General features: G+C 50.3%; 3 protein-coding genes and 1 pseudogene across 12 annotated transcripts; 1 reads left to right on the top strand and 3 right to left on the bottom strand.

Moving 5' to 3' along the window:
- Window positions 1-109708: 109708 nt before the first annotated feature.
- On the top strand, window positions 109709-231270 carry NFIC (nuclear factor I C). Of its 8 annotated transcripts, none has more exons than XM_029052746.2 (12): window positions 114594-114775; window positions 142762-143293; window positions 189035-189106; window positions 193007-193081; window positions 194463-194586; window positions 194996-195120; window positions 204256-204384; window positions 204704-204888; window positions 205425-205584; window positions 207325-207410; window positions 221541-221598; window positions 223716-231270. In XM_029052746.2, exons 1-11 carry the CDS (start codon window positions 114746-114748, stop codon window positions 221550-221552), a joined length of 1530 nt encoding a protein of 509 aa, XP_028908579.1. In that variant the 5' UTR covers window positions 114594-114745; the 3' UTR covers window positions 221553-221598; window positions 223716-231270. The 8 variants fall into 8 exon arrangements, 6 of the variants coding, with proteins under 6 accessions (XP_028908580.1, XP_028908579.1, XP_028908578.1 ...); XM_029052745.2 differs by having other exon boundaries at window positions 221538-221598; XR_005659560.1 differs by lacking the exon at window positions 205425-205584.
- A 15678-nt stretch (window positions 231271-246948) lies between these two features.
- On the bottom strand, window positions 246949-249061 carry SMIM24 (small integral membrane protein 24). 2 transcript variants are annotated; one of them, XM_029053186.1, is made up of 5 exons: window positions 248999-249061; window positions 248348-248428; window positions 247926-248043; window positions 247500-247547; window positions 246949-247244 (listed from the first exon to the last, which is right to left on the bottom strand). In XM_029053186.1, exons 2-5 carry the CDS (start codon window positions 248412-248414, stop codon window positions 247151-247153), a joined length of 327 nt encoding a protein of 108 aa, XP_028909019.1. In that variant the 5' UTR covers window positions 248415-248428; window positions 248999-249061; the 3' UTR covers window positions 246949-247150. The 2 variants fall into 2 exon arrangements, with proteins under 2 accessions (XP_028909019.1, XP_028909018.1); XM_029053185.1 differs by lacking the exon at window positions 248999-249061 and having other exon boundaries at window positions 248348-248493.
- Window positions 249062-250686: 1625 nt separating this feature from the next.
- DOHH (deoxyhypusine hydroxylase) lies at window positions 250687-262742 on the bottom strand. Of its 2 annotated transcripts, XM_029053285.1 has the most exons (6): window positions 262507-262742; window positions 258463-258800; window positions 257159-257235; window positions 256498-256735; window positions 255694-255815; window positions 250687-252538 (listed from the first exon to the last, which is right to left on the bottom strand). In XM_029053285.1, exons 2-6 carry the CDS (start codon window positions 258734-258736, stop codon window positions 252482-252484), a joined length of 768 nt encoding a protein of 255 aa, XP_028909118.1. In that variant the 5' UTR covers window positions 258737-258800; window positions 262507-262742; the 3' UTR covers window positions 250687-252481. The 2 variants fall into 2 exon arrangements, with proteins under 2 accessions (XP_028909118.1, XP_028909117.1); XM_029053284.2 differs by lacking the exon at window positions 250687-252538 and having other exon boundaries at window positions 255255-255815.
- Window positions 262743-263679: 937 nt separating this feature from the next.
- Window positions 263680-263798, bottom strand: LOC114807469 (annotated as a pseudogene).
- Window positions 263799-285016: the final 21218 nt, after the last annotated feature.

Raw genomic sequence — 285016 nt, 5'->3', positions numbered from 1 at the left:
GGGCATCTCTGGAGGCTTTAGCCCTCCCTCTTCCCCAGGGCAACTCGACATAATGGGCGGGGAGTGGAGAGGGGTCACTTCATCTTCCCCTGTCCCACACTTTAAAAATTTTTGTAGACATTTTCTGCCATGGCTGGGGTCTAGCCCCCAAAGGAACAACGGAGATTCGTGGGGAACAGGATGGGGAGGGGGGAGAGTAGGGGAAAGAATGCTCACTCATCTCCCTGAGTCACCAAAACTGGGTAGAGATATGAAATTTCATTTTCGGAAGCACTTCGAGCTTCTTAATTGAGAAGGTGTTATCTGATCATTAGTGCATGACCGCAACTCTTCTCTTGGGGAGGCACTAGTATAGCCTGTTGCTCTCGCACAAGATTCTCTTCTCCAACTAGGCCTGAGCTTAACTGAAAGAAAGCAGATTGGAATTGAGCTAATGTCTAATGCCCATTGCCCTTGCCAGTTGCTTCAGACATTTAACTGCCTCCTCAAACCCCCTGTCTCCCCCAACCCCTGAGGCCACATACTTTATTGATAAAATTGAAACCATCAGATGTGATCTCCCTAAAATCTCCTCTCCTCTTTGCCAGTCCCTCCCTCTTCCTGCCCCCTTCTTCTACTCTCCCATCTTCCTCAGCAGTAACTCAAGAGATCTCCCATGCCCTCTCAAAATCAATCCCCTTCACTGGCACCTCCGAGCCCAACCCTTCGCACCTTATCATAACACTTGCCACTATTCCTCTGCTCCCTTCTTCCTTCCCTGACCACCATCTTCAACTCTTTTTTATGGTATTCGTTAAGCACTTACTATGTTCCATACACTGTACTAAGCGCTGGTGTACATATAAGCACATCAGGTTGGACACAGTCCCTGTCCCACATGGGGCTCGCAATCTTCATCCCCATTTTACAGATGAGGTAACTGAGGCACAGAGAAGTTAAGTGACTTGCCCAAGGTCACACAGCAGACAAGTGTTAGAGCCAGGATTAGAACCCAGGTCCTCCTGACTCCCAGGCCCATGCTCTATACATTAAGCCACTCCACCACTTTCAAACATGTTCATGTATCCCCTATCCTAAAAACACCCTCCCTTGACCCCATGGTTCCCTCCAGTTATCACTCCATCTCCCTCCTACCATTCCTCTCCAAACTCCTTGAGTGAGTTATCTCTACTACCTCTCCTCCAATCATTCCGTTGAACCTCTTCAATTTGGCTTCCATCTCCTTCACTCCAAGAAAACTGCTCTCAAAGGTCACCAATCCAAATCCAACGGCCTCTACTCCATCCTAATCTTCCTTGACCTCTCAGCTGCCTTTGACACTGTGGATCCTGCTTCTGGAAACACTATCCTACCTTGGCTTCACTGACACCGTCCTCTCCCGATTCTCCTCCCTGACTCTCTGGCTGCTCCTTTTCAGTGTCTCTCTTGGATTCTTCCTCTGTCTCCCACTCCCTAATTGTGGGAGTTCCTCCAGGCTCAGTTCTGGGTCCCCTTCTTAGAGACTTAGATCTCCATCTATACCCACTCCCTTGGAGAACACATTTGCTCCCATGGCTTCAACTACTATTTCTATGTGGATGATTTCCAAATCTACAACTCTAGCCCTGATCTCTCTCTCTCTCTCTCTCTCTCTCTCTCTCTCTCTCTCTCTCTCTCTCGTGCGCTCGCGCGCTCTCCCTCCAGTCTCAAATTTCCTTCTGCCTTCAGGACATCTCTGATTGGGTGTCCCACCGACACTCCAAACTTAACATGTCCTAAACAGAACTCTTTATCTTCCCACCCAAACTCTGTCCTCCCAATGACTTTCCCATCACTGTAGAAAGCACCACCATCACCCCGTCTCACAAGTCTGTAACTTTGGCATTATCCTCGATTCATCTCTCTCATTCAACCCACATATGCAGTCTGTCACCAAATCCTGTAGGTTTTACCTGCTAGAATTCACCCTTTCCTCTCCAACCAAACTGCTACCACAATGATCCAAGCTTTTAATCCTATCCTACCTCTATTTCCCTGCTGATCTTCCTGCCTCCTGTCTCTCCCCACTCCAGTTCATACTTTACTCTGCTGCCCTGATTGTTTTTCTAAAAAAAATTCAGTCCACATCTCTCCACTCCTTACAAACTTCCAGTCGTTGCCCATCCACCTCTGCATCCAACAGAAACTCCTTACCATCAAACACTCAATTGCCTTGCTCCCTCCTATCATACCTCGCTGATTTTCTTCTACAACTCAGCATGTTTACTTTCCTCAAATACTACTACTACTACTAATAATATTTGTTAAGTGTTTTGTATGTGTTAGATACTGTTCTAAGCACTGGGATAGATACAAGTTAATCAAGTCAGACACAGTGCCTGTCCCATATGGGATTCACAGTCTAAGTAGGAGGGAGATCCCCTTTTTATATTTGAGAAAATGGAGGCACAGAGAAGTTAAGTGACTTGCCTAAGGTCACACAGCAGGCAAGTGGGGGAGCTGGGACTAGAACCCAAATCCTCTGACTTCCAGGTCTGTGCTCTTTCCACTAGGCCACAATGATCACTTCTCAGAAAACTCCAGTGGTTGCCCATCCACCTCTGCATCAAACAAAAACTCTTCACCATTGGCTTTAAAGCCTTCAATCACCTTGCTTCCTCCTACCTCACCTACTCTCCTACTTCAACCCAGCCCACATACTTCACTCCTCTAATTCTAACCTTCTCACTGTGCCTCGATCTTGTCTATCTCACCGCCGACCCCTCGCTCACATCCTAACACTGGCCTGGAACTCCCTCCCTCCTCAAATTTGACAGACAATTACTTTCCCCCCCTCAAATCCTTACTGAAGGCACATCTCCTCCAGGAGGCCTTCCCTGACTAAGCTTCCCCCTTTGTCTTCTCCCACTCCCTTCTGCGTTGCCCTGACTTTCTCCCTTTGTTCTTCCCCCCTCCCAGTCTCATGGAACCTATGTACGTATCTGTAATTTATTTATATTAATGTCTGTGTCCCTCCTCTAGACTGTAAGATCACTGTGGGTAGAGAATGTGTCTATTGTTGTACTGTACTCTCCCCAGTGCTTAGTGCAGTGCTCTGTACATAGTAATCAATAACTACAATTGAATGAATGAATGAATGAATGAATAAATGAACTTATTCACTGCTTCTCAGACTCGTCTGTCTCACTACCTACCCTGCTCCAAGTCCCACTTCTAGCCTGGAACTCCCTCCTCCTTAATATACAACAGATGATCACTCTCCCCTCTTTCAAAGCCTTATTAAAATCACCTTCCTCCAAGAGGCCTTCTCTGACTAAGCCCTCATTTCCCCTATTCCCTCTCCCTTCTGTGTTGCCGTTGCACCTGAATCCGTCCCCTTTAAGCACTTGATATTCACCCACCCTCACCCCCAAAGCACTTATGTACATATCCATAATTTATTTTCATGTCTGTCTCCCCCTCTATACTGTAAGCTCCCTGTAGACAGGGAACATGCATACCAACTCTGTTATAATGTACTCTCCCAAGCACTTAGTTCAGGGCTCTGCAAATAGTAAGTGCTCAATAAACACAATTGATAGATTAATAATAATAATGATGGTATTTGTCAAACGCTTATTATGTGCCAAGCACTGGGGTAGATACAAGGTAATGAGATTGTTCATTCATTCAATAGTATTTATTGAGCGCTTACTATATGCAGAGCACTGTACTAAGTGCTTGGAACGTACAATTTGGCAACAGATAGAGACAATCCCTGCCCAATGACGGGCTTACAGTCTAAATGGGGGAGACAGACAGCAAAGCAAAACAGAACAAAACAAGACAACATCATCAAGATAAATAGAATCAAGGAGACATACACCTCATTAACAAAATAAATAGGGTAATAATATATACAAATGAGCACAGTGCTGAGGGAAGGGGAAGGGGGGGAAGAGCAGAGGGTGGGGCAGAGGGAAGGTGGGGCTCAGTCTGGGAAGGCCTCCTAGAGGAGGTGAGCTCTCAGTAGGGCTTTGAAGAGGGGAAGAGAGTTAGTTTGGCAGATGTGAGGAGGGAGGGCATTCCAGGACAGCGGTAGGACGTGGGCCAGTGGTCGATGGTGGAATAGACGTGAACGAGAGACAGTGAGCAGGTGAGCAGCAGAGGACCGGAGTGTACAGAGTGGGCAGTAGAAAGAGAGAAGGGAGGTGAGGTAGGAGGGGGGCAAGGTGATGGAGAGCTTTGAAGCCAAGAGTGAGGAGTTTTGTTTCTTGTGAAGGTTGATAGGCAACCACTGGAGGTTTTTGAGGAGGGGAGTGACATGCCCAGAGCATTTCTGTAGGAAGATGATCCAGGCAGTGGAATGAAGAATAGACTGGAGTGGGGAGAGACGGGAGGAAGGGAGATCAGAGAAGAGGCTGACACAATAATCCAGTGGGGATATTATGAGAGCTTGTACCAGCACGATAGCAGTTTGGATGGAGAGGAAAGGGCAGATCTTGGCGATATTGTGAAGGTGAGACCGGCAGGTGTTGGTGATGGATTGGAGGTGGGGTGAATGAGAGAGCTGAGTCAAGGACGACACCAAGGTTGCGGGCCTGTGAGATGGGAAGGATGGTAATACCGTCCACAGTGACAGGGAAGTCAGGGAGAGAATGGGGTTGTGGAGGGAAGATAAGGAGCTCAGTTTTAGACATGTTGAGTTTCAGGTGGCGGGCAGACATCCAGGTGGAGGCGTCCTGAAGGCAGGAGGAGATACGAGCCTGGAGGGAGGAGGAGAGGAGATGTAGATTTGGGTGTCATCTGCGTAGAGATGATAGTTGAAGCCGTGGGAGCAAATGAGTTCACCAAGGGAGTGAGTACAGGGCCAAGAACTGATCCTTGAGGAACCCCTACAGTTAGTGGATGGGAGGGGGAGAAGGAGCCAGCGAAGGAGACCGAGAATGAACAGCCAGAAAGATAAGAGGAGAACCAGGAGAGGAAGGAGTCCGTGAAGCCAAGGTGAGATAAAGTGTGGAGGAGAAGGAGGTGGTTGACAATGTCAAAGGCAGCTGAGAGGTCGAGGAGGATTAGGATAGAGTAGGAGCCATTGGATTTGGCAAGAAGGAGATCATGGGTAACCTTTGAGAGGGCAGTTTCGGTGGAGTGGAGCGGATGGAAGCCAGATTGGAGGGGGTCCAAGAGAGTTGGAGTTGAGGAATTCAAGGCAGCGAGTGTAGATGACTCGTTTGGGGCTCACAATCTTAATCTCCATTTTACAGATGAGATAACTGAGGCACAGAGAAGTTAAAAGTGACTTTCCCAAAGTCACACAGCTGACAGGTGGGGGAGCTGGAATTAAAACCCACGACCTCTGACTCCCAAGCCCGTGCTCTTTCCACTAAGCCACACTGCTTCTCAATGACTATGATTGATGGCTATCACCTGAATGCTCACCACCTGTCTCTATAAAAATCTAAATTGGGGGTGGGTGGAGACACTGCCATGAGAAGCTGCATGACAAAATTACTCCAATAATATGCACCTTCCCTCACCTTCTTCTGGAGCTGCTTGGTTCTGAGGACTCTTAGCCTGTCATTGGGCAAGGAATAACTCTATTGTACATTCCAAGCACTTAGTACAGTGCTCTGCACATAGTAAGTGCTCGATAAATACTATTGAATGAATGAATGAATGAATATGGGACTCACAGTCTAAATAGAAGGGAGCATAGGTATTGAACCCCCATTCTGCAGATGAGGAATTGAGACACAGAGAAGCTAAGTGACTTGCTCGAGGTCATACAGCAGGCAAGTGGCAGAGCCAGGATTAAAACCCAGGTCCTCCTTCCACTAGGCTGAGCTGCTTCCCACAATTAAATGCTAGAAAAAAATATCAAGGGTAGAATTAGACCATTCCCTGATCCTCTTTTTCTCTAGGTGGGTGGGAATCCAGGAGAAATTCAGGGTGGAGTAGACAAGTCAGATTTCTCGTTCATTTGATGTTTATGGCCTCTTTCCTCCAAATAATCCTCTGCCCTCTCTGAGTGATGTAAATTAAATCTGACAAGGTAGGGGGGGATGTATTGGTGGACCTGCACTCTAATTCCAGCTCTACCTCTTGTCTGCTTTGTTACCTTGGGCAAGTCACTTAACTTCTCTGTTACTTCATCTGTAAAATGGGGATTAAGCATGTGAGCCCCATGTGGGACATGGACTATGTCCAACCTAATTAGTTTGAATGTACCCCAGTGCATAGTGCCTGGTGCTTTGTCTTGTCTTATGTTGTCGAGTCGACTCCGACCCATAGCGATGCCATGGACACACCCCTCCCAGAACGCCCTACCTCCATCTTCAATCGTTTTGGTAGTGTATCCATAGAGGTTTTCTACGGATGTGGTTTACCACTACCTCCTTCCACACAGTAAACCTGACTCTCTGCTCTCGACTCTTTCCCATGCCACTGCTGCCCAGCACAGGTGAGTTTTGACTTGTAGAAGATTGCCTTCCACTCTCTAGCCACTGGCCAATCTAGGAATGGACTGGATATGCCTCTGCTTGACTTGACTCTCCCTCCCATGGTAGAGACTGGTAGAGTCCTGGAAATTCTCCAGGTGTGACCCTGAGAGGAGGGCCTGGTGTATAGTAGGTGCTTAACAAATACCATAAGAAAAAAATAGACAGCACCAGAAAGGGAAAGGATCTGAAATAGATTTTTAAAAAGCATGGTACAATCACACCTGGAAATTCTACATGCAATCTAGGAAGGTCTGAATAGAGCTGGAGAAAGGACAGAGAAACAGGCAACGAAAATGATCGACAGATGAAGAAGCTTCTGCGTGAGGAGAGACTGAAAGGGTTATAGAACTCTTCAGGCTGGAAGGACAAAGGTCGAGAGGCAGCAGTGGAAAGACCATGATCTGGAACTGAGAATACCTGCATTCTAGCCCCAACCCTGTCACTGGGCAGCCATTTAACCTTCTTTTCACCTGTAAAGTGCCTTTTCCCTACCTTGGAGGGATGTTGTGAGAACAAAATGCAGTAAAGGATGTGAAAGTGTTTTGGAAAAGAAAGAGTGCTGTATCAATTCAAATTTGAAGTGCTTTTTGGTTTATTTTGGTTTATTCAGGGCACCTTAGCTACAGAAACTTCTCACCATTGGCTTTAAAGCTTTCAGTCACATTGCCCCCTCCTAACTCACCTTGTTTCTCTCCTACTACAACCCAGTCCACACACTTTGCTCCTTTAATGCTAACCTTCTCATGGTACCTTGACCTCTCACCCACTTCCTCCCTGTGGCCTAGAACACTCTCCTTCCTCAATATCTGACAGACAATGACTCCCCCTCTTCAAAGTCTTATTGAAGGCACAACTCCTCCAAGGGGCCTTACCTGACTAAGCCCTCCTTTCCTCTTCTCCCACTCCCTTCTGCATCACCCTGACTAGCTCCCTTTATTTATCCCCCTCCCAGCCCCACAGTACTTATGTATATATCTGTAATTTTTGTATTTATATTAATGTCTCTCTCCCTCTCTAGGCACTAAGCTCGTTGTGGGCAGAGAATGTATCTATTTACTCTTATATTGTCCTCTCTCAAGTGCTTACTTAGTACAGTGCTCTGTGCACAGTAAACAATAAATATGATTGACTGACTGATAGAAATGAAGGGTCAGTAATGTCTGGTTGGACTCAGGTCTGCACGTTAACAGGGCCAAGCACCTGGGTCTTATAGAACAGTGGCATCTAAATTAGCTCCAAACTCGCAACTCTTCCTTTCAGATGGGTACAGGTACATTCACAAATATTTAAGACTCTGAGTCCCGTTTAGGGCAAGGACTGTATCTGACCTGATTAACTTGTATCTACCCCAGCACTTAGAAGAGTTCTTGACACATAGTAAGTGCTTAACAAACACTATAATAATTCAGAAGTGTTAGAATTGGCTGATGGGTTTATATATGGCTTAAAATGCTGGGAGATATAATCGGGGAAGGCTTGTTAGAAGAAGTTGGATTTTTAAGAGGACTTTGAATTTTGGGGAGAGCAGTGGTCTCTCTTGGAAGAGACTTCCAAGCTAAGGAAACAGCAAGCGCAAAGAAATGGAAGTGGGAGAGAAGAGAGCAAGGTACAGTTAGAAGGTTGGCTTGGGAGGAAAGAAGAGAGTGAGTTGAGAAATAGCGGGTGAAGAGAGCAGGTATGTAAGGTGGGGTGAGTTGGTGGTGAGCCCGGAAACTGAATGTGAGGAGTTTTTGTTTGAAGTAGAGAGACAGTGGAAGTCAGTGGAAGGTTTTGAGGAGAGTCAGTTGGTCAGTCAATCATATTTCTGCAGAGCACTGTACTAAGCGCTTAGGTGAGCACAATATAACAATAAACAGACATATTCTCTGCCCACAATGAGTTTATAGAGGGGTGGGGAGACAGACATTAATATAAGTAAATAAATTACAGATATGTACATAAGTGCTGTGAGGTTGGGAGGGGAGGATAATAATTATGGTACTTGTTAAGCAAAGCAGCATGGCATAGTGGATGGAGTACAGCTGGGAGTCAGAAGGTCATGGGTTCTAATCCCAGCTCCTCCACTTATCTGCTGTGTGAACTTGGGCAAGCCACTTTCTTCTCTGTGCCTCAGTTATCTAATCTGTAAAATGGGTATTGATAGTGTGCCCAATCCACCCCAGCGTTTAGTACAAGCCTGGCACATATTACCATTATTAATATTATTATTATAATTAAATGCTTACTTTGTGCCAAGCACTATACCCCCAACAAGTGTTGGGGTAGATACAGGTTAATCAGGTTGGACACTGTCCCTGCTCCATATGGGGCTCATACTCTTAATCACCAGTTTAACTAATTTAGCTAAATTAGTTGCTAATTTAGTCAATTAGAGTTAATTTAGATGCCAATGTTCTATAAGGCCCAGGTGTCTGGTCCTGTTAACATGCAGACCTGAGCCCAACCAGACATTACCGACCCTTCATTTCTATCAGTCTGTCATTCAATCATATTTATTCAGTGCTTACTATGTGCAGAGCACTGTATTATGTGCTTGGGAGAGTACAACGTAACAATAAACAGACACAGATGAGGTAACTGAGGCCCAGAGAAGTTAAGTAACTTGCCCAAGGTCACACAGCAGACATGTGATGGAGCAGGAATTAAAACCTAGGTCCTTCTGACTCCCAAGCCCGTGCCCTATCCACTAAGCCATGCTGCTTCAGTGAATAAAGGGAGCAAGTCAAGGTGGTGAAGAAGGGAGTGGGAGAAGAGGAAAGGAGGGTTAAGCCAGGGAAGCCCTCTTGGAGGAGATGTGTCTTCAGTAAGGGTTTGAAGAGGGAGAGAGTCATTGTCAGATTTGAAGAGGGAGGCCAGAGACAAGATGCGCGTGAGGGGTCAGCAGTGAAATGGATGAGATCGAGACACAATGAGAAGGCACACAGGCTTTGAGGGCTGGGTTGTAGTAGGAAAGTAGCGAAGTGAGGTAGGAGGCGACAAGGTGATTGAGTGCTTTAAAGCCAGTGGTGTGGAGTTTCTGTTTGGCAGAGGTGGATGGGCTACCGCTGGAGGTTCTTGAGAAGTGGGGAAATGTGGCCTGATCATTTTTGTAGAAAAATGATCCAGGCAGCAGAATGAAGTATGGATTGGAGTGGGGAGGGATAGGAGGTAGGAAGGTCAGTAAGGAGGCTGATTCAGTAATCAAGGCAGGATTGGATTAATGAGGTAGCAGTTTGGATGGAGAGGAAAGGGAGGATTTTAGCCATGTTGTGAAGGTCGAACCGACAGGATTTAGGGTAGTTTGAATATGTGGGTTGAATGAGAGAGGGGAGTCAAGGATTAAGCCAAGTTCACAGATAAGACAAGAAGGATGGTGGTGCTGTCTACCGTCATGGGAAAGTCACAGGGAGGACAGGTTTTGGGTGGGAAGAGAAGAAGTTCTGTTTTAGACATGTTAGGTTTGAGGTGATGGGAGGACATTCAGGTAAAGATGTCTTGAAGGCAGGATGAAATGTGAGACTGCAGAGAGGGAGAGAGATTAGAGCTGAAGATGTAGATTTGGGTATCATCTGCCTAGAAGTGGTAGTTGAAGCCATGTGAGCAAATGCATTCTCTATGGGAGTGAGTGAAGATGGAGAATAGAAGGGGTCCCAGAACTGACCCTTGAGGGACACCCACAGTTAGGAGATGGGAGGTAGAGGATGAGCCCGCAAAAGAGACTGAAAATAAGAAGCCAGGGAGATAGGAGAAGAATCAGGAGAGGACAATATTGGTGAAACCAAGATAAAATCATGTTTCCAGGAGAAGGGGGTGGTCAATGGTGTCTAGGGCAGGACAGGTTGAGGAGGATTAGGCTGGAGTAGAGACCATTAGAGTTGGCAAGAAGATCATTGGTGACCTTTGAGAGGGAGGTTTCTGTGGAGTGAAAGGGATGGAAGTCAGATTGGAGGGGGTCAAGGAGAGAATTGGAGGGGAAGAACTTGAGACAGAGAGTGAAGACATCTCGCTTAAGGAGTTTGAAGAGGAATGGTAGAAGGGAGATGAAGTGATAACTGCAGAGTGCCGTGGGGTCATGGGAGGGTTTTTTTTTTTAAGATGGAGAGACATGGACGTGTTCACAATCAGTGGGGAAGAAGCCATTGGAGAGCAAACAGTTGAATATGGCTGTTAGGAAGGAAAGAAGGGAGGGGGCAAGTATTTTGATAAAGTGTGAAGGAATGGGGTCAGATGCATAGGTGGAAAGGGTGAATTTTGAGAGAAGGAAGGAGATCTTCTCTAGAGATCCTGCTGGGAAAGATGGGAGAGTTGAAGAAGGGGCAGGAGGGGTGAGGGACTGGGGTGGGGCAGCGGACATTTTAGGGAGATCATGCCTGATAGTGTCAATTTTCTCAATAAAGTAGGTGGTCAGGTCATTAGGAGCCAGGGATAGGGGAGACGGGGGGACAGGATGTTTGAGGAGGGAGTTTAATGTCTGGAACAACCGGCTAGGGCAATGGGCATGGGTGTCAATAAAGATGGAGAAATAATTTTGGCTGGCAGAGGAGAGGCCAGAGTTAAAACATGCAAGGATAAATTTGAAGTGGACGAAGTTGTCCTGATATCCTGATTTCCACCAGCAGTACTCTGCCGCTCATGCACAAGAGTAAAATAGGCAGACTGTGGCGGTTTCCAGGGCTGTGAATTAGTGGTACAAGACTGATGAAGCGATAGGGAATCGAGTGAGATGAGTTCAGTAGAGAGCGTGGTGTTGAAAGCATCAATTTGGTCATCAAGGGAAGGTAGTTTGGGTGTGGAGGTTAAGTGGGGCATGATGACTTGAGAAAATTGGATGGTGTCAAAAGCTCCGAAGTCTCTGCTGGTGAAAAGCACAGATTTGTGGGGAGGAAGTGTGTAGAAGGCAGGTGAGGAGGTTGTGGTCAGAAAGAGAGATTTCAGAGTTGGTGAGGGTCGAGACTGTGCAGTGGCTAGAGTTTATGAAATCAAATGTGTGTCCAGGTTGGTGAGTGGGTGAGGTCGGGTGGAGCAGGAGGTCAGTGGAGTTGAGGAGTGCTAGAAAGTGGGCAGCAGAAGGGTCATCAGGAACATCTGTGTGGATACTAGTGTTCCCAAGGATCAATGTAGGGAAAGAGAAAGAGAGAAGGAATGTGAGAAAAGGATCAGAATTGTTAAAAGAAGGTTGGCGGTGGGACCTCGGGGGCGGAAGATGACCATTACTAGAATCTGGAGTGGGTGGTAGAAGTGGATGATAGGTTTCAGTGATGGTGAGGAGGAGGATTGGCTGGGTCAGGAACAGGTCAAGGATGAAGGGAAGCTTTCCTATGATGGAGTGGGGGTTCCATAGGCTGTACTTAGTTGAGGCTGAGGAGGGGGGAGATTCTGGGGGAGGGGATGGCATGAGGGGTGGATGGGAGTGAGTTGATGGGGCCCAGAGGAGGGGGAGGAGGATGAGGGGTGACACAGGACAGGATGACAGGGATAGGGTGGGGGAGGGGTGGAGATGGCACAAGGGGTGGGGAGGGTTTGGGGTGTTGGGTGGAAAGCAGTGAGGTCTAGTGGATAGAGCAAGGGCCTGGGAGTCAGAAGGACCTGGGTTCTAATTCTCTGCCACTTGTCTGCTGTGTGGCCTTGGGCAAGTCACTTCACTTCTCTGTGCCTCAGTTCCCTCATCTGAAAATGGGAATTAGACTGTGAGCACCAAGTGGGACAGAGAGTGTGTCCAACCCAATTAGCTTGTATCTACCCCAGTGCTTAGTACAATGCCTGGCACACAGTAAGTGCTTAACAAATACCATTTTAAAAAATAGGAGGGGGAGGTGTTTGGGGAGGGGAAAACTGGGATTGGCTGACTGGATGGCTGGGGTTGAGGAGTCATGGTGGGGTCAGTGAAATTTAAGGGTTGTAGGTAAGGTAACCCACAGCAATAACTACATAATCTGATGATACCCTGAGGAGATGGTTGAATTATGTGCAGATCCTTGGGTCCTTGAGAGTGAAGAGGCCAGGGTTTAGGAGAAAATAGCGGCTGGGTTGGCATGAAGGCAGGAGAAAACAGCAGCTGGGTTTGTGTGAAGGCAGGCAGCGGTTGATATGTAAAAATGTAAAAATGTGGGTCTTTGTCAGCTGGGGGTTAGGCTGCCAAACCTTGATCTGTGTTCTCCACTGAGGAATCAGGCCCTACTGGAGAGAAAGGGGGAAGATGAAGAAATGGCCGCTTCTCAGCCTCAGGAGATAGGAAACGGAATGTCACAGTCCTAGAGGGAAGGCAGATGGTAGGCAGTGGCTCTGATGGCCGATGATCTGGTTCGGCTGAGGCCGCTCGGTGGAGAGATCTGTGTCCTCGGGCAGGTCTCTGTCCCAAAAGGTAGTCTGTCAGTCATTCATATTTATTGAGTGCTTACTGTGTGTACAACACAGTACTAAGCACCTGGGAGAGGACATTATAACAGTAAATGGATACATTCCCTGCCCACAATGAGCTTACAGTCTAGAGGGGGAGGCAGACATTAATGTAAATAAATAAATTACAGATATGTACACAAGTGCTGTGGGGCTGGGATGGGGATAAATAAAGGGAACAAGTCAGGGCAATGCAGAAGGGAGTGGAACAAGAGGAAAGGAGGGCTTAGTATGTGTGGGGGACCTGCTGGTTCTCAGGAGTTCCCTTCCCCCACCGCAAATGATTTCTGGAGCCAAGGTGCCAATGCCATAGCTTCCCAATAATATCATTATTATTATTAGGAAAAGGAGGAAGAGGAGGAAGGAGAGGAGGAGGAGGAGTGGATTTAGGCATATTGAATTTGAGGTGCCAGTGGGACAACCAAGTGGCAATGTCTTGGAGGCAAGAGGAGATTTAGGAATAGATGAGAAATCAGGGCTGGAGAGGTAGATATGGGAGTCATCCACATAGAGGTGGTTGCTGAACCCACGTGAGAGTATGGTCTCTCTGAGAGAATGAGAAGAGTAGGGGACCCAGGATAGAATCTTGGGGGATGCCCCTAGTTAAAGAATGAGAGGCAGAGGGGAATCCAGCAAATAAACCTGAGAAGGAGCGATCAATGAGGTAACAGGAATACCCCTAAAACTGAGTCTTGAGAGTGTTTCAAGGAGAAAGGGTGATCCACAGAGTCAAACACAGCTGAGCGGTTGTGGAGAATTAGGACAGAGTAGAGACCTTTGCTCATGGCTACGACAGGTCATTGGTGACCTTAGAGACTGGTTTTCTTGGAGTCAAAAGCCAGACTGCAGTAGGTCGAGAAGAGAGAGTTGATGGAGAGGAAATTAAGGCAGTAGATGTATATGGTGTGTTTTAGATAGGAGTGGGGGAATCGGGCAATTGCTGGAAGGGACTGGGTGGGGGTTGGGCTAAGAGGTTGAAGAGGACCAAGGACAGGAGAACAACTCCTCCCCATTTCCCTGTGAGATGGGAGAGGGGGAGAGGATGAAGACGCCTGGAGAGAAAGCAGCAGGAGAAACAGTGAGTGTTATCACATGAGACCGAAGTCTCAGGGATGGTGAGCAGGAGGAGTGAGCAGGCCAGGGACCAGTCAAGAGAGAAAGAGGATTTGCCTAAAGACCACAGTGGTATCGAGTTGAGGGAGGGATGTGTTGGGGGGTGCTGGAGGAGTGAAGGTCAGAATCAAGAGGCAGGAGTGAGTTTCAGGGAGGGCACTGAGAGAGAAGGGGGGCTAGTCGGGACAGCAGGAGAGAGTAACAGGGATGCAGTTCTAATCCCAACTCTGTCACTGGCCTGTTTTGTGGCCATGAGCAAGTCACTTGTTGGGGATAACAGCACCTGCTCCCACTCCCTCTTAGACTGTGTGCCCCCTATGGGAAATGGAGGGTGTCTGAGCTGATGATCTTGAATCCAGCACAGTGCCTGGTACATAGTGAGGGATGGAGAGTCCCATCATGAATGATAGGTGGGCTGAGAATCTGCAAGTAGGCAGGCGGAGCTGGAGCACATTGTGAAGTGCATGTGCAGGCTGACTCTGCCTCTAGTCTGATGTGTGACCTTGGACAAGTCACTTTACTTCTCTGTGCCTCAGTTACCTCATCTGTCAAATGGGACTTAAGACTGTGAACCCCATGGTAGTCAGCTCTAGCCAGAACTGGGACTAGAACCCAGGTCGACTTAAGACTGTGAACCCCATGGTAGTCAGCTCTAGCCAGAACTGGGACTAGAACCCAGGTCTCCTGCTTTCCAGAAAAAGTATTCTTTCCACTGGACCAACAGCAGGGCTCTGGCACTTAGCAAGGACTAAATAAGTATTATTATTCAAATTTTAAAGCTGCATTGCCAGTCACCACACACCATTTGGATGATCTATAACTTATTACGAGCTGTATTGATCCTGCACTCCTGGAAGATCAGGTGGGAGAAAGTCAAAAGTATTGTGAATTTTTAATTTCTTTGTATTCACCCCAGCAGGGGGTGGAAAAAGAAGCAGGGCCCCAAGAGGATCATTTATTCAAATCATTGAAAATTAGCTGGGGGAAAGGCTGGGCAAATTTAAGTTTAGTTTGGAGTGTTGACCTCTCTACATAGTTAAGCGGTGAGGATCAGCATGGACTAGTGGATAGAGCACAGACCTAGGAGTCAGAAGGACCTGGGTTCTAATCCTCCCTCTGCCTCTAGTCTGCTGTGTAACCTTTGGCAAGTCACTTCACTTCTGTGAGTCCCATGTGGGACAGGGACTTTGCCCAATCTGATAAGCTTGTATCTACCCCAGCTCTTAAAACAGTGCCTGGCACATAATAAGTGCTTAAAAACCATTTGAAAAAAACAAGCCTATGCCTTTTGTATCTTCCTCATGTTGCACTTCATTCCTCCTTTCCCTTTCCATTTTGCTCTGCTTTGGGCCAGCTCCTTTTTCTAGAAAGTGGAAAGAATTTTATTGACATATTCACACTCATTTGTTGGCATGGAGACCCAACCCAGGTTACCTAAGAAAAGTGAGGACATTAAGTAAGGCCCCAGTCTACAAAAATCTAGCCTATTCAGAGCTATGACTGTCTCTACTTGTAAACCCCAGAACCACTTGGATCAAAAATCATCAGCAAGAATAATAATAATGGAAACTGTGGTACTTACTATGTGCCAAGCATTGTACTAAACACTGGGGTAGATACAAGATCATCAGGTCAGACATAGCCCCTGTCTCACATGGGGCTCACTCTCTAAGTCAGAGGGAGAACAGGTATTGAATCCCCATTTTTGCATAAGAGGAAACTGTGGCACAGAGAAGTCAAATGAATTCCCTAAGGTCACACAGCAGGCAAGTGGCAGAGTCGGGCTTAGAGCTCGGGCCCTCTGATTCCCAGATCTGTGCTCTTTCCACCAGGCCACACTGTTTCTTTTTCTTTTTCTTATTATTATTCCCACTTGTAAACACCAGATCCAGTGGATCTATTTATCATCAGCGAGAATCAGTCTGTTAATGACATTTCTGAATCTATAACGTGGTCAGGATCCAGGTGATCCAGATATTTGCCCGAAGTTCCAGATTTTTTCCTTAATGTAGACCTTCACCTTTATGGAGGAGGGCAGGCTGGTAGAAAATGGAGGTGGGCTGGTAAATTTCTGTCCTTATTTACAAGGGGACTTTAGATCGGTTCTCTCTACCATGGCAGAGTGAGGACAAGCAGCATCATGAAGCCGGGCCCCCTGGAAGACACCTGCAGGCACCGTTCTCCCTTAACATTGAGCCCCATCCCATTCACTCCACTGCAGCACCATGAGGCCTTCCAAACTTTTAGAAGGATGGGATTGAGGTGATTGTGAGTGACTGGACCGTGAGGAGCATGAAGCAACTCCTTCGGCCACTATGTCCTGGAGCTTCTATGACATTTATATTTGTTTTTGTCTTTACCTGTTTTTCTGTTTTTTGCTGTTTCCTAACATGTCTATCACCAACTCTCCCATGCTTATTCTCTGATTGTGAGCCCCTTGCAGACCAGGTCCCAAGTCTAATTTTTACCTTATTATTATATTATCATTACTACTAATAATTGTCATATTTGTTAATAATAGTATAATAATGATGGTATTTGTTAAGCTGTTAATATGTGCCAAGCACTGTTCTAAGTACTGGGGTAGGTAATAAAGTCATCAGGTTATCCCACGTGGGGCTCACAATCTTAATCCCCATTTTACAGATGAGGTATCTGAGGCACAGAGAAATGAAGTGACTTGCCCCAAGTCACACATCTGATAAGTGGTGGAGCTGGGATTAGAACCCACGACCTCTGACTCCTGAGCCTTTGTTCTTTCCACTAAGCCATATGTGCCCGGTAATTTACTAAGCGCTGGAGTGGGTACAAGCAAAGCAGATTGGACACAGTCCATGTCCCACATGGGGCTCACAGACTTAATCCCCATCTTACATATAACTGAGGCACAGAGAAGTGAAGTGACTTACCCAACTTTCCCAGCTCTTGGTAGAGTGCTTTGCCCAACACTGGTCCCTAACAACTACTGTTACTTCCAGTACAACTACTACTAGGAGTTTAATTCCTGAAAGTTTTCAGCCACCAAAAGTACCACTCTCCTACCTCCACTCTCTCCCACTATACTTCAGTCTGTTCAATCCAGACAGCCAAAGTGCTATAGCCACCTTCTTTCTTGCTGTCCTGTCACATAGGCTTGAATCATCATCTCGTTGGTGACTTACGCCTGACTCAACTGTCCTATTTTGTTCTTCAAAAGATCCTTCCTACCCCCCACCCCAAACAAACCTCTTTTTCCTTTTGAAAAGGAGATATATTTTTTGATGCTTCCTCTCAATATTATGGAAGTGGCTCTCTGTCAGGCCTGATGGAACCAGCTCAGATGTGCTCTGCATTTTCCTGGGAGAGAGAGAGAGAAGCACTCCAAATCAATGGCAGTTCAATTCCCAAACCTGCCAGGCTGTTTGTTATAATTTCATTAAGTGTTCCCTGTGAGGGTATAAAACAAGACATCAAACCGAGAGCTTTCTCTCCCCGCTCCCCCCTTCCCCCCAACACCCCCCCCCCCTTTCCCACCAACATAAGGCCAGCCAAGATGCAATTTCAGCAGAGAACAGAACATGGCGTGTATGAGCTTCGATGGGCTGTAATTTTCATTTCAAAGGCTGTGAGGTCTGGGAAAACAGGAAACTGAAGGTTGAAAGCATTCCTGTCCTCTGCACACACACTGCCCTCTAAAGCAATGCTTTCTACCTACTGCAGTGGGGCTTTAGAGAACAACACACAATGTTGGGGTTCTGTTCCTGGCTCTGCCACTGACTGGGAGACCTTGGACAGGTCGGTTCCGCTCTTTGCCCCACTAGAAAATTGGATTCTTGTCTCTCAGGGTGGTAACAGCCAGTGGCACAATGCCCAGAAAGCCCTCAAGGCCCTGGTCAAGAGCAACAAATGTGGGCCGAGGGGTCGGGGAGGGGGAGGGAAATTTGAAAATGAAAATCATTTCTAATAATGTTGGTTTTTGTTGAGCGCTTACTATGTGCAGAGCACTGTTCTAAGCGCTGGGGTAGATACAGGGTAATCAGGTTGCCCCACGTGAGGCTCACAGTCTTAATCCCCATTTTACAGATGAGGTAACTGAGGCACAGAGAAGTTAAGTGACTTGCCCACAGTCACACAGCTGACAAGTGGTCATGAGTTCGAATCCCGGCTCTACCACTTGTCAGCTGTGTGACTTTGGGCAAGTCACTTAACTTCTCTGTGCCTCAGTTACCTCATCTGTAAAATGGGGATTAACTGTGAGCCTCACGTGGGACAACCTGATTACCCTGTATCTACCCCAGCGCTTAGAACAGTGCTCTGCACATAGTAAGCGCTTAACAAATACCGACATTATTAAGTGGCAGAGCCGGGATTCAAACCCATGATCTCTAACTCCCAAGCCCGGGCTTTTTCCACTGAGCCAAGCTGCTTCTAATAATACAACAAATTATCCATATTCATTTTCTCCAATTGCACTTTGCTCTGTATGAACACGTTATAATAGGAATTATGGTCTGTATTAAGCACTTACTCTGTGCCAAGCACTGATCTAGGTGTGGGGGAAGATACAAGATCATCAAGTTGGACGCAGTCCCTGCCCCACATGGGGCTCACAGTTCAAGTAAGAGGGAGAGCAGATGGGGAAACTGTGGCCCAGAGAAGTTAAGTGAATTGCCCAAGGACACACAGCAGGCATGTGGTGGAGCCAGGATTAGAACTCATGTCTACTGATTCCCATGCTTGTGCTCTTTACAACTAGGCCATGCTGCTTCTTACTGATAGGGCAATTTGTAACACTGTCCCAGCAACTGGATGGAAATGAGAGTCCCTATTTAAGTAATGAGTGGATGGAGGAAATGGTTGACTGGAGCTTAGCAAAAAAATGAGCTGAAGTCCAAAGTGTTGGAAAAAGAGGGGTTGTCAGAATCATCATCATTCATCTCCTACAGTGCTGTCAGTTTCTTCGCTGCTAGGAAGAGGAAACATTGTGGTATATGAATTTCAGAGTAAGTTCGCAATGGAATTAATACCTATAGTACTATATAGTAGAACAATACTCTATTATTGAACATAATGCTATATGACTATATGTTATTAATTATAATACTTCTACCTAATTATTAATTAGGGATATTAATATTATATTAGTAGAAAGAAAATGGGCATTTCCAAGTTCCACTTGTTACTCTTTCCTAGTGGAAAGAGCACAGGCCTGGGAGTCATAGGACCTCGGTTTTAATCCCAGCTACATCACTTGTCTGCTGTGTGACCCTGGGCAAGTCACTTAACTTCTCTGGGCCTAGGCTTCCTCAACTTAGACTGTGAGCTCCATGTGGGACACATAGTTAAGCTACCACAATTATCATTATTACTACTTAGATGGCGAGCTCCTCAAAAATCAAGAACCGTGTCTGACCTAATGATCTTGTATCTCCAGCACTTAGTACAGGGCTTCCCCAGCTTCTAGACTGTTCTAGAAAGTTCTCCCCCCTTCTAGACTGTGAGCCCGTTGTTGGGTAGGGATTGTCTCTATTTGTTGCCTATTGTACTTTTCAAGTGCTTAGTACAGTGCTCTGCACAGAGTTAGCGCTCAATAAATATGATTGATTGAATGAATGAATGAATGAATGAATGCTTTGTACCTAGTAAGCACTGAATAAATGCCACCACTGTTATCATGCTCTCCACTGCTCAGCTCAGATTGTTCAGAGAACAAGAGATCAAGGGTCACAACAGTCACAACCACAGTCAGCCCAACCCCTAATGTTTTTAAAGTTTGGGAGGCAAAGAATACATTGGTTGTCCCAGCTTGAAGCATTTATTCATCTAGAACAGCATAGGCAAGGCATTGGGAAGAGATGTATGTTGAAGGGAATCAAACAATTCTACCTATTGAGTGCTTACTGTGTGCAGAGCACTGTACTAAACACATGGCAGAGTACAGTATAACAGAGTTGGTAGACACGTTCCCTGCCCACAAGGAGCTCGCAGTCTAGAGTGGGAGACAGGCCTTAATATAAAAAAATGCATTTACAGATATGCATCTAAGTGCTGTGAGGCTGAGGGTGAGGTGAATAAAGGGTACAAATCCAAATGCAAAGTGGACACAGATGGGAGAGGGAGAAGAGGAAATGAGGGCTTAGTCAGGAAAGGTTTCTAGGAGATGTAATTCAATAAGGCTTTGAAGGTGGAGAGAGTGATGATCTGTCAGATATGAAGGGGGAGAGAGTTCCAGGCTAGAGGTAGGACTCGGGTGAGACGTTGGCAGCCAGGTAGACAAGATCAAAGTACGAGTAAATGGTTGGCATAGGAGGAGTGAAGTGAGTGTGCTGAATTGTAGTAGGAAATCGCAAGGTAAGATAGGAGGGGGGAAGGTGATTGAGTGCTTCAAAACCAATGGTGTGGCATTTCTGTATGATATGGAGGTGGATGGGCAACCACTGAAGGTTTTCGGGGAGTGAGGGAACGTGGACTGAATGGGTTTTTTTTGTTTGTTTTTTTCCAGAAAAATGATCCGGGCAGCAGAGTGAAGTATGGACCGGAGTGGGGAAGAGACAGGAGTCAGGGAGGTCAATAAGGGGGCTGATGTAGTAATCAACGTGGGATAGAATAAGTGCTTAGATCAACGTTGTTTGGATGGAGAGGAAAGGGTGGATTTTAGCAATGTTGGGAAGGTAGAACCGACAGTATTTGGTGACTAATTGATCATATGGGTTGAATGAGAGAGATGTGTCAAGGATAACACCAAGGTTATAGCCTTGTGAGACAAGGAAGATGGTGGTGCTGTCTTCAGAGATGGGAAAGTGCCAGGGAGAACAGGGTTTGTGTGGGAAGATGATGAGTTCTGTTTTGAACTGGTTAAGTTCGAGGTGTTAGCTGGACATACAGATAGCAATGTCTTGAAGACAGGGAAAAATAGAAGACTGTGAAATAAAGAAAGAGATCAGGGCTGGAGATACAGCTTTGGGGAATCTTCCAGGTAGTCAAAACCATGGGAGCGAATGAGTTCTCCAAGGGAGTGGGCATAGATGGAGAATAGAAGGGGATCCAGAACAGAGCCCTGAGGGACTTCCACAGTTAGAGGGTGAGAGGCAGAAGAGGAGCCTGAGAAAGAGACTTAGCAGAGGAGAACCAAAGAGGACAGAGTCAGTGACACCAAGGTAAGATAGTGTTTCCAGGAACGGGGGTGGTCGACAGTGTCAAAGGCACCTGAAGAGGATTAGGATGGAGTAGAGGCTGTTGGATTTGGTAAGAAGGAGATCACTGGTGACATTAGAGAGGGCAGTTTCCATGCAGTGAAGGGGAGAGAAACCAGATTGGAGGGACTCGAGGAGAGGAACTGGAGACAGTGGGTGTAGACAACTCACTCCAAGGAGTTTGGTAGAAGGGAGATGGGACGATAACTGGAGAGAGTCGTGGTCAAGGGAGGGTTTTTTTAGGATGGGGAGACATGAGCTTGTGGAACCTGCATCACGACTCTCCTTGATTGTCTCCCTTCTGTTCTCTGCCCACAGAATACCCCTTTAGTCCAGGCACCAATCATCATTTCACTAAAACGTTCCATCTGGAGATAATGGAAAGGGAATTGGGCTGGAAGTCTCAGGACCAAGTCTTAGCTGTCCTTCTCTACAGGAGACTCGATTATAAACATCATCATTATCATCCTGACTGGGTTTATCCGTGTGCTCATGTCTATATGCGTATCTCATATCAGTTTGTAGGGGTGAATTCTTATGAGTGTGTGAATTTATAGGTATGGGAGTGCAGGTGTATTTGTGTGTTTATATTGGTGTGCCTGTTCTTGTGACTGTGTACATGCCTGCCTGTGGATGCCTAATGCTTGTGTGCTAAATATGGTTGTGTTAGGTGTGCATGTGTGTAGGGGTAGAGCTTTCCAAGAGAGTGAACTGGTAGAGGAAGATGGTGCTTCTGGGACCTGAGGCATCTGCTACCACTCTCCCAGATGTGGCAGATGTCTAGCTGGACCTGCTTCTCTGCCCAGCTGGAATTCTAAGAGGGTTACAGCCAATAGAAAAGTCAGGACCACAGAGCAGTTCCTGCAAGAGGGGATGCCAAAGGGGATAGGAATTTTCAGCCTGAAAGAGCCAGGCTGAGCAGGTAGGTGCTTGGTTGACATTTACAAAATTGCTGTTCCTCCAACCCCACATCACTACCAGCATGGAAGCTGGAAGCTGACAAGCTCAAAACAAACAAAGCTCATCAGTCAATGGGAGGCAAGCAAATGGAACTCATTCCCTCCCGAAGTTGGAGAGGTTGAAACTATCAATATGTTCAGGAAAGGTTTGGATGGGCAGTCCACAGCCAGGCCATGGGAAGCAGCATGGTGTAGTGGATCGAGCATGGGCCTGGAAGTCAGAAGGTCATTCAATAGTATTTATTGAGCGCTTACTATGGGCAGAGCACTGTACTAATCACTCGGAATGAACAAGTTGGCAACAGATAGAGACAGTCCCTGCCGTTTGACGGGCTTACAGTCTAATTGGGGGAGACGGACAGACAAGAACAATGGCAATAAATAGAGTCAAGGGGAAGAACATCTCGTAAAAACAATGGCAACTAAATAGAATCAAGGCGATGTACATTTCATTAACAAAATAAATAGGGTAATGAAAATATATACAGTTGAGCGGACGAGCATAGTGCTGAGGGGATGGGAAGGGAGAGGGGGAGGAGCAGAGGGAAATGGGGGAAAAGAGGGTTAAGCTGTGGAGAGGTGAAGGGGGGTGGATCATGGGTTCTAATCCTGGTTTTATCACTTTGCTGTGTGGCCTGGGGCAAGTCACTTCACTTCTCTGTGCCTCAGTTACCTCATCTGTAAAATGGGGATGAAGACTGTGAGTCTTATGCAGGACAGGGACTATGTCCAACCTGATAAACTTGTATCCATCCCAGCGCTTATTACAGTGCCTGGCACACAGTAAGCACTTAACAAATACCACTATTATTATTACTACAGCAAGTTATTAGAGGGACAGGAAGGGGTTTGAGATAGGCCCATCCCTAATTGTGAGGATGGTCATCTAATAAATCAGTAGTATTTATTGAGCACCTACTTTTTCCAGTGCATTAAATGCTTGGGAAGGCACAGTGGAATTAGTAGATACGATCCCTGCCCTAAAGGAGCTTGTAATCTAGTGGGGGTCAGAAACTGAAATAAATTACACCTAGGGGAAAGCAATAGAGTATAACTATATGTACATAAAATGCAGAGGGGTGGGGTGAGACTACCCATGTGTTTGAGGAGGAAGCATTGAAGAGGCAGAAGAGAAGGAAATGGGTGGGAAGATGAGACATTAATCAGGGAAGATTAATCCGGGAAGATATTCAATTTCAGAAGGCTTTGAAGATGGAGCAAGAGCAGTGGGAAGGGAGAGAGAATTTGAGGCAGAAGAGATGGAAGGAGCAATAGGTTAAAAATGGGAGTGATAATGACAAGACACAGTGAGTAGATTGAAGAGTGTGAGCTGGGGGGTAGTGAGAGAAAAACGATGATCTGAAGTGCAGAGAGAGCTGATAGAGTGCCTTAAAGCTGGTGGTCAGGAGATTCTCCTTGATGTAAAGAGGAATGGGCAACCATTGGAGGTATTGGATAAATAGGGAGAGATGCACAGAATGAGATTTTAGAAAAATGATCTGGGCATCAGACTGAAGTATGGGCTGGAGAAAGGAGAGGTTGGAGGAAGGGAGGTCAGTGATGGGGCTGATGACAACTGTGAGCCCCTCACTGGGCAGGGATTGTCTCTATCTGTTGCTGAATTGTACATTCCAAGCACTTAGTACAGTGCTCTGCACATAGTAAGCGCTCAATAAATACTATTGAATGAATGGTCAAGTCAGGATACTAATAATAATAATAATGGTATTTGTTAAGTGCTTACTAATATGCCAAGCTCTGTTCTAAGCGCTGGGGCAGATACAAGTTAATCAGGGTGTCCCACGTGGGGCTTGCAGTCTTAATCCCCATTTTACAGATGAGGTAACTGAGGCACAGAGAAGTTAAGTGACTGGTCCAAAGTCACATAGCTGATAAATGGCAGAGCTGGGATTAGAACCCATGACCTCTGACTCCCAAGCCCATGCTCTTGCCCTAAGGATATGACAAGCGCTAAGCGCTTGAGAGAGTACAATATGACATAGTTGGCAGACATTGTTCCCTGCCCACAAGGAGTTTACATTCTAAAGGGAAGCCCTGTGGTCTAGTGGAAAGAGCCCAGGTCTTGGAGTCAGAGGACCTGGGTTCACTCCCTGTTCTGCCACTTGCCCTTAGTACAGTGCTCTGCACATAGTAAGTGCTCAATAAATACTATTGAATGAACTTGCCCAACACAGAATTCCTTATCTTTCCACTCAAACCCTGTCTGCTCCCAATTTACCTGTCTCTGTAGACAGCGCCACCACCCTTTCTTTCACACAAGCCCGTAACCTTGGCGTTATCCTCCACTCCTCTCTCTCATTCAACCCCCATATTCAATCTATCAGTAAATCCTGTCAGTTCAACCTTCAAAGCATCACTAAAATCCACCCTTTCCTCTCCATCCAAACTGTTACCATGTTAATCCAACCAGTTATACAATCCCATCTTGATTATCATCAGCCTTCTTGCTGACCTCCCTGTCTCCTGTCTCTGTCCATTCTGGTCCATACTTCATTCTGCTGCCCGGATCATTTTTCTACGGAAAGATTCAGCCCACGTTTCCCCACTCCTCAAGAACCTCCAATGGTTGCCCATCCACCCCTGCATCAAACAGAAACTCTTTGCCATCTATTTTAAAGCACTCAATCACCTTGCCTCCTCCTACCTTACCTCGCTGTTTTCCTACTACAACCCAGCCCACACACTTCTCTCCTCTAGCGCCAACCTACTCACTACCTTGATCTCACCTATCTTGCCACCAACCCCTTGACCACGTCCTGCCTCTGGCCCGGAACGACCTCCCCCTTCACATCCGACAATCGACAATCACTCTCCCTACCTTCAAAGACTTTTCGAAGGCTCATCTCCTTCAAAAGCCCTTCCCCAACTAACCCCTCATTTCTTCTTCTCCCAGTCTCTTCTGCATCACCCTTGAAGTTGGATTTGAACCCTTTAGTCACCCCTTCTTCAGCCCCACAGCACTTATGTACATAGCCTTAATTAATTTATATTAATGTCTGTCTCCCCTCTAGATTGTAAGCTCACTGTGGGCAGGGAATGTGTCTACCAACTCTGCTATACAGTACTCTCCGAAACTCTTAATTCACCCTGTGTTTTACTTAGTATGCTCTGCGTGAGTATGCTCCGCACACAGTCAATGCTCAGTAAAAATGATTGATTGCTGTGTGACCTTGGACAAGTCCTACCTTCTCTGTGCCTCAGTTTCCTCACCTGTATAATGGGAATTCAGTCCTCTCTCCTATCTAGGCTGTGAACCCCTAGTGGGACAGGGACTGTGTCCAACCTGATTATCTTGCTTCTCGTATCTACCTCAGCGCTTAGTACAGTGCTTGGCACATAGTAAGAAATAGCGTGCCCTAGTGGATGTAGCATGGGCCTGGGAGTCAGAAGCAACTGGGTTCTAATTCCAGCTCTGCTAATTGTCTGCTGTGTGATCTTGGGCAAGTCATTTCATTTCTCTGTGCCTTGGTTACCTCATCTACAAAATGGGAATTAAGGCAATGAGCCCCGTGTGGGACAGAGGCTGTGTCCAACTTGAATTGTTTGTATCTACCCCAGTGCTTAGTACAGTGCCTGGCACATAATAAGTGCTTAACAAATACTCTCATTATTATAAGTGTTATTATTATTTTCATTATGGTTGGTGCTTAACAAATACCATAATTATTATTATTAGAGGGGGAGACAGACAAAATAAACTATGAATATGTACTTCAGTGCTATGGGGCTGAAGGTGGGGAGAATAAAGAGTACAAATCCAATTGCAAGGGTGCCACAGAAGGGAGAGGAAGTAGGGGAAATGAGGGCTCAGTCGGGGAAGGCCCCTTGGAGGAGATGTGAGTCTAACAAGGCTTTGAAAGTGGGGAAAGTAGTGATCTGTCAGATATGAAGGAGGATGGAGTTCCAAGCCAGAAGTAGGATGTGGACGAGGGGTCGTAGGCGAGATAGACGAGGTCGAGGTACAGTGAGTAGGTTGACGTTAGAGGAGCGAAGTAAGGATGCTGGATGGTAGGAGGAAATCAGCAAGGTAAGATAGGCGGGGACAAGGTGATTGAATGTTTTAAAGCCAATGGTAAGGAGTTTCTACTTGGTGTAGAGGTGGATGGACAACCTCTGGAGGTTCGTGAGGAGTCAGAAGACGTGGACTGAATGATTTCTTTAGAAAAACGATCCGGACAGGAGAGTGAAGTATGGACTGGAGTGGGAAGAGACAGGAGGCAGGGAGGTCGGCAAGGAGCCTGATGCAGTAGTCAAGGTGGAATAGTGTAAGTTCAATGTGGTAGCAGTTTGGATGGAGAGGAAAGGGTGGATTTTAGTGATATGTGGAGGTAAAATCTACAGGATTTGGTGACGCGCTACATGTGTGAATAGAATGAGAGAGATGAGTCGAGGATCACGTTGAGGCTATGGGTTTGTGAGACAGGGATGATGTTGGTGCTGTCCACAATGATGGGAAAGTCGGGGGAGGACAGGGTTCGTGTGGGAGGATGAGAAGTGTTGTCTCTCTCAACTTTCTCTTGTCTTTCCCTTCCTTCCTGTTCTTGGACCGTTGGCTCCGCCTTCCAGTAGCCCACCCCCTGTCCCACTTGGAACTCCAGAAAATAGGGTCTAGAGAAGGGAGCTGGTTGGAGGGTGGTGGGAGGCAGATGGGAATGGAATGGAGGTCAGGAGGGTTGCCACGGACTTATCTCGTTGATCTGGCGACAAGAACTGAGATGCCCGGTTAGGGCTGCCATGCCAGGCCCGGTTCTCATTATCTGGGGCGAGAGCTCCCTCCCTTGTCCACTAAAATGAACTACTTGCTGGAAAGACTTTCCCATTCGTTTTTTTTTTTTTGAAATGGTACTTATTAAGTGCTTACTATGTGCCAGGCACTGTACTAAGCATTGGGGGTGGACACAAGCAAATCAGGTTGGACACAGTCTCTGTCCCACATGGGGGTCAAAGTCTTAATTCCCATTTTGTAGATGAGGTAACTGAGGCACAGAGAAGTGAAGTGATTTGCCCAAGGTCATGCCGCAGACAAGTAGTGGAGCCAGGATTAGACCCCAGGTCCCACTGACTCCCAGGCCTGTCTCTGATCCTCAGGGGGACCGATGTCCCAGGCAGAGGACAGAAGGGTGTTTGGCACAGCCCTCATAAAATGAGTGCTCAGGACTGCCTTTGGGCTCCTTCCCATTCCTAGCCCAGAGCCTCAGAGAGGAACGTTGCCAGACATGGAAGAAGAAAGTTGACTTTAACTGATTTCTCCTTCTGCCGCCGAGCCCTGGGGCCAGCAGCGGTGGCTCTGACCTGAGCGGGGGCCCAGCCCAGAGCAGAGACCCCCACAAGGCCCCAAGCATCCTGTGCCAGTGTTCCAGAGTTCAGCTGGAGCCAGAGTGGGTATGGGGGGGGGGGGGGAGACAAGGGCGGGGCAACTGGCCCTCAGCTTTGATGCCTGGACTCAAGCTGGCTAGATACCAATCTCAAAAATGCCCACCATTCAAGGGGGAGATTGTTGAGAGTGTAGTCGTCTGGGAGTAGATTGGCTACGCTCCTCACATGGAGTTCCCAGTGACCCCCTGCCCTCCAACCAGCTCAACACCCCGTCCTCCCCTCACTTGGCTTAGGTCTCTGACTTCCTTCTCTCTGGTCGGGATTTCCTCTGCCTACGGCCTGGGACAACTTCTCAGGGAAGGGCCAGGGGAGGGGTGGGAGGCCATCTTTGACTGAACAGCTGAGCCAAACGGGGCCGGGGGCTGGGGGGAGGGGAGTCAAATTCAGAGCCGCTTCTGCTGATTTTCCAGACCCGGCCTGGCCACCCTAGCCCATCCCAGCCTGGCCTGCAGCCCTCCACCACACCTCCAGTCCTCTCCCACTCACTTCCTTCCCTGGTTTTGAAAATGCCCGCAGCACGGAACCAACACAAGCCAGGGAGAAGGAAGTGAGCAGGAGGCCCCAGGTCTTCCTTCCACCTCCACAGCAGATGCAGCGGTCTGGCAGAACCAGGCAGAGGACAGACTCCGCTGGACCCCGCTGGGTAGGAGGTGGGCCCTCAACCCAGAAGGAGCCAGTCCTCTCTTTGTCACAGAGCTAAGCACTGCAGCAAGCTTTTCACATTTCAAGCAGTGTGGTCTAGAGAAAAGAACCTGGGCCTGGAGTCAGAGGTCCTGGGTTTGAATTGTGCCTCTGCCACTTCCTGCTGTGACTTTTTTTTTAATGGTATTTGTTAAGTGCTTACTATGTGCCAGCACTGTCCTAAGCGCTGGGGTAGATACAAGATAGGTTGGACCCAATCTATGTCCCACATGGGACTCAGAGTCTTGAGAAGCGGCATGGTTTAGTGGATAGAGCACAAGCCTGGGAGTCAGAATGGCATGGGTTCTAATCCTGGCTCCGCCACTTGTCTGCATTGTGACCTTATGCAAGTCATTTCACTTTTCTGTGTCTCAGTTACCTCATCTGTAAAATGGGGATTGAGACTGTGAGCCTCACTTGGGACAGGGACTGTGTCCAACCCAATTTGCTTGTACCCACTCCAGCACTTAGTACAGTGCCTGGCACATAGTAAGTGCTTAACAAATACCATAATAATAGTAACAATAATAATAATTATTATTAATAAACCCCCTTTTACAGAGCGAAGTGTAGTGACTTATCCAAGGTCATACAGCAGACAAGTGGCAGAGCCAGGATTTAAGATCCAGGTCCTTCTGACTCCCAGGCCTGTGCTCTATCCACTAGGCCACATTGCTTCTCGAGCAAGTCACTTAACTTCTCAGTGCCTCAGTTACCTCATCTGTAAAATGGGGATTAAGACTGTGAGCCCCATGTGGGACATGGACTGTGTCCAACCCTATTAGCTTGTATCTCCCCCAGCGCCTAGTCCAGTGACTGGCAGAGTAAGAACTTAACAAATATCATTTTTAAAAAAATCTCAAAGTAGATCTGGTCCATGAAGCACAAGGGTTACGTGGCATGGCCGGGGGGCCCCCATCACCATGGAGGAGATGTAAGCTAGACTGTAGAGCTAGCCTGAAGATCATTATGGGCAGGGAACCTGTCTGCTAATTCTGTTGTATTGTTCTCTCCCAAGCGCTTAGCACAGTGGTCTGCACATAGTAAATGTTTAATAAATACCATCAAAGGATTGATTTGGAGGGAAGGTTCAGAGTGGGACACCAGGAGGCACAGAATATCATTGTTTCTGACTTTTCATCGAGTTTCATTTTTATTCAGTGGGTCTGTCCTCCCCGCTGTCTTTAGTGTGTGAATTCCCTATAGTTCAGGAACTGGGTTGGAATCCATGTCCTCAGGCTCTTCCCCAACCTGAGTACTATCGTACACTGCTTCATACAAGGGAACCACTTAGTCAAGGCCATGACTGGTTGACAGATTAATTGGTTGGGAGACTGACTGGCTGGTTGATTGAGCTGGTAGGACTTCTGGAGAGATAGGGTCACGGGGTGAAGAGCTGACTCAAGCCTATCAAATACATACCTAATAACAACAAACAACAACCACATTAATAATAATAACTATCTTCACTGAGTACTTACTATGTGCCAAGCATTGTACTTAAAGCTAGGGTAGATACAAGGTAATCAAGTCAGACACAGTCCCTGTCCCACTTGGAGCTCACAGTCTAAATAGGAGGGAAAACAAGTATTGAATCCCCATTTTACAGATGAGAAAACCTAGGGACTGAGAGGTCAAGTGATTTGCCCAAGGTCACACAGCAGGAAAGTGGCAGACCTGGGATTAGAACCCAGTTCCTCTGACTCCCAGGCTCAGGCCCTTTCCACTAGGCCATGCTGCTTCTCATGAGCAGTTTCAGATACCTATGCAGCACAAACACAAGCACACACACACATGCCTGCATTCTCTCTCTCTCTGTAATTTCTCTGCTGACATACTTTTACAGACTGAGGCCCTTGTTCCTAAACTATTTCTCCCCTCACCAGAGTTTCCCCCTGGTCCGGGGAGAGGAGAGGGGAGCACTGGGGGCAGGAGAACATCAGCTCTGGGATCAGAAAGGGCTTGGGAAGAAATCCAAGGTTTCCTAATAATTGTGGTATTTGTTAAGTGCTTACTTTGTGCCAAGCACTGAATTAAGCTCTGGGGCAGAGACAAGTTAATCAGGGCAGACAGAGTCCCCATTCCACGTAGTGCTCACAGTCTAAGAGGGAGGGAGAAGAGTTATTGCATCCCCATTTAACAGATGAGGAGACTGAGGTGACTTGCCCAAAGTCACAAAGCAGACAAGTGGTGGAGCCAGAGATAATAATAATAATAATAATAATTATGGTATTTGTTAAGCACTTACTATGTGCAGAGCAGTGTTCTAAGCACTGGGGTAGATACAGAGTAATCAAATTGTCCCATGTGGGGCTCACATTTTTTAATCCCCATTTTTACAGATGAGGTAACTGAGGCCCAGAGAAGTTAAGTGACTTACCCAAGATCACACAGCAGACAAGTGGTGGAGTTGGGATTAGAACCCACAACCTCTGACTCCCAAGCCTGTGCTCTTTCCACTAAGCCACGCTGCTTCTCTATAGAACCTAGGTCCTCTGACTTCCAGGTCCGTGCTCTTTCCACTAGGCCTTGCTGCTGCACACTGTTTCTTCCGAGACTCCTGTCCATTCCCCATCACGGAGCTGCCCTGCTCCCACATTGAAACCTATCGGTCTGAGATCCTGAACCCCTGAACCCCTCTGAACCCCTCGGGCCTCCGACCTCTTTTTCCGAATCTTCCAATGATATTATCCCACTTCTTGGAGCTGATCCTACCCCATAAACTGCTTTCTAAATGCCGCAGGCTTTTCCTAGTAATGGGTTCAGCTGAGACTCTTTCATGTGCACAGAGAGAGAGAGAGAGAGAGATAAAAGGGGGAAAGGAAAGTGGACATGAGAGGATTTGTTAAAAGGAGATGGGGATTAGGAAATGTCAGAGGGGCAGAAGGAAGGAGTCTGGGATCAGCATGGTCCTGGGAGTCAGAGGTCCTGAGCTTTAATCCCCACTCCACCAATTGCTTGCTGTATGACCTTGGGTAAGTCACTTCACTTCTCTGGGCCTCAGTTTCCTTATCTTAACAAAGGTATTCAATATCTGTTCTACCTCCTACTTAGGCTGTGAGCCCCATGTGGGACAGGGCCTGTGTCCAACTTGAATAACTTGTATCATCTACCCCAACACTTAGAACAGTGCTTGACACATATTAAACACTTAACAAATATGATGAAAGTGTGCTGGGAGGTGGGGAAAGGAGCAAGTTGCTCTTGGTACAAGTGGTTCAAAGCTGTTCGCTTCCCCTCCACTTCTGGGGCTTTTTGTAGCCCAAGGAACCAAGGAAGGAGGGAACAGCCTCCTAATTCTCTATTTGGGCAATTAAAGCAATTGGAAAATCACAGCAGTCAGCAAGAAAACAGAGCTTCCCACCCAATGTGACCATCTCCCTGTGTGAAGCAGAGAGTGGGGGTGGCAGAAGGGGAGGGGTGTCCTGTCTTAGGGCCAATTCCTCTCCAGGAGATCCTTTCCACCCATGCTGAACACACACACACACACACACACACACACACACACACACAGACCTACTCCCAGGGATGGAATAGAGGCTATTGGATTTGGCAAAAAGGAGATCGTTGGTGACCTCAGAGAGGACAGTTTCTGTGGAGTGAAGGAGGTGGAAGCCAGATTGGAGGAGGTCATAGATAGAAATGGAGGAGAGGAAGTAGAAGCAATGGATGGAAAAACTTGCTTGAGGAGTTTGGAAAAGAATGGTAGGAGGGAGATGAGCCAATAACTGGAGAGTGCCATTGGGTCAAAGGAGGGTTTTTAAGAATAGGGGATACACGAGTATGTTTGAAAGTAGCGGGGAAGGAGCCATTGGAAAGTGAGCAGTTGAAGATGGGTTCGAGAAAGGCAGAAGGGAGAGGCAATGGTTTTAATAAGGTTCGAAGGGCTGGGGTCAGAGGTGCAGGTGGAGGGGGTTTGATTTTGAGAGGCCAACTCTTATAGCGTACTCTCTCAAGTGTACAGTGTAGACTGCTCTGTACACAGTAAGCACTCAATAAATATGATTGATTGAGACCAAATGGGGCATGATGACTTGGGATAATTTGAGGGGAAAAGATAGCAGATGGCTCCATGAGGGAACAAAACAGTTTTGTGGGGACGAGCATGGTGGATGTTTGGATGAAGGAGCAGGAGTGGATTTGGGAGAAGTTGTTGAGGAAGAACCAACAGAACTTGGCACCAGATTAAATATGGGATTCCTGAACCTGAGATTCCTGAGGATTGGGGCTAATTCAGATGTTACTGGATTTGGGTGGGGAGCCCATCCAGCAGACCCTCTGGTGGGAGAGGGAGGTGGGGTCAGCACAGATGGGACAGGGGAAGTATGAAGGGGACAGAGCAGAAGGGAAGGGGACCATGGAGGAACACTGAGCTAAGGAGTAAAAGGCTCATCATGAGAAACAGCGTGATCTAGTGGATAGAGCACGGGCCTGGGAGTCAGAAGGACCTGGGTTCTAATCCTGGCCCTGCCACTTGTCTGCTCTGTGATCTTGGGCAAGACACTTCACTTCTCTGTGCCTCAGTGACCTCATCTGTAAGATGGGGATTAAGAGTGTGAGCCCCATGTGGGACAGGGACTGTGTCCAACCTGATTACCGGAACTTAGAACAGTGCTTGGTACATAGTAAGTGCTTAACAAATACCATAATAATAATAAGTATTATTATTATCATCTGTAAAATAGGGATTAAGACTGGGAGCCCTATGTGGGACAGGGACTGTGTCCAATATGATTAGCTTGTAGGTACCCCAATGCTTAGTACAGTGTCTGGAACTGAATGCTTAACAAATATCTTAAAAAAAAACAAATAAAACCCAAAGCCCTTGGGAGTTTTATATAGAAAGGAGGTAACTCCAGTCCAGGTCAAAGCCACCTCCAGGCAGCCAGTCCTGGAGTGGGAGTGTCTATTTTCTCAGGTCAATTTGTCATGTGCAGCATGGGCTAGCCATGTTCCCCACGAAAGCCTAGCCTGGTGATCAGTGGCCAAAGAGCAATTCCAAGCACACACACAAGGGGTAATTTCTTCACCACCACAAGGTACCACGATAAATGCTAATTACTGGGAAGAGTAATATTAAGAGTTCACATGTCTGGACATTTTGGAAACTGACAAGGCCTGGTCTGGAGCTGAGACTGAGATCCAGTAACAAGCTGAAAACTAACAGTGAGTTGGATGGAATCACAGTGAGATATTTTCAGAGGCCAGGTTGGCCGGAGAGCAGGGGATGGGGGAATGGATGCTGTAGTTTACTACTACTGAAGCCTATTCGGACCTGAGTTGGTCGAGAGGCAGATTTATTTTTTGGGGGGCTGTGTAGGAGCAGTTAGCACTTACTATGTGTCAAGCACCGTTCTAAGCGCTGGGGTTAATCAGACTGGATACAGTCCCTGTCACGCATGGGGTTCACGGCCTAAATAGGAGGGAGAACGGATTTGAATCCCCATTTTGCAGTTGAGGAAAGTGAGGCACAGAGAAGTTAAATGACTTGCCCAAGGTCACACAGCAGACAAGTGGTAGAACCAGCATTAGAACTCAGGTCCTCTGACCCCCAGGCCCGGTTTCTTTCCACAGGGTCAAGCTACTTCCCCTGATGTAGAATCTAGGAGCCCAGGGGTGGCTGGACGGGGCGGGTGTGGGACTGGGGGGTCCATTAGGAAATATTTATCCTTGTCATCTTCAACAGGGAGGATGTGTCACTCAGGCCTCCCAGGACTCTGAAAATGAACTGGATAATAAACACCAAATGATCCCCTGCTATAGTTTAGAAGAACTATAGGAAGTCAGATGTTCCAGTCAGATTCATGCTGAAAAGAGCCAGGATAAAAAGCCATTCTCCCCCCACCCCCAGAACAGATAGGCTGATGTGAAAGGAGCTGTGGTATTTATTGAGCACTAGAGCACAAGCCTGGAAGTCAGAAGGTCATGGGTTCTAATCTCGGCTCCACCACTTGTCTGCTGTGTGACCTTGGGCAAGTCACTTTACTTCTCTGTGCCTCAGTTACCTCATCTGTAAAAAAATGGGGATTAAGAGTGTGAGCCCAGTGTGGGACAGGGACTGTGTCCAACCTGTTTCACTTGTATCTACCCCAGCGCTTAGAACAGTGCTTCACACTAGTAAGTGCTTAACAAGTACCATAGCTGTTATTATTACTAAACACTTGGGTGAGTACAAAGGAGTTGGTAGACATAATCCCTGTCCACCAGGAGTTTACATCTAAAAGATGAGCCAGACATTAAAATGAATTGCAAGTGGGAGAACCAATAGGGCATAGGGCTATGTACAGACGTGCTGTGGGGGTAGTGGGGAGTACCTAAATGCTTAAAAGGTACAGACCCAAGTGCAGAGGTGACATGGGGAGGGCAAGCAAATAGGGCGGGGAGAGGTTAGTCAGGAAAGTCTCCCTGGAGGAGATCTGATTTTAGTAGGGCTCTGAAGATGAGGAGGGTGGTGGCTTGTTGGATTTGAAGGGGGAGGAAATTCTAAGCAGGAGGGAGTGCATGAGCACAGGATGGACAGCGAGAGAGGCAAGGGGGAGGTACAGTAAGAAGGTTAACAAATACCATAATTATGATTATTATTATTATTGTTATTAGAAGAGCAAAGTGTGTGGGCTGGGTTTTAGTGAGAGTGGAGCAAAGCTAGGTAGGAAGGGGAGATTAGATTGAGGGCCTTAAAGCTGATGTTGAAGAATTTCTGTTTGATGCCCAGATGGATGGGCAACCAGTGGAGGTTTTTGAGTGGGGAGTTGTGCACAAAACTATATAGAACTATACTGTATAGAAATAATCCAGGAAGCACAGTGAAGTATGGACAGGAAAGAGGAGAGGCCGAAGACAGGAGGGTCAGCGAGGAGACTAATGAAATAGTTGAAGCAGGATGTGACAAGTGCTGGACCAGCGTGTGGAAGCTGGATGAGTAATGAGGGTCAGATTTTAGAAATGTTTTGTGATGGTGGAACTGAAAAGTGACTGATGAAATATGCAGGTGGAGGAGAGAGATGAGTCGAGGACAATACCAACGTTGTGGGCAAGTGAGACCAGGAGGATGGTGGTGCTATAATAATAATTGTTAAGCACGTACTATGTTAATATTTGTTAAGCACATACTATGTGCCAGGCACTCTACTAAGCACTGGGGTAGATAGAAGCAAATCAGGTTGGACACAATTCCTGTCCCACATGGGGCTCACAGTCTTAATCCCTATTATACAGATGAGGGAACTGAGGCACAGAGAAGTTAGGTGACTTGCTCATGACCACATAGCAGATAAGTAGAGGAGCCAGGATTAGAACCCAGGGCCTTCTGACTCCCGGGCCTGTGGCCTATCTATTAGGCCATGCTGATTCTCTACATTATCTATGGTTATCTGCAGCAATGGGAAATTCAGGGAAAGGAGAGAGTTGGGGTGGGAAGATAAGGAGCTCTGTTTTGGATATATTATGTTTGAGGTGTCAGCGGGCCATCCAGGTAGAGATGTCCTGAAGGTAGGGGGAAATAAGAGATTGCAGAGATGGAGAGAGGTCAGGACTGGAAAGGGGGATTTGGGAATCATCCTCATAGAGATGATATTTGAAGGTATGGAATTGGATGAATTCTTCTAGGGAATGGTTGTAGATGAAGAATAGAAGGGAACCCAGAGCTGAGTTTTGAGGGACACCCAGTTACAGGGTGGGGGGCAGAGAAGGAGCCCACGAGAAAGCCTGAGAGTGAGTAGCCAGAGAGGAGGAGAACCAGGAAAGGACAGTGTCAGTGGAGCTAAGGTAGGATAGTGGTTCCAGGAAAAGGGGGTGGTCCATAGGATCAAAGTCTGCTGAGAGGTCTAGGAGGACTAGGATGGATAAGAGGCTTTTTTTTTCTTTTTTAATGGTATTTGTTAAATGCATGCTATGTGCCAGGCACTATACTAAATGCTGGGGTAGATACAAGCTAATCGGGCTGGACACATGGGGTTTACAAACTTAATTCCCATTTTACATATGAGATATCTGAGGCATAGAGAGTTGAAGTGACTTGCCCAAGGTCACACAGCAGACAAGCAGTAGAGACGGTATTAGAACACGGATCCTTCTGACTCCCAGGCCTGTGTCTTATCCACTAGGCCATAGGGCATTGGATTTGTTCCCCAAACTTATCCTTCTCAGGATCTGAAACAATCTCTCAGAGTTGCTATTTTGTCTTGGCAAGTTTAGTTTACTCCAATTTGGTGATGTTATTGGAAAAACTCACTTTGGTTAGACAACAAGGACCCGTACTGAATGAGGAGTCCGAGAAGGAGCTAATTCAATTCTCTCCTTCACCTACTGGCATGTAGACCCCTCACTCTCTGCCCCAATCAATCAATCAAGAATAACTATTGAGCGCTTACCATGTGCAGAGCACTGCACTAAGCACTTGGGAGAATATAATGCAACGGGGTTGGTAGATACACCCCTCATCCACAATGAGCTTACAGTGTAGAGTGGGAGACAGACATTAACATAAATTAATAATTTATAACATCAAATTTACAGATATGTATATAAGTTCTGTAGGGCTGAGGGTTGGGTGAATACCAAATGCCCAAAGGTCACAGATCCAGATCCTAACTGAATTTCTTTCTGTTAGTTTCTAACGACTTCTCCAGCATGTCAAGGTAAATTTGAACTGTAATCCTATTCTTCAAGATGCCAGCCTCCATACCCCTCTACACACCCCCACCCCAACAGATGTACAAGGGCAAAACATAGGTGCTCTATGAGATTCTTGGACAGAAAGTCAAACAGAAAGGCAGAGCGAGTCAAGAGTAGGTCCCCCTGCTTCCATTATTTGTAAATCATGCCTGACTGGCTATCTCCCCTTGAGGGAAGGGGGTGCACTCTCCTAAAGGCTTAAATCAGTGACTCTGCACATGGTAAGTGCTCAGTAAATACTGTTGCTTGCTTGTTTGTTTGGTTGACTGTAAGACCCCAGATTTCTCAGCCCATAAACTCCCACCCCTCTCTTCCCATTGGAGAAGGAATAAAATTAATGGAATCTTCTTCAAGTGGGGCAAGTGAGTGAGCCACATTTCTGGCCATTGGCCCTTACTCATTTCCTCTTGCAGTTCTTTTTTAGGACTAATAATAATAATGTTGGTATTTGTTAAGCGCTTACTATGTGCAGAGCACTGTTCTAAGCGCTGGGGTAGGCACAGGGGAATCAGGCTGTCCCACGTGGGGCTCACAGTCTTAATCCCCATTTTACAGATGAGGTAACTGAGGCACAGAGAAGTTAAGTGACTTGCCCATAGTCACACAGCTGACAAGTGGAAGAGCTGGGATAACAGAAGCCGGGTAAATGTACTCAATAAAGCTCGATATGTCTCCTAGTCAAGGGACTCTCGGATGCTAGCCTGAAAGCAGAGGGACAATCCTCTCTCTCAATCAAGTCCAGGTTACCGCGGATAACATCATCTTCATGTTCCTGACAGCTTGGATTAAAAATTTCCCCCAGTGCCATCCACATGGGTGTGTAAAAGGAACTCGTATGTGAGTGTACAGGAGGGAGGGAGGGACTTCTATTTTTAACCACTCAATCTCCAATGGCTCCTTCCCCGCTGCCTTCAAACATGCCCACGTCTCCCCCATCCTAAAAAAACCCGCTCTTGACCCCACTTCCCCCTCCAGTTATCGCCCTATCTCCCTACTACCCTTCCTTTCCAAAATCCTAGAACGAGTCGTCTACAATCGATGCTTAGAATTCCTTAACTCCCATTCTCTCCTAGACCCCCTCCGATCTGGCTTCCGTCCCCTCCACTCTACCGAGACTGCTCTCTCTAAGGTCACCCATGACCTCCTTCTTGCCAAATCCAATGGCTCCTACTCCATTCTAATCCTCCTTGACCTCTCTGCTGCCTTTGACACTGTCGACCATCCCCTCCTCCTCCGTACCTTATCTCACCTTGGCTTCATGGACTCTGTCCTCTCCTGGTTCTCCTCTTACCTCTCTGGCCGGTCATTCTCGGTCTCCTTCGCTGGAGCCTCCTCCCCCTCCCATCCTTTAACTGTTGGAGTTCCTCAAGGGTCAGTTCTTGGCCCTCTTCTGTTCTCCATTTACACTCACTCCCTCGGTGAACTCATTCGGTCTCACGGCTTTGACTACCATCTCTACGCAGATGACACGCAGATCTACATCTCCGCCCCTGTCCTCTCCCCCTGCCTTCAGGCTCACATCTCCTCCTGCCTCCAGGACGTCTCCACCTGGATGTCTGCCCGCCACCTAAAACTCAACATGAGCAAGACTGAGCTCCTCATCTTCCCTCCCAAACCCGGTGCTCTCCCAGACTTCTCTATCACCGTGGATGGCACGACCATCCTTCCCGTCTCTCAGGCCCGCAATCTCGGTGTCATCCTTGACTCGTCTCTCTCGTTCACCCCACACATCCTATCCGTTACCGAGACCTGCCGGTTTCACCTCTACAATATCACCAAGATCCGCCCTTTCCTCTCCACCCAAACGGCTACCTTACTGTTACAGGCTCTCGTTATATCCCGGCTAGACTACTGTGTCAGCCTTCTCTCTGACCTCCCTTCCTCCTCTCTCGCCCCGCTCCAGTCTATTCTTCACTCCGCTGCCCGGCTCATCTTCCTGCAGAAACGATCTGGGCATGTCACTCCCCTTCTTAAACAACTCCAGTGGTTACCTATCGACCTCCGCTCCAAACAAAAACTCCTCACTCTAGGCTTCAAGGCTCTACATCACCTTGCCCCTTCCTACCTCTCCTCCCTTCTCTCTTTCTACCACCCACCCCGCACGCTCCGCTCCTCTGCCACCCACCTCCTCACCGTCCCTCGGTCTCGCCTATCCCGCCGTCGACTCCTGGGCCATGTCCTCCCGCGGTCCTGGAATGCCCTCCCTCCTCACCTCTGCCAAACTGATTCTCTTTCCCTCTTCAAAACCCTACTTAAAACTCACCTCCTCCAAGAGGCCTTCCCAGACTGAGCTCCTCTTCTCCCTCTACTCCCTCTGCCACCCCCCCTTACCTCTCCGCAGCTAAACCCCCTTTTTCCCCTTTTCCCTCTGCTCCTCCACCTCTCCCTTTCCATCCCCACAGCACTGTACTCGTCCGCTCAACTGTATATATTTTCATTACCCTATTTATTTTGTTAATGAATTGTACATCGCCTTGATTCTATTTAGTTGCCATTGTTTTTACGAGATGTTCTTCCCCTTGACTCTATTTATTACCATTGTTCTTGTCTGTCCATCTCCCCCGATTAGACTGTAAGCCTGTCAAACAGCAGGGACTGTCTCTAGCTGTTGCCGACTTGTTCATCCCAAGCGCTTAGTACAGTGCTCTGCACATAGTAAGCGCTCAATAAATACTATTGAATGAAATGAATGAATGAATTATCATGATCTATCCTAGGGCTCAGTGACTGCCCCTGCAAGAATATGTGTTTGTTTCAGGTTGTACTTGCATCTCTATGTGTTTGAGTCTTAGGGCTGAGTTTATGTATGCAGTGTGTGTGTGTGTGTGTGTGTGTGTGTGTGTGTGTTTTGGTGTGTGCATGGGTATTCAGGTTTACATGGTTTTAAGCATGCATGTCTGGGCAGATGGGAGAGGTCTGTGTGTTTGAGTATGGGTTTGTATGCATGAGCATTTGGGGGGTACTTATGTAAGTGCATATATGTATTTGGGAGTGCATGTGTATGTGTGTTTGGGTGTGGGTGCGCATGTGTGCATGTCTATGCAGGTTTGGGGATGTGCAGGAATGTGGATGCATATGTGTATATGCATGTGTGTATGGTGGTTGGGTATGTACCTTCCTGTGTGTGTGTGCTTATCTATGTTTGAATAGGTGCATGGATGTTTGTACATATGGATGTATGGATGTGTCTGTGCATATTTGAATGTCTGCATATTTGTGTGTCTATGTTTGGGTATGCATATGTGTTCACATGTATTTGGGGGCACATGTGTATGAATTTTTTGTGTGTATGTATATGTACGTATATAAATATATATGTATCTATACATGAATTGGATGTGTGCGTATCTAGGCATGCCTGGTAATGTGTGTGTTCATGCTTATATGTGTTTGGGGGTGGGTGAGTCCATATTTGTGTGTGCATATGTACTTTAGTGTGTGTATTTGTGCATGTGTGTTTGTGATTATGTGGTCATCTATGTGTATTGGGTCAGGTGTGGATATGTGTTTGTATGTGTGGGTGCTCGTGCATGTGTGTTTGTGTGTGTAATTGTGTTTATGTGTGTGTATATGTGTTCATTGATATAAGTGTATGTGCTCCTTTTCAGAATTTACATGACCTCCATGAGGCAGAAAAGGAAAAAAATGAAAAGTAACCGAATATGTTAAAAAAAAAAAGCCACAAACCTTCCCAACCACAAAACCACGACAACGGAGTGTACTCTCCATTCATCTCCCCAGCCCACCCGTCATTCATAAATCTGCTTATTGCTCTGATTATTTTAGAGGGGAGCAATAGCCACCGAAAAACAGAACCTCATCCTGTAGATTGCATCACACACGCACACACACACACACATGCACATGCACACACACATACATAGTGCAGTTCCTTAAGGACAGCCTCTCTGGAACTGTGGGTGGCCAGTTGCTCCAGACTGGACTGGAGTGTCTCAGATTAACACATCCATCCCTGATTTCTCCATCTCCCTCCGTCCCTCCCTCCTTGCTATCCCTCCCTCTCCCTCTTCCTCTCCTACTCTCTCTCTCTCTCTCTTTGGGACCAAGATGAAGGGGCATGCGCTTGGGCTTGGAGTCCTGTAGCTGAACTGCCATGTTCTAGCAGCTGGTTTTGTTTTCTCTGCTCTGTGGCTGCACATTTAGGGTGAGTGCTTGACCTGGCAACTTTGCTCCCCTCTCCTGATGATGCCTAATGCCCAGGAACCGTGGCTGGTGCTCAGGCCGTGCCACTGCAGTGGGCATCAGTCGGAATAACCAGCTCAACCCGGCTCATCCCTGCTGGCATGGAGGTCCCTGGCGCGCCTGTGGCTGGCAAGGCGGCGGAGAGCTCCGTGAAATGGCAGCTATGCTATGACATGACGGCCAAGACCTGGTGGATGGTGAGTGGGCTGACGGGCAGAAAAGCGGCTTCCAAAAGAGGCCAGAGCAACTGGGGAAAAAGTCCTCGGGGTTTCTAAAGAGCGGCTGGGGCTGAGCCTTAAGTGGAGACAAAATGTCTGGGGGGCACCTTGGGGGCTTGGAGTGGCCAGTTCTGTGGTAGCCTCTCTGCGGAGCCTCTAGCTTGGGGTCCTGTCTCTGTACTGGTATTTGCTTCCAGGTTGGGTAGTGGTAAAGTTTTCATTTTGAAGATTCTGTGGGTTCAGAAAAAGAAGGCGATCAGAAGAGTGGAATTCATTCAATATTCATTCAATAGTATTTATTGAGCACTTACTATGTGCAGAGCACTGTACTAAGCGCTTGGAATAAGAGTAGCCCTTCTACAAAGAGTTTCCGTTACCTGGATCTCTGAGAAACAAACATCAGATGATAAGCAGACAATACTGGTGATGTGTTTGTCCTCACAGAGATACAGAAATAGTGGGGTAAATAATAAGGCCAGAGTTTACACACACACACTCACAATCCCTCCCACCTCCTCATAGAGACTAAAAGCCTTCAGTTTTATTTCTGGGTGTGCCACTCAGTCCTGCATAAATTTTTTGAGCAAGCTATTCACATTTTATGTTCTAGGACAGAATAGGTTAATACCATAATTTCCATGTTTTGGGCAGTTAGGCTCTTAGATCTATCTAGCTGCTTCACTGGATTTTCAGAGATTCATTGAAATTTGATGTGTTGGTAGGAGAGGGTGTCTATGTTCTAGAGTGGAGGTGGGGGTCCTAGTTCTGGGAGGCACAGGGGAGTGAGAATGTAACATTAATTGGGGACGCTGGTGGTAGCAGAAACTTCTGCAGTCAAATCCAATTTGCCAGGGCTTGGCCTTGGAGATTGCTCTCTTCTCGGCTTACCCCATCTTTTGGATTGAATCTCCCGGTTTTCTTTCACGTTAAGTTCCATGCGTGGGGTTCGAAGGAGTGGGAGCTGAAGCTCTCCTGGTCCCACGGACAGAGGTGAAACCCTGCAGTTTTTGGATGGGCTAGGATGAAATCACTGAGTCTGGGAGGCTGGGCAAGATTCTAGATGAGTCTGTGGGAAATTTATCCCCATTTTAGGGGCAAGGATGTTGGGGTCTCTGGAGAGCCCTTGGCCATTTTGGGGTCTGACCTGTTGCTTCTGGTTTTTCCAAGTTATTTTAAGCAAAATAAAATCCAATCAACATGATCGCTTCTGGGGACCAGAATGCCAAGATCTTTGGTAGTTTTCCACGGGAGAACAAAACATATCTACTGTCGCTCAGGTTGAGAGAGAGAGATTGGGCAGGGGGTGTGGGGGAGGTTGTCCGGGGACCATTGAATGTTGTCCTTCTTGAAAGTTATAGGATGGATGTAGAACAGGCCAAGAGCCATCCAACCGGTGGTTGGGAATCGAATGAAAGAAACTCAGTGCAATTGGAACGGGATTTGTGCCTGAGAGTCTAATTGCTCCGCCACCTTCCTTCAGCCCTTTCTCCCACCTCGACCCCCACATCATTCTCTACAGTGGACACTTCTCCCGGAAACACTGAGTAACTTTGGTTTTACTGACACAGTTCACTTCTGGTTCTCATGTTTTCATGTGGGTGTGTTTGGAGGGCTGTCGGGTCTTTGTCGGAGATGCTGGGGGATGGGTATAGTGGGGCCTCTACCTCACCGTGCTTTGAATATTTTATTTTGGGGGGCTGACTACATGACCTCTGCTCTGATCACTGGTGCAGACCGGTTGACTCAGACAGCTCTGATCGGCAAGTCTGCATTTTTTTCTATGTAACTTTAGTTAAAAGCCAACAGTGACAAGGCGCCCGAGACTCATCCCTGAAACGGTTCCGAGAACTGGAGTGTTGGTGCGAGACCAAAGTGTTCAAGCCCCAGCTTCCCCACACAGCAGGGAGGGAAGAGAGAGAGTATCTCTTCATCCCATTCCAAGCAGTCCTGCCCCACAGACATTTCTACTCACCCAACAAGATCCTTGCGGGCAGGGAATGGATCTACCAACTCTATTATATTTTACTCTCCCAAGCACTTAGTACAGTTCTCTGTGACCAGTAAGTGCTCAGTAAATACCAGTGACTGATTGATTCATATGATTCCTGACCAGAGATCCTACGAGATTCCTAGTAGCCCTGCTCCTACCCACTGGTTTGCTCCCCTAAGTCTGACCCGGGAACTGTGAAGTTCTGGTTGTCTGCAGGTCCACAACACTACCATCATCACCACCATCATCATCATTTATCGAGAGATTCTGGGTGCAGAACACTGTGCTGAGTGCCTACTGTTTGCAGAGCACTGTACTGGCTGTGCACTGAGTGTAGAGTCCTCTACTGATTTCACAGTAGATGGTTGAGCTAGCTGCCCCACTCTTATTACCAATTTTTTTGTATAATCTTGGTATTTATCAATTAGACATTAAATAGATTTGAGTAGTGTTTTTCTACCTGGGAGTTGGAGAAGAGTTCTGATGAGGTGGCAGACATTAGAGCTGCTATTTTTTCCCATATGAACTCCAGAAAGACATTTCTACCCCTCCTCTTGCCCCCTCTACCTCTCACCCCCATCTTTTCCCTACCCTCAAATAAAACTCCCAGACACTTGGCTGATTGTTAAAGAATGCTGATTTAGGTGATTTGTTTCTCTAGGAGGGAGAGAGGGTAGGTCACTCCGGGCAGTTTAGCGGTTAAAAAAAAAAATCCAGGCACCCCCTTCCCACCCCCCTGCCCCTACCCCAAGCTTCCACCTGATCTCTAAACTAGCCTATGGCATCTTTCTGCTGCAATATCTGGCAGTGGGGCTGTTTAGCCACTGGGTGAACTGACTGTTATTGGTAGAAATTCAGGCACTGAGCTGACTTTGCCTGCTTCAAATTCATCTTTACTAGTCATAACCCTTCCTCTCTTCTGCTCAACAACATTACTTCTCCCTCATTAACCCCCATGCCCATTGCTCCCATAGGTTATTCCAGAACTTCAGCTCCCTCTTGAAGCCCCAACCTCCTTCCTTTCTTACCCCTGATAATTTTGATGATTACTTTGTTGATGAGACTGAAACCATCAGATGGGAGCTCCCCTTCACCTCCCCTTCACCTTCCCTTCACCTCCCCAGCTTACAACCAGCCACCTCTATATCCACTCCCCGTGCCCCGCCCCAACTGTTTCTCAAAAGGAGGACTCAAAATTGACCTTTTCCAGCTGTGCCTCTGACCCCATTACTTCTCACCATCTAAAAACACTTGTGCCTGCTCTTCCTTCCCTGACCGCTATTTTCAATGATTCACTCTTTGATAGCTTTTCCCCTCTGCCTTCAAACATGCCCACATCTCCCCTAGCCTAAAAAAATACTGTTTCTGGAACCCACAGAATTAACCAGTTTTCACCCCATCTCCCTCCTGCCATTCCTGTCTAAACTCTTCAGTAGCTGCCTCCACTTCCTCTCCTCCAAACCCTTTCTTGACGCTCGGCAATCTTGTTTCCATTCTCTTCACTCCAATGAGACCACTCTTTCCAAGGTGACCCATGGATCTCTTTGCCGAGTCTAATGAACCTCTACTCTGGCCTAATCTTCTTCAATTTCTTGGCTGCCTTCAGCACTGTGGACCACTCCCTTCTGGAAACACTATCTAACCTTGGTTTTGCTGACACAGTCCTCTTCTGGTTCTTCTTTTACTTCTCCGTCTCTTTCGTCGGCACTTCTGCTTTTCACTCTCTAACTGTGAGTGCCCCCCAGGGTTCTGTTCTGGGTCTTCTCCTCTTATCAGTTTACACTCATTCCCTTGTAGTGTAAGGGAAGTTCATCTGCTTCCAAGGCTTCAACTACCACCCCTATGTGGATGACTCCCTAATTAACATTGCTCCATCTCCCAGAATCTCTCCTCCATCTAACTTTCTCATCACAGATGACAGCACCACCACCTCCCCATCCTTGAAGCCCACAACCTTGGCATTATGCTTGATTCCTCCCATGCTATGAATCCTCCTATTCAGTCTGTTGCAAATCCTGTCAGTTCCAGAATCTCCCCATTCCTTTCCATACGAATGACTACCACACTGGTCTAGGCACTCGGCATATCCCGGATTGACTACTGAATCAGCCTCCTCACTGATCTCCTCACTTCCAGTCTCTCCCATCATAAGTTCATACTTGACTCTGCCACCTGGGTCACTTTTTTAAATGTCATTCTGCACCCATCTCCCCACTCCTCAAAAACCTTCATACTTGTCCGTTCTTCTACACCTCAAGCAGAAACTCCTCAGCGATGGCCTTAAAGCAAGCAAACAGCTCTCTCTCCTCTACTTATCCACTTTCTTCACTCACTACACCCCAGTTTGCATCTTCATTCCTCTCAAGCTAACCTACTCAGCATGACTCATTTTTGTCTCTCCCACTACCGACTTCTTGCTCCCTCCTTCCTTCCTTCCCTTCATGTCCAACAAACCACAGCTCTCCCCATCGTCAAAGCCCTTCTGAACTCACATCTCCGTAGGGAGTCCCTCCCCTAATTGATTTTTAATCTTCCTACCTTATATCCCCTGACTGCCATTTCAGCACTTAAGAACTCACAACCCTCTCCACAACACTGGAGCACTTATGTACACATCTTTACATTCTATTGCTTCCTCTTCAACTTATTTTAGTGCCTGTCTCCACTGCTGGATTGTAAACTGCTTGATAGCAGGGATCAGATCTACTTACCCTCAGATACTCTCCCAAGCGCTTAGGTCAGTGTTCTGCACCCAGTAAGCATTCAGTAGATACTATTGATTAATTGGGCACTGGACCAGAACACGCAGTCCTAAGGGAAGTAGCTGCTCCTTCCTCCACTGCAGTTTCTGGACCCAGATGAAAACATCCTCAGGAGCCTGGTGGGGAAGGGATGTGTTCCTAAGAGGGTGGGGAAAGGGTGAAGCTTGACCCGGGAGCCCCTCTAAGTTCCACTGCACAGGGATCACTGGAGCATTCAGCTGGCCTTGCCTGGTGAGGCACAGAAGCAGGAAAGCAGTGGGACACGTGTTTCTCATTTCTAGCCCTGCAGATCACCTCCATTGGCCTCCCAGTCTCCCATGCCCAGCAAAACCCCAAAGGAAACTGGATCTGAGAGTCTGTGAAAACTCCAGCACCCTCAACCCTGCCCCTTTGAAGCCTTGATTGAGGTGATGCAGCCCATCTATTGGCAGGTATCCTAAATATCCAGAATTCCATCTTCTAGATCGTCTTATTAATAATAAGAATTATGGTATTTGTTAAGTGTTTACTATATTCCCGGCACTGTACTAAGCGCTGTGGTGGATACAAGCAAATTGGGTTGGACACAGTCCCTGTCCCACAAGGGGCTCACAGTCTCAATCCCCATTTTACAGATGAGGGAACTGAAGCACAGAGAAGTGAAATGATTTGCCCAAGGCCACACAGCAGAAAAGTGACAGAGCTAGGATTAGAACTCATGACCTTCTGACTCTCAGACCCGTGCTCTACCCACTAGGTTACGCTGCTTCTCAGCAGGAGTTCCAATCCAGAAGAAAAGTCTTGACTGCTCCAGATAAAAGTCAACTCCCCCTAAGAGAGGGTGCCTTGGAGTCTCTAGTAGTCCTCTGTGGACTGAGGAGCCTGTTGCCTTCAGCTTGCTGGGTAGATGGGGATAAGTTCCCCATGGCTCTCTGTCCAATTCCCTAGAAGAACTGCTCTAGGGTGAAGGGAGATATGAGAAACTCCCCCCATTTCAAAGGCTCTCATTTTTGTCCTATACCTCACTCATCACCCAAGAGAAAGTTAGGCCCAAGAAATGCTGTGTTATTTATAGTAAAGGCTGAGAGAAAGGAAGAAGTGATGGAGGTGTGATGGAGGTCACAGGAAGGTTTTGAAGCCAGTTTGGGGAGGGTACTTATCTGCAGTGGGGAAGTGTTAGAGGTGTGAAGTTATGGTAAAAGGAGAGGGACTCAGAATTCTCATTTTCCCTTCAACACCCCACCTCTTTCCTCCCTGACTCCCAGCTTGTTTCATCCACCATTATGGGGTGGCGAAGCAATAGGAAATGAGGAGTTCCTCCCCAGCACAGGTTGCATCTCAGTGTCCCGCCCACACTCACCACATCCAAATTTAAAGGAGTCACACAGTCTGGTTCAAACCACAGAATGTTGGGGTGGGAATAAGAGGAAAAGAGAGAAGAGGAGAGAAGAGGAGAGGAGAGGAAAGAAGGAGAGGAGAGAAGAAGAGGAGAGAAAAAGAGGAGAGGAGAGAAGAAGCGAGGAGAGGAGAAGAAGAGAGGAGAGGAGAGAAGAAGAGAGGAGAGGAGAGGAGAGGAGAGGAGAGGAGAGGAGAGGAGAGGAGAGGAGAGGAGAGGAGAGGAGAGGAGAGGAGAGGAGAGGAGAGGAGTCTTGGCTGAGAGGCAGGGGAGGAGGGAAAAGTCAAGTTTGATTATTGAAAAAGGATCCCAAGATGGAGTCTGAGTTAGAACCTGGGAACTAGAGCCACAAGGTCTGAGTTCTGCACAGGTCTACTTTAACTCCTGGGCAAAAGGGACAAGCAATCAATCATTGGTATTTATTGAGTACTTACTGTGTGTGGAACACTGTACTGAATGCTTGGGAGAGGAGACATGCTTCTTGCCCACAGGTGCTTACAGCCAAGAGTGGGCGGACAGACATTAATATAAATAAATTAGAGATGTGTATGTAAGTGCTGTGGGGCTGAGGATGAGGTGAATATCAAGTGCTTAAAGGACATAAACAAAGCCTCTTTCCCAGCTTCCTTGATTTGATTATAAGAACCTCCCAGGCTGGAAATGTGTTTTGTTCTTCAGTACTCGATCAATCAATTAATTAATCAATCAATCCTATTTATTGAGTGCTTACAGTGTGCAGAGTACATTACTAAGCACTTGAGAAAATACAATATAACAGATTTGGTAGACACGTTTCCTGTCCACAAGGAGCTTTCAGCCTAGAGGGGGAGACAGACATTAGCGTGGCTCAGTGGAAAGAGCACGGGCTTGGGAGTCAGAGGTCATGGGTTCCAATCCCGGCTCTGCCACTTGTCAGCTGTGTGACTGTGGGCAAGTCACTTAACTTCTCTGTGCCTCAGTTACCTCATCTGTAAAATGGGGATTAAGACTGTGAGCCTCCTGTGGGACAATCTGATTACCCTGTACCTACCCCAGCACTTAGAACAGTGTTCTGCATATAGTAAGCACTTAACAAATACCAACATTATTATTATTAATATAACTAAATTATAGACATAAGTGCTGTGGGGCTGAGGGTGGGTGACTGAAGGGTGCCAACCCAATTGCAAGGGTGACACAGAAGGGAGTGGGAGAAAAGGAAATGAGGGCTTAGTCGGGGAAGACCTCTTGGAGGAGATGAACTTTTAATAAGGCTTTGAAGGTCGGGAGAGTGATCATCTGTTGGATTTGAAGTGGGAGGGAGTTTCAAGCCAGAGGGTGAGGGGTTGGCGGTGAGATAGATGAGATCAAGGTGCAGTGAACAGGTTGGTGTTAGAGGAGTGAAATGTGCTGGCCGGGTGGTAGTAGGAAATCAGAGAGGTAAGATAGGAAGGAGCAAAATGATTGAGTGCTTTAAAGCCAACGATAAGGAGTTTCTGTTTCTCTAATCAGCGCCTCATTCACTGCTCTGTATATGTAGTGGGCAGTAAGTCAATTTGGTTGACTCGTGTGATCTGCTGTGTGGTCTTAGACAAATCACATGCCTTCTCTGGGCCTTTAAAGTTTGCCAGTCTGTGAAACTGGAAAAATAATCGTGGTCTGTCATGCCCCAGGGACAAGTGCAATTAAACTCTAAGGAACAGAGCCATTTGCTCTTTGGTATCTGGGGAATAATTGTTTATAACAACAACAATAATAAAATAATAATAATAATAATACATAACAATAATATGCTGTCTATGTTAAGTGTCAAGCACTTGATGATGCAGGATCATCAAGTTGGACACAGTCCCTGTTCCATATGAGGCTCACAGTTTGAGAAGGAGAGAGAACAGTTATCTAGCACCAATAAGATGAAAATTTTCACATAAGAAAATAAGACCTGGGGCATGGCCATTACTGGGTCTGACCAAATGTCCCAAGATAAGGATGAGCCAACAAATGCCACTGACATTTCCCTCTGCAACCCTAACTTTCCCTCTAGGAACCATTCATCCATGAATCCATCCAAAGGCCTGCCTTCCTGAACTCCTTCCTCTTTCACAGCCCTCCAAATGTACCTAGAACATGCACATATACCATCCTTCATGTCCCTCACTGAGAATGCTCTTAAATCAGGAAAGCCTGAATCATCTGTTCATCTCCCAGCATTTTTGTGGGGCTTTCAGAACTAGAAAATGCTCCTGGGAGGAGGGGGATCAGAGACTAGAGGAAGGGGAAAGGGCCCAGGGCTAGAGGGGAAAGAGAGGATTTGGGGGATAGAGTTGGTGGGGAGGAGATGTAGATGACTGACTTCCTCTCCTACTACCCTGGGGCAGGGGGAGCTGCAGGAAATCCCAAAGGTAGGGCAAATGGGGGCTATTGCCCTGGGCCCGCCCCTCCCCACACAAACCACAGAGCCACTCAGTGACGCATCTCTTCCAGGTGGCCTTCTCTGATTCATCTCTCAACTCTCCACCCTATTCCCCATCCCCTACTTCCACTTCAGCACTTCTTTGTCACCTAGGCACTTGGGCACTGGCACCTCCCCAGTGACATGGGTATTCTGTCTGCATTTATTTCAGTGTCTGTCTCCTCCACAAGACTGTCAGTCCCTTGAGGGCAGGGATCATGTCTACTAACTCTATTGTCAACTCCCCAGGGCTTAATACAGTGCTCTGCACACAGTAGATTCTCAATAAATGCTATTGATGGACCAAGGAAAATCGATGTGGGACCAAATTGCCTTTGGAACTAAAGTTTCGCAGGTTCAGTTTGATAAGAGGTGTTTAAAGAACAGAACTATTACACCGGCAAATAGGCCCGCCCTACAAATGCCACCTCTCTTCTCCCTTTATGAAAGCGGGGCCTTCTGCCAGGTGGGCATAATCAGGACCCTCCAGGAGTATACAAGCATTGGGGCGTGGCCTTGCCTTGCCTAGGCCTAGCGATTCTGTGAGCTCACGAAACCCCTGCTGGAGGGCAGGAGAGAAATGGAAACTGGAGGATGGACCTGAAAAAGGGAGCCTGCACTGACTTCTGAGACCAAAGGGAACCAAGATAGGAAGTGCTGAGCAGGCCAGATGCAGAGAGTGGGATAAAGTCATTCTCCCACCTCTCACTCTACCACTCCCAAATTGCCCTGCTGGGATTCCTCAGTTTCCTTCCATCACTCATTCCATTGTAGAGCCCAGGCCTGGGAATCAGAGGACCTGGGTTCTAATTCTGGCTCTGCCACTTACCTGTTGTGAGAGTGACCTTGGACAAGTTACTTCACTTCTCTGTCCCTCAGTTTCCACCTCTGTAAAATGGGGATTCAATATCTGTTCTCCCTTCCCTGAAGACTGTGATCCCCGAGTGGGATAGAGACAGTGTTTCACCTGATTATCGTGTATCTACCCCAGCACTTAGCCCTGTGCATGGCACATAGCAAGCACTTAACAAATATCAATCAGTGGTATTTCAATCAATTTTTTTATTGAGCCCTTACCGTGTGCAGAACGCTGTACTAAGTGTTTGGAAGAGTACTTTACAACAGAATTGGTAGACACATTCCCTACCCACAGCAAGCCTACAGGCTATAATAATAAGAACAGTAATAATCACCGTTATCATCAGTAGTCAGAAAATTTCCCCTTAGTCTACTGGCACACTTCTCCAATAGAAATGAAAGCTCTTCCAGAATATAAAAGTCTGCAGGAAATTGTGCGCAGAGGAAGCTTTTGGTCACATGGTTTGCTCCCTGGGCTTCCCGTGAGACTCTCAAATGAGTGAATTGATGAAGTTAGAATCAGTCAGTGAATGGTACTTATTGGGCACTTTCTGCGTGCAGAGCACTGTACTAAGCACTTGGGAAAGTACAATACCACAGAGTTGATAGAAGCGATATCTGCCCACAAGGAGCAGATTTCCTTTCCCGGAGTTCAGACCCGGAGGCAGGAGGATGAATGAGATGGATGCTCTTCAACTGCTTCTCTTACCAGCCCAAGTGGTTGTTTCTTGTGAGAGACCCAGCGCGTTGTGTGTGCTTGCATGCAAACCTTCATGAGAGCGCACGCGTGAGATGCCAGCTTTGTCCCTCCTGCCATCCCCGGGAAACCCCAAGGGTTGTTTCCCGCCGAGCCTGCACACTCCCATCTCTCTGAGATTCCTGAGCTCCTGGAGAGGTGGTGATTGTGGCTCAGAAAATGAAAGGTTTTCCTGTTACTTTCTTGAGCGTTGGTCTTCAGAACTTGACATTACAGCAGCAGACTCTGGGGTGGGGGAAGGGTGTAATGACCATCATCAGAACTCCAAAAAAACTGTGTAAAAAGTCAGTGGCCAGCCCAACGTCTTACTAGCCACCATTTGCTTGTTCAGGGAGTCAACAGAAGAAAGCTCTTGCCCTCTAATAGTGTCTGGCTTCTAAGTGGAAGGACCCAGGGATGCTGAGGGAGGTTACAAGGCCATAGGAGGAGAGGGTGGGTGCAGATGGGAAGAGGTGAGGCAGAGGGGAGCTGGGAGACTTAGGGAGAGAGGAAAAACATTATTGATTGATTGATTGAGTTGCTCCAGGAGATCCAGCATTATTAAGGTGAAAGAAAAAGGTCAAATTGGCAGAGCTTGGGTTCTAAGGCATCTCTTACTCAGGACAGGGTTTAAACAAGGAAACATTTCAAACTCACAGAAGATTTTAAATGGGAGAGAGAAAGAGAGAGAGAGAATATTCTGCAAGGAAATGCCAGAATTCACTGAAACTCAAGCCACAACCACCTTGGAGGGGGTGGGGATGGGAGGATAAGGCTAGAGGGTACCCAAACAGAAGAGTGGCCCAACTAGGGCCAGTCCAGTCACATGAGGCCAGGCACACTCCTCACACTCCACTCTAGTCTCACAGATAAGCCACAGTGGCAGGCAACAGCCAGGGAGAAGATGATGGGCAGGAGCCAGTTTAACCCTACTCAATTTTGATCAAAACATCAGTTTTGATCCTCACCCATCCAGTTCATTCCAAGGCCCAGGATGCACACAACACTTCAGTTGGACACATACATTCAAATTCACAATTAGTGAGTGAGTAGAGATGGGATGTTAAGGATAGGCTACCATCTTTTCCGACTGGCACAGCTTCATGGAAGGGGAGGCCTGCAAATTTGGCCTTAAGGGAAATGTAATAATGTTCAATCAATCGGTGGAACTTACTGAGTACTTACTATGTGCAGAGCACTTGTGGTATTGTGTTATTTGTTAAATGCTTACTTAGGTGCCTAGAACTATGCTAAGCACTGGGGTAGATAGATACAAGATGATCAGGTCAGACACAGTCCCTGGTCCACGTGGGGCTCCTGCTCTAAGTAGGAGGGAGAGCAGGTGGTTCATCTCCATTTTACAGATGAGGAAACTGAGGAGGTCCAGGAAGTGAAGTGGTCTTGCCACCAGTGTGCCCAAAATGATTTTATACTACAAAAGGGCCCCATGTGGGGAAGAGGGCCAGGGGAACCATCTGAACTACTCCCCACAGATCACCCCTTCTAAGGGGGGGGGCGGTTTTCCATCCCAGAACCTTCCTACTTGCTCATCAGTCCCCTCCCAGCTGTACCTTTCTCCCATTCCTACTCCCTAGGGCTAGATCAGACTCAAGTTAGCCCAGCTGGGAACCTCTGGTCTTTGTCCTAGAGTCCCCTACTCCCACAGAGAAGGGTTCCTCCCTCCATCCCCAACTCCCCCAGCAAACTGGTCAAACACTTCCTAGTTCCCCTTCTTGTCCACCTTTCTCTTTGTTTCCTTTCCTTTAGAAAAGCCACAGGAGTCAGCTCTGGCTCCTTGCCCAATCCTGGGCACTGGGAGCTAGCAGCAGCCTCCCCCAGTGCTGACTTTGGGGCTGACCACATTCCTGTGTATTTTTGCCAGCCTCTCATTTGGGCTAATGGCACCGGAGCCCAGAATCCCTCTCCCTCCCCCCTGGTGTCTCTCCCCGGCCCCCTCAGTAGGAGGGAGTGTAGTGATTGTGGGGGCCCAACCGCAGACGAATAATCAACAGGACGAATCCTGTGGAAAATTTAAATATTGCTTGTCTGCTTATTATCAGTCAGTCCTCAGCTAGGCTGCTAATTGCCCCCTTTTCAGGGGAATTGCTAACAGCTGGAGCTGGGGGCAGGCACAAAGGCAACCTATCAGAGGAGAGGGAGAGGAGGGGGTCTGGAAACATTAGTAGGATTCAGGTTACTGGAGAGCTAGCTAAGAGGCCGGAGAAATGGAGAAAGGAAGGGGAAGAAGCCAGAGAAGGACGAAATTAGAAGAGAGAAACAAAATCCCCTGCGGAGAAGGGATCCTAGGGAGGTCATCTGGGTTAGTACCCTGTCTCAAGTAAGGTTGTCCTTAGCTTATCCTACATTGGACTTTAGCCTGTTTTTAGAGTTTTCCAAGGTGAGAGACTCTGTCACCCTCCCCCCTCCCCTTTCAGGACTCTTACCCATTACTGGAAATTTTTCTGTTTTCTGGCATTGAAGGCCAGTTTCACTTTTCTTCCTCCCTTGCATCTTTGCTCTGGGACACTTGGGCCCTCCAGGAAGGATGAGGGACTAGAAGTCTCAATCCTCAAACCTCTAGGCAGGAATAAGCTGACTTCTATTCCAACAGTTGGACTCTATTGTTACCCACCGAGTGAGTCCCATTCCAGGAACCCATCTACCAACTCCCATGGGTCCTCACAAGTTGCCCCCAACTCCTCATTTTTCCCCATTCCCCCAGCCCATTCACTGGCATCAGGGACCAAGTATAAGTGTCAACTCCACGTGGGAGCAAAGTGAAGAGACCACCACCCCCCACCACCCCCCACCACCCCAGGAGGATCTTTCTGACCCATTAGCTTTTTAAAGCCTGCCTGCTGTTATATAATAATTATATTTGCTAAGCTCTTACTAAGTACCAAGAGGTCATGGGTTCTAATCCCAGCTCCACTGCTTCTCAGCTGTGTGACTTTGGACAAGTCACTTAACTTCTCTGTGCCTCAGTTACCTCATCTGTAAAATGGGGATTAAAACTGAGGCCCACGCGGGACAACCCGATCACCTTATATCCCCCCAGTGCTTAGTAAGTGCTTTGCACATAGTAAGCACTTAACAAATACCACCATTATTATTATCCTAAACACTGGGGCAGATACAGGATAGTCAGGTTGGACACAGTCCATGTCCAGCTTGGAGCTCAGTCTAAGGGGGTGGGAGAACAGGTCCCGAATTCCCCTTTTACAGATGAGGGAACTGAGGAAGCACAGAGAAGTTAAGTGACTTGCCCAAGGTCACACAGCAGGCAAGTGGCAGAGCTGGGATTAGAAGCCAGGTCCCCTGACTCCCGGGCCATGCTGTTTCTCCTTGTTCTTCCCACCAACAAGTCATTCCCCTCAGCACCCCTACTTCCACTATTTAGAGTCTTTATTAAGCACCTAGTATGTGTCAAGAGTTCAAGTAGCTACAAGATAATCACATCAGACACAGTCCCTGTCAGTCCCACATGGGGCTCACAGTCTAAGAGATAAGGTGACTGTGAGCCCCATAAGGGACAGGAACTATGTCTGACTTAACTTGTATCTACCCCAACACTTAATACAGTGCTTGACACATAATAAATGCTTAACAAATGCCACTATTATTATTGGGTATATAATCCCATTTTATAGAAGAGGAAACCGAGGCGCAGAGAGGTTACGGGGCAGAGCTGGGACTAAAACCCAGGTCTCTTGACTCCCAGGCCCCTGCTCTTTCTCTTAGGCTCTCCCAGTCAGGGTCGTCCAGCTTCTGGCCTTCAAGTGGCAGATTCTTCCACTGCCATGTTGCCTCCCTCTAGACTGTAAGCTCACTGTGGATGGGGAATGTATCTACCAAGTCTGTTGTATTATACTTAGTACAGTGCTCTGCACACAGTAAGTGCACAATAAATACCGTTGATGGATTGATTGACTTGAGACTATGCTTCACTCTGTCTTACAAATGTTCATTTTGCCCTCCCAATAGTAATAATAATATTAATGGTGGTACTTATCAAATGCTTTCTCTGTACCAAGCACTGTTCTAACTACAAGTTAATCAGGTCAGACACAGCTGGTGTGTGCCCTCTTTCAGTTTACCATACAGTATTTATTAATAAAATAAGTAAATGATGGTATTTGTTAAGCGTTTACTATGTGCAAAGCACTGTTCTAAGCGCCGAGGTTGATACACGGTCATCAGGTTGTCCCACGTGGGGCTCACAGTCTTCATCCCCATTTTACAGATGAGAGAATTGAGGCACAGAGAAGTTAAGTGACTTGCCCAAAGTCACACAACTGATAAGTCGCAGAGCCGGGACCAAGACCTGCCCATAACATCATCTTTGGAAACAAAAAAACAGAACTAATAACAGCATTTTTCTGTAGAGCTGGGTTCCCTTGCTCTACATCTCTCTTAAAAGGGGTGGAGGAATTCACCCTGATGTTGAAAGGGAGGCAGCATACTTGGGTGGAAAGAGTAGGGGCCTGGGAGTCAGGAAGACCTGGTTCTAGTCCCAGTTCTTCCCCTGGCCTGCAAGCCCTGTATCCCCTGTGGATCCTGATTGGTTTTCTCATCTGTAAAATGGGGGTAGGATCACAGCTTTCTCTTTCTCTCTCTCTCTGCCTCTCCTCCACATGGGACAGGGACTCTGTCCAAACTGATCATCTATTTACCCCAGCTCTTAGGCCAGATTAAACACTGAATGGTTACCATAAAAAGGAAGGGAGAGGAAGGTTAGCAGGGGAGTTATGGGACATGATGGAGTGCAGAGGGAAATGCTAAAGATGGGAGGGGACAAAGGGGGTATCCACGACATGTGCAAAGGGATCGGTCATTCTTTGAATGCTGGCACCTCCTGCTCCCTTTGCCTGAGCGAAACTCAAGGACTGAGAGCATTAAGGGCAGGACAATTGGCGCTGGCTCCACCTCCAACTTTTGCAGACCACTTTCTCTGGACCAGCCCTCCCCACAGGTTCCCAGGCTTAAGATCTGATTCTCCTCTTTCACCGAAGAGGTCGATAGGAAGGGGTGGAGGTCAAGGCTGCAATACAGCCGGCAACCGGTAGAGGGTAGCATAGGAGCGTGTAATGCTGCTCCTCCTTCACCATTCAGAGCCGGTGAGGAGCTGGGCCCTGCTTTTGGGGAGCCGTCGGTCTAAGTGGGCTTATCATCTTCATCATCATCATCAGTGGTATTTATTAAGTATTTACAGTGTCCAAAGCACTACGCTAAGCCCTTGGGAAAGTACAACAGAGTTGGCAGACACGTTCCCTGCCTACAAGCAGCTTACAGTCTAGACGGGGATCGGTGGATAGACTGACACAGGAGACGTGTCCATCCTGCTGGACACAGACAACAGGGATCTTTCACCCAGCATCCCTGCCCCACTCAACTCCCTTTTGTTTTTATGGTATTTATGGTTATTATGTAACAGGCACTGTACTAAGCACTGGGGTAGACACTATCATATTGGGTTGGACACAGTCCCTGTCCCATATAAGGCTCGCAGTCTTAATCCCCATTTGATAGATGAAGTAACTGAGGCAGAGTGAAGTGAAATGACTTGCCCAAGGTCACCCAGCAGATAAACGGTGGAGCCGGAATTAGAACCCAGGTCCTTCTGATTCCCAGGCCTGTGCTCTACCCACTAGGCTATGCTGCCTCTCTAATCAGGTTGGACAGTCCCTGTCCCACATCGGGCTCACAGTCTCAATCCCCATTTGATAGATGAAGTAACTGAGGCATAGAGAAGTGGAGTGACTTGCTCAATATCACCCAGCAGACAAGAGATGGAGCGGGAATTAGGACCCAGGCCCTCTGACTCCCAGGCCTCTGACTCCTCTGACTCCTCTTTCCATTAGGCAGCACCCTCTTTCTCTCCAGATCCACTTCCCAGTCCCAACCGTTCCCTTCCACCTGCCCAGAGGTGCAGGGGGCCCTTCCAATAGGTTTTAGATTGTCTTTGTCTGTTCTTTTTTTCAAGCATAGGGAGTCGGTGCCAGTGAGCAGATGGTAGTGTTAGAAGGACAAGGAGCTGTGTGCGAGCATGGCATAGTGGAAAGATCTCTGACCTGGAAGTCAGAGGACCTGGGTTCTAATCCTGGCTCTGCCTCTTGCCCACTATGTGACCTTGGGCAAGTCACTTCACTTCTCTGGGCCCCCTCAGTTTCCTTATCTGTAAAAGGGGGATGAACCACCTGCTCTCCCTCCTCTTTAGATGTGAGCCCCAAGTGTGACAGGAATTCATTCATTCAATAGTATTTATTAAGCGCTTACTATGTATAGAACACTGTACTAAACCCTTGGGAAAGTATAATACAACAAGAAAGAGTGGCATTCCCTGTATACCTATGTGCTGTCGGGCTGGGAGTGGGGGAAGAGCAAAGGGAGCAAGTCAAAGTGATGTAGAGGGGAGTGGAAGATGAGGAAAAGTGGGGCTTAGCCTGGGAAGGCCTCTTGGATGAGATGTGCTTTCAGTGAGGCTTTGAAGGCAGGGGGAGAATAATTGTCAGATTTGAGGAGAGAGAGCATGCCAGGCCAGAGGCAGGATGTGGGCCAGGTGTTGGCAGTGAGACAGGCAAGATCGGGGCACATCAAGAAGGTTAGCACTGGAGGAGTCAAGTATGTCGACTGGGTTGTAGCTCTTCTTCTAGCAAGGTGAGGTTGGAGGGGGCAAGGTGATGGAGTGCTTTAAAGCCAGTGGTGAGGAGTTTTTGTTTGATATGGAGGTGGATGGGCAACCACTGGAGATTTTTGAGGAGGGGGGTGACATGTCCTAAACGTTTTTGTAGAAAGATGATCTGGGCAGCGGAGCGAAGTATGGACTGGAGTGGGGAGAGATAGGAGGTTGGAAGGTCAGCAAGGAGGCTGATGCAGTAATCTAGGCGGGATAGGATGAGTGATTGTATTAATGTGGCAGCGGTTTGGATGGAGTGGAAAGGGCGGATTTTAGCAATGTTGTGAAGGTGGGAACGACAGGATTTGGTGAAGGATCGAATATGTGGGTTGAATGAGAGAGAGGAGTCAAGGATAACGCCAAGGTGTTTTGACCTGATGATCTCATATCTACCCCAGCACTTAGTACTGTGCTTTGCACGTAGTAAGTGCTTAAAAAATACTACGATTATTATTAATCAGCAAAGGCTTCCTAGAGAAGTTTAATTGGAGAGAGAAGAAGGGAGTCGGGTATTGGGGGAACAGAGTTTCCGAATGGCCTAGTCCACGTTGATTCACCCTAGAGAAATGAGTGGGCTGAGAATGGGTCTGATCCCTTCTCTTTGGGAAAGTTATCATCCGGTGACCCCCATCTCACCCCACCGGGAAAACACTTCCGGAGGCCCAAGGCTGTTCCTCTCCAAAAGCCCCAACGCCTAGAGGGAGAACCCCAAACCCGCGAAGAGACGGTGAAATGTGAGTCGATGGGGACAGAGCCGCCACCCCTGGGGTAAGGCCAGTCAGGCCAGTGGCTCTGGATCCTGCCTGGAGAGCGGGATTCCGAGGAGCTGCTGCCAGCCAGGACAGGAGAGGTTGCCCTCCTGAACCTGAGTCGCCAAGCCCCACTGCTCCCCTCCTGGATCGAGAAGGATAAGAAATGATCCAGAGCAAGGCAGTCTGGGATAGTATCCAAGTGCCCTGATTCTCCAATCCAAAGCATGGACAATAGGGCAAGGGGTGGAATCTGTCTGCTCGCTGTGCTGTTATTACTCTCCATCCCCACTCTGCATCATGTAGGGTCCCAGGCTGTCCAGCCCATTCCCCTAGCTGTTCCTGCTTCCCTTCAGGGAAGTGGGCATTCACCAGGGGGCAGCAAGGGGATCCACATGGAAGGGACCACTCTCTCTCCGCCTCTCTCACTCCCTCTGCCTTTCTCTCTCTCACTCTTACCTTCTGTCTCTCTCACTATTTCTCTCTCTCTCTCCCCCTTCTCTCTCCCCCTTCTCTCTCTTTGGAGAGGTGCGGGCTGCTGTTTTGGGGGGCTAAAGGGGAGTTGGGGAGGTGGAGAAATCAGAATCCAGAAATGTTTATACTTATCGAGGACTGATCCGCGCCTCCGGGAAATGAACTTTCCCCTATATACCAGAGCTGAGTAATAGGAACAGGAAAAAATAACTCATCCAGCTGGGCATGGAGCCGTCTCCCCATCCAGTTCGCTGGCGCCCTGGACTGCCCTCCCCTTCCCTTCCGCAGACCCCCTTCTCAGCCCCAGCCCCTCCCTCCCATCCGCCTGTTCTTTTCCCAAACTCCATGCTCCCCACCGCTTCCCAGGATCAGGCTTGCTGACGAGCTCGCTCGGCCCCAAGCCTAGATTCCCTTTGGCTCTCTCTAATTAGGGGCAGCCTGCTTCAGCTTTCCCGCCTCCCACTGCCCCTGGAGTTCTCCTCTGCCTAGGTGCATGTGGGGCCCTGCAGGATTGCAACACAATCCTCTCAGGTCGGGGAAGGATGCCAACTTGGCAACCGAAGAGGACAAAGTCCCCCGTTTCTCCCCAGGCGTGGGCACCACCCCAGCGGCACTGGTGCCAACATCCTCTGCCCACCTCCTGCCAATTTGCCACCCTGGTGGGAGACTTGGAGTGGAGTTCAGGCCCCAGGCTCGCTTGGTGTTTTCTGAGAGGACTCCAGAGGAGGCTCAGGCCCGAGTCTCTCCGTCCCCCCACCAACCCCTCCAGACCCATGGCCCTCCAGACCCATGGACGCTCCCTTTGCCAGCAGCATGTGGCCTGGGGCTGGGTGGCCAGCTGTCCCCTGACAGAGAAGTCGGCCCCATCTCACCTTGGCTGGCCCCAGAGCCTCTTAGTCATCCCGGCCCCAGAAACACTGCGGGGTCAAAAGCTGTAATAACATGTTGCACTCCAATTGCCCTTTTCATCTGTTGATCTCCAAGCACTCGACAACCATTCATTAAACCTCTCCATCTCTCTGGGAGGTCGGAAAGGCAGGGCCGACCTCGATTGTCCCTGCTGGGGAAACTGAGGCACCGAGGGGCAGTGGCCTACAACCTGCCGTCATCCCCAGGGGAGCCGGGGCAGCTCTGGGAAGGGAACTCAGGGGTCTTGGCTCCGAGCTCCTGCCCTCTGCGGCCCGACCCTCTTCCCTTGCCCATTTTCCAAAGGAATGGAGAGAAGAGGTTCTATAGTTTCCTTCTAAGCTACGGCCCCCAGGTGATGGTGCCCGCCCCCTGACTGTCTGTCATGCTGGGCTGGAGAGCGTGGAGCAGGGGCGGGGGGGTGGGGGCCCAACGGGGACTGCCACGTGGAGCTTTCCCTGGTGCTCCACCCCCTCTCGGGCCTGCCAAAAGACAGAAATTGCCCCTGTCCATCAGCCTAGGCTCAGCCCATGGGGGCAGCACACATGGAGGCTGACAGAGAGGTGGCACTGGAGAGCCGAATGATGGAGCCTGGCTGTGGGGGCAGGGCCCCAGGCCGCCTGGTTAATGACCTGTGCTGAATGCCAGCATTCTAATCCGTGCAGAGTTTAGAACAAACTGTACCCGTGATTATATAAACCAACTTTCCTCTTTTGTTTATTTAATTCTTTCTCTCCCTCTTTTTTTTCTTTAATGATCTGTCCAGCCAATGGCAATCGGGGGAGGGGTTGGGAGGCGGGGGCAAAGCCCTCGGTTGTTTGCACCCTCCCCTCCTTCCACCTCTAGGAAACTGGGTTAGGGGAAGGGAATTGGGGTGCGTGTGTGTGTGGGCGGGTGGGGGGGGGTGTTGGGGGGGTTCCTCCCAACCCAGCATTCCCAGAATCCTCACACCACTCTTTCCCTCCTCCCCTCCCCCTCCCCTTTCCCTTCCCAGTGGCCCCCTCTGTCCCTTTTTCTCTTCCCCTCTCCCCGCCTCCCGCCCCTGACCTTTTGTGACTCTGGCCGACAAACTCAATAGGCGCCAGACTGAAGTTCTCTGGGTCAGGTGAGGGGGCCCAGGATCATTGGCTGGGACGGGTTGGGAGGGGTGAGGGGGGACACCTCTAAGGCTGGATTGAGATGAATCCAACCAGAAAGGGCCCATCCAAGGGGGGATGAAAACTGAAGGGGAAAACTGAACAGGGAGAAAGTCTGGCCCAGGGCCTCTACCAACTAGAGATATCTCACAGCTTGAGATCCCCAGCTATCCCTCCCATTTGGGAATGGCTCCCGAGAAGGAGCTGAGGCGGGGAGAGGGAGTTGGTACATTTCAAATTCCTACCGCTTTCCCCCCACTGCCCCTCCCCACATCATGCTCCCTGGATTTCCCCACTCTCCCTGATCAGCTCCAAGCCCCGACCTCTCCCTCGGTGCTGACAGCCAGTGCCAGCTCCCTCCCCCCACCCGCCCTTACATAACCCTGTTGCTATTGCCGGAAATTAAAGGAGCAAACGTATCACTAGAATTTATAACTGACTTCCTGTGGTTACCGATCCACCTTTAGTGTAAGGGTAGAACGTGCTTTGTCTTTCCCACCTTCCCCCTCTCTTGTCCCCCTACCCCCACCCCCACAGATGGGCAATTGCTGGTCGCAGGTACAAATGGGACCGACACAACTTATTGGAAGAAGTTTCTCACTCTTGTTAGCTCCCTGGAACTTTAGCGCCCCAGTGCTACCATCCTCCCTCCAGGCCGAGGGCTTCTGTTGATACAAAGAATTCATATGTCTGCCAGTGCCAGCTTTGTCTGCTGCCAGGCCAAGTTTCTTTCCCCACCTCTTCACCCCCCCACCCATCTCCCCCCCCAAAACACACACACATCTACTTGCCTCCCTCATCTTCCTCTTACTTCCCATCCCCAGGTGGGACACGGGCACCTTGCCACCGGGGATTAGAGCGAGAAGCATCAACCCCTGCAGCCCAATCCACCCCACCAAATATACTGGGGTAGCTCCAGTACATTCTGGTCACCTGCGCCCTGGTGGACTTTGAACTGGTAGTCCACACTCCTCTCTCCCAGGAGCTGCTATCATCTCCCTGGGTGGCCTAAACCCGTTACTCACCTCTCTGAGGCCTCAGGCTACAACCTGTAAAATGGGGGTGATGCCACTTGAACCTCCCTGCCCCTTGTGGGTGGTGCCAGGATGAAAGGGATCCCTGGCAGCAGGAAGCCTGTGTGAACAGAGCCACCTGGCTCTGTAATTAGGGTCCCCGTCCCCTCGGGCAGCTCCAATCCCAGGGCAGAAGAGAGCTCTCTGAGTTTGGTCTAACAGCTCCAGGCAGGATATATAAGTATACACATATAACATGCACGCACGCACATACGCACACACACACACACATGCCCTTCATGTTTGAAGACAATGCCTCTGATGGGAGCAATCACCTATGGTTGCAAGTGTGGCTAAAAGGTCAAGGCGAGACCCACAGCCCTGACCTCCCTGTTGTGCCTTCATATCTGTTGTTCGTAGAGCTTGGGGCCGCTTTCGTTATTCTTCCTTGTCTCATAGTCCTCTGGAAGCTCCTACTTCAAAAGAGCTGCTCCTCTTTGGACGGCAGTGAACCATGCTGATCTGTCCTCGGCAATTGACCCCCAGTTTTCGGTTGGGATGGAACATTGTCTGAGGCCTCGTCTTACTGTGTCCTTAAAAGGTTTCCTCTGCCCTCCTGACATTTGGTTTCCCAGTTTCAGCTCTCCATACAGCAGTTGTTTGGGTATCTCGCTGTCATTATCTCCTAACATGTCCCACCCAGTGAAGTTGTGTTGAGGTGAGCAAAGTCTCAATGCTAGCAGACTGATTTGGTTCCAGGACTTCAAAGTTTGTGATCTATACTCAATATCAAATGAAAATGGAATACAAACAGTGAAGCCCTGGAACAGAATCAGTCTCTCTGGGCAGGATAGCCTTGGCCAGACCTCTCTACTGACAATGCTCCATAAACCATCTTGTTTTCTCCACATAGCAGTGTGGCCTAATAGATATACACGGGCCTGGGAGTCAGAAGGACCTGGGTTCCAGTCCTGGCTCTGCCATTTGTCTGTTCCGTGACCTTGGGTGAGTCACTTCACTTCTCTGGGCCTCAGTTACCTCATCTGTAAAATGGTGATTGAGAGTGTGAGCCCTATGTGGGTCAGGGACTGTGTCCAACCTGATTAGCTTGCATCTACCCCAGTGCTTAATACAGTGCCTGGCACATAGTAAGTACTTAACAAATACCATAAAAAATACCTAATCCCTAACATTTGACCCCGCACCTGTGGACTGTAGGCTAAAGGTCTCAGATCAAATAATTCTACTTTCTCTTTTCTGGGGAACCCCATAGAAAACTACCAATTCTCTGAGTGGCCCAAGTCCTTTCAGTCAGTCAATCGTATTTATTGAATGCTTACTGAGTGCAGAGCACTGTACTGAGCGCTTGGCAGAGTACAAATTAACAATATAACAGACACATTCGCCGCCCACAGTGAGCTGAGTCTAGAGAGGGAGACATTAATATAAATAAATAAAATTACAGATATGGACATAAATTCTCTGGGACTGGGAAGGGGAATGAATAAAGGGAGCAAGTCAAGGTTGCGCAGAAGGGAGTGGGAGAAGAGGAAAGGAGGGCTTAGTCAGGGAAGACCTCTTGAAATAGATGTGCCTTCAATAAGGCTTTGAAGAGGGGGAGAGTCACTGTCTATCAGATATGAAGGGGGAGGGCATTCCAGGGCAGGGGCAGGACTTGGGAGAGAGGTCAGCAGTGAGATAAATGGGATCGAGGTACAGTGAGAAGGTTGGCATTAGAGGAGTGAAGTGTGCGGGCTGGGTTGTAGTTAGGAGAGTAGCGAGGTTAGTTGGAAGGGGGGGAGGTGATTGAGTGCTTTAAAGTCAATGGTGAGGAGTTTCTGTTTGATGCAGAAGTGGATGGGCAACCACTAGAGGTTCTTGAGGAGTGGGGAAACATGTCCTGAAAGTTTTTGTAGAAAAATAATCTGGGCCACAGAGTGAAGTATGGACTGGAGTGGGGAGAGACAGGAGGCAGGAAGGTCAGCCAGGAGGCTGATACAGTAATCAAGGTGGGATAGAATAAGTGCTTGGATTAACATGGTAGCAGTTTGGATGGAGAGGAGAGGGCAGATTTTAGCGATGTTGTGAAGGTCGAATAGAAAGGATTTAGTGATGGATTCATTCATTCAGTCAATCATATTTATTGAGCGTTTACTGTGTGCAAAGCACTGTACTAAGCACTTGAGAGGGTACACTACAACAACAAACAGACACATTCCCTGCCCAAAACAAGCTCACAGTCTAGAGAGGGAGGCAGACATTAATATAAATAAATAAATAAATAAATAAATAAATAAATAAATAAATAAATAAATAAATAACAGATACATACATAGCTGTGAGGGGATGAGAGAGAAGATGAAGGAAGGAAGCAATTCAGGGTGACACAGAAGGGAGTGGGAGAAGAAGAGAGGAGGGCTTAGTCAGGGAAGGCTTCTTGGAGGATGTGCCTTCAATAAGGCTTTGAAGTGGGGGAGAGCAATTATCTGTCTGATAGGAGGAGGGAGGCTGTTCCAGCCCAGTGGTAGGATGTGGGTGAGAGGTCGGTGTCAAGATAGACGAGATCAAGGTACAGTGAGAAGCTTAATATTAGAGGAACAAAGTGTGCGGGCTGGGTTGTAGTAGGAGAGAAGCAAGATGAAGCAGGAGGGGCAAGATGATGGTGATGGACTGAATGGGTTAAATGAGAGAGAAGAGTCAAGGATAACACCAACGTTATGGGCTAGGGAGGATAGGAAGGATGGTGGTGCCATCTACAGTGATGGGAAAGTCAGGGGAAGGACAGGGTTTGGGAGGGAAGAAAAGGAGTTTTGTTTTAGACATATTAAGTTTGAGGTGATGGTGGGACATCCAAGTAGAAATGTCTTGAAGGCAGGAGGAAATGCGAGACTGCAGAGAGAAGGAGAGCTTAGGACTGGAGATGTATAGTTGGGTATCAGCCACATGGAGGTGGTAGCTGAAGCCATGTCAGCAAATGGGTTCTCCAAGGGAGTGGGTGTAGATGGAGAATAGAAGGGGACCCAGAACTGAATCTTGAGGGACACCCACAGTTAGGGGGTGGGAGGCAGAGGAGGATCCCATGAAAGAGACTGAGAATGAAGCCCCAGAGAGATAGGAAGAGAACCAGGAGAGGAAGGTGTCAGTGAAGCCAATATCATCTGGATATCGTTTCCAGGACTTTTTCCCCATTCTGGGACAGATCCACCCAGATGGACAGACCTGCACACTTGGTAGTAGTAATAGTAATCAATCAATCAAACAATCAGTCAATGGTATTTATTGAACACTTACTATGGGTAGAGCACTGTACTAAGCGGTTGGAAGAGTACAATACAACAGAATTAGCAGACACATTCCCTGCCCATAATGAGTTTACAGCCTAGAGGGGGACACAGACATTAATACGAATGCATAAGTAATTAATAATATATGAAGGTGTACATAAGTGCTGTGGGGTTAGGGGTGGGGAGAATAGCAAGTGGTATTAGTCGTAGTAATAATAATTAAAATTTTTAAGCTTCTGTGTGAGAGCACTGTACTAAAGACTGGGGAAAAAAATACACAAGTGGGAATTGGCCATGGTCCCTGGCCTTCCAGTGGCTCACAATCTAAGCATAAGGTGGGGAAGTGTTTGATGACAGCCACGGTAGAAAGGAAAAAATGATATAAATAAGAAAACAATCCCAAAGACAAAACTCAGAGCCCAGTGAGTTCAGTGGAAAAGGGAATCAGTAAGCACCTCAGGGTGCGGCCACTCAGGTCATTGAGGGTCTAGGCACCACCCACACTTCCCTTCATGCTAAATTCCCTACAGCCCCACATGCACAGGGCACGTTGGCATGGCGTGGTGGGAAGGTGGCAGGGGTGGTTTTGCTCACCAGTCCGGTGATCAGGCCAGATGGTCAGACCCTGCACACTTAGCATGGGGATCAGTGGGAGAGCCTCTGGCTTAGTCCAGTTAAACAAATTACCAGGGCCTTCAAGAAATCAGATGATTGGTAAAAGAAATCAGGCTGACAAATAAGGATTTGAATGCCAGTTGAAACCCCAACCCACAGCACCAGTACAGCATTCTTTAGAATGTCAGTTGCATTTTCTCTAGCAGTGGTCAGTGGGGGAGGGATTAGAGGCGATGCTGCTGCAGGTGGATAAAGACTATAATCAGTTTGATTCTTCCCTTCCAGTTGGAGATAGACCGCCAAGGGAGCCACCTCCCCTGTTGCGGGTCCCCAGGGAGCCTGTGAGCATGCCTGGGAGTGGGGTGGAGTGGTGGCGGAGGGGAGAGGGGAAGAAAGTATGTTTGCTGGTGTCCCTCCCTCCTCTCCAATTTCCCAGGCTTTGAGGCCAAGGTTACTCTTTACCCTGGGCTCCTAAATCAATGTCATCATTCTCCCCCACTGTCCCTTAACTTTCCCCATCCTCCAGATTAATCCTTGCAATTCTGTAAGATTTTTAGTCATATGCCTTTGAAATGAAACACAGTCACATAAATCATTTCATTTTTTTCCCCTCACTTCATCCCTGGGAGACGAAAAGGGAATCTTCCATTTTACAGAGCCGGAAACTGAGGACCAGAGAATTCAAAGGACTCACCCAAGGTTACGTGGTGATGCCAAAGATAGGAGTAGCACCTTGGGCTCCTGACTCTCTGCCAGACCAAGCTGCTGGTGGTAGTTTTCTGAACCTATTTACAGGGTCGGTGAGTGGCAAGGAAAAACCCCATTATTATTATCAATCAATCATATTTATTGAGCACCTACTGTGTGCAGAGCACTGTACTAAGTGCTTGGGAGAGTACAATACAACAGTATAACAGACACATTCCCTGCCCGCAATGAGCTTATAGACTAGAGGAGCCCCATGCGGAGGGAAGATCTCCCGTGGAATTACTCCACAGTGGCCCCACCTCCAGACCAGTCTGTCATACCCATTCTCCTCCCTGGGGGCTATCGGCTCAATCAGGCCCTCGTGCAGCCAGAAGGAAAATGGCCATGGGGCAGCAGGCTGCGGGCACCCACTCAAAAGTCAGGGTTGCTGGGAGGAAGACACAAACCCACTTTTCCAGCCTCACGCCCCTTTGGGACTGCCCAGCTGCCTTCCTAACCCTAACCCTACCTCTCACCCTTCCCATACTCTACCCTTCCCTAAACTCCCCTACACCTTCTTATGGCATTGATTCTTGATGGTGGATGGGTGTTGGGGGCCTGGGGGCCTAGAGCAAGGGGAGTTCATTTGGGAACTAGCCCTGGAGATCAGTCTGAATAAGGGAAACTCCGCCGTTCCACTCTCCCGCCCCCCATATAGCTCTGAAATGGTGAAAATGCAATACTGCGCGGAGATGGGAAATGGATAAGATGATCTCTGGAGATCATATCCTGATGACTGGATTAGTACTCAGCTAGGCTAGGACTGGTGCCCACAGGCACTCCTGCTCTGCCCTCTGAGCCTAGTGAAGCAGGTGAGTGACAGACTGGAGGCCTCCACGGTGCTGGAAGCTGCCCGAGGGTATGTCACCCAAGTTGCTTTTTAGGTCCTGAGGGAGGGGGCTTATGCAGGAGTCACGAGAGACTAAAAGCGCTGTGCTGTTTCTTCTGAAGCTCCCTGGGAGGTAGCCCTGGCACACAGCTCTTAGGTCGTCCATCTTGGAAGGCAGGCTGCCCGGGTGGAAGGGTGCAGTGTGCTTCAGTAGAACCACCCACCGGAGCATGTGCAGGCAGGACTGGACCCAGGGGGGCACATGCAGGGTGGTGCCGTCAGAGAATTCTGGAGGAAACCCAGTGGTGCCAGGTGACGTGCTCGGGGAGATTCCTAGCTCTTAGAATTCTTGCCTGGGAGCATGGGGCCGACTCGCCAAGGAGAGAGGGCAAAAGGGAGGGAGATGTTGGCCAGAGGGAGAAGAAAATAGAATTTCAGGTGAACGCCCACCCTTCTTTACCACATTCCCAAAGCTCATTCTTTGAACCCCACATCCAGAAGATCTCTGCAGGTACATAGGGTGGGAGATGTGAGAGCTGACTCTTCTGTTGCCGCCCTTCTTCAGGCTGGGACCATTTCCCTGGCAGAGTTTTCGCCTTTCCCCTCCACCTCCTTCCCTAGCTTGTAGAAAGCGATCTTACCCACCGCCTGTCTGGGCTGGGGTGGACTGGCAGGTATTGGCAAGGCACAGTATTGGCACTCAGGCTCCCAGGTGGCAAGAGCCAATTGGCTGCAAGCTGGATTTCTCAGGGATCCCTACCTACCAGCTATGTCTGCTCAGATGCAGACGCATGGTATGTGTCTGATAAATGAGCACACCAGGAAGGGGGAGGTGCCCAGCGTGTTGGCAGGACAGTTTCCCTGGAATCTCAGAGTTGAGACATTGCCCCTGTTGGCTCTCACCTCCTCTCTGGATGGAGGGAATGTGCTGCCTTTGCAGAGAGCTGGCCTTCTCCCCAAGGACCTGCTTCTCGGTAGAGCAGGGAGAGAAGAAACCGAAGCCCTGATCAGCCTGAAGTTGGGAGAGGAGATGGGGGTAGAACCTAGAGTCCTAATTATAGTTGTGGTATTTGTTAAGCAGTTAGTAGGTGCCGTGCACTTGAGGTAGATACAAGGTGATGAGGTCGGATGCTGTCCCTGTCCCAGGTGAGGCTCATGGTCTAAATGGGAGGGAGAACGGGTATTTCTGCCCCTTTTTACAGATGAGGAAACTGAGGCCCAGAGAAGCAAAATGACTTGCCCAAAGTCACACAGCAGGCAAGTAGCGGAGCTGGGATTAGAACCCACGTCCTCTGACTCCCAGTCCCATGTTCTTTCCACCAGGCCCTGCACCCTCAGCCTCCTACCTAATACTTCAGAACCCTGTCAGTTGAGAGGTTTTTCAGTATATCTAAATTCCTTCGGCTGCAATTTGACCCCATTTCCTCTTGTTTTGTCTTCTGTGGACAAAAAAGCTGGTCAGCAACCTTTAAAGGAACTCTTCAAGGGCTCAGTGATGCTGAAATGCCCCTAATGTTATTCTATCACTCCCTGGGGGAATCTGTCAAGCCTCATAACCCAATCTGGTGGGGCGGGGGTTGTGATCCCAGAAGAATTCAGGGACTCCCCCTCAGAGCCGGGAGTGGGACCCAGGCATCAGGCTTCTCTGTCTTGCGCTCTGACTCCTCTGCCTGCACTTCACCTTCATGCACCCCTCTCCCTGGGACAGGCAGACACTGGCAGAGGAGAGAGGGGAGAGAAGCGGGGGAGAGGAGCTTGAACTGGCCAAAACCAAGCAAGCACTCACCCTGGCAGGAGGCAGGTAAACATGGAGAAAGAGTCAGAGAGCAAGGACTTGCTGGTCTCTCTCTCAAAGGAGAGCCAGGACCAGCCCCCTCTCCCATTGCAGCACTCAGAAAGGCTGCAGCGGTGAAAGTCTTACCTAGAGGAGTATGTGGGGGCTGCAGCTCCTGGCTGGGATCGATGGAAGAGCTGGACTGCTGAGCCTGCAGAAACCCCAGTGCGGCTGCAGATATCAGTCAGTGGTTATTAATCTCATGCCGCAAATGCACCTGGTCTGGGTGTGTGAGGGGTGAGTGTGTGTGTGGGTGTGTGGGTGTGTTGTTCACACATAGGGCTGTCTTACTGATGGTCTCGGGGGAGCTGAGGGCATCAGGTCTGCAGGGCTGGTTGGGGGCGGGGGAGGAGAGAGAGAGGGAGAGAAGAGAGAGAGAGATAATATGAATAGACTGCACTCAAGGCCTTCCTCTGTCAGGACAGGGAGACTGAATGACTGAACCTATCAGCTCCAAATCTGTGGTGGCCTTGACTTGAGTGGAGGCTGATCTATTGAAGTGGGTGGGATTGGGGGTGAGGATGACTCTTAGATCCTTTTGAGCCTTCTCTTCCTCCCCACCTCCAGAGATTTCAGGGAAAACCTGTTTAATGATAAAGTTAGGTCTCAACTTGCCAAGCCTGTCACCGTAGGGCAGGAGAATAGAGGGGTTAAATGGGAAGGTGCCTTCCTGGCCACCTAGAATCAGGAGTCTGGGATATAAACTGGACTGTCCTGGAGTTCCTGCTCTGGAGTCCGTGGGACCAAGTGCTCCTAATTTGGAGATGCGACCTCTTCCTCTTCCCCTCCAGCCCAGGGTCTGGAACCAAGAAGCAGGCAGGGAGGTGGGCGAGGAGGTGAGCAGGAGTCTGTGACTTTGGGCCCAGGAAGAACTCAGTGCTTGACTAGAAGAATCCTCAGCTGGGGCCCAAGGGAGCAGGGGGAAAAACAAAAAATATTGCCTGTATGTCAGTGGCATCACACACGTTAGGTGGGCATGAATCTCATCATGGACTGGCGGGGATTAAAGCAGGGGTAAAAATTAAAATGGGAGAGAAGGTGCTGCAGGTGGGAGCCAGATAACCCAGACCTTCCCCAGCTTCCAACCTATCAGATAGGAGACAGAAACCTCCCCACACTTGTCATCTGCCCCCCCCACCCCCCCACGCTGAGGAAGCTCTCCTATCTCCTACTCCCTGGAACACCCTTAGCTCCTGCCCAGAGCCCTCAAAAGGTGGTGGTAAGAGGGATGGAGAAAGGGGGAAGAGAGATTCATTCATTCAATTGTATTTATTAAGTGCTTACTGTCTGCAAAGCACTGTACTAAGCGCTTGGGAGAGTACAATATAACAACAAACACTAACAAATAGTGTAACAAATAAAAACCAATATAACAACAAATTGCATGCCCACAACGAGCTCGCAGTCTAGAGGGGGAAACAGAGGTTAATATACATAAATAAACCACAGATATATGTAGATATATATATATATGTGCTGTGGGGATGGGAATGGAGAAAGAATGAAGGGAGCAAGTCAGGGCAACGCAGAAGGGAGTGGGAAAAGAGGAGAGGAAGGCTTAGTCAGGGAAGGCTTCTTAGAGGAGATGTGCCTTCAATAAGGCTTTGAAGTAGAGGAGAGCAATTACCCATCTGATATGAGAAGGGAGGGCATTCCAGGCCAGAGGTAGGATGTGGGCGAGAGGTTGGCGGCAAGATAGAGGAGATCGAGGTATAACGAGAAACAGCGTTAGAGGAACGAAGTGTGCAGGCTGGGTTGTAGTAGGAAATTAGGGAGGTAAGATAGGAGGGGGCAAGGTGCTTTAAAGCCATGAGAGTGCAGACCACTGTCATCTCCATCATTCCAGAAACAGGATCGCCGGCTTGGGATGGACCAAGCTCAGTACCCAAGTGGCTGGGTGGACAGTGAGGGGCAGTGAAACTGGGGTCTGTGTTGGAAGGGGTCACCCAGCACAACCCTGCACTCCTCAAACAGCCCTACCTCCAGGCTATACTTCCCCCCAGCAATGTTCACTCCCCTCAAGGCCCTCTGAAGAGGCACACCACCCTCTGTCTCCTATGCACGCTCCCTTTCCTCCCACCCCACACCTCACCGGCAGCCAGGCTGCCAGTAAAAGAATAATAATTGTGGCAGTTGTTAAGAGCTTACTATGTGTTTAGCACTGTACTCAGTGCTGGGATAGAGACAAGATAATCAGGGCGGACACAGTCCCTGTCTCACACGGGCTGCACAGTCCAAGATGGAGGGAGAACAAGGATTTTATCCCCATTTTACAGCTGAGTTAACTGAGGCACTTAGAAGTGAAGTGACTCATCCAAGGTCACCCAGTAGGCAAGTGGCAGAGCTGGGATGAGAACCCAGCTCCTCTTATTCCCAGGTCTGGGCTCTTTCCACAAGACCATGCCACTTCTTCGAGGAGAGGGTGGTGCGAGGACAGAACAGGGCCTGCCCTACCCATTGGCACTCTGCGTTCCCCTCCCAGGTCAGTGTGAAGTCTGGGGCGACCGCAGTCAAGCACGGTTCGGCACTTTCAAAGAATTCACACTGGAACACCCTTCTCCGCTCTTATTCCCTGGCCGGACCCCTGTTCCAGCAAGTTCCAGTTTACTTTCCCCACTGCAAAGGAGTTTTCACCAGCCATCAGGATCCAATCAGTGGCCTGGAGCCTGCCAAGATCCAGAGCCAAAAGAGAAAAGGAGCCTGGGGCTGGGGAACGGGAACCGGAGAGAGGAGGGAGAGGGGAAGAGAGATTGAACAGCGTGCAGAAGGTAGGGGGAAGTAGGAAAGAGTAGGAAGAGAAGAGAGGGAAACAGGAAAGGAGAAATGAAATCCATTATGAAAACATTTGGCCCCTCCTCTCCCTCCACTTCCCTCTCCTCACTTCTCTCCCCTTCTCTCTGGTCTTCCCCTCCCCTCCCCCTCCTCTTCCCTATTCTTCCCCTCCCCACCACATGCCTCTTCTCATATGGCTCTTTCCTCTGACTCCAGCCCAAGGAACAGAAAGGGGCCAGACGGAAGATTGACGAGAGTAAAAAGAATCAGTCAAATCTCTCCAACTGGGCAGAGACATTCTGGAATTCACCCAATGGAGGAAGCAGGCCCAACTCCCCTGCCCCTGCAGCCTGCAGGGACTTTCCAGGCCCAGCTTTCTGCAGTCATTTACTGGGATCTGCTTAACCCAGCACGGGGGCTGTTTGTTGTCTTCACGTCGGACCCTGAAAGGCCTTCAGCCTTTGGTCATGTCTGGTCCTCCTGCCAGGGAGCGCTCGACTGATTCTTGTCCTCATGTACGTTTCATGTTCGTGTCACGTGTGATTTTTCTCTACCTGTCTGTTGTCTACTTGTGTTTAGAGAAGCAGCGTGGCTTAGTAGAAAGTGCATGCACCCGCTTGGGAGTCAGAGGATGTAGATTCTAATCCCGGCTCTGCCACTTGTCTGCTGTGTGACCTTGGGCAAGCCATTTCACTTCTCTGTGCCTCAGCTATCTCATCTGTAAATTGGGGATTAAGACTGTGAGCCCCACGTGGGACAACCCGATTACCTTGTATCTACCCCAGCGCTTAGAACAGTGCTTGGCACATAGTAAGTGCTTAAAAATACCATCATCATTATTATTATCATTATCTTGGGGCCCCTCATTAGTTTGGGAACAATCTGCAGACAGGGATTGTGTCCTGTTTCCCCTCTGTAATTCCCAGCAGAAGCTCTGGCCAAGGAGACTTTCCCATAGAGTCCAAGATGAGAACTCTTTAATCTGTTAACCCTTCCCCTGCCCTAGAGGTCCTGCTACCCCCCATTTCTTCCCAAATCTGTATTCCTTCCCCCTTAGACTCTGAGCTCCATGGGGAGAGGGACTGTGTCCAACCTGTTCCTTCAGCCTCAGATCCACCATAGTACCGCTTGAGCTAGTGGGGGCTGGCAATGAGTTGTTCTTTCCGTGGGGCTATGTAGTCTAGGAAGAACCTCTAGGCGGGGAGTCAGGAGACTTGACTTCTATTGATTCAGGCCCCCACTTGATGTGTGACTTCAGGCAATTCACTTTCCTTCTCTGGGCCTCACTTTTCCCATCTATAAAATGGGAGTGATAATATCTGCGTGTGTCCTCTAGCCCCCTCCCCACCTACCACCCGCCACCCACCCAACTCAAATTTTTCATGCTCCTCAAGATCATAATCACAAAAATCTTGGAGCTGCCCAGGAGAGGAGTTATTAAAATTCAAGCTGAAATAGTAGCATCACTGTAAAGTAGTAGAACACTGTAAAGAACTGACAGTGTCTCTCAGGGGTCTTCAAGTCAGCCCCCAACTGTCTCAATTCAAGCAGGTGGGAAACCAATCCTAGTCAAAAAGATCTCCAAAGGAACCCTGTCTCCCACTGTCAACAACTTTCCAGGCAGGAAGAGCTTCTGTAGAGTTTAAAAATACCTTCTCTCAGGAATTACATCTAGGCAAGGAACTGCATGAGAAGCAGAGTGGCCTAGTGGAAAGAGCCTGAGCCCGGGTTTCAGTGACCTGGGTTCTAATCCCAACTCCGCCCCTTGCCTGTTGTGTGACCTCAGGCAAGTCACTTAACTTCCCTGGGCCTGAGTTTCCTTATCTATAAAATGGGAAAAAAGACCAGTTCTCCCTCCCCCTTAGATGGAGAGCCCTCTGTGGGACAGGGACTGTGGACAACCTGCTCATGTTATATCTAACTCAGAGCTTGGCACAAATTCCACAATTATTATTAGGTGGATAGTCATCCAGTTTTCAGCTGTCTGGTCCCCTGCCCAGTGTAGATGTTTTTAGGCCCAGTTTTTTTTTTATTTTTATTTTTGGCACTGAGCCTCCCTCTACCACGGTTCCTGCTACCATATTTTACAGGTCAGATGCTGCGCCAGACATCACACTGGCCTGGGAGGGAAGCGCAAAGTCTCTGAAGCAAGTGGGGAATTCAGGGTCCCCCCAGAGAAGTGCTCCCGGATTGTGTAAAATGAGATTCTTTTTGGAAAAGGATGCCTGGAGGTGTCGTCATGTTATGTGGCGTAACTGGCGTCAAGCACACCATCTCATGTGCCTCTCCTTGTCCTGACTACGGGATGGTAGTCTGAGGATCATTCTACATCTAAACAGTGCCCATTGGGCTTCCCGGAGCCCTAATGTAGCGTGGTCACCACTTGCCCTTCACACCAGCCACCACAGATATCCCCAAATGGGCAACAGCCCGGCCACCCCAGCTCCTCCTCGGGGATTTGGGCCAGGGAGCGGTGCTAGCTATGAAAAAGGAAAAGACACAGCCAATTACCTGCCTCTGTCAAGGTCAAAGTCCTGTCAGCTGCTTGATTCCAATCCCTCTTCCCAGTTTTTCCAAGAAATGTGTGGTGAAGCCTGAGTTCACCGACTACATTCACATCTCATTACATGCTAATACAAAGCCTTGTTGCACAATCTGCCGTGTGCTTCTGGCAAGTCTGTGCAATATGCTGTTCCTTATTCAATAAGTCGCTCAGGGAAAAATAACAAACACTGGGAAGAGCAGAAGACAGTGGGAGGAGACAGAATATATCTTAGGGGTTTGATGTGCAACATGTTGTCAATCAGGGAGGGCCTTTGATTCACCAATCAAAAGTTAACTTGTTACAGTTTGGATGAAAGGGAGATGCCAGAGTCAGTCTCTCATTGGCCTGGTGGCCAGGTAGTACACTTTCCCTGGTTAGTTCTTGTCGGAATCAGGGTGGAAGGTCAGGCTGGGTTGGGCCCATTTGGAAATGGCAGGTTTGGACTAGGTTGCCAACTAGGAGTCTCCTTCCTCACGCTGGGACTTAAAAAAGAACGATCCTATGCCCAGCACTGCCTCTGACTCTTCGGGAAACTTCTTTGGGTCTAGGTTTTCTTAACTGTGACCCTGGGCTGTTGGGAAGATAAGTGAAATAGGGCATGAGAAAGCATTTTGAATTCTTAGGAAGACAGGCTCTAGGTAAGTGCAAGGAATTATGGCTGATGTCGTTGTTGATAACCATAATAAACATATCGGAAGAAGTGGATACTTTGGTCAGAGCTGGGAAAACAGACTGATGAGTTCTGGAAAACAAGCCAGTTGTTGACCTAGCATTCACCCCATACATAGGGGAGATGTTGGGCTGGGTAAATGTGTGGGGTCATCCCTCCTTGCATTTCATTGAGTTGGAAACAGTTCCCCCTGGCCCCGGCATGTTGTGCAAGGATGCTAAGCAACACCTCTGCAATAATGGGGTGGGATGGGGCAGGCTGGCTACTGGGTCCTGGGTGATCCAGCTGGCCAGACAGTAACACCAGGACCCTCTTTCTGCTCCCTCAACCACATAACTTTGCAGGGGCCAGACCCACACTAACTTCAATGCAGATTTAAGTGTGGTGAGGTGGGGGACAGGGCTTGGTTGCCAGAGGGAGCAGGGTATGGTCCCCTGCAGCTCCAGCTGCACCTCTGAGAACTCCAGACATAGAGTTAAGCTCAACCAATTTGTCATTTTAGTACATTTTTTATGGCATTTGTTAAGTGCTTTCTATGTGCCAGGCACTGTACTAGGCACTGGGGTAGATACAAGCTAATCAAGTTGGACACAGTCCATGTCCCACATGGGGCTCACAGTCTTAATCCCCATTTGACAGGTGAAGGAACTGAGGCCCAGAGAAGTGAAGTGACTTGCCCAAGGTCACCCAGTAGACAAGTGGAGGAGCTGGGATTAAAAACCAGGTCTTTCTGACTCCCTAGCTCATGCTGTATCCACTAGACTACCCTGCTTCCCAGTGGAGCTTTACTAATATTGCTGTTTCCAGTAAGCAGAACTAGTCCAAGAACATTCCAAGGGAAGATAGGTGGGTCTGGTAGAGGAACTGAAGCAAACAAGGAGGTTACCGGTCAGGTACCCAGAAGACTTTTCCAGTCTACTGGATTAACCTAGGAAAGGTTTCGGTTGGTTCGCAGAAACTCCTGTGCAATTATGGAGTTCTTCACCAATCAACATCCTGCAGCAAAACAGTCAGGGAGAAAGTTGGCTAAAGGGAAGAAGGGGGAGGCTGGCCCTCTTCCCTTCCTCCCCTCAAGCTTCCCTGTGCTGGCTTGCTCTGGCCACGGCTGTTATTGCCCTCGCTGTGGTTTCCCCAACTGCCATGACCCCTGACACTCTGCCTTCTCCCTATTCCCGCTATCATCCTCTTCTGCCTCTGGACAGATCCTTTCAGAAGTTACTTGAGCAGAACAAGCGCTCAGCACAGTGCTCTGCACAAAGCGCTCAATAAATATGATTGAATGAATGAATGTGGCTCTAGCACCCTGATGTGGTACTTGGTGGAGACCAGAATAATTCAAGAAATAAAAATATAACAACAACAATAATAATAATGGTATTTGTTAAGCACCTACTATATGCCAAGCACCACACACTGAGCACTGGAGCTTATAGGATAATAAGATATAATAATATCTTATAATAATTATAAGATAATCAGGTCCCACATGGGACTCACGCTTTAAGTAAGAAGGAGGATAGGTATTGAATCCCTATTTTGCAGGTGAGGGAACTGAGGCACAGAGAAGTGAAATGACTTGCCCAAGGTCACCCAGCAGGTATGTGGCAGAGCTGGGATTAGGACCCAGGTCCTCTGAGCCCCAGGCCCATGCTCTTTCCACTAGGGCATGATGCTTCTCAAAAATAGTAACAACAAGTTAAATTGGGCCAAATCCTCACCTAGCCAGGCTCCAGATTAGAACCTAAGTATCATCTTTCAGCCCTCACCTTCAGGCAACTTCTGAACTGTACAGGTACTTCCTTCCTAATCCTCCCCTTTCTCTCCACTCCAACAGCTACCACCCTGGTACAGGCTCTGGTCATAGCACGGTTAGACTACTGCATCAGCCTCCTTGCTGATCTCCCTGCCTCCAGTCTCTCCCCTCTTCAGTCCAGACTTCGTGCTGCTGCATGAATCATCTTCAGCACACATCTCTCCCCTACTCAGAATTCCCTAATGGTTACCAGTTCCCTTTGTGTCAAGCAGACACTCCCATCCAATGGCTTCAAGGCTCTCCACCAGCTTTCTCCATCTTACACCCACTGCTCCCCAGCTTGCACTCTTCCCTCCTCCCAAGCTCACTTTCCTATTGTACCTCATGCTTAACTCTCCCACCTCCGACACCTAACTCATGCTGTTTTCCCAGCTTGGGAATCCTCTTCTCCTCCAGATCCACCAGGCCACAGCTTTCCCCATCTTTTAAGTACTCTTAAAACTCCCACCTCTTCCAGGAGACCTTTCCTGATTAACTCACCACACCCCAGTTACATCATCAGACCAACACCCACCCCTTGGCACTTGGGTACTTTGATCCTGTCTTCGACATGCTTAAACTTATGGATATTTTTATTTTGTATCTAAATATGACTTCCATAAATATCTATAAAAGTTTGTTCAGCTGTTTGTTTCAGTTTTCTGCTTTATACTTACTCATATTCCAACTTTCACTATCTGTAAATAATTTTGGTCGGTCTTCCTCATGAGACTGTAAGCCACTTAAGGGCAGGGAATGTGTCTTACTATTAATGTATTTTTCCAAGTGTTTACCATGGTGCCTCCCACTCAGAAGGGTTCAGCGAATGCTTTTGATCGATTATTAATTGATTGATTGGTTGATTGAATTCCTGATGGAGAAACAGCATGGCCTAGTGGAAAGAGCATGGGACCGGGTGTCAGAGGACCTGGGTTCTAATCCCAGCTCTGCCAGTTGTCTGTGATGTGACCTTGGGCAAGTCATTTAACTGCTCTGTGCCTCAGTTTCCTCATCTGTAAAATGAGAAGTAAGTAATTCTTCTCCTTCCTACTTAGTCAGTGAGCCCTGGGTGGGACAGAGACTCAGTCTGACCCCATTAGCTTGCACCCAGTGCTTAGAACAGTGCTTGACACAGACTAAGACTGAGCAAATACCATAAAAAACCCCAAAACCCAAAACCTCAAAACTACCACTGAAACATACCATCAAAATCTGGGTGAAGACTTTCTGGTGAAAACTGCTTTTCTGTCCCAGCTCTACCGTAGTCAGCAGAGCAGTTGTGGGCTCCATGGGTGAAGGAGCCTGGCTCTGGATATAGGGTTATCTTATTTATTCCCCAACTAGAAGTCATCAACTTCCCCAGCTTCCCAGTTCGATTCTGCTCTTGTTTAGATCTCCAGCCTACTGCAGTTGGGTGGACCTCTTTCACCTATTTCGATGTGATTACCTTGTTGTCCGTCTCAGGATAAGGAAGGATAGCATGCACTCTGCTGCCCAGATCATCTTTCTAAAGTGTCATACTGTACACATCTACCTATCCCAATGGTTCCCCATTACTTGCTACATCAAGCAGAAACACCTGTCGATTGGCTTTAAGGCACTAAATCAGTTCTCTCCCTCCAACTAATCCACTCTCTTCTCCCACTACACCCCAACTCAATCTCTTCATTCCTTTCAAACTAACTTACTCACTGTGCCTCATTTTCATTTCTCCCACCAGCAACCCCTTGCTCACACCCTACCCTCTGTTAGGAACTTCCTCTCCCTTCACATCTGACAGGCCACAACTCTCCCCATCTTCAAAGCCCTTCTAAAATCACATCTCCTCCAGGAAGCCTTCCCCAGTCAACCTCTAATCTCCCCACTTGATATTCCCCCAAATGCCACTTCAGGCCTTCTGTACCACCTAAGCACGTTACCACAACCCCTGTAGCATGGTATGTCCATATCTTATATTCTCCATTGGTCCCCTATCTGTAATTGCTTTATTTAAGTGTCTGTCTCCTCTCCCCTGCAGCAAGAGTGGAAAATCCCAGTGGGTAGGGATTATGCCTTGTAACTCTTTTTTACTCTCTCTAGTGCTTAGTAGAGTGTTCTGCACATAGTAAGTGCTCTATAAATGTTATGGATGCTATTGGAGAGGGCATGTGACTGGGAGTCGAAGACTTGGGTTCTAATCCAGGCTCTGTGGATGGCCTGCTGTGTGACTCCGGATAAATCATTTAGCCTCTCTGTGCCTCCGTTTCCTCATCTATAAAATGGGGCTAAGTGTCTGCTCTCCCTACCTCTTAGACGCTGAGCCGGTGTGGGACAGGGATTGTGTCTGATCTGACTGTACCCCGGTGTTTGGCACTTGATAAGCACTGTACAGTTATTATTATTATTACTTTTATTATGAGGGAGGGCAAGAACAGGAGGTTGGCTTGAGAGGAACAAATCTCATGAGCCGTGGCAGAGTGGGGGCAGAGAGTGGATAAGAAGTGGAGAGAGAGCTGAAAGTGCCTTAACGCCAATGGTGAGGAGTTCTGCTTGATTTGGTGAAATATGAGTAACCATGGAGGTTTCTGAGGAGTGGAGACATGAGAAAAGAACACCATTTTTGAAAAAATTGATCCAGAGTGAAGTATGGACTGGAGAGGGGAGAGACTGGAAGCAGGGAGGTCAGTGAGGAGGCTGGTGCAATCATTTCAGCCCCTAGTGTCTCCACCTCAGACAACAGGGGTGCCAGAAAGAGTCCAGTAGTCTCCTGAAGGAGCAGCCTGGGTGGCAGGTGGGTAACTGTGGTCCCAAATGGTGGCTGCTGAGAGAGATCTGGCTTGCCCACATCACCCACATCCCTCCTTGGTCTGGCACAGTTGTAAAAAAACATTGCTGATGCCTGGTCTAACAACAGCCCTTGCCTCAGACCCAGTTGGCTTGGATCGGGATTGTTTTTTGAACGTGTGATGGCATGAAGGTTTCCGTTTTCTCTGGGGCGATTTGGAACCAGATGCACTGTTTGCTGGAGTGATGTCGGCAGAATAAGACCAGGGGTTTCTCATTAGTGCCCACCACCTTGCTGATTGGTTGGGCACCCTATCCAGAGCAACTTGCGAATAAGAAGCCAAGCCCACCAACCCACAAGCATTTTTCACCAGCCTGCTCTCCCCTCGACAATCCACAGTAGGTAGCAAATGAAATCGGTACTCCTTAGCCAATCATCTAAGCTGAATTGCTACTTGCCATGGGTGAGTAGGTAAGTAACTCTTTACATGGCCTTGGTCCTTTGCAATGGAGCGCAATAATGAAGTTCTAGCTCTGCCTAAGCAAAACTCTGCCTCCCACATTACTCTACTGTAGGAACCAATTTGCTGGCTGTTGCCTGCCATGCTCGCCCAGTTAACCAACTGACCGGGAAGGTGAACCCAAATCGGCCTTCTGATCTAGCCAGGCTGAAAGCACTTGCCCAAGCTGGGATCACATCTCAAGAATCTGCCACATCAGGCTGTGGGAGTTTTTTTCAGAGACCCACCTTCATGAACTCTCACTTGCTCACCTGAAGGAAGACAATCCCCTAGGAAAGAAAATAATTGGAATAAAAGACCTTTCTCTTTTGGGGACTTGGCCTTTCCCCTATCTCTGGGACCCAAGCCTACAACTAACACTCCTGCTCAGAGTCAGGCTGTCTTCAGTCACGGGGGTGGGAGGAGAGAGATAGATGGAGCTGCTCTAGTCCTTATTTTTATGGAATGGTTGATACTTAACACCCGCTGCCATCTGGCAGCAAGGGCTCTGAACTGGATAGGATAGGAAACCTTCCCCTCTCCACTATGGTTTGGAAACCTAACCTTACTTTGTTTATTTGCATGTGCATGTAGTTGTATTCAAGTGTGTGTGTGTGTGTGTAGATGTTTGTACCTGTCTATAGTTTGCTGGGATAGCTGGTTTTAATGCTAGGAGGGACTTTTGGTCTGGTTTGGATTTCATTTTGAAAAGGGAAAATATTTGGTGTCTTGGCAGAAACTGTTCAGCAAAATGTGCAGGGCCAATGGAGATCAGATGAGGAGGGTGAATCTGGGCTCAATAGGAGAGAAAGCTGGAGCAATCAGTAGACTGACAGGGGCTGGAAGGAGGTAGCTGGCATCTGCTGAATGAGAGGTCCTCTCTGCCAAACTTGTTCTTTCAGAGGAACTCGCCCCGTGCATCTGCTTTCCTTTTTAACCCTTAAAGGCTGGATTCCTTGTTTGGGTGCTACTGGCTTTTCAGGAGGCCTGGGAGGAGGCAGGCCCTGGAGAGGGAGCAGTGACAGTGCAACAAGCCTTTCTCTCCCACCCAGCCCACCCTCAGAATCCTCCTGAGTAACCCTCAGCACCATAATGGGAAGGGCAGGATCATGCCCATTGTACAGATGGGGAAGATGGAGTCCCAGCTGATGAGAGTCCCTGTGGAGTGTGGGGTCCCACTCAAGACCTTGAATAGTTGTTTTAGCCTAAGTCAAAGATACATAAAACAAACAGAGAAGCTGATGATGTCAAGACGATGTCAAAAGTGGTTTTTCTCGCTTCTGGTCTGCTTCCATCCCCAAACCAGCCCCTATTCTTCTTGGGAAGTACAAATCAGGCCATTGACATATTCCCTGCCCAAAAGGAATTTACATGCTAATTGGAGGGACAAACATAAAAATATTTACCAGAATTATCAATATAAAACATTGAATACACAACTGAATAAATGTATATACACAAGTGCTGAGGATGGACATACATAAGTACAAAAGTGCTAGAGATGGTTGATGTGCTTCTGTGGCTTGTAGGTTTGGAATTCCTCAGGGAAGACATGTTGGAGGGGGTGGGCTTTGAATCTGGGGAGGGCTGGGAGGGCTGTCACATTTGGGGAGGAAAGGAGGCCCAAGCTGGGGGAGCACTCTGAGTGTAGGGACGGAGTGGGAGAGCCGAAAGCGAGGTACAGGAAGGAGGTTGGCTTGGGAGAAATTGCAGAGAGCAGGATGGGAAACAGCAGGTGAAGACAGCACACAGATGTGTAGGATGGGGTGAGTTGTTGGAGAGACTTGAATCCAATTATGAGGTGTTTATTCTTACTGGTGGAGGGACATGGAGAATCAGTGGAGGGCTTGGGGATTGGCGAAATATGTGCCAAGTGAAACTTTAACAACATGTAGTGTAGATTGGAGAGGGGAGAGGCTGGAGGAGGGGAAACCGGACACAGTCAGAGTTTGTACCAGAGTGGCTGCTGTTTGGATGGAGAGGAAGGAGAAGATAAGGGAGATGTTGACTAGGAAGAGCCGATAGGATTTGGCAGTAGATTGAATGTGAGAGTTTAAGGAGAGTGAAGAGTTGAGGGTGACACTGAAGTTGTGGGTTTCTGGGACAAGGAGGATGGTGAGGTTAATAACTGAGATAGGGAAAGCTAGGTGGAGGGGTAGATTCAGGAAGGAAGATGAATTGTTGAGTTTTAGACAAGTTACTCTCGAGGTGCCAGTGGGACATCCGAATGGAGATGTCCTGGAGGCAAGAGAAGATGTGGGATTGCAGGTTAGATGACAGGTCCAGGGCTAGGGAGGTAAAATAGAGAATTCTCTAGCCTGTAAGCTCATTGTGGGCAGGGAACTTGTCTACCAACTCTGTTATATTGTACTCTCCCAAGCACTTAGTACAGTGCTCTGCACACAGTAAGTGGTCAGTAAATACAATTGATTGATTTGATTGATAGAGATAACTGTAGTCATATAAGGGGATGAAGTCTCTGAGAGAGTTGATGTAGCGCAAGAAGAGTAGGGGACCCAGAACAATCAATTAATCAATCAGTCAACCAATCAGTTTTGAGTGCTTGCTTTGTGCAAGGCACTCTATTAAGCACTTGAGAGACAACAGTGGAATTAGTAATAATAATGATGATGGTATTTAAGTGCTTACTACATTCCAGGCACTCTGCTAAACGCTGGAGTGGACACGGCAAATCAGGTTGGACACAGTCCCTGCCCCACGTGAGGCTCACAGTCTCAATCCCCATTTTACAGATGAGGTAACTGAGGCACAGAGAAGTGAAATGACTTGCAGACAAGTTGTGGAGTCGGAATTAGAACCCATGACCTTCTGGGAGACATGACCTCTGCCCTCAAGGAGCTTACATTTTAGCAAGGGAGGCAAACTCGAAAATAAATTACAGGTAGGGGCAGCCACAGTGCTTAAAGGTATGTACCTAAGTGTTACAGTGGGCAGGAAGGAGAATGAAGCCCTGTGGAATGCCCATAGTTAAGGGATGAAGGATGGAAGAGGAGCCAGTGAATGAGACAGAGAAGGAGCAGTCAGAGAGGTAGGAGGAGAGCCTGGGTAGTACCTTGTCAGAAAGACCTAGGCCTGACAGTGTTTCAGGGAGGTCAAGTGGTCCACAGTGTCAGAGGTAACCAAGAGGTCGAGAGGGAGGAGGATTAGGACTGATCTGGCTTATAAGGAGGCTATTGGTGACCTTAGAGGGTGCAGGCTAAGTGGAGCAGACGGGTTGAAAGAAGAGAGTTGGGGGAGAGGAAGGTAAGGCAGCAGGTGGAAATGACCCATTCCAGGAGTTTGGACTGGGTATTGGACTTTCCCAAGCACTTAGTACAGTGTTCTGCACACAGTCAGTGCTCAATAAATACAGTTGAATGAATGAATGAGTGGGAGCAGGGAGATGGGGTAATAGCCGAAGCGGGCTGAGGGATCGAGAGAAGGCTTTTTAAATATAGGGGAGACTTGGGCGTGTTTGAAGGTAGAAAGGAAGGAGCCAACACAAGGCAAATCCATGAGAACAAGATCTCCCTGGCAGATCTGAGCCTGTTATTGGGGAGTTAACCCTTTCCTGAGCTTGACACGCCCCAGTGTCTCCCCAGGCAGGGGCGGGGGGTGGTGAGGGGAGAATCTCTGCTTCCCACCCCACCCCATGACAGAGCAAAAAGAAGAACAGCAGCTAAAGTGGTAGTGCTCAACCTCCTGGAGGCCTCAGAACAGCAGAAGGCAGCAAAAGTTCCCCAGGACTCAGGAGAGAAGCGTTTGTCCTTTCACAGAGTGTGGTGCTCAAGGCCACCCTGTCCCTCTTAGTGGGATGCAAAGCATTTAACAGGGGGAGACCTCGACAGCTAAGTGGGCTCTGATGGCAACTGACTCCATCTCTGATTTCATCGTTTGTCCCCAGGTTCCTGTAACCTAAGCCTTGTGGTCCATGTGCCTTGCAGTCCATACTCAGATGTCACTTGTGCTCAATCTATGTAAATGCGAAGGTCAGGTGCTCTCCTCCCCAGTAGGCTGTTGCAAGGGAAAGATCTCTGGAGAATCCTGCAGCGCCTCCCCCCCAACCTGAGAAGTTCACAGATTCCATTCATCATTCCAGTTGCTGTGGAGATCCGTTCTTGTCCTCCCCTCACCCCTCCTTGGTCTCCCTCCCTGCTCTGCTTATCCAGAAGCCTCCCCGCAGATCTCCAGGGGTCACCACGAAGGCAGTGATATGTCCAACAAGAGGGGTGCTGTGGGTGCCCCCTCAAAACCAAAACCATCACGGGGGGTGGGCTTCTCCCAAACAGCCACATGAGGTTTTTCAAAGGGACTAATCGGCTCTGGAAAGAAGCCCAGTTCCAAGTGAGAACAACACAGATTTGATCCAACCAGCCTACTGCTGTGCCCATGTAATGGACGACTCAGGACCAGATCTCGCCTACTGTCCACACCCCCAAGACTACTCCCTGACAAAATGTTGCCTGTGGCCATGGTTTCTATCGGTGTAGGAGGAATACGGAAGCCAGAAATTTTGCTAGAAAATGTCCCAGTCACCCAAATTAGGTTGCTGAGCTGCTATCACTGGCACCCCCAAAGTGTGTGGTGGTTTAGGGAACTTAGGCGTGCCACAGGCAAGCTCAAATCATTTCCATCCAGTAGGTCAAGCAAATTCCTCCGTTAGATTGTATACTCCTCAAAGGCAAGAAGAGTAATAGCAAGTGCTTAACAAATACCACAAGTATGTGCCAGGCACTCTACTAATCACTGGGGTGGATATAAGCAAATTGGGTTGGACACAGTCCCTGTCCCACATGAGGTTCACAGTCTTAATTCCCATTTTACAGGTGAGGTAACCCGCACACAAAGAAGTGAAGTGACTTGCCCAAGGTCACACAGCAGACAAATGGCAGAGCTGGGATCAGAACCCAGGTCGTTCTGAATCCCAGGCCCGTGCTCTATCCATCAGGCCATGTTGCTTCTCCTTTTCCTGTACTTCCCCAAGAGCCTAGCTCAGTGCTCTACTCCCAGTAGGTGATCGAGATACTTAAATGCCTTGCCTGTGTGACCATTAGTATTCATCGAGTGCCTTCTGTGTGCAGAGCATTGTACTAAGTGTTTGGAAGAATGCAAAAAAGTTAGAAGAAATGATTCCTGCCCTCCAGATTTTACAATCCAGTGTGGAGAGGCATACACTTAAATAAATTACAGATCCATTTCAGATACATTAATAGAGAATATAAGATATTTACATTAATGCTAGGGGGACAGTGGTAACTTAAGTGCTTAGGTGGTGCAGAAGGACTGAAGTGGCAGTTAGGGGATATAAAGTAGGAAGAAGAGAGATAAACCAGGGAAGGCTTCCTGGAAGACATGTAATTTCAGGGGCTTTGAAGGTCTGCTGGATGTGAAGAGAGAGGAAGTTCCAGGCAGGAGGGGAAGATATGAGCAAGGGGTAGGCAGCAGGAGACCAGAACAAGGCACTGTGAGCAGAAATGAAGGGTGTGAGCTGGGGTGTATTGGGAGAAGAGAATGGATAGGTAGGAGGGAAAGAGCTGATTGAGTGCTTTAAGGTAGATGGTTAATCAATCAGTGGTATTTATTGAGTGTTTACCGTGTGCAGAGCTCTGTACTAAGCGCTTTGGAGAGTACAACAGAGTCAGTAAACTCACAAGGAGCTTACGGTCTGGAGGGGGAGGCAAATTAATATAAATAAATAATTTACAGATCTGTTCAGAAGTGCTTTGGAGCTGAGGGTGGGGTGAATACCAAATGCCCAAAGGGTACAGTTGTTCAGGAGTTTCTGCTTGCTGTGGAGAGGAATGAGCAACCATTGAAAGTTTGGGAGGCATGGGGAGGCAGGTGCAGCACAACACTGATCCAGGCAGCAGAGTGAAGGGTGGCCTAGAAAGGAAAGAGAATGGAGACAGGGAGATCGGTGAGGAGACTGATGCAGTTGTCAAGCCAGTTGTCAAACAGAAACTCCTTACCATTGGCTTTAAAGCACTCAGCTACCTTATCTTACTGATCTCCTACTACAACCCAGCCCACACACTTCGCTCCTCTATTGCCTGCTTGCTCAGTGCCCCAGTCTCTTCTATCTCACCTTCAACCAATCAGTCACATTTATTGAGCCTTACTGGGTGCAGAGAGTTCAATATAACAGAGTTAGTAGTCATGTTACCTGCCCACAACAAGCTTACAATTTCGAGAAGCAGCCTGGCTTGATGGAAAGAGCCTGGGCTTGGGAGTCAGAGGACTTGGGTTCTAATCCCAGCTCCACCACTTGTCTGCTGTGTGGCCTTGGGCAAGCCACTTAATGTCTCTGTGCCTCAGTTACCTCATCTGTAAAATGGGGATTAAGACTGTGAGCCCCAACCGGCACAATCTGATTACCCTGTATCTACCCCAGTCCTTAGAACAGTGTTTGGCACATAGTAAGCACTCAACAAATACCATAATAATAATTATTATTATTATTTAGAGGGGACCCCTCGCCCACATCCTGCCTCTGGCCAGGAACTCCCTTCCCCTCCATATCTGACAGACCACCATTCACCCCACCCTCAAAGTCTAATTAAGGTTACATCTCTTCCAAGGGGCCTTCCTTGATTAAGCCCTCTTTCCCAGACTCCCTCTCGCTACTACATCATCTTTGCACTTGACTCTGTGCCCTTTAGTCACTTGGTATTCACCCCTCCCTCAGCCCCACAGCAGTTAGGTACATATCTATGAATTATATGACATAAGTTGTTTAATTACATTAATGTCTGTCTCCCTCTCTAGACTGTAAACTCCTTCTGGGCAGGGAGGAGTCAGACATTAATGTAAATTAATAATTTACAATATACAATAATTGATATATAATTTGTAATATATAGTAGGATTAGAACTGGGGTCCTTCTGGCTCCCAGGTACATGTGCTATCCACTAGACCACACTGCTTTTATTTATACATAAGTGCTGTGGGGCTGAGGGAGGGGTGAATACCAACTGAGAAACAGCATGGCTTAGTGGAAAGATCAAGGGCCTGGGAGTCAAAGGATTTGGGTTCAAATTCCAGCTCTGCCACTCGTTTGCTGTGTGACCTTGGGCAAGTCACTTCACTTCCTCTGTGCCTCAGCTACCTTATCTGCAAAATGGGAATTGAGACTCTGAGCCCCTTGTGGGATAGGACCTGTGTCCAACATGATTTGCTATGTCCACCACAGTGCTTAGCACCGTACCTGGCACATAGCACTTAACAAATACCATTATTATTATTATTACATTGTATCTACCCTAGAACTTAGTTCAGTGCCTGGGACATAGTAAGTGCTTAACAAATACCATTAAAACTCCCAAAAAACTCTATTATACTGATTTATTGAGAGCACTGCACTACATGCTTGGGAGAGTACAGTACAACAGAGTCAGTAGACAAGTTCCCTGCCCACAATGAGCCAACAGTCTAGAGGATTGATTGATGACCAGGGCCTGGACCAATGTAGTGTTTGTTTGGATGGAGAGAAAAGAAAGGATTCTGAAGAGGTTGTGAAGATACAGTTGACAGGATTAGGTAGTAGACTGAATATAGGAGCTAAAATAGAGAAAGAGAGGCAAGGATAATGCCAAGATTATGGGTTTGAGAGAATGGGAGGATGGGGGATTGTTAACTACGATAGGAAAGTTAGGTGGGAGAAAGGGTTTAGGGGAAAAGATGAGGTGTTCAGTTTGGGATATGTTGACCTTGAAGTGTCAGGGGGGCATTTGTGTAGAAACGTCCTGAAGGCAGGAGGAAATGTGAGATTACAGAGAGCAATCAGTGCTAGGAAAGTAGATTTAGAAGGTATTTGTTAAGCGCTTACTATGTGCCGAGCACTGTTCTAAGCACTGGGGTAGATACAGGGTAATCAGGTTGTCCCATGTGAGGCTCACAGTCTTAATCCCCATTTTACAGATGAGGTAACTGAGGCCCAGAGAAGTTAAGTGACTTGCCCACAGTCACACAGCCGACAAGTGGCATAGCCGGGATTCGAACCCATGACCTCTGACTCCTAAGCCCGTGCTCTTTCCACTGAGCCACGCTGCTTCTATCCACAGGTATCCACATCGAGGTAGTACTTGAAGCCAGGGGAGCTGATGAGCAGTTCCCCCTCCCCGCAAAAGGGAGTTAAGTGCAGATTGAGGAGAGAAGGGGATACAGAAGAGACCCTTGAGGGAGTCCACAGTTAGGAGGTGGGAGGCAGAAGAAGAGCCAGGAAGAGAAACTGAGAAGATTAAATGGAGAACCAGGAAAGGATGGTGTTCATAAAACCAAGATTAGATAGCGTTTCCAGGAGAAGGTGATGGTCCACTGCGTCAAAGGCAGCCAAAAGGTCCAAGCTGATTTCGCTGGAGTGGAGTCCGTTAGATTTAGCAAGGGGGAGGTCATCGGTGACCCTGCAGTCTCAGTAAAGTGAAAGGGCAATGGTAAACATTGATCTAGTCCATCCCAAACACAGGAGAATTTCTCTTTTTAAGGACGTTTAGAAAAGGAGAGTCCTACCCTTTCTCTGTCATGCATTTCAATATCACTACCCTCACGGTAGAGAAGCTTTTCCTGTCTAATCTTAATCCTTCACCTGCAGGTTAAACTCCTCCTGTTTTGCCTCCGAAGAGATAGAGAACAGGTGCTCACAGAGAACTGCAAGTTCCCTTATCTTGGTGAATGAGAAAGGTTAAAAGGCCGCAGCAAACGTTCCGTTCTGCAAATGTCCATTGTCTCCTAGCAAGAGACCAAACGCTTGGGCCAGGAGGAGGAAGCAGGAAGGTATTTAAAGATTAACCTCTCCTCTCTTTCCTTGCCCTCCTCAGCCCCCAACCTGCTAAGACCACCAGACTTCTACAGAGAATCTCAGATCTATGTGAGAAGCAGTGAGGCATAAGTGGAAAAATCACAGATCTGGAAGTTAGTTTCCTCCACTGTAAAATAAGGTATTCAATACCCATTCTCCTTTCTACTTTAGATTGTGAGCCCCAAGTGGAAGAGGGTCCAACCTGATTAACTTGTATCTGCCCAACACTTGGAAGTGTTTGACACATAGTAAGCACTTACTGAATGCCATTATTATTATCATCTAGTCTCAGGACCAGCATTATCAAGGAATCTTGGTTTTCCTTTTGGGCTTCTCCTCTCCCTCTCAAACACCTGGGGTCTGAACCTGAACTTGCACAGTTCCAGATTTTTCTTTTTTGGGGGGGGGGGGGGGTAGAAAAAAAGTCTTGTTAAAGACTGTTAATAAATTGCCCCTCAGACAATCAGTGGTATGTATTGAGTGCTTTTCATGTGCAGAGCACTCTACCACTTTCCATTTCCACAATGAGCTTACAGTCTAGAGGTAGTTTATTCTCAGCCTTTTCTTCTCTAGACTGAACAATCCCAGTTCCTTTAACTTCTCTCAGCGACCAATGTTGATAGAAAACAGTGACCTGATAGAAAACAGTGACCTGAGCGAAAGGAGAAACCTGATTCAGTCAAGCATTTGAAGCTGGGGGTTGCCTAAGAGAAATTGAATTAAGTAGGGGAATCCCTGCAATTAGATCCAGGCCCCTGGATTCTGGATTCAGGCCCTGTCCCAAACCTGTAACACCTTTGCCTTGCCTTGCCTCAGCTTCCCTATCTAGCACTTCTCCCTCTGCATTATCCATAACCCTACCAATTTCCAAGTTGGGCTGAAAGTGACTAAGGGAGGGCTGGTTAAGAAGTTCTGTGAAGAGAAAGCAGAGTGACCTAGTGGAAAGAGCACGGATCTGGGAGTCAGGGGACCTGGGTTCTAGTCCTGGGTCTGCCACTTATCTGCTGTGCGACCTTGAACAAATCACTTCTCTGTGTCTCAGTTTCCTCATCAGTCAGTCAATTATATTTATTGAGTGCTTACTGGGTGCAGAACACTGTACTAAGCTCTTGGGAGAGTTCAATATGACAATATATTGGACACATTCCCTGCCCACAGCGAGCTTACAGTCTAGAGGGGGAGACAGACAATATAAAAAAAATTACAGATATGTACATAAGTGCTGTGGGGCTGGGAGGGGGGATGAATAAAGGGAGCAAGTTAGGGTGACACAAAAGGGAGTGGGAGAAGAGGAAAGGAGGGCTTAGTCAGGGAAGGACTCTTGGAGGAGATGGGCCTTCAATAAGACTTTGAAGAACGGGAGTAATTTGTCATATATGAAGAGGGAGGGAGTTTCCGGCCAGAGGCAGGTTGTGGGCAAGAGGCCGGCAGCAAGATAGATGAGATCGAGGTAAAATGGGAAGGTTAGCAATAGAGGAGTGACACGAGCGAGCTGGGTTGTAGTACAAGAGTAGCGAGGTGAAGTAGGAGGGGGCAAGGTGATTGAGTGCCTTAAAGCCAATGGTAAGGAGTTTCTAGTTGATGTGGAGGTGGAGTAACCACTGGAGGTTCTTGAGGAGAAGTGAAACATGGCCTGAATGTTTTTGTAGAAAAATGATCCAGGCAGCAGTGTGGACTGGAGTGGGGAGAGACAGGAGGCAGGGAGGTCAGCAAGGAGACTGATAGAGTAATCAAGGCGGGACAGGATAAGGGATTGGATTAACATGGTAGCGGTTTGGATGGAGAGGAAAGGATGTATTTTAGCAATGTTGTGAAGGTGGAACTAATAGGATTTAGTGATGGATTGAATATGTGGGTTGAATGAGAGAGAGGAGTCAGGATAACACCAAGGTTACAGGCCTGCGAGACAAAAAGGATAGTGGTACCATCTACAGTGATGAGAAAGTCAGGGGAAGGACAGGGTTAGGGTGGGAAGATAAGGAATTCTGTTTTAGACATGTTAAGTTTGAGGTGATGAAAGGACATCCACCTAGAGATGTCTTGAAGGCAAAAGGAAATGTGAGACTTCAGAGGGAGAAAGAGATCAGGGTGGAGATGTAGATTTGAGTATCATCTGCATAGAGGTGGTAGTTGAAGCCATGTGAACGAGTGAGTTCTCCAAGGCAGAGGGTGTAGATGGAGAATAGAAGGGGACCCAAAACTGAATCTTGAGGGACACCCACAGTTAAGGGGGTCAGAAGCAGAGGAGGAGCCTGTGAAAGAGACTGAGAATGAGCAGCCAAAGAGAAAGAAGGACAACAGAGAGGACAGTGTCAGTGAAGCCAAGGTTCAATAATGTTTCCAGAAGGGGGTGGTCGACAGTGTCGAAGGCAGCTGAGATGTCGAGGAGGATTAGGATGGAGTAGAGCCCATTGGATTGGGCAAGGAGATCTTTGGTGACCTTTGAGAGGGTGGTTTCTGAGGAGTGAAGGGAACTGAAGCCAGAGTGGAGGGGGTCAAGGAAAGAACTGGACCGGAACTTGAGACATAGGGCGTAGACAACCCACTGTAGACAACATCTGTAAAATGGGGATTCAATATCTGTTCTCCCTCCCCACTTGGGCTGTGAGCCCCATGTGCAAAGGGGACTGTTTTGGACCTGATTGTCTTGTATCTATCCCAGCTCTAAAGACAGTGCTTGGCACATAGTGAATACTAACCTACCATGAATATTATTATTATTAGATGTTCTGTTTTCTTTGTTTCTGCCCAGGCCAGACGATGCTCCTGGCAATAACTCGGCTCTACCTCCCCAACCCCTTTCCCTGGCCACTTCCCACGCAGAGGCGGAAGAGACCTTGTGTGACCTTGGGGCAAGTCGCTTCACTTCTCTGTGCCTCCGTTACCTCATCTGTAAAATGAGGATTAAACCTGTGAGCCCCACATGGGTCAGAGTCTGTGTCCAACTTGATTAGCTCATATCTACCCAATGCTTAGTACTGTGTCTGGCATATCATATGTGCTTAACAAATACCATAAAAAAAGAGACGAGGGTGCCTACGAAAGCAGTGTAGGACTAAACCCTTATTGGAAAGGGACCCTGCCTTCCCAGCCAGGTCACAACCCCACTGCTTCTGTCACTGTCAAGTTCCATCTCTCTGCATCCTAGGGAAAATGCGTTTGATCCCTCTCAATGCCCCGTTCTCCTCATTGTATATATCGGTGTCAATCAATCAACCGGTGTCTTACTGAGCATTTACTGTGTGCAGACCACTGTACTAAGCGCTTGGGAGAATACAATAGAACAATAGTAGCAGCGTGGCTTAGTGGACAGAGCACAGGCTTGAGAGTCAGAGGTCGTGGGTTCTAATCCCGGCTCCGCCGCTTGTCAGCTGTGTGACTTTGGGCAAGTCGCTTAACTTCTCTGTGCTTCAGTTACCTCATCTGTAAAATGGGGATTAAGACTGTGAGCCCCACGTGGAGCAACCTGATTACCTTGTATCTACCCCAGTGCTTAGAACAGTTCTTGGCACATAGTAAGCACTTAACAAATACCATCATCGTTATTATTATTAATAAAGACACATTCCCTGACCACAGTGAGCTTACAGTCTAGAGGACTGTCCCTCACTCAACCTGTGCAGGAGGGGCCAGTGAGCAGAGTCAATGAGAAGGGAAATGGAAAGGAGGGAGGAAGAGGGAGGCTTGGATACTCAGAAGATGGATTGTTGGTCCCTGTAATGGAGCTGCAAAGAGAGGATTTACTGGGGAGAGGGGAGGAAGGAGGAGGAAAAGGACATTGTCTGGGGAATCAAGGAGCCTGGGGTCACTCCTTTCTGGAACCTAGCTAAGAGCACTGTCTGGGCCAGGTTAAGCACAATCCTGGTTGGAGGCAGGTTGAATTGGCCATCACCCTCAGCAGGGTTGCCAACCATCCTTAAATTCACACAGCTACTGCCAAAAGTGCTGGAGGAGTGACACACTGAAAACAGCCACTTGCTGCAGTATTTATGGATACGGAAATATTTTTTATGGGCTTTACAGACATAATCAATTTTCAGAGAAGCAGCATGGCCTAGTGGAAAGAACATGGACCCAGGAGTCAGAGAACCTGGGTTCTAATCCCGTCACTGCCACCTACCCGCCGTGGGACCTGGCAAGTCTCTTCACTTGTCAGGGCCTCAGTTCCCTTATCTCTAAACTGAAGACTTGATACCTGTTCTCCCTCCCCCTTAGGTTGTGAGCCCCCTGTGGGACGGGAACTGTGTCTGACCTGATTACCCTGTATTGACCCTAATGCTTAGTTATAGCACTTGATGCCTAGTAAGCTCTTAAAAAATACCACAATTATTAACAACTCATTTTCAGGTACTGCCGATGAATTTACAGACAGTTGGTAACCTTGTTCTCTCAGGGAGGCCTCTCAAGAAGTGCTTGATTCTCTGCAGTTGCACAAAGTCAGTCAATCAGTGGTACTTACTGAACGCTTACTGTGTGCAGCACACTGTACAAAGCGCTTGGAAGAGTACAGTGCAACAGAGTTGGTAGTCACATTCCTTGCCCACAAGGGGCTTGCAGTCTAGTCGGGGAGGCAGACATTAAAATGAATTACGGATCTGTACGTAAGTGCTGTAGGGCTGAGGGTGGGGTGAATATCAAGTGCTTATTGAAAAAATACTCAAAGCAAAAAGCTTAAGCCTAAAGACCTTCCATTCTAGAGAGACAAAATGGACAAACAGGTTTCTGTTTGGTCTGATGTGGAGTTTGTTTAGGATTGGTTGATTCATTGCTTTAGGTTTCTTTACCCATTCTTTTGTTTGCCAGAAAAAGTGGGGCTGCTCCAGGCAGATTCAGCTCTGAATGGGAATAAAATCTGCTTGCATTATGTGAGGACATCTGGGGGTGAGGGGATTGGGAGGCAGGTGTTTTCTCACAACCTCCTAACCTGAGTTGGCTTCCTGGAAGAGGTGAGGGTTAGAGGAGTATCTCGCCTGACCTGCAGGACATGTGGCAGGTCTTCCATCAGTCTTGGGAGGGCCAGAAAGGGCCAGGGGACCAGCTGGGAAGAAGCAGGGGAAGAGGAAGAGACTTTGACCCTTCCCTTACCAGGTTTAGCTTCTAGGGGACTGGGGCTCAGGGCATGTTCCAGTGGGAGCGAATGCCAGTGGGGTCCGGTAGAGTCCCAAGCGCTTAGTACAGTTCTCTGCATATAGTAGGTGCTCAATAAATATGGTTGAATGAACGAATGGAGTCAGACAAAGATTAACCTTGAGGAACTGGAGCTCTGCCCCCCTGGAATGTAAGCTCCTTGTAGGAGGGCGGAGAATGCGTCTGTTGTAGTGGACTCTCCCAAGCGCTGCTCTGCACGCAGTAAATACTCGATAAGTACCCTCGGTTGATTGCCCTCTACTGAGCCCTGCCTACTGGGTGTGCAGAAAAGTGTCCAAGTCAACAACCAACTCAGAGAAGCAGCATAGCCTCGTGGAAAGAACCCGGGCCTGGGAGTCAGGTGACCTGAGTTCTCAGCACAGCTCTGCCACTGGCCTGCTGTGGGGCCTTGGGCAATTCCTTAACTTCTCTGTGCCTCAGTTTCCCTAAGTGAAAAATGGGGATTCAATACCTCCGCTTTAGACTGTGAACCCTACCACCACCACGGTACTTGGCACAAAGTAAACACATAATAAATATTATTATTACTATTGTTATTATTATTATTATTATTGCTACCTCTCCCCAGGGGAAACTAAAGCACCTGAAGGCATTTGGGAGTTTAGGGCAAACAAGCACAATTGTGGAGGTGTTCAGCTAGAGTCTAGAGTATGGACCTGAGTCAGGAGATTTGGATTTTTGTCTCAGCTCTGCCACTGGCCTGCTGTGTGGCCTCAGAAAAGACTTTGGACTTCTCTGTGCCTCTCCTTACTCTTCTGTAAATCAGGGATAATAATACCTGTTTCTCCCTACCTCACAGAACTAAGATAATTAGTGTGAAAATGAGATCATTAAAGTGAAAACACTGTGGACATTTTAAAGTGCTCTACAAATTCAAGGTACTATCATTATTATTATAATTATTGTTAAGATGAATATCATTAGTAAGGGGAGGGAGGGAGAGGGGACTCTGGAAGTTAGAAGAAAGAAAGCCAATGACATGGCCCATGTTTTGAGTCAGTGTTGGGGTCCCCTGAGGTGGGTACAGGTACAGTTCAGTAGCCCAGAAATCTGTCTGCCAGTTTGCTGTCTCGTTGAAGGGGATGTGGGGAGGGGAGGGACCCTCTCAGAATCTTGTACACTATCCTTCCCGGTTTGCCAAGATCCCAGATGGGCATTGTCTTCAATGCCTCTGGCTCATCCCTGGGCTTACCCAGGAGTCCCAGAGACCTAGCCTGCCAACCAGGAAAGGGCTGTGGAGGTAAACAATAGGTCGCTAGGTCTTGGGGGATAAGCAAAACACCCTCTAAAAACTCCTATGAATCCATGTTTAATTAGTCTCCTGGGAAGTCAGTAAAGAGATAGAGAAGAAAATGCCAGAAAACCGAATTTTCTCCACTGTCTGCTTTCCTCTTGGATCCAGGTGGGACCCCCGCTGGCCGGTAAATGTGAGGCTCTTGTTTGAAAGGCTGGAGAAGAGGCACTTCTCCAAACAAGAACCTCAAATGTGCCAGTGATTGCTTCCCTAACTGATCTGCCCCCAAGAGGTATAGGGATAGTCAAGTTAAGGGAATTAACATTCTTCACAGAACACACCCGGCACCCTTACCCTGAACAAGTCGATAAGGAACAAGTTTCCTACAGGTACACTTCCACTCTTCAATCACTCCATCAAACTGAGGTGGCTGGGTCCTTTCAATTACCCTAGAGTAGCTGTATGGAAAGGCGGGGTGCAGAAGGCTGCTATGGACTCCCCTTTGGGGCCAGGTGATTGGTGGGACACAACAGAAACCCTCAGACTTTGATGTTAGGCTGCTTCAGGATGGCAACCTCCCCAGCAAAATGGGGGATTCTAAAGGATGAAGCCATTCCGTCCCCCAGACGGGAACAGGGGAAGCCGAGAAGAGAGAGGGCAAGTGGCACTGTGCAAACTGCAAGCTCTAGGATCGATTCCTTCACCCAGGTTCTCGGTCCTGAAACCTTAGGATCGAGGCTCATCTGTTGGTCTGGATGGGAGGCTTCACCGGCTGGACTAAGCACTAGGATTGGAAGCAGAAGGGGTTCAAAGAAGGGGTGAGGGGCCTAGAGGGAAAAGGGAGGAAAAAATCAGCAATTAAAAATGAGAATTAAGTGATTCAGAATCTGAAAAGAGTTCAGATGGAGTCACGACCATCAATTAATCATTTAATGAGCACTTGCTAGGCAGAGCACACTGTACTAAGCACTTGGGGGAATACAATAGATTTTGTAAACCAGATCCCAGCTCTCAAGGAGCTCACAGTCTAAGTCTTTGCACAAGGGTTGGGGGTTTTGTTCCCAATTTGTTCCTTATGTGAGTCTCTGAGGTTGGGTGGGGCATTTTCCCAGTGACAAAATTGAAACAAAGAAGTGAAGGATCATAGCTGAGCACATCAATGCTAACCCCCTTCCCCTGGGCCCCCACCCCTACCCGATCCCAACAAACAACAGCCCAGGCCACTGCCCCTCAATTTAAACCTCAGACCCGGCCTGTTCCTTGAAAGTCATCTCCTGCTCTGGCATTTGTTAAATAATGTACAGGCTTGGAGACATCCAGCCAAGGGCTTTCAAGTTACAATTACCACTTTAATGAGCCCGTGGACTCCTTCCAGAGAAGGTTTAGGACTTGAGAGACTCTCCTGGATGTTATGATTTTCATGCTCTTCTTCAGGCTGTTCTGTCCACAAACCTGGAGGGAGAAGGAGTTGAGGAGGAGAGGAAAGGTATAGATTTCTAGAGAGCTGAAGGGTGCTGGTCCAGCAGCAAAGTGGCACTGGAAGAGTTAACTACCTGTGGTGTTAAATGAGGCCAGCACCTGGGAAAGAGCCCAGCTGACAACCCTGGAGACTTCTCTCCAGTTTTGGGAGCGGCAGAGCTAGAGATTGGTGATTAGAAACAGGAACCTGGCAAGGAGGAGGGAATAACTTCAGCAGTGCCTTCAGCTCACTCTGCTCACCTGGCCCAACAGCTCTGCCTCAGGTTAGTCACCTGGGCAGGAACCAGGAGCAGATCAAAGCAGGTATGGCCCTGCAGCCTCACTAGAGTCAGAGCTGATTGGGCAACTCCATAATCCTCCCAGAATTCTTCTTGCCTTCCTGGACCCTCTAGGTCCTCCAAGGACCCTCCCCATATCTCTGTTTCTTTCCTCCTCTGTGTGCATGTCTCCATTTGTGTATGTGTTGGTCTTTGTCACTCCTTATCTGCAAGTGTCAATGTCTGTCACTTGGGGGGGTGGGGGTCAACAGAGATAGATTTTCCTGAAATGGCATCCAGTCCACATCTATAGGCCAGAGGCATACTTGGATTTCTCTCTCTCCCTGGGACAAATTTCACAAACAGCCCCTGCTTTATATAACCAGATTGAAAACAGCTAGGATCAGCTGGAACTCTTAGCTGCTTTCTGCACTCTGCTTCATGTCTGAAGGTGTGATAGCCAATCCACAATCAACCCAATAGCCTCCCTTAGCACTTATGCCATCATACCCACCTTCAATGCTTTTGTGAATAAATATATAAATGTATTTTCAATTGCCAATGCAACTTGTTGATATTTTATTCTGTTGTATTTGCTCCACTCTCTACCTGAGGCTTGTTCTTCCTATTTTTTTTTAAATGGTATTTGTTAAGTGCTTACTAAGTGCCAGGCACTGTACTAAGTGGTGGGGTAGATCCAAGATAATCAGGTTGGACACAGCCCCTGTTTCACTTGGAGCTCACAGTCCCACCTTAGATTGTAAGATCTTTTTGGGCAAGGAATGGGCTGTTTAGCTTCCGTTGTACTTACCTACATGCTTAATACAATGTGTCGCACTCAGTAGATACTCAGTAAATACCAATGATTGATTGGTAGGAAGCCTGGCCAAACAGATGCTTCCTGCTAGTTCCAGGTGTCTGTCCCCTGGGCAGAAGATTAGTGGATGGGGAGTGAGAGAGGACAAGTGGGTGAGAGAGGACTCTTCTGGGACCTGGAATGTCTGAGCACAGACGACCCACCCCCTCGGAATCCCGGCTCCACCGCCTGTCAGCTGTGTGACTTTGGGCAAGTCGCTTAACTTCTCTGTGCCTCAGGTACCTCGCCTGTAAAATGGGGATGAAGAATGTGAGCTAACCTGATAACCTTGTATCTACCCCAGAGCTTAGAACAGTGCTTGGCACAAAGTAAGCGCTTAACAAATACCATCATTATTATTAAAGCACTAACGGGTCAACTGCACCGCCGAATATTCCCAATCTCTCCTGCAGCCCAACAAACCATGGTGACCTCTGTTCCAATCGAACCAGCTGGCTCAGAGGTTATTCATTTGGACCATGAAGAACAGGCAAGTGGCCCTACGTTCATGCTTTTTTTTTTTTGTTTGCCTCTTTTCGCACTCCCTCAATGGCTGCCCTTAGGGATTTATTGGGAGCCCAACGATCTGGTGGGTCGACCGCCATTCCCACTCCCCTTCCTGTTTATCCTTTGTTTTTCTACCTTCAGGACTGAGGGAATTCCTGCGAGCCCCTTGTTCTTCTCACCTCTGCTGCAACAGTCTCCCCAAAATAGAGCTGCCTGACTTGGCTGGGTCGATCAAGAGAATGTGCTGATGTCAGCATGCCTGGGGCAGGCTCAGAGGCAGTGCAGCCCGTGGCCAATGGTTGGAGCGTGAAGGCAATCCACCCACAGTGAGTGTGCGAGAGTCACTGAGGGTGGGGCATGGCACGATTCTCCTCTGACCACACTTGCCCAGTGTAGGCATGCTGCCAAGCCACTTCCAAGCCACAGTAGCAAAGGGAAGTGGAGAACTGAAGCACGGGTCCAAGAATCACTCAGGCCAAAAAAAAACAAAAACAAAACCAAAACAAAAAAACCTTCTATTGTGGTCAGATCTGAATAATCCAGATTATCCACCCAGCACATATTCATCTGATAATTGCTCAGACCTCCCCTTCACTTACTCTAGGAAGGCCCCAGGTTCCATTTAGCTCAATTTTTCTCTGTCCAGGATTGAGAGGATTGAAACTGTGTTTTCTAACTGGCCAAACCCCACTCTTGCTTGATTAACCTCCATGAGTGGGGGAAAGGCCAGTTAGGAGCCTGGATACCTCCCCCACGAGCTCCCATCCCTCAGTTTGCCAAAGGTTCATAACACCTTCCACTTGGTGTTATGCAAACCCAGCATGAGACCAGATTGAATCTAGTAACTCATATCATGCAGAGGTTACCCGAAGTGGGAATGGCCAGGTGCCCCTGTGAGCTGGGTCAGAACCAAAGGAGTGATAAAGGAAAGTTCCAAATTTCCTAGGAATAATGAAGAAGAAGAAGAAGAAGAAGGAGAAGCTACACACTATAAAACCCACAACTGTCTCTCTCAAGGTTTTCTGGCTCAGAATTGTGGTAATTAAAAAACGTTTCACCCAGGAAAAAAAAAAAGACTCAAACAAATCCAAGTCAACACATTTGTTACGTTGTAATTTAGAAGCTGGGGAAAAAAAGTTTAATACAGTCTTAACGACAAATGAATGCAGTTACAATTGTATAATTTTTAATTATGATCCCATTTTCATTGCCCTTATTACTTATAGTACCTTCTGTGTCGGAGCCATTTTTCTCTCTCGTAAAAAAAGAAGGGAGGAACAAAAAAGGCCCTTTGTGTTTATAGAAAGGTTTGCAAGGCATTTACTCATGCCAATTTGTCTGCAGTAATTGGATTTAGCAGCAGCAATACACCAGCAATTGATTACGGAAGTCTGTTATGTTGGCCTCTCAGTTAAATTTCTTCCCTTGATGTATATTTTTTTAATAAGAAAGTTTGTGATGGGGGTCTGTACTTTTTCACTCTCCATCAGAAACCCAGTTGTGCTCATTTTGGGAAACAAGGCTCTCTGCATATTTTTCTGGCAACAGATTCTCTTGTGCTAATTCCAAAGAATTTTAAAATTAAACTTCAGGTTCCAAGATTTTCAATTATGACCAGATGGTTGATCAGAGTCCTTGGGATGGCCACGAGTCAGCTGATTCTGGGGGACCTCAAATCCCACAGCCCACCCCCAGGGCCTTCTTTTCCAGATGGGGAAACTGAGGCAGAGAGGCTCCCCAAGGATGAGGGTGGAGCCAGGAAAAGCACCTGGGTCCACGTTTGGTCTGAGGCAACTGATGCATTCCATTCTCTGAGGGAGGGTGGAACTGCTGGGCTGAACGCCATATGCAGCCTGAAGTCCAGGATAGATTTTCAGAAATATCCAGAGCAGGAGAGTGCTGTTGGTAACCAAGAGGAATGGTTTGAAATAACAGCCCCATTCAGCTCAGGGCCTTTCTCCAGAGAACTTCAAACACCTCCTGGTGTTCTCCATTCCTCCTTAGCCCTTGTAAATGTCCCGTGGCCACCATCTTGTTGCTGGTCCCCTTGGGAGGAAATGATCAGACAAATGGAATGCTGGTCCTTCCTAAGAGAGGTTTGCTCACTTGTTCAAGGAAGGCAAGAGGTACAGAATGGTTATCTGGTGACTTGGGTGGGCTGCTTAATTAAAACACAATGAAACTGAGTGCTGATAAATGTTGTGTATTTATTGGAAAGACCTAGTGAAAGGACAGTGAGAACCAATGGAGAAAACAGTGAACACTGGCATTACTGAACCTGGAAAGGAGAAGCCTGAAGATGAACTCCTCATAGCTCCAGAAAGCCCAATGGAGGTTCCCATGGAAAACCCAGGGTAAGGGGAGTGTGGCTGGCACCCTTTCGAGCAAAAGGCAAGAACGGAGCAGAGCATGTAGGATGAAGATTGGGGTGCCCATCACCAAGCTCCCTTCGGCCTGCCCCTGAGCATCCTAGGGCACCTCAAACCACTTCTTGCCCCAACAGGGGTCACCCCAATGCAGAGTCTGACACTCATCCTTACTCACCCCACCATCATGCCACCACGGGGCTAACCTGAAATCCTTGGGCAGCATGGAGCAGGGGTGCTGATTCAACCCATTCAAATTCTGTTGGAAGTGCACTGATACCAAGATCATGTCTTGGGAGAAAGAAAATATTTGCTTTAGTTTGAACTTTAAAGACCGGGGAAGTTCCATTCACTGTCTGAAGGCTGGGTATTAAGCCCGTCTGTTTGATCAGGTTACTGAAGGACCAACCAAAATGATCCTGGATGCATGGAGAAAATATACACAGCTGGTCTCCAGCCCACACTGAATTCCTCCTCAGTGGCTCCATGCTTGAGGACACTTTCTCCTGTGACTAATGACTCCAGCAGAACAAACCAAATAGAGGAGGCCCTCGGGGGGCAGGGGGAGGGGTTGTGCCTATTGGGTATTTCTCCAGGAGCTGATGGGGTGACCCATCACCCCCCCCCCCACACACACACACCTGCCATGGTCCAGGCCTTGAACACTCTCCTCAGGGCCCAAGTCACACCAACTGTCAACAAGGCCCTACACCAGGGTCTAATGTGGCCATTCAGGACTCAGGCATCCAAAGGGGATTTTTTGAATTATCTGGATGATCATGCCTTTGGAGACTTAGTCTGTTCCCCATCCTCTGCCACACCATCATCTGCATTACAGAAGGTTGGATGGAAACTGCCAAATCAGGTCATCGCTTTTCAGCGAGAGAGCCAGAAATGCTACTAGAAGCAGGATATGATATGATTGGGTCAGGATGTCGGAGAGAGGGAGAGCAGATCTTTTGAGGCAGCACCAACAATTCTAGGAATCATATAAAAAGTCATCATCAAAACCATATGTCAGGCACGATGCCCCGATACCTGTTGATTGGGTCTGAAGTCATCTCTTCCCATCCAAGTTTAGGTCATCCCAGACCACCCCACCTGACTTTTTCCAAGGAACATAGAAGGGCACCTGATTCCTTCCCTCGTGGACTCTGTGAATCCTGATGTTTTGGCAGAGGAGGTCCTGGGAAGAACCAAAGATCTGGCCAACCAGGGAGACCCCTCCCTTCCTAGTACTAATCTCACCTTAGAATTCCCTTTCTCCTCCGGAGAGATGACATCATTTCTGGTAACGGTGAATCCCGAACAACCTACATTCCCCTGGTGAGAAGATGAGTATTTTGGGTTATGTTCAGACACTCAGTTAATGATTGTATTAAGCCTCTTCAGAGGCCTGGTTAGAACACTTCTCCAAGAAAATTCCCCTCCCTCCCATTAAGCAAGTTAAACAAAGGTTAGAGCAATTCTCAGAAATAAATTCCCTTATATCATCTGTGCACTCAATCCCTCTTGACCAAGCCCTAGACCCAATTAACCTATTTGGTGTGGGAGAACCCCTGGTTTGGGGGTGAGAAAAAAGGTTTATTACCTTCCCAAATGTTTTATATACACGATTGAATGAATGCCAGTGGTATTGGATACCATTACATACTTATATTTAAGCTGTGGTACTGCTTCCATGTACATTTTGGGGAGCAGTGTGGCCTAGTGGAAAGAGCACAGACCTGGGAGCCCAGAAGACCTGGGTTCTAATCCCAACTCTGCTACTGGCCTGATGTGGGACCTTAGAAAATTCACTTCTCTGTGCCTCAGTTGCCTCAGCTGTAAAATGGTGATTCAATACCTTTTTGTCCTCCTACTTAGACTGTGGGTGGAAGAAGCAGCCTGGCCTACTGGAAAGAGCACGGGTGTGGGAGTCAGAGGACCTGGCTTCTAATCCCTGCTCTGATGATGGCTTGTGAGACGTTGACCAAGTCATTAAACTTCTCAGTGTCTTAGTTATCTCTTCTGTAAAATGGGGATTAGATCTTCCTCCAATTTAGACTGTGAGCCCCATGTGGGACCCGTTTTGTGTCCAATCTGAGAAGCTTGTATCTGTCCCAGTGCTTTGAACAATGCTAGTCATAGAGTAAGCGCTCAACAGATACCATTAAAAAAAACCTCGTGAACACTACTGGGGACAGGGGATGGTGTCCTACCTGATTATCCTGATTTCTCCCCTAGCACTTAGTATAGTGGTTGCTACATAACAAGTGCTTAACAAATGCCATAATTGCTATTATTATTCTTATCACTATTATTATTATTAGTTTTGTTTCCTGGCCTTAAGGTGGCTAAGAAACCCTAGAAAAAACTCTTGGTCTTCTTTTAGGTTACTTTGTGGCTTCACGTTTTGGAGGATTCTTAACAGCCAACATTTCTCACAATTGGGAAATGGGCCCTTTAACTCCGTTTTATGGATCAGTTTATTTTTCTATCAGAGGTGTCCTACTTGCTGCCTGTCAAGCCCTCTGAGCAGTTGCCATTAGATGAAATCATTTCAATATTCTATTCCACTTATCAGAGCTTTTGTTTCCCACTCCATCATTCAGGTGGCCAATTTTCCTTTTTGATCACTGCTCTCCCTGTGTTTGTATTCCAACCCTGGAGGCCAGCTGCAACCCACTCTCCCTCCTATTCAGCAGCCTAGCTTGGAGTCCTTCCGACAATTGCTGTCTTAGCCGCCTTTCATCTCAACTATTCTGCTGAACAGTTTATCAAGAGCTTCTATTTCAAATTTATATCTTTATTTCAGTTCCCCAAAATAGGTAGCCATGAAACATAGCACTGGCCCATATGACCAGGTCTTAAGAGATATACAGGTGAATTTATTGGAAGTCAGTCAGTGGGACTAATGGAAATCAGGCAATGAACCAAAATGTAATGCAATCGTGTTAGGTTTTCATGGGGGCCTCTGTGTGTGTTTGCTTCAGGCCGACGCCTGTGTCCTCCTAGTCAACTAAGGCAGGGACCAGGAGAATGAGTTGAAGCAGCATGGCCTAGTCGAAAGAGCATGGACCTGGGAGTCAGAGGACCTGGGTTCTAATCCCAGCTCTGCCAAATGCTTGCTGTGCAACCTTGGGCACATCACTTAACTTCTCTATGCTTCATTTCTCCTGTTCTCCCTCTTACTTAGACTCTACGCCCCATGAGGGGCAGGGACTGTGTCCAACCTAATTCACTTGTAGCTACCTCAGTTCTTAGAACAGTGTTTGACACATAGTAGGCCCTCAACAAATACCATAAATAAGCAAATGAGGCAGGGAGGCAGAGGAGGTAGTAAAGATTGCTGTGGAGAAAGTGAGCAAGGCCAGTGTGAATTTGGGACAAAGAGTTTTTCAGTCCAGGCCCTCACTTCGTCTTCTCCCACTCCCTTCTGCATCGCTCTTGCATTGGATTTGCACCATTTATTCACCCTTCCCTCAGCCCCATAGCGCTTATGCAACATACTGTAGTTTACTTATATTAATGTCTGTCTCCCCTTCTGGACTGTAAGCTTGTTGTGGTCAGGGAATGCTTCTACCAACTCTGTTATATTGTACTCTCTCAAGCGCTTAGAATGATGCTCTGCACACAGTTGAGAAGCAGCGTGGCTCAGTGGAAAGAGCACGGGCTTTGGAGTCAGGGGTCATGAGTTCGAATCCCAGCTCTGCCACTTGTCGGCTGTGTGACTGTGGGCAAGTCCCTTAACTTCTCTGTGCCTCAGTTCCCTCATCTGTAAAATGGGGATTAAGACTGTGAGCCCCACGTGGGACAGCCTGATTCCCCTGTGTCTACCCCAGCGCTTAGAACAGTGCTCTGCACATAGTAAGCGCTTAACAAATACCAACATTATTATTATTATTACAGTTAAGAGCTCAATAAATATGATTGATTAATCAATTGATTGATTTTCCCCATTGTTCTAAGGGCTTCCATAAACACTTGAAAGAGACAGCTGCCCACTTGGCAGAGGCAAATTCTGGGATGAAGGCAGTCTCCTGCCCTTTCTTCAGGCTCCAGTTCTCTCCAAAGTGCTCAAATTCATAGAAAGGAGAATTAAGTTGGTCTCTTCCCCAGGATTCCTGCCTTCCCCATCTCCCTCATCCTCCCCCTTCCCAGTGCAGTCAACCACTTCAGAGAAAAGGCCATACACACTTTTGCAAACACACACACACACACACACACACACACACAGTCAAAATGTGTAGAGGTTCAGAGACACATAAACTCATATACAAATATTAGGTTACTGAAGACAGGATCATGGGGAATCCTAGGGTGTGAAGTGGTGGGGAAGAGCAGAAATGTTCTCAGGTGAAGTACCATGATGCTTGATGGGCAGGTCCTCTTAGAGTCCTGGGGAGCTTCTTTTCTAAGTCCAGGCCTTGCCTGTGGGGCTGCTCCCTCTCTGATCATTACAGCAGGAACCCACATGCAACCACAGAGCCAGATCAGGCAACCTGAAAACAGCAGATTCACCTTTGTGCTTAGGAACCAAGAAAATCTAAGCCAGGCACTGTCCTCTTGTCCTCTCCTCACTGTCATTTTCACTTTCCCTTTTCCCTAAAGCTTTAATTGTAAAATAAAAGGGTACCGGCTCCCCTCAGGGCAAGTCTACTGGAGCCAAAATTTTCCAGATAATTGGGGCCCCAAACCCTACATTTCTTTTCCCTAAATTACCCAGATAATTGAAGGAAAGCCCTTTGACTGGCCTAAATGACTTTCATTACCCAAATTCATTGGGCAAATGCCAAGTCTCCACTTCACTCTGGGTTATGTAGTCATCTCTGACCTTAATCTCTGTTTCAGGTCAGTGCTCCCGAGGTGGGGTGGTCTTGAGGGGTCCATGGGGAGGTTCAGTGACACTCCAGCTCAATTCCAGAGCCTCCCTATCAGGGCCGCCCACCCCTCTTCCTCTCTCAAATTTTGTATTATAAAACTACGCCATGCAGCACTCAAATAAGTGACTCAGAACATCCACTAAATTTCTGTCTCTCTCCTATTCACCCTTCTTACTCAATAGTATTTATTGAATGCCTACTGTGTGCAGAGCACTGTACTAAGTGCTTGGGTAAGTTCAATAGAATCAGTAGACAGGTTCTCTGCTCTCAAGGAGTCTAGTGAGGGAGTTAGATCCCCCTCCTCCTGCAATTACACTCCAATGCCTTGCAATGGCAGTGTGTGTTGGTGTTGTATGTCTTTTCAGAGATTTTGAAGTGCTTACAAGATGAGTCAGGGTAGAGGCTTTGGGTCTGTTCAGTTGAGTGGCAAAGGCTCCTCTATTTTTCACCAGAGTGAAGACACAGTTGTCCAGTCTCTTGAACTGGAATGCACTGGTGTCAAGTCAAAGCCCTGGAACATGCAGGGATGTGACTGGGGGAAGGAACAGCCCCCAGTTTCACAGGAGACTATGCTGAGAATGTGTGTCTGACCTACAGTGCTCTACACATAGTAAATGCTCAATAAATATCATTGATTGATTGATTGATTGGATCTTGAGGTACTGAAAAAGATTGCTGCCCAATCTGACCCAAGATTTAAGATGTAAATCAGCAAAGGTGGATCCTCTCAATCATCTCCACCAATCACTCCATCTCCACCATCTTGCTTGTATCTAGCCCTCCCTCTCCCTAAGCCCTCCTCAACCCCTGCTCTATAAGTCACCGGCCTCCATCGTCATCATCAGTGGTATTTATAGAGCACTTACTGTGTCCAGAGCACTAAGCTCTTGAGAGAGTACAATACAGCAGAGTTGGGAGACACTTTCCCTGCCCACAATGAGTTTACATTGTCAAAACTCTGTCAAAAAGGGCTTCACTCAGAAAATTGTCAGAGTAATTTAGCCTTTTCTTTGAATCCCCTTGAGTGTTTGGCCAAACAACTTTTTTGCCTGAATGTCCAGATAATCAATCCAATGCTTCACCTTTCCAGATTGTATGATATAGGTCCTAAGTTTACTGCACCAGTGCTTCACTGTACTCCCACTCCCACCTCATTTCCAGAACAGCTCTAGCTGCTGAGAGGAGGAGGGGGAGAGTAGAATTTTGGAAAAGTTAGAAAGCAGAGAATAGAGATGACCCGTAAAGTGGGGCCAAGGGTTGTTTGGTCTTCCCTTTACCCCTCCGGGAAATCAGAACTAGGCCAGGCCTGATTAGAGGCTCCATCTCCTTCAGACCCAATGCTCACCCTAGGGCCCAGGGTGGGAGGCTGGTACCTCAAAGTATCCAGTCAATCAGACAGGGAAGCAATTTCTGTCCTACCCTGCCCCGATTCCTGCCAGGTGAAAATAGTATGAGTGGGAAATTATTAAGGAATTAGAGGAATAACAGGGTTTGGTGGAGGTTTAGGGGTGGGAAGGAAGAGCCACAGAGTACATCACTAAGAAGTGGGCACCCACGCACAGCACACAATCAAAATACACACACCACATGCAAATGTTCGCCCACAATATGCAAACATTGTCACACAGCACACACATAAACAACCCAAATATGATACACTGATGCACAAGCACCACACAGAAACAGGCAACTTAAGAGATATTTCTCTCTCTCTCTCTTTTACACACACACATACACACACAGACTCAAGGAGATAGGGTGACCATTGGCCAATCGGAATCGGAATTACCTCAATTCTTCACTCTGCTTCACTAAGGGAGGCTCGAAGCTTGTCTGTACCCCCTGTCTGCCTCCCTCCCGGGGAACGGATCTCCCGGCGGCCTTTCACAGCCAGGCCCTTGGGGGAGGGAGGGGGTCCTGCGGTGGTAGGGGGCGGGGAGGGGTAAAGGAGATCGTGCTCCATTGCCGCTGCTTTCCCATCCGGGCCCCTCTCCATCCCAGCCGAGCTGGGAAATACCCATGTGACTCTGACTGCGCCAGCTCCAGTCTCCCGTTCCTAATCATAAGTAGGGGGGGATACACGACCCCCCAGGGGTGAGCCCTACTCTGGCATCTCCCCCCCCATTCCTGCAGTGTCACTCCAAAGAGAGGGGGAATCAGAGGCGGCAAAAGTCCCTCCTCCATCCCTCCCTCTTCCCTACAAAAAATACTAGGCTGCCCGGGGCGCTGACAGCCGAGTGGCTGCAGGGCTCGGGGCCGGCAGAGGATGGAGACTGGGGCGGGGGGCGGGGGAACTCCGGAGACAATCCCCTCGCCCACTTTTTCTCCGCTCCCTCGGGACCTTGGGGAGGGGGGTGGAGGTGGGGGCGTATAAGCATGGACAGATCTGAATACCCTCCCAGCGAGCCCCTAATTTGCCCTCCCCCCCACACCCCAAGTCTCCGTTCCTCCTCCCCCATCGCAGGGTCCCCCCCTACCATCTCCGACCGGCCGCCAGCTTCACCTCCGTGGGTCCCTTTCGTCCTTACCAGAGAGGAGAGATGGGGAGGGAGAGGGAGGAAGGGAGAGGGGCCCCAGAGTCATCGCCGCCGCCGCCTTCACCACCACGACCTTCCCCCCACCCCGCCCCATCCCCGGACGAGACCCCCTTCTGTCTCGGCAGGTCCAGAAGGAGCCCCCGATTAAAAGAAGAAGGAAAAAAAGAAAGGAAGAGAAGAAGGCAAAGGGGGGGGAGGTGAGGAGGAGGAGGAAGAAAGGAGGAGGAGGAGGAAAAAAGGAGGAGGAGGAGGAGGAGGAAGAAGAGAGAAGAAGGAGGTTGGGGGAGGAGAGAGGCAAGGAAGGGGAGGGCAGGGCAGGGTGAGGGGGGTGGGGAAGTGGGGGCGTGGGGGGATTTCTCCGCAGCAAGCCGGATCAGAACCTGACCTGAGTTGGGGGGGCGGGGGGGGGGGCTTTCTTAGCACGGGGAGACCGTGCTTCAGCTGTGTTTTCAGAGCCGGCGAGTGAGCGAGCGAGGGAGGGAAATAGAGGAGGGAGGGAAGAAGGGAGGTAGAGAGCCTCAGCGCAGGCGATGTCTCCGTCGTTGGGTCCAAAATTAAAGTCGCCACCTCTCCCGCCGGGAAGGCAGCGAGCCGTGCTGTGAGGGGGGTAGAGGAGGGAGGTCTCCTCAGAAGGAACCGGGCTCCAAACGGCACGACTCTGAAATCCACTGATTTTTATTTTTGGCATCATCCTCAACGTTATTATTTCTCCCTTTTATGTCTTCTTCTTCTCAATCACACTGTTCCAGGTTTCCCTCTCCCGCCTGCCACCCTCCCCCAGCTTGACCTAGACCTCCTCCCGCAACCCCACATCAAAATCAGAGCCCCATGCCCTCTCCCCCACCCCACCCACTGGCTTCTTTCTCGGTCTCCCCTCTGCTCTTCTGCTCTCTCTCTCTTTGCCTCTCTCTCTCGCTCTCCGGCTCTCTCGCTCTCTCCGGCTCTTCGCTTTTTTTTTTTTTTTTTTTTTTTTTTGTAAATCAGCAAAGGTGGATCCGCTCAATCACCAGCCCTATCCGAGAAGGAAATCGCCCAAGATGATCAAACACTGAGCGACAACACCCCCGGGACTCGGAATCTGGGGGGGAGGGAGAGGACTCTTTTGGTGGGTTTTTGTGGGGGTTGAGTTTATCTTTCTCTCTCCCCCAAACTCTCCTCCCTCTCCCTCTTTTTGGGGCAGCAACTTGCGCTGAATCGGGTCCAACCCCTCCGACTATGGTAGGTTTACACTTCACTTTCATTTTCGCCTGACTTATTTCGGCTTCGATCAAAAGTTTGATTGTTTAGGGTGGCGGGCGGAGTGGGGGAAAGCTGTCTGAGCTCAGAGAGAGGCAGCGGAATGGGTCGGAGGACCCCCTTCATCAGATTATCGGGGGCGGGGGGGCGAGAGTTGGAGAAGTGGGGCGAAGGGCCAGGAGAGGGGTCCTGAGTTGGGGTGGGGAGGGATGATCGGGGTTCCTGACCCCTTCACCCCCCCTCCCCCCAGATGAGTCGGAGAAGTGAGACGGGGCTGCCTGAGCGGCGGCGGAGTTTGATGTTATCAACGGGGTGAAGGACTGAAGGTTGGGGGGTGGAGGAGAGGGAGGGGGGCCGGCGGACGAACAGGCGATCCGGGGGAGGCTGCGGCTGGGCTCTTCTGCCCGCCTCCCCCTTCCTCCGCCCCCCTCCCCACACCCCGGGGTGCTGCGCTGAGGAGCCGGGGGGCTGCGGGGGGGAGATCGGGCGAGGACGTTGGCTGGGGAGGGGGAGTGAGGAGAGGGGGGCGGGCGCAAAAGCTCGCTGCAGCCCCCAGGGCCGCACAGCAGGCGAGAGCTGGATGAAGCGGAAAATGGCCGCTAAGAAAGGGGCGGAGAGGACCGCAGACCGCACCGACTTGAACTTGAAAGTGACGCCCGGGAGAGCGCGCTTCGGCCCCGGCCCTCTCCCGGAGCTGGGTACGCGGGGGGAGGGGGGGAAATCAGGCCTATCACGGATCCCCACTGCCTTGAGTCGGAGGGAGTGAAAAATTCACCCACCCCCGGCCCTTTTCTCCCCCGAAACAGTCCCCGAGAAACCTTCATGTGATCTACAGCCGCGAGTTCGCTTTTCTCTCCTTTCGGACGTCACCGCCAGACCTGCAGTCAGGGGCCTAGGTTGAGGGGGCTGGGGGTGGGGGGCACGGCCCTGGAGTCTGCCCCCTGTTCGTTTGTCACAAGGAGGTGCCTCCCCACCCTCCCCCCTTTCCAGCCAATTCTAATCCCCTCCCCCGGCAAGAGGCTTCTGGCAAAGCCCTTGAACCTGAACGGAGACCCGGAGCCGGGCCGGGACGCCTGGATGCACAGCCCCCGCCCCCTGTTATTTTTTTTAGCGACGAATCTATGGCTTCGTCCTCTGCTCTCCTACCACCCCTCCTCCCCCCCGCCCCCAAAAAAAAGTTATTTTAGTCTTCTCCCGACTGGCCCCTTCTTCTGTGCCAAAGCTGTAACAGGGGCTGGGAGTCGAAAGAGGATTTTTATAGATTCAAATTATCCATATTATAATATAGACTGGTTTCTCCAGGGGTCAGGGGGGAGGAGGATCGCAAGAAGGAAAATGACCCTTAGCTTTCCTGGCTATTAGCTGCCCCTTCCTATGGCTTCTCACATGCCTCGGGAGTCCACCCGTTTCGGGTTGGCCCCATCAGGAAAGGCAGATAGGGGAACCCTGGCCTCACAGGAAGGTAGTGTTTTCTCTGGGTGCGCTAGAGCTCCCCGTTTACCAAGCTACTACCTCAATCCACTTTGTCCTCTCTTTTCCTTTCCTTTCCCGAGCAACAGGGACCCCCCCGCCCCCGCCCGCCCCTCCAATTCCTCTCGCCAGCCCCACCCCCGGACAGCCCAGGCGGAGCGGGCTGGGAAAGAAGGGGCCGGAGATTACACGTGGCTGTTGTCTAATCTCTCGCAAATAATCGCGATCGTTTCCAGAAGGCTTCAGAGGCAGGACGGTTTCCAAAATTCCAGCGCGGTGGCCAGTTTGTCATTAATGGGAGAGAAAGTTTTTTTTTTAAAGTTATTTTAGTTTCGCTCGGGAGAGTGAAGAATGGTCAGGCACTTTTTGTATTATTATCTGAGGATGATGTACCTAGCAAGAAAGTTCATACTGTGTACATAATATAGGGGCATACATGCATTTTGCTTCTGGCTTTATATCTCTGAACATAGTCAAGACACGTGTGTGTATGTGTGTGTGTGGTGGTGGTGGGGGACTATAAAGCTTCCTAAATCCTAATATGAGCACCTAAATACAGATGGCACATTTTATGTGGCATGTTACCAGACGTCTACTAGCCTAGTGTGCTCATATATGCGGGAATGTGCATACCTATCCCGAGTCTGCATCTTGTGTTTCCAGCTATAAGGATAGCTGGGCAAAAGATTTAGTCGTTGGGTTTGTTTTCCTTTTTTTTTCCCGTGGACCTGAGAGCCCTAGGTTCCCCTCCAATTGTAGGTTTTTACAAAGATGAATCTCTTTCATTTTTAAGTTGAAACTTTTCAACTCTAACACCACCTCAGCAGAAGTCTTTGCCTCGAGGTTATGTGCAAGGTACAGCCAGTTGAAAAAGTTTTGAACAATAATCACCCCCAAAGAGGCGGTTTCCTCGACTACAGCCCTGCCAGGCCAGCAGCTTCAACCACAGGAGCCCGGCAGAGCCTCGGCCTCGCTTGGGACATCTGGAGCCAGCTTGGCTCTCACTTTCAGAATTGGGAAGTGAGGGATTCCCTTCTCCTCCTCCTCCTCCTCTTCCTCCTCTGGTTCTGTCTCCATCTCTGCCTCCTTGTTTGTCCCTGTCCCTGCGTCTTCTGTCTGCCTCTGGAAATATGCACATTAAGTGCATGCATGTCCACTAGTGTACCTACTATCTATGCCTCCTGGGGGTGTGAGTATTAGTCCTGGGAATAGCTGTTAAGGTACAGATAGAAAAACATGTACACGGGTGAGGTACAAATGTGCTTCGAAGGATGACATGTGTTTATGATGGTTTTGAATCCGCTTTCCTATCCGGAGCATTTGCGGTCTGCAGTTTAAACGAGACCGGGCCTTCCAGGAGCTGGGGAATGATGCGGAGTAGACGAGGGGCAGGGGGGAAGGCGAAAGGCAAGTTTGTCGAAAGTTATTGTTAGGGACCCCAGCGACTCCCACCCCTCCCCCCACCCCCAGAGTTTGTCAATCTCTGGAAGAGGGCTAAGTGAGTAGCTGGCAGGGAATTCAGCGAAGTGGAAAGTTAACTTGGTTTAGGTGTCTCGACAGCAGGTGATTACTCCCGCCCGGGGGATGACAATGATTATTCATGAATAGAGGCGGTTTGGCGGGGCGATTCTTTCCCTTGGGGAAAGTCTCGCAAAAGTCAATTAAATCCAATAAAATAAATCGTAGGACACAGGAGGTAACTGTCGGCCTCTAGGCTTCTGGTGGGGGGAGGAAGGCGGGGCTGGGGCTGAGGAGGAGCAGGATTTGGGGAATCGCAGGACCGTCAAAGTTTGGTCGGGACTGGAGGGATTGGGAAACGGAGAGGAGCGGGAGGGAGAATGGGGCCGGGCCGTCCTGGGGGTGTGGACCCATGTCCTTTAGGGGAGAGAGGTTTGTTTTCCAAAGTGAGGATGTTTATGTCTGAGTTGGCTGCAGGCCGGCCTTGGGGAATGAGGGGGAGTGTATGGGGAGAAGGGGCGTAAACTGCTGGGGACTCAAGGTATTTACTGAAATGTTGTATTTATTTACTACTTTCCTAGCCGAGAGGGGAGGGTGAGGGGACGGGTCTGCTCCAGGTGGTTCTTGGTGTTTAGTGTGTCTCGGGAAAGCCCCACTGGGACGGGACCGAGACCCTCGCCCCCTCCTCACAACTGAATGAACTGGGATCGCATTCCGAAAACCAAAAACGGAGTCATCGAGAGTACTCCTTGCCTCCCTTCCCTTTATATTACCCGAGTCCTCAAGTGCTGTGTCTGTCCGTCCTTCCCTCCCTTTCCCATTCTCAACCCTTACCATAGTGCCCCGGTTCCTCCCATGTCCCCACTCTACTCCAGTTACTAACACTCCCGCCCCCCCATCCCTCCCCACCCGGGGTCTTGCCAATACCTGCAGGCCATCGGATCGGCTTGATCTCCCTTTCTTCCCCCTCCCTCTACCTCTCCCCCCCGCCAACCCCCAGGCTCCAGTAGGACCTTCCTCCTCCGCCGTCCAAATCCAGGGGCCGCGCCTGCATCTTTAAATGGGATGTCATATTTTTTTGGGGCTGGGCTTTTTTCGTAACGTCACTTCATTCCTCTCTCCTTTTTATTTTTTTTTTATTTTCTCATTCTTTCTTTCTCTCTCCCTCTCTCCCTCTTTCCCTCTGCCCATTTGCTCCAACCGAGCTCATTTCTCCAACTTCCCGTCTCCCCCTTCCCAGCTGAGACTTTGGGTGTCTTGAAGTCCTTATTTTCCTCTTTTTTAGGATTAATTTAAAGCAATAGCTCTCGCTCTCCACTCACAGCTGGGGCGATTTTTTTTTTCCTCGGAGGATTGGCCTCCGTTAGTTCTCCTCTCGCTCCCGATCCTTCGTGCTTTTCCTTCGTCTCGATTTTTCACATTATCATTATTAGTATTATTGTAATCATTATTATTATAATCGACCTGGATGAGGGGGGACTGAGGATACGGGAACGTCTCTCTCCTCTTTTTCCGCGTTTCTTTGAAAGTTAGATGCTGGAGAGTGGGGGTGGGTCGGATTTTTTTTTTTTTTGGAAGGGGAGGGAGGATTGAGGTTTCCGAGATCTAGAGCCAAGAGAGAAAGAGAGGGAGAGAGGAAGAGAGAGAGAGGGAGAGGTGAGGGAGGGAAAGAGAGGGAGGGAGAGAGAGGGGGGGAAGAGAGAAATAGAGACAGAGAGACGGAGAGAGAAGAGAACGCTCCTACTGCAACCTCCGAAAAAAATGACTCAGTAACTTTTGCGTCTTGGTGTTTCCTCCTCTGCGATCGCTGGAGCACGCAGCCCAACCCGGGATGTATTCCTCCCCGCTCTGCTTGACCCAGGTAAAACAGCCCCTACACCCCATCCCCCTAGACCTTCCTTCTCCCCTTCTCATCGCCCCCGCTTTGGTGCTTCGGCGTGCCCCCCACCCCCGCCCCGCATGGCTCCTGGCGGGACTACTCCCGCACTCCCCCCCCCCCCCCCGCCCCAATCCCTGCAAAATAGTTTTACATTTGGCGAGGGGAAAAAAGGCGGGATTTTTTCTTCTCTGCGGCTGTCGGTGGGGGGGGGCTGTCCTGCCCTCGCCCCCCGCCTCTTTTTCCCCTCCCTCGGGTTATAGTTTATTTGGGGGTCGGGGGGAGCATTTGTAAGTTACCTGGTTAGTTTCCTCAGTGCCGCGGGGAAGGGGGCGAGAGCAGCTTGAAAGGGGGCTGCTATGAGGGGGCTTCAGGAGAGGGAGGAGAGGAGGCGCCTGGCCACGCGATTGCCCTGGAGCGGGTGGGGTGGGGGTGGGGTGCTGCTCGCCCCAGCTCTGCTCCATTCCACGTGTAGGTCGGGGCGGCGCGGAGGGGCATGGGGACATGGCTGCAGAGGGGGCATGGAAGCGGGGGGGGGGCGGGTGGTAAGTGTCGTCGTTGGGGTGAGGCGGGGGAACGGGGCGGGGGGGCGGTGGGGGAATCCGAAAGCGGCGACTCGTCCTGAGCAAAGTTGAAACCACATGGACCGCTCCCGGGCCAGTGATGGGAAGTTTGTCTGAGCGTTTGGGAGACACCCGGAGCGCGGCGTTATATGGAGGGGCGTCGGGTTCCCCAAGTTAGTAGCGCCCGTAAGGGGTCCGGGCCATCCCGGGGGTGGAGTGTCCGTAGAGCTTCGCTGTTTGGCTCCCAGCGTGTGCGGCTTCTTATCGGCAACCTCGATCCTTGATTTTTAATTATTGATCAGTCAAATGGGCGCCGGGTTCGCAGAGTGGCCCATTAACCCCTGAGGTGCCGCCTGCTCGGAGCGCTGTGCCCTGCAACTGGAAGAGTAGGCTGGCTTTGGGAAGGTGTGCGGTGGGCGGGGGGGACGACGACGACTACCCTCCCTCGCCCTCCAGATCCTGGCCGCTTGTGCCCCCCCATCCCCTTACACACACACACACACACACACACCCTCCGAGCGGAGCTAGGTGAGCAGAAGGGACAGCGCCCGAGCTCTGCGCAACTCTTCCGTCCTCCGCCCCACACCACCCTACCCCTATCGGCAGAAGTCTCAGATTTCGGGCCCCAGAGGACCGCATAGGGTCTGGAGGGGCCAGAACCCCTGCCTGCTGCTCCCCTCCTCTGCGGCGTTCCCGGGCTCAGTCCAGCGGCCAGCCCTCACGGCCCCGGCTACCGCAGACAACTGCAGCGGCTGCGGCGGCTACGGCGTCCTCCCTGCTAAGGCCGGGGGCTCGGGGCCTGAGCCCACTCGGAGTCCCGCGCGTGGGCTCCCCGTACGGTCTCGACCTCCCGCCCCCGCCTCCCCACACACACACTCTTCCTCCATCCCGGACTCCAACTCTCCACGCGTCCCCCTCCCCACATGGAGATCCAGGGAACACCGTCTAAGCCTGCTGCACCAGAGAGATGGGCCTAAGGGGATGATGGGGAGGGCTGGGCCCGGGGGCTGCAGGACGTTGGGGGTCCCGGGGTCGCCTCTTCCCATTCTCCCAACTCCTCATGGTTTCACTTTCACAGGTCCCGGGGCAGCAATATTTCCTCCTCACATGGGCAGCTTCCCGTCACCCCCAAATCTTCCGGGTCTCAAAGCATGAATCCCATGCTCACTCTAGGCATGGGGCCCCTCCTGCCGAATCTCCCACTCCCCTGAAACGAAGTAGATAGGGAAAGCCCCCTTGCTTCAGGCCCTGACCCTCCCAAGTCCCACACCTGCAGGCCGCCAGGGGTCTAGAACAGACCAGACCCATTACCCGTCCCAGGGCTAGATATTAGAGGTTTGCCCTTAATACGTGCCCGGTGGAAACAAAAAGACTGGACATTCCTGTGGGAGCCGAACTCCATCACAATCTCAGTATTCAGAAGGGACCTCTTTAATAAGAGAACCTTCGATCCTGGAGGATGTTCACCAGAGACCTTCGGGCCGCCCCCCCAATCCTTCCTTCCAATTCACACTTCCCGCCACGCTCCCCCTCCCTCCTCTATTCGGGAGCTGCAGGCATTCTCCCTTGCTGTCTGAAGAAATTGAGGCCCAGTTCCGAGCAGGGAAGCGGGGCCGGCACTCTTCCACTCCCAGAGCTTTGGGAAGTTAGGATACCTGGGCTCTTTTTGGCTCGAGTTCCCTTTTTGCCTCACTGATCAAACCACCCCTCCCGGCCCCCGTGCCTCAGTTTCCCGGTATGTAAAACAGGGAGAATAATTTCTGCCAGCTGGGCGTCTTGTCGGATATTGCCGGGACACATAAGCGATCCCTATCTGCTTGGGCTGGGTGGGGTTCAGTCTTCTTGGAGGCAAGAGGGATCGACGACATGACTTCTAATCAAAGGAGTCAGTGTGGGGGGCTTTGAGCTCGGGGTGGAGGACCCACTTGGCCCAGCTGGTGGCGAGCGGCTGTTGTCATCTAGTTGCATCGGAGAGCTAGTCAGCTGGACCCCTGGGGCGTGAATCCGGGAGGTGGCAAGGGGCGTTGGTAGGGAGAGGGCCAGAGGATGGGTAAATTTCCCGGGCTTCCCAGACCTGGGACCCGATTCCCCTTCGTCCTTTCCCTCCAGCGGGTCCTCGTGCAAGCAGAGCCGGGCCTGGAAGGTCAGAGACAATACTGCGATGGGGGAAAAGAGAAAGTTTCAAGGATCTCCACCCTCCCCCCCCTTCTCCACCGCTGTGTATTGTTTGAGGAAAACAATGGGGCTCTTCTCTGAAGCTAACCTCCGTGTTCCTGTCGCGCGGGCAAGCGCCCGCGTGTGCGCGCGTTCGTACGTACCGTGTGCTCCCAGCTCCTGCTGAACAGGGCCGACTTTGAGGGGTGGAACAGGGAGGAGGGAGGACGGGAAGGGGGGGAAAAGGGGGAGGTACGGCAGCGTGCTTCCACGCTGTCCTAATGGTTTCCCTGCAGCTCTCTCTCCTGCAGTGGCTTAGCAGAGGATTTTTGCTTCTCCTGTGTGTGGTCTAATTTTAAAACCTGAGCCTGACAAAAATAGATCCCCTTTTAATACAATTTATGAACCCGGATGTGAAGCAGAGAACAAGCATCTAATTGTATAGGGGAGTTCAGCTCTAGGTGGTGGTTAGCTGGAGGGGTGGGGGAGGAGAGAGAAGCAGTGCTGGAATGTAGGTTGGTATTACCACCATATTAGAGGTGTGAGGGCCCGTGCCCTGGGACGCGGGCCGGACATCAAGGTTCATATCTGGAGTGGGTGATATCCAAGCCTGGCATTATTATCTTATCAGAACCATGAGATATTATTGGTCTCTGAGTGAGCGTGAGGGTGTGACTCTATGTGTGTGTGTGACTCTGTGTGCATGTGTGTGTGTGTTTTTAAAGGCCTTTGGCCATCTCAGTCACCAGAGCATTCTGGGGATTGTAGTCTGACACCACCCTAGAGTCAACCCTGACTCACTGAGTGACTCAAACCTTTTCACTTTTTTCTTAAGAAGCTCATTATTTTCCTAGCAGCAGGCAGGCCGTTACTCCCTTCCCGCTGCTCTCATAAATTATAAGTCAGAGCCACCGAAGATGAAACGGGTCTAGTCAGTCCCAGCTAGTCCATCCATCCCCTTGGTCCCAGGGCGGCCTATTCGCGAACCACATTATTTAGTGTTTTGGTTGGAGTCCAATTTGGCCCAGAATGGTGGTTTCCCTATAGCCCCATCCAGCGCTGCTCTCCAGATTTGGAACAGTGCAGCCTGGCTGGGAAGTCCATGGTGAGGTCACAATACCCTTTGAGGGGGCTCCAGTTCTCCTCCCTTGGCCCGCTATGGAATTTCTTGCTCTGTTCTCTCTGCCTCCCCAGTCCCTGGAATTTGGGTTTCTAACGGGTGGATGCTAGAAGCAGTGCAGCACTGGAACAGGCCACCTCCCGGAACTCCCTGTCTTGGGTAATTGGCGGATTGGGCTCTGGGCCCAGAGCTGGGAGGTCAGAGGGGTGGCTGGCTTGCCCAGAAGCATGTCTTGGTAAATCCCCAGGCCTGCTGTCTGTGGGGTGTCCAGGAAAGGAGTTTGGGACCCAGGGACTTGTGTTGTCCAGCTGGCTCAGCTGGTCGGATTTTCAGTGTCCTGGCGGGTCAGCTTAGCATCGCGAACTCCATTCCTTGACCGGGCAAGGGGCACATCTACCAGCTCTTTTTAAACCATTAAACCTCGGAGAGGGTACAAGGATCTCCCTTCACATCCAGCTGTTTACCCGGACACCAATGTCCATGCTTTCAGCCCTCCGAATCCCCATCCATCCGGGTCCACACACACACACACCGCCCCCCCCCCCCAGTTCTTGTTTGGGAGACCTGGATCCTTAAGGGAAGTTCCAGAAGAGTTGGCCAGAATTTTCCAGCTATTCTATTTGGTCAACATTCCTCTTCCTTTTTCCCTCACCTTGGAGAGACCCGGATGGGAAGGTTTGAGAGACAATTGCCAGCTGCCAAAGACATCTCCAGCTACCTCTGGGCAGGCTGTCATTTTAGGACAGAGAGCAATTTGAGGAGTGGCAAAACTCAGGACTAGAAGCGGCCACCGGAGACCCAGAAAGTCAGATAAAGTCAATATAGCCTCTTCCTCCTTGTCTATATGAGCACCTTTTCTTGTGGGTGAAGGGTAGAGATTTCTAATATCTTGGATTTCACTACTTCTGCCATCCTTGGAGTGAGGGGAGTAGAGGGAAAGAAGGCTGAAGGGGAGGAGGTGCCGGACCATCTAAATGTAGCCAGGCTGCCTTGAAGAAAAGCTGGAGTCCAGACCTCAGCTGCCCTCTCCAGTTGAGAATGTCACCAGAATCCCCAACGAGAAATCCAGCCGCATACTGTATGGTTGCGGGCGGTTTATTCTCTGTATAATGCCCCAGTAAATCACTTCAGTGCATTCTGGCCGAGTCAGCATTCTTGGGGATCACGTGCATTGTGAACCTTCCTGTCTTGCATCAAATGGATTGGAAAAGCCAATCTGTCTCATCTTCCCTTTAACCTTCTCCTCTGGCTCTATCCTCTCTCTCACTCTCTTGGCTGCCTGCAAGGGGGTTGGGGGAAGCCAGGTGGGTTTGCCTGCCTCTCCCAGGATGGACACACACACACACACACATGCACACATGCACACACACACACACAGCATACAGTACCAATTCAACTCTGGCAGAACCCACAGGTTATCCCCTTTCATGTCTCCATGAACGGACTCCAGGGCATTTTTCAGTCTCTCTATTCCCTCCTATTTATCTTTCATTCCTCCACGTTCACTTCTAAGGTCTTAATGGTTACTTGGGTTAGGATCTATTTCCCCAGCACACCCTCTGTAGAAATGTGCTTTCTGCAGAGTCTGGTCCCTTTTTCTGGGGTCTGCCCCCAGTTGGCCATTCTTTTGTAATCTCTTCTTTTCCTTCTCTTCCTGGACAGTGTGTCTTTTCTCTTGCCTGGTGGGGCATCTGAGGATTCTGAAAAGAATGGCTGGAGGGAGGTTAAGATGTTTCTGGCCTACCTGCTATACCACATCCTGGAATCCAGACACTGCCGTCCAGCTCCTGGGGGGCTGATGGAGATCTCAGGTGTCCCATCTTCAAGTTTAGAGACAAAGAAGTGAAAGGAACCTCCTCCGGTCATAATATTTCCTTGTTCCCTCCTGGTGAGATGGATACCAATTACCTATAACCATCTCTTCGGCAGCCAAGCCCTGAGGCAGTGGCTTCTTGGGCAGCCTGTGCCCTGCTCTGATGGTAGAACTGCCTGGGCCCCAGCCTCTTTGCTGGGGCCCCGGTCCAGACACTGTGGCTTTCCCCCGTGGGTTGCAGTCAGTATGACCCTGCTGTTCCTTTGAGGCCATGGATAGAGCACGAGCCTGGCATTCGTTCATTCATTCGTTCGTTCATTCAATCGTATTTATTGAGCGCTTACTGTGTGCAGAGCACTGTAGTAAGTGCTTAGAAACGTATGGGAGTCAGAAGCACCTGGATTGTAATCCTGGCTCTGCTACTTCTCGGCTGTGTGACCTTGGGCCAGTCACTTCACTTCTCTGGGCCTCAGTTACCTCATCTGTAAAATGGGGATTGAAACTGTGAGCCCCATGTGGGACCGGGACTGTGTCCAACCCAATTTGCTTGTATCCATCTCAGCGTTTAGTACACATAGCCTGGCACATAGTAAGCACTTAACAAATACCACAGTAATTATTATTCTTATCACCATTATTATTACTTAGAACTCAGGGCCTGATGGCACCCGACTACTCCTGTGAGTTCATCCTGTCAGGGTCCCTGGGATGATATGGGGAGCACCCTGCTTTGGAAAGAACCAAAGTGAGGTCCAGAGAGAGGGAGGCAGTTGGGTTGGAGGACAGTGTGCCTGCCATCCAAAGCCTTCAGTGAGCCAGTGACGGAGCCAGGAGCTGTCCCTATGCCCACTGCCTCCTAGTCACCACTGCTCCCTTTGGTAGGAAACTCACTGTGAGCATACCTGGATCCCATACTGGGATTTGGGCCTTGAGGAAATGGCTACTGTGAGTCTGGTGAGTGTAGATGCTGCGGCGAACCCAGGGGAAGGGAAAAGGAAATCCCTCTGCCTGGCTGATCCTCTTCCATCTCCCCCCGAGGATCCTCCAAAGACCATGTTGCCTAATCCCCTGCTCCCTGCCAGGGGGGCCCTGTCCCGACCCTTCCTTCCCTGGGAGCCTTTCCTAGGAAGGAACATCCACACCCTCAGTCACCCATTGCCTCATGGTCATGATCAGGAAGTGAGTGCTTCCAGGTAGCTAACCTGAAATCCAGCCAAGATGTCCACCTTCTGCTGGGCCCTCTTTGGGATGGAGAGAGGCACACCCTACTCAGAACAATTGCAGTTACTGGGGGCCCCTGCAGCCTGCTCTGTTCTTGGCTGTCATTCCAGTGTTTTCTGCTTGCCCTACCTACTTCCCATCCTGCTAAAGATTTGCTCCTTTGGGAACCTCCTCGAGGAGGAGCAGGCTGGTAAAGATCAATCAATCAATCAGCTGTATTTATAGAGCTGCTTACTGTGTGCAGAGCACTGTACTAAGCGCTTGGGAGAGTTAACAGAAGCGATAGACATGTTTCCTGCCCACGGTGAGCTAACAGTCTAGAGAGGGAGACAGACGTTAATATAGATAAATGAGTGCTGTGGGGCTGAGGAAGGAGTGATAAAAGGGAGCAAATCCAAGTGCAAGGGTGATGCAGAAGGGAGCGGGAGCCTTTGATCCCATTCACAGCCCTCTTCCACCCCCCTCTACCCACCAACCCCTCTGCTCAGGGGCTGGGTTACCCTTCAAGTATAATGTGGTGTTTTCAAATCTCTCCAAGCATCTTTCCCATAGGATTCCTTACTTTCATTTCACTTTACCCAAAGGGAAAGCTGGGACCCAGAGGTGGCAAAGTCACACACCCAAAGCCATCCAGTATCATAACCAGGAATAGGATCCAAGGGTTTTCTGCTTCCCAGCTCCGCTCGGTAGGAGGAGCCAGGTGTGCAGACCAGGGCATCGGGGGTCAAGAGTCCTGGTTTCTGATGCCAACATGGCTGCTACCAGTCTGTGACTGGGGACACTTTGTCCTCCGTGAGCCTCAGTTTCTCCATCCACAGTATGGGAAGACTACGGGTCACTGGCAGAGGGCCCAGGAACCTGCTGTCTGCCACCCAGGCCTGTGGCTCTTCAGGAAAGCGGAAATCCCACCTCTCTCTTCCTCTCCCCACCCTGCAGCTACTTCTGGGGCATGGCCAGGGGATGAGACTGGGGGAGGAGGGAGTGACCCACTGGGAGGAGGTGGGTCCCAGAGCTCAAGATGCCTCCTCCCAGTCTTGGAGAAAGTGTTTCTCTTTTTAAGAGGCTGATTGATCCGTTTCCAGGCCTCCTGGTTTTGAAGATGCTGTGTTGTGGTCTCTAAGAGCTGATTGCTGCTGCATCCCTGTTCCCCAAGCAATCTGAGCAGTTGGATCCAATTATTTCAGGAACTTGCCAGCTTTTCCTCCATAACCTCCAATAACCCAAGCGTGGCGGGTGCTGTGCAGCCTAGAGTTGGGGTTATCGGCCATTTCCCCAGCAGGGGGACCCTGGAGGGCAAAGCAGCATGGGTTTCTCGCCTGCCTGCAGAATTCCCCTTCCCTTCCCGCTCCTCCACAGGGCATCCTGGGCAGTGCCCGGCCCAACTTGGATTCCTGCTGCCTCGCTCCCCTTGGGGCTGCAGGGGCAGAAGACAACGGGAAGGCAGCAAGAATGAATGACCCAGTCCTAGGGTCTGAAAGGAAAGTCAGAGGGATCTGGGGTTGGAAGGCACAATGGACTGGAGGGGCAGCACTGGAACTGGGATAAAATGATGAGGAGGGAAGGAGACAGAGAAAGAGAGAGAGATGGAGAGGGAGAGAGAGAAAGAGGAAGAAAAAGAGAAGAACTGCAGGCTGAGATGCCAGAAACCCTTGCTCCTCCTGGTCCGGCATGCGGGGCATCTCACCTCCCTGCCTCTCTGGTGGGTCAGGGCTGCTTTGGCAGACCCCTGGGCAGCAGTGCACGGAAAAGAGAGAAGAAGGGAAAGGAGTGGAACACTGGCAGAATCACTGTGAAGGGGCTAAGAGAAAGGTCTGTCTCCACCTGGTCTACTCTAGCTCCCCGCCTTCCCCTTTCCCCCTCCTCCCCCCTACACGAGGAGAGTGTGATCCAGGCCAGTCCTCTGGAAGTGAAGAGTTTGGCTCCAAGCAGAAGGGGCAGGCCTGCCACCCTCCACGTACTGTAAATCTCCCAGGCCAAAATTACATCAAGAAGTGTTCTGGTTCTTAGGAACAGCGAGATTAAATCCAGGCTGTTGACCTTGGAAGCTTCCCAAGGACCTGGAGTTTATTTCGATCGTGTTGGTGTCAGAGCTGCCTAGTCTCGCGTTTCTCACTGCTTCTCTGGTCCAGTCAGACCATCGGAACGCTATTTATTTTCCCAGCCCAGCCCAGCCCAGGCCAAGCCAAAGCTGGGGTCGGAGAGAAGGATATCTGGGGGATGGCGGGAGGTGGGAGGAGCAGAGAACCATCTGCATTTGACAACCAGAAGGAAGAAGAGTCAAGGCTGGTGTTATTCTCTAGGGCATCAAATCCCAGGAGTTCAGGTTGCAGCCAGGAAATGAATACTGTGTATCGCGCCAGAGCCGGCATCTTTGTTCTATTTCGAAATGAGCCTTAGATGCGCTCCCCAAACCCTGCTTCTCCACTGAGTAAATATGGGGTTGGGGCCTGGCCCACTGCCCGGTCTCGGTGGGTCGATGGGTCGATCGGTCTGTTGTTCAGTATGCACTCCCTCTGCAGCTCAGAGCGCCTCCTCTGGCCTTTTTCAAGGAGGGGGAAAGTCCGAGTGAAAGTCTCTTGGGTGGGTGTTGGGAGGAGGGGCAGAGGGGCCAGAGGCAAGATCCTGGGAACTTGCCAGAAATCTGGGACAAGTCCAGCCTAAACAGCTTTATGGGTGAAAAGAAGATCTGGGGGCTCCCTAACCCAAAGAGCTCTGAATTCTGGTCTTCCATGTAGAATAATGAGCCTGAAGCTGCTCCTGCCCCACCCTCCCTTATGCCTCTTGGCCTCTCCCTTGTCTAGGCATGGTTGGGGGGGTTGGGGAAGCATGCGGGGGTGGCTGAATGTTCCCCTGAGACCCTCTTCATGTGCCCACTGCCTACAAGTTTTGCAGGGTGGAGGTGAGACACAGTGACACGGCAGGACTTTTCCAAGGCCACTTGAAGCCTGGATCTTAGTGGGTCTGCCCAATTTGCCCCGTATTCCCCAGGCCCCTCCCACACCAGCTAACCTCTCCCCTGCTTCTGCTCCCCAGCTCACTAGACTCAGAGATTGCAGGCAAATGCCCGAAGCAAGTATACTGGGAGTTCCCATATTATTAATAAATATGATAATAGCAATAATAATAATTTGTTAACCACTTAATATGTGTCAAGCACTGTTCTAAGCACTGGGGAAGGAACAAGATAATCAGGTCAGACCCAGTCCCTGTCCCACATAGGGCTCACAATCTAAGACACCTAATCAAGGTCTAATCCAGGCACCAGAGTCCCATGAAAAGTACATCCAAGGGGAGAACAGACAGAATCTGTCCAAATTATTTTAAGCCCTCAGCCTGGCTTCCATGAGACCTACCCTTGATTTCTTTTTGGCCTGTGGACACTACAGTACATTTTCTGACTGGGGGAGAAGGATAATGTCTACAGTGCCTTGATTTTCTGGAATCTAAAGTGTCCCCCCTCCCTCCCTACCAGCAAAGCGGTTTGTCCCAGATCTCCTCTTCCCCATGCCACTGCTTTAAAGAACCTGGGGCTCACAGCGGCCAAGCTCAGCTCTTCCCTACCCTTCCACATTCCTGGTCCCAGCTGGTTTATAAGTCCCATTCCAACCACCCCTTGGACTGATTCCTCATCCAACCCAATGCCATTGTTCTTCTCCCTGAGTGGGGTGGGTGCAGCGGGCTGTAGCCCTGAGGTCCCCCTTACTACAGAGGCCCTGGCTAGAGAAGAGGCTGGTAGAGAATGAGATGGCAGCAGACCTCTGGGCTCCCCGATCTTTCGGGATTTGGAAGTGTTGAACCCATAAGTGACTCCCCACCCTTAGTACTACCACCCTGGTTCAAGTCTTCATTACCTCTCAGTTAGATTCCTTTTACAGCCTGTCTTTACTGGCCAATTGGCCTTCAGCCCCTCCCTTCTTCTTCAGTTTTTCCTACATTCAGCTACACATTGCATTTTCTTAAAACACCACCACCAAGGGCACACCACTCCCTTCAATCTTCAGTGGCTTTCTCCTGATCCCACCATGTTTGAGCAATTAGGGGCTCCAGGGTAGCCATATTCATTATGAATGTAAATCTTGGCACTGTCATTTCTTTCCTGTCCCTTCCCCTTTCCATTCATTCATTTTCATTTCTAGACATACCACCCATCAGCCTCTTCGGTACCCGAGTATTGACTTATCGATTAATTGTTGATTGATTGATTGATGACTAGATGCATTTGTGTCTATTCGGAGGCAGGGCCTGGAAGTCAGGAGGCCTGGGTTTTTGTCCCAGCTCTGCCACTGGTCAGCCGTGTAACCTGATGTTAATAATATTAATGAATACCTAGTTATGGCATGACTAAATTCCATAACCAGGATTCCTATCCATCTCACTCTTATTTTTACACATCTCGTCTCCTCCAGTAGTCTAGAAGTTCCTCAATGGCAGGAATTGTGTCTTTTACTTCTTTTGTGTATTCCCAAACATCTACTAAAGGCTCTCCATCACCTTGACCCTTCCTACCTCTCCTCCCTTCTCTCTTTCTACCGCCCACCCCGCACGCTCCGCTCCTCTGCCGCCCACCTCCTCACCGTCCCTCGGTCTCGCCTATCCCGCCGTCGACCCCTGGGTCACGTCCTCCCGCGGTCCTGGAACGCCCTCCCTCCTCACCTCCGCCAAACTGATTCTCTTTCCCTCTTCAAAACCCTACTTAAAAATCACCTCCTCCAAGAGGCGTTCCCAGACTGAGCTCCTCTTCCCCCTCTACTCCCTCTGCCATCCCCCCTTTACCTCTCCGCAGCTAAAGCCTCATTTTCCCCTTTTCCCTCTGCTCCTCCACCTCTCCCTTCCCATCCCCACAGCACTGTACCCGTCCGCTCAACTGTATATATTTTCGTTACCCTATTTATTTTGTTAATGAATTGTACATCACCTTGATTCTATTTAGTTGCCATTGTTTTTACGAGATGTTCTTCCCCTTGACGCTGTTTATTGCCATTGTTCTTGTCTATCCGTCTCCCCCGATTAGACTGTAAGCCCGTCAAACGGCAGGGACTGTCTCTATCTGTTGCTGACTTGTTCATCCCAAGCGCTTAGTACAGTGCTCTGCACATAGTAAGCGCTCAATAAATACTATTGAATGAATGAATGAATGAATACTACTGTGCTCAGTCCTCAGCAGGCACTCAGTACATTCGTTCATTCAATCGTATTTATTGAGCACTTACTGTGTGCGAGGCACTGTAATAAGCACTCACATCCAGTACATCCTGTTGATCTATTGATGCTAGGGTTAGACTGTATTTGACTGTACAGTCCACTAAGCTGTAAACTCCTCGAGGTTAGGGATCGGGTCTACCAAAGTTATTGTAGTGTACTCTCCCAAGGGCTTACTGTTAAGTCCTCAGTAAATGCCATCGACTAACTGATTGAGGGAAGTGGGACAAACTTTTAACCCTGCTTTGCAGGGGCAGGTCATTTCTTGTGTCCCAAACATTTTGGGGGGACTGTGGGATATCCAGCTGGAAGCAGGATGGCTGGGCACTCAATAATGGCTAAGTTCCTGGCTAACCAGGAGCTCTCAAAGCCACCTCCTGGCTCTACCTGTGCCTTCATGTCTCCTGCAAGCATTTGCTTCCCTCCCTTCCTCCCTCCCTCCATCTTTTATGCCGCCCCGCTTCTGAAGGCCTTAAAAGCCACTGGCTCCTGTGCATATGGTGGGGTCTTTGAAATAGAAACGTACTCGTGGGGTGAGCCTGTAAAGGGAATGAAAGCTGCGGGGACCAGACAGACGGTTTAATCTCTTTACCAGGCAGGGCCAGCGTGCTAATGACTGCTGTACCTAATAAAGGGACAGCTCCGCTCCGCTCCAAGGCGGGGGGCCATGCCTGTCTGTGTATGGGGTTAGGTTATTGCTATAGATAGCACCAGGCTGGAGGATGAATAGAAGGGAATGGAATATAAAGGCTCTGCCACCGTCCAGGCCGAGGGTCTGTTCTCAGTGGGAGATCAGCCTGGAATGGGCCAAAATGGGGCAGGAGTTGAGATCTTGGGGGAAGTGGAGGGGGTGGTGGGGTGCGGGGACCCTTTCTTACTTTGCACCCTAAGTGGCCTCTCAGGATCCCTGGAAGGCATGGAAGGACTGGATATTATTCTCTTCATTTTTTCAGATAAGGAAATTGAGGCCTTGAGAGGTTAAGGAACTTCCCCCGAGTTCACCCAGCAGATCAGTAGCAGAACTGGAATTAGAAGCCAGGTCTTCTGCCTCCCAGTGCCACTCTCCTTCATTCAGTCTCCACTGCCTTTCAGATGGATGGATGGATGAACCAGGAGGGCTTGCCCAACAGAGTGAAAAAGTGTCAGGATCCTGGGAAGAGAAGGGGAAGGAGCAGGCTTTGAGAGTTGAACAGAATGGGGGGTAAGGGGTTAGAGAGGGAGATGAGGAGATGGTGAGAGATGGGAGCCTGAGGTGAGCATCAGAGAATGGAGTGAGAGAACACAGTTGGCTTTAGTTATGTGCCAGGAGAGATGAGGTCACCAATGTCCCTCTCCAGCTGGACACCGAGTGGGCAGAGCAGAATGGCAGAAGGTGGCACCAATTCATTGAGAAACCAGGCACTTTTTGGAACAGTCCTGTAGCCCACGCCTGGGGCTCAGATCCACTGTTCTCACTTTTACAGAGAGAAGCCATTTAGTTCAGACCTGATGTTTTCCTGGCAGCCTGTAGGTTGGGCCAGGACCCCCAAAGTCCCCCCATTTGTTTCTCAGGAACTCTTCCTGGTGCAGATCTGGATGTTACTGGCTTCATTCCCATTTCAGCCCGGCCAGACATGGTGGTAGCTGAATGCAAAGGCGAAGCCTGGGTGTATCCGGGGTTGGTTCCTTAGGAAAAATGGTGGGCACTGGAGTTTTGACTTTGACTTCATGGCTCTGGGAGTTGGGTGGTGGGTGATTTAGTGAGGATAGGAGTGCCAGCAACACCTGATAGGCTGATCTCTTTACTTGGAAGGATAGCCTTGGCAAAGAAGAGAGAGAAAGGGAAGGAGGACCCTTGGGCCTGGGAGCCTGTGCTGGTGACTTGATTAGTGATGGTGAAAGGAGCCAGATTCTCTGGGCCAGAGGATTGTATGTGGCAGGGGAGGCTGGGGCACTAGGGCTCTCCTTTCCAGAACCAGGAAAGGCCAGGTCTGGCTTTACCTTCCTCCTCCCCTGCCCGCCACCACCCGCCACCATGACACCCTCAGGCTGTGGGGCCCAGTTTTACTGTTTGTCTTTCTACTGGAACTGCCAACGCATATTGGCATAGAGAAGCAGCGTGGCTCAGTGGAAAGAGCACGGGCTTTGGAGTCAGAGGTCATGGGTTCAAATCCCGGCTCGGCCACTTGCCAGCTGTGTGACTGTGGGCAAGTCACTTCACTTCTCGGTGCCTCAGTTACCTCATCTGTAAAATGGGGATGAAGGATGAAGACTGTGAGCCCCACGTGGGACAGCCTGATTCCCCTGTGTCTACCCCAGCGCTTAGAACAGTGCTCGGCACATAGTAAGCGCTTAACAAATACCAACATTATTATTATTATTATGTCACCAGTGACATGCACAGTGTCCAGAACTGGCTAGCTACCCAATGATCACTGGGCACCTCCCGTGCCATCAGATAATCCAGCTCCCTGGACCCTTGCCGTTCCAGCACCGGATTAAAGTTGGAGTGCTGGAAGCCACAGTCCCAGCTTTCAAGGCCTAATCCTTTGAGTCTCCAAGGCCCACTCCTTGCCCCGCACATTCTCCTCTCCCCCTCCACCTAGCCACTCAAGAGGTCTCTAGACAGGATGGGAAAACTGAGTCCCTGAGCACAGTGGGGGTGAAGAAGGGCAGAGAGTCCAAGTGTTCTCCTCTTGACCCATGTCAATCATTGGTCAATCTAAACTGCAAGACTCCCGTTCGATCAGGTCACTAGTATCTGAAACAGCTAATAAGACCAACGCCGGCCCCATCAAACCTATGCCCAATGCCTTTTCTCTTTCCTCCCCAGGCCTGTCCCCAGGTAATCCCTTCCCATTCCCCTCAGCCCTGCCTAAAGAGTAGAAGAGTAGAGGCCGTAATGGTTTTTTCAGCTCTGTGTTTCATCCTCCCCATCCAGGCCTTCCAGGAAGCAAGAGTCTCTTTTAGATTCCTCCTGCTCCCAAAGATCATTCCCTGGCTTGAACATTTCCATCTGGAGAAAAGAGAGTTACTGTTAGTTTGAGTCTTGGCATCGGCCCCTGCATGCAGACACATACACCCATCTTCCCACAGACAGGCACAGTCACACTCACACACACACACACACTCACATGAGTACACAGACCTCGCAGAAACTCAAACGCTCTCACGTACACCTACCTCCATGTACATAAGTTCACGTGCACCCACACCCATGTGCATGAACCCAGATATTTCCGCACAAAAAGGGCACGGGCACAGAGAAACACACTTGCAGCCTCATGTACACAGACACAAACATCCGTATAAGCACATGCCTTTTGACACCCAGTCTTGTAGCTCCCCTCAAACACACACACACACACACACAAACACACACAGCCTCATGATCTCACATATCTCATGCCAGTTGGCCGAGGAGAGGACCCATTCCTCATGGCCATTTGGAGGTTTCTGTTAGGTGTTCATGCTTCTGCCAGCAGAGCTGAGGGTAAACTCCCTATCTTATCAGTGACCTAGAGACGGGGGAAAGATAACCGGTTCAGGACATGGGACGCGTTGATAACATATTTGTTCAACACGTTTTATGTCATGAACCTGTTATCGGGGAGCTTACTACATCCCCTCCCTTCTGTGCAACAAACAGTCCGTGACTTTATTGTTCTGTCCCGACCCTGCTCCCCGAATACTTGTCTGCATCCTTCTCTCTCTTCTCTTTATCCTTCTTTTCCCTGCAGACCCCGGGACAGTCAGCTCTCCCGGGACTGGCCCAGTGGAGAGATGTGATTCTTCCTGTGTGAGCCATCATTGGTTCAGTCTTCTGGGCTGTGGTTACCCTGCTCCGTGTCAGCACACCCCAGCCCCATACCTGGAGCTCCTCTCGCCTCCGCTCCTTATCCTGCTTCAATCGCTTTTGAGGTTGGACCATGTGGTCAGGGTCCTGCTGCCTCCATGCCCCAGTTTAAGAGCCAGAATAGTTCACCAGATACTGGGGGTTCGTGGCTCTGAGAGAGAAGCCCTTGTGCCTTCAGTTTTGCATGACCACCCAAGCCCACAGCGAGTTGAGGCTGCCCAGTGCTTTGTGACCCTGTGGTTGCCAGGTTGGGAAGCAGGACCCTGGCGAGGGTTGAGTCTTGGCTCTGTCCCAGAGTGCTGGGTGACCTTGGGCACGTCTGTTCACCTCTCTGGGCCCACGTACACAATGGAGGTGGGGAGGGGGAGCTGCCTCCTGCAGCCCCACTGGCTGACTCTGAGTTTATGTGAATAAAATGGAATGTTGAGCAGTTTCACTTATTGGACTGCAATAGTATAGACAGGTAGAGGTTACTTAAACCAAAACCTCTTTTCCCTCGTGGCCAGTTTATTACTGTACTTGAATCATCTGGATAATTGCCCATGTAGAGCTGGCTACGAAGGTCTCAGTAACATGCATTCCCCTTCTTTTCCCCCCAGCTCTCCTTCCCACTGGTGCACCAAACTGACAACAAGCTCTACAGCCCCAGACCTCCCTGCCTCCTTCTGCTCAATTCCTACCTGTTCCAGGACCTCCACAGCACTGTGAGATGCTAGAGGAAAGGGTCTGTCTCCCAGGGAGTGGCGAGAGGGGGATGGGAGTGGCAGTGGAGAAACACGGGGAACCCTAAGTCGGAAACAGTTGGAGTTTCAGGCTGGACTGGCCACTTAGGCACCTCTCAGCAGGCCAGACCACCCCCTGCAGTCCCCAAAGCCCCTACCGCCCCTTGTTCCCCAGTTCCAGCCTAACTGTTCCTCGATCCAGGAGGCCCTGGGCCTGCCCCTTAAGGAATTGCTCTGCTTTCAGTTTTTTTCTACTTTAATGACTTCTCTTTGAAAAAGACAAACCAAGAGGGCTGTCCCTGAGGGACTGTTTCCCTCATGAGGGCCACTCGAACCCTGAGCTCCTTCTGCCCAGAGTGAAAGGTGGAATGAACACTGAGTGAATTGGAAGGCGATTCAGGGCCCTTAAACACAGCTGGAGAGCTCCCGTCTGTTCTCTCTGGTCTTTTTCTCTTGCCTTCCTCTCTGGCTGACGGACTCTGTCTCTTGGTCTTTTTGTCTCTTTGCCTCTCTCTTTTAATCCCTTTTCTGTCTATCATCCTCTTTTGCTTGCTTTCTCTGTTTCTTTCTCAGACTCTTGTCATCAGAGACTCTGGCTCTCTTCTCTCTCTCTCTCTCCCCTCCCTCCTCTCCCAGTCTTTTTCTGTCTCTCTGTGTCTCTCTCCTCTCCCTGTCTTTCCCTGTCTCTGTCTTTCTCTGCCTCTGTATCTCTCTCTCTCTGTCTCTCTCTCCATCTCTTCCTCGCTCTCCCTGTCTTTTTCTTTCTGTCTCTATCTTTTTCATCTCTTCCTCCTCAGTCTCTTCCTTTTGCTGTCTTTCTTGCCATTCCCTACCTCACCCGGCCCTCCTCTCCACCTGCCTCTTTCTCCGCTCCCCCATCTCAGGGAGCTGGGTCTGGGCCTGCAGCATTGCGGTTTGATGTACTGAACCTTTCAAGGGAGTTCCTCTCAGCTCCACTTGTGCTGCCTCGCAATTTCCCCCTAATGGGACTCTTGCCTCGTAAAGCTGTTAAAGTCTTCCCGCTGATCATTAGCAGCAGGATTTGTTTAGCGGCAGACTCGTCCTTGTGGTGTCCCGCCCTCCCTTAACCTGGCTTTCTAACAGCCCCCAAAATCCAGCCCAAGGCTCAAGCTTCAGGGCCGGAACTTGGCACACTCCAGACCTGGGAGCCAATCTGGAAAGGAGAAAGTACTGGTGTCGTCAAGCCCTCCCGCCCCAGCTGCTCCCCCTCTGCCAAAGACACCAGATCCAGCCCCCTACCTCCTTTCAGAACTGCGTCAGTCCTATCCCAGGCATCTGGGTTCTCTTCTAGTCACTTGGATCTCTGGGAAAGGGGATTCTAGATCCCGTGGGTGTTGGTTAGGAAGCTCCTAACCCCTTGTCCTCTAATTGAAGCCCTTCTATCTACTCTTTGGACCCAGTGGCTGCTCTTCTCTTCTGGAATATTGAAACCCAAGTTTATGAATTGGAGGTGCATTATGCAAGGTGATATAAGATGAGAGGGGATGGGGCTGATATTTTACCGAAAAGGGAAGGGATGTAGTAATACAAAAGTATTTATTGAACATCCATTAGGTTTCATGCACTGTCCTAAAACAGAAGCACGGGACACCTTCACTGCCCACAAAGACCTTACATTCTAACACCTGGAGATACGGAGTATTAACCAATTGGATGTCCCCATTGGTTATGGGACACTCTAAGGATGGGGAAACTGAGGCCCAGTGACTGGCCTGAGATCATACAGCACATCAGGGCCAGAGCCAGTGATAGAACCTGGAGATTTGAAGGCCTAATTCATTGTTCTTTCCCTCAACTAGGCTCAGGTGGGGAATTGGAGGGGCAGGGGGCTGCTCAACTCCAAGGGCAGCCTTAGCCCTGGACCCAAAGACCCTCTCTGCCTCCTGTTCACCTGACCCCAGGCTCAGAACCATCCAGAGGGCTCAACCCCAACTTCCAGTCACTGCCAATGCTGGCACCCATCAGCTTCCGGAAGAGTTCAACCAGTCCAGAGCAGAAGAAGCCGAAGATAGGCTGCCAAAAGCTGATCTCATGGAACAATCCTTCTGGGCCTCCCGAACTTGGGGGAGCCCGTCTCTGGCTGGGGGTGGCCGGCGGGGGGAAGGGGTGGGACGAGGTTGGCACGGGGAAACACCGGAAAGGCCGAGCACCCAACTCCTTTCTGTCTCCCTCCCTTCGGTTCCCCTCCCAAGGCTGGAGTCAGGCTCAGGGAATATACCTTTAGACTGTCCTTCCTCCCTACTCTGCCCCAACCACAGAGGGACAGAATGGGGCCCCCCGAGCCCTGGGTTTGGCAGGCTCCTGCATTCAGTCCCAAAGGCTTCTTCCCAGGGCAGCAGGGAAGTGGTCATTGAGCTGGGGGACTAAGCACAGGGAGAGGGGTCTGGCTCTCTGTCCCGGACCTTGTCAACCATTGAGTTTGGCTGGGTTCCACTAGTCAGCAATGGGGGAGGAGGCGGAATGCCAGTGAAGCTGTGATGAATCATAGGTTCTGCCCACTGTTCGCTCTCCCTGTCCCTGCCACTCTCCACCGCAGGATTCTCAGCCACCCTGTCCTCTGCTCAGATTGTCCCAATACCTGCTTGCCCCGAGGAAGCTGACAGCAGCTCAGAAAGGGAAGGGAAGAGGGGGTGGGGGGAGGAGGAGGAGGAGGACGGGTAGGGTCTATTTTAAGAACTTCTGTATTCTGTGAAATACGACGTCTGACCAAGATCAAAAAAGCATGTGATCTGGAGAGGGAGTTGAAGGCAGCTGCCCGCGGGGCCCTAGGTGCAGGCTCTATTGAGCCTGGTGGGGGCCTCCCCTATCTGGACCTTGCTCTGGCCTGCTGGGATGCAGGGTCCTGCGGAGTGGGAGGACAGATCATGGGGGAAGGGAGTGACTTGCCCTCCAGAGATCACCATTGGGTGGGTGAAGCTGAGTTTCCGGGGAAACAGGCTGTTTTCAGTTCCCTGTCACTTTCTGAGAAGCCTCAAGTGGTATGTGTGGAAGGGAGTGGGGCGATGGAGTAGGGTCGGGGGGGGGGGTAGTGGAGGGATTGGAGGGGGGGCTAAAGCAAGGGAATGTGTAGGGAGGAGCAGCTCCCTCCTCAGAAGGTGGTTTGTTTAAGTTTGAGAAGAGTGAAAGCAGAGCACTGTGGTCCTAGGTACATAAGCAACTGAATTCAAGTCAAAAGGCCCTTTGCCTGAAATCTCTGGATCGTGGAAGCCAAATGACTTTTTTTTTTGGTCAGCATTCTTGAGTGGAGACCTACCTTTGGAGAAAATTTGGGATTTCTGGCCTCATAGAGGCCTAGGTCCCCATCTGTGCTGCTTGCCCGGACACAGGGGACTGAGATAGATGACCTCTGGCTGGTCTTTTCTGCTCTCCCAACTCTGTTCCGATGAAAGCAATGAGAACATTGGACTCTGCAGAATGTGTAAAGAAATTGGGGGTGATCTCTCCTGAAAAAGAGAATGGTGGGGTGGCGGGCTCTGAAGGGCTACAGAGAGCATGGTGGCCAGCCACTGGGGGAGTTAAGGAATTGATTGACAGTGCGAGGGATTGTAGTTACACAACAAGGACTATCTAGGAGGTAGCTGGGAGGCAGCTTAAACACACCTCTGCCACAGGCTTTCGGGTAGACCTCTGGCGGCCTCGGCCTTTGGTGGAATCAATGCCCTGATTAGCTTTGAGGCTCAGCATTGGAGAAGGATCCACTCAGGGAGGGGGATATGGAGCCTGGTTCTCCCCTGCCCAAGAAATTTCCTCCAGAAAGCCTTTTCCCCCAAAGCCACGATCAGTCTTCAGGTCTCTAGGAAGGGAAAACTGGTGGCCAAAACAACAAGAGGGATTCAGGATGGGCAGCAAGAAGAGCTTCCGGGCTGGAAGGGGTTCCAGTACTAGAATAGGGTGGCAGGTCATTCTCCGGGCAGTTTTTGCCATCCGGGATTGGTTTCCCAGTGGTCCGGCCTGGAGGCAGGGGCATGGAAGAAATAACCTCTGGAAGTTGTTGCCGATTAAGGGTTCTGTAATTTCCTAAGAGGCAGCATCACCTTGACCTTTTATGCCTCTCGAACTCCAGCCCAGGGCTGTGGTGGGTATGGGGAGAAGTCCCAGCCCTACGATGCCCACATGGAAGCAGAAGTTGGAGATCTTCGCACCCTCCTTACCGAGCTTCTGGTGACTGCCCACAGGGCAGGGTAAAGCCGCCTCTCTTTTGGCCCCTGCAATGGTAGCAGAAGCTGGCACCACTGGCGATGTTGCTGCTGGCCTGAGGGGCTGCAGGAACCGAGGCACGACTGTCCTGAGCATTTTTGAGGTGTGTGGTTGACTGAGGGAGCGACTAAAGCATCTTCTATTCAAACAGACTCTGTGTGGTCCCTCCCGGACCTGGCATGCTGTCCGACTGGGCTGGCACTGCCACCCACCACATGTTTTTCTGTGGTGTTTGCCCGCCCTCCCTCCCATCGTCCCTCTCACCCACCCACCCTCCCTCCACTCTGCAGGAACACTGGGGCGCTTGTGACTCCAGGACTCAGAGACAGGAGGGTCCAAGCAAGGAGCAAAGGAGAGGCTGGGGGTCCCTGGTCCTGGGGAGGCAGGCAGGCCGCTGCTGTTCATGTGCCTGATGGCAGTTCAGAAGGTGGATAGATTCGGTTGCTTCCTGGGCAGAGATGCACCCCCCCATCTCTTACGATGGGCCCAATGGCCTCGTAGGTGAAAACCCAGTCCAGGGAACTAGGATTCCTGGGCTTTTGTCCCCAGCTTGGCCCATGACTTGGTTTGCGACCAGACGTAGGTCACTATACCTCTCAGAACTTTCCGTCTAGACTATAAGTTCACTGTGGGCAGGGAAAGTGTCTACAAACTCTGTTATATCGTACTCTCCCAAATGCTTAGTACAGTGCTCTGCACACAGTAAGCTCTGAATAAATACGATTGATTGATTGATTGGTCTCCCGGGGATGGCTGGTAGGGTATTTGAGCTCTTCTCACCAGAGGTGGTGATGGTGGGGTCTGTGTGTGTGAGTGTGTGTGTGTGTGTGTGCACATATTGTGTATGTGTCAGAGACAGACCCTACATATATACAAGATATTTTGGTGTTTAGCACTTCTTGGGCCCCCTGGGTTTGTTTAACCTTCTACCAGTTGTCCCTCACCATCCTTCAACATTGTGGAAAATGAGGCCCGGGGGTGGAGGCCGTGGGGGGAATACAGCAGCGTGGCCTTGTGGAAGGAGCACGGGTCTGGGAGTCAGGGGATCTGGGTTCTAGTCTTGGCTCACCAATGGCCTGGTGTGTGACCTTGGAAACTTCTCTGGGCCTCAGTTTCTTCATCTGTTCGAGGGAGATTCGATACCTGTTCTCCTTCCCACTTAGACTATGAGCCCTATGTGGGACAGAGACTTTGTCTGAACAGATTATCTTGTGTCTATCCCAGCGCTTAGTACAGTGCTTGGACACCTAGGAAGTGCTAAATAAATACCATAGTCATCATGGGGCTTTGACCACCCAATGCAGTTTTGGTCCTGGGAAGAGCCATGTAATGAGAATCAAAACCTGGGCACTGGCCTTCGACTCTGCCACTGGTTGGGTGACCTCACTCAAGTCACCTAATCCTCCATTCCTCAGTTTCCCCAGTTAATCCACGGGTTGCAGTAATCCCTGCCCCTCTTGTCTTTTTTACAGGATAAAGAGCTGTGAAAGTGCTGGGAGATTTTTCAGAAGAGGGGGGCAAAATACATTCATTCACCTGGGAAGGAGGCTGGATCGGATGGCTTCTTGAGATCCCTTCCTTTTGGTGACTTTATCAATCAGTTAATCAGTGATCTTTATTGACTGCTTAATTAATCAATCAGTTGTATATATTGAGCACTTACCAAGAGCAGAGCACTGTACTAAATGCTTGGGAGAGTACGATATAACAAGGTTGTTAGACACATTCCCTGACCACAAGAAGCTTGCAGACTAGAGGGGGAGACAGACGTTAATAGAAATAAATAAATTACGGCCATGATCATAAATTCTGCGGGGCCGAGGGTGGGGTGAATAAAGGGTGCAAATCGAAGTGCAAGAGTGATGCAGAAAAGAGGGGGAGAAGAGGGCTTAGTTGGGGAAGGTCCCTTGGTGGAGATGTGCTTTGAATAAGGCTTTGAAGATGGGGAGAGTGATTTTCTGACAGATATGAAGAGGGAGGGAGTTCCAGATCAGCTGTGTGCAGAGCACTATACTAAGTGCTTGGGAGAGGATAATAAAGTAGAATGATCCCTGCCCTCAAGGAACTTACAAATTTATCAGGGGAAACAGACGATAAAATAAATGACAGGGAGGGGAAGCAATCGAGCATAAGGATCTGTACATCAGTGCTGTGGGGGTGAGGGTGGGGCAAGTATCGAAATGTTTAAGGGCTTAGTGCTTTACTATCCCTTCTTTAAAATTGGTCACATTTTTCTTTCTTGGAGACTCAATTCAACTGGCTGTTATGTCTGCGATGTTGAATGTGGGCTGTACGAGGGGGGGATGTTCTTGCAGAGTGATGTTTCTTGGAGTCAGGGAGGGGAGAGACCGTTCCTTCTGCTCAATCAGGGCACTGTTCTTGACAGAGGTGGGGTTTGAGCTGAGGGGAGCAGATGGGCATGGGCAGAGCACTTAAGACACGTAGGGTCTGGCCTCATCCGGTCTTCGTGAGCCCCATGTGTGGACCTGCCCCAGTGAACCCTGGGAACCCATATATTTGTAGGATCTGTATGGACTCTGGGAAACACATATCCCATGTGTAGCTGGCTTTCATGGTCAGCAGTAGAGTTGCTTGGTAATGATGCCTGGAGATGAAAAGGCTGTTGAGGGGGGGACCTGGTCACGGCCTTTGAGCCACTGAAGGTTACAGTCCAGAGAGTGGCGTTCCCGACCCGTACCTCAGACCCACTGAGGACAGAACAAAGAGCAACTGGATGAAACTGCAGGGAAGAGCTTTCTGACTGGGGAGTGGGAGATGCTGGAACTTGTTCCTGAACGATTTTCCAAATGGCTTAGGGAGATGGGTTTCCCAACTGAGCCTGACCCTGGCCCAGAATCACCTCCAGGATGCTCTGACCTCCCCTTGATCAGACTGGGTCCTTGAAGATTGCTTAATTCATGGAATACCTCATCCAGAGAAGACCAAGGGAGGGAGGAGGAGAGGAGGGGAAGGAGAAGAGAGGGGAGAGTAGAAATTAAGGATGGAGAGGAAAAAAAGGGAGATGGTGGGGACAGGTGCTGGGAAGGTGAGGCAGATGTCCACAGTTGTCTGTGCTTTTCTGTTCAGCTCTCAGCGCCTTGTTCTCCTCAGCAGGTCAGGACTGTTGCAGATTAGAGTTGGACCATCAAACGTGAGATGAGTTTGGGAAACTCAGCTTGGTCCAAATTGGAAATCAAGGTTGGGTAGAGGCCAGGAATCCCCAGGGTCTTCCTCACACCCTACAGGGAATTGTGAAGGAACTTCGGAGGAAGGAGGAGAGAACTTCTCGGTCCCCACCTCAGTCCTGTGATAAGTCACAGCAGAAGAAGGCTAAATGGAGTTTATGCCTGGGGACTTCTGCTGCACTTCTAACCAATCAGTGGGCTCCTATGGGGTCCAGAGCACTGTACTGAGCATAATCAAGTCCATAGCTCCCAGTTCCTGCCCTCCAGGAGCTTACAGTCTAGCAAGGGAGACAGCCAATCAAATAATTTACAGATAGGTGAGTGCTTAAGTAATGGGGTATGTGGAAAAGAGCTCTTTTGCTTTTAGGTGGTTGTGAGTTCATAAGGGCCTGGTTGGTGCAAAGGGTGCAAAGAGAAGCAGTGTGGCATGTTGGAAAGAGCCCGGGCCTGGGAGTCAGAGGACCAGGATTCTCATCCCAGCTCCACCACATGTCTGCTGTGTGACCTTGGGCAAGTTGCTTAAATTCTCTGTACCTCAGTTACCTCGTCTGTAAAATGGGGATTAAGATTGTGAGCCCAATGTGGGACAGGAACGGTGTCCAACCTGCTTTGCTTGTATCTACTCCAGCACTTAGTATAGTGCCTGGCACATAGTAAGCACTTAACAAATACCATAAAAACAAACAAATTTCCCTGTGCCTGAGTTCCCTCATCTGTAATATGGAGATTAAAACTGTGAGCTACATGTAGGACATGGACTGTGTCCAACCTGATTAGCTTATATCTACCCCAGCCCTTAGTGCATTACCTGGCACATGGTAAGTGCTTAACAAATACCATTTTTAAAAAAAAGAGGGTTGAGGTGGTAGAGGTAGTGAGCTAAAGCACGGGTAGAAGAGACAAGAATTTAGGAAAGCCTTCTAGAGGAGGTAGGATTTCAGGAATAACTTGAGGATGGGGAGAGCTGTCATCTGGCAGATGTGAAGCAGGAGAGTTCTCCTTTCTGCCTACTCTGTCCATCTCCAGTGTGTATGTTGGGGGGAGAGGGGATGGAGTCTCAGACTTCCTTAGTGGAGGTTGAGTGGAGGCTCTAGGCCTCAGGCAGAGAAGGGTTTGGAGGCCTGGGCCCTGTGGCAGATGGCTGGGGTTGGCGATTGCTGGAAATGGCTGGGGCTGTTTCTGGCTCCCGTCTTACTTTTCCTGGTTAGGCCTCTCCGAGATGAGACACATACTTGAGCAGCCCAGCTGCTGTGAATTACCAGCCCTTGCTGGGGAAGACAGGGGGCTTGGAACTGGCAACTTCTGGAAGTTTCAGACCCCTGCTTCTTTCTCCTCTCCACATCCACCAGCTTTTGTCGCCCCTCCATGTCTGTTTCCCTTTCTCCTCTTCCTCCTCCTTCATCATCATCAATGGTATTTATTGAGCCTTTACTGTGGGCAGAGCACTGTACTAAGCACTTGGGAGAGTACAATACAACAGAGTTGGAGGACACCTTCCCTTCCTACAAGAAGCAGCATGAGAAGCAGCATGGGCTAGTGGAAAGAGCATGGGTCTGGGAGTCAGAAGCCCCGGGTTCAAATCCCAGCTCTGCCAATTGCTTGCTGTGTGACTTTGGGCAAGTCACTTCAATTCTCTGTGCCTCAGTTCTCCTGTGAGCCCCACGTGGGACAGAGACTGTGTCCAACCTAATTCACCCCAGCACTTAGAACAGTGTTTGACACATAGTAATCACTTAACAAATACCATATAAAAACAAGTTTACAGTCCAGAGGGGTATCAGACATAAATATAAATCAATAACATAAAATGTATAGATATGTACATGACTGCTGTGAGGCTGGGGGAGGGGTGACTACCAAGTGGCCAAAGGGTACAGATCCAAGGGCAAAGATGATGTAGAAGGGAAAGGGAGTCTGGGAAACAGGGCTAAACTGGGGAAGGCCTCTCAGAGATGTGACCTTAATAAATGCTTTGAAGGTGGGCAGAATGGTGGTCTGGCGTATATGGAAGGTGAGGGACTTTCAGGCTAGGGGGAGGATGTGGGAAAGAGGTCAGCAGTGAGATAGATGAGACTGGGGCACAGTGAGTAAGCTGGTGCTAGAGGAGTGAAGGGCGCAGGCTGGGCTGTAGTAGATCAGTGAGATAAAGTGGGCCTTAGGGGAAGATGATCAAATGCTTTAAAGCCAATGATCAGGAGTTTCTGTTTGTTGAGGAGGTTGATGGGCAGCCATTGGAGGATCATGAGGATTGGGAAGACATGGAGCCTCCTCCTTTCCTCACCTCCCTCCCCAAATCACCTCATGGTATTCCATTCCATGCAAACCCCCCACCCGGCTGTCCAATGACGCTTTCCCATCTTATCTCCTTTTCTCCTCCTTGTGGCCTTGGACAACTGAGCCAGCCAGCCAGCCAGGGTGGGCAGAGCAGGGAGGCTACCTGTGGGTGGGCATTTGGGAATCAGCTAGGGTCAGATGGGCCCATACAGTGGAATCTCTACTGACCAGGTATCCTGCCAGGGGCCATTTTCTTCCCCAGTCTGACCGTTGGCACCGCTGAGAAGTCTCTCCTCTCCCATTTCATCCTGCTTACCTTGTTCTGTTGGTTGCTGGAGCCAGGGCTTCTTTGAGACAGGAATATGAGCAGTAGGCAGACTCGGATCCAGGAGGTTTAGTGCCAGGGCAAGGCTACCACACAACTTGGGAAAGCTGGGAAGAGGCTAGGGAACAGAGAATGGCCCCAGAGCTCTGTGTTTCAAGGTGACGGAAACACCTACTGGGCTTTGTTGTTCCAGGGCTGGAGACCGCACCCACACGTCCATTCATGTACAACACATAGTTGACTGCAGACACCCACATGCTATGCACACATCCACACATGCGCATGCCCACACAGCCAAGATTTTCCAAGCATTCCCTTGACAACTCGATGTCAGCTCACTCACCTGGTCCAAAGAGCAGCCTCTTGACCACCAACCACTCAGATTCCCCTAGCAGTGGCCCACGGCTTGACCTGTGACTACCTTGCCTTCTTGAGGTATTGGCAGGTTAGAAAGGAGTTGGGTGGGTGGAGGAGCCCAAACTCGTGTGTCAACACGAAGACATTTTTTCCATCGATCAATCGGTGGAATTTATTGAGCTATTCCTGTGTGCAGAGCATTATACTAAGCACTTGGGAGAGTGCAATACAATAGAGTTGGTAGTCACAATCCCTGCCCAAAAGGAGTTGACAATCCAGCCGGGGACTTTAGAGTTAGGGGACAAGTGCAGACAGAGGCTGTAAATCGCTGCAAGGCCAAATGCCTTAAGTTGAACTCAAACTGGCAGAGAAATTTCCTCCTCCCTCTCCTCTTCTTCCACTTATTTTCTCTCCTTCTCCCATTGCTCCTCCCCATCTGCAGTTCTGGACTCTGTACAAAATAATTCGGCCCCGGCCGTCTAGGAACTTGACCCTAGTCTCCCTTGTTTTTGTTTTGTTTTTAAGGTATTTGTTAAGTACTTACTATGTGCCAGGCACTGTTCTAAGCGCTGGGGTAGATACAAGGAAATCGGGTTAGTCACGGTCTGTGTCCCACATAGGGCTCACAGTCTTAATTCCCATTTTACAGATGAGGTAACTGAAGCACAGAGAAGTGAAGTGATTTGCCCAAGGTCACACAGCAGACAAGTGGAGGAGCTGGGACTAGAACCCAGGCCCGTGCTCTATCCACTAGGAGGCAAGGGACGGGACCAGGGGTTTCACTTATTTTGGTGAGGAGGGATGTGGGAGGGTTGAACCGGAATTGAACCTCTCCATCTCCTCCCTCAACACCACCTTCCCCCAGCCGACCACCTCCCACACCGGCAGGGGCCGGAGGGGCAGGGACACTCCCCCAATTCCCTCCCACTTCTTGCCTCTCCCCAACAGAGCCCCTCTCCTGACAGTCCCTGCCTATTTCCCATAGGATGAGTTCCACCCTTTCATCGAGGCCTTGCTGCCTCACGTCCGCGCCTTCGCCTACACCTGGTTCAACCTGCAGGCCCGAAAGCGCAAGTACTTCAAGAAGCATGAGAAGCGGATGACCAAGGATGAAGAGCGCGCCGTGAAGGATGAGCTTCTGGGGGAGAAGCCCGAGGTCAAGCAGAAGTGGGCGTCCCGGCTGCTGGCCAAGCTGCGCAAGGACATCCGGCCTGAGTTCCGCGAGGACTTTGTGCTGACCATCACTGGCAAGAAGGCCCCCTGCTGTGTCCTCTCCAACCCCGACCAGAAGGGCAAGATGCGTCGGATTGACTGCCTGCGCCAGGCTGACAAGGTGTGGCGGCTTGATCTGGTCATGGTCATCCTGTTCAAAGGCATCCCTCTGGAGAGCACGGATGGCGAGCGTTTGGTCAAGGCTGCCCAGTGCACCAACCCCATTCTCTGCGTCCAGCCCCACCACATCAGTGTCTCAGTCAAAGAGCTGGACCTGTACCTGGCCTACTTCATCCGGGAACGAGGTAAGACCAGGGGCCCTGGCTGGGGACCGTGGGGCCGGAGCTCTGGCAGAGGGTGTGGGGAGCATGTCTAGCATGTCGTACAGTCCGTTAGACTGGAGGCTCATTGTGGGCAGGGAATGGGTCTAGCACCTCTGTTATATTGTGCTCTCCCGAGTGCTTATTAGTACAATGTCCTGCACACAGTAAGCACTCAATAAATACCAGTCATTGTCTGATTGGTGTCCCCCAGGCTCTGGTGAGGTTTGAGGGAATGGGCGGCAGCAGAAGGGAATGGATGGTGCGAGGTCTGGGGAGTCCTGGCCCTGGGGCCCCAGCTCATTGAGAACAGAGCCAAGGATGGGAATGGAGGCAGGCCGGCAGCCCTTAGAGAAAGCAGTGGGGAGTCAGAATGCCAGGGTTCCAGTTCTGATCCCATCCCATGCTTGCGGGTTTGTCTTTCCCAGATTTCAGTTCACTCCGCCTTCTGGAAAATAAAGGAGCACATTTGGGTGTGTGGGCCTGGCCCCATCCCCTCTACCTGGCCCCCTGCTGAACACTTCTCCCTAGGGCCAGACATAGGAGGGGAGAGAGGACAGTGGCAGCCGGGTACTGGATGAAGGCGGACGACCGAAGGAGGGAGGCCTCATGGCCGCAGCCCAGACAACACCCCCCTGCCCCCACCCCCACACTCGCACTTCCTCAGACTCCTGAAAGACGCTCAGCCCCGGGCAAACCTGTTCTGTCCAGAGACCCACACTCCTGTGGGCACAGCTATTCATAGAAACACACACCAGGCAAGTTTTATCCCGGGGGAGACGTAGCCATGCACAGTCACACACATGGACACCCACGCACAGGCAGGACCAGCTTTCTGAGAGGGGATTGGAAATGGGAGGGTGGGGGGTTATCAATCAATCAATCAATCAATCAATTAATCAATAGTACTTGTTGAGCCCTTAATGTGTGCAGAGCACTGTACAGGGCTTGGGAGAGTATGATATAGCAGTTGAGTTGTTTATATTTATAATATAGATTCACACCAAACCGGCCCAAGAGGAAGCCGGGGAGGTAGACATCCCAATTCAATTCAGACCTCCAATTCTTCCCCTCTGCCTGCTCACAGAGTCCTAGGAGAGAGGGAGGAAGGGAGAGAGGGAAGCAGGCAGACAAGAATGTGTAATAAAAGGAGAGAGGGAGACTTCCAGGCCTTACGTGCTAGGACTGAGTGGAGAACGAGCAGCAGGAGCAGCTCTCAGAAAGGGCAGCTGGGAATGGAAGGAGAGTTATACCCTCCCCGCATACCCAACACAAACACACCACAGACTGACCCAGATCACACACCACTAATTGACACAGGCACAATTCCCTCACACACAACCAACACAGAGACACACCACAGGCACACATCACAAGTTCAACACAGACATTAAAGCAACATCTACATGCCCTTAACCTTGACACCCCACTTATACAACACAAGAAGATACAACAGTACATGAGCAGCAGAATCAGAGGAGATGGGAGCCCAGGTGTTTTGAAATGACTGGTGAGAGGCTGGATTAGCCTAAATATGTATGAATGTGTACATGTATTCAGCTGAGTAACTTTATATGTGCCTGGGTGTTTTTCAGAGTGGATGTCCATGTGCATATGTTAATATCTGTGGATGTCTATATGTGTGTCAGTGTGCAGCTGTGATGTACATTCAGGTTTGTGTGTCTGTGGGGCTTTGTGTTTGTATCTGTGAGACTGTGTGGATGTGCTATCTATGTGTGTTTTGGTAGGGTTTGGAGAGTACTAAGAGGGAACCAGCAACTTTGCTCAGTTCTTTGACTTTGGCTGGGTGGGCACAGCTTCCTAGAAGCCTGATGATTTGGGAAACTTAGAAAAGCAACACCTTGAGGACAGGAGGGAGGAGGAAGGCTGAGCAGCCCTTCCATCTAGGCCTTCTGTTGTTTGAAATGCCTGAGTCATGGCAGAGACTTTGGGGGTCAACTGCTGCTCCTTTCCTCTGTCCTGCTTATTCCCCTTCCTCCTTCTTTGTTTCTTCCTCTTTTCTTCTTTTCTCTCCTTTCTCCTCTGTTTCCTCCTTTTCCTCCTCTTTCTTTTCTCCTCTTCCTTTTTTCCCTCCTTCTCCTCTCCTTTCTCTTTCCTGCTTCTCCTCCTTCCTTCCTTCCTACTACTCTTCTCCTGCCCTCTTTCTCTCCCCCTTCCCTCCTCCTTTTTCTTCCCACTTGCTGTTTTCCTTTCCCGCTCCCCATTCCCCCTCCTCCTTTCCCTCCCCCTCCCACTCCCCACTGCCTTTCCAACCTTGACCCCAGTCGTCTGGGTCCCAGGCAGTCATGGAGTCACCTGATCTGTCTAATTGGTAACAAACTCTGGGCTGTAAATACTCAGCTGATAAGACCTTCTTAGCTTGTCACTTTCCCTGAGCAAAGAGGAGGAGTTATTAAGGAGGTTCTGCCCCTCTGGCCGCCAAGGCCTGTTTAAGGTAGACTGGTCTGTGGCCTCTCCTTTAGGGGACTTTAATATTGATGTGACTGCTGACTGAGAGGCGGGGAAGCAGAAGGTCATGGGGCCTGCTGTGGCTGTCCCCTGCCCACCCCCACCAACTCCAAGGCCCAGCCCAGTGCCGACTTAGCTGAAAGAGTGTGGGTTGGTCCAGGAGCCCATGCTGAAGGGGACCACAACTTCCAGGCTGGGAGTGGTGGCCAGGGACTCACCAGACCACCCCCTGCCCCCACCAACCAGATCTCATATCCCTGGGACTGGGGAGCTGATTTCCCATTGAACTGGGCCCTCCCCCTTCCTTGCCCCTTGCTTTCAGTTCTATGCACCCTCATTCATTCATTCATTTAGTCATATTTATTGAGCACTTACTGTGTGCAGAGCACTTACTGCACACTTGGGAGAGTACAATACAACAATAAACAGATACATTCCCTGCCCACAACGAGCTTACAGTCTAGACACAATGGTATTTGTTAAGTGCTTACTCTATGCCAGGCACAGTACTAAGCGCTGGGGTGGATACAAGCAGATCGGGTTGGACACAGTCCCTGACCCACGTGGGGCTCATAGTCTCAAACCCCATTTTACAGATGAGTGAACTGAGGCAAAGAGAAGTGAAGTGACTTGTCCAAGGTCACATTGCAGACAAGTGGCAGAGCCAGGATTAGAACCCATGACCTTTTGACTCCCAGGCCTGTGCTCTATCCACTACAGCACTAAACTACCCTGCCTCTCTCAGGCCAGGAAATCAAGGGATTTGCTGAGGAGTAGGGAGATGGTGAGCAGAATCTAAGGAAGAGCCAACATGCTAACCCCCCAGAGAGAAACTGAGATGGCTGAAAACACGGGGTTATGTAGCCTGGAGACAAGAGAGGAAATTCAGGGAAGGCAGAGAGGCCGACATAATGGTCCCGAGTCTTTGAAGTGGTCACTGAGAAAAGCTGGTAAGCTTTTTGTTTATGGTATTTAAGTGCTTACTATATGTCAAGCACTATTCTAAGCACTGGGGTAGAGACAGGTTAATCGGGCCAAATACAGTCACTGTCCCACATGAGGATCACAGTCTAAGTAGGAGAGAGAACAGGAATTGGCTCTATTTTACAGTTGAGGAAACTGAGGCACAGAGAAGTGAAGTGACTTGCCCAAGGTCACACAGCAGGCAAGTGGTGGAGCTGAGATTAGAACCCTGGTCCTCTGGCTCCCAGGCGTGTGCCTTAATCCACTTGTTCATGCTGCTTCTTTAGGATCTTCTCTCCTAGAGAAATTTCCAACCTGGGGAAGCCCCCTACTTGGTTGGAATGGTGGAGCTTTGCCCAGAAGCAGGGGAATGGACCAAATGATCCTGAGCACACCGTTCCAACTTGAGGGTCCTAAATCAGGTCAGTGAATCCAGGGATAAGGAGCTGGGCACCCAAGCTCATCCTCACTCAACTTTGGTTACTGAGCATCCCCAGGTGCTCAACTCTGTGTTCAGGGCTTCAACTATGCAAAGAGCTACTCACCCATTTGGAATACCAATTTCAGCCATGAAGCAAAGGAGAATTCCAAGTATTTTTCTCTCTCTCTCTCTTCTCTCCTGCTGATCACTATCCCTACTCCTTTGACCCATTCTGGAAATCATGAGCCGCATAACCTGTTGAGCTCTGAGAACGTAAGACCAGGAGCCCGCCAATCCTGGGTCAGGTCCTTGGTTCTCCCCACCCAATAGTGTGTCTCTAAAAGCCACCTGTGATGGTTGCCCTACTGGTTGCCAATGCTCATGGTGAGGGAGGGGCCATCTGCTCCGTGTGGGCAGGCACCAGGTCTGGGGCTTCTGTTGTGTTTACCAAAGGCTTGGTAAAGTGTCTTGCACTCAGACATTGCTCAATCAGTGTCTTTCCTTTTCCTCCTCCCCCTCCTCCTAACTGTCCTTTCCTAGTGTGGACTGCTCATCCACTAATCTATCCAAACTCTTCTTGTACCTGCTGATGTTTTCTGCCTGCACGGTGTAAAAACATAAAAAATGTCATTGCGGCCTCGGGTTCTCCACCCACATACTATTCAGCTGCTTCCCTCAGGTACCTGCTGAGGGCAAGGATTAATGTAGGGGAAAAGCTTAGCGGTTCTGGTACCCAAAGTGGGACCACCACTCAAACAAGAGTGCTGCAGACAATGCCTTTCAGGCCCTGCATCTTCTCCCATCCTGAAACTTGAAGGCCCTTCGATCCCAGCTCACCCCCAACTCTAGCCTCCCCTAGAGGCAGGCAGGTGGGCGAGATGACCAGTCTAGGGTTCTCTGACCGTACCTGTAGCTCTTCCTTCAGCTGGTGCTGGAGAAAGATGGTGGGGGAGGAGTGGGCTAAGATGAGGGGTGGTGAAAAGGATCGGGGGCAGGGGGTGCGGGAGATCTGTTTAAAGCAAGAGAGCCAGTTGGAACATGTGGGGGTGGAGGTAGAGGCTGGGCCCCAGTGCCAAAGGGTTAATACAGCTCTGACTGTGTCTGAATTGGATTAGCAGATTCCAGGGTTGTTGTGTGGAGAGGAGAGATTCCTGGGAGTCGCTGCTAAGGGGAGGGCTCGTTAAGATGCAGCCTCTGTTGTCTCCCCAGTTTATCAGTCTGGAACAGTCTGAGGCAGCTCCCCTTGCTCCCCAGCCCTCACCCCGGCAACTCTTCCCCACCATACCCCCTCCCCCACCACACCCCACCCTTTCAAGCTGAGCTGATAAAATTTTGAAGAGAGTATTTCTTTGGTGTCAGCACAATTTCCCAGTCAGTCAGCCCCCTCCCTCTCTCTTCCTCGCTCTTCCTCTCTCTCCCTCGCTCCCTCGCTCCCTCCCTCCATCTCTCTCTCCCTCTCCCTATTTCTCTCTCTCCCTCCTTCCCAGCTAGGGTTGAAGATCACTGCTCCCTGCTTGCTCCTGGTTTTACCAATTCCCAGCCTACTGTCCCCTGCCCCAGACCGTTCACTTTCTACACCTGCACCCCAACACTGGCTCCATCCCACCGAATCCCTGCTCTGCCTGCACATATGGGACCCTGCCAGCTCCCAGCCCCCTCACCCCCTTAGCCTTGTCCATCCATCCCCCTCTCTGCCAGCCCCCCAGTTCCATGGTTCCCCACTGCCCTGCTGGGTTTTGCCTTCAGGAGCCCGTTCAGGGCTATAAATAAGCGACTGTGCAGAGTGGATTGATTTTATTACACATTATCTCACAGGGGCCTCCGCAGCAGAGAGCGGGGTGGTTTATGGCTCCTGCTGAGGTGGCCAATGGAGAAGGAGCCTGGGAGAGGGAGAGAGAAGGAGAAGGAAGAAAGGAAGGGAAAAAATGAGTCCTTCTTTGGAGCAGCCTTCAAGGGCATCTGGCATTAATAAGCGTCAGATTCTGGCCATTAGCGTTCTCGTCAGCGATGTGATATATGTCAAAGAAAGTGTGTGAGCCAGGGGCTCTGGGCTAGTTGCCCGGAGGGCCCCCCCACCAAGCTTCTTCAAGGCCACAAAGTCCCCCCCCCCCCCGCCCCAGCTTGCTGGAAACCATCTTCAGGGTGGGGGAGGGGAGACTCAAAATATTTCAGCTTGTAAGCTGGTGGAGTAGACAGTTATGGGGATGTGGGGGGAAGATTCCTTCAGGAAGGAATGTTGACAACTCAATCAGCCGAGGGCCCAATGAAAAGTGGCAGAAATACCTGGGAGATTCCCCCCAGCGGCCCAACGGAGTCGGAGAGAGAGGTAGGAAGGGGGTCCCTCCATTCTTGGGGAAGCCGGGATTGGGCGCTCTAGGGTTGGCTGTGCAGCCTCTGAGGACCTAAGGAGCAACCCTCAATGGGGTCTGGGCGTCAGACACGCACACGCGCACCCCAGGCACACACACCAGCGCCCTCCCCACTGGTAGTGAGGGAGTTTGCGGGGACTGTAGGTGTTAACCAACCCTTCCCCAGAATGACACTCTAGCCCAAGGCCTCCTTAAGCTGGTAGGGCTGCTGGGGGGAGCTAAGCTAAGGGCCCAGCCTGACATAGAACAAATTGGATCCGTGGAAACCAAAGGGCTTCAAGGACTCTTTTAACTAGCTTCTCCTGCCTACTCCACTTTCCAAGCCTTTAGAGCCCGATGTAAAGTTTCTAGCTAATGAGAGGTCCCCATAGACCAGGTTGAATGGGTGAGGAGCCTGAAACTTAGGTCGTGGACCCAAGGGGGAGGAGGGGAAAGGGGGCCAGCAGGGAAGGAGCAAGGAGGGGGAAGGTCAGGATGGGGATAGGAAGAAGAAGTCTGATTCTTAAAAGAAACAAAGATCACGGGGGGGTCTCATTTCCATGGGGTACCGGCTGCCCCACCCTTTTAAAGGCAGGATTGAGTTGAAGGGTGTTGGGAGGAGTTGGGGGTGTGGAAGTGGGGGGGGGGGGCGACGGTGAGAGTATCCTGGGTGTTCCAGGTGCGAGCTTCATACTGCAGCAGGGGAGGGGCTGGCTGGGAGGGAGGGTGCCCTGGTGCGGGAGAGGGGAGGTCGCTGATGAAAGTCAGAAGCATTGCAGTGTAATGGTAATCAATTTCTTCAGATCAATGTGCAGGGACCGCGGCGCGCGCACACACACACATACATACACACCTTCATCGCAACTTCATTTCTTTCTTTATGGTGCTTCCTGACTAATTGAATTGGGTCCAGAACAGGCACAGAGACACAGAAATTCCTCCCCCCTCCCCCGCCAACCCCGACCCACCCCAACAGCCTCTTTTAAGAGAGAAAGATGATTTTGTGTACCCTAACGCATGGGAAGAGGACTGGCGATGCAACTTATGTAAACGACTATACTGCTGATGTGAGAATCAGTCAGGGGTCCCAGGTGTAAAATCATTTCCCTTTCCACTAGTTAAATTCCTGCCACAGGGAACTTCCCTTGAGCAGCAGTGTCCTGCTTCTGGGCCAGCTTGAGCAAGGTGAGCTCTGATAGTTGTTTTTTACCTGTCCTTCCCCCCACCCCACCATCCAGGACCTGGGCCTAGTTTCCAGAATCCCTGGAGAAGCAGCGTGGCTCAGTGGAAAGAGCATGGGCTTTGGAGTCAGGGCTCATGAGTTCGAATCCCAGCTCTGCCACTTGTCGACTGTGTGACTGTGGGAAAGTCACTTAACTTCTCTGTGCCTCAGTTCCCTCATCTGTAAAATGGGGATTAAGACTGTCAGCCCCATGTGGGACAACCTGATTCCCCTATGTCTACCCCAGCGCTTAGAACAGTGCTCAGCACATAGTAAGCGCTTAACAAATACCAACATTATTATTATTATTATTATCTTGCTCTCCTCCACCTTCCTTCCCTTCTCCTCTCTCTTCCACCCTTTGGTGTCAGCTTGGTCCAGCTAACCAAATGGGAAATCCAGTTCTCATTATATTCTGCTGCTTCCCCTTCCCCTGTTCTAGTTCCTGCCTCCTGGACTAGATTGTAAACTCCGTGAATCCTCGAGGGCAAGGATTAGGTCTGTCAATTCTATGGTACTCTCCCCAGCGCTTAGTACAGTACTCTGTATTGAGTAAATGCTCAATAAATACCACTGATTGCTTGAGGGAGGAGAGGGGCAGGGGACTGAGGTAAAGGAAGCCTGGCATGCAGGCAGAGGCCTTGGGGAGGTGGGGGACACTCAGCTAAAGGGAGCCAAAAGGAGAATTTCAAGAAAGCAAAGGAGGAATATCAGGGCCCCCAGCAAAAGAGAAAAAAGTAGGGAATGTGCTTCCTGATTGTGTCAAGAACAAGGAGACTGAGATATGGTGGTGGGCACCAGGCTCCCTGCCCAACTGCGGCCATAAGGCCTGGGGGTCTGGAGGCTGGAGCAGCCTGAGGCAAACAGAATGAAGGAGGCCAAGATTGTGGCTGAGAGAGAGAGAAAGAGCCAGAGTCAGAGAGTGGCTGAGACCTGGTGAATCAAAGGAACATCTGAGTCTTTCCGGTGAAGTTGTTCCCAACAGCACGTCACAGTTGTAAGCATCGTTATGCTGGTACGTGTGTTGTGGGCGTGACTGTTGTGTGTGAATGTGAGTGTGTTTGTTTCTGTCAGAGTAATTTGTGGGTTTGTAGGATGAATATGAATGTTTTTCGTTGCTGCTCTGTGTATGTGAGTCTCTGTGTGAAAATTGGGTGTATCCCTCTTGAATGCATTTATGAATTTTAGGCTCATTGTATGTGTGTGTGGTCCTCGTTGTGAGGCTTGGGTCAAATGTGAGGGGTGTGATTTTTTTTATGGTATTTATTAAGCCCTTACCACGTGCCAGGCACTGTACTGAGCGCTGGAGTAGATACAAGCTAATCAGGTTGGTCATCATCCATGTCCCACATGGGGCTCACAGTCATAATCCCCATTTTACAGATGCAGTAACTGAGGCACAGAGAAGTTAAGTGACTTGCTCGAGGTCACACAGCTATCAAGTGGTGGAGCCGTGATTAGAACCCAAGTCCTTCTGATCCCAGGCCTGTGCTCTTTCCAGTAGGCCACACTGCTTCTCTGATTTACAGGACCTGTGCCTGTAAATATGTTATATGTTTGGCTCTTTATAGGGAGAAAAACATATGCTTGTGAGAGATTCATGTTGGTCTGAAAATATGAGCTGTGTGTAGGGACAGATAAAAATACCTGTATGGGATGGAATGGATGTGTCTATGATGGTGTGTTGGCTTGTGTCAGTGAATTTGAAGTTGAAGGTATATAGAATGGGTCCTGAAGGAGTGTTGTGGGTGATGTGTGTATGATGGGGGAGGGGAAATTGATTGTGGAATGTGTGTGGTTTGTGTACGTGTGTGGGGGCGGGGGTGTGTGTGACACGTGTGGGTGCTGGGTGAGACAGAAGCAGTGCAAGGTAGCGGCAGGGAGTCCAATCAATCAATCAATCATAGTTATTGAGCACTTACTGTATGCAGAGCACTGTACTAAGTGCTTGGGAGAGTACAGCCCAACAGTATAACAAACACATTCCCTGCCCACAACGAGTTTACAGTCCAGGTCTCCTTCCTCCCCCACCCCATCTCTACCAATGCCTCTCACTGAGTAGCTGTGGCCGAAAGCTGAAACGGGGAAAAGGCACCCCAGCCAATCCCCCCAATCACCACTGCTGGAAAATAAAAACCATGTGGATTGAGGATGTGCATGTAGGGCATAGGTGGGTCTTCAGCAGCACTGACTGCATGCTACACTTGTCCCGGGCCATCATGCCCCATTTGGACTCTCTCCACAATTCCAGGATCCATTCCTTTTTCTTCACCTGACCTCCCCTCTCTTGATGCACAGATCCACACCTTCAACCCCGCCCTTTCTGCGAAACTCAATTCCTTAACCCCCCGGATCCCACCCACCCCGCCCCATCCCTCTGTCGATCTTGAACCACCAACCCCCAGTCCTGGATCACCTCCACAGGGTGCTTCCTCAGCTCATGTGCTCGTGCCGCGGAGCACTGTTGGCGGAAATTCAGGCACCAGGCCAACTTGAAATTCATCCTCACCTGCTATAACTCTACCCTCTCTCCTGCTCAGCAGCATTACTTCTCCCTCCTCATCAATCCCCATGTCCACTGCCCCCTCCCTCCTGAAATCCCAGTGCTCCCACCTTCCCTCTGGCTGCTCCAAATCCTGTCAGTTCTTCCTCCACAACATTTCTAGATTACGTTTCACCCAAACAACTACCTCACTGAACCAGATTGGACTGTCATATCCTGGTTAGACTCCCGCACCAGCCCCCTCACTGCTCTCCACACCACTGGCCTTTCTAGGCCATACTTCACTCTGCTGGCTGGGTCATTATTTTAAAATGTCATTCTGAACACAGTGCCCCACTCCTCAAAAAGCAACGTTGGTTGCCTGGTTCTCTCCACAGCCAGCAGAAACTGCTGACAGTTGGCTTAAGGCTCTCTTCCCCTGCACCCACTCTTTGTTCCTCTCAAGCTAACTTTCTGCTGCCGGAATCTTGCTCATGCCTTTCTTCTTGCCTGGAACTCTCTCCCCTTCACATTGACAGGCCATTGATTTCCCCATTTTCAAAGTCCTTCTAAAATCACATCTCCTTCAGGAGGCCTTCCCAGATTGATTTCTATCTCCACAACCCATTGCCATTTTAACACTTCCCTACTATCTCTCCTACCCAGCACTTGTGTACCTATCTTTAGTCCCTGTTACTTCCTTCTAGCTATAATTTTAGTGTCTGTCTCCCTGCTCCTCCCAAACATCCAACCATCGTAAACTCCTTGGGGCCAGGGATTATGTTTATTAATTCTGTTGTACTCTCCCAAGTGCTTAGTACAGTGCTCTGCACCGCATAAGCACTCAATAAATACCATTGATTGATTGACTGATTTTGGCCCCGCCCTCAAGGAACCCATAGTCTAATGGGGGAGACAAGCAGACATAAATGACCTAAAACAAAAGAATAAGAACATGGATACAAATGAAAAAAAGTTAACAAATAAATAATAAATTCAGCAAAGAGATATACACGAGTGCTAAAGTGGCATGATCACAACAGTGGGGAATTAATCAGGGAATGCTTCTTGGGGACAGAGGCTTTTTAGGAGTGAGTTGACAGTTGGGGTGGGATGTGGTTTGGTGGATATGAGGGGGAATCGATCAGTGGTATTTACTGAATGCTTACTGTGTGCCGAGTCCTGCACCAGGCACTTTGGAAAGTAAGACAGAGCAGAGTTGGAAGACATGTTCCCTGCCCACAAGGAGTTTACAGTCTAGATGGGGAGACAGATGTTAAAATTAATTACTGATAGGGGAAATAGTAGAGGATAAGGATATTTATGTAAGTGCTGTGGGACTGGGGTGGGGCATCAAAGTGCTTAAGGGGGAGTACACAGCCAAGTACACAGGTGATACTTGGGGGGGGGCAGGAAGGGGAAATAAAGGCTTAGTCAGGGAAGGCCTCTAGGAGAAGGTGTGATTTTCAGAGGGCTGTGGAGAGAGCTGCAATCTGTCAGATATGAAGGGGGAGGGAGAGAAGCAGTGTTGCCTAGTGGATAGAGCATGGGCCTGGGGGTCAGAAGGACCTACACTCTAATCCCAGTTTTGCTACCTTGGGCAACTCACTTTGCTTCTCTGTGCCTCAATTTCCTCATCTGTAAAACGAGGATTAGGACTGTGAGTCCCATGTGGGACAGGGACTGTGTCCAACTCGATTTGCTTGTATCCACCCCAGCGCTTAGTACAGTGCCTGGCACACTGTAAGCACTTAATAAATACCATTAAAAAAACCAAAACAATTCTAGGCCAGAGGACGGATATGCACAAGGTGTCAGGCGAAGGGAATTATATCAATCAATCACTGGTATTTATTGAGTGCTTACTGTGAAAGGAAAGGTACGTGTGAGGGTTGGATATATTACGTGAGCATAGAGTAAGTGTGGGTGTGGATAGGAGAGTGGAGTATGGGGGATGATGTGTGTGTGTGTGTGTGTGTGTGTGAGGTCGGGGGGGGGGGTCTCTTGGGTAAGATTTACAGTTCATTCCTCATTTCCCATTTCTCTCCCTGTCTTCACTGCCCATCCAATCCCAAATAAGACCAGGCCAGTTGGGGCTTCATCTCCTCCCATTCCCACCCATATCGTTGCAGGTGGGTACCAGATGGACAGACAGCTGGTATCAGGTCCCAAGCCCCAGTCCAGGGAAGGTTTCAAGAGAGCCTCTCAGGGTTCCATAAATTGGGCCCCAGCAGAGGGGAGCCTGGTGAACTAGATTCTTCCCCACCTGGAGCAGACTCAAACCTCTGAATATGAACTCTAGACAAATTCTTTTGATTGATTTGATTGCCAGCTCCTCGAGGGCAGGGATAATGTCTACTAACTCTATTGTATGCCCACAGTAGATGCTCAATAAGTGCTATTAATGCCAATAAATATTTATGCTATTGGTGATGATGATGATGATTCCTGTGCTCGGGGACTGAAGGGAGCTAAAACAGTGAGGATAGATTAAGTAGCGGGGGAGATTGTTCGGAGAGGAAAGCTCTTTAACTCTCTCCTTTCTTGCCCATTGCCTTTCCTTCCCCCTGCCCCCACCCCTGCACCAAACAGAATCATGAAGCAAGGGGCATGCCAGGGGGTAGGGAATGCCAAGTCCCCTTTCTGCTGCATCTGCCTCGTGTCTGATCTGGCTGCTTCCCCAGCCTGGGAGCGAGCAAGGCAGATGGCATCCATCTGCCCGGCCTGGTGTGCCCAGCCTCCTGTGCTAGTCCCACCTTCTGTCCCCAGCAGGCTGTCCATGCCACCCAAGTCAGCAGCTCAACTGGTCTTCCACCCCCGAAGTGGAAAGTAGCGTGGCAGTACGAGCCGCAGGAGAGAGGGAGGGTGGCCGGAGTCGCAAGGGAGGTGCAAGGGGAGTCAGGTGCCAGGCTGATGAAATATTGATTGTGCCTGGGGTGGGGCTGGCAGTGCACCCTTTTCAGCCAGCTCTGTTGAAATTATCTGGTGTCTTTGGAGTGGTAGCGCTTGGCACCCTCTGGCCTAAGCATTTCTAATCTCCTGAGCTCCCAAGGCAAGAGCCAGAGGAAAGGCAGCTCATGAGTTTCCGGCATCTTGCTACTTCATACATGCTCTCTTTCTACATGCCAAACCATACCCCATTATATCCTTGCACATATTACACTGGTATCGTTGAATTCCTAAGCCCATGGTTCATCAAGCTCTGAAGCAGCTATGCGGCAACCGCTTTAGAGGCTACAGTGCCCTTGCCTTACACACAACATATCACTAGCGCATCTAGTGATGGTCTTTTTTAAGTGCTTACTAGGTGCTAAGCACTGTACTAAATGCTGGAGTCAATCCCTAGCCCACACAGAGCTCCCGGTCTAGGTGGAGATAGACAGATCAATCAGTCAGTCAATCAGTGATATGTACTGAGTGCTTACTGGGTGCAGAGCACTGTACTAAGCACGTGAGAGAGTGTAATCCAACAGGCGTGGTAGACATGTTCCCTGCCCATAAGGAGTTTAAAACCGAAGATCTCCATAACAGGCAAAAGGGTCAGCAAGCCAAGACCCACCGTTGATAAGGCACGTAAAAAAAATGGGTCCTGGAGATGGGAGTCCTCAAACAACCTACCACTCCGGGAGAAGCAGTGCGGGCTAGTAGAAAGAGCACTGGCCTGGGAGTCAGAGGATCCCGGTACCTGTCCCAGCTCTGCCACTTGTCTGCTGCGTGAACTTGGGCAAGTCACTTAATTTCTCTGTGCCTGTTACCTCATCTGTTAAATGGGGATTGAGACTGTAAACCCTGTGAGGGGCAGGGACTATGTTCAACCCAATCATCTTGTATCTACCCCAGAGCTTAGTACAGTGCCTGACACATAGTAAGTGCTTAACAAATCCTACAATTATCACTATTATTATTATTATTATTAATAACACCCAGTCCTTAGTTACAAGCCAGCACAGCCTCCCTAGGCTTCTAAAAGTTGGAAAGGGAGTCTCTTCATGGTTGGGGGAAGTTGGTGTGGGCTGCAGCAGCAGATCCCAGGGCCCCAATCTTAAGGGGGCTCCAAGCTATGTGTGATTCAGTCCCTGCCCACCCCTTGCGAGGCAAGGAATGGGGCTACTGGTGCATGGCAGGCAGCGTCTGTCTGCAGCACTGAGGGTGGAAAAGTTGTAAAAGTTGGAAAGGCTTCTGCCTGGTCCTCCCTCTGCTGTGCCGAAAAAGAATTGGGGAACACACATGCCCCAGAAATGATTCTTATTGCATCCTTTTTGCTTCTTTATTTACTTACTTTTCACACTTTGCCTCGTACCATAATGGACACTTGGGAATATGCAAAGAAAATATACATTGAAATCAGTCCCTGCCTACAAGTTGCTCACAGTTTGGGGAGCGGGGGGTGGCGATCATTCTTTGCAGCTCACACCACCACGTACCTGCATGCATGTTGCAGACATTCTCCATGCCAGTAGTCCCTTAGGGGCTTGTTGGCCAGAACATGCTGCTTTGGGGTTTCCTCCTCTGACACATTGCGGTGTCTCCCCTGATCATTCCCCACACCCTATTCTCTCTCCTGACTCTCAACTCACAAGGGAAAGCTCCTCCCTGCCATCCCCTCTCTCCCCACCACCCAACCCCACCAGCCCCTCTGCCCTGGGGCAGGGAAGGGAAGGCTGGGAGAAGATGTTCAAGGAGTAGAAGCTTGCTTATCTCCCAGTGGTGGGTGGGGGCACCATGCCAACTCTTGGTACTAGGCTGCACTCCCTTTGAACCTTCTTCCCCTGGAGAGGGGACAGATTCCTGCTCACCCATCCCCTCCCCCGCCCCGCCTCCAAATCAAGTGCTGAGCTCCTTTTGGTTCCCAGCCGTTTCCTGTTTCCCTTTTTACTCTCCTTTATTTGGTTGAAATGCTCGGTGTGGTTTTGCGAGTTCTGGAGCTTCCTGAATCAATTTGCCAATGACCTTGACTGTCTCAGGGCTTCCCTGGGCTAGCTGCATGTGTGGGAAAGGTTGCAGGATTGAGCCGGTTGGGAGGAGCCCAGGACAGTTGGCTGTGGAGGGTTAGGTCCTGGCCAAGTGGAAGCCTCCATTGTCTCCAAAAGGGAAGGTTCTCGCCACTACTCCTCCCCGCCCCACCACCCAAGGTTTGTGCACTGTGTATGGAGGCGGATCATGGAGACTGAGGGTGTATGTGTAGTGGGGGTGGGGGGTGCCCATGCTTGTGTTTGCGTGTGTGCTGGCATTTCAGTCAAGACAACAGTTTGGCCTTTTGCCCCTGTCAGAGACAGAAGGGAGTGCATCCCCCCTTGTAATGAGTTCCATGATCTGTACTGGGTCTGAAGTGTCTCAGGCAGAAGGAGAGCAGAGCTGAAGGACTTGGGGAGTGGGGAATTTGGGTTCAGAGTCCCCCTGGGGAGAACAGGGGGTTGGGGACCCCACCAAACAGCAGTACCGCTGATGGAGAGTCAGGCCTGGGGCTTGTTTCTGGACCATCTTTCTGGGACACTTGGGGCCTGTTCTCTCTTTAGACTTCTCTCCCTTTCTCTGCTTTCTTTAGCAGCTAAAGCCCAGAGCCATCTTGCAACTTCTCTCCCTCTCTCTACTTTCTTTAGCAGCAAAAGTCCAGGGCCGTCTTGCAACTTCTCTCCCTCTCTCTGCTTTCTTTAGCAACAAAAGTCCAGAGTCAAGAATCAGGAGGCCTGGGTCCTGACCCTGCCTCCCCCACTGACTGGCGGAGTCAGTCGGGATGAGTGTCCCGTAGTTTCTCTGGCCTCGGTTTCCCTCTCTGGAAAAAGGGGCCAAGAATCTTAGCCTCACAAGGGGTGGAGTTAAGCTCTTCAATTGAAGAACTCTTTGGAAGAATGGCACTATGGAAAACAAAAAATTGTCATGATTTTGTTTTTCTCCTTTGCTTTCTTGCTTTCTCCTCCTTTCACTCCTTTGCCCCTCCCGACACGCATACAGTCTCTAGGCCCAAGGAAAGGCCCCAACAGGGAGAGTTGGGAGAAAGCCGAACTTCCCCTTTGCTGCAGACGCCAGGCGGCTGGGGGCCCAGAGCTGATGGTTGGTTAGTTTGCGTTCCAGCCCAGCCATATGAAAAATGAATCTGCCGAGTCTGCTGGGAACAGCTCCGAGAACATTGCTGTTCTGTGAGGTTTGTTTATACAGAGCGGCTGTCTGAGACACCACTCCTATTACTTATTTATAGAGGGGAGGGGAGGAGAAAGTGAAGGAGGGAATTTGTCTGTAGGAGGGAGAGAGAGGAGAGAAAGAGACAGCTAGAGACTCAGAGAGAGAGAGAGAAGAAAATGGAGAGATTCAGAGAGGTAGAGAGAGGCAGGCCCCTTTGAGCTCAACTTAGTTGCAGCTTGGAATTCATTTGGAGAGGGGAAAGTGGGAGAGGGAGGTAGGGGGTGCTGGACAGGGGGAGAGGAGGATGAGGGAGAGGAGAGAGGAAGAGAGGTTTCTGGGACAGCGGGAGGGTAATTCTGAGGAAAAAGTGACGGAGTGAAGCTGTGAAATCTCCTTTCTCCATCTGCCTAAGGGGTATAGGCTAGGGTTCTGCTTGGAGGCAGAGGGAGGACTACCAGACTCTGGAGGGGAGCTTGGATCCTAGGGAACCAGTGGAAATTTTCCCTGGTTGGAGATGGGAGAAAATCTCAGCAGCATCTGTTTCCGTCCAATCTCTCCAGTCAGGAAGGCACAGCTGAGACTTTGTGGGCATCCTGGAGGAAGGGAGAATGACAGGGAGAGGAGAGCACTCTTCCTGAGAGACAGGGAGGGGTAGGCATCGCCCAGAAAGATCAAGTGACTTACCCAAGGTCACACAGCAAATCAGGACTAGACTCTGGTCTCACGACTCCCAACCCACTAGTTTGAGTGCTTTACATCAAGGAGCAGAAATGACTTCTGTTGCCGAATTGTACATGCCAAGCATTTAGTTCAGTGCTCTGCACACAGTAAGCGCTCAATAAATACGATTGAATGAATGAACAGGAACTCCAAGTCAAGCCCCAGAGTTTTAGTTGTTGTTGTTGTTATTATTATTATTGTTATTATTATTATTATTGTTAAGCACTTACTATGTGCCTAGCACTTGCCTAAGAGCTGCGGTAGACACAAGATATTCAGGTGGGTCACGATCCCAGTCCCACATGGGGCTCATGGTCTAACTAGAGGGAATAGGATTTAATCCCCATTTTACTGATGAGGAAATTGAGGCACCGAGAAGTTAAGGCATGGAGGAAACTGAGGCACAGAGAAGCCATGTGGCATAGTGAAAAGAGCCCGGACCTGGGAATCAAAGGACCTGAGCTCTAATCCTGTCTCCACAACTTGTCTGTTGTGTGACCTTGAGCAAGTCACTTAACTTCTCTGTGCCTCAATTTCCTCATCTGCAAAATGGAGATTCAATACCTGTTCTCCCTCCTATTTATACTGTGAACCCCATGTGGGACCTGATTATCTTGCATCTACCCTAGTGCTTAGTACAGTGCTTGGCAGAGAGTAAGTGCTTAACAAATACTATTATTATTATATGATTTGCCCCAAGTCACACAGCAGAGAAGTGGTGGAGCCAGGTTTAGAACCCAGATCCACTGACTCCTAGGCATGGGCTAGGACTGGGAGCCTTTGGGTGCTTTGGGGCCTGAGTCCTACTTCCTGGGTCCCCTGGAAGCACAGTGGAAGTGAGAGGATGGAGAGGGGACGCTTCTCTCTGGGTTCCAGATTACCCAGCTGAAGGTTCAAGGAATCATGGTGGCCCAAGGAAATGGGTGCAAGGGGTATCTGGAGATTCTAGCCCGATTGGAATAAGGAGGAATATGAAATCCAGGCACCTGTGTGGAAAGAGAGGAGAGGGGAGTAGGCATAAAGATGAATGAAACAGTCTGTGAAGAAGCAAGTTGGCTTTTGTGATTCATTGATTTTCAGGCTCCCAGACCCCCACACCCCTGAGCACAAAGAGTTACACGAACACGCATACACACCTCACATACCTGCATCTGACTTAAATGTCCCCTCCACATACCACATGCCTGCATAAGCCAGTTCATCCATGCTGAAGTCTCACACTCAGGACCCCAAACACAATACCAACACCCACATTCCCTCACACATCTGCACAAGCATACACACCTGTGCACAAACACACACATACACAAACAGCACGTACACCTTCAGGCGCTAGCACAGCCACAGACTCTATTCAGTCAAGAAGCCCCCAGCATGCTCATCTCACCAAGCCTGTATAGAACCGCCTGCACAGCCTCATATTCAGCCAAGTTCACGAGACCTGCCCACTTCCAGCTTCCAGGCCAGTGAATCCTCACCGACTCTGAGGCCGGCATGGGTATGAAATCAGCCCTGCCAGCGAGAGGCTCCCCTTGGGCCCCTTTCTGGGGTCCTGGATCCTATTCTCTGGACATCCTTTTGCTGTCCAGGGTTGCCTCAGCAGCTTCCCCAAAGGGGTTGGGCTTGTTGATCTTTGACTTGCAAACCCAAGGGGGCTAGCACTTCCTCCTCCATTTTACCAACTGATGCCCAATTTCCCCCAGAAATCCCTCTGACTCAGTACCCTGGTCCAGCCAGTGTCCCCTTTACTCCCTAGAACTGCCCTCCCGTTGCTTTCCTTGCCTGTTCTGTGATGCCCAGGGGGTCCCTGTCCTAGGAATCATACACTGGCCCTGGTGCCTGGGATAAACTAATGAGCTGAGGTTTCCCACAGAGAAGCAGAGATGTGCAAAGACCAGGGAGAGATCATCACCAGCAGAGACAGATGGCCTAACTGGTGGCATTGAAAAGTTGGCACTAAGGAAGAGTGTGAGAGAGGAAGACGGAGGGAATGGGTGCAGATTGGAGAGTGGAACATTGTGTGTGTGTGTGTGTGTGTGTGTGTGTGTGTGTTTTGGGTGCATGTGTGTGTGTGTGGATTCTCCCAAGCAATTAGCATTGATTAAGCCAGCCTCCTGCATCTGGATGTAATAAACAGCTGGTGAGCAAAGCACTGGAGCGCCAGGCCAATTAGGGATGTCCCAGTTCCCGGCTCCTGCCCAATCAGCTTGGCACCAGCTTTCCCAGGCACAGGAGGGGGTTGGAGAGTGGAGTCTTTGTTTCCTTCTTCTCCCTGCTGCCTTGGGGGAGGAGTGAGGGGTGGCTACGGACTGTGAATTCCTTTCTGCTCCAGGGGTAGCCAATTGGGAGGGGCAGGGAGTAAGTAGGGGAGGAGGTGAGGAACCTGGCAAGCAGGGGGAGAAGGGCTTGGGCAAGGGGCCTGTGGAGGGAGGAGCCCGCCTGATGCTGGGAGGAAGGTGGCCAGCAACAACCTGGGGGTTGGGGGAGGGAGTTTGAAGCAAATGGCCATTTCAATCATCTTTTGGGTTGCTGGCAGGTCTTTCATCCAAAGAGTTTAGAGCACTTCCAACATTTACGATCTCAAGTGCCCTCACAACTCCGCAAGGCAGGAATCATCATTCCCATTTAATAGGTAAAGATATTGAGGCTTAGAGAAGTTGAGGCATTTGCCCAAGGTTACAGGCTAAAATCCCCTCCCTCTCCTGAGACCTCCAGCTGGAGAAGTATCAAAAGGAAGACCCTTGGAGCCACTTGGGTAGAGGGAATAATAGCAGTAGCAACATTTATTGAGCGCCCATTTGGTACGATGCACTAAACTAGGTACTTGGGAGGTAGCAAAGTGACACATTGCCTGCCCACAAAAAACTTCACGAAAATGCCTGGGAGACTTAGCCCTGAACCTCCTCTCTCCAGTCTGGGGTACTCTGGCCTTGGGGGTATTTTTTGTTTGTTTTTTAAATGGTATTTGTTAAGTACTTACTATGTGCCAGGCACAGGACTCAACACTGGGGTAGATACAAGTTAGTCAAGCTGGACACAGTCCCTGTTCCATGTGGGGCTCACAGTCTTAATCCCCATTTTACAGATGTGGAAACTGAGGCAAAGAGAAGTGAAGTGACACGCCCAAGGTCACACAACAGACAAATAGCAGAGCCAAGGCTTGTCCACGAGGATAAGCCTGAGGTCCTAACCACTAGGCCATGCTGCTTCTCAGCTATGCACAACTCCAGCGAGAGGGCTGCGTCGCAGAAGGTCAGACAGACAGCTCACCAACAGGGGCTTTTGGAAGACGACTCTGTCATCCCTGGATCCAGATTTTTGATGGTGATTCTTCATAAAAATTAGGAGCCTGCCCACAGTAATGGGCTGATGAGTCTCGATGTTGCAAGCATTGCCCCCGGGCCCGGCCAGGATCTTACATGATCTTTGCCAGGTGGCGGGTTTGTCACGTGATCGTTACACAGGCCACCTGAGTGACCTCCCATGGCTTGGCTGAGATCGAGCCCAGCCTATTGGAGAGGGGAGAGAGCCCCTCAAAGCACCCTGAGACCCCAGCAGCTGCCACTCCAACGCTCAGGGTTTCTATATGGCAAGGCAGAGCAGCTGGCAGTGCCAGCTCTGGGCAGGTGGCAGCATGTGGCAGGCGCCCAAGATGCCAGCCCCCCGCCTGGCAAGCATAGAGCTATAGTTTTGTTTTGTTTCTGCAGATCGAGAACAATGCAGGGGGAGGGGCATACTAGGGCATCAGGGTAAGGCCCTCAAGCTTCTTCCTTCTCCTGCTCCTCCTCCTCCTGCTCCTCCTCCTCACTCGTCTCTCTGCCCCCACTGTTTTTCCAGGAAACAGGGGGAAGCCAGGCAGGGCAGTTAAAGTCACCTGAGGACCACTCTCTTTCCTGGCCCAAATCCTTCCCGGCCTTCTGATCTTCAGAGTGCAAATCTCACATCCTCTTTCTTTCCTCCCCCTCTACCCGTCCTCACTCCAGCCTAAAGCTCTGGACCCCAATCCAGAGGTCTGGCTTCCCCCCGTTCAGTGTGATGGCTACTCGAGGGAGTAACAGAGATCTGGCATGGGCCTGGGCTGGGGAAGCACCTGGCGGGGTCAGAGAGAAGAGAGGGTGGCAGGTTGGAGGTCAAAAGATTTGCTGAACAGGGTGAGGCGGGCAGAGGTAGAGTGAAGCCCAGTTGCTCCAGAGGGTGCACTCTTCCCTCTCCCTCCAAGGCTTAATTGCTAGAGAGAGAGATGCCAGGGATCAGATTCTTAGGCTTGGAATGGCAACCTGGGCAAGTGGGAAGGAATTGTCAGAAGTGGGAACGTATCCCCTCCCAGGAAAACAGTTTCCCACCAGAGTGAGTCCCCAGGGGGAAGGGGAGGAGGGCGCCAAGTGGGTCTCTCCATCTCTGGAGATTCTCTCGGTCCTCCTCTCCCTGCTTCCTCCCACCCTATCCATCCCCTCTCCCCGTTCTCTATATCCCCCACCCCATCCTCCCCCTCGCCCTGCTTCCCTCTTCACCCCAGCTCTCGTTGCCCGCTTGAGCCCCGGGCTGCAGCCCAGGGAAGACGGTAGGAATGTAGGTCAGCTGCGTGTGGCAGAAAGAGCCCTTGTTTGCTGCTGATGACATTGGGGAAATAGTGGGATTCACCACACTGCAGCGCCCACGCTGCCATCTTATGATGCCTGTCCGGGGTCATCTGAGGATAACAGGCTCTCAGCCCCACCGCCAGCCCTCCCTGCCTCTCTTAAAGGAGCCGCCACTCCATTCTTCCACCCCTACACAATACATTCTTGGCCTTTTTCCTGCCCCATCATCATTGCTTCCGCCCAACCCGCTAGCTGCTCCTAGCACTCTGGACTGGGGAGAGAGGAAGCCCTTGCAAGCTCTGGATTCAGAGTCTCTGAGAATCTTGTGGAATACAGGCCTTTCCTCCTAATGATAATACTAATTATGGTATTTGTTTAAAGTGTTTACTATGGGCCAAGCACCATACTAAGTTCTGGTGTAGATAAAGAATAATCAGGTCCCACATGGGGCTCAGAATCTAAGGAGGAGGGAGGACAGATATTGAATCCCCATTATGCAGATGAGGGAACTCAGGGACAGAGAAGTTAAGTGACTTGCCCAAGGGCACGCAGCAGGTAATGGGGAGCCGGGATTAGAACCCAGGTCCTCTGACTCCTGAGCCCGTGCCCTTTCCACTAGGTCACGCTGCTTCCTGCCCTGGCCCCCGCTCTATGGTTGCCAGGGAAGTTGACACCCCTTAAATTGGAACCCCCGGGGCATCACTGCAGGTCCAGGGAAGGGTAGGCGTTCTGGGAAAGAGGCAGCTGTCTTCCCCTAACCTGACTGGAGCAGATTAGAAACAGGGCCCAGTCTCCTGAGACCTAGAGGTGGGGATCCTCCCACCCCACCCCCACCCTCGAACCGGTGACATGCCCCTGAGGGTTTGAGGAGAGAGGGTTGCTAGTAGGGCAGGCTCCCCCCGCCCCAATCCCACACTCCATTAGATCATAAGTTCATAGATCATATGCCTACCAACCGTATTAGACTCTCCTAAGCTCTTAGTAGCGGGCTCTGAGCCCAGTGAGCACTCAATAAATAATAATAATAATAATAATGGTATTATTTTTTAAGCACTTACTATGTGCCAGGCACTGTACTGAGTGCGGGGGTGGATACAAACAAATCGAGTTGGACACGGTCCCTGACCCATGTGGGGCTAACCCCATTTTACAGATGAGTTAACTGAGGCGCAGAGAAGTGAAGTGACTTGCCCAAGGTCACATAGACAAGTAGTGGAACTGGGATTAGAGCCCCTGACCTTCTGGCTCCCAGCACACTTAATACAGTGCTCTACCCACTATGCCATGCTGCTTCTACTGTTGGTTGATTGACTCCAGGCCTGTCCTGGTCCCCAACCTAGGGTCTATCCTCTCTGCCTATCAGCCAGGGCCTTGGGAAGAGGGAGGCAAAGTGTTGGGAGTAGTGCGGGGAGAGCTGCAGGCCCACCTTGAGTTAGGATGATCCTTCTGGAGGGAAAGAGTCTAGGCCTCAGGCCAGGGGAGGGGAGAAGAAAGAAAAGGGGTGGAAAGCCAAACCTGGACAGCCAAACCAGCTGTATGACACCCGTCTCCCTGGCTCATGTTCCACACAGAATGGGACTCCTCCTGAGTCAGGGTGACCCACCTTTTACGACCAGGGCCCATCCAGTCTCTGCCTTCTGACTCACTTGAATCAAACCCAGAAAGACCCTCGCCTGCCTCCAGGTCACATGGCCTAGAGCAGCTCTGATCACATCTGAGGTGGTTTCTCCTCCCTCCCCTCCCCACTGTTCCCCAGCCCTTTCCGCTTCAGAGTGGCCGACCGGCTGCCGAACCAGCCGAGTGACAGGGACAGGCTGAGCTGAGGCAGGCGGGATTTGCCTTTGCCGGCAGAAGGCTATGCTGCCCCGGGATGTTATATAAGAAGGAGTTACACAAGCCCAGTGGAGCTGGGGTTTATGTAAGGGCGGCCTTTCTGAGCTCAGCAGCCTCTGGCTGGAGTGGGAATTGGAGACACAGTAATCCTCAGCCCCTGGGGGAGGGAGAGGAAAGAGGAAAGGAGAAAGGAATTGAAGAAGTCCTCGTGGCATCCCTGCAACTCCCCATTTGCCTTCTTGTCTGGGGGTTCCGGAATGAGGCCTGAAACCTTTCCAGGATCTAAAAGGGGTGCCCTTGGCCAGTTTTGTCATGGGGGCTCCAGAAGAACTAACGTTCTTCTAAAGGTGTGGGTTCGAGACCACAGGTGGATTGATTGGGTGCTGGCTTCTAGAGAGGGAGGTTCTAGAGCGGTGATGCACCGTTTCATTGCAGATGATGGGGCTGCGAGATCTCTGCAGTCTGTTGGGACTACTGTCCGGCAAGCACGCTGGTGTAGGATAATTTAGTATCACTCAGTAGTGCTCTTTCCTTCAGGAAGCAGCGCGGCCTAGTGGAAAGAGCACCAGCTTGGGAGTCAGAGGAGCTGGGTTCTAATCCCAGCTCTGTCATGTACCTGCTGTGGAACCTCGGGCAAATCACTTCACTTTTCTGTACCTCAGTTTCCTCAGCTGTAAAATGGGGATTCAATACCTATTCTCCCTCCTACTTAGACTGTAAGCCCCCTGTGGGACAGGGACTGGGTCCGGCCTAATTGACCTGTACCTACCCCATTGCTTATAACAGTGTTTGATACATACTAAGTGCTTAAGAAATACCATAAAAAAAGGAAGACAGGAGACCCCAAAACCTCAGGAGAAACATCCGTCGTCATCTTCATAGTAGTAACATTTATTGAGCATCCACTGCGGGTAGTGCACTGTACTAAATGTTTGATCCTTTGCCAGGAAGGACTAGAATTGAATTAGCTCATGTCTCTCTCCCTTCAACTTTCCACATCTGGGCAGCTCCCTCCCCACCCCACCCCATTTCTCTTCCAGCCCCATTCTGGTGGATGCCGCTCCTTTCTATGTTCCTTGTATCCTAACTCCTGGACCTGTCCCCTACGCTTATCCCCCTTAGCCCTCAATTCATATTACTCCCACCTTCTACCAACGGGCTCACCTCTCATCCCCTCATCCCAGCAAGAAGGATTAAAGAGCTCTAGGGAATCAGGGGGTAGGGGTGGGTGTTTCGTATGGGGAGAATCAGCTTTTCAGTTCATATCGCCTACCCCAACTGCCACCGCCACCCTGAGTGAAAGGAATCCGGGCCTGGGAGACACAGGTTCTAATTCCAGATCTGCCCCTGGCCTGCCGTGGGACCTTGGGAAAACCACTTAACCTCTCTGGGTTTCAGTTTCCTCATCTGCCAAATGGGGATAAGATAGATCGTGAACCCCAGTTGGGACAGGGACTGCATCTGATCTCTTCCTTGTATCTACTCCAGCCTGTATCTATGTAAACACTTAATAAATAGTAGTAATATTATTATTATTAATAAGAAGTACTCACAACCTCCCATAGTACTTATTTACTTACACTTATCACTTCCAACCATATCCATAGTCATTAATTTGTTTATTTATATTGATGTCCGTCTCCCCTTCTAGACTGTAAGCTCGTGAGCAGGGAATGTGTCTGCCAACTCTGTTGTATTGTACTCTCCCAAGCGCTTAGTACAGTGCTCTGCGTACAGTTGGTGCTCGATAAATATAATGAATTGATTGTAGGCCAGTGCTGGTATCGGGGTTAATGAGAAGGTTGAAAGCCACCAAGCACTGTAGTCTGATCAATGGCATTAATTCCAATAGCCAGCTCCACCCCCATCCCTCAGCCTCATTTTCTTTTTGAGGAAGAAAGAGTATTGATGGTTTGCACATGGTGACAGTACGGCTTGGGGAGGTCGGGGTGGGGGGTGGGAAATAAGAAGTAAGATTTAAACCCCTTCCTCACATTTTTAGGAATGGGGCTTCTGGATATAGCTTTCTAACCCTTTCCATCCCCTCTACATTGTGGGATTAAGTGCATGTCTCCTGCTCCACCTAGAAGGGCCCCAGGACCCCCCCCTCAAATCTCAGGTGCCCGTACGCTTGTCTTTTGCCACCTCTGATCATTTTCACTAACACTCTGGCAAGTGCTAGTGATGGGAGAATACAGAATGCAGGGATGGGGATAAATTTGTGCAGAGAGGGACAGGAGTAAGTATCCTACTTGCTTTCTCCTTAATGATGACTCTGTCCCTAGACCCTACTTGGCAGTGGAGACGGTCGGAGGGACTCACACAAACTTTCATTCATTCATTCAATCGTAATTTATTGAGCGCTTACTACATGTAAAGCATTGTACTAAGCGCTTGGGAGAGTACAATATAACATTAAACAGACACATTCCCTGCCCACAGTGAGCAAGGGGAGGGCCAGAGATAGGGGAAGGGAAAAGGAGAGAGAAAGGAGAAAACGGTGATGGGAATGGGGCGAAGTGGGGACTTTCCTCTGTTACCGGTGCCACCACTATCCCAACTGCCCAGCCCCAGCCAGTCAGTAGGTGCAGCCGCCACTATCACCAGCCACCAGCCCGGCCGCCGCCCAACTCAGGGGGTGGGCAGCAGGTGGTGGGCAATAACAGCCGCACTGGAAACTCCTCCCCCTGGCCCCCAAGTGAATGCTCAGCCACAGTGTGATTTAGCCAAAGGAACACGGGACTGGGAGTCCAGGGACTTGGGTTCATGTCCCAACTCTTCTATTGGCCTGCCGTGTGACCTCGATCAAGTCATTTAACCTCTCTGGGCCTCGGTTTCCTTGAGCTATAAAATGGCAATAAGATACCTGCTCTCTCTTCCTGTTGGACTGAGTGTGCCTTGTGGGACAGAGACTGTGTCTGCTCTGATTCTCTCGTGTGTACCACAGCTCTTAGAAACACCATTATTATTTATTGGTGGGGCAGTGATAGTGGTGGCCACTGTGGCCACCACGGAAGAAGTTTTCTTCTCCCTCCTCTTTTTCAGTGGCTGGAGAGTTCTGTCTTGCAACCCCTCTCCTTCCCTCCCCCAGTCAATCAATCAATCATATTTATTGAGCACTTACAGTGTGCAGAATCCTGTACTAAGAGATTGGGAGAATTCAATATGAGAGTTGGTAGACACATTCCCTGCCCACAGCCACTCCTGCTTTAGGCTCTTCACGTGGCAGGATAGAAAAGGACCCCAAACTGCATGACTAGCCCACCTAATGTAGGACTTCTGCTCACTTTAGTCCTTGGTCTTGCATAATTCCTGCTTTGGCCTTAAGCGGAATGACTGTGATGCTTTCCTAGCCCAGCAAATGGAAATTGTAGCCTAAGAGTGTTGGAATGTGTTTGGTGTTCCTTTGAGAAAACGTTCATATCTTTGAATTATGTATTACAAATTACTTATTAATATAAATGCCCGTCACCCCTCTAGACTGTAAGTTCATTATGGGCAGGGAACATGCCTGCTAATTCTGTTATATTGTACTCTCCTAAGCTCTTAGTACAGTACTCTGTACATAGTAGGTGCTCAGTAAATACCATTGATAGATGGATTGATTGATTTCACCAAGAGAAGAGAGGCTGAGGAGTGATTTACTAGCAACCACAAAATTCTGGAAGGATTATAAGGCTTTTGGCTGGGATCAGGCCTTATAAAAGCCCAGGTCTGGTCTCTGAGCCTGACAACTCCAGATGGTAGAAAGGTCTGGACTGGGCTTGAGCCAGTGAGGAACACTGTTCAAATTCTGGAGAGGATCATAGAGAGAATCTGAAGTGTCTCCAGCTCTGGAGATCTTTGGGGATAGAAAAGAGGCCCTAGACTGGAGTGGCTTAGAGGCAGGCAGGAGCCGGGCTCTGATCAAACATATTACAAAACCCAATCCAGAACTGGTGCTGATGGAGACCCATTGCAGAGGACCAAGCGAGTGGAGGAGGGAAAGGGGAGGGTTGAGGGGAAGAGGGCATCTGGGTTTGGAAGGAAGAAGGGCACTTTGGGTAAAGGCGCCGATTAATTCTTTGGTTCTGGGATTCAGTAGGTACTGCTCCCTTTGGCCCTGCCAGAGTAGAACACTAATAATAATATAATAATTGTGGTATTTGAAGCGCTTACTCTCAGGGAGGTCTGACACCAAGTTATCAAAATCAAAAGAACTGAAGTAAAATGCTCTCAAAAACAAAATCTCTGAAGACTTGGGAAAGTCTTTTCAGGAACCTCGGATGATTAGGGCAGGCACCGTATCTTTCACCTCCACTATACTCACCAGAGTTCTTAGTACTGTGCTCTGTGCTCGAAAGGAGCTGAATAAATACCACTGATTAACTGATTCTTGGATCCGCCCTTTCTGCTCTCGCCAAATGGCCACTATGCTGGTCCAAGTTGCTCAGCACATCTTGGCTCAACTACTGCACCGGCCTCCTTGCTGACCTCCCTGCCTCCAGCCTCTCCCTTTTCCAGTCTAGAATTTACTCTGCTGCTCAAATCATTTCTGCACCCTTCACTCTGCTCCTCAAAAACCACCCAGGGGTTGCATCAAAGAAAAACTTCTAACCATCGGTCTTAAGGCCCACCATCAACTTTCTCCCTCTTACTCATCCACTATCTTCTCCTACTATGCCCCGGCCCGCATTCTTCATTGAGCACAAGACCACTTTATCACCATGCCTCATGTTCAATTCTCCCACTTGCAACCCTGGCTCCTGCCCTTCCCCCTGCCTGGAACTCCCTCCTCTTGCAAATCCTCCAGTCCACAGCTATTCCCATCTTCAAAACCCTTCTGATATCCAACATCTTTCTGAAGGCATTCCCCGATTAATTTTTCTCTTTCCTGGGTCACGTCCTCCCTACTTAGCATGATTGCACCACCTCAGCACGTTTGCACTCACTATAATTGCTGCACTTTTGTACGTACCATTTCACATATGTGAGCACTTCTTCCTCCTCTTGCTAAATTCTTTTAGGTCTGCCTCCCCAGCTGGATTGTGTCATCTTCTATTGTTTTCTCCCAAGTGTATAGTGCTCTTCACTCATTGGTGCTCAATAAATAACTTTGATTGTTAGATTAGATGATGTGAATTTAGCAGCTTTACTTTCATGGAATTTTGGTGGAGTGACCTAAAGGATTCCTGCTTCAGAATGAAAGAGACTCAGATAGCAGGCCTAAATCTAAAATAAATTGGATATATGCTGCTTTGCTCTTATGGGTTGGCTTTTATGTTTGGGGGGGGATCTTGTGTTCCCTGAGCAGAGTGAGGCGAGTTGTAGAAGGCAGTGGAGGTAGTGAATGGGGAACAGGAGAGAAGTGTAGATTTTACAGAATCAAAAGACTTTTGGGGACCTGATGAGATCTGAAAACTACTGTATTTGCCAACCTGCTTTGTATAATGAGTCTCAAACTCTCAGGCTGAGAGTTTCTGATTATCCTGATAGATATTAATAATAATTGTGGTATTTGTTAAAGCACTTACTAGGTGCCAAGCACTCTACTAAGCACTGGGGTGGATACAGGATCATCAAGTCGAACACGGTCCCTGTCCCACATGAGGCTTACAGTCTAGGAGGGAGGGAGAACAGATATCTATCACCAGTATGATGAATGTTCACATGAGAAAATAAGACCTGGAGCATGGCCATTACTGGGTCAGGCCAAAATGTCCACACACGTGCACGCACACACACACAAACACACACACACACACACACACACACACCCTGCCATCTCAGAATCCAGACATCTTAGACTATAAAATTTCTTGTGGTCAGGGAAAGTCTACCAAGCTGTCGTACTCTCCCAAACACTTAATATAGTGCTCTGCCCACAGTAAGTGCTCAACAAATATGACTGATGGATTGATTAAGTAGGAGGGAGAGCAGTTCTTGAATGCCCATTTTACAGATGAGAAAACTGAGACTCAGAGAAGTGAAACGACTTGCCCAAGATCCTAAACAGGCAAGTGGTTGAACCAGGATTAGAGCCCCAACTCCCAGGCCCGAGTTCTTTCCGCTAGGCCATGCTGCTTCTCTAAGAGAAGTGATGTTGGACTTCTGAGTCTGACCCAGCCCTAGGATGGTGTGGGTTGAGGGTGGAAGTCCAGAGATAGGTTTTAGCTTTTCTCTGTGAGGGCAGCGGCAGAATAGAGACCGGGGCTTTTAGGAGGGGAGCAGGTGAGATGGGAGTTTGGAAATGGCAGACAGCCTTCAAAGAGTTATAACTGGTCAGAAAAACTAGAGTGGGGCTCTCTTCAGGCTTACTGGGACGTTCTCAGATGATTGTGGTGAGAGGATGTCAGGAAGAGTGAAAAAATCTGGGAAATCTGCTAAATTGTTTTCCCTGCACTCTCTTCTGCTACACCCCAGCTCACACTCTCCATTCCTCCCACGCTCACCTCCTCATCATGCACCGTTCTCGAATCTCAATGGTATTTATTACTGTGTGCAGAGCATTGTACTGAGCGCTTGAGAGAGTTCAATACAACAGTTAGCAGATATATTCCCTGCCCATAAGGAGTTTACAGTCTAGAATCTCCCACCTACAACTCCTTCCTCTCACCTGGAACTCCCTCCTCGTTCAGACCATCTAATGAGGGCAGAAGCAGTGGGCAAGATCAACTTTCTGAGGGCATTTTCCCTTCACAACTCTTTTTCTCAGCTATTCCTAGAGGCTGAGAGTTCCTAGACTTAGACTGTAAGCTCGTTTTGGGAAGGGAACATGTCTCCCAGCCCTGTTGTATTGTCCTCTCCCAACCACTTAGTATGGTGCTCTGCACACAGTAAGCACTCAAATACCATTGATTGACTTTGCCTGGTCAGCACTGGTGGGTAGGGTTCCTCCAAGGAGGGGGAACCCCAGTCGCTGGTGTTTAGGCTGAGCCCAGAGGTTGCAAAGTCCAGACTCTTGGCATTGGGTCTGAGTGAACAAGGGAGCTGAGGGCATCTCCTTCCCAAGAGACCCAAAGGAATGAGATTGACGTCCATCTTTCCGAGAGGAAACAGGAGGAGATTTTGCAAGTCAGGACCTCCTATCCCTGAGAGCCCCCATGACAGGATGCCATTCGTCCCCAGAGGTCATTCCCCAGAGATAATAATAATAATTGTGGTATTTGATAAGCACTTAATGTGTGCTAGGCACTATACTAAGCACTGATGTAGATACGAAGTCAGAGGACGGGTTCTAATTCCGGCTCTGCCACATGTCTGCTGTGTGACCTTGGGCAAGTCATGTCCCTTCTCTGTGCCTCAGTGACCTCATCTGTAAAACGGGGATTAAGACTGTGAGCCCCATGTGAACAGTGACTGTGTCCAACCTGATTGCCTTATATCTATCCCAATGCTTAGAACAGTGCTTGGTACATAGTAAGCGCTTACCAAATACCATAATTATTATTATACAAGATGATAGGGTTGGACACAGTCCCTGTCCCACGCAGGGCTCACAGTCTTAATCCCCATTCTACAGATGAGGGAACAGAGAAGTGAAGTGACTTACCCAAGGTCACACAGCAGACAAGTGGCAGAGTCAGGATGAGAACCCCGGTCCTCTGATGCCCAGGCTCATGCTCTTTCCCCTAGGCCATGCTGCTTCACCTGGTTCATCCCCATATTCCAAGTAGGAGGACCCTATCCCACTTCCGAAAGGTTCCAGTGCTTTCCCCCACCAACTTCCTTGGCCCTAGAGCCAGCCCTGATCCTTGGAATCCGAGATGAGCTCATCTCCACCACTCACCCCAGCAGCCAACACCAGGCAGCCACTGAATTCCAGCGATACCAGGGGCAGCCCCGAGATCAAAGCCGCCCAGCAGAGAGAATGTTTGTCACATTCGATGTGTCAGCTTCAACGGCAGCAGCTGCACTTGCTGAAATCAGCGGCTGGGAAGAGCACTGGGCTATGGGGAGGGTCCTGGCTGACCACATTCCAAAAGGAACCACTGGGGCTTGAAATAACAGCAGAGAGGCTGGGGGAGGAATCCCTGCATGGAAGCCTACCCCAGACCTCCAAATTCGCCTTGTCAATCAGTCAGTCATCAATCAGTGGTATTTATTGAGCACTTACTGGGTGCAGAGCACTGTACTAACCACCTGGAAGAGTACAACACAAAAGTTAGCAGATACGTTCCCTGCCCACCCTGAGCTTATAGAGTCTTGTCCCTGCTCTGTCTGTCCATCTCTCCATGGGATTTAACATCTCTCATCTGGCTCATGCATACTCAATCCTTCTGTCTTGTCCACATTTATCTACCATCTCTTTCCATTCTCTTTGGGCTTACACCTGTATTTCTTTCCTCGTCTTTCTATATCATATTCAGTGTCCCCACCCCGCCTTCCTTTACTCTCCTTCTCTGTGCCCCCTCTCCCTCTCTCTCCTCCTCTTCCTCTCACTCCCCCTCTCTTTCTCTTCTCCTCTTTCCCCCTCCTTCCCCACCCCCTTCCCTCTCTCCCTACCAACCCCCTTCTCCCTTCCCATCCCCCCAGAGAACTCTGTGAAGCCCCAAAGGTTTGATCAAGCCCAGGTCTTAGAGGCCAGCCTAGAGAGAAGGGGTCTGGATTTGTTTCCTCAATTGTTCCGACTAAAGAACTTCCTGTCATATCGCAGTTCAAAATGGCCACCTCCAGGCCAGACCCACAGACGGGCCCAGTTCCTGCCTGAAAGTAGAGATCCTGGAACTCAGCCCACCATGTTGTGAACAAGGACCCCAGCATCCCCTACAGGCTCACAGCCAGAGTTCCTTGCATAGGCATAGACTTGGCATTAGCAGGAATACAAGTGGGAGGGCAGGGAGAGCTGTGGTCTCCCTTTCATTATCTGTCGTCTTCCTCTAGCCCTTGACAGGTGGTTCCCTACTCCGTCCTAGGAAAATGAGGCAGAATTAGTTTCTTGGTGTTTTATACAAGGGTAACTAAGGCATAGAAAGGTGTGGAAGTGACTTACCCAAGGTCACACAGCAGACAAGTGGCAGAGTCAGGATTAGAACCCCGGTCCTCGACAGAGCAGGGTTTTACACTCACAACCCCAAACCTGATATGGAATCGATTCTTGCTCAACTCCCTAGCTTCTTCTCAACCTCCCTGTTCTTGGCACCAAAGCCTGGAGGTGTCCTCTTAGCCATTTTTAGTCACTCCAAGATCTGGTGAAGTCTCTGGCCCTCAGGCCTTTCCTGGCTGGAGCCTCCAGGGAGGGAGTAGAGAAGCAGTGGTTTTAATGGTAATCAATCAGTTGTGTAGACTGAGCGCTTACGATGTGCAGACCACTATACTAAGCTCTTGGGAGAGTACAGTGTAACAGGTTGGTAGACATGTTCCCTGCTCACAAGAAGCTTACAGTCTAGAGACTGGAGGCAGACCAGCCTATTTCATTCATTCATTCAATAGTATTTACTGAGCGCTTACTATGTGCAGAGCACTGTACTAAGCGCTTGGGATGAACAAGTCAGCAACAGATAGAGACAGTCCCTGCCGTTTGACGGGCTTACAGTCTAATCGGGGGAGACGGACAGACAAGAACAATGGCAATAAACAGCGTCAAGGGGAAGAACATCTCGTAAAAACAATGGCAACTAAATAGAATCAAGGCGATGTACAATTCATTAACAAAATAAATAGGGTAACAAAAATATATACAGTTGAGCGGACGAGTACAGTGCTGTGGGGATGGGAAGGGAGAGGTGGAGGAGCAGAGGGAAAAGGGGAAAATGAGGCTTTAGCTGCGGAGAGGTGAAGGGGGGATGGCAGAGGGAGTAGAGGGGGAAGAGGAGCTCAGTCTGGGAACGCCTCTTGGAGGAGGTGATTTTTAAGTAGGGTTTTGAAGAGGGAAAGAGAATCAGTTTGGCGGAGGTGAGGAGGGAGGGCGTTCCAGGACCGCGGGAGGACGTGACCCAGGGGTCGACGGCGGGATAGGCGAGACCGAGGGACGGTGAGGAGGTGGGCGGCAGAGGAGCGGAGCATGCGGGGTGGGCAGTAGAAAGAGAGAAGGGAGGAGAGGTAGGAAGGGGCAAGGTGATGGAGAGCCTTGAAGCCTAGAGTGAGGAGTTTTTGTTTGGAGCGGAGGTCGATAGGCAACCACTGGAGTTGTTTAAGAAGGGGAGTGACATGCCCAGATCGTTTCTGCAGGAAGATGAGCCGGGCGGCGGAGTGAAGAATAGACCGGAGCGGGGCGAGAGAGAGGAAGGGAGGTCAGAGAGAAGGCTGACACAGTAGTCTAGCCGGGATATAACGAGGGCCCGTAATAGTAAGGTAGCCGTTTGGGTGGAGAGGAAAGGGCGGATCTTGGCGATATTGTAGAGGTGAAACCGGCAGGTCTTGGTAACGGATAGGATGTGTGGGGTGAACGAGAGGGACGAGTCAAGGATGACACCGAGATTGCGGGCCTGAGAGACGGGAAGGATGGTCGTGCCATCCACGGTGATAGAGAAGTCTGGGAGAGGACCGGGTTTGGGAGGGAAGATGAGGAGCTCAGTCTTGCTCATGTTGAGTTTTAGGTGGCGGGCCGACATCCAGGTGGAGACATCCCGGAGGCAGGAGGAGATGCGAGCCTGAAGGGAGGGGGAGAGGACCCTCCCAGCACTCTTCCCAAATGGGCATAACCGCATCCTTCCCAGACCCTAGGGCTGAAAAATTTCTGCTTGGGGGTAGAAATAGTGACAGCTGCTACTTCAGGCCACCCACCATCAAGCCAGTCCCCCAATCTCCCCGGTCTCCTGGCCTCATCACTCATAATAATAATAATTATGGTATTCATTAAGCGCTTGCTATGTGCCCAGCACTGCTCTAAGCGCTGGGGTAGATATAAGGTAATCAGGCTGTCCCACCTGGGGCTCACAGTCTTAATCCCCATTTTACAGATGAGGCCCAGAGAAGTTAAGTGACTTGCCCAAAGTCACAGAGCTGATAATTGGCAGAGCTGGGATTAGAACCCACACCCTCTGACTCCCAAGCCCGTGTTCTTGCCACTAAGCCAGGCTGCTTCTCCTCCTCACCCCAACTACTGCCCACCCTGACTGTGTTGCAGGGGGTGTTTGCATTTGCCCAAACTCTCACCCCACCACCCTCCCCTCCAGGAGGCCCTGGTTGCCACTGTTACTAGCAGGAGAGAAGCAAAGCTACTGTTAGCCTAGGATTCCCAGCTCTGTCACCCCTCTAACTCCATAGCCTCCATTGTGCCCATTGGGGATAAACCGGGAATATTGTAAGGGACTCAGGGTCAGCAGTGCTGGCACGTGCAACCGACCGCTGCATAGCCTTTTGGACCACGGAGCTATGAACGAAAGGAGCACCCCCTCTGGGGTGTGAGAGTCTGAGCAGAGGGATCGGGGCATTGCAGGCGTATATAGGTAACCAGGTCAGTCAGTTGGTCAATCATTTTTATTGAGTGCTTACTGTGTGCAGAGCACTGTACTAAGCGCTTGGGAGAGTACCACCCAGCAATATAGCAGACACATTCTTTGTGCGAGAGTGGGCCAGCACATCTGTGGGATCGACTGCCAAGTTATCTGTTGGGGAGCCCAAGTGGGTCAAAGCCCGTGTAGGTGGATTCGAGGTGAGGAACTGAATCGAATCTCAAAGATGAGCAGGTTTAGCTCAGGTTTAGCTCGCAGTAGCAAGCAGAGGGCTAGGATTCCGAAAAGTTGGCTCAACCAAACCGGTGTTACCCAGACGAACCAAGGACATCGCAACTTGCCAACAAAATGGACATAGCCCTGTCATGGCTGCTCTAACACGTTAAAACATTGCAAACTTTATAACTTATGTTTTTGACAATATTTATCTACCTCAGAAAGGGATTTTTGACAGTCCTGTAGTCAGGCTGCTTGTGAAAGAAATTCTTCCACTTTAAAGAATGCCGAAACCAGGTTCAGGCAGAGGCTCACTTAAGCACACTCATCTTCATCCTTACTCCCTTCATTATACCTATTGTAAAATCATAGCAGTCATCATAGGTGACGTTTTAGGATGGCTCTTTAACCATTCTGGGAGTTTCCAGTTCTCAAGGGCTGCTCTGTCCGTGTGCTGAAAGAAAGCCAATGAACGGTGTTCAAGGTGATTCTGATCTTGTAATCACAGAAACGGTGAAGTGTAAAATTTAAACAATTATAGGCATATTTGATACACCACTGCTGGGGGTGTCTAGAGCAACCAGTTACTGAAGTTATATATGTCAGTTTTCACAGTAAAAGCGACATTTTTGAATTCCAACATATTATGGGGAGGTTATTTGGGGAATGAATGGCGAAAAGGGGAGAGCAGGTGGAGTTGGTGGGAGGGGAAGAGCAGAGAGTAGAGACGGAGGGACAGGGGGGGAGAGGCAAAGTAGGAAGGGAAAGTGGGAAAAGAATGGGAGGAGATGTTGGAGTTAAGAGAGAAACAGAAGGCTCTCGGAGTCACAAGCATCCATCCAGGGATCCCGAGTTGTGGGCGATTATCTCAAATATACCCCAGTACTTTGGTGCAAATGGCACAATTATTGTTATTATTGGTGGTGGTGGTGGGATTCTTTGTATTATTGTTCCAAAACGGATTTGCATTTTGAATGGTGGCCCTTTAAATTGTCCCACTAGGAGCATTGATCAGCCTGCTTAGGAGGAGGTCATCTGAACTGCCACACCCTCAGGAGGGGGAAATCTGTGGTTGCTGAGCTGGGGAAATGGAATCCAAGAGTGGAGAGGGTTTTTTTCTGAAAATGACAGTGGGAACCCAGGTTGCCCAACTTCTGATCCCCCAAATAGTCTACCGTCAGAGCTGAGCAGTCCGAACAGCCAGTCCTGTGCTCTCACCCCAAGTTGGCACCTCTCCTCGCCTACAGTTTGCCAGCGGCTTTCTGGGGCTAACAAATTCCAGAAAGGCGGCAGCAGCATTTGTGGTGAGGGTGGGCCCCCTCCCAAGATGTGTGTGTGTGTGTGTGTGTGTGCGTGCATGTGTGTATGTGTGTGTGTGCGTGCAAGTCCTGGACTCTTTCTCCTCAGTTCCAGCAAGTGACAGTTCCCTCTCATCTTGAAGCCAATCTTTTTTTTTTCCCTCTCTCTTCTTTTCCCTCCCATTCTTTCCTGGCGCAAACCAGTGACCGCCCATTGCAATGTGGGCCCTCTCCAAACTCCAATGGTCCCTGCCAAAGATGGTGACGTGTTACTTTAAAAAAAAAAAGGAGAGAGAAGAAAGGAGGAGGAGGGGTGTGTGGGGAGAACAGCCCTCTTCTCCTCCCTCTCTCCCCCCCTCTTCCCCCTCCCGCGCCCCGCCACCCTGTGCCCTGAGCTGGCACAGAGTTCTCCTGGCACTTAGCAGTTCTGCTCCTCTCTCTGGCGGCAGCTGGAGGATCACACAATACTTAAAATGGCTGCCAAGAGGAAACTTTTCCTCTACTGCATGCAAGTGTGGGTCCGTGCATGTGGGAGCTGCCGTATGTGTGTGCGCGCGCGCGCGCGCGCGCGACTCTCTTTGCACATATGTGTGTGTATGTGCGCACACGCACATTGTGTGTCTCTTTGGCGGGACTCTTCCTTCTCCCCCCCTCCTTTAGCCCCCACCTCCTCCTCCCCTCTAGCTCCTGAAATGGCTGCCAGGAAAGGGGGGGGCGGGGGGGGAGGAGTAAGAAAACGGTTCTCGCAGCCAAGAATTTGCTTCATAAGTAAACAGCAAGTTATTTAAAGTGTGTGTTGTCTTCCCAATCTCTCTCCCTCTCCTTCTTTCTCTTCTAATAATTCACGCACAATATGTTGACATATTTGACTGGGGGCCGGCAGGGGGGTGGCATATTTTTAACCTTGCATTTTGGGTTTTTACTTTCTTTTTTTGCTGTTGTTGTTGTTGTTGACAAATGGTGGCCTGAAAAGCAGTCGGCACGATGGGGGCGGGGGGCAGGGGGAGGGTGACAAGAAGAGTCCATATGGGGTGGTGGAAGAACGGCACCGGCCGGAAGAAAAGTTGATTCCTGGGTCAGTTGGCACCACCCTGGCGCCCTGCTGGCCAAGGAACCGCTTGAACTCCTTCCGGACAAGGAAGGAAGACGGGGCCGAGGAGGAGGGATTTGAATAGCGTACCGAGAGGCCTCTGGGACCCTCTCCCTGCTCGGTACATTGTGCCAGCTCACTCCTTCTGAGCACAAAATGGCCGTCAAGCCGGAGGGGGAGAGTCCTGCTGGAAACCGGGAAAGGGAGGAAAAAGAAAATGGCTGAAGAAAACAGTCCCGGCTGATGATGTCACCAAGGTTGCGCAGCCTTGGAAACCATCCCCCTCAACTTTTTTCTTCCCCCATTCCAACTCCTCACCTTCATTTACTGGTCCACTTCTGGTGCCCCAGCCAGAGCATATACAAACAAACGCAGAGACATAAATACATAAGTGAATAAATAAATAAATAAACGGCACCACCTGGGAACTCCCCACGCCCCCGAAAACAAGCCCTTTGCTACGTTGGGAGCTTGTGGGGGTGGGGGTAAAATCCAGAGCCATTTCCTCACCCTGCAAAGCCGAGCTCAAAATAGCTGTGACTTAGCACCGTTAGCAGTTTTCGGGAAAGGTTTGGAGGGAAAGGGCGGGGTAAATGGGGGAGAGAAAAAGCAACAAAATTTTATCCGGCTGCCGGGTGCTCCAGGAGGGTGGTGTGTGTTGACTAGGGTTGTTTGAAGGAACTCAGACGCACCCTCTGAGCACCAGAATCGTGAAATGAAATGCCTGAGGGCCAAATAGGCAGCAGGAGAGAGGAGGCTAGGGAAGGGGGAGGGCCGTGGAAAGAAAAGAAACTTTTCTTTGGAAAGGGATTCAAATTCAGGTTGGCTCCAGCCCAGCGGCAGCAGCCCCGAGAAAAGGAAGATGGAAAGTATGGTCCAGACTTAGAGGAACTCCTCATCCTAACTGTAGGAGGACGGAGAGAAAGCAAGGCAGCCCAACTGGAGGCCTAAATGGAGGCCTGAGGAATCTTCAAATCATTGAGCTTGAAAGGACCTGGAAAGGGTCACCTAACTCATCCTTCTGTCCTCAGGCAAGACCAAGCCTAGACCACTCCAGGCAGATGAGAATCTAGTCCTCTTCTTAAAGATTCCTATAGAAGGGAGCTCTACGATCCTCCTCGGTCACCCACTCCAATACGATATTTAATAAACTTCACTGGCCCAGAAAATTCTTCATGTCTAACCTCAATCCCTCATGCTGTAACTTGAGCTCGTGGGGGAAGAGAACAGCTGCTCACCACCTTAAATCACCCTTTCCTCCCCTGTGAAGGAACTCTGGATTCGGGAATCAGGGCTTCTGGGATCCAATCCTGGCTCTGCTGCTGACGAACAGGGTGGCCTCAACTTGGGGCCCATCTCAGGAGCTAGTGCCCCAGCCTAAAATCGTGTTCTCCGTGATTTCCTCCTGAACAGATGGGGCTCCCAGGTCCCAGATACGGGAAGCTCTTCTTGTTACCCCGCAGGGAGCTGGGAATGAATCAGCCAGCCATTTCCAGCTCTCTTCTGGGTGACTAATACCTCTCCTTCTGTATAGGAGTCGGTGGGTTGGGGACAAACAGGGTAAGGATCTACACTGAAAGATAAAATTCTCTTTCCCGCAAGTACCTCAGGCCTCCACCACCCGCTGCAGCCCTTAACTGATTAACCTAGTCAGTGGCCCCAACTTGAGAGATCTTAGCCAATGAAGGTGAGGAAACTGAGGCACAGAGAGAGGAACTTCAAAGGCCCCACTGCAAGTAGAATCCCCATCCTTGGACTCAAATTGTTAGGCGGGAGGTGGGCAAAGGAACAGCAGGAGTGGAAGAGCTAGCTGTGAAGAGGAGGAGATGTTTGAAGAGATCATCGGGTCAGTGTCCCTCCCCACTTGAATGCAGCCACTTCTGGGGTGGGTTGGAGCTTGGCTGATAGATCAGGGTTGAATGGCAATATACCACTCCATGGCTTTCTGCCTCCACCATGCCAGGAAACCCTAAATCTGCTTCCTCCTGCTAGAATCTCACCTTCATATCCTAGATACATCGCCAAGTCCCCATAAGACCTTAGCCAGTTCTTCCCCGATAACCTCTAACCCTTCTGACTCTCCTCTAGGTCCCCTCCCCCATCTTTTTTTTTTAGATCTCAATCTTCTTGGCCAACTGGAAACTGGAATTACATTCTCAGACATCGGCCCCATTTGCAGAAGGTCATACTGAGGCAGAATGAATCCCGGGGAATTCCTGAAGTTCCTCAGGGGAACCTCATTTGGTCATGGAAGACAAACTTTAAGGATGCCCAATTCTCCAAATGGAGCCCAGGCCTCTGTAGAGGGTAGAAAGGAGGGTGAGCCCTTCTGCCCCAGACCAACACCACCCACCAGATCTCCACGTCACTTGTCTCCGTTAGGGCTGTAGGCTGCTGTGAGAGCAGAGTCCCTTCACATTCAGAAGTCCCTTCACATTCAGAATGTTAGTGGGCAGAAGAGGAAACTGAGGCCTGGGGGCATCCCAGAGCACTGAGTGGAGTCAAGCTAGAAAGAGGAAAAGAGAATGCCCTCTTTTAAGCACTCCAAAGCTCAAGTATTCCTTAGAATCTTCCCCTACCCCATATATACGTGGGCCAACGGCTGGTCTCTCCCTCACAGAGAATTTCCGTCTTCCGGAGCTAATACCTCCGACTCGGTTCGTGGAGGCAAGGAGGGACTCTCCAAACTCCACCCCAGATCTGGGTGAATTTGGGGTTTGGGGCTTGGAATTAAGTGGTGTCTTGGAATCGAGAAAGCCAGGTGGATGTCACTGTTCCTTGGTTCATTCCCCGGTTGTGACTATTCAGTTAAAGCTCTGTCTCCAGCCAGTCAAAATACTTCTCCTCCCACTTGCCATTTCCCTTCCTAAACAGACGCTTCCCATCTTCAGCCCAACGGGACACATCCCTTCAATCTCGTGGCTCTCCATCGATCCATCAGTGGTAATTGTTGAGCGTTTACTGTGTGCAGAGCACCGTACTGAAGGTCTCGATCCTCAAGTAAAGAGGTGCGGTGCTGTTTTCCAAAGCGTCAGGGCTTCTGGCTCCCAAGCAAATACTCCCTTTTCATGTTATTTTGCATGTATTTGCATATCATGTTCTAGTATGGAACGTGAAAGGAGATTGATGAATTCAGACAAGTTGCACTCTAGCTCAATAGGCTGTGAATGGCAAACATGAAATTCAGAACAGAAATACAAAGCCATGCATATGAATCCTAGGAGATGGCACACATACACACATATGCATGCACAGGTGCACAAACACACCCACACCAGAGCCCAGTAAAGCTGAAGGTGACGGCTGCTCGTAGAACCTGTGCATCCAGGAGAAGTTATCAGGCCCAGTCCCCTGACATAAAGGAATCTGTTTCAAAATATCTGCAGTGATGGGAACTCCCAAATCTCCCTCAGTAGCCGGCTTTCGGTGCTTAAGTTGGAGTGAAAGAGGTTCTGTGCGTGATTCAAGCTATTGAGTAATTTTACATTGTCACCCATGACAATAATACCGCTGCCTACGTAGTCATAACAAGTCTACTTGAAAGAGCAGCGTACTAGTATAGTAGTGACTGGGTGTTAGATGTTTACAACATCTAAGATGTTTATAAATAGACAATGTATTTTTACTTTCCTAACTGAAATAGCAAGCCTCAAAGGTGCCCTGGTTATGAACTGCCTAGTCCACAAATTAAGCACTGTCTGTTCCTGGGTTTTTATCACCTACAAGTTCAGAAGTTCTGCTGCAGTTTAAACCCATTTCTCCACGTTCAATCCTCTGAGAACACAGAGGATAACCGGTTAGCATTCTCCTCCTAAAAATTCTTCCCATTTTTCAAGAAAGTTGAGCCATCTCTTCCCCAGGCCAAGCAACATGATGCCTTTCACCTTTCCTCAGCTGAGACCTATTTTCCACACTCCAGGGTGTCAACCACCCTTCCCCATCCCTGGATGTTGTCTTTTGTTCCTCCAGGTAAAGCTGAGAGGGGGCATCAGAGGAAGATTTCCCCAAGAGAATAATAATGGCAAGTGTGGTTAAGTGCTTCCTGGGTGCCAAGCACTTGGGCTAAGGGCTGGGTCGGGCCAGACGCAGTCCTTGTCCCACATGGGGCTCCCAGTCTCAGGCCTCGGAGGACATCTGCTTCGGCCTGACCCTGTGTCCATCTAAAGCCATCACCCTCCCTTTCTAATAAACTCCCCAAATTGAAAAATAAAAAAGGACAGCAGCCATCCAGTCCAACTCCAGCCCACCCCCTCCACTGATTCCAGGCAGGATCCACCCTCCCCCAACCCAGGCAGATGGCAATTTTAAAGATTTTCATGAAAGGAGAAGCCACACGGCCTGGTGGAAAGAGCAGGGGCCCGGGAGTCGGAGGACCTGGGTTCTAATCCTGGCTGGCCCTTTGCTTGGTCTGTAACCTTTGGCAAGTCACTTCACTCATCTGTGCATCAGTTTCCTCAGAGGATCTGGATTCTAATCCCGGCCCTGCCAGTTGCCTGCCACGTGTCCTTGGGCAAGTCACTTAACTCCTCGGGGCCTCAACTTCCTCCTCTGTCCCCTGGGGATTCAGCACAGGTTTTCCGGCCCTCTTAGACTGCGAGCCCCAGCAGAGATGGGGACTCTGTCTGATCGGGTTGCATTGTATCTACCCTAGCTCTTGACACCTAAGTAAATGCTTAATTACCACAGTTATTATCATCAGTATTATTATTAGATTTATTATTAGGAGATTTCCCTAACCTCCCTCAGTCGCTCATTCCAAGGTTTAACCGCCCTCTTGTTCTGTCCTCAGTGGAAGCGGGAAATGACGGTCACCATGTCATCATTTTCTGTTTATCGAGAGTTGTGCCACCAATTAGGTACAGTACAGAACGTATCGGCCCGTGTGCTGCCCGGCTGCAGGCCTTCCCAAAAAGACACAATGGAGAGGCCACCCACGGGAAGCAAGGAGGGGCACCTTGCAAGACGAGAAGGAGCTGAACCTTGAAATGGCTCCAAACCCCCTGGGCACCCACCACTCACCCTGAGGCCCAGAGAAATAACTTACCCCAGAAGTCCTAGGCCCCAGCACTTTCCGATATGCATGTCTTCCCTTCCTCCTTCCCTCCCTGTTTTAAACACTTGGGCTCCAAGGACTCCTTTCACTTGGGCTTTAGGTATGTCTACATCTCCCCATCCTAAAAAAAAAACCCAAAACTTCTCTGCACCACACTACAACATCCAGCTATCACCCCTTCTCCTTCCTAGGCCCCAGAGCTCAGCCCAAATCCAGGAGGATGTGAAAGTCGAGAAGATAACTCTCTAGGGATCCAGGCACTTTAGGCCAGGAGGAAGGAGATGGGCCACTGCTAAAACTCCTGTGCTCAGAAAGGTGGCAGGCCAATTGGGAATCAGAGGCCGTGGGTTCTAATCCCAGCTCTGCCACTTGTCAGCTGTGTGACTTTGGGCAAGTCACTTAACTTCTCTGTACCTCAGTTACCTCATCTGTAAAATGGGGATTAAGATTGTGAGCCCCACGTGGGACAACCTAATTAGCTTGTATCTACCCCAGCACTTAGAACAGTGGTCAGCACATAGTAAGCGCTTAACAAACACCGTCATTATTATTATTATAGCCAAGTGTCCCCCGGTCTTTAGGGAAGAACTTCTGGCCCAGATTGGGGAATGGGTATATTCCTGGACTCGATTCCTGGCCTTCACCTACTCTCTCTCGTGGTACAGCCAAGTGGGGAGGGAAAAGGGAAGGGAGTTGTGGGGAGGAAAGGGAGGGGGGGAATGGGTGCTTCCATGCAATATGCAGATGTAAAAAAAATCACATGTAAATTTAGGGTCTCCCTCCAGGAGCCAGGTGCCCAGGCACTTCCTCGTCAGAATAGCACTCTCACGGTCCCCGTTGCCCCAGATGCCCTACCCTCAACCCACCCTCTCTCCCACGAGGGGTCGCTGCCTCTGGTATCCCCGCCCTTCCGCCCCAGGCCCGAGGGCTCCTGCCAGGCTGCTCACCCGCCCCAGGGTGTGGCAGTGCAGCCCTCTGGCTGGCAGTGGGGGAACGCATCTGTGAATCTAATCCAGGCTGCTCTAGAAACCAATAATGCTGAGCTCAGCGTCTGCTCACAGCCCAAGGAGTCTGATTATTTTTAGATAAGATGGAGCGGGGAGCACTGGGTTGCAGGCTGCGCCGTGAGTGTGTTGCTGATGAAGCACGGCGCAGGCAGGGGGAGAGGAGGGAACAGTGGGAGTGGGCTTTGCTCGGCATCCCTAACTGCTGCGGCGGGGACAGGCTCGAGGGAGAGAAGACGCATCCTTACCCTAAAGCCCCGTTGCCACCGGGCTCAGGAAGTGGGATGCCAGCACACCTTCCTTTCCCACCCTGGTCGCTCCGGGTAAGGCAGGTGCAAGGCATCTGGAAGATGCGGGTCCAGCAGCCAGAGGCACAGTGGGAAGATTTCCATTTTCAGTTGGAATCGTGATGGGCGGCTACAGGACGGGGAGGAAGTATGAGGTGTTTGGATTGGAATTCCCTGAGTTGGGGCTTGGTAGGACCCGCCGGGCAGGAAAGAAGAAGACCATGGCACGGCTCCTCTTTGCAGTCCCTTTGGCTCAGGAAGGGAAGGGATGGCCGAATTCACCTTCCCTCTCCTCTAGCACAGGGTCGGTGTGGGAGCTCTTCCCAACTAAACCCACCCATCTTGGGGAGCCCGCCAGTTGAGAAGTCCGTTTCCCCCCTGCCCCTGACACACGCGCATGGGCACACACACACACACACCCTGTCCCCTTGAGCATGGCACCAACCCAACCACTGGAGGTGCGAACAGCGATATCTGTGTGCAGTTCCAAGTGAGTACCCATCTGGGTCTTTCCAAATGAGTACGCATGAGCAAGGGCCCCTGTGCCCAAAAGAGGTTGCCCGTGTGAGTACTTGGGCTGGTGTGCATACGTAGTCAGAGGCACACGTAAGGTTGTCCTGTTGTGGATCTGGGTAGGTACATCGAGCCACAGAATCTTCAGATCAGGGTGCAGGGTGACTTCGAGAGGCCATATAGTCTAGTCCCCCCACCTCCAGCAAGGTGCCCACCCAAATCATCCAGAACACATCCTATTCTGAAAAAAAATTTCTGGGAGGGTTAATTGTGTCTCTGGTGTGTGTGTGTGTGTATGCGCGCGCTCACGTGAGCGCACGCCTGTGCCCTAGGAACCCGTGAGGTAGAGTGACAAGAGGCAGAGTGAACAGGGGGAGCGGGCCTGTGCTTTAACCTGGCACGGTGTAAGCAGGGCCTGGTTAAAGGCGCCACAGGGCCTGGGGTTGGGAGCTTCCTCCATTATCGGCAGCCAGTAGGCGGGTGGCGGTGAGGAGAGGGAGCCTCCGTCTGCCACGGCTGCCCCATTCATCACCGTCCGGGGCAGGAAAGGGAGCTCTGGTGAGTGTGCAGAGACCTCGGAGACTGTCCATTAACTCGGCAAATCAGATTACGTCAAGGAGCCATTAGTGTAAGGCTGTCGTCATGACAACTGGGCCCCAGCACTCCGACCCTACCCTGGTCACCAGCTATTAACTTTTTAACCATCTGTGGGAAAGGCTGATCCCCATTTCCCTGATGCCAGCTTTGTCATGGGTCAGGGCCACCGACCTCGGAGCTTCTGCTGCTCCATGGGCCTCACCTGCCACCTCGGGGGAGACTGGGGCTGAGGGCGGGAAGGCAGGGTGGGGGGGGTGGCCCCTGATAGTCATAGTAATCCTGGCATTTATTAAGTGCTTGCCAGGTGCCAAGCACTGTCCTGAGCTCTGGGATAGATTCAAGACCATCAGGTCAAGCACAGTCCCTTTCCCACATGGGGCCCATGGTCTAAGTAGGAGGGAGAATAGGAGTTGACAGCCCATTTTACAGGAAACTGAGGGCAGGGATCACATCTACCAACTCTGTTGTTATAGACATTCCCAAGCACTTAGTACAATGCTCTGCACACGGTGAGTGCTCAATAAATACCATCTATTGATTGATTGCTTGATTAAACCCAGGTCCTCTGACTCCCAGGCCCCTGCTCTTTCCACTAGGCCATGCTGTTTCCCTTTGGCTCTTCCCCAGAGAGAGCTGTGTTCTCCCAGCAAGGAAGATTGGAGCCAGGAATACTGAGCTGGCAGCCTTGGCCTCCTAGAGAGAAGGCTTGGGCCCTCTTCCCGTTGGAAACGGAGTTTGGAGTTTCCCAGCTGGATAATAACAATAATAATGATAAGAATAATTGTAGTGTTTATTAGACGCTTACTATGCACCAAGCACTGCACTAAGCACTGGGGTGGATACAGGCAAATCAGGTTGGACACAGTCCCTGTCCTACGTGGGGCTTGCAATCTCAATCCCCATTTTACAGATGAGGTAACTGAGGCCCAGAGAAGTGAAGTGACTGGCCCAAGGTCACACAGCAGACCTGTGGCAGAGCCGGGATTAGAACCCATGACCCATGGACCCAGGCCCATGTTCTATCCGCTATGCCATGCTGGATCTAGGCTCGGGGTGGTGGGAAACAGCACACAGCTGGGGGTAGACACAGGGCAAGGAAAAAAAGGGGTCAACTCTATGTCATTTCTCTTTTCAGACTCAGAGCAGAGCAGCAGTCCCAGGACAGGGATCGGGTCAGATCAAGAGGACAGCAAGCCCATCACATTGGGTAAGTGTTGGCCAGCAGGGCCCGGCTGATGAAATCCGTGGGGACGCCTCTCGTCCTCATTGTCAAACGGTATTAAGCCACCGTCACCCACATGCAGTGGTTCTGTGCTTGGGTGCTGAACAAGCCCGTTTCAACAACCCGATCCCTGGCCTTGTGGTGCTTACGGGTCACCCACCCTGCTCCCCTCTGGCTCAGTGGCTGCCAGATATGGACGGGACAGCAGAAGAGGAGAAGGAATGAGTTCTCTGAATCCATCTGCTCTAGACCTAGCTGGGAATCCCTGGCCAGGGAGACAGTTGATCCAGTCTGGATTCCCCTTCTCGTCCCCTGAACTCTAAGCCCCAGAGCGTAACGCACCGGGGACAGAGTGGGCAGGAAGGCCCAGGCACCCCCCAGCTACAGGCCCGATCATGTTTCCTCTGGCCTTTCGGCTCTGGTCACGGGGCCCCTGCCAGGGCCCTGGGGGGGTTGGGGGGGGGGAGGGGGAGACAAGGACGAGACAGGAGAGAGTTCTGTCTTCACTGGGAGGTTGACTATCAGCAAAGAAAATAAATCCCGGAGAGAGGGAGCTGAGCGGCTGCAAAACAGGAAACATGGAGCGAGTGAGAGGCCAAGAGCAGAGGAAGGAGGGAACAGGTGGCCGAGGGGAGAGGAAGTGTTTTGGTTGGAGCTTGACAACTGAAGGACGTGTTGCTAAGGGGAATCTGCTGACCAGCACAGGACACGTGTCCCATGATTCCCCAGCCCCGTGCGTCCCATGGCCACAGCAACATGGAGGCAGGAGAAAGAAGAAGGGTAGCGTCTCCTGTGGGAGGGTAGGACCCTTCTTTTTCTGCTCAGGCACAGGCACTGGGAGCCAAAAAAATCACCTCCCTGGTTTGACTCCAGCCCTGCACCTTGGAGTATACAATGAATCTCCTTGTTCGTCTTGTTTCAGCGGTTGGGATGCTGGAAGGGCAGGCCAGTGCATCCTTTGCGAACAGTTACCTCAGTGTTCTGCACACAGCGAGAGCTCAATACGAACCATTGACTGATTGATAGATAGATACGCGGGGGACTCACCATATGCCCAAAACCCACCGGAGGCAAGCAACTCGATGAGACAAGTTGCCCAGAGAGGAGAAGATTTGGCAATCCAGAGCGATCTACCCAGCTTCACCCAGACTCAAGTCTCCTCTGACTCCATACCACCTTCCAGCGCAGTGCTTTCACCTCCCACATTCAGTCTGTCTTTAAATCCTACCGGTTTTTCCTAGATTTCCAGCTTTTCCCAAATCTGCCCCCTTTCCCTTCACCCAACCACCAGCCTGGTCCAAGCCCTCTTCACCTCCCAGCCAGATTACTGCACTAGCCACCTTACTGGTCTTCCTGCCCCTAGCCTTTCCCCTCTTCTGTCTATCCTCCACTCTGCTGTCCAGATCATCCTCCTCTCCTCAAAACCCATTTCCCTCTGCATCACCCAGAACCTCCTGACCATTAGCTTCGGGGCGCTCCACCAGCTTTCTGCTCCTTACTTCTCTCATTTGGCTCACAGCCCTCCCTCTCCCCCTCCACCCCCCACACTCTTCACTCCTCCCAAGCTAACTTCCTAACTGTTCCTCCCTCCCGGCTCTCCCGGCTCCAACCTATTGCACACACCCTTCCCCCTGCCTGGAAATCCCTCTCCCCTACTCAAATCCACCAAACCTCCTCCTTCCCCACCTTCCTAGCCTTCTTAAAAAATCATCTCCTGCAGGAGGTGCTCCCCGATTCAACATCCCCTGGGAGTCAGAAAGTCATGGATTCTAGTCCCAGCTGCACCATTTGTCTGCTGTGTGGCTTTGGGCAAGTCACTTCTCTGTGCCTCAGTTACTGCATCTGTAAAATGGGGATCAAGACTGTGAGCCCTATGCGGGACAGGGACTGTGCCCAACCTGATTTTCTTGTATCCCCCCCAGTGCTTAGTACAGCACCCGGCACATAGTAAGCACTTAACAAATACCATTATTATTATTTTTTATCTATTGCTGACTTTTGTTGTTGCCGGTTGTACCTGTGTTTTCGCTCTTTATTTGTAAGTTCCCCAAGGTCAGGGACCCTTGTGGCATGTTCCCTAGTCCAGTGCTCTGCACACAATAAAAACACTCAGTAAATCCCAGTCAGAAGCCCTAGGAGGGAGCCCTAGAACCCTTTGGTCCTAGGTGCTCACCACAGTCATCTGAAAAGGAACGGCTTCAATGGCCACAACTGTGAGATTACAGCTTGGAACAAGTTACTGACCCTCTCTGGGCTTCGGGCTTCTCCTCCTCCCAACGAGATCCTAATCATCCCTGGACCTCTCCCAATTTCACAGGGATGATAAATCAACCAATCAATCAGTGGTATTTGTTGAACGCTTACTGTGTGCAGGGCTCTGTATTAAGCGCTTGAGAGAGTTCAACAAAAGCAGTCGATAGACACATTCCCTCCCCATAACGAGCTTAAAGTCTAGAGCAGGACTGAGCTCCTCTGCAGAGGAATTCAAGGCAGGGCACCCTAAGGGCTCCCCGGAAACCTGGGGTCCCACGGTCTGGGAGACTCAGTTGAGCTGCCCCAGCACAGTTCCAACTCCAGAGAGTCCCACTCCCATCCCCTGGGCCTCTACTTCCTATTAAGGGGTCAAGCAGAGCATCTCCCAACAGCTGTCCTATGATTGCCAGCCAAAAAGGTGGAGTTGGGGTGAGAGAGGTATGTTCATTAAATGCAAGGCTTAATGGGAGTGTCTGACAATCAATGGTATTTATTGAGCACTTATCGTGTGCAGAACACTGTATTAAGCGCTTGGGAGAGGACAATACCCGTGGTGTCGTTACGGGTCGGAAATGACTTGACGGCATAAGACAAGTCAAGAGGACAATACAGCAGAGCTGGTAGACATTTTCCCTGCCTATAAGGAGCTCACAGTCTAGAGTATCAGGTACGAGAAAGTCGATGACACTGCTGAGGAGAGAGAAAATAAGACCTATGAGAAAAGTTCTCGAAAAGAGAAGGTTGAGGATACCGACTAGCCGATGCCTTCTCCAAGATGGCGGAATAAGGAATGGAATCAATTTCAGTTGATTAGAATCAACCAATCAATCAATGATGACACCGGTTAAGTTCTGACCCCGGGCGAAGCAGCGAACAGTGCTAAGGTCTGGGGAGGAGATGTGGACATCAATCAGACGTAAATTCAGACCACCAGTCCTTGGCCTTTGGGGGCTCCAAGTCTCCGGGAAGTGGGGTGGGGGGGCAGAGGGGGCGGGGAGCAGGCTCCTGGGGAAGGAGTGGAACTGGACAAAGGAAAAAGGCTCACCTAGTGGAACCAAAACCAACAGCTGTGACAATAACAGTTGATAACTGGTCCGACGGTGTGGTCCTCGGTTCCCTCGGCCCCTTGCCATTCCACACAGGGCCAAGCTGCCACCACCTCCCCGGTGTCCTGCAGGGAACGGCGGCTTTGGCCTGCCCTGGGCTGGTCTCTCACCGTGTCAGGTGGGGGAGGAGGATGGGCCCCCTCAGGGACCCCAGCACCCTGCGGCACGGGAAGTCAGTGCCATGGGCTGCCGGGCTCTGGTTCCTATTCTGAGGATGGTTGTGGCTTTTCGGTCCCCGGAGAACTCCAAGAAGTGACAGATAGGCCTCCGCCTCCCAGAGATATGCCTGAAGTAAGGGACTGGGCTAGGTCACCCATTTGGAAGATCCTTCCAAGTTGGAGGAGGCTGTCATTTTAGAATGATGGTAATGACAATTCAGAAAAGCCCTCTGCTCAGATCCAAAGATTTGAGCATGCCAAGAAGGATGCCCAGAACAGACCTAGAGCCAAACAATTTGGTCTTTTCCTCCCTCTAACTTCTGCCTTTGTCTCTCTCTCTTTCTCTCTCTCTCTGACTCTCGGTGCAGACACAACAGATTTCCAGGAAAGCTTTGTTACATCAGGGGTCTTCAGCGTCACGGAACTCATCCAAGTTTCCCGAAGTGAGTACCCTCTGGATTCCTTTCCCCCCAAGGGCTTCCAGCCCTGACCTTCGCAACCCTCCTCGCCCAGCAACAGCAGCAGGAATCTGGCCAGCACCCTGGCGGTCTCTCGGAGAGCGTGCCTTTCCTGGACTAGTCCCAGCATCACTTCCTAGTCTTGGTTTTCCCTCATGAGCTGGTCAGGAAGGAAAGGGTCCGTGGAGCAAAAGCCCTGGGATGGAGCAAGGGGGACATCCGAGACCAAAACAGGAATCAGAGTCAGGCCCTGAGGAGTTACCCACAAGGATCCAAATGAAAAAGAATGCAGGATCCCTATTTCTTCACCTTCACCAGCATAGCCTGGGTCCCTTCCCGCTTGAGTCCTCCTTTGCTGATGCCGTTGGCTTTTGGCCACTTAGGAACCGAAACCAGGCTGTGTAGTTTCACTTTCCGTTTACGTTCACTTTTTGGTTTCCTGGGAGTGGAGAGGGCTTCCCCCCAAACTTCTCCCGCCCTCCCCATCCCGCCTCTCTCCCCTCACCAAATCCTGAGGTAAAATATTCTTTCCATATCCTAAACTCGCTCCTTTGTCCCAACCCTGATGATGAAATCTATCCCCAACCGAGGAACGTGGCCATTTCTAGAGGGCCTCGTAGTGGGCTCACCGGCATTTTCACGGGGCATATCCTGGCCAGCTAGAGCAGAGTTGTCTGTTCCTACTGATTACAAGAGAAGCAGCTTGGTTTAGTGGGTAGAGCACAGGCCTGGGAGTCAGAAGGACATGGTTTCTAATCCCAGCTCTGCACTTGTCTGCTGTGCAACCTTGAGCAAGTCACTTCACTTCTCATGGCCTCAATCACCTCATCTGTAGAATGTGAATTAAGACTGTGAACCCCATGTTGGATGTGGACTGGTTCCATCTTGATCAGCTTGTATCTACTCCAGCGCTTAGGACAGTGCCTAGCACATAACAAGCACTTAACAAATACCATAAAAGGTGACAAAGAGCAGCCCATCCATCCGCACATCCACAGCCAAGTACTCTTAATTCATTTAACTGTCGTACGGGTTTAGTGCTCACTAGATGCCAAGCGCTGTATTAAGCGCTGGGGTAGATAAAAGATCATCAGGTGGAACAAAGTCCTGGATTGATTCTCTCTCAGTATCACTACCAGAATGCCCTTCCTATCAGAACCCCAGGGTTGCTGGGCTTGTTTGGGGAGGGGGATCAAAGATAGGTTTTCTCTAAGTCTGGATGAATGAGCGAGGAGTTTCCTACCTTCATTTTCCTCTGGCAACTCCCCATCCCCACCAGAAGGCCGGGCATGTCCTCTTCCCAGATCCTCCATTCCTACCTGCTGCCCCTGACCCTAGCTCTCCCCTTTCTGTTTTGATTTTACAGCACCGGTGGTGACGGGCACAGGCCCCAACTTCTCCCTGGGCGAGTTGCAAGGCCATCTGGCCTATGACCTGAACCCTGCCAGCACTGGCATGAGAAGAACGCTGCCCAGCACATCCTCCAGTGGGTACGTGCCATGCCCTGGCCTCAGAGAGGAGTGGGGAGTGGTTTGGGCCACGGACAGAGGCAGGGCCTCAGAGGGATGGGTACGTAGATCTGAGGGAAGCACACAGTTATGCCAAGTGATAAGTTGAGTCGTGCATGCCGTAGTCCTTCGGTGTCCTCATCCTCTCTGCTGCACCCAATTCTGTCCAAACCCCTGGGTCCCAAACCACATCCCCTGCTCACCAGTCCAGACTCCGCACACTCTATCCTCCCAGAAACCCCAACCTCTCTCCCTTCTGGGGTCATGCTCCCTCCGGGGATCTGAACGAGAACCCAGGAAACCCCAGCTTCTCTCCCTGCACCCCCCTCTCCACACCTCCCCCGCGTCCCACCTCCACATCCATGCTAACTGGTCTCTGCTTCCCCCTCAGGAGCAAACGACACAAATCTGGCTCCATGGAGGAAGATGTGGACACAAGCCCTGGAGGAGATTATTACACCTCTCCCAACTCACCCACAAGTAGCAGCCGCAACTGGACAGAAGACATGGAGGGAGGTAAGTTGGAAGACCTGAGTAAGCCCGGGGGCAAGCTAAAGCCAGTGAATCAATGGTATTTATTGAGCTCTTACTGGATGCAGAGCACTGTACTAAGTGCTTGGGAGAGTGCAATACATTAGAATTGGGGAACTCGATCCCCACCCTCAAGGAGTTGACAGTCTAGCAAGTCCACACTACAATTACCCAGCAGGCACTATTCGACCTTGGCTCCCTGGGGCCAAGGGAGGAGGCACAGAACTTTTTGAGCTCTGTATTCCCAACAGGCTGTACTTAGAAAGTAGCATTTATGAGAAGCAGCGTGACCTAGTGGAAAGGGGGTGGGCCTGGGAGTTAGCGGACCTGGGTTCTCATCCTGGCTCTGCCACTTGTCTGCTGTGGCACCTTCAGCACATCACTTTGCTTGCCTGTGCCTCAGTTTCCTCATCTGTAAAGTGGGAGTGAAATACCGGTCTTCCCTCCTACCTAGACTTTGAGCCCCACGCAGGACAGGGACTGTGTCCAAGCTGATTATTTTGTATCCACCCCAGTGCTTGACAGTGCTTGACACATAGTAAGAGCTTAACAAATACCATAATTCCTATTATTATCATTATTATTATTCAGGGAAAGAGTAGTCTTGTAGGAAGATTGCCTGCTGGGAATTGAAGAGTTCTCGGAGATTCCATTGGCATTTCTCTAGGGCTCCATAGACCCTTGAGCCCTCCACTGCTCACCTGAAAAATTGTCCATCCTGGAGGGCTCCCCCACATTTCTCTCCTGTGTTCCCAGGGGACAGGGCCCTTTAGGTCCCCGTGCTGTCTCTTGGTCCCAGATTCCAATCAATCGATCAATCAATCAATAGTATTTATTGAGTGCTTACTGTGTGCAGAGCATATACTAAGTGCTTGGGGGAATACAATATAACAGGCACATTCCCTGCCCACAGTGAGGTTATAGTCTAGAGGGGGAGACAGACATTTATATAAATAAATTTATAAATAAATTATGGATATGCACCCAAGTGCTGGGGGGCTGGAAGGGGGGATGAAGGAAGGGAGTGAGTCAGGGCGACACAGAGGGGAGTGGAAGAAAAGGAAAAGAGGGCTAAGTCAGGGAAGGCCTCTTGGAGGAGTTGTAATTGTCTGTCAGATATAAAGAGGAAGGGCATTCCAGGCCAGAGGTAGGAAGTGGGTGAGAGGTCGGCGGCGAGACAGGCGAGAGTGAGGCACAGTGAGAAGGTGGTCCTTAGAGGAGCGAAGTGTGTGGGTTGGGTTGTAGTAGGAGAGTAGCGAGGTGAGGTAGGAAGGGACCACATGATTGAGTGCTTTAAAGCCGATGGTAAGGAGTTTCTCTTTGATGCAAAGGTGAATGGGCAACCACTAGAGGTTCTTGAGAACTGAGGCAACATGGACTGATCGTTTTTGTAGAAAAATGATCTGGGCAGCAGAGTGAAGTGTGGACTGGAGTAGGGAGCGACAGGAAGCAAGGAGGTCAGCAAGGAGGCTGATACAGTAATCAAGGGGGGAGAGGATTCGTGCTTGGATTAACATGGTAGCCGTTTGAATGGAGAGGAAAAGACAGATTTTAGGGATGTTGTGGAGGTTGAACTGACAGGATTTAGTGAGAGATTGAATATGTGAGTTGAATGAGAGAGATGAGTCATGGATAACACCAAGATTATGGACTTGTGAGACAGGAAGGATGGTGGTGCTATCTACAATGATGGGAAATCAGGAGAAGGACAGGGTTTGGGTGCAAAGATAAGGAGTTCTGTGACCAGAGTACATCCAAGTAGAGATGTCTTGAATGCAGGAGAAAATGAGAGACTGCAGAGCGGGACAGAGATCAGGGCTGGAGATTTGGGTATCACCCGTAGAGAGGTGGTAGTCGAACCTATGCAAGCGAATGAGTTCTCCAAGGGAGCGGGTCTAGGTGGAGAATAGACGAGGACCCCAGAACTGAACCTTGAGGGTCACCACAGTTAGGGGGTGGGAGGCAGAGGAGGAGCCCATGAAAGAGACTGAGAATGAGCGGCCAGAGATAAAGGAGGACCAGGAGAGGACAGTGCCAATGAAGCCAAGGTTGGATAATGTTTCCGGGAGAAGGGGGTGATCAACAGTGTTGAAGGTAGCTGAGAGGTCAAGGAGGATTAGAATGGAGTAGAGGCTATTGGATTTGGCAAGAAGGAAATAGTTTGTGACCTTTGAGAGGGCAGTTTCTGTGGCATGAAGGGGATGGAAGCCAGATTGGAGGGGGTCAAGGAGTGAATTCGAGGAGAAGAACTGGAGACAGTGGATGTAGACAACTCGCTCAAGGAGTTTGGAGAGGAATGGTAGGAGGGAGGAGGGGCGATAACTGGAGGGAGCTGTGGGATCAAGGGAGGGTCTTTTTAGGATAGGGGAGACAATCCCTGGAAAGGCGGGAGCCCCTGCAACCTGATGAAACCCAGCTTGGAGAAAGGGAGTGAGGGCAAATGAGACTACTCACATGGTCTAGAGCATAGCAGTTTATTGCTTAGGGTTTTGAGCTGTTGCCCTCTCCCTTCTCCCATTACTCAAGTACTGAGGAGACTTAATGTACCCTGAAAATGACCTGTCACAATCCTACTCCCCAACCCCTACTCTAAGGACAAGAAATGTTAGCTCCCTGCCATCACCTAACTTCACAAGCATCCAATTTTATTGTTGCCACATTTCTTTCTTGTTGCTCTTCTGTCTTCCCGAAGAAAAGTGGGGAGAGGTTAAATTGTCTCCCACTCCACCGGCATCATTTGGCTTTCTCCTACAAGTAGCTTCCATCTATGATCATTATTATTATTATTAATAACATTTATACTTCCCTGTAGCCTGACATTTCTGTTATGGGGCCTAGCACTGAATTTATAGGGCTAGAAGGAACCTTACAAGGTCATCTAGTCCAATACCCTTGCCTTGAGTGCACCTAAACTGTCCCAGGCAGGTGAGGATCTCTCCTGTAAGAAGATTTCCTACAGTCAGTCCTTCTGACATCTGACATCTTCTGACATCTTCTGACATCTGGCCCATTTCCTCCTGTTCAGGAATGGAGAGAGAGAATTTGGAGGCCCTCTGTTTTCTCTTCTCCAAGATTGACAGTCCCAGCTCCTAAAGCCATTCCCCTTGGGCTGTATTTGCTGTAGGATTGCCTTTTTATAAAACCATTTATAGGGGAGCAGCATGGCCTACTGGAAAAATCATGGGCCCAGAAGTCAGAGGACCTGGGTTCTAATCCTGGCTCCGCCACTTGTTTGCTATGTGATCTTGGGGAAGTCACTTAATGGCTCTGTGCCTCAGTTACCTCATCTGTAAAGTGGGGATTAATACTGTGAGCCCCATGTGGGACATGGACTGTGCCCTACCTGACTGTCTTATATCTACCCCGGTGCTTAGTACAGTACCCGGCGCTTAACAGATACCATAAAAAAAGTTTATAGGAAAGCAGTGTGGCCTCCTGGAAAGAGCACAGGCCTGAGAGTCAGAGGACCTGCGGTCTAATCCTGGTTATGCTATTTGCCTGCTCTGTGACCTTGGGCAAGTCACTTAACTTCTCTGTGCCTCAGTTTCCACATCTGTAAAATGGGGATTAAATCCTACTCCCTCCTACTTAGACTGTGAGGCCCATGTGGGACCAGGACTGTGTCCAGTCTGATTATCTTGTATCCACCTCGGTGCTTAGTACAGTGCCTGGAAAATAGTAAGTGCTTAACAATTACCATAAAAAATACCATTAAAAAAATCCCCAAAACATTAGGGAGGAAGGGACCTTAAGAGGTCACTTAGTCCATCCCCCAGCCCTGCCCCATTTTGCCAAGGGAGAAACTAAGGTCCAGAAAGGATCAGCACCCCTAAACCATCACGACAGGCAGCTGCTCTGTTTTTCATAAACACTTCCAGACCAGGAGATTCCACAACCTTCTTGGTAATATATTCTCATGTCTCACCAGGCCTTAGAACCAAGAAGTTGTCCTTAATAGCGTATCTAAGTCATTCCTGGTTCAACATAACTTATCTCTCACCTCAGCCTTCTCTAATCTCCTCCAGAATCTACAAGGTGGTTCCTCATTCAAGTTCCAGTTCAGAGAGGGGAAACCCAACTCTCTCTGCCTTAGCTCAGGCTTAGGGAGTTGTAATGTCCCACTCCAACAGTTCTCAGCTCTTTAAAACATCGACCTCATCAGAACAGACGTGAGGTTTTTAAAGATCAATTTTTGGAGAGAAAGTCTGCTTTGGATTTGAATCTTCTTGGGTAAATCTAATGTTAAGCACCAACCTAGTGCTGGCAGGGGTTGTGCCATGCAGACAAGGTGAACTTTCTTAGGACTCATGGGCTCTGCCAGCCATAAGTGGAGATTCCAGGTGGTGACTCCACTTTGGTTACTGCATCAGCCTCCTCACTGACTTTCCTGCATCCTGTCTCTCCCCACTCCAGTCTATACTTCACTCTGCTGCCTAGATCGTTTTCCTAAAAATGATCCATCTCCCTACTCCTCAAGAACCCCCAGTGGTTACCCATCCACCTCCATATCAGATAGAAACCCCTTGCCATGAACTTTAAAGCACTCGATCAGCTCGTCCCCTCCTACCATACCTTACTGATACAGCCCAACTCACATGCTTCACTCCTTTAAAGCCACGGTACCTCGAGCTTGTCTATCCCTTGCCCATGTCCTCCCCCCCGGCCTGGACTTCCGTCCCCTTTCATTTCCAACAGTCCACCACTCTCTCCATCTTCCAAACCCTCCTAAAAAATCACATACCATCCTAAAAGCCTTCCCTACCTAAGCCTTTATTTCCCCTACGTGCCCTCCCCCCATGTCCATTAAGCACTTGGCTGTTTACCCCTTAAGCACTTCGATGCTCACCTCAGCCCCACAGCACTTATACACATATCCTTATATTCTACTATTACCCCTATCTGTAATTTATTTTAATGTCTGCCTTCCCCTGTAGACCGTAAACTCCCTGTGGACAGGGATCATTTCTACCAACTCTGTTGTATCATACTCTCCCAAACGCTTAGTATAGTGCCCTGCACACAGTCAATGCTCAATAAATACCATTGATTGACTAGTCCTACTTCCAAACCCCCCCCCAAAGGAACTTCCACCTCACTGCTACCTTGGCAGCAGCTGTCAGTCACATGGAAACAATCACGAGGACCCAATCTTATGCTAACTATTCCCTGCCTTCCCACCCAACCCATTCTTTTGCCTGCCCTGCGGTGCTGAACTGTAACAAAAAGGGCTAACAGTAAATTCCCCCTAGTGGTAGCGCTAACTAGTTGGATATGGTTAGTACTGTTAAGATACGGGTGCAATTGTGAAATTTTTTTCAACTTCCCCTTCACAGACCACGAAAGCAGAAAATGGGGTGGCTGCGACTCAGTGCAGTGGTGTGCCTTTCTGGGAAGTGGATTGCCGCCCACCAGGTCATTCAGCCAGCCAGTGAGACAGCAGTATTTATCAAGTGCCAAGCACTGTCCTGGGTAAAAAGGGGAGTAACAGAGGAAGGAAAAGATCTGGTCCCTGGCCAATGGGAGAGAGACATCAGCCACTGCCCGGGGGCGCTCTGGAAGGAAGCAGGCTTGTTAATGGAACTGTTGGGCTGGTAATTGTGTGGCCCTTGTTGGCGTGGCTGCTGAGTTGGAGGCCAGTCCCAGGGCGACAGGCCGGTTCCTGGGCCTGCTCCCCACTAGACCGGCTCTGGGGGAAAGGAGAGGAACGAGGAGGAGTAGAAAGCACCACTGAGGCACTATGGGAATGGGGGAGAGGCGAACACAGACCCATCTGTCCTCCCAACTCCCCACCCCAACTCAGACTCCTCTTCTCTGTAGACACCAGATCCTGTCTAACTACCTCAGATGCAACAGTGTCTCCTGGCAAGAAGACCCTCAGTCTCATTTTTGCCTCCAAAAATGTATCGAGTGCCTGTTAGAGAAATCATCTGTAGGGAGGAGACATCCCCCCACATACCTCCCAAGCAGCCTCTCCACGGAATTTCCAGAAGTGCCCCATCACCACCACCACCGCCTCTTTTCCCCAGTGGTGTGCACTGTGTGCAGACAGATGGGGAAAATGAGGCACAGAGAGGGAGAACCTCCTGCTGGAGCAAATCAGGAACCCAGAGTCCTGGAGTCCAGGCCCCACTCTAAGTCCTCTCTGAAAGAAACCTTGCTCAAAGAAGAAGAGAAGGTGCTACCTCAGCCAGCTCACTAGAAGTCCACTGAATTTGCCTAGAGAGGAGGCAGGTCCCCCAACACTGCCAAGAGTTAGAGCATCATGTGAAGCGGGAGTGGGTGGGCTGAGGCCTATGCCTCAGGGGAGAGGTTGATGCTCTGTGAAATCCTCCTAAGAGGGCACCTGAGAGAGAGGTCTAAACTCATTCCCGCTGCCGACCACACCGCCAGAGAAGCTGCCTCTCAGAGAGCTGATTTAACCTGCCCCCAGGGAGGCTCTTTACCCCTCCTCCTGTCTCTTCTGGGCACCTTCCCTGGGACCAGGAGAACCCTTCAGATCTGGGGCTTGAGGCCAGAAGCCCTAGCTCAGGGCAGAGGGATAGGAGGGCCGAGAAGTAGGCAGCCATGACATCTAGCTTGATCCCACTCCCAGCTCCATCACTTAGTCACTGTGTGACCCTGGACAAGTCCCAGCCACCACTCTGGGTCTATTTCTCCACCTGTAAAATGGGGAGAAACCCCTTGCCTGTCCCTGCCTTCCAGGGCGACTTGGGAAACCAAGAGGTGGGATAACGGTTTTGAAAAAAAGTGCTTTGTAACTGAAAATGGGTTTGATATCGAAGGAGCACCTGAAGCGACAGAAGGGGGTGGGGGAAGGGGATTAGGAGGGAGGGAGATTGCGGCAAACATCGGGGAACAGCAAGGCATCTGGGGCACAGGTAATTCCCTCCTTTCCTCCTGGCTACAACTGCTAGTCCCCGGCCTCCTAAGAGGACAGTAATCCCACCACTTCAGCTCTGGTTCCCCCGACACCTCACCCTGTTTTCTGAGTTGCCATTGCCCTTGGGAGTGGCTGGGGAGTCTGAGGGAGAGCAGTCCTGCTGTGGAAATCAGTATTTGGTGCCAGGGACTCAGAGCAGGTCAAGATGGCGGAGCTGACTGACTGACCAACTGACTGACTGTGCTGCTGCCTCCCCACTCCTTTGCCTTCCACTCCACCCCCACCTCCAGGAGGCCACCCAGGTTGGGGAGGAAAGTAGGAGGGCTGTGGGGAGGATCTCAGACACCCCAACCACATGGGCTTTTCCCCTGAGAATTAGGAGGGAGATGGGGGGGGGGAGAATCTGTCAGGGAAAGCCTTATTCCCTGATTGTTCAAAGCCTCATTCCACCTTCAAAACCTTATTAAGGTCACATCTCCTCCAAGAGGCCTTCCCCAGTTAAACCCTCTTTTCTCTGGCTCCCTCTTCCGTCTGTGTTGTCTGTGCATCTGGATCCGTGACCTTTGGGCTTATGATATTCACCCCACTCTCAGCCCCATAGCACTTATGTACATATATCTATAAATTGTACATTATAAATTATTCATTTATATTAATGTCTGTCTCCCCCTCTAGACTGTAGGTTCCTTGTGGGCAAGGAACATGCTACCAACTCTGTTGTATTTTACTCTGCAAGCTCTTAGTACAGTGGTCTGCACACAGTAAGCACTCAATAAATACTATTGATAATGATGAGGAGGGAATACCACCTCTCCTAAGCGCTTAGTACAGATATCAATGATTGATTGGTTAATTGAAGAACCCAGGGTCTGTTCTAGGCCACAGGGCAAGCTAGACTCCTCGCATGGAGATTCTAACCCTTTCTCCGATGCTGTCTCGCCCGAGAGCCCCAAACTCCTCAAATTCAGGGCAAGTCACCCGATCCACATAAGTCGACTGAGCCCTGGGGCAAAAAGGGAGGAACCCCTGTAAACTCTTATTTATAATTATGAGTGTCTCCCCCTCTAGACAGTAAGCTTGTTGTGGGCAGGGCAACTCTGCTATATTGGTCTCTCCCAAGCGCTTATACAGTGATCTGCACAGAGTAAGCACTCAATAAGTACCATTGCTTGAACTCTAGGGCCCCGCCAAACCTCAACCATGGAAGATTTGGGATCCCCCTACTGGGGACTTCTGGATTCCCGTCCAAGGAAGACCCCAGACCCTAAGAGTTTCTCTTTCAAAGAAATGTCCCAAGCGGCGAGGGAAGACAACCACAGCGGAGCTGCCCTTGTGGGTAGCGAGGGTCTAGAGAAGCAGCGTGGCTTAGTGGAAAGAGCCCGGGCTTGGGAGACAGAGGGCATGGGGTCTAATCCCGCCTCCACCACTTGTCAGCCGTGTGACTTTGGGCTAGTCACTTAACTTCTCTGCGCCTCAGTTACCTCATCTGTAAAATGGGGATGAAGACGGTGAGCCCTACGTGGGAAAACCTGATTACCTTGCATCTACCCCTGCGCTTAGAACAGTGCTCGGCACATAGTAAGCGCTTAACAAACACCAACATTATTATTACTCGAGATCCCTGTCCAGAGGCCTGGCTGCTGGGGCTCCAGTGAGCCAGGTCACTAGAGGGCGCCAGACTCCCAGTTTTTTTCCTCAGGACTAGTGTTCCATCACCCTGAGCTTTGCTTTGGCCCCAACGAAGGCCGCCATTTGGCCTCTCTCCCTCCCTCAGTCCGGGGCCCGTCTGCCCATGCCCCACATCCACACACCCACGTCCCACCCTGCTGTTCACCCATCGTCCTCCACCACCTCCCCGCCGAGTTACAAACCAGTCCAGTGGAGCAATAACCCAAGGGGACTGGGCTGAGTTCGCCAAGCTCATTATATTTGGGATGGGTTGGCTTGGCGCCTAGTCAGGGTTGAGAGTCCCGGCTCCTACTTCCAGGTGAGCTGAGCATGTGAGGAAAAAGAGTGGACAGGACCACGGGCTGGATTTGCCCACCAGGTTTATGCTGTCAGCACCCTGCCCGGCACCTGACAGGCAAGAGGTGCCCTGGCCTATTGCGTCCAGGGCCACCCCGCCTCCACCGCCCTCTCCCTATCTTCACCCCCTCCTACACACACACACAGGCCACCTAGGGTCCCGGGATTAGGTGATGTTGCTGCCAGTGTGACACTCTCCCTTTCCCCCACCACAGGGATCTCACCCACAGTGAAGAAGACGGAGATAGATAAGTCACCCTTCAACAGCCCATCGCCTCAGGATTCCTCACCGCGGCTCTCGAGTTTCACCCAACATCACCGCCCTGTCATCGCTGTGCACAGCGGTAAGGGGGTAACAACCCTCCGACCAAGCAGCAGGCCTCGGGGGTCTCACGCAGAGAGACCCACTAGCCTGAGACAGTCCCAGGTTCCGGAGACTCAGATCTCCCCAAGAGAGACTGACTTTCTCCCCTGTACTCCATCCAGAAGCTGGAGTTGGACCTATTTTCTAGCCATAAGCATCTCCAGAGAAGGAGACTCCATGAGCCCCCTTGGGTTATCTGTGACAAAGCCTCACCATCTTTACAGTCGGCTGGGAAAGCTGGAGGGGCAGCGTCTGAGCCCCCAGGGCTGGCAGCAACTGGTCCCTCCTTCTCTCCACAGGCATCGCCCGGAGCCCACACCCTTCCTCCACACTGCACTTCCCTACCACCTCCATCCTGCCCCAGACGGCCTCTACCTATTTCCCCCACACCGCCATCCGCTACCCACCTCATCTCAACCCCCAGGACCCTCTTAAAGACCTCGTCTCATTGGCCTGTGACCCGTCCAATCAGCAGCCAGGACCGGTAAGGAGGGCGGGGGGGGGGAGCTGTGGGAAGAGCAGGGCAGGGACGGAAGGGGGGCGTGGAAGCGACACCTCTTGTAGAAAGCCCCAAGGACCTGATGCCAGATAGCGCAGTGGTTCTGTGACGTTGAGAAGGATGTTCTGCTGAGATCCACCAAACTCGTAACACCTGTGCCCAGAGGCCTGGTGCAATCCGTTATCTCCAGACCCCACCTCTGTCCTTGTTGCCTTCCCTGGTGCTGGACCAGGAAGGATAGAGAGGCCCGTAGGCAGGTCCAGGGAGCCCGAAGTCCTTCTCTGGGCGTGAGCCGGCTGGGTAGGGAGTCAGGACAGGGCCGGACCTCTCCGGCTGGTTGAGGCTGTGGCATGGAGCTCCTAATGATGCCATCTCTAGGGCACATCCCTGAGAGCATCTGCACCCCCCACAGGAGGTGGAGGAGACAACTGGGCACCTGGCCCATGCGACTTCTACCCAGCCGCCCCCAAAGGGGCGCCCCCTGGGTCCCCACCTAACCACTTTGTCTCTCTGTTCCCCAGTTAAATGGAAGTGGCCAAGTCAAAGTGCCCAGCCACTACATTTCCACCCAGATGCTTGCACCACCACCGCCCCCGGGCATGCCCCGGCTGGCCATCTCCCCCGACACCAAATCTGCCACCACGACTTCTGAGGGAGGAACCTCGTCGCCGACTTCACCCAGTAAGCACGAGAGCGGTGCCCGTGGTGGGGAGGGCGGCACAGTCGGGTACCCCCTCTCTCCCCGGTGCACTGGCCTTCCCACCGTCTTGCCCAACTGGGAGTGGGCCCATTTGGGCTCTGGGATCAGATCTCCTGGCACCCAGTGCCAGGTTGGACCCCCCATGTGGGTGTCTTCCAGCTCTCGCCCCTTGAAGGCTCTTAGGCAAAACGAGTTTGGTGGCTCTCAGCCCAGTTCCCAGAGGGCGAGCAGCTCCGTCATACACACCACTGTACTGACTGGCACTTGCTCCGAGCCCTCTGCCATTCCCCAGGGTCTGTGACATGGTGGAGGGGGCAGAGAAGGGGCCTAAGGAAGACTGGTTGCTCTCCTTGGCTCTTCTACCGGTGCCGCCGGGATCAGGCTCCTTCTCACCCCTGGAGCCCCAGTGGAGGAAGAGACCGGCACCTGTGCAGGTTTGCTAGGGAACCAGATGCCGTGCATGGCCGAGAACCACTGGCAGCGATATCTCCTCTCCCCCCCACCCCCACCCCCACCCCCACCCCACCTGCCTTCTCCCCTGTCCTCCCCTTCCTCCCCTTCCCCCTTCCCTTTCTCCTCTCCTCCCCAACCCTTGTCTTCAGCCTAAAGCGAGGAGCGCCCCCACCCTCACGCTGCCCAGGCAGTTCTCTCAGGGTTTGGCGAGCTTCGGTTTCTCACTCCCTCCCGCTTAAACTGTGAGCCCCGTGCGGGACGGGGTCTGTATCCAACCTGATGATCTTGTCTCTGCCCCAGCGTTTAGTGCAGTGCTTGGCACATGGTGAGGGTTTAACAAGTACCATAATTATTATTTGGCTTTTGACCAATTAGCTGATTCGTTATATAGTTATATATATATATAAAATAAGGGTTTACCTCTGGCCAGTGGCGGCAGGGGAAGAGAGACATGAGCCAGGGAGAGAAAGCCATGGCTACACCAGCCTTTAGCCCCCTTGGAGGCCCAGAAAGCGAATCAAGAGAGCTTGGCTGGGGCACTGAGGCTACTGCAGGGGAAGCCAGATCAAACCGACGACTTCTTCCATCTCTAGTGTCCCCCTTCCAAGACTGATCTCACCTGTCCCGCTGCATGAGACTGGGGCCGATGCCCTGGGTCCCCACCCCTTCCCCACTGTTCTCTCCCCTTCCCTCCTGATCCCTGGGGCCGGGAGCCTGTCTGCCTCTTGGTTCCAGGCTGTCTGAACCTGCCATTCCCCAGTGGAATTTGGGAGTGAATTATTTACACGCCAATGAAATTTAATCGCTGAGATTTTAATATATACGTACACACACGCACGCAGGCACACACAGGCACGCGCGCGCACACACACACTCACACATATATGCATGCACACATATAGAAAAATGAATAAATTACATCCATTCAATTATTTATAGAATGGGTGAAGGACTTGGGCCCAGATAGAAGGAGAAGGGAGTGAGGAGTTGAGGGGCAAGGGTGGCTGCTTAATATTTCATGGGTGTCTATGAATTATGAATTTTTCATCCCCTCCCTTGCGTCAGTAAGTGTTCAGAGATGCGCTGACCCCACAGGGTTCTGGGTAGGGTAAGGTACCACTCTCCGGCCCTGGAAGGTCACGGCGAACTTCCATGTGACCCTGCCGGGTCGCCAAGCCCCAGAAGCACGGGGGCCGATTTTTTTGCCATCTGCCCAGGCTCCCTGGTTGACATCTTGCTAACGGGCTATGGGTTTCTTTCCTCCACAGCCTACTCTGCACCGGGCACACCCCCTGCAAACCGTTCCTTTGTGGGATTAGGACCAAGGGATCCAGGGAGTATTTATCAGGCACAGGTAAGAGCTGAGAGGGAGAGGGCAAGCGTTGGGAAAGGGAGGGGAATCGGTGACAGAGCGAGGAGACCTGGAAGAGGCAAAAGCCTCCCTCCTCTTCCCCACCTCCCCCCGCCACGCCATCCCCGACCCCTCAAGATCCACCATCCCAACAACCTGCCAGCAGCCCTAATAGGAACCTCCCACTATGAGTTTAACACCCACCCCTCCCTTCCCACTCCCAGGACACTATTTACTGACCCAAGCCACGTTAGGCAGAATTCTGCAGTAGGACTGGTGGTAGAGGGTGGGGTCTGGAAGGCTCACCCTTCTGTCAGGGATGGAGCACAGCAGCCATTGGGGCAGCATAGAGTTAAGCTGCTTTGGCAGAAGTGACTGTGGCCAGGAGGAGGCTGTGGGCCAGCTGGAGGGAATGGGATATCATTAGCCCTCGGAGAACTCAATCTGCCTCCCCCTGATGCTCCAGGAGCAAATGGGTATATGGGAGAAGGGACGGTGCCGTCTGCTGGTGCATCAAGAGGAACACTGCGTTGAGGGTTGAGTGTTCGCAAGGGTGGTGGAGGCCCCGGGGTGGGGGTTATTCTTCTAGGGCCTGTCCACCTTGTAGCACAGTCCTTTGGCAGGTTTCCTTTTCCTCCAGATCCGAGGATGGAGGAGTCTCCTATGCCCCTGTTCGTTTCTGGCATCCTCTGTGATCCTAAACAAAGAGCCCAGTTGTCGTTCCTCCCCCTCCACCAGACCCCCTTCCTCTGGCCGGATGCCAAGCCTCCTTGCCAGCTGATGGGCACACTCCAGAATTTTCCTGGAAATCTCCCACCTGGGCTCTGGTTGGCCCCTTAGGCACCGAGGGGATTCCCGGAGAGACAATAGACAGGCGAGTTCCAGGGAATTGGGTGGTTCCTGGCCTTTTACAGGTTCTAACTCATGAGGACCGTTGGCAGGAAAATCTGAACCTACCGCTGGGTGTTTGGGGGGAGGAGGGGGTGGACATGATGGCTGCAGGGGGAGCGGGGGACAGTCAAACAGACACCCAGACGGCCGGGAAGAGCTGGAAGCCAAGACACAGGGGACCCCGGGGTCACTTGTTATGGGAGATGACCTCTTACTTAATGTTGATATTGAGTGAATGTTGATTGGCAGAGGCAGCTGGGGTGGGGGTTGGGGGTCAAGACCGAGGCTGTTCCGTGTTTCAGTTTCGCCATCCCTGCAGGACTGTCCTGCCCGTGGGGCCTCTGCCCTGAATGATTGAGACAGTGGTTGGAGTTCTGCCCAGGACAGAGAGCCCAGGGAAGGAGGCTGGGGCAGCCTAAAAGATTGAGGTTGGGGGGAGCGTGATTGTCTGCAGAACTGTGGAGGTTGGGTGCAGGTTGGGTCTCATTCCCAGGCTTGCATGGTCACTCTTGAAACATGACTGGAGTTGGCTAGCCTTTGCCTGAGCTGTTTAGGACAGGTTTTCCATGAAGATAATTGCTCCCCTTCCCCCTATATAAACTATGGGGTCCCTCCAGCTCTTATCCTGAGGTAGGACCAGTTTGAAGGGGAAAGCTCATTCTTTGAGGCAATGGGAACTTCTGCCCCATACCAGAGGGCAACAGAGCACCCTACCTACCTACCCCTACCCCTTTACTTCTCTCCCCAGACACACACACACGCTCACATGCACGCACACACACGCACACACACACACTTGGCATGGGCACCGCCTGGCAGGGCCCGATTGGCTGACTCCATCGCGTGATGGCCACCTGCCAATGGGATTCCATGAGCCAGTGCTAGCCTGGGACTGGACCGAGAGTGGCACAGGTGGTTGGAGTCAGCGGGGTGGGGAGGTGGCAAGGGAAGAGGTGGGACTGGGAACTAACCCTGCCTGTCAGCCCTGGCCTCTGCCCCAGCCTCAGACTAGGGGCATCTGCCCCCTCGAGCTTGTAGACTGCTGGCACTCCTTTTCTGGGCTTCCTGCCTCTCCTGACCGTGCTGGCACTCTTTCTGGCCTAGCCTTGGCTCAAATAACTGATCCTAGTTTAGAGTAATTGTCTTCCTACTATAAGACCAGAAAATTGACCAAGCTACAACATTTTAACCCCCAGCCTGCCCTCTCCTTGTAAAGTCCCCAAAATGTAAAATGAATGAAATCTACCCTCTTTTTCACTCACCTGGCCTAAATGGGTGAATGGGGAAGGGGCCTCTTGGCAGGTTTACTTGGGTTTGGTTGGCATCTTGAAGAGGAAGGTCGTTCTTCCCAAATCTGTCCTGTCCAGCTAGTCTGGCCAGTGTGACTGAGAGGCAGGAAGAGCTTGGGAATGGGAGGGAAAGGGATACTCAAGCAGGTTTGTGTGGTGGGGCTGCGCATTTGAATAAGGGTTCTCAAGTGAGGTGGGTAAATTCAGACCGAGTTGGGGTGTGGCTCCGGGCCTTTCTGCCAAGCCCACTCAAGGGGCTGTGTCCTAAACAGAGGGCCGGAACCACCCAGATCCCACCCAGATTCAGCTCTTCAACACAATGAGTTGGCAGATCTTGGGGCTGCCTGGAGCTGGAGAGGACAGTCCAGCTGGCAGCCTCCTAGGGCCCTGGTTCACATTTCTCATCCGGCCGGGAACCCCAGCCCAGCCCATAAAGGTGGCTCAGAGGGGCACTTGGCCCCCCGGGACCTCTGCCACCACACTCTGGACCAGCAGCAGGGGGATCACCAATTGGCAGCTGCTTTCTGACTGCCCAAAACCTTTTCAGTCCCAACCTCCATTAGTTAAAAACTCGAGACAGTAGATCTGCATGGAATTTTCCTCAGAAACAAAGTGGGGAGTGGGGCAAGGGAGGCCGAGGACCACCCGGTCATATAAAGGGCACAAAGGTAATAGTTAGGGAACATCAGACTGGGTAGTGTCTCTGGGGAAGAGCCGAGCCTGGGCGAAATCCAGATTCACACTGTGTTCCTTCACTGTGGCTTGGCTCCCCTGGGGCTATTTACTGAGTGTCCAGGTGCAAGGAGCTGTTAGATCCTTCGGCACCTGGGGGGCGGGCAAGGCAGCCCTCCACCAAACCCTGCCCTCGGCTGCTCCTATAAGGGCCTCCCTCCCTCACTCACTCTCTCCCCGGTCCAGCACAGATCAAGCAAAGCCCCTCTAAGAGGGTCACTTTCTACCATTTCAGAGGGGAGAGGGGAACCTTATTCATCAGCTGGACTTTATCCCTAATTACTCAATGTCTTTATTCCACCAGCCCGGAGCCTCTGTCCTTAAAAATAAACAGTAAGCGTGGGCGGTGAAGCTGTGTTATTGTGCCGCTTCTGAGGTGGGGTGAGCAGTGTAGTTTCGCAAGATGAGTAGAGGCCTGTCTGGTGAGGCCGTGGAAGGGGGATCCAAAGCCCCAGTTGGGGATTCCTTCGGTGGACCATGCAGTAGCGGTTCTGTTTTCCTGGTCCATAGATCTGAGCTCTCCAGTGTCGGAAGCTCCTTGTGGGCAGGGATCGTGTCTACCAACCCTGTCGTACTGTATTTTCCCAACCGCTTAGTACAGCGCTCTGCACTCAATAAATACCATTTATTGATGGACTGAAGGGCGCCTAGTACAGCACTCTGCACCCAGTAGACACTCAGTAGATACTACTTATTGATACAAGTGCCCTAGAAATGGGATTTCTCCGGGGACAGGCCCGAGGAGATTCACAACCAAGAGAAAGCGGCCGATTTGGAGGAACAGGGCTCCTTAGATCCTCTCTCTTTTTTCTGCCCTGGTGCCCCACCTCTTTCTGATCCCCTTTGCCCTCATCCCATCCTCACTCTGTGCCTTCCTTCTCTTCTTCCCACCCTGCTTCAGAGTCCATTTGTCAGTGCCTCGGTGTCTCTGCCTTTAGAATGTGTATTTATCCACCGCTCACAGATGGCTTCCCTCTCGGTGGTTCTTTGTCTGTTGGGCCCTGTTTTTCTATCGCCATGGGAAGGCACCTGCCTCTCTGCCTCCCTGTCCTTCTTTCTCTCTGAGGTGCTGTTCTTGCCCTCTCCTACCCCCATCTCTCTGCCACTCATTCTCTCCGCTGGTTCCTGCCAGCTTCTAGTCTTAGTTGCTTGGAGAGACTGCAGGCCCCCAGCTTCCTGCCTTTGGCAGTCAGAGGCTGGGAATGTCCTAATTGCTTCAGAAACCAAAGCTAATAAAAAATAAATAAAAAAAGTAAAAAAAAAAAAAAGGGCTGCTCCGCCCAGCCCACTTAACCCTTTCCCAGGCCCCCTGGTCCCCACCAGGATGTTCTCTTGAAACCACCTGGCTTTTAGAGGAGTGGCATTCAAACTCATGACTAAAATGAGACGTTTCGGTTAATTGTGGATTTCAGTTATCCACACTTCCCCTATTCTCCCACCTCCTCCCCATGACCCGCAGAAAGTGAACTGAGTAAAATATGCTCTCTCTGCTGCGCAAGTTAGACCTAGTGTGGTGCTGGGTGCATGTGTCTGAGTCTCTGGGTACCAAATTCATCCAAATTCTGATTGATTGATTGATTGATCAATAGGGTTTCAATAGCCTCTTTCTTCCAAAGAGGCCTTATCAGAGGTGAAATTAAAATATATATATACATATATATATGGGGAATACTTCTACTGCCCAAGGCAGTGGCAGGGCAAGAGGGACAGGAGAGGCAGGCAGAGGGTCAACCTGCCGCCAGAGGAAGTGCCTGGATCACCTCAACTACAGAGGGCAAGGAATGGAGCCGCCACCTTAACTATACCTCCACCCCTGGCCTCTTCCAGCTCCGAGGGCTCTGGGTCAATGTGGGAGAGGTGGAGCTGTGGCTCCTGAGCCAGCAGGGGCTGGGGGCAGGTCCCCATTGATTAGAGGCACCGCCTTCCACCCACCTAAAGGGCCGTCATTACCACCGATGCACTAAAGCCAATTTTCACACCAGAACAGCCGTTTCAGATTGTTTTCTTTGACTGGGACCCGGTACCGGCCATTCCGGTTTACTTCCAGCTCTGGGCCTTCAAGTTAGGCTAATGATTTTTCCAGTGCTCAGTCCTCGTATCCTAACCCTGAAATCACTGTGGTGTTTACTAAGAGCTTACTGTACTAAGCACTGGGGTAGCTACAAGATCGTCAGGTCAGCCATAGTTCCTGTCTCAAAATGGGTAAGGAGAGTGGGGCCAGCAGGAAAATGAGCAAACTAATAGGGTCGGAAACAAAGAAGAGAATATTCAGGGAGGACTACGGAACACATCCAGTTCTCTTTCATTGTAGGTAAAACCCAAAGATGGTGGGTAACGTTTCTCCCTCTTCTTTACTACCGCCGATCTTCCTCCCATCCTTTCTCCTTCTCTGGGCTCTCTTCCTCCCTCTTTGTCTCCTTTCCACTTCCTCCCCCCCACCATCTGGTGGGGTTAGTTAGGAGTTTTTCCAGAGTTGCAAATCACTTATTTCCCTTTGGTTGAGTAGACAGCAAAATAGAACAGTAGGGGCCCAGGAATGAGTTTTTGGCTCAGATCTGTAGATGATGATGATGATGACAATAATAAATAGTAGTACTATTAACAATAGTAATCCTAGTATTGTGTGTTAAGCACTTACTATGTATCAAGCACTGTACTAAGCACTGAGGTAGATACAAATTAATCAGGTCAGACACAGTTCCTGTCCCACGTGGGGCTCGCAGGCCAAGCGTGGCTCAGTGGAAAGAGCACGGGTTTGGGAGTCAGAGGTCATGGGTTCTAATCCCAGCTCTGCCGCTTGTCAGCTGTGTGACTGTGGACAAGTCACTTAACTTCTCTGTGCCTCAGTTACCTCATCTGTAAAATGGGGATGAAGACTGTGAGCCTCATGTGGGACAACCTGATTACCCTGTATCTACCCCAGCGCTTAGAACAGTGCTCTGCACATAGTAAGTGCTTAACAAATACCAACATCATTATTATTATTATTATTATTATTAAGAGGGTGATCAGGTGTTGAATCCCCATTTTACATATGAGGAAACAGGCCCCAGAGAAGTGAAGCTACTTGCCCAAGGTCACACAGCAGGCAAGTGGCAGAGCCAGGATTAGGCCTAGTGGCAAGAGCACTAGGGAGTGCTAGGGACTCAGAGGACATAGGTTCTAATCCTGGCTCTGCCACTTGTTTGCTCTGTGACCTTGGACAAGTTACTTAACTTCTCTGTGCCTCAGTTCCCTCATCCGTAAAATGGGGATTAAGACTGTGAGTGCCATGTGGGACAGGGATTGTGTCCAATCTGATTGTCTCGTATCTACCCCAGTGCTTAGAATAGTGCTTGGCACATAGTAAATGCTCCACCAATACCATAATTATTAATTCTTATTACCCAGGTCCCCAGACTCCCAGGCCCGGGGTCTTTCCACTAGACCAACCTGCTCCTAGATCCGGCCTTAGCGACACCCACGGGACTTTGGTGCCACCATCTATCCATGCCATGAGACTGCAGAACTGCCAGTCTAAAGCCAGGGGTAGGGGCAGTAAGGCCCTCCCTATGTTGCCTTTATGCTGGCTGTCCAGCGAGAGACTGAGGGTTTCCACCGGACTTGTGAGAAGCAGTTCCAGGGAAAATGGGAGAGTTGGAAACCCCCCAGCAAACTAAGGCCCGTCTGTCCCTCAGGGTCCTGGGAGAGCTCCAGGAACATTCAGAGACATCACTGGTGCCAGCTGTCTCTGGGGCACACTGACCACTTGCAGATTTCACTTAGTGAGAGATGCTGCTATCCACCATGCCCAGAGCAGACACTGTCCCCTGCCTCGCCCTCCCCTACAGGGGACTCTCCCTCCCGCCTTCCACCTCCTTTAATCATCAATCACCAGCTGCTTTGGGCTGCTCTGGCAGAAGGAGAGGGCAAGCAGCCTGGGAAACAGCATGGCCCAGTGGCAAGAGCACGGGCTTGGGAGTCAGAGGACATGGGCTCTAATCCCGGCTCTGCCACTCGTCTGCTGTGTGACCTTGGCCAAGCCACTTAACTTCTCTGTGCCTCAGTTACCTCATCTGTAAAATGGGGACTAAGACTATGAGCCCCACGTGGGACAACCTGATTACCTTGGATCTACTCAAGAGCTTAGAACAGTACTTGGCACATAGTAAGCGCTTAATAAATACTAAAATAATTATTATTATTATCCTGTCCTGGATCCCATCAGTCAAACACCCTGAATGGAATTAGTAAGGGTGAAGCTCGGGACTAGTTCCGTCACGGATGGGGGCAGGTGTGTCAGTTACCTCATCTGTAAAATGGGGATTAAGAGTGTGAGCCCCATGTGGGACTGGGTCTGTGTCCAACCTGATTAACTTGGATCTACCCCAGCGCTTAGTACAGTGCCTGGCACATAGTAAGAGCTTAGCAAATACCATTTAAGGAAAAAAAAACAAACTAAATGGACTACTGAGCAAGCCACCGGAGGGGACAGCTCGGTGGTGCAATCAATCAATCAATGGTATTTATTGAATGCTGACTGTGTGCAGAGCACAGTACTAAACACTTGGGAAAGCACAATGCAACAGAGATGGTAGACGCTCTCCCTGCCCAGAAGGAGTTCACGGTAGACAGGGGGAGATAGACGTTAAAATAGTTGGGGGAGAGGGGAAATAGTAGAGTACAAGGATATTTACATAAATCCTGTGGGGCCGGGGTGAGGGTCAGATGCCTAAGGGATCCACAGTCAAGTGCCTAGGTGATGCAGAAGAGAGGGAGGATAGGGGAGTGAAAGGGCTTAGTCTGGGAAGGCCGCTAGGAGGAGAAGGGATTTTAGGTTTAAGGTTTTAAAGATGGGAAGAGCAGTGAACTGTCGGATGTGAAGGAGGGGAGGAGTTCCAGGCCTGATCTGAGTTGAGCTGGCTGCCATCCAGTAACCCATAGCTAATCTCCCTGCCCGGCCCTTCAAACTCATTCTGGCCAATATCCCATTAGACTCTGACACCACAAAACAAACAGGGGCTGTCCAAACAGGACCCTCCCCGTCTGCCTGTACCTCTCTCCTTAAAGGGTCTTGATGGCAGCTGCTCATGGGATTTCAGGCCCCCCGGGACTTGGAAGACTGTTGATTTACTATTCTGCCCTGTTCAGCATTTCTCCCGCCCACAGCTCCATGGCTCTTCCCTATTTATTATTCATGCTTGTTTTTCTTTACTGGGCTGCACTAGGAAAGGGCCCACTCCGTTTCCATCTCCCTCCTGGCCAGGGTTTGGGCCCTACTTCCCGGCTGCTCAGTTTCATTCCCTTCTCTCTTCCCCATCTGGTTCCCAAATCTCAGGCTTTCTGATCCGCTGTGAACCGGGATTACCAGAGGGAAGTTGGGGGGCGGGGCGGGGCGGGGAGGGTGGAGAGCGAGCGGTAGGAGGGTAGGTTTTAGCTCTCAGAGAAAACAAAGTGGAATTTCCATCTTTGACAAAGCTTGTGTTGTGATTTCTGCCTCTCTTTGTTCTTGGGCCCCGTCTTCTCTGGCTTATGAACAGATTAGGTGATTTTTTCCACCCCCAGCTCCTTCCTTCTCCCCAGCACCCCACCCCCGTTTTAGTCCCCTGCCGCTTCCCCCACCCCCAAATCTGGCAAGTCCGGGAGACTTCTCCTAGAGCTCCCCGCAAGAGATGAGGAGGCTTCTCTTCCCCAGCCCCTGTGCTCCCTCCCTACCCGGCCCCATCTAGCTTGGCCCACTGCTGGGTCCCACTGCCCACCAGCCTCTTCGCAACGAAGTGAGGAGGGGCTTAAGGGTTCCCACCATCACCACCAAGACTGAGTAGGGGTGGAGGGACCCAACACCCCTTCTGATCCTTCTGAGGGTTGAGCGGTATCTCTGGAAGTGCGGAGAGAAAAGTCTGGTGGGAGGGGGTGAATGGAGGAAGGAAGATGAAAGGACAGGAGGGCTGTGGGGCTGTGGGGGTGGGGAGGGGGATAGACATGCAGTCCAGAGGGAGGGGGCGGAGGGAGGAGGAAGGGGAAAGGGGTATCAAAGCCAATGGAGCCGCTTGCAAAGAGGAGGGTCACGCCTAGAGCCGTCTGGTTGCCAACGGAAACCAGACATGAGGTAATGGCAGGATGAACTTGAACTTGGGGTGGGGGTGGAGTGGGGGGAGGCACGGTCGGCCCGGATCAGGAAACAATAGTGCCCGAAGATCAATAGCAGTCCTAGCCTGGTTTTCTCTAGGTAAAGGCTAGTCGGACCCGTCTGGATTGATTTACACCTGATGTAGCTGCGAGGAACAGGCAGGCTCAGGTTACCTCTCTTCGGCTCAGCGTCCACCCAGCATCCAGCTAGGAAACAGCAGAGCTTCAGGCCGCCCCCATCCTTTCGATTTAGGCTTAGCAACAAGCCAAGTGGTGGCATGGAGGGAGCGTCACCCCTATATCCCCGGCCCCCATTGGATGCTCTCACTTTCTGGAATGACTGAAGTCCCAAGGAAGGAAGTGGGATGTTTTAGTTTCTGAGATTTTTTTAATTTATTTTTTTCATTTAAAGTGATGCAGTGCGTTAGGAATTCTCCCAACCGTGAACTGAGGGAGCAGGTCCATGAGATAAGAAAATCCTTCAGTCTGGGCTAGAGTTGTAACTTGCTGCCCCTCGGGATCAAGTCTAGGGAACCAGACTCTGACCTAATAGTCAGGGCATTCCCACCCCTCCTCTGTGCCACTCTGGTAGGCACCAAGGTTAAAGGAAGGAGTGAACAGACTGGGCTGGCCCCCAGGGAGACCTAGCAGGGACATGGCCCAGTTGTCTAAATGCAATAGGACACTGTGACATGGAGCTGGCAGGTGGGTGACATAGGACTGAAAATAAAAGTGTCTTGATTCCCCCATTGTGCCACCCCTCCTGCCCGCCCCACCCCCACCCACTCTAAGCCCAAAAGGCAAAGGAAGAACACCCCCTCCCCCCATACCCCAGTTCGGGTCTTGACAATAAACTCCCCCCCCATACACACACACACACACACAGAGGAGTGTTGAGATCTGAAAGAAGATGGGGCCCAAGATATGAAACTTGGAAGTTTGGAGGAGGGGAACAAGCTGGGCAGATGGGAAGAAAGTAAACCTATTGGAGAGGGTATGAGTGGGTGAATGTGTGTTATCGGTGCATGCTGTTATAATAGCTCAAGGATCTGGACATCAAGGAACAGGACATGAGGTGATGGGGGTGAATAGGTGGGTGAGTTTGCACTGAGGCACTGTGCAGGGATTATACATTGACAGAGATTATGGGCAGGTGGCTGTTCATAGAGTCACAGAGCTGGAAAGGACCTCGAGTGATTGTCTGATCTAGACTCCCTGACTAATCCGTCTGGGACAAATGGATGTCTGTTCCTTTTTCTCCAGGGATGGGGAGTCCACACCTCCCTCAGTAGACTGCTGCAGGGTTTAGCCACTCTTTAGGGTGGAAGTCCTTCTTTCCTTATAGCTACAGGGCCGGCTTCAGACATCTGGCTGCCCAAGGCAGGGAGCAATTTGCCATCCCCCTTCTGTTCTGTATGATGTCATCACATTACGCTGCGCATGCGGGCAGCAGTCTGTCTGATGTCACCATATTATCACCGGGAGTACACGCAGTGCTCTGTAGGAACCATTATGTTTTGATGCCTGTGCACATAGTGTAACGCGATGATGTATTGCGGAAGCCTGGCGGAGCCCCCGAACCCAGGGCGCTTCTCCGGGGCGGACTCCTGGCTCACCCCATTACATTCCTCTCCCACAGCATCCAACTCAATCAATCAGTCACTCAATCGATGGTATTTATCGATTGATCTGGGCGCTTTTAAATTTTCAGCCGCGATCCCACAGCTGCCCTGACAGAGCTCTCTGAGGCAGTACCGTCTAAAGCCGGCTCTGTGTGCCTACCTCAATTCTCGCTGCAATTTAAGTCACTTTCCTTTTGTTTAGTTCTCTGGGGCCATGGAGAACAACTGGTGAAAATACCTCATGATCTTGTAGACAGTAATCAAGTCACCCCTGCTCTTCGCCAGATCACCCCAGGTCCTTCAAGTCTTCCTCCTAGAAAGGGAAATGATCCCTGTAATCTTAGAACTGCTCTAGTTTCTTCACATCCTTTACAAAATATAGTGAGCAAAATTGAGCACCATTTTCTTTGGAAGGATAGGGCAAAGAAGGATTACTTCCCGGATGTTGCACATTGTCATGTACCTCTCTGTATCATGGGTTTTTTTGAAATACTCACATCTTATTGTTGACTATGTTCCCCCTGCCCCAGCGCACACGCACACACAAACACACACACACACGCACACTCACCCGATCTTTTTCTTCTGTATTTGCATATCTTGCATTCGTGTATGATTTTTTTTTGCCCCTTAATGTATTACCTTGCATTCGTTCCCATTAAATTATAGCCCATGTCTAGAATTCTTTTGTCTGGGTCACTTGGAATCTCATTCCTGACTTCCAAGGTGTTAGCAACTCCAACGCCTTGAGTGTCATTTCTAAATTTAATGTGCATACGTTTAATTCCCCTGTCAGTCAATCAGTGGTATTTACTTACTGTGTGCAGAGCACTGTACTCTTTGGCGAGTTGAGTTCAACAGGGTTGGTTGACATGATCCCTGCTCACAAGGAGTTTGCAGTCTAGAGGGGGAGACAGACAGACATGGAGAAGCAGCGTGGCTTAGTGGAAAGAGCATGGGCTTGGAAGTCAGAGGTCGTGGGTTCTAATCCCGGCTCTGCCACTTGTCAGCTGTGTGACCTTGAACAAGTCACTTCACTTCTCTGTGCCTCAGTTACCTTGTCTGTCAAATGGGGATGAAGACTGTGAGCCCCACCTGGGACAACCTGATTACCTTGCATCTCCCCCAGTGCTTAGAACAGTGCTTGGCACATAGTAAGCGCTTAACAAATACCACCATTATTATTATTATTACCTTGCATCTCCCCCAGTGCTTAGAACACTGCTTGGCACATAGTAAGTGCTTAACAAATACCAACATTATTATTAATATACATAAATAATTTACAGATATGTACATAAGTTCGGTGGGGCCGAGGGTGGGGTGAATATCAAATGCCCAAAGGGTATCACGTGGGGGTGATGGTCCTGACAAACTGCGTAGAGGAAATCTTGTGCTCTGGAGTGTGCGCCGGTTGACCGGCAGCGCACACATGCACACGATCATTTCCTCTGCCATCACCGCCCATTCTCTGCAGGTAGGACCCTTATTGGCGGAAGAACACTCCCAAACTTCCTAACAGCCTCCTGTCCATAGCACAGAGTTTCAAACCAGCATTATGGAAGAATCAGTCATTAACCAATGGTATTTTCTGAACGCTTACCATGTGCAGAGCACTGTACTAAGCACTTGGGGGAGGACAGTACAACAGAGTTGGTAGTCACGTTCCCTGCCCTCGACGAGCTTATAGTCTAGAAGGGGAGACAGGCATTAATATAAACCAATAAGTGGATGTACTGTCATTTCCCCACTTCCAGCTCATTGCTGACACCTGGTATTATTTTATTTCTCCTGACTACCAACCCCATGATTGATTCACCACACGGTGCCACTCGATATATCCACCCAGCTGGCACTGAGCCATCGATGCCCTTCGGGTGCCATCCTGGAGCCAGCTGGGTCCCCATCTAACCGTAGTATTTTTCAGGCCACACTCGGTAGCTTGTCAGGGACAGTGTCAGGGATGAGATAACGTAGGGTGGAATCAAAAATCACACCGGAGTCTAGACAGGGTAAACCTATTGCTTCTAAGTTGTCTGCAAGACCTGTCAGTCAATCATAGAAGGAAATCAAATTGGTGGTCTGGCAAATATTTGCTCTTCCCCTGGCCTTGTGGAGTGCTTCCTAACAGCTTAAATTCTTCTAGGCGTTGAACACTGTCAGCTGAACGTTGTCTTAGGCTCTTACCAGATGTCGACATCAAGCAGATGGTCTTCCCGTGTTTTCAAAGCAGTCACAGCCCTTTTCCTTTTCTGTCTGAGTCCAATGTCTATTGACTTCTCCTGCACCCCTCCTCCCCAGCCGCCGAGTAGTCTTCCAAAATGACGGCCAGTGACTCCGCTATAACATCCCCAATTCTGCGAGGCCCTGCTGATTCCCAGACAGCCGACCAGTGGTTTTAAGTTATCTTTTAACTATTTTCTTTCCCTTTTCTAGCTTGGCTTTCCACCCTCCCATCCTTCCGTCCCAGGTGACACTTGCTCTGGTTCACTGGTGGCAGTTGATCTTTAACAACCAACAGAGGTGAAGAAAATTCCTTAAAAGCTTTTCAGGACCATCGGTCGTCTACCTTCCCACTCCCTGTCCGGGAGGGAGACAGTTTCCTTATACCGCCTGTGGCTAGGGTAGTTGAAAAATGTATATAGTAATGTGGGGGCTACCTTCTTGAAGAAGCTTACGGGGGAGAGCCCATGTTGGAATACTTACACTCTCCGCGACACGTGTGCACATACGCCTGACCGTTTCTTCCGACATCACGGCGCACTCTAGCCTGACGGCCATGTGTTGTCGGAAGAATGCTCCCCAGCTGCCCAGTAGCGTCCTCTCCAGAACGCAGAGTGAAAACATGTGTTGTGGGAGAACTGACTGCATGGGTTACCTTTTAGGTCTCATCTGAGCTGCATCTCCTTTCTGGCTTCAGCCTTTCTAATCTTCTCCCTACACGATCATTCTGTTTCCTTACATTCCTCTTCAGGAACCTAGCCTAATTTCCACCTTTTGTGGCTTTCCCTTTTGCCTTTCGGGGACTCTGTATAGTTCTGGGCTTAACCAGCTTGAGATCTTGTTCCCCTTCGGGTCCTTTCCCATTCATCACTTTGATTTGTTCCTGTGCTGGCAGAACTTTCTGTTGAAAAACAGCCAGTTTTCTTGGACTCTTTGGCCTCTTCAGCTTCTTTCCACCAGCTCCTTCCTACTACTAGTGCTCAAAGCTTGTTCAAATTTGCTTCCCTAAAGTTCATTTTCCTTTCCTTCCTTGCTGGACTTCTTCCCTTCCTTTCCTTTGGTTCTTGAATGGAGTCATTCTTATGATCCTTTCCACCCAGGTGGCCGTCCACCTTTAGGTCCTTGACTAATTCTTCCTCGCTACAAAGAATCTGAAAAGGGTGTTTGTCTTAGTTGATTCCTCTCCTTTCTGAACTAGGAAATTGTCCACATTGCAATCCAAACACTTGTTTGATGATCTGTGACCTGCTAAATTGTTTTTCCAGCAGATATCTGGGTAGTTAAAAGTCCCCCATCACCACCAGATCCTGACCCCAAGCCACTTTGGTAAGTTGACCAAAGAAGGCCAACTGTGTGTTGTGTTTGGGGTGTGAGTAGATGTGTGCAGATACGTGTGCTGAGCGTGTGCATATGTATGTGTGAGCATGTATGTGCATGTGTGCAGCCCCATGCATGCATGTATCTGTGCATGTGTGCAGGTGTGTATGAGTGTGTTGCATGCCTGTAGGTGAAACCCCCTCCCTTCCCAAGGACAGCATCTTAAGTCTCAGTGTCTCTGCCAGCTCCAGAGGAGGCCCACGTGGGCTCCTTCGTTACAAATGACAGACTCTCAGAGGCTAAGTTCTAGTGACATGCACGTCTTCCTTCTCTCCCTCCTTCCCTGCCTGGGGTACCAGGCCGGCCCCGGGGGAGGAGCATCCCAGAATGGAGAGCCTCCTTCTGCCCCCTCCACGCCCCCCCCACCCCCGAGATTCTGGAGGCAGCGGAGCACTTGAGGGAGGATGGGGAGCACAGGGTGATTCACCTCGTCTCTGCTAAGTCCCAGGACCCCTGTCAGGCATAGCCCCTTGCCAAATGCCAAGCCGCCAAGGGCTAAAGCCATGCCCGGCCCAGAGAAGGGCCAGGAACCAGTCTGGGTGTTGGGGCCACAGCCAGGAAACCACCGGAGAGGAGAGGGCAACCCCGTGCCAGCTATCGGCGGCTTCGTTCCTTTCCCTGGCCCAGGCTCACTGGCTAATGAGAACAGCCCCCAGACCACACCAAAGGCTTGGCTGGCTGGCACGGGGCCCCTCCTCCTGTCCTCCCCCTCCCCCCGCCCACCCCGGGCTCCGGTTTCTGGGGGCTGCTGGCACCCACACACTGCCTGTTAACTGGGAGGGAAGCTCTGTGATTATAGAGGAAACCGGCAAATTATAGACTTTGGTTCCAAGGATCAGAAGAAGCAGCCGAAGCCTAGGGAAGGATTCCAAACCCCACCCCACCACCCTAGGGCTCCCTCCACCCCCCCCCATTTCCCCTCCGGCAGAATTTAACCCTCTGACTTCTCCAGCCCCTGGAATAACCCCCTCCTCACCGCCTTCCCCGCAGCCCACCAGCTAAGATGTGAAATGTGCTCTGAGATTCACAGGCCCTGGTGGGTTGATGCAGAGAGGGTCAAGTCCATCAGCCAGAGCACAAGCATGCCCATTGCAGCCACCCTTCCCTCCCCACTCCCCCCATGCTTACCCCCATCCTGGCAGGCAGAGCAGAGAGGCCACAGCCCCCACCCCCCAAAAGCCCCACCACATTCTAGAGAACTCCAAATAACAGTGGTGGCCTAAGGAGAGGAACCTGTGCCATCCGGGGACACTGGAAACTGTCAGAGCCATTTGGAGGGGTGGAAGGGGAGGCCTCAGGGAAACAAATGGGAAAAATGGCAACGGCCAAAGTAGGTGGGGAGGAAATCGAAACTGCCTTGTGCCAACTAGCCCCCGGGGCCAAGTCATGGCCCCTCGGGAACTTTGTGAGACACTAGCTTCACCCGCCAGGGCGTCTTTCCTCTCAACATGATAGTCCAGGGGCAAGAGAAAACCGCAGTCTCTAGCAGACCCAACGTGGGAATGGCCCAATTCCTGCGCATGCATACCCCCCACTCCACTCTCCCTACTCTCCTCCCCCAGAGCAGCAGCCCAGCCCACAGTGCTCACTGACGGGAGGGTGGCACAGCAAGGAGGGCAATGGGCATTTAGCAGCAGGGATGGCAGGAGGGTGAAGGGAAGAAAGTATGGCTGAAGCCTCTGCAGAAATGAGTCTCTGGCAGCTGCCTCAAGAAATGGACCCTCATCCTGGCCCAGCTAATAGATGACAGGAAGGAGTTTGATTATCCATTTTCTCTCTCCCCCCCCCATCCCCCACCCTTCCTCTCCCCACCACTAATCACTTTTGGTTCTCATTGGCCCTAACTGAGCGATGACACGGACAGAGGCGTTCACAGGTTGAAAGGGTGGGGGACTTGGAAGGTCAAGGGACTGGATGGGATGGAATCAAGATTTGAGGACATCATGACAACACCAGCTTCTCTGATGCTGACCCTTGTCTCTCTCTCCTCTCTCTCTCTCTCTCTCTTCCCCTCTCCATCCCCCGCCCCCCATCCACCCTTCATTTCCTTCCTTTCCTCCCTCCAGTCCTGGTATCTGGGATAACCGAAGCCTCCTCCGCATCTCCCTTCTCCCGGGTCTCGGAGATCCTGAAGGGAGGGAAAGGCAGCGCCCGGTCAAGGTTTTCGGCGGAGAGAAAAAGCGAGTGAGGAAGCAGCCCAGCTGCTGCCGCTACCACCACCCTACACAAAAGAAAAAAAAAGAAAAAAAAGAAAGAAAAAAAAGAGGAAGAGAGAAGTTCAGACTTTCTCCAAAACCAACCAACCGACAAGCACGCAAGGCTAATCATCCAGTGGCCAGAGACACTTTGCCCCATTGACCGATGCTGCCCTGGCCCAAGAACAGGCCCAGATCTTCCAGCAAGTGCTTAATCGCACCAGTCCCCGCAGGGGCCCAGGGCTCTCTGCAAGCAGAATATGCAAAACAGCGGTGTTCTAACTTATCCGTTCCCTTGCCACCTGTGATGAGAGGACCTATCTTGCCTCCCCATCATCTTCATCTCCTTGGGCCCGGTCAGCCACGTCGTTGGCATCAGGTGGGTCAAGGGAGCCTCCTGTTCACACCAAAGGCCTTTCCTGTGCCTAAGGATGGCGGGTTCTGACAAGATAGGCGGGTAAATCTGGGCCGTGGTTTTTTTTCTTCTCCCAGATGGCCCCAGCCTCTGGAAGGGAAGAGCTGGGTGCAGCTGGTGCGTTAGGCTCCCCCGCCCCACCTGCTGTCTCTTGTCCCCCATCCCCCGTCCTTCCCCCTTGGGCAGGTGGGACCACCCGGGCTCGGCCAGCGGCTGGATGGCGGCGTTCCGATGGGGCTGGTGCCCTCGGCGCCCTCGGTGCCCCGCCCAACTGGGTTCAGAAACGCCTACCAAGGTGGCCCATCTCCAGTGGGACTGGGGGCAGCAGTGGGGGATGCGGGGGGCGTTGCTCAGAATGGCCCAGGTGGGGGCAGCTCGCAAAATCCGGGGGTGGAAGGCGGAAGGAGGTAAGGCTCTGCAAGCCGGCGAGCATCAGCAGTGGGCGGGGTGAGACGACTGTCAGGATCGGCTGGGCACCGGGCTGGGGAGTATGCTCTCAGTGGGACGTTCGGGTGATGTGAAAGGGACAGGTGTTTCTGGCATGAGGTTCTTTGACGATGGGATCCGGGAACTGACCCTGGCTGGACAAGAGGCAAGCATGCTGGCACCGAACCAAGGACAAATCTAAATTCTCCTCGTGAAACAAGAGACCGATCATGGCTCCTCCATTTTTAGCCGCTTCTAATTTGGCCAAAGACCCCGATCCATGCCCACCCCTTCATTTCTGCCCCCCACCCCCACCCCCTCCCCACCCCCAGCCTTTCAGAATTGGTCTTTCGCCCCTGCCGGCGAACGCCGTTTGAGAGAAACAGTCTTTATGCCGTTGCCTTAGACACAGCAAGTCCAGGTTCCCAGAGTCTCCTGCTCCATGCCAGAGGTTCACGGTCTTTCCGAGTAGGGGCCTCTGGGCAGGTTGACTCTGGAAGGGCAGGTGGGGCTGCTGAGAGGGCAAAGAGTTGGGAAGAGAGACTCCCCCAGAAATCCCACACCTCACCTGACCAAGGGTCAGGCTAGAGGGGAAGGACTGCATTGCACATACCGTAGGAAATGCACTTTCTAGGAAGGGGATGAAACAAGGGGGGGAATGTTGAATATCCAATCCCACTCGAACTGCCCCACCCCGATTTTCCATCCATCCCTGGTTCCTGTAGGATGGTGTCAGGAGACTCTCTGGGGCTTTGACCGCCCCCACCCCTTTGCCTCACCCCCACCACCCCATCCACCTCCCCGGGGAAGGTGATGCCCCGATTTTCTCTTTACAAAATATCTTTGAGTCTGTTCTCTCCAACACGCCTCCCTACCACCACCCCTTCCAGATTTAGTCCTCTCTGCTCCCCTGGCTCTCTCCTCCCACCTTGGCTGGGAAGCAGAACAGGAGGGGTTAAAGTGCCTGAATTCTGGACCCCTACCCTCTCGGCTGGACGTGAGGGGAGGGAGCAGGGAAACCGGAGGGAGAAACCAGGCATGCCTCAGCCTCCTTTGCCCTCGGTACTCAGCTGGGACCCCTTCACCGGAGAGCAGACCCAGAGCCAGGGGTGTCATGAGACCTGAGCGGTTGTAGTCATCTGAGTGCCCTGGTGTCCCATGCAATCCATGGTGGCTCCCGGGGCCGATTGCCCTCCTGCTCAGAACCCCATCCAGGGAGGGACAGTTCAGCCACTGTCATCTCTTTCCCTCATTCGTAGCTCACCGCCTTGATCTTGACCATCTCCTCCAAGGGGTCCTAACAGGGGCCCCCAGAAGCTCCTCCATCTGCCAGAGGGTGGCCACTGGCTCCCGGCCAGCTTGAACAGCTCTTTGGCACTGGAGTCATAGGCCGCTTGCTACTTAACCACCTGCCCTGTCCCTCTCGGTTGTCCCGATGCTTCCAAATTTCTTCCCTCCCAAGGCCCTTTAGGATCAGGCTCATTCCTGGAGGGGCTCCTCCAGAAGCAAGGTGCATGGGATTGCCTCTGGCCTCGGGGATCTTCTCAAGAAGAGCGAGGAAACAGGAAGAAACCAAAATGTGCGACTGGGTGTCCCCCTGGAAAATTCTTTCCTCTTCACCTCCAGCCTCGTGCCCAGATAGACTAGGTGGGGCTCGGTGGAGACGGGCCAGGATTTGGACCGCTCCAGAGGTATGGGGCCCTCTTTCCATCCAGGCACCCCCTCTCTGCTAGTGCCTTACACCAGGGAAGCAGGGCTCTGCCCCAGCCATCGTTCTGCAGGGGTCAAAGCCGGGCAGCTGAAGGGAACCCATTTGCACTTTGTTTTTCCATTTGGTGTCTCCCCCCCCACCCCCGCCACGCTGTCTCCCCTGGGAGAGAGGAATCACCACCACCACCCCCATCCTGAGGAAGAGAGTTATGGAACCAGCACCAGCGGGAGGTGCTGCGGGCAAGTTCTGGAGAAGGCTGAGATCGAGAAAGACACTTTTCTCCCCCGCTTGGGAAAAACGTGCTGTTTGCAAGACCAAAACTGGAAGGGGAGTTATGCCTCAGCTTCTGCCCAGCCAATGCTGGGCACGGGGTACCTGGTGCAGGGCACCTGGCCCACTAGTTAACACCTTCTGCCAGACCTGGGCATCACTTAGACATTTCCGTTGACCCGCACTGATAACACTAAGCTCAGGAACCCAGACCTCAGCCTCCCCTTCCTGTCTGGCTGTTCCAGTTGGGGAAGAGTTAGGGGAAAGGCAAAGCCTTGGATAGCTTTGGCCCTTCTGCCCATTCCCAGTATGGTCTGGCTGGAGAATGCAACTCTGAAGAGGGAGAGAGCAAGAGAGAAGGAGTTGAACAGGACAGAGATATGTGTCGCACACCCCCAAACTCCTTATCCATCAATGCATCTAAGCACCCGCTCTAACTGAGGGGTGAAGCCACACATCTAGTTCCTCCAGAGAGCAAGGAACGCCTCTTAAGAGGAACCAAAGGAATTGATTTTGAAGATCTCCATGGAGCAGATTTTTAGAGCTTCGAGATTCTGGTCTCTTTGCCCTTTCTTATGAACTCTCTTCTTTCTCTTCCTCCACCTGATGCATCAGAATTCCCTCACTCAGCTTAGCAACAAGATTTTCCTCTCAAACAAGGACAGGGGCTTATAAAAACCAATTGACCCCAAAGCGAAAGACCAGAGCCCTCTTTCCCTCCCTCCTCTGCCCCCTCACCCCGTGCCCCCCACCCCATCATGGGTACCATTTCTTTCGAGCTTTAGCAATGGTGAATTGATCATAAATGGCCCAAGGTGATCTTTGTGCAATTAACCTTGCCCCCAAAGCCTTGGTCAGGGTCCAGTGTGAACAGAAGCAAGAGCCTCTCTTCGAAGGAGATTGGAGAGGGGAGGGGGGACTGGAGGGAAAGGAAGGGGGACTTTATAGGTGCAGGAGATCTGACCTCACAGAACTGAGCTGAGAGGGTGCTGGGACAGCAAGATGGTGGAGAGGGGAAAAATTAAACATACAGATAACTGCATGGTGCTTTAACAGGAACTCATGTGACCTAGCTCAAGCTATCAGCTACAGGCTGATAAGTGCATGGCAGATTATAACTGGCTCTACCTTTTCCCCCAACCCCTCCTCTTAAAAAAAAAAGATTATAAAAAAGTAAAAAAATCCATGTTTCCTAATTTGCACGAAATTTTTTACCACATGATGTGCCTTGCCTTCTGAGAATAAGTATTAACTTTAATGATATCACCGCACAGAAATAGCTGCATGCACTGGCTCGTGTAGTTAAACAAAAAAATTGAAAAGGGGGACGTATTTCCATTTGTGAAACCATTCAGCATTTAGACCTCTGTTTCCGTTGAGCCCTCAGAGGGGCCTTCTGTACCATCTGTCTTGGTCACTTTCCTTTTCCCCTTGCCTTCTTCCCTCCCCTGAAGCAAAAATTTCCGAGGCTTAGGCGGGCATTTTGAAAACAGAAGTCACAGCCCTCCTGTGGAATCTCGAACACCTGGACTTTAACTGTCCCTAAAGCCATCAAAACTGCCATTTGTTCAGACACAAATGTGATGCCCCACCAAATTGGGAAGCCCACACCCAGAGCATCTCTGTAGGGCTCAGATTGGTGCTGGGAGCCCATGACCAAGAGAGACGGCCTTTCTTCTCTCTTCCTGCCCCTGTCCAACCCTGGCCCTGGGTCTTGCCAAAATGGACAGTGGGCTACCCCTCCCATGAGTCTTTATGTCAAGTCTTCGAAACCATCTGTTGATGGATTCTTCTTTTTCTCTTCTAACTGACAACCTCCCCTTGTTACATGTCTTCCAGCTGTTAATGCGAAATGCATCCGGAATGAGAAATATGCAATACCTGTTTTGTCTATATCAATAGGTCTTTTAGCTAAGATTCTCGATGACTAACTGATCTGAAGCAGGAGGGGAGCATGGGTGTGGGTGGGGGGGGAGCGGGGCGGGGGCGGAAAGTTTGTTGCTTCATTTTGATGGACGGATGAATATGGATGTTGATGATTTACATTTTTTAAACTTGACCAAAGTTAGACAACTGTAGTGTGCGTGCGCTGTAACATCTTCCCATCCCTGCCAGAGGAACATGGGGGAATCTGGGCTTCCTGGATTATTCTTAACAATGCTTTCTTTCCTCTTTGTAAGGGAGCAGGGCAAGAGTTTGGGGTGAAAGGTCAGATTCTTCGACCTCCGCTGTGAAGGGCAAGCTCCCATCCTCTTCCCTCCATCCCTAAGTGCCCTCCCTCCCCCCCCCCCCGGTTTTGGAGGGGAGGGAGCAACAGCCTATCCTCTGTCCTCTAAAGCCAGACAATTGCCCTCCTCCACCCAATGATCAGTTAATGACCTTGTTTTTAAAGGACACTCATCTCACCCCATAGATCTTTCTATCTTTCATGCACTTTCTTGTGGGGGGAGGGGCGGGGGAAAACGGCGGGGGTGGGGGGACGGACACAGTCCTGTAGGCCAAGCCAGAGGCTGCAGCATGGTCTTAGTGTCTCATGGTTCAGGTGGTCAGAGCTGAGCATTTTGGAGCAGAAGGTGGGGGAGAAAAAGAGAACAAAAGACTATGGGGAAGAGGAACGAGGGCAGGGGGAGTTGCAGGGGGCTCCCCTCTGTCACTTCAGCCCCCTCAGACCAGTTAGATAGGCGGGGGCCATGTGAGGGGTTCTTTAGAGCCCAAGTTAGAAGGGAGAGAGAGAGGGGTAGGAGCTAGTTGGGACACTGAAAACAAACCACATCTTTAAGCATCAGTCCACAAGTCACAGGAGAAAAGCATCAAAGGCTCGGGGGCCCTTAGCAGAGGAGGGCTCCTCCTCGGTGGTGAGGCGGAAGGAGGGGCCCATGATATTGGAGAAGACGACCATGTTTTGATTCCTACCCCTTGGCCCCGGGTCTGAACACTTGACAGTTTTCATACTATAGAGAGATGCTGGGAGGTTCCCCTTTAAGGGTCATCAGGCCCTTGACCCAGTCCAGACAAACAGGGGTCACTCCTGTTCTTAAAGACCTTTGGAGACAGGAGAGAGAAGCCTCTTGAACAAGGAGCCTGAGGTACCACTTCCCCATAATCTCCCGCCCTTTTTCCTCATCCCATCCTCAAGAAGCCCCCGGGCAGAGGGTGGTGGTGTGTTTTTCTGCCAGAACAATGCAAAATGCTGGTAGCTTTAGTTTTTATTTTGTTTAAGAAAATAAGGAAAAGAGAAAAAGCAAAAAAAAGGCAAAACCCATCATCCTTTTTAACATGTGTAAGGAAAAAAAGTGTTTTTCTAAAAAAAAAAAAAAACTAACAAAACAAAAACAGCTACTGACCACCCCGCAAGAGGGCAGTAGTTGGGATTCTGACAGGTTCCTCTTCCAGTGGGGAAGCATTTCCCTTCAGGAACCCTCCACATCCCACCCAACCCCCTCAGCCCCCTCCACCCCCCACCCCCAGCCCCCAACCCTCCTCAGTGCAAGAGGGAGGGTTGCCTAGGCAGCCCATATCTCAAGTGGCTTGTTTTGAACCAGGGAAGCCAAAGGAAAGACAAGAGGACTGAACCTCTCTTTCATTGGCAGAAACCATCCCGGGAAGGCTCTCTCCCCTCAACCAGGAATCTTAGGCAGATCCCTGATGCCGAGCCGGGAGTAGACAGGGAGGTTATACAGGTGAAAGGAAACTGGAAGACGGACCCGCTGACCCAGACCCTTTGGTGTCGCTGAGAGCAGTCTCCGGCGCCAGACCTCCCAACCTTCTAGCCCCTCTCCGCCCCCTGGCCAGATAACAAGGGCAACCAGGGAGACCGTGAGCCATCCACACACCCCAGGCAGACCCCCTCAAGATCCACATACCTTCCAGATGAAAGCACTTAGATTTTTGACTGTCGATTGGCAGAGACGACAGCAAAAAGCCAAACCTAACCCCCATGCACCCTTGCACCTTGGACAACCAGATTCACCCCTTCAGACATGAGTTGCTTCTTGGCTCAGCACTCCGGTCCCCTGCTATCTGGGTAGGGAGCGGAAAGAGGAAGAATGGGCTACCCTGGGTCTAGTTCTTCCAAAGAAAAGCCTGCAGGTCCTCATCCCCATCTTGCCGGCCTTGGGCTCCATTCCTTCTCCCTGCTTCTGCCCGCATCTGAGACCCTGGGAGATTCCCCCGCCCCCAACCCTGGGTCCGGTGGCTTGAGTCCTTCGAGCAGGTCAGTTAATGAGAGAAGTTGGTCTTTTTCCTTCTTCCTCGTTCCCTGGAGAAGTTTGCACTGTACCACCTGTACCCGCTTTTCCTTTCCGTAGCTCCAGAGCCTCTGGTCTCAGGGAGGAAGAGGGAGAAATGGTGGGGGGGGGGGGGTGCCTGGGTGCTGCCTAGCCCCAGCACTCTGGATGAGCCAGGCAAAGGGGGTGGCCAGAGCAGAAGGGTCGGATAATTCCTAAGGGACTGACGCCACCACCTCCTGCCGCTGCCCCCTTCCCCCGCCCCCCACTTCTCACTTGGAAGAAGTCTGCAAAAATAAAAATTCCTTTCCTGGAGGGGAGGAGGGATCAGATCCCCCTTCACCTGGCTCCCAGGCTCCAGGGGAATATGCAAATGCCGACGCTGCCTCCTTTTTCATCCTATTTGATAGTTTCTTTTTTCTTCTTTAGGAGGGCTGGTTTGTGTTTTCTTTACTGTCTTGTTTGTGGCCCCAGGAATCAGGGGGACCTCTCTCTCCCCAGCTTTCTGTGAGGCTGGGGTGGAGGGCAGTCGGGGGTGGGGTGGGGGGGACGGTGCACCGTCCCCAGCCCTGAGAAGTTTTTGAAATATCCAGAAGTGTGTTTGGAAGGCAAAGAGGAGCGGTCTAGGGGTCCATTTTGTTGGGTTGAGATCACGATGGGTGATGGGTGGAACAAAGAGAGGTTCAGAGCTGCCTCCCCTTTTCTGTGGGGCCCTGAGACCCCTGCAGGTCAGATTCCTGCTCAACTCTGACCTTGAAAGATGTGGGAAGGAACTGTGCCTACACCTTAAGCATATAGTTCCCTGCTCACTTCTGGGCTCAGGCTGTAACTGCTCTTTAACCTTCTTTCACCCTCTCGCGCACACAAATCCCCCCCGCCCCAACAACCCCATCCCCACCCCGATGGAGCCTAAGACTTGCTAGTTCTAGGCATTCTGCTAGATTTGTCCCCAGATAGAAGCCCCACCCCTAAAACCTGCTGTAGAAGAGAGGGCTGGTGAGAGGGAGGGAGGGAGGGAGAGAGTGCAAGAGAGATGGAGACGGATTAAAAGAGAGGGAAAGAGAGAGAGCGCAGGTGGTTCTGCCATTCCAGAGACATGTGCTGTGGGTCCAGAATCTGTTTTCAGAGCTGGGTTCTTCTGGGCCCTGAGCAGTTTACTCTTCTAGAGTTTCTTGACAATCAGGTTTCTAAGGGAGGAAGAGGGAGGACGGAGCAAAGTCACTGAAAATGCCAGGGATGAGGAAGTGAGGGTCCCGCTTCCGTCAGAAAGAGGACAGCCTAGGGACCCCCACAAATCACTGTGCCTCTCTTCTCTCTTGCCCCACCAGACAATCCCAAGATCACGACTCCTCACCACCCCCCAACTCCTGCTACCCATGGATTCAATTTCCAACCTGTCCCCTCCCCCCCCACCCCCCCCCCACCTCTCTGGGGCTCAAGTCCCAGCAGGACCCTACCAGCTTTAGGCTTGGCCTGGGCCTTAGCTCTTTCATGCACTACAGTTTTCTCCTAAAGAAGGGGTCAGGTTATGGCGGAGGCCAGGGAGGAGGAAGGAGCAAGGAGCCAACATTTAAACAAATAGGACCTATCCGTAGACATTTATGTGCTTATATATGCATATATATATATACATATATATATACATATATATATATATGGTGCTACCAGGAGGTGATATCCAGAGACTGACCCCTCAGGAGGGGAGCTGGCTTTGCGCCTGACTCTGTTGTTTGGGATGACTGGGAGGGATAAGGACAGGCGCATGCAAAATCTCAGCTTCCCTCCTCCTCCCCTCCCATCGCTCCAACACTTGCAATGGCCAGGCCGTGTTGATGGTACTTTAAACTGCAATGTAGGGTTATACATATATATATATATATAATTTTTTGTAATATGAATTATAAATTGCTGCTTTTTGTTTATTTGTTTCTCTAACTTGCACATCATCCTGGGGGTCTTCATTTGTATTTTGTATTTTCAAGCTAAAGGAGCTTAACACCATTCCCTAACCTGGTGTGATCTCCACCTCCCCACTCTCCCGCCCCCCCTTCCCCCCCCCCCCCCCCCCCCCCCCCCGTCTCTCCTCCAAGTGCTTCCAGAACTCCCATCATGCCCCAGCCCATCCCCAACATCTCAACAACCAGCCTGCTCCACTCCCTTCAGATGCCCCCTCCCACCACCCTCCCCTCACCGCTTGATTTCCTGTCCCCACCCCTCCCCTGAGGCGTCACATGCTCATCTCCTGTTTGTGATTAATAATAATGACAGTGGTAATAATACTTCAGATTGGGAGGAGGAGAGAAAGCCCAACACAAAGCAAAACCAGCAGGTCTCTGACTACATCAATACCAAAAATCCTTCCCACACAGTGCCTCTCACTTGACTGCTGGTTTGGCTTTAAGGGCCTTTCTTATCTCTGCATCTTGTTCACTTTGCGAATCCGGGGAGGGGCAGGAAGGGCCTCACTACTGTGATGGGGAGGGAATGGCTAGGTCCTCTCTGTTGAGATCCTTGGGGAGAGTCCCCAGCCGGTTTCTAGGAAGCTCCGTGGCTTGAGAGCTATTCTAAATGATTTGCAGGGTTGGGAACAAAAGCCAGGGCATCCTGAAGGGCACGAGCACGTGTTTCTTGGAGCCCGCGAGCCCAAATGGCTACCGGACCCGCCGACCTTAGCAAGAGAATTTCCTTCGCTGGCTCCAATCTGACAGAGCACTCCCAGATGGACATGAGTCTGGAGGGGTCGGCCCTTGGGAGCAGAAGGGTGCCCAGCTATCTGGGCAGGGAAACACCCCCTTCCCCAAATCCCGGGATCCAGCCACCCCCGCCCCGGATCTGAGCTCCCTAGTCCCTGGGCTTGCAGGGTCAGCAGGTATAAGCTGGTGGGGCCTTCCAGAGGCTGTTTCATCCCTCCCCCAGTCTGATCAGTCAAGTACCCAGAATCGAGGTGGGGGGAGGGGGTCTCCTCAGTGTATCCAGTGGCCTTCTCCACCTGCCCAAAAGACCCGCCAGGGAAGAGCTAACTTGACCGCTTCTCCGTCACCCCGCTCCAGGCCAGGGAAGGCTCTGTTCCGGCCAACCGTGCTCCCTGACCCTAGAGCTCAGGCCACGGGGGCTCTGTCTGTCGGGAACCCCGTCTGCCTTCAGAGACTTCTCCCGACTCTTCTCCACTGGGAACCAAGCCCCAGGAGCCAGCCTGGGTCCCCAAGTCCTGAGAGCCCGGTCTGTGGCGGGTGGCTCTGGTGGGGGACGGGGCGGGGGGCAAGGGGGGACGCGGGGAGTGGAAATGAGTTTCCAACTTTCCGTTACTGTTTTTCATTCTTTTTCTGAAAACCAACCAGGGTGAGAGGGAAAGAACAAAATGCCTTGAGCAGCACGGGGCGGGGATGGGGGGGGGTGGGGAGGGGTGGGGGTGGGGGAGGGGGGGAAGGGGGGTGGGGGGAAGGGGGCCAGAGCGGCGGCAGTGGAGAAAGCAAGGATAGAGGGAGGCCGGGGACGGGCTCCGAGAACAGGATGAAATTGAGTGAACGTTCTTTAGAGTTTCCTTTGGGTTTTTTTTTTCCGAGATTTCTTTTTCCATTTATATTTTACCAATATTACGGGAATAGTTACTCTGTTTCTCGCTTCTTGCTTGCTGCACACACACGCATACACACACACACAAACACACACACACACCATGCACCAATCCTCTGGGCAGGGTTGAGGGCGGCCTCAAAAAAGAAAGGAAGAGAAAAGAACGAACTTTAGGTTCTTTTCTTCCAGGGGATGTTTTCCCTTCTCCCTCTCACACCCCCCCCAGTTTGCAATATTGGTCTGGTGTGGGGGAGGGGCCAGTCATCCCCCCAGCCCTACCCAACACCCCCCCACACTTAGTTTCCCCCTTTCCCTTCCCACCCTCCCCTCTCCCTGACTCCCCAACTGGTGCCTCACCGTATTTGATTATAACATTGTATGCAGCCATTACTGTTTAGCGGACGCTCCTACCTACATACAATTAACTGAAAGTGACTATGGTTTTTTTTTTTCCCTATGCAAAAAAAAAAAAAGAAAAAAAGATTAAAAAAAGAAAAAATGTATAAAAAAATTAAACAAGCTATGCTTCAACTCTCCTTGCGTCTGCTGGGCCTTCCTTTTTAATGGATTCGCGCCATCTGGAAAATGTGGGAGAGATGAGACTAAGTGTGTGTGTCTGTTCGTCTGGTATTTGTGAGTGAGATTATCTGAGTGTCTGGGTGTGATGACATCTTTATAGTAGGTGTGCATCTGGGTCTGGGTGTCTTTGCCCTTATTTGAGTAGGTGGAAGAATCTGGGTCTGTGTATGCATCTGGGCGTGTGTGTGTGAATCTGTCATTCAATGGTATTTACTGAGCGCTCACTGTGTGCAAAGCACCAGACTAAGTGCTGAGGAAAAAAAATGACCCTATTGAGAATAGACGTAGTACCTCACTCCCAAGGAGGAGGGGAGGGCCAGTACCGGTTGAAAAAGGGAAGATTGAAATAAGAACAGAAAATATGTGGGAAAAGATAAGGACACAAATTAATACAGCATGAATTTCTGAACGAGGAGGCTAAAGCAGCAGAATTTCAGGGTCCTCACACCTCCGTGGTGGTGGTGGTGGTCGAAATGGTAGAATAGTCATTATAAAAATGGTAGTAAGAGCAGCCATTAACAGTAGCATTTATTGAGCACCCACTTGGCTCATTTCTCTGTGTCCCAGTTTCCTCATCTGAAAAACGGGGATTGTGACGGGAAGCCCCACGTGGGACATGGATTGGGTCCAACCTGATCATCTTGTATCTACCCCGACGCTTAGTACAGTACCTGGCCCACTTAATGAATGCCATTAAAAGAAAAGTGACCCATTCCCTCACACCCCTCAGGAGCTCAAACCGGGAGCCACGTGCGTGGACAGGGTTCGTTTTCAACCTGATTACCTTGTAGCCACCCCAGCGTTTAGTGCAGTGCTTGACACATAGCAGGCGCTCAATAAATACCACCACCATCATCGTCGTCAAGGAGCTCACACTTTAGTGTGGGGGAAGGGTAGTGGAAGGAAGACAAACATGAAAACATCTACAACTGGGTGGGTCAAAATTAATTGAGTGGAGAGATATACCTGAATGCTAAGGAGCATGTTCATAAGGGCTAGGGTTGGTAGGAGGGCCGTTCAGAGGCCAGTGGTCACAAGAGCCCCAGTAGCCTCCCCCTCGCCTAATACTGATATTTCCTCAAGCTGTCACCACTTCTTTCCCTGGGCACCTGTGGCGGATGGACGGATGGGAGCCCTGGCTAGCGCGGGGAACAGGCAGCTGTGACGTGTCTCCCCAGTAGCGGGTCTAGACCCTCCCTACCCCACTGGAGCAAGGCAGGGTGGGAGCCCCGGATAATAGCGTGCTTGGGTGGGCGGTGGGTGGGTGGTAGTGGAGGGCACGTTACTTGTTTACATTAATGTCGGTCTCCCCCTCTAGACTGTAAGCTCACTGTCGGTAGGGAACACGTCTAACTCGTTTGTACTCTCCCACCGCTTAGTTCAAGCACTCCGCACAGAGCAAGCGCTCAGTTAAATACCATGGATTGATCGATAGTGGTAGTAGCATTGATTAAGCGCTTGCTGTGGGCGGAGCACTGTACTAAGCACTAGGAAAGCGCACACGGGTAGGAATTACGTGCAACGCCTGGTCCTCGGGTTGGGTGGGCAACTACATCTGGTCTCCCAGGAGGCAGGCGGTGGAGTGGCCGGGGCCATTGCATAATAATCGTCATAATAATAAAAAAATCTGTTAAGTGCTTACTGGGTGCCAAGCGCTGGTCTGAGCACTGGGATAGCTACAAGATACTCAGGTTAAGCACAGTCCCGCTCTCACATGGGTTCAAGGTCTAAGTAGATGGAATAGGATTTAATCCCCATTTTATAGATGAGGAACCTGAGAAGTTACGTGACTTGCCCAAGGTCACGCAGGAGACAAGTGGGAGACCTGGCATGAGAAGCCAGATTCTCCTTACTCCCAGACCGGTGCTCTTTCCAGTATTCATTCATTCATTCAATCGTATCAATTGAGCGCTTACTATGTGCAGAGCACTGTACTGTTTGGGAGAGTATAGTACTACAGTAAACAGAGTCCTTGCCCGTAACGAGCTTCCAGTCTAGTGGGGCCACGCTGCTAGGCCTTGCTGCTTCCCACCCTCCGACGCTTAGTACAGTGCTATGCGCACAGTAGGTGACAAGTGGTTTGGGCCCAAGGGGATCCCTGGCTGGTGAGGGGACTGGGCAGCCGATCCTCCATCCGTATCTGGCTGTGAATCCATATTGATGCATCTCTCTGCCTTATGGGTCCCCGTGTTTGTATGTATCTGGGCCTGTATGCATGTAGACCTTGCTAATCTGAGCCTCCTTCCACCCTTAGACTACATACCGCCCAAGCCCCTATCCCAACTCAGTCCCTGACAGGTTCTCTTGCTCACTCGCCAGATCTGGGGGAAGGAGAATGATGAATACTGCCTCTGCTCTTGGAGGCGCTCTCCTCTCAGATCCACTGGACCTCCCCGCTGAAGACAGGGCTTGGGAAGACAATGTCTCGCCCAGAGGTTGAGGGCTCCCAGCCCCTACGTCCCCTGCTCGGTGAGCAGACTGCAGCTTCAACAAGATGCAACAGCAAGGGACTGGAACGGGAACCCGAATGGTGCCCACTTCCAGCTTTGAGAAGCCGGACTGAGACCTTGCCCGTTCAACCCGCTCTCCTGATCTGCCCAGCTTCACTGAGTCAAGAGGAAAACTTCTGGAGGGATGCAGGGGGTGGGGTGGGGGGGGCGGTCTCTGGCCTCCATGTCAGCACTCTCAATGGTGGCCTTGGTTTCCCTCCTAGCTGCTCTTTCCTCTCAGCACCTGGGGCAAAGCAGTAGCCCATTTTCTGGCTCTGGATTATTTTGGAGTCTCCTTTCCTGAAGTCCTGCCCTCCTGTCCTCCTTCCTCCACCCTAGTTGTCCAACAACAAGACCAGCAAGCACCACTTCCCAGAATGCTGCATTCAGACGCACTGCGTCTCTACTGCCGTCACAGCTCCCTAAGACCTTCCCACCCCCCCCATGCTCCCCAGTCAAGCCTTCCACCCCTCTAGCCCCGCCCCATGCAGACAGGAGGAAACTATCTATCTTCCATCCTGCTGACTCAGGTAGCCACATGGCCCACTGGAAAACAGCTGCAGATATATATCCACTGGGTCAAAATCACTGAAAGAGAATCCTAGCCTGCAGGCGACTGGGTCAGGGGAGCTGAGGCAGTGTGGCCAAGTGGAAAGAGTGTGAGCCTGGGAGTCAGAGGACCTAGGCTCTTAATCCCAGCTTCGCGACTCGTCTGCTGTGTGACCTCGGGAAAGTCACTTCCTTTCTCTGGGCCTCAGTTACCTCAACCATAAAATGGGGATCAGATCAATCAGTCGCAGTCAACCACCACCATGATCTCCATGGACCAAGAGGACTCAGAGGAACCTGAACCTGACCCTAGGCAGGGACAGAGTCTTTGCCTTCTTATCCAGTGAGTTTTGCAGTGAAAAGAAATGAGGAGGGGGCAGCACAAATGGAAACCGGGCAGTAGGCAATGGGGTCAACTGAATAAACCCTATTCGCTTTGGGTCACGTTGGTGATGAGGGGAAGCTTTGAACAGTTTGCTGTGGGCAGACGTTCCCTCACCCCTTAGCCGAATGAGATGGAGAGGTGGAGAAGGGGATAGCGGTGGGAACGTGGGTAGAGCCGATGTAAATGCTGGGCACCAAGTAGGATATGGGAAACCTACCACCTGAGAGTCTTGGCCTAGGTGGGTGAACATGCGGATAATGCAGAATAAGGAAGGAGCCCATTCTGGACCTTTTGGATGAAGAGAGCAGGACAGAGAGCGGCTCGGATTCAACCTGTGGGAAGTGGAAGCCAGTGAAACCCATCCAGAACAGGATCTCCTAGTTCTAGCTTTTCTGGGCACTGGTAGGGAAGGCGGACTCTGGGAAGACTGTGAGCCCGCCATTGGGCAGGGATCGTCTCTATCTGTTGACGAATTGTCCATTTCAAGCGCTTAGTACAGTGCTCTGCACATAGTAAGCGCTCAATAAATACTATTGAATGAATGAATGAATGGATGAATGGATGGTTGACCTATCCGCGGCCGAAGGCGTCAAAGGTAGGTGGCTGGCGCCCTCTGGTGGCGAGAGCACAAGTCAGGCCCCGGGGGCACTTGAGTCAGAGTTTAAATAGTTAAAAAGCCTTAGAACAAATTTCTTTATAACAAACCTTTCATACCACAAAGTTCTCTAAGAATCCCCAAACCCGATCTGGCATTGTAAACATTTTGAAGAGGCTTCCATATGAAGAATTTCCAGACCATAACATTTCCAAATTGGTTTCATTATTAGAGAATTTTACTGTAATTTATTTCCGGTCCCCATGTTTCCTTGGCAGCCTAAAGGCATGATTACTTTTTAATGATTTTGATTAAGCGCCTACTGTGTGTCAAACACTGTTCTAAGCGCTGGGGCAGATACAAGTTTATTAGGTTGGACACGGTCCCTGTCCGGCATGGGGCTCACAGTCTAAGTTGGAGGAAGAAGGGGAGAACTGAGGCAGAGAGAAGTTAGGCGACTTTCCCCGGGAGTCCACAGCAAGCAATTGGCCGAGTGGGGATTAGAACCCAGGTCCTTTGACTCCCAGGCCCGTGCTCTTGCCATTAGGCCATGCTGCTTCAACTCCCCCTGACCCGCTCACCTGCAGGCTAGGATTCTCTTCCCATGATTATTTCCCTGTAACAGCCAGACTTAGCATGAGTGTCTTGACTTATTGACTGTTCTGGGGAATATTAACTGTTGCCTGACCCCTGGGTGCAGTGTCCTGAGTGCTTGGAAAGTACAATCAATCAATCAATCATATTTACTGAGTGCTTAGGGTGTGCGGAACACTGTACTAAGCACTTGAGAGAATACAACAGAGTTCCCTGCCCTCAGTTACCTCATCTGTAAAATGGGGATTAGCTGTGAGCCTCACGTGGGACAACCTGATTACCCCGTATCTACCCCAGCGCTTAGAACAGTGCTCTGCACATAGTAAGTGCTTAGCAAATACTAACATTTATTTTATTTATTTTTATTGGGACATGGACTGTGTCCAACCTAATTACCTTATATCTACCCCAGTGTTTAAGAACAATGTCTGGAACATAGTAGGTGCTTAACAAATACCATAAAGAAGGACCTTGCAGCCTGGAGGGGGAGACAGACATTAATATAAATAAATTATTACTAATGATAATAATTGTGGTATTTGTTAAGTGCTTACTATGTGCCAGGCACCGTACTAAGCACTGGGGTAGATGCAAGTAAATTGCATCCACAGTCCCTGTTCCTCTTGGGGCTCATAGTCTCAATCCCCATTTTACAGATGAGGTAACTGAGGCCCAGAGAGGTGAAGTGACTTGCCCAAGCTCACACAGCAGACAAGTGGAGGAGGCAGGATTAGAACCCATAACCTTCTGATTCCCAGGCCCGTACTCTATCCATTACGCCATGCTGCTGCTCTACCCCTAAATTACACGTATTGTGCACAAGTGCCATGGGTCTGAGGGAGGGATGAATAAAGGGTGCAAATCCAAGCTCAAGGGTGACACAGAAGGGAGAGGGAGTGGGAGTAGAGGAAATGAAGGGACACATTCTCCACTCTCCAGGAGCTTACACTCTAACAGAAGAGACAGACCTAAAAATATTTACAAATAGAGTTGTCGGAATAAATAGTTGAATCTTCGATTGAATAAACTCTCGTTATATCCCGGCTAGACTACTGTGTCAGCCTTCTCTCTGACCTCCCTTCCTCCTCTCTCGCCCCGCTCCGGTCTATTCTTCACTCCGCTGCCCGGCTCATCTTCCTGCAGAAACGATCTGGGCATGTCACTCCCCTTCTTAAACAACTCCAGTGGTTGCCTATCGACCTCCGCTCCAAACAAAAACTCCTCACTCTAGGCTTCAAGGCTCTCCATCACCTTGCCCCTTCCTACCTCTCCTCCCTTCTCTCTTTCTACCGCCCACCCCGCACGCTCCGCTCCTCTGCCGCCCACCTCCTCACCGTCCCTCGGTCTCGCCTATCCCGCCGTCGACCCCTGGGTCACGTCCTCCCGCGGTCCTGGAACGCCCTCCCTCCTCACCTCCGCCAAACTGATTCTCTTTCCCTCTTCAAAACCTTACTTAAAAATCACCTCCTCCAAGAGGCGTTCCCAGACTGAGCTCCTCTTCCCCCTCTACTCCCTCTGCCATCCCCCCTTTACCTCTCCGCAGCTAAAGCCTCATTTTCCCCTTTTCCCTCTGCTCCTCCACCTCTCCCTTCCCATCCCCACAGCACTGTACTCGTCCGCTCAACTGTATATATTTTCATTACCCTATTTATTTTGCTAATGAATTGTACATCGCCTTGATTCTATTTAGTTGCCATTGTTTTTACGAGATGTTCTTCCCCTTGACGCTGTTTAGTGCCATTGTTCTTGTCTGTCCGTCTCCCCCGATTAGACTGTAAGCCCGTCAAACGGCAGGGACTGTCTCTATCTGTTGCCGACTTGTTCATCCCAAGCGCTTAGTACAGTGCTATGCACATAGTAAGCGCTCAATAAATACTATTGAATGAATAAACGTATGTACTTGAGTGCTGAGGATAGGGCCAAATAAATCCGTAAGTGCTAGAGATAGCCGATCAACTTAAACAGCTCAGGTGCTGGAAATCTACCGAAGAAGGAATGTCAGAGGAGGTGGGACTTCGGGAAGGTTTGAATGTGGGGAGAGCTGGGTTCTGTCAGATAGAGAAGCAGCATGGCTCAGTGGAAAGAGCACGGGCTTTGGAGTCAGAGGTCATGGGTTCGAACCCCAGCTCGGCCACTTGTCAGCTGTGTGACTTTGGGCAAGTCACTTAACTTCTCGGTGCCTCAGGTTACCTCATCTGTAAAATGGGGTTTAAGATTGTGAGCCCCACGTGGGACAACCTGATTCCCCTGTGTCTACCGCAGCGCTTAGAACAGTGCTTGGCACATAGTAAGTGCTTAACCAATACCAACATTATTATTATTATTATTATTTGGGGAGGGAGGCAATTCCAAGCCAGGGGAACAGTGTGAGCAAGGGGATGGAGGAGGGAAAGAGGAGAAGGAGGTTCAGTTAGATTAGCTGGGAGGAATGTAGAGAATGAGCTGGGGAGTAGCCGGGGAAGGGAACAGCTATGTAAGGTGGGGCCAGATGGTGGAAGGCCTGGAGACCAAGTGTGAGGAGTCTTTGTTTGAGGCAAAGAGACACGGAGAGACAGTTGGGGCGGGGGGTGGTGTTGAAGAGAGAAGAGATGCGTGTCGAGCAAAGCTCCGAGAATATGATTCATCGGAGGGGGTGAGTGGCTGGAGGCAGGGAGAACAGCGAGGAAGCTGCTACGGTAGTCTCACCACGATATGTCCAGAGCTCCATGGTAGCTGTGTAGGTGGGAGGAAAGTGCGGATCCAGGAGATTTGGGTGGGAGAGGAAGAGCCGGCAGGATTTGGCAGGAGATTGAGTGTGAGAGTTGAAGGAGAACAAGGAGTCAAGGAAGGATGACACTCAGGTTGTAGACTTCTGGGACAGGGAGGATGATGGGTTAATGACTGATATGGGAAAGTTAAAAGGAGGAATTGGGGGGAAGACAAGGAGTTCGGTTTTCGCCATGCTAACTCTGAGGTGCCGGTGAGACACCCAAGTTGAGATGTCCTGGAGGCAAGAGAAGATTTGGGAGTGCAGTTTAGATGAGAGGTAGATTTGTGAATCACCCTCATAGAGGTGGGGGCCAAAACCATGTGAGGGGATGAACTCCCTGAGAAAGTGGGTGTAGAGCGAGAAAACTAGGGGACCCAGAAGAGAGCCTTGGCGGACACCCACAGTAAGATGATGAGAGGCGAAAGAGGAGCCAGTGAGAGAGTGAAAAGGCGTGACCAGAGAGGTAGGAGGAGAACCAGGTTAATATCCTGTCAGTAAAACAAAGATCTGATATTGTTTGGGGGAGGGGGGCGGGTCGACAGTGTCAAAGGCAGCTGAAAGATCATGGAGGATCAAGATGGAGTAGTGACCATTGGATATGACCACAAGGAGGTCATTGGTGACCAAAGAAAGTGCAATCTTGGTGGAGTGAAGGGGTCAGAAGCTTGACTATAGTGGATGGAGAAGAAGGCTGATGGAGAGGAAGTGTAAACGACCCATTCCAGGAGTTTGGATAGGACCAGGAGCCTGACGACGGGGCAATTGCTGGAGGGGCCTTATGGCATTGAAGGAGCTTTTGTAGTTTGGGGGAGACTTCGGGGGCCTAGTGCCAGGTTTCATCTAGATTATCCTGTCTTGACAAAGCAGCATGGCTTAGTGGAAAGAGTATCGGCTTGGTAGTCCGAGGACATGGGTTCTAATGCCGGCTCTGCCACTGGTCTGCTGTGTGACCTTGGGCAAGCCACTTAACTTCTCTGTGCTTCAGTTACCTCATCTGTAAAATGGGGATTAAAACTGTGAGCCCCCCGTGGGATGACGTGATTGCCTTATATCTACCCCAGTGCTTAGAACAGTGCTCAACACGTGGTAAGCACTTAACAAATACCATAGTTATTAGTAGTAGTATTGTTATTGACTTCAATTTTTCATTTTCATTTGCCTGCAGGGACCAGGCCCCTATTCAGGCTTTCTGTCCTGTTAGCCTTGTGAAGCCTGTTCCTTCCCAGATCTCATCCCCACCTAAAATCCCTGCCCCCTTTCCATACTTCCCTCCCCACCCTATTCAAAATGAAAAACTGACACCTATGTCCCAACTCCTTTTTGCCAATCCGGGACCCGTTCCTCAGCCCCTTCTCCTGTCTACCATGTGAGACCCGTTTATCTTGTCTCTATCTCAGTGGTGTTGTATTGTAGACACCACCACTATCCACCCTGTCTCACAAGCCCGTCACCTTGGCGTAGTCCTCGACTCATCTCTCTCAATCCACCCACATATTCAATCTGTCACCAAATCCTGTCGTTCTGCCTTCGCAACATTGCTAAAATCCACCCTTTCCTCTCCATCCAAACTGCTACCTTGCCGATCCCACTACTTATCCTATCCTGCCTTGACTACTGCATCTGCCTCCTCGCTGACCTCCCGGCCTCCTGTCTCTCCCCACTCCCATCCATACTTTACTGCAGGCATCATTTATCAACAGAAATGTTCAGTCCATGTCTCCCCACTCCTCAAGATCCTCCAGTGACTCCCCACCTACCTCCACATCAGACACTCCTTACCATGGGCTTCAGAGCACTCAATCTGCTTGCCCCATCCTACCTCACCTCACACACTCCTCTCCTCTAGCGCCAGCTTGCTCGCTGTGCCCCGATCTCTATCTTTCCACTGATCCTTTTCCGACATCCTCCCCCGGCCTGGAACTCCCTCCCCTTCCATATACACCAGACCGCACTCTCTCCACCTTCAAAGCATCGTTGAGGACACATCTTCTCCAAGAGGCCTTCCCAGATTAAGCCCTCTATTCCCCTCTCGCTCTCCCTTCTGCGTCGTCTAAACACTTGAATCTATGACCGTTAGACGTTTGCAGTTTGCCCCAACCCCAACCCCACAGCACTTGGGTACACATTTTAAAATTATATATTACAAATTATTTATTCATATTAATGTCTGCCACCCCCTCTCGCCTGTAATCTTGTTATGGGCAGGGAAGGTGTCTGCTAATTTTGTTGTATTGTACTCTCCAAGCACTTAGTACGGTGCTCTGCGCATAGTACATGCTCAATAAATAATAATAATAATAATGTTGGTATTTGTTAAGCGCTTACTATGTGCCGAGCACTGTTCTAAGCGCTGGGGTAGACACAGGGGAATCAGGTTGTCCCACGTGGGGCTCACAGTCTCAATCCCCATTTTACAGATGAGGGAACTGAGGCACAGAGAAGTTAAGTGACTTGCCCACAGTCACACAGCCGACAAATGGCTACGAGCTATTGATTGCTTAGTTGCTTGGCACATAGTAAGTGCTTAACAAATACCACAGTTCTTATTATTTTTGTTGTTGTTATTGTTTTTAAAGCAGTTTCGACAGTTCCCAGTAGGGGAAAATGAGCACACTTTTCTTCTAGGAGCCCAAGCATCTTGCTCATTCCCTCAGAAAACTGCTCCAGGGCGCAAAGTTGCTGGGTCCCAACAGGAGCCAACTGCAAGGAAGCAGAGAGGTTCACTTGGACGGGGGGGGGGCGTTAGTTGGATGAGATTTGGAGGGGGAAAAAATGAGGCCAAAGTACCTTATTGTTGGTCTCAGCTCAAAACTTCCCTCTCATGGCTGCATCCTGTTTGGGGTGGGGTGGGGGCGGGGGTGAGGGGGATGGGATGGTACACAAACTCTGCCAGGAAATGTAATTTTCTTCCCTTTAGCATCCATGTTTGCGGACAGAATCCATTTTTCTCCTCCAAAGTAGGATAGAGCCATTTGTCAGGGGCTTTAGGCCAGGCAGCCTTTATTAGACCAGACTCCAAAGTCTTAAAACTCCAATTAGGCCCAAGATAAGTGGGGAGCTACTTTGTTTGCTCTTTAACCTTCAATTCACAGTCAATGACCTGGGTAATCTCAGGAATTTGTACTGCTAAGTGGCCCCAGCTAACCCAGGCCTGCTACTAAAAGGAGAGCCCCTGCCCTTATGTGTTGACCCTTAAAATAAGAGTACTCTTTTTTAAATGGGCATTCTTGTTATGCAGTCTTCCTGATCCTTTTCTTCTCGTTTTGTTTTCACCATTTCTTGAACTGGGACAGGGTGAGGGGGATGTCAGCCTACTTCTTTGCAGCAGAATAGGAAACTATTCCCCTGCTTTTTAAAGTTGGTTTGTTGTTGTTTTTTAATGGTATCTGTTAAGTGTTTACTGTGTGCCAGGCACTGTACTAAGTGCTGGGATAGATACAAGTTAATCAAGTTGGACAGAGTCCTTGTCCAACATGGGGCTCACAGCCTTCATCTCCATTTTGCTGATGAGGTAACTGAGGCCCAGAGAAATGAAGTGAGTTGCCCAAGGTCACACCACAAGCAAGTGGCATAGTCAGGATAGGAACCCAGGTCCTCTGACTCCTAGGCCCGGGCTCTGTCCACTAGATCACACTGTTTCTCATGGGTTAAATCTAGACCTAGGGCTAGACCATCTTCTACTAATTTTCCTCTGGTAGAGACCCTCCGGAGGCCTGATCCCCGGCCCCGGCCCCACCTCCCTTCTTAGCCCTGGAATTTTGTGCATCTGTTCCACTTTTAGAACAGTAAGAGAGACAAAAGCAGCTGGACTCTGGGTGGCAGGGCATGAGGAGAATAAAGTAAGAGTCTTTTATTGGATTACACCAGGTGGCACATTTCCTCAGAAAGATCAGCAGCTGATATCATCGAGGAGTGGCTAAACCCTCCCACTGTGTCTCCGATGCCCAGTTGGGCCCTGGAGAATTGTAGTCTCCAAAGTGCCTAACACAGTGCTCTGCACAGAGTCAAGTGCTCGATAAAGAGCCGTGACTGATTGGTTGAGACAATTACCTCATCTGTAAAATGGGGATTAAGACTGTGAGCTCCATGTGGGACATGGACTGTATCCAACCTAATTATCTTGTATCTAACCCAGCGTTTAGTATAGTGCCTGGCACACAGTAAGTGCTTGACAAATGCCATAAAAAAAGAGAGAGAGAGATTGAGTTTCTGACCCAGAAATGGGATCAGAGTACTGGGGTCGGGGGGGGGGGGAGGGACCCTTCTGGGTTTCCTTCCAGAATGACAGAATGAGGACTAAAACTCAGGTCTCACTGGGCCACAGTCCTTCTCAGGTATTGATCTCTGATAAAAGTAATACCGACAGTAATTTTCCCTTTTTCTTTTCATTCACTCATTCATTCATTCATTCGATCATATTTATTGAGCGCTTACTGTGTGCAGAGCACTGTACTAAGCGCTTGGAAAGTACAATACAACAATAAAGAGAGATGATCCCTGCCTACAACGGGCTTACAGTGTTATAAAGCTCAAACAGCGATGGTGGGATTTGGACCTTTTATTATTGTTGTCTTTTAAATCATTTTTTAGAGTGGGGAGAAGGCCCCAGCTCAGGGATTGGGGAATGAAAATCTCAGACACAATCCCAGCCAGAAGCCTAAGTAAGAGAGACTTAAGGAGCAGCAAAAGGAAGCACTTGGGAGGAAGATGGGGTGATTGCAGAAAAGTCAGGATGGGTGGAGTCCTCACATGGATGTCATTTTCATCTCTTCCTTCTCTTTCTGCTCCTTGAAGTCTGGCTCCATAGCTTCATTAGTGTGACCCATCTGCTCTGTGTTCCTGGTCAAGGGAAAGCATTGTGTAAGAGACCCTGCTGGGGGAGATCCCAAAATAAGGAATTCAGACTGCCAGACATCATTTCCAGGAGGCCGCTCACACTCACACGCACACACACAGAGTCAATGGACTCAGCACTTTTGGGGGACCACTTTTCCCCTCTCCAAAGAACCAGAGATAACCTGAACCGAGGCTCCTTCCTTTAGGGATAAAAACAAACATGCACAAACACACACACACAAGGTCATACTACTCTACCTCATGGAGTAATAAGGATCCTGGAACGCCTCTGGCTCATCATCGGACCTGAGCAAAAGTGAAGAGAAGCGGGTCAAGGCCTGGGGATGCAGGGGTAGGGGGTGGTGGGTGGGGAGAGTCCCAGCTGCTCATTGTGCCCCTCAGGATGGGCAGCCCAGGTGGGCAGCAGCAGCGGAGAAACTTGTTTCTGTCTCAAGGCCAACAGGTCCTTAAAAGGGCCCAGCTGTGTCCCCACTCCCTGCCATTCTGTAGATGGCATCCAAAACCCTGGCCATGGACTCAAACCGGATAGAGTTAGAGGAGGGGACTGTGGCTGTTTGAAGAAGAGATGGGCAGGGATGGGACCCTGCTCCTTTCAGCCCTGCCTGGTCTGGGGATCCTGGGTGGGGAAGGGACAGGGACAGGACAGAGCACTCACTCCCCCACCTGTTCTTGTGGCACCAGATCCTGTTGATGATCATGAGTATGAAGACGATGAAGAGGAAGCCAACCACGGCAGTGAGGCCCATCAGCCAGGGCTGCAGTCTGCGCACGGTCCCATTTTCTGGGGCCGAGAGAGAGGAGGCGGGGTGGGGCATGCTCCCCCTGCCGAGGACTGACTTTTCCCAGGCCATCTCCTCTCAACTACCAAACCCACTCCCCTGCTCTTGGGTTCCAGTTCCACCTTTGTTGCCAGCTGCCTGAGCTGCAGGATATGGGGCAAGACCTTGGTGGGTGCTCAAGGCCTCAGTTTCTCCCTTTGGAAAAAAGGGATCACTGAACCTGCCAGGCCCCTCCCTTCTCCCTACACCCACCCTTTCTCCCTTCCCTATCATGGATTCCCCCCTTCCAACCTCCACACCTCTTACCTTTCTGGGCACTGGCAGTGGAGAGGAGCAAGACGGACCAGAAAAAGAGGCTCCCGAGAGGACCCATAAGCAGGCTCTAAACTGAAGCACAGAGCAGGGCCAGGAGCACACAGCTTTCCCCAGATAGATTTCTTCTGCTTGTCCAAATGGGTTATCAGCAGAACTTGCTTATAACCAGCTAATCTCCAGGGGGTGTGTAGGGTGGGAGGGGAGGGAGATTGTCCAAGAGTGATTTTATTGGGCTCAGGAGGGCAAATGCCAGTGCTTGCCTAAAGGTGACTATGGCAACCAGCTTAGCTTTTAACCCTTTTGGGCAGCAGGGGAGGGAGGGGCAACATGGGGAAAGGGGACAGGGAGGGAAAGGATGGGGGGGAAGGGAGAAGGAGAGTCTTAGTCTGTTCCCAGTATGTGTACAGAATGCAGTTTGACAAATGGGGAAACTGAGGCTCAGAAAGGAAGAGGAGGAGAAGGATTTGATTCGAGTTCAAAAGGTGAGTGAATGGCAGATCCTCCGTTGAGGCCCAGAGATCCAGCTTCCCAGCCTCTGGCTCAAACCAGGTCTGGGAAATGGGGTGATGCCCATTGACTCTGCAGCTCCGCCCAGGGACCCACCTCCTTATATTCACTCAGTGGTATTTATTAAGCACTTACCGTATGCAGAGCACTGTACTAAGCACTCAATAGTGCCCAAGAGCCACGGGGAGGTGCTCGGGGAACAGGAGGCCCCTAACTCGGCTCCTCTGCTAGCTGCCCAGGGTGCAGAGGCTTAATGAGGGTGTCAGACTCTGGACTCTTGTAAAGATTAACCCCCACCTCCAAGACTGGCAGGCTGGGTGCCAGTTATGCTGATGCCCCCTGCTCCCTTATGGTCTGACACCCTGAAGTCCCTCTACTCTTTACGGAGAGAATAGACTCAAGTATCCTGAAACCCCACTGATTTGGGACAGGTCAGGAGAAGGTGCTAGAGTTAGGGGCTGAGAAGGAGCATGGCCTAGTGGAAAGAGTATGGGCCTGGGAGTGAGAAGACCTGGGTTCTAATCCTGTCACTTGCCTGCTGTATGACCTTGGGCAAGTCAGTCGGTCAATCGTATTTATTGAGCACTTACTCTGTGTGCAGAGCATCATCCTAAGCGCTGGGGAGAGTACAAATTAATATAACTGCCACTTTCCCTGCCCACAACAAGCTTACGGTCTAAAGGGGGAGACAGACAAATAAATAAAGTTAAAGATATGTACGTAAGTGCTGCGGGGCCGGGAGTGGGGATGAATAAAGACAGCAAATCAAGGCAGCACAGAAGGGAGTGGGAGGCGAGGAAAGGACAGCTTAGTCGGGAAAGGCCTCTTGCAGATGTGCCTTTAATAAGGCTTTGAAGGTGGGGAGAGTAATCGTCTGTGGGATATGAAGAGGGAAGGCGTTCCAGGCCAGAAACAGGCCAGGGCGAGAGGTTGGTGGCGAGATAGACGAGATTGAGGTCTGGTGAGAAGGTTGGCATTAGAGGAGCAAAGTGTGCAGGCTGGGTTGGAGTAGGGAGAGTAGCAAGGTGAGGTAGGAGGGGGCAAGGTGATTGATTCACTTACCTTTTTCTGTGCCTCGGTTGCCTCATCTGTAAACTGGGAATGAAATACCTGTATTCCCACCCCCTTAGACTGGGTACCCCATATTAGACAGGGACTACGTCCAACATGATTATCCTGTATCTACCCTGGCATTCAGTACAGTGCTTGGCACTGTATTATGATTATTATTATTAGGATTACTGACAATGAAGCACTGCATCTCCAACTTCAGCCTCTATCCCCCGGCAGCCTTTGAGAGTTGAGTTCAGGGGACTAAAGGGATCCAGGTATTGGAGTTACCCCCTGTAGCTGTCCATTCATTCAATAGTATTTATTGAGCTCTTACTATGTGCAGAGCACTGTACTAAGCGCTTGGAATGTACAATTCAGCATCAGATAGACATAGTCCCTGCCCAGTGACAGGCTCACAGTCAAAACGGGGGAGACAGACAGCAGAGCAAAACAGAACAAAACAAAAACAAGACATCATCAAGATAAATAGAATCAAGGGGATGTACACCTCATTAACAAAATAAATAGGGTAACGAATAATATATACAAGTAAGCACAGTGCTGAGGGGAGGGGAAGGGGGAGGAGCAGAGGGTGGGGGAGAGGGGGAGCAGAGGGAAAGGGGGGCTCAGTCTGGGAAGGCATCTTGGAGGAGGTGAGCTCTCTCTATTCTCCCTCTGCCCACCTTTCCACCCCCCTCCACACACACACGTCCCCCCACCATCCTGCACCCCTCTCCCTCTCTGGACATCCCAATGAGTACCACAAGGGAGACGGCATTAAATGCCTTTATTGATTCTGAATTTTTTGAAGCTTCAGCCCCAAATAGGGTATAGCACTGCTAGCGATCTTCAAGGGCATGAGTACCAGGGGCTACGGTTTATGTGGGTGGGTGGGATTGGGCGGAGGCCTAGAGGAGGTGACATTGGAGTGTTGCATTCTGAGCTACTGCATCTGAAACCTGGTATTTCACAGCCCCTAGGCTGCTCCCCTCCAATGGGACTCTGTGGTGGGGGGAAGGGGGATGGGGGGGCAGGGGAGGAGAGAGGCTAAAGAACGAGGCCGCCCGAAACCGTGGGAGCCAAGGTTGGAAAGTGAGGTGCTGCAGGATTATCATTTTACGGTGCCTTTTTTTGAATTTACCCTATTATCTTTTTCCTTGGTGTCTGTGTGCCAGACAAAGGTGGCGAGCCCTCTAGGGGCCAAGGACTTATATCACTCTCCGGCACGTCGTACGCTAAGCGATCAATAAATGCTCCCGTTATTGTGTACACTCCTCAAGAGCAGGGATCGCCTCTTGGACTTCTAATGTACTTTTATAAACCCCCGAGTACAGTGCTGTATATCCTCAATAATGCTGTTAACTGCAGTTACGGCATCATTACTTGTTGATTGGGTCCTAGGTGCAAGGGTAAGTGAAGGAATGGGTGCAGCTAGAACTGGATGAGGCTACTTGTATGGAAAGGCGGGGCAGGGGCCAAGACCAAAGAAGGGCCCTGTTTGGGCCAAGCCAGAGCTGGGAAAGGGTTTGGCTGCAGAGGGGTAGTGGGGATTGGGGTCAGGATTGGGCTCTCCCAAGCTTCCTGGGACTGTTGACCCCTCTAGCGGCCCCAAACCCTGTCATCCAGGGGTCCCAGGCTCTGAAGGAGCAGTCTGAGGGAGAGCCTGTTGGAGAATCAGCACTGAACATCGCTAATGCGTGGCACAGATGGACTGGGCCTGGGGCAGAAACTCTTACGGGGTGGGTAGAGGGAGAGGTCCTCCAGGGATTGGAATGGGACTGCAGATTGGATAGGAGCCACTCCATGGGTGAAGGTGGATCTGCCCTGGCCAGCCACAAGAAAAACACCACTGGGCCTTCCACAGCTGAAGGCCTTGCTTAATCTTTGAATCCCGGGGGCCATAAGCCCAGGGCGGCAGCCAGTCAGGCTCCTGAGGATAGAGCAGGGGCCACCAAACCGAGCAAGCGGTAGGGATCCAGCAGAAAATGTGCCCTGAACGTGACGGACAGCTTGGTCAAGGTACCGACGACTTCCGGCAGTCAAGACATCTACTTTTTGTACATTTGCATCCCTTCTGGTCCCCCATCGTGTGGCACCAGCCCCGCTCAGAAGCCCAAAGCAAGAATCTCCCGGGGCCCCAAAGGCCGGCTCTAGCCAGGCCAGGGGGCAGCTGGACTTCAGCCCGGGGAGGGATTGCCACCTCTGGGCACAGGCAGGTGAGGGGAGGGGGGAACTGAGAACAGGCAGGTTTTAGAGGGAAGGGCCGTCCCAGTCCAGCTTTTGGGGCCTGGGGGCAAGGTTGTGGTTGACACACTGGCTCCGCGTGGGCTCTCTCCTGGTACTACCCCGACAAGTGCCAGCAGGGTCCTTGAAGGGGCTAGATGGGCAATGGGGGCAAAGGGTGAGAGAGCCAGGGTAGGGGCCCGAGCTGGCAGCTGGAGTCCAGGCTGCGGGAGATGGCTTCACCACCTGGGTCAGCTCCTCCACTGGTCATCGTCTCTTCTCTCCAGTCCAGTTCCAGCACCAGCTCCATCTCCTCCAGGTCCTCACCCCCAAGGCTTTTTCTCAACACCGGCTCTGGAGGGGCGTCCAACTGGTCTGGCTTCGGGCCGAAAGCCCAGTCTGCACCGGGGACCGGGAGACAAAGGCCACAGAGGACATGAACGAGTGATTTCCGCTGCACCCCTGGACCCTCCCGACTTCCTGCTAAACCCATTTGAGACTGAGTTGGGGAGGGGAGCAGGAGGGAGCAGCTGGACACTGGCCAGCTAGAACGAGGGGCCACTCACCAGCCAGATCATGCATGAGGTCCTTGATCAGGTGGCCCACGATAGCATAAGCCACAGCCAGAACGATCAGCGCAGCCAGCAGCAAGTACAGAACGTATTTGGGCAGGCGGATGGTGTCCAGGGCGGGAGGCCTGTACTCCTCATACAGGGACGGCTCCTGGGTCCAGTCCTCCCCATCCTCCTCTTGCTGCAGGAGACGCCGTGGCTCCCAGCCCAATACCCTCATCATTAGGGCCCTCTCCACAAGGGACCAACAGGGCCCGGCCCCTCAGCCCCTCTTCAGTCCACTCCCTGCTGCGGCTCTGCAGGGTGGGGAGAGAAGGGCATCTAGCTGTGGTAGAACTTTGGCGTTGCCCAGCAAAGGAGCAGGATGCCCCTACCTGCCACCTCAGATCCCCTTCACCTGTGATCTGGAACGAGAGGCCCCAGGACAAGCAGCAGCACAACCGTGCCGGGGTCCAGGAAGCTGCCATATCCTTGGCTCCATCCTTCCCTCCTAAAAGGCACGTAGCCCCTGGCTGCAGAGGCTAATGCTCGCTTGACTAGCGCTGAAACGACGCCCCCATTCCAGAAGGACCGGGGGGACCTTTAAGGGGTTTATAAGCTAAGAGGATTGTGGAGGATCTGGGTTGTGCCAACTAAAGAAAGAGGGACAGGGAAGGGAAGCGACTAAGCCAGTGGCAGGGAAGGCATTTTCTGCTTTGCTTTTCCAAACGTCTGATCACATGTACTGGTTCATTTGTACTCTCCCAAATGCTTAGTACAATGTTCTACACACAGAAGATGGTTGATTAACATGAGGGATTGGATAGGGTCCCTGGCACCAAGCCTCTTGCCTTCCCGGGACTTAAGAGCCACGGCACCCTAAGAGGCAAATAGAAGGCGGGTGGGGGGGTCACGTTCAGTCTCGACACAAGAACGAGCCTCCGTGGCTCAGGGCCTAAATTAAACTAGGTCATGGCTTTCAAGGAAATCAGGCCAAGGGCCTAAATTAAATTGACTAATTTCTGTTTCCCCTTCCTAGTTGTTTGTTTGACTTGGGGACTGTATGGGTGGGCCCTAGAATGTCCAGCTGCCCTCTAGGACTGCAGAAATTCCCTTTTTTTTATGGTACTTGTTAAACGCTTACCATTTGCCAGGCATTGTATTAAGTGCTGGGGTGGATTCAAGTTAATCAGGTCAGACACAGTCCCTGTCCCTCATGGGGCTCACACTCAAATCCCCATTTTAGAAATGAGGTAACAGGCACAGAGAAGTGAAATGACTTGCCCAAGATTACACAGCTGACAAGTGGCAGAGCCGGGATTAGAACCTTCTGATTCCTAGACCCGTGCTCTATCCACTAGGCAACACTGCTTCTCTAGTAAGCAGTTCTAGTAAGAGAAGCAGCGTGGCTCAGGTGAAAGAGCACGGTTGTAGGAGCCAGAGGTCATGGGTTTGAATCCCAGCTCTGCCACTTGTCAGCTGTGTGACTGTGGGCAAGTCACTTCACTTCTCTGGGCCTCAGTTCCCTCATCTGTAAAATGGGAATTAAGACTGAGTCCCGTGTGGGACAACCTGATTACTCTGTATCTACCCCAGTGCTTAGAATAGTGCTCTGCACATAGTAAGCGCTTAACAAATACCAACGTTATTATTATTAAGTGCCCCCTCTTAGACAATGGCACCCCCTTGCCCACAGCACCTAAAGGGCACTCCAGCACCTGGGGAGGGATGACAGATGCTGTTAGCTACGTGCCACCAGTATGGGAATGGCTTTTTGCCTGCTGAGTGACCTTGGGCAAGTCGCTTCACTTCTCCGGGCCTCATCTGTCATATAGGGATTCAATAGAACAGTGCTCGGCACATAGTAAGCGCTTAACAAATACCAACATTATTACCTGTTCTCCTTCCCCTTTAGAAGGTGAGGGACAGAGACGGTGTCCAACCTGAACTTCTATTTACCCCAGGGCTTAGAACAGTGCCTTACAATAAGCTCTTAAATACTCTTTTTTAAAAAAATTACTATTACTGTATGGAAAGAGGATCCCCCATGCCCTCCCATCTTTGCCAGACATAAAGGTTTGATATAGCCACGCCCCAGAACACCAACACCAAACTCTTTTTTGCTTTAAAGAAATAATTTAATATTCCATTTAGGGAACCCCTCCACCCCAAAGGTGCGGCGGCAGGCTCAGCTCCCCCGGCTCTCCTCTCTTCCCTGCCTAGTGAAAGCCCCACACCAGCTCCCTCAAGGCCTGCTTGCTGCCCCTCCCGGCTTTTTCGGGCACAGGGCCGTCCAACGTGGGGCACCCGGGCTGCAGCCCCATTTTGAGATCCTTAGTAAAATTGTTTTTCCCCTCATTAGCTGACAGTTGAACCAGAAGCAGCACCCACTAGCCCACTGTCCAGCTCTACCACTATACAAACTGACCGCTGCCGTACTACTGGGCTTAAATTGGTTAGCAATTGCAGCTGGATAGTCTTAACATCATCACTTTGAGTGCAGGCTATTCAATACCAATATTCACACATTAGTACTAGTAAAGTTGATGCAACTGCTAAAAAAATCATTTCTGAATACCTAGTAGGTTTTACTAGACCGTTATCAATGAAAAAATTCATGCAACCCATACATCCATGAATTTCCGGTCACAACACCCGCTTTCAGACAGACGGATTCCTGGCTACTCCAAAAGGAAACCCAGGATGAGGAGAGAGGAGAATAAAGCAGGCAGGAACCCAAGCCAAGGAGCCCCGGAATGGTCCCAGAGGTGGCCACGGGGGCCAAATCTACAAGTCACTGGCCCCTGAGGCTCCAGAGGCCTGCAGCTTGCTTAGCCCATCAGCATACTGGAATTCAGGGCCGTTCTCATACTTATACATGTCTAGGGCCACCTCGCAGCTCTCCCGCACCACCCGCTCCGTGTCACAGGAGTAGGCCCGCAGTGTCTCCAGGCAAGCTGGCTTGGCAATGGATCCCAGTGCCTCGGCACACTCGTGCCGTACCATGGGGTTTTCGGTCTGGCTGGCCAGGGCTGCCGTCAGGTGAGGCACACAGGCCTCGTGCTGCAGTTGGCCGAGCACGTAGCCAATCTCGTGGCGGAACAGGGCGCTCCCGCAGCACAAACCTAAGAGAAAGAAAAGGAGGAGTCAGGCTGGGAGCAAGGGTGGCCAGAGGGCACACTGATGCTGAAGGGGGGACGTTTTCCAAGTCCATTCTCGCTGCCCGCCGAGACCATTCCCCTCTCGGATGCAGACACCGAGGCCCAGAGTCGATCCGCCAGAGGTCGTGAGTTTGAATCCCTGCTCTGCCACTTGGCAGCTGTGTGACTGTGGGCAAGTCACTTAACTTCTCTGGGCCTCAGTGACCTCATCTGTAAAATGGGGATTAAGACTGTGAGCCTCACGTGGGACAACCTGATTACCTGGTATCCACCCCAGCGCTTAGAACAGTGCTCTGCACATAGTAAGCGCTTAACAAATACCAACATTATTAGAGCCAGGGCCGGAAGCGGGGGCTCCTGGCGCCCAGCCCAGGGCTCAGCTACCTAGGACGGCTGGCCAGGAATTGAGTGAATGGCCCCCAGAACAGTTCTTTCCCGTGACAGGATGGCTCTGGCTGGGAGAACTGGAGTCCGAGGGGACCCTGACTTTAAATCCTTCGCCTGAGATATCAGCGGGGCCACGAGGATTAAGGCCACCCGTTGCCTCTTCAGAGATTCCACTTCCCAAATCACCTAGCCCTTTCTCTTACCCAGCTTGGGTGCCTTCTACATCGCTTCCCTGCTCCAGGGGATGCCCCCCACTCACCCGCTGCCAGGGCCAGCACAGCCTCTTCAGTCCCGGCATTGCGTAGGGCGAACATGGCCTGGTAGCGGTCAAAAAGGGACTGGGATTCATCCAGTAGGGTTGCCCGCAGCCGCCCTATGTCCTTTTCCTCAGCCGGGGGTGCTGGGTCCACCGACAGGTAGGGGTTGACGCCAGGAACCTCCTGATTCTGTTGCAGCCACTCCAGCCGCCGCACAGCCAGCTGACATGTCTCGGCAACCTAGGGGGTGACAAAGGGGAAAGGTAGAGAGGCAGAGGGGAAAGCTATGGGTTGCAGATGTCCACGGAGGGCCACCGTCACCCATTTCCTTCAGACATCCCAGTGCCACTGTCAGAGTCAGAATCCTGGACTGCATGGACCAGGCGTCTGGCGCAGCAATGGCGTGCTCACGGTCTGAGGCAGATGCCACGCTCTCTCCCCAAACAATAACATGTTAACGCCCCTTTCCAAATCACCAAAATTAGTTTTTTGTGGGGTGACTTGCGCCTAGCCGGAGGACTTGGGGAGTACCTCCTCTTCTTCGGGGAGGGCTCTGGGTGGGAAGAGGCTGCATAACAAAGATCCCTGGAGAGAGATCGAGAGGACATCCATCCAGACAGATCCCTAAAAAAAATCACTGCCCCCAGGGTCAAGGGGAGTTACCTCAATGACAGGATCTTTGGCATATTGTTTCAACAGCTCCAACACTTCTAGGTTCCCAATGGCTCCCAAGGCCTCTCCTAAAAGCCCAGAAGAACCGAGGTGTTAAATGAAACTCTCTCTCTCTCTCTCTCACACACACACACACACACACACACACACACACACACACACACACGAGATCAAAGCACAAGGAAGACAAAAGAACCAGAGATAGGATATGGAACAATCTGAATATGATTCCAAAACAGCTCACACTCTCCACGCTGTCCAAACTAACCTTGTAACTTGGGCCTCATCTGCAACCTTCTACCTTCAGCCTATTGCAAACGTTTCTCACTTTCTGGAAATCCCTCCTCACTCAAACCTACTAAACCTCATCCTTCCCTCTCCGCATCTTCCTCCACATCCAATTCAATACCTTCCGAAAGAGCACCATCCCCAGCGGACAGTCCTAAATTAACTTCGTCTTGCCAGGCACGCCACATAAATGCTCGCGTATAGCTCTATTTACTTGTTATATACTCAAGTAATAATTGTGGCATTTATTATGCGCTGATTAGGTAATCATCATAATTAGGGTTCTTCTTATGCGCTTACTATGTGTCAAACATTGTTCTAACCACTGGGATAGATACAAGTTCATCAGGTTGGACACAGGCCCTGTCCCACATGGGGCTCACACTATTAATCCCCACGTTACCGATGAGGGACCTGAGGCCCAGAGAAGTGAAGTGACTTGCCCAAGATCACACAGCAGGCAAGTGGCGGAGTCGGCATTAGAACCCAGGTCCTTCTGTTTCCCAGGCCCATGTTCTATCCACCAGGCCACGCTGCTTCTCCAAGCCAAGCACTGTACTAAGCGCTGGGACAGAGACAAGACAATCAGGTGGGACACTGTCCCTGTCCCACATGGGGCTCAACAGTTTAAGTAGAGAATAGGTAATTAATCCCCATTTTACAGATGAAAAAACTGAGGCCCGGAGAAATAAAGTGACAACCAATGTCACCCAGCAGGCAAGTAGCAGAGCCAAGATTAGAACCCACATCCCGACTCCCAGACCTGCACTCTTGCTCATTTGTATTTGTTATCTGTATCCATGCTCATTTTTACTTCTTATACACTGGGCAGTGTGTCTGCTTGCCTCCCTAGTTGACTGGAAGCTGGAACCATGCCCTTTACTGCTACCGGATGACTCCCAGTCCCCCTAGCACAGCGCTCTGCACCCAACATGTTTGGTCAAGACTGTCAATGAGACTGATATCGGGGGTCACCACACCACCCCAAGGAGCTCAGACCCACTCACCGGCCTCATGCCGCACCATGGGCTCCTGGCCGGTGTCCTTTAGAACCTCCACCAGCACGGGGATGGCACGTGGGTCCTGCATCTGCCCCAGGCAATAGGCCAGCTCATGCTTGAGCAGCACAGACTCATCTCCAAAGGCCCGACTGATCCAGGTAATAGCTCCCGAACCTCCCAGGCCCCTCAGGGTGAAGAGGGCTCGGAAGCGAGCCTGCAGGGGCTGCCGGGCATCCACCAGGGTCCGCCCAATGGCCTCCACCTCCTTCTCCGTCACCATCGGGCCGGTGCTGGAAGAGCTTCTGTGTTTCTGGGTCCCCAGTGGGCACCCCTCAGGCCAAGGTCTGCAAGGGGAAATGAGCTGAAGTCAAAGCTGGGAAACGGCAGTCATCCCAGTTCCTAGCACCCCCAAGGAATAGAAGGAAGATGGGGGAAAGGGATAAAGGGAAAGAGAGTAAAAGAGAGAGGAGCAAGTGTGAGCAGGAAAGGAAGAATGAAAGCAGTTCAATCAAGCAATCGTATTTACTGAGCACCTGTTTGCAGAGCACTGTATTAAGTACACTGAGTACTTTGGAAGAATAGAATAATTAGTAGACAAGATCCCTACCTAATAAGGGTGTCTTAGTATTTCACGGCATCCTTAGCAGCATAGAAGTTATCACGCCCAAGGCAGGCTCTAAGTCGGGCAATTTGTACCCACTGGTTCAGTTTCCAGAGTAGAAACAACCTTGCAAGCAGTCACTCATCTACCTGTTCAAGTGAGGTAAAGCCATATGCACCCTGTGTGGTAAAGATGGCTGATTTGGGTCATTTTACTTTCCCCTGTCTGGGGAAGAGTGGCAGATGACTTTTCTGAGCTGAGCCAGAGAGGCAGGAGCCTGTTTCCTCATTACAGCCCAGTGTCCTGTGCCTGCTCAAAAGAGGAATGCTGTTAGAAAACTGGCAAAAATCTCCATAGGACCAAATCTTGGATTAGTGCCAGCCAGCAATGGGTAATTTAATATTTGTAAAGCCCTTCCATAAAAGGAAGTCTCCCAATTGGCTGAACTTACCCTTTTTATTATATAATAATAATGGTATTTGTTCAGCACTTACTATGTGCCAGGCATTGCATTAAGCACTGGGGTAGATATAAGCAAATCAAGTTGAACACAGTCCCCGTCCCACATGGGGCCCACAGTCTTAATCCCCATTTTACAGATGAGATAACTGAGGCCCAAAGAAGTCAAGTGACTTGCCCAAAACACAGCAGACATATGACGGGGCCGGGATTGGAACCCAGGTCCTCTGACTCCCAGGCCTGTGTTCTATCCACTAGGCTATGCTGCTTGGCATGACAGCTGTCCTGGAAAACATCTCCTGTGCTTCCTTCCTGGTGGTAGTTAAGCGCTTACTATGTGCAAAGCACTGTTCTAAGCGCTGGGGGGCGGGGGGATACAAGTTGATCAGATTGTCCCATATGGGGCTCACAGTCTTAATCCCCATTTTACAGATGAGGTAACTGCAGCCCAGAGAAGTTAAGTGACTTGCCCAAAATCACAGCTGACAAGCGGCGGAGCCGGGATTAGAACCCACAACCTCTGACTCCCAAGCCCAGGCTCTTTCCACTAAGCCACGCTGCTTCCTGGTGACAAACTACCATGGGTGTGTTCATGGGGGGGGGGGCGGGGGGGGCGCAGAGGTAGTAATTGGAACACTTACTAACCTGTTCTAAGCACTGGAGTTGATTCAACCTAATCAAGTTGGTTGGACACGGTCTCTGTCCCACATGGGGCTTACAGTCTTGAACAGGTATTTATTTCATCCCCATTTTACAGCTGAGGAAACTGAGGCACAAAAGTGAAGTGACTTGCCCAAAGCCACACAGCAGACAAGTGGCAGAACCCCGGCCCTCTGATTCCCGGGCCTGTGCTCTTTCCACTAGGCCACTACTGCTTCCCTCTCTCTGTCAGATAAGGTTAGATCATCCCCGCAAGGATCAGCAACCTGTAAAGTGGCTGGCAGAAATGGCTTTTTGCTAAATTTAGGTTTTAGTTTGGAAAGTATTCCCCGCAGAAGCACCATCCTGCCTCCCAACTACCAGTCTCTCCTCAACCCATTCTGTCTGAAGGAATCTACCCTCAGTGCTTAGTGGAAAGAGCCTGGGCTTGGGAGTCAGAGCTTGTGGGTTCTAATCCCGGCTCCGCCACTTGTTTCCTGTGTGACCTTGGGCAAGTCACTTCACGTCTCTGTGCCTCAGTTACCTCATCTGTAAAAATGGGGATAAAAAAAACTGTGAGTCCCACGTGGGACAATCTGATTACCTTGTATCTACCCCAGCGCTTAGAACAGTGCTCAGCACATAATAAGCGTTTAACAAATACCAACATTATTATTATGATGCCCCAAAATACCCCTTACATTTGGACAGAAAAACACAAAAAGCTCATCCCCATGTTTAATGTCGTGCAGAATGACGGAATTCATTCAGGTTACCTACCCCAAAAGTGATTTGAGCACATGGCTCTCCCTTCCCCCGAGAAGCCAACCACAACTAGCAGATTGAAAAGAATGGACCCAAATCCCAGTCAACATCAAAGGATTCTATGCAATTTAATAAGTGTCGGGTCAGTCGCTGTGAACAAACCCTTGTTACTAGTTCCCTGACCCCACCCACTCCAGAACAGAAAGCATCTTCCAGGGAGAAGCAAAATCTGCACCTTCAAAGAAGATCTAAGAGCTGCCAGCCTAAACCCGGGTGGTTCCCTGTTCCCCCATGTCCAGCACCACGAGGGAATCCAGAAGCCACAGGGTCTGGGTCTACCGTGGCCAGACGTGCAGGTTGGAGAAAGGCTGCTCGCTGCTTGACGATTCTGTGGTATTCCTCTTCCCCACACTGGCTCACAGTCTAAAGATAGGAGCCCAAGGAGCCGGAGGCCCAGCCTCAGCTCTTCTTGTTCACTTATAAACGTGCGTGTCCAAACACACACACAAACACATACACGGGGCGAGGGGAAAATAGAGACTCCCTTGGAGGGGCCCATGCATACATCCCAGCGACTTGGCCATATGGACGGGCCCTCCTCTATTATACTACTATTAATAATAATAATGGCGTTTGTTAAGCGTTTACTATGTGCCAAGCACTGTTATCTGCACTGGGGTAGATAAAGGTCATCAGGTTGTCCCGCGTGGGGCTCACAGTTTTAATCCTCACAGTGGGGATTAACTGTGAGCCTCACGTGGGACAACCTGATTACCCTGTATCTACCCCAGCGCTTCGAACAGTGCTCTGCATATGGTAAGCGCTTAATAAATACCAACATTATTATTATTATTCCCCATTTTACAGATGAGTAACTGAGGCACAGAAAAGTTAGGCGACTTGCCCAAAGTCGCACAGCTGACAAGTGGCGGAACCGGGATTGGAATCCATGACCTCTGACTCCCAATCCCGTGCTCCATCCACTAAGTCATGCTCCTTCTCTAGCCAAGCTGCTTCTATGGCACCTGAGGATCTCCAAGCACTTTACCACTCCCCCATGTTTCAGAGGGGAAAGCCAGAAAGACGAAAGAGGCTCAACCGAGGCCTGGAGGAGCAGCGTGGCCTAGTGCAGAGAGACCGGGCCTGGGATCCTGGGGACCTGGGTTCTAATCCCGTCTCACCCCTTGTCAGCCGTGTGACCTTAGGCCAGTCGCTTCACTTCTCTATGCCTCAGTGACCTCATCTGTCGCTGGGGGATGAAGATGGTGAACCCCACGTGGGGCAACCTGATGACCTTGTATCTCCCCCAGCGCTTAGAACAGTGCTTGGGGCATCGTAAGCGCTTAACAAATACCATCATTAATATCACCCCGGCGCTTGGCACATAGTAACAGCTTGACAGATACATTTAAAAAAAATGGCCTTACTAGTGAGGCAGGCAGGGGAGAGACTCCCAACCCCGCAGGCTGCTAGAGAGGAGGTACAGGGGGCGGGGAGGGACAAGAAGACTGCAAATTGGAGGGAGAGGAGGGAAACAGGGGCCGACCCCGAGAACCCATCTCGCAGATGAAACAAACGACTCTTACCTGAAAGCCCTCAGACGGCAGCCATCTTTCCCTCCACGTGACTCAAACCCGGCGCCTTAACCGGGCTCAGCCTGAGGAACCAGAGGGGCGAGATGGAGTTCTTCAACTTCCTAGTTCCTAAATCTTAAAGCAAAGGAAGGACCCGCCTTGGGACGGCGTCGGGGATGCGAACAACTCCTCTCCGTTTCCAACAACTGGGCCGCCGGCTGTCCGGCGGGCGACGGGAAAGGGGGCGGGCGGGGTGGGGGGGGGGCGGCTTGCTACTGGGCATGCGCGGCGCCCTGCCCCGCTCTTAACGGAGCCGCGCGGGCAAGCTGGCGTAAAGTGTCTGTGAATGGGCCGAGCCGCAGGCATTTCGCCGTTGGGGGTTACGCGAAAACCGCGGCGCCTTTGAAATTACCCCTCGTTCGACCGCCTTTAATAATAATAATAATAATAATGTTGGTATTTGTTAAGCGCTTACTATGTGCAGAGCACTGTTCTAAAAGCTGGGGGAGATACAGGGTCATCAGGTTGTCCCACGTGGGGCTCACAGTCTTCATCCCTATTTTCCAGATGAGGGAACTGAGGCCCAGAGAAGTGACTTGCCCACAGTCACACAGCTGACAAGTGGCGGAGCTAGGATTCGAACCCATGACCTCAGACTGCGAAGCCCAGGCTCTTTCCACTGAGCCACGCTGCCTTTCTCGAATGCCCGGCAATACACTGTACTAACCGCTAGGAAGAGTAGACAGTTATTTCGGTCGATCGTCTTTATGGAGCGCTTCCTGTGAAAGTAAGCAGCGTGCCTCAGTGGAAAGAGCCCGAGCTTGGGAGGGAGAGGTCATGGGTTCGAATCCAGGCACCGCCCCTTATCAGCTGGGTGACTGGGGGCAAGTCACTTCACTTCTCTGGGCCTCAGTGACCTCATCTGGAAATAATAATGTTGGTATTTGTTAAGCGCTTACTATGTGCAGAGCACTGTTCTAAGCGCTGGGGTACATACAGGTAATCAGGTTGTCCCATGTGGGGCTCAGAGTCTTCATCCCCATTTTACAGATGAGGGAACTGAGGCACAGAGAAGTTAAGTGACTTGTCCACAGTCACACAGCAGACAAGTGGCAGAGCTGGGATTAGAACCCATGACCTCTGACTTCCAAGCCCATGCTCTTTCCACTGAGCCACACTGCTTCTAAGAAACAGCACCCGGTATTCCCTGGCGGAATCCCATCCAAGTACTAACTAGGCCCGACCCTGCTTAGCTCCTGAGATCAGACGAGATCGGGCACGTTCAGGGTGGTATGGCAGTAAACATGTGTCTGCCACCACATCCCTCCTCACTGAATTCTTAGTTTCTGAGCTCCTAAATGGTCAGGGACTGTGATTTATAAAGGGCGCACAGTGGACCTTCTATAAATACTATCACTAATCTAAATACTACTCAATCGGTGCCTATCAAGCACTTTACTATATGCAGAGCACTGTACTAAGTGCTTGGGAGAGTACGAGAGAACAGTACAACGCTCTGCACATAGTAAGCGCTCAATAAATGCTATTGAATGAATGCATGAGTTAGCCGACACGTCCCCCGCCCATAACAAGCTTGCAGTCTGGAGGGGGAGATGGACATTGATATAAATAATGCACGGTATATAATTTAAAGATATGTTCCTAAGTGTTGGGGGGTTGGGGGCGGGACGAATATCAAACATCCAAAGCGCGTAGACGATGCAGAAGGGAGAGCGAGCTGGGGGAAGAAAGGCTTTAATACTACTGATGGAGGAGAATAGAGGCAGTGTGGCCTGGTGGAAAGAGTAATAGTAATGAGAGTACTTCTTAGGTGCTCAGTGGACGCAGAGCACTGTACTAACTGCCGGGAAAGCATACGCAGGTGGGAATCGGTGACTGCTTCGGCAGCGGCCGCCGCAGATTTCCCAAGGTTTTGGGGAAGCGGTCCCAAGTTGGGGCTGCTTTTCCCTGTTAGAAGACGAGCTGGGATGGAGGTTCCTTGGTGCTGCTGGTACGGGAACCTGAGGAAGCAGCAGGGCAGTCTGATAGAGGAGGATGCCAAGGACCCCGAGAGTCACAGTGGGGAGGCGGCAGGCACTCAGGGGAGTCGCACAACCATCTTTTTCGCAGGCTCCTCCTCTGCCTCCCAGCTTCTTAACTGCGAGGCTGTCAAGGCTCATTTCTGGGACCCCTTCTATTCTTTAACTACACCCACTCCCTTGGAGAACTCATTCACTCCCACGGCTTCAACTACCATCTCTATGCAGACGATCACCAAATCTACCCGTCCGGCCCTGATCTCTCTCCTTCTCCGCAGTCTCACGTTTCCTTCCGCCTTCGGGACATCTCTACCTGAACATCCTGCCGACGGCTCAAACTTAACAAAACAGAACTCCTCATCTTCCCACCCAAACCCTGTCCTCCCCCCTGACTTTCCCATCACTGTAGACAGCATCACCAGCCTCCCTGTCTCATAAACCCATAAACTTGGCATTATCCTTGACTCATCTCTCTCATTCAACCCACATATTCAATCTGTCATCAAATCCTGTCAGTTCTACCTTCACAACATCTCTAGAATCCGCTCTTTCCCCTCCATCCAAATTGCTACCACACTGATCCAAGCACTTAACCTATCCCCCCTTGACTACTGCATCAGCCTCCTCGCTGACCTCCATCTCCCGTCTCTCAATCAGTCATATTTATTGAGTGCTTACTGGGTGCAAGGAACTGTACTGAGCGAACAATTCCCCTCTAGAATGTGAGCTTGTTGTGGGCAGGGATTGTCTCTCTCTATTGCTGTATTAAACTTCCCCAAGCACTTAGTACAGTGCTCTGCACACAGTAAGCGCTCAATAAATACGATTGAACTGAATGAATGAACAATAAAACAGACACATTTCCTGTCCACAACGACCTTAAAGTCTAGAGGGGGAGACACATATAAATAAATATGCATATGTACATAAGTGCTTTGGGGCTGCAGGGCTGGGGGGAGTGAATAAAGGAAGCAAGTTGGGGTGATGCAGAAGGGAGTGGGAAAAGAGGGCTTAGTCAGGGAAGGCCTCTGGGAGGAGATGGGCCTTCAGTAAGTCTTCGAAGGGGGGGAAGAGTAATTGTCTGTCAGATACGAAGAGGGAGGATGTTCCAGGACAGAGGCAGGATGTGGGCGAGAGGTCAGCAACGAGATAGAAGAGATCGAGGTACTGTGAGCACATAAGTGTGCAGGCTAGGTTGCAGCAAGACGAGCAGCAAGGTGAGGTAGGAGGGGGCAAGGTGACTGAATGCTTCAAAGAGTTTCTGTTTGATGTGGAGGTGGATGGGCAACCCCTGGAGGTTCTTGAGGAGGGGGGAAACATGGCCTGAAAGCGTTTAAATGAAGCAGCGTGGCTCAGTGGAAAGAGCACGGGCTTTGGAGTCAGGGCTCATGAGTTCGAATCCCAGCTCTGCCACTTGTCGGCTGTGTGACTGTGGGCAAGTCACTTAACTTCTCTGTGCCTCAGTTCCCTCATCTGTAAAATGGGGATTAAGACTGTGAGCCCCACGTGGGACAACCTGATTCCCCTATGTCTACCCCAGCGCTTAGAACAGTGCTCGGCACATAGTAAGCGCTTAACAAATACCAACATTATTATTATTGTAGAAAAGTGATCCGGGCAGCAGAGAGGTCGGGGTGGATTAAGATGGAGAAGAGGCCACTGGATTCGGTAAGGAGATCATCTGTGACCTCTGAGAGTCCGGCTTCTGTGGAGTGAAGGGCACGGAAAACAGCCTAAGCATCTCCAGTCTACACTTCACTCTGCTACCGGATCCTTTTTATAAGAAACTGCTCAGTCCACATCTCCGTACTCCTCAAGAATTTCCAGTGGTTGCCCATCCACCTCCACATCAAACAAAAACTCCTTACCATTGGTTTTAAAGCACTCAATCAGCTCACCCTCTCCTATCTTACCTTGCTACGACCCAGCCCGCAAGCTCTGCTCCTTCAGCACCAATCTACTCCCTGGACCTCAAACTCATCTATCTCACCACTAACCTCTTGCCCATGTCCTCTCTCTGGCTTGAAACTCTGTCCCCTTTCTACACGATAGACCACCATTATCCCCAACTTCAAAGCCTTATTAAAATCACTTCTCCTCCAAGATGCCTTCCCCAACTAAACCCCCATTTCTCTTCCTGCCTCTCCCTTCTGCGTTGCCTTCACACTTGAATCTGTACTCTTTAAACACTTGATATTCACTCCACAGCACTTACGTGCATATCCATCATTTATTTTAATGTCTGTCTCCTTGTGGGCAGGGAACGAAGCTACAAATTCCACTGTACTCTACTCTCTCAAATGCTTAGCAGGATGGTGTGGTGGAGAGAGCACAAGCCTGAGAGTCATGGGTTTTAATCCCGGCTCCCCCACTTGTCTGCTGTGTGACCTTGGGCAATTCGCTTCACATCTCCGGGCCTCAGTTACCTCATATGTAAATGGGGATCGAGACTGGGCACTCTATGTGGGACAAGGATTGTGTCTAACCCAATTTGTTTGTATCTACTTTAGCACTTAGTACAGTGACAGGCACATAGTAAGTGCTTAACAAATACCACAATTAATTATGAGAAGTAGCGTGGCTTAGTGGACAGAGCATGGGGCTGGGAGTCAGAAGGACCTGGATTCTAAACCCGGCTCTGTCACTTGTCTGCTGTGTGACCTTGGACAAGTCACTTAACTTCTCTGTGCTTCAGTTACCTCATCTGTAAAAAATGGGGATTTAGATTGTGAGCCCTATGTGGGATAGGGGCTGTATCCAACCCAATTACTTTGTATCTACCCCAAGCGCTTAGTACAATGCCTGGCACATAGTAAGCACTTAACAAATACCACAATTATTATTATTATTACAGTACTCTGCACACAGTAAGCACTCAATAAATACCACTGACTGATTGGCCTGTGGTGCACAGGGCATATTGGGAGCAGAGCCCTGAGAACTGCAAAAGAGCCCAAGACTAGAAGTCAAGAGATCCAGGTTCTAGTCCCAGGTCTGCCAGTTGTCCGCTGTGTGACCCCAGGCAAGTCCCTTAATTTCTCTGTGCCTTCTTTTCCTAATCTGTAAAATGTGGATAAGAGAGACTCTGAGCCTTGTGTGAAACAGAGACTTTGTCTGATCTCAAAACGTCGTATCTATTCCCCCTGCTTGGCACATAGAAAGTGGGAGACGTTTGGCGACAGACTCACAAGGAAAGGTAAAACAATAACGTATGGAAAAGCTACCTAAAAAGCCAAAGAGAAAGAGCCCAGGTTTGGGAGTCAGAGCTTATGGGTTCCAATCCCAGCTCCACCACTTGTCAGCTGTGTGACTTGGGGCAAGTCACTTAACTTCTCTGTGCCTCAGTTACTTCATCTGCAAAAGGGGGATTAAGACTGTGAGCCCCACGTGGGACAACCTGATGACCTTGTATCTACCCCAGCGCTTAGAACAGTGCTTGGCACAGAGTAAGTGCTTAACAAATACCATCATCATCACCATCAAGAGTGAGCAATGTGGCCTAGTGGAAAGAGCACTAGAGAGAAGCAGCATGGCCTCCTCTATCTCACCTCCGACCTCTCACCCACGCCCTGCCTCTGGCCTGGATGGCCCTCCCTCTTCATATCCAACAGACAATGACTCTCCCCTGCTTCAAAGCCTTATTGAAGGCCCACCTCCTCCAAGAGGCCTTCCCTGACTAAGCCCTCCTTTCCTCTTCTCCCACTCCCTTGTGCATCGCCCTGACTTCCTCCCTTTATTCATCCCCTCTTCTAGCCCCATAGCACTTACAAACGTATCTGTGATTAATTTATTTATATTAACGCCTGTCTCCCCCTCTAGACTTATAAGATGGTTGTGGGCAGGGGATGTGTCTGTTATACTGTACTCTCCCAAGTGCTTAGTACAATGCTCTGAACACCGTAAACGCTCCATAAGTATGATCGACTGATTGATTCTAGTGAGAAGCAGCATAGTGGAAAGAGCACGGACCTGGGAGTCGGAGAGGACCTGACTTCCAATCCTGGTTCCACCACTTGTCTGCTGCGTGACCTCGGGCAAGTCCCTTGACTTCTCTGTGCCTCAGTTTTTTCATCTGTAAAATAGGGATTAAGACTAGGAGCCCTATGTGAGACAAGGATTGTGTCCAACCTGATTACCTTCTATCTACCCCAGTGTTTAGTTAAGTGTGTGGCACATACAGTCCTCTAGACTGTAAACTAATTTTGAGCAGGGAGTGTGTTTGCTAATTCTGTTATATTATACTTTCCCAAGTGCTTAGTACAGTGCTCTGTACATAGAAAGCGCTCCATAAACACCATTAATTGATTGACTTTAAGTGCTTAGTAAATACCTTAAAAAAGGACCTTAAATAAATTTTAAAAAGTGTTGTAAAATGTTGTGGCTAAAAGCAGCATGGCATAGTGGATAGAGCATGGGGCTGGGAGTCAGAAGGTCATGGATTCTAATCCCAACTCTGCCATTTGTCTACTATGGGACCCTGGGCAAGTCCCTTCACTTTTCTACGCTTCAGTTTCCTCATCTGTAAAACAGGGTTTGAGACTGTGAGCCCCACGTGAGACAGGGACTGTGCCCAACCTGATTGTCTTGTATCCACTCTAGAGCTTAACACAGTGCCTGGCGCATCGTAAGCGCTTAACAAATACTATTATTATTATTATTATTAAAAATAGAGCAGTGTTTCAGGCTCTCAGGCTCAGGCAGGGCTGTTCAGAGTCCAAAAGTCGAACAGCCACATCAACCTCACAATAGTCTAAAACCTGAGAAGGCCTCATGCTACTCCTGCTTCTTCTTCTCCCGCTCATGCTGGTGCAAGATAAGATGGGAGCCAGTCAATCAGTGATATTTACTGAGTGCTTACTGTGTGCAGAGCACAATACTAAGCGCTTGGAAGAGTCCGATATAACAATATAACAGACACATTCCCTGCCCACAATAAGCTTACAGTCTAGAGGGGGAGACAGAAATTAATATAAATAAATAAAACTACAGATATGTACAGGTGACGTCAGGGTTGGGCCTCGGCAAAATGGGAGTCACGTTTTCTATTGAGGTGTGCAGAAAGCTTCGTGGGGTGTTTTTTTTAATAATTTCATTTTTACGACTTGCGATCTAAACAGGCTTCTGTGCCTGTTTATTAATAATAAATAATTAATAAATAATAATAATTAATAATAATAAATAATAATAAAATTATTTATTAATAATAATTAATAATTATTATAATTATAATTATTTCAGCTTCTCAACTTTTGGCATACTGCAATGATGCTTCGCCTTCTCCTATTCCCCCTGACTAAGGGGGAAGGGTGAGGAGCTGATCTGCTTCTCGCCCCTCAGTGCTATCTTTGCACTATCTCACCCCAAGATAATCATAATAATTGTGCTTGGCACTATAATAAGCACTAGGGCAGATACAAGGCAAGCAGACTGGATACAATCCCTGTCCCACATGGGGCTCACCGTAGGATGAAGAACAGTTAGGACAGAGAACTGGTGCTGAATCCCCATTTTACGGATGAGGAAATTAAGACACAGGGAAGTGACTCGCCCGAGGTCACGCAGCAGGTAAGTGGCAGAACCGGGATTAGAACCCAGGTCCCCTAAGTCCAGGGCCTGTGCTCCTTCCATTGGACCGCCCTCACCGCCTCTTCATCTGGGAGAAGGTCATATTCTTCATGAAGGTCACATCATCCGCCTCTACCGCCCACGACAATTAAATGTCGCTGTCATCTACCGCCTGCCCCACTTCCAATTTTCTGAGCTATTTTGAAGTCTTTCTTTGCTTCCTTCTCTCCCTCCTGCCCTATACTGATCTTCAGGGACCTCGATATCCATGTTCATGTTAATCGTTCCCCACCAAGCAGTACACTTCCTCTTGCCTAAGGGGCCGGTCCGCAGCGTCAGTCTTGTTGAGAGGTTGAGGAGGATTAAGATGGAGAAGAGGCCACGGGATTTGGCAAGGGGGAGGTCATCGGTATTCTGGGAGACAGCAGTTTCTATGGAGCGGAGGGGATGGCAGCTGGACTGCAAAGAGGTTAAGGAGGGAGTTGGAGAAGAGGAAGTGGAGACTGTGCAGTCAGACAGTTTCTAGACTTGGAACAATGCTCAGAGTCTGTTGAGTTGGAAGAATTTCCCAGAAGAGAAGCATATTCCGATGTTCATTCATTCATTCATTCAATAGTATTTATTGAGCGCTTACTATGTGCAGAGCACTGTACTAAGCGCTTGGGATGAACAAGTCGGCAACAGATAGTGACAGTCCCTGCCGTTTGACGGGCTTACAGTCTAATCGGGGGAAACAGGCAGACAAGAACAATGGCAATAAATAGAGTCAAGGGGAAGAACATCTCGTAAAAACAATGGCAACTAAATAGAATCAAGGCAATGTACATTTCATTAACAAAATAAATAGGGTAATGGAAATATATACAGTTGAGCAGACGAGTACAGTGCTGTGGGGATGGGAAGGGAGAGGTGGAGGAGCAGAGGGAAAAGGGGAAAATGAGGCTTTAGCTGCGGAGAGGTAAAGGGGGGGTGGCAGAGGGAGTAGAGGGAGAAGAGGAGCTCAGTCTGGGAAGGCCTCTTGGAGGAGATGAGTTTTAAGTAGGGTTTTGAAGAGGGGAAGAGAATCAGTTTGGCGGAGGTGAGGAGGGAGGGCGTTCCAGGACCGCGGGAGGATGTGGCCCGGGGGTCGACGGCGGGATAGGCGAGACCGAGGGACGGTGAGGAGGTGGGCGGCAGAGGAGCGGAGCGTGCGGGGTGGGTGGTAGAAAGAGAGAAGGGAGGAGAGGTAGGAAGGGGCAAGGTGATGGAGAGCCTTGAAGCCTAGAGTGAGGAGTTTTCGTTTGGAGCGGAGGTTGATAGGCAACCACTGGAGTTGTTTAAGAAGGGGAGTGACATGCCCAGATCGTTTCTGCAGGAAGATGAGCCGGGCAGCGGAGTGAAGAATAGACTGGAGTGGGGCGAGAGAGGAGGAAGGGAGGTCAGAGAGAAGGCTGACACAGTCGTCTAGCCGGGATATAACGAGAGCCCGTAGCAGTAAGGTAGCCGTTTGGGTGGAGAGGAAAGGGCGGATCTTGGCGATATTGTAGAGGTGAAACCGGCAGGTCTTGGTAACGGATAGGATGTGTGGGGTGAACAAGAGAGACGAGTCAAGGATGACACCGAGATTGCGGGCCTGAGAGACGGGAAGGATGGTCGTGCCATCCACGGTGATAGAGAAGTCTGGGAGAGGACCGGGTTTGGGAGGGAAGATAAGGAGCTCAGTCTTGCTCATGTTGAGTTTTAGGTGGCGGGCAGACATCCAGGTGGAGACGTCCTGGAGGCAGGAGGAGATGCGAGCCCGAAGGGAGGGGGAGAGGACAGGGGCGGAGATGTAGATCTGCGTGTCATCTGCGTAGAGATGGTAGTCAAAGCCGTGAGAGCGAATGAGTTCACTGAGGGAGTGAGTGTAAATGGAGAACAGAAGAGGGCCAAGAACTGACCCTTGAGGAACTCCAACAGTTAAAGGATGGGAGGGGGAGGAGGCTCCAGCGAAGGAGACCGAGAATGACCGGCCAGAGAGGTAAGAGGAGAACCGGGAGAGGACGGAGTCCGTGAAGCCAAGGTGAGATAAGGTATGGAGGAGGAGGGGATGGTCGACAGTGTCAAAGGCAGCAGAGAGGTCAAGGAGGATTAGAATGGAGTAGGAGCCATTGGATTTGGCAAGAAGGAGGTCACGGGTGACCTTAGAGAGAGCAGTCTCGGTAGAGTGGAGGGGACGGAAGCCAGATTAGAGGGGGTCTAGGAGAGAATGGGAGTTAAGGAATTCTAAGCATCGATTGTAGACGACTTGTCTACATCAAGATCTCTTATTACATCTTCCAGCAGAGCTACCTAGCATAAAGTGAACGGGAGACAGTCCACTACACATCCCTGCACTCGCCAATGGGCGATGGCGAATGGATTGGCCGGGGCCTCTGGCTCTAATACAGCCAGCCCTCCCAATGCAAAGTCACCTCGGAATATCAGTGAGCTCTTTAGGGCAGCCCCATTTACTAATTTCCAGAATCCAGATCCACGGGTGTCATCGAATGATAACCCAGAGCAGCCAGCTGCTGCCGTGGTCACAGCCGCTCTGCCTCAGCGGCTTAGCCTGGTCAGGCTTTGGAAGCAAGGGCATTATCTTCCACTCTTGACACCTCCCTGACCTTCAGGTCCCACTTTTGATCTACAGCTAAATCCCGTCAGTTCTTCCTACACGACAGTTCCCGAATCCACTCCTTCCTTTCTCCGCCCTCCTGGTACTGGCTCTGGACATGAAGGTATGAAGCCTCCAATGGCTTCCCATTTCCCTCGGCATCCAGCAGAAACTCCTCAAGGTTAGATTCCAGGTTCCCTACCAACTCTTCCCATCTTACATTCTGGCTCTCTTCACGCGCTACACTCCAGTTCGCACTCTTCGTTCTTCCCAAGCTCACATTCTAACCGTGCCTCGCTCTAGACTCTCTCACCTCCATCCCCTCCCCGACATTGTTCTTCTGTCCTGTAACTCCTTTTCCCCGCCTAATCTAGACAACGGGCCTCTCTTCAAAGCCCTCCTAAAACCTCACCTCCTCCAAGCCTGCCCCGATTAACTCTCAATAACCCCAAATCGCCTTGTTCCAGGAGGGTTGTAATCAATAAATCAAGCATATTTATCGGGCACTTACCATGTGCTAAGCTTCTCCTTGAGAGAATAGTGTCGTGCTGTATCATTATTGTGCTGTATCGTACTCTCCCAAGCGCTTAGTACAATGCTCTGCACACAATGGGTGCTCAATAGATAAGACTGAATGAATGAATGAGAGCACAATCCCACAGAGTTGGCAGACATGTTCCTTGCCCACAACGTGCCTCCTGCTGGGCTGCTCAGGAACCATCCTCAACCTGGCCGCAGACTCAGGACAAGGCAGCGGAACCAGAGGACCAATCGATCAATCGATGGTATTCACTGAGTGCTTGCTGGATGCAGGGCACTGTACTAAGCGCTTGGGAGAGTCCAATACAGCAGAGTCGATAGAGTTGGCAGTCTAGAGGACCAGCGGCAGCAGCTGGTGGTTCTGGGTTGGGAAGTGATGCAGTGACCACGCCGCCCTGCCGACTTTAAACGGCCTCCCCCATTTAAACGTCGTCCCCAAGGCCCCGGGGCTGTCCAAGTAGGTCGGGGGTGAGGAGGGCAAATAGCTTCAGGACCAGGGGCAAGAGGAGCCTCTGGCCCAGGCCCCGGAGCCTGGTGAAGGTGAGAGAAAACCCTGTGGCACTGGCAGAGACAGAGGGAGAGAAGGAGGAAACTGTACATCAGGGAGGGTGAGAATACTTAGCATCGCAATGGTATTTATTGAGCATCTTCTGAGTACCAAGCACTTGTACCGGGTGTTTAGGAGAGTACAGCAGAAGTCATATAACCGGTCGCTGCCCTCCCGGAGCTTATGATCTAATACATTTATAAAGAGTGGGGGCACAAGGAAGGACAAGGATCTAACAGATAGTAAAGCAAATATTTCAGTATCCAGTAGCCAAATAAATCACTGAATAGGTAAATAAATACATGGAAAAAACTGTACATCGGTACACAAGTCCTGAGACTAGGAATTAACTATTTAAGCGCAAAGGGGGGGTGTTGGTCTGACACGACTGGGGTGTTTGTGAATTAATCTGGGAAGGCTTACTGGGGGGAGGTGGTTTGTTTTTTTAAGGGCTTTGAGGATGGAAGAGCTGTGATCTGGTGGATTTGGGGGGAAGTGGAGAAAGATCCAATGCCAAGAGAACAGTGTGGTCAAGAGGTTGGAGGTGGGAGAGTTGAGAGCAAGGCAGAGTAAGCAGGTGATCCCGGGAGGAGCGGAGAGTGCTTGTGGATGAGTAGCCGGTGAAGAGAGCTGGTCTGTAATAATAATAATTAGTAGGGTACTTGTTATGTGCTTACTATGTGCCCAGCACTGTTCTAAGTGCTGGGGTAGATATAAGTTAATCAGGTTGGACACAGTCCCGGTCCCCCATGGGGCTCCCAATCTTAATCCCCACTTTACAGATGAAGTGACTTGAGGCCCAGAGAAGTTAAGTGACTTGCCCAAGATCACACAGCCGACAAGTGGCAGAGTCAGGATTAGAACACATGTCCTTCTCACTCCCAGGCCCTGCTCTATCCACTAAGCCACGTTGCTTGTGGACAGGTGGTGGAGAAACCTAAAGCCAATTTAAGGAGTTTCTGCTTAATGTGCAGGGAGAAGAGTAGCTATTGGAGGTGTTCGAGAAGTGGAGAGATGCTTGCCAAGAAACATTTCAGGAAGATGATTCATGCAGGCGGTGTGGAATACAGTCTGAAGGGGAAAGAAACTGGAGGCAAGGAAACCAGTGATTGCTAACCTAACCTTGATATGACAAGAGCTTGAACCAGGATGAAAGAGAAGGGGCAGATCAATAGATGCTGTAGAGAAAGAACTGGTAGGTTTGAACCGTTTGACAGCTAGCTGTGGGGGTCCCTCAGGGCTCAGTTCTGGGACCCCTACTGTTCTCCATCTCCACCCAGTCCCTTGGAGAACTCATCCACTGCCATGGCTTCAATTACCACCTATCTCTGGGCGGATGATACCCAAATCCCCCTCTCCAGCCCTGACCACTCTCCTCCTCTGCAGTTTCACGTTTCCTCCTGCCTTCAGGACATTTCTACCTGGATGTCCCACCCACGCCTCAAACTCAACATGTCCAAAACTGAACTTCTAATTTTACCTCCCAAACCCTCTCCTCCCCTTAACTTTCCCATGAGTGTAGACAACACCACCAGCCTCCCTGTCTCACAAGCCTACAACCTTAGCATTACCCTTGACCCGTCGCTCTTCTTCAACCTGCATAGTCAGTCAGTCGCTAAATCTTGATGGTTTTACCTCCACAACATCTCCAGAATCTGCCCCTTCCTCTCCATCCCAATGGCTACCATGCCACCTAGGCACTTATCGTATCCCGCCTCGACTACTGCATCAGCCTCTCTGCTGACCTCCATGCCGCCAGCCTCACTGTCCTGCCTGGATCATTTTCCTAAATCATCATTCTACATACACCTTCCCACTCCTCAAAAGCGTCCAGTGGTGTGCATCCCTTTCCGCATCAAACAGAAACTCCTCACCATTGGCTTTAAGGCACTCAATCAGCTCTCTTCCCCCATATATCCTTGCTCACACTTTGCTCCTCTATCAATCAATCAATCAATCAATCAATCAATCAATCAATCAATCAGTCAATCGTATTTATTGAGCACTTACTAAGTGCAGAGCACTGTACTAAACGCTTGGAAGAGAGAGAACAATACAACAGAATTACCAGACACATTCCCTGCTCATAATGAGTTTACAGTTTAGAGGGGAGACAGACATTAATATAAATAAATAATTTATAATATATAATTTAAGCACTTGTTATTTGTTAAGCACTTACTATGTGCCAAGCATTGTGGTAGACACAAGACAATTAGGTCTCATATGAGGCTCACGGGCTAGGTAGGAGGGAGGAGGATTTATTCCCCATTTTTTAAGATGAGGAAACTGAGGCCCAGAGAAGTTGTCAGTCAGTCAGTCAACCGTATTTCTTGAGCACTTACTGTGTGCAGAGCACTGTACTAAAGAAAAGCAGCCATGGTGTAGTGGATAGAGCACGGGCCTGGGAGTCAGAAGTCTGCCACTTGTCTGCTGGGTGACCTTGAGCAAGTCATTTCACTTCTCCGTGCCTCAGTTACCCCATCTGTAAAATGGGGATTAAGACTGTGAGCCCCAAATGGGAAAGGGACTGTGTCCAACCTGATTACCTTGCATCTACCCCAGTGCTTAGAACAGTGCTTGGCCCATAGTAAGTGCTTCGCTCTCACGGCTTTGACTACCATCTCTACGCAGATGACACGCAGATCTACATCTCTGCCCCTGTCCTCTCCCCCTCCCTTCAGGCTCGCATCTCCTCCTGCCTCCAGGATGTCTCCACCTGGACGTCGGCCCGCCACCTAAAACTTGACATGAGCAAGACTGAGCTCCTCATCTTCCCTCCCAAGCCCGGTCCTCTCCCGGACTTCCCTATCACCGTGGATGGCACGACCATCCTTCCCGTCTCTCGGGCCCACAATCTCAGTGTCATCTTTGACTCGTCTCTCTCGTTCACCCCACACATCCTATCTGTTACCGAGACCTGCCGGTTTCACCTTTACAATATCGCCAAGATCCGCCCTTTCTTCTCCACCCAAACGGCTACCTTACTGCTACAGGCTCTCGTTATATCCCGGCTAGACTACTGTGTCAGCCTTCTCTCTGATCTCCCTTCCTCCTCTCTCGCCCCGCTCCAGTCTATTGTTCACTCCACTGCCCGGCTCATCTTCCTGCAGAAATGATCTGGGCATGTCACTCCCCTTCTTAAACAACTCCAGTGGTTGCCTATCAACCTCCACTTCAAACAAAAACTCCTCACTCTAGGCTTCGAGGCTCTCCATCACCTTGCCCCTTCCTACCTCTCCTCCCTTCTCTCTTTCTACTGCCCACCCCGCACGCTCCGCTCCTCCGCCGCCCACCTCCTCACCGTCCCTCGGTCTCGCCTATCCCGCCGTCGACCCCCGGGCCACATCCTCCCGCGGTCCTGGAACGCCCTCCCTCCTCACCTCCGCCAAACTGATTCTCTTCCCCTCTTCAAAACCCTACTTAAAATTCACCTCCTCCAAGAGGCCTTCCCAGACTGAGCTCCCCTTCTCCCTCTACCGCCCCCCCTTCACCTCTCCGCAGCTTAACCCTCTTTTCCTCCCATTTCCCTCTGCTCCTCCCCCCTCCCTTCCCATCCCCTCAGCATTGTACTCGTCTGCTCAACTGGGGTATTTTCATTACCCTATTTATTTTGTTAATGAAATGTACATTGCCTTGATTCTATTTAGCTGCCATTGTTTTTACGAGATGTTCTTCCCCTTGACTCTATTTATTGCCTTTGTTCTTGTCTGCCTGTTTCCCCCGATTAGACTGTAAGCCCGTCAAACGGCAGGGACTGTCTCTATCCGTTGCCGACTTGTTCATTCCAAGCGCCTAGTACAGTGCTCTGCACATAGTAAGCGCTCAATAAATACTATTGAATGAATGAATGAATAACAAACACCATCATTACCAGCGCTTAGAACAGTGCTTGGCACATAGTAAGCGCTTGACAAATGCCATTATTACTAAGCTCTTGGGAAAGTAGAAGACAATGTAAGAGACACATTCCCTGCCCACATCGAGCTTACAGTCTAGAAGGGGAGACAGACATTAATATACTTATACATCACTTAGGCTATCTATAAGTTAAGTGACTTGCCTAAGGTCACACAGCAGACAAGTGATAGAGTGGGATTAGAACCCAGGTCCTCTGACTTCCAGCCCCATGTTCTGCCCACTAGCCCACGCTGCTGCATCCAGGCCTTGGAGCCTTGTTTCAAAATAATGTTACCCTCCTCACCTTCCTCCCTCTCCCTCTATTCCTTCCTTCCCCTCCTTTTCATTCATTCATTCATTCAATTGTATTTATTGAGCGCTTACTATGTGCAGAGACTGCACTAAGCGCTTGGAATGTACAACTCGGCAACAGATAGAGACAATCCCTGCCCATTGACGGGCTTACAGTTTTCCTCCCCCTCCCACTTTATGTGGACCCCCCAGAACCCCCACCACAGTGCGTCACCTCTCAATGCAGCGTTCCACCCTAAATTCACTCCTGCACCAAAAATGAAAACCCTTCCTTCCCATTCTCCGCTGGACTTTAAGCTGCTTGAGAAGAGGGACCACGCCTTATACTTCTTCTATACATCCCCCAAGCACCTAGTTCAATGTTCTCCCTCCAGTAGCCTGCAGTAAATGCTACTGATGATGATAATGGCCTTCCCTGACTAAGCCCTTGTTTCCTCTTCTCCCATTCCCTTCTATGTCACCCTTGCGTTTGGATTTGCTCTCTTTTCTTTCCCCCTCCCTCAGCCAACTGTAATTGATACACCTCTGTAATTTATTGCTTTATATTGATGTCCGTCTCCCCCCACGCTGTCAGCTCACTGTGGGCACAGAACACGTCTACCGACTATCATACGCTCCCAATCGCTTAGTACGATGTTCTGCACATAGTAAGTGCTCAATAATTTCGATCGATTGATAGATCGATAGTCCACTCGACTAGTGGGCTGAAGACCCCCTTCTAATTTCTCTGTGGTTGGTTAGAATACCTTGATCTTCCTTAACAATCTCTGACTTTTTGCTCTCATTTGCAAAACGTTATTTTAACCGTAATAGCCTAACCTCAAGTCTCCCCACATATCCTTCCTAAAATGAGAGGCCACGGTTTAGGAAGAATCTCTACCTTAGCAAATAACAACTTAATAGAACGCCAAAGTCAGTGACTAATCAAAGTGTGAGCGTCTATTAGTAAACACCTCGTAGACAAGTCGTGGTGCTTACAGCAGATAGTTGCAGTCCTTGAGCCACAGGCCTGCGTGAGAGAGATAAGAGGCAAAATCATTCCTAAGCGTGTTTCTGAAATTTGAAGCTTTCCCTTATGGAGCTTTTCACCGCCGGGCAGACCGTGACATACCCTACTTAGCAAATGAAGAAAAGAGAATCCGGGGGGTTAAGAGATTGACTCCATTCCCCTCTGAACTCCAATGGCAAAACTCATAACCCAGTGCAGTAATCCTGCCCCTCAGATTTGGGTCCTAACCTAAACTGTGAAGCAGTGTGACCTACCGGAAAGAGGAGAGGACTGGAAGTCCAAGGGATCTGGGTCCTTGGCCCAGCTCTGCCACTTGCCTGCTGGGTAGCCTCAGGCAAGTCGCTTGGCTGCTCTGTGCTTCAGTTTCCTCCTCTGTAAAATGGGGATTAAAGAGCTGTTCTTTCTCCCCCTTAGCCTGTGAGCCACATATTCAGTCATTCATTCAATCGTATTTATTGAGCTCTTACTGTGTGCAAAGCACTGTCTAAGCACTTGGGAGAGTACAATACAACCACAGACACATTCCCTGCCCACATTCCCCCTCTCCCTTCCCCTCCCCTCAGCACTGTGCTCATTTGTATATATTTTTATTACCCTATTTATTTTGTTAATGAGGTGTACATCCCCTTGATTCTATCTATCTTGATTACGTTGTCTTGTTTTTGTCCGTCTGTCTTCCCCGATTAGACTGTGAGCCCGTCACTGGGCAGGGAATGTCTCTATCTGTTGCCCAATTGTACATTCCAAGCGCTTAGTACAGTGCTCTGCACAGAGTAAGTGCTCAATAAATACTATTGAATGAATGAACGACGAACTCACGGTCTAAAGGGGGAGACAGACATTAATATACATAAAATAATAAATGTTACAGATATATACGTAAGTGCTGATGGGATGGGGCAGATACCATGTCTGATCTGATTATCTTGTATCTACCCCAGCGCTTGGCACATAAAATTATTGTTAACCACTAGATTTGCTTTTATTATTAGTAATAGTAATAATAATAACAGTGATATTTGTTAAACATTTACTATGTGAATGAATGATAGCATTTGTTAAGCGTTTAGTACGTGCAAAGCACTGTTCTAAGCGCTGGAGAGAATACAAGGTGATCAGGTTGTCCCACATGGGGCTCACAGTCTTAATCCCCATTTTACAGATGAGATAACTGTAGAGAAGCAGCGTGGCTCAGTGGAAAAAGCCTGGACTTCAGAGTCAGAGGTCATGGGTTCGACTCCTGGCTCTGCCACTTGTCAGCTGTGTGACTGTGAGCAAGTCACTTAACTTCTCTGTGCTTCAGTTACCACATCTGTAAAATGGGGATTAACTGTAAGCCTCACATGGGATGACCTGATTACCCTGTATCTCCCCCAGTGCTTAGAACAGTGCTCTGCACATAGTAAGCGCTTAACAAATACCAACATTTTTATTATTATTATAACTGAGGCACAGAGAAGTTAAGTGACTTGCCCAAAGTCACACAGCTGACAAGCGGCTGAGCCAGGATTTGAACCCATGACCTCTGACTCCCAAGCCCGTGCTCTTTCCACTGAGCCACACTGTACTAAGCACTGGGATAGATACAAGCTAATCAATTGCCTCTATCTGTTGCCGAATTGTACTTTTCAAGCGCTTAGTACAGTGCTCTGCACATAGTAAGTGCTCAATTAATATGATTGAATGAATGAATGAGTGAAAAGTCCCGCATGGGGCTTACAGTCTAAGTAGGAGGGAGAACGGGTATTGAATTCCCAATCTGCAGATGAGGGAACTGAGGCACAGAGAAGTGAAGTCACATAGCAGGGATGTGGCAGAGCACAAATTAGAACCCAGATCCTTTGACTCCCAAGCACAGGTCCTTTCCACTACGTCACGCTGCTTCTCCTAGAAGACCTTCCTAAATAGAGAATATGGATATGACATTTAATTGGACCAAATCCTCCCCCCACCCCCACAGCACACATGTATAGATCTGTAATTTATTTATTTATGTATATTAATGTTTGTCACCCCCTCTAGACTGTGAGCTCACTCTGAGCAAGGGAATGTGTCTGTTTGTTGTTACTCTCCCAAGCGTTTAGTACACAGCAAAGCACTCAATAAATACGATGGGATCTTCCCAGGTGGAAGCCTGATTCATTTCCCCAGGTAGATCCAGTGACAATTCAAGATCTGGTGAATATTAGTTCTGTCCAGGGCAAGATAAGAAAGAAAGGACCCTCCCATCCAGAGGGGGACAAGAGGCTGACCAGGGTTCAAAATACACCTAGGGTACTTCAGCTTCAGTACTTTTTTTCATGGTATCTGTAAGCACTTACTATGTGCCAAGCACTATTCTAAGCACTGGGCTAGATACAAGAGCATCAGGTTGGATCCAGTCCCTGTCCCGCGTGGGGCTCACAGCCCATTGATTCATTCAATCGTAGTTATTGAGCGCTCACTGTGTGCAGAGCACCGTGCAATACAGCAATAAAGAGAGACAGTCCCTGCCCACAATGGGCTCACAGTCTAGTGGGGGGAGGCAGACATCAATACAAGTAAACAGGCGTCGACGTAAATAGAATAGTCTATTTAGGAGGGAGTAGGATTCAATTCCCATTTTACAGATGAGGAAACTGAGGCACAGAGAAGTTAAATGGCTTGCCCAAGGTCACGCAGCAGACAGGTGACAGAACTGAGATTAGAATCCACGTTCTATCTCAACCTATACAAACACTGCAACAAATACATTCATCAATTTTCAGCTCGGCTATCGCCCTGTCGGGAGGCCACTGGGGGACCTGAGAGGGGACTGACTCAGTGCAGTCAGATTCAAAGCCCCACTGAAGGCTCACCTCCTCCAGGAGGCCTTCCCAGACTAAGCCCCCCTCTTCCTCTGTTCCTCCTCCCCTCATCGCCCCAACTCTCCCTGTGCTCTACCCCCTCCCCCCCACCACAACACTTGTGTATATATGTACACATTTGTAATTCCATTAGTTTATATTAATGATGTGCATATATATAATTCTCTTTATTTATATTGATGCTATTGATGCTTGTTTACTTGTTTCGATGCCTGTCTCCCCATTTCTAGACTGTGAGCCTATTGTGGATGGGGACTGTCTCTATTGGTTGCTGAATTATACCTTCCAAGTACTTGGTACAGTGCTCTGCACACGGTAAGCGCTCAATAAATACGACTGAATGAATGAATCAGAGCACACACAGAGGTCTAGAGGAAAGAACCCAGACTTTGGGAGTCAGAGGACCTGGCTTCTGATCCCGGCTTTGCCGTCTGCCTGGCTGTGTGACCTGGGGCAAGTCACTTCACTCCTCAGGGCCTATGCTTCTTCACCTGTGAAATGGGGAGTCAATACTCGTTCTCCCTCCTGCTTAGACTGCGAGGCCCATGTGGAAGAGGGACCGTTTCCGACCTGACTGTCTCGCATCTACCCTGGTGCTTAGTTCAGTACTCGGCACATGGTAAGCACTTAATGAATCCCACCATTCTTTTGCCTTCTTAATATTATATGGTATTATGGCTCAGCTCCTAGGCTCACTGGGGCGTTGTAATATGATCCACATCCAGCTGGAGTCCCAGGATCCAGTTGCCCACGTTAGAGGCCAGCTGCTGCAATAGCAAACTCTCCTCATCTTAGCGAGCGGCAATCAGCGTGACTATAAAAGGTTGGCAAATGCAAATTCCTCCCAACCGGAATAGTCTGAATGTCCGCCCTGTGCTAACAACTGGACCGGCCATGATCAGAGCAGGCCGCAGGTTGGGGCTGTAATCAGGGCCTTCAGTAGAGCACCCTAGTCTAAATCAGAAAGGCAGGAATGTCACTGAACACCCCCCCGCCACCCCTCGCCCCCCAAATAAGAATGAAACTGTCCCTCCCCCCCCATCTCAGTGAGAGCCAATAAATGTTCTGTGATGGTTCATAAAGGCTGAGCTGCGGACTCTATCTCCTCTGCCCGTGAGGTGCAAATTTATAGGGCATATGGGAGAGGATGGGGGCCGAAAGGAAAGGGGGAGGGAGGGAGAGAGACAGAGACAGAGAGAGAGAGAGAGAGAGAGAGAGAGTGTGTGTGTGTGTGTGTGTGTGTGTGTGTGTGTGTGTGCATGAACGCACGCCCCAAAGCTGGGCTGCAGTAGCAGGAGGAGAAATCGCTATGGCCTGGGTCTCTGAGCAGCCACTAGAAGCCCATTTCAGGCCCAAGAGACCTTGGTTTCTTGTACAAGTAAGCCATTCCTCCACTCCACCCACCCCGCGGTCCTCCTGATGTATCTCCTGGGACCAAAAGAAGACTTCCTATTGTTTTGGGACAGTAGTCCACAGCTCCTGAAATGTACTCCTTTAATATCCAGTTTGGCCCAAGGACCTGGCTTTCTCATTTCCAGACTTGGCTCCCTAATATTTGAGTGTGTTTATCCCTATGAGCGAATCACCATCGTCTGCTTTCCCGGCCCTGGCCGCTTTTGAAAACCATCTCCTCCCTTCAATCAGGAAAGGACCCAACCCCCTCATCTCTGAGATCTCAGGAGCTCATGGGAATGTTTCTAGGAGAAAGCAAGGAGAAAACAAACAAAAACAAAACAAAAACAAGGTGAAAACAAAAGGAAGTCTGCCCACGTCAGCTCTGGTTGCTACAGGGCTGAGAGGCTCAGGACGGCCACTTCGCAGCTTGTGCAAACAGTCATCAAATGGAGTTCAAAAGCAAAGATGCAGTCCTTGTCCAAAATTCTTGACCAACGGTAGTGCAATTAATGCATGAATGTAGTGCAATTAATGCATTACTTGCTCTTCTCCTCCTTGGCCCTTGCTAAATGTCCTTTATAAATTCCTAACAGGCTGAGTCACTCTGCTCTCCAGGCCTCAAACCTCTCCCCTCTTCAGCCTAGCAAACATACAGCTGCATGTATCATTGCTTTAAAAAGCCAGCCAGGCCACATCATTCCTCTTCTCCAAAACCTTCAATCAATCACTCAATCATCTTTACTGAGCACTAACTCTGTGCAGAGCACTGTACTAAGCTCATGGGAGAATACTACATAACACAGTTGGGAGGCAAGTTCTCTGCCCACAGCGACTCACCTTGCATAAAACGAAAACTCCAAAACATTGGCTTCCAGGCAGTCCTTCAGCTACCTTCCTTTTACTTCTGTCTCAGTCCACCCCAGCTCACAGTCCACTCCCCCGGGAGCTCATCTGTTTCTCACTTGCAACTCTCCCACTTCCAACTCACTGTTCACACCTTTCCCCCTGCATCGAACTCCTCCCACTCCTCTCAACTCCCCCAAGCCAATCGTCACCTTCAAAGCCCTCCTAAAAAGTCATTTTCTCCTGAGAGATTCCCCCACCTTCCTGCCATCCCATCAGCCACTTTAAAAACACTCATCTGTTTAATTTAATGAAGGTATTTGTTAAGCGCTTACTATGTGCAAAGCATTGTTCTAAGCGCTGGGGGGGATACAAGTGATCAGGTTGTCCCACGTGGGACTCACAGTCTTAATCCCCATTTTGCAGCTGAGGTAACTGAGGCACAGAGAAGTGAAGTGACTTGCCCAAAGTCACCCATCTGAGAAGTGGTGGAGTTGGGATTAGAACCCATGACCTCTGACTCCCAAGCCCGTGCTCTTTCCACTGAGCCCCGCTTGTATTTATTTGCATAGTTTTGGTTTTTGCCATCCTCTTACTCTTTTGTCTATCATGAATTCTGCAATCTGGTCGCCTTGTCTCCTTCATTAGGGCGTAAACTCCTCGAGGGCAGCGATCACATCGTTTACTTTCATTTGCACGTTCCCACCCACTTGGAACATTAGGTACTCAATTCTTGCTGCTTCTGCATAAACTGAAGCTTCCAAGCAGAGCAATGGGAAGAGTAATAAAATCGCTGCCCAGGGACCTGTTACCCTGCCCCAATAAGGTCGAGTGGGCATTTGAGAGGCAATGTGGCCTAGTGGAAGGAGTATGGGCCTGGTAGACAGAGGACCTGGATTCTCATCCCAGCTC

The sequence above is a fragment of the Ornithorhynchus anatinus genome, chromosome X2, assembly GCF_004115215.2.
Source record: "Ornithorhynchus anatinus isolate Pmale09 chromosome X2, mOrnAna1.pri.v4, whole genome shotgun sequence".
Taxonomy (NCBI): domain Eukaryota; kingdom Metazoa; phylum Chordata; class Mammalia; order Monotremata; family Ornithorhynchidae; genus Ornithorhynchus; species Ornithorhynchus anatinus.
This window is presented reverse-complemented; position numbering and strand designations above follow the sequence as displayed.

Coding starts and splice junctions, on each gene's coding strand:
- NFIC (XM_029052743.2), top strand. CDS start 114,746: ATGTATTCCTCCCCGCTCTGCTTGACCCAG. Junction 193,082..194,462: donor ACTCATCCAAGTTTCCCGAA/GTGAGTACCCTC, acceptor TTGATTTTACAG/CACCGGTGGTGACGGGCACA. Junction 204,889..205,424: donor CCAATCAGCAGCCAGGACCG/GTAAGGAGGGCG, acceptor TCTGTTCCCCAG/TTAAATGGAAGTGGCCAAGT.
- DOHH (XM_029053284.2), bottom strand. CDS start 258,736: ATGGTGACGGAGAAGGAGGTGGAGGCCATTGGGCGGACCCTGGTGGAT. Junction 257,236..258,462: donor CATGGTGCGGCATGAGGCCG/GTGAGTGGGTCT, acceptor CTGGGCTTTTAG/GAGAGGCCTTGGGAGCCATT. Junction 255,816..256,497: donor TGTGCTGGCCCTGGCAGCGG/GTGAGTGGGGGG, acceptor TCTTTCTCTTAG/GTTTGTGCTGCGGGAGCGCC.
- SMIM24 (XM_029053186.1), bottom strand. CDS start 248,414: ATGGGTCCTCTCGGGAGCCTCTTTTTCTGGTCCGTCTTGCTCCTCTCC. Junction 248,044..248,347: donor CACTGCCAGTGCCCAGAAAG/GTAAGAGGTGTG, acceptor TCTCGGCCCCAG/AAAATGGGACCGTGCGCAGA. Junction 247,548..247,925: donor ATCTGGTGCCACAAGAACAG/GTGGGGGAGTGA, acceptor ACTTTTGCTCAG/GTCCGATGATGAGCCAGAGG.